This window comes from Liolophura sinensis, chromosome 11 (assembly GCF_032854445.1).
Source record: "Liolophura sinensis isolate JHLJ2023 chromosome 11, CUHK_Ljap_v2, whole genome shotgun sequence".
In the NCBI taxonomy this organism is placed as follows: Eukaryota; Metazoa; Mollusca; class Polyplacophora; order Chitonida; family Chitonidae; genus Liolophura; species Liolophura sinensis.
Genome location: NC_088305.1, coordinates 29,889,614 through 30,161,804, shown reverse-complemented (window position 1 = coordinate 30,161,804; position 272,191 = coordinate 29,889,614). Strand labels below are relative to the sequence as shown.

General features: G+C 40.2%; 8 protein-coding genes across 8 annotated transcripts; 4 read left to right on the top strand and 4 right to left on the bottom strand.

The window, feature by feature from the left end:
* Positions 1–38,250: 38,250 nt before the first annotated feature.
* Positions 38,251–47,242, bottom strand: LOC135477979 (calmodulin-4-like). Its single transcript, XM_064758215.1, has 3 exons — positions 47,061–47,242; positions 39,223–39,317; positions 38,251–38,641 (listed from the first exon to the last, which is right to left on the bottom strand). The coding sequence occupies exons 1-3, from the start codon at positions 47,202–47,204 to the stop codon at positions 38,443–38,445; spliced, it is 438 nt and encodes a 145-aa protein (XP_064614285.1). The 5' UTR covers positions 47,205–47,242; the 3' UTR covers positions 38,251–38,442.
* A 4,262-nt stretch (positions 47,243–51,504) lies between these two features.
* On the top strand, positions 51,505–53,059 carry LOC135478306 (zinc finger protein 417-like). The gene is made up of 2 exons (XM_064758581.1): positions 51,505–51,825; positions 52,784–53,059. Exons 1-2 carry the CDS (start codon positions 51,505–51,507, stop codon positions 53,057–53,059), a joined length of 597 nt encoding a protein of 198 aa, XP_064614651.1.
* Positions 53,060–79,787: 26,728 nt separating this feature from the next.
* On the bottom strand, positions 79,788–166,209 carry LOC135478305 (transformation/transcription domain-associated protein-like). Its single transcript, XM_064758580.1, is given in 95 exon segments — positions 79,788–80,523; positions 81,521–81,626; positions 86,871–87,067; positions 87,528–87,669; positions 88,502–88,717; positions 89,164–89,280; positions 90,634–90,741; positions 91,330–91,437; positions 91,771–91,864; positions 93,247–93,336; positions 93,674–93,881; positions 94,582–94,681; positions 95,194–95,378; positions 95,573–95,791; positions 96,441–96,589; positions 96,947–97,135; positions 97,796–97,906; positions 98,664–98,764; positions 99,651–99,762; positions 101,411–101,523; positions 102,175–102,292; positions 102,929–103,047; positions 103,937–104,032; positions 104,953–105,065; positions 105,394–105,448; positions 105,451–105,532; positions 106,046–106,137; positions 106,524–106,682; positions 108,092–108,235; positions 108,862–109,005; positions 109,468–109,587; positions 111,694–111,840; positions 112,279–112,461; positions 113,792–114,005; positions 114,939–115,081; positions 115,949–116,127; positions 116,870–117,036; positions 117,255–117,484; positions 117,736–117,954; positions 118,579–118,671; positions 119,117–119,239; positions 120,022–120,120; positions 121,778–121,877; positions 123,298–123,371; positions 124,219–124,326; positions 125,190–125,343; positions 125,847–126,094; positions 126,597–126,686; positions 127,554–127,665; positions 128,646–128,713; positions 130,125–130,184; positions 130,682–130,784; positions 131,126–131,140; positions 131,644–131,729; positions 131,997–132,116; positions 133,230–133,349; positions 133,941–134,024; positions 134,919–135,089; positions 135,827–135,948; positions 136,783–136,879; positions 137,307–137,393; positions 137,958–138,107; positions 138,441–138,626; positions 141,918–142,029; positions 142,311–142,396; positions 142,776–142,951; positions 143,383–143,478; positions 143,694–143,794; positions 144,210–144,361; positions 145,825–145,914; positions 147,053–147,163; positions 147,348–147,437; positions 148,030–148,196; positions 148,794–148,959; positions 150,431–150,525; positions 152,478–152,574; positions 152,984–153,022; positions 153,362–153,415; positions 153,686–153,743; positions 154,233–154,374; positions 154,605–154,743; positions 155,656–155,803; positions 156,469–156,560; positions 156,824–157,028; positions 157,679–157,757; positions 158,168–158,306; positions 158,595–158,691; positions 159,167–159,333; positions 159,991–160,185; positions 160,831–160,914; positions 161,422–161,526; positions 161,770–161,880; positions 162,416–162,474; positions 163,310–163,418; positions 166,145–166,209. Coding segments are annotated over 94 exon segments (11,715 nt in total). The 5' UTR covers positions 163,404–163,418; positions 166,145–166,209; the 3' UTR covers positions 79,788–80,413.
* A 628-nt stretch (positions 166,210–166,837) lies between these two features.
* On the top strand, positions 166,838–174,655 carry LOC135477909 (ribonuclease P protein subunit p25-like protein). The gene is made up of 7 exons (XM_064758124.1): positions 166,838–166,914; positions 167,948–168,141; positions 170,447–170,539; positions 171,703–171,737; positions 172,560–172,601; positions 173,155–173,229; positions 173,734–174,655. Exons 2-7 carry the CDS (start codon positions 167,998–168,000, stop codon positions 173,957–173,959), a joined length of 615 nt encoding a protein of 204 aa, XP_064614194.1. The 5' UTR covers positions 166,838–166,914; positions 167,948–167,997; the 3' UTR covers positions 173,960–174,655.
* A 3,201-nt stretch (positions 174,656–177,856) lies between these two features.
* On the bottom strand, positions 177,857–207,933 carry LOC135478304 (sorting nexin-13-like). Its single transcript, XM_064758579.1, has 27 exons — positions 207,752–207,933; positions 206,345–206,445; positions 205,570–205,669; positions 204,810–204,899; positions 204,122–204,243; positions 203,548–203,660; positions 202,632–202,730; positions 201,475–201,563; positions 200,772–200,855; positions 199,799–199,940; positions 198,917–199,020; positions 198,264–198,363; positions 197,805–197,860; positions 197,088–197,225; positions 196,109–196,213; positions 194,599–194,746; positions 192,119–192,153; positions 187,362–187,509; positions 186,454–186,605; positions 185,016–185,120; positions 183,439–183,549; positions 182,865–182,978; positions 182,107–182,169; positions 181,470–181,615; positions 180,997–181,065; positions 180,026–180,138; positions 177,857–179,424 (listed from the first exon to the last, which is right to left on the bottom strand). Exons 2-27 carry the CDS (start codon positions 206,443–206,445, stop codon positions 179,156–179,158), a joined length of 2,916 nt encoding a protein of 971 aa, XP_064614649.1. The 5' UTR covers positions 207,752–207,933; the 3' UTR covers positions 177,857–179,155.
* A 1,816-nt stretch (positions 207,934–209,749) lies between these two features.
* On the bottom strand, positions 209,750–222,532 carry LOC135477974 (uncharacterized). Its single transcript, XM_064758211.1, has 11 exons — positions 222,405–222,532; positions 220,857–220,945; positions 219,595–219,741; positions 218,582–218,734; positions 217,708–217,808; positions 217,255–217,378; positions 214,792–214,893; positions 213,918–213,986; positions 212,929–213,069; positions 211,191–211,266; positions 209,750–210,123 (listed from the first exon to the last, which is right to left on the bottom strand). The coding sequence occupies exons 1-11, from the start codon at positions 222,445–222,447 to the stop codon at positions 210,005–210,007; spliced, it is 1,164 nt and encodes a 387-aa protein (XP_064614281.1). The 5' UTR covers positions 222,448–222,532; the 3' UTR covers positions 209,750–210,004.
* A 147-nt stretch (positions 222,533–222,679) lies between these two features.
* Positions 222,680–240,226, top strand: LOC135477694 (formimidoyltransferase-cyclodeaminase-like). Its single transcript, XM_064757885.1, has 14 exons — positions 222,680–222,806; positions 223,597–223,780; positions 224,887–225,015; positions 230,271–230,359; positions 231,211–231,390; positions 231,912–232,049; positions 233,456–233,587; positions 234,192–234,253; positions 235,004–235,130; positions 235,732–235,893; positions 236,217–236,260; positions 237,165–237,303; positions 237,791–237,886; positions 238,132–240,226. Exons 1-14 carry the CDS (start codon positions 222,753–222,755, stop codon positions 238,216–238,218), a joined length of 1,623 nt encoding a protein of 540 aa, XP_064613955.1. The 5' UTR covers positions 222,680–222,752; the 3' UTR covers positions 238,219–240,226.
* A 15,702-nt stretch (positions 240,227–255,928) lies between these two features.
* On the top strand, positions 255,929–264,978 carry LOC135477981 (asparagine synthetase [glutamine-hydrolyzing]-like). The gene is made up of 9 exons (XM_064758217.1): positions 255,929–256,177; positions 256,482–256,719; positions 258,709–258,885; positions 259,400–259,495; positions 260,478–260,605; positions 260,986–261,112; positions 263,301–263,508; positions 264,320–264,557; positions 264,781–264,978. The coding sequence occupies exons 1-9, from the start codon at positions 255,929–255,931 to the stop codon at positions 264,976–264,978; spliced, it is 1,659 nt and encodes a 552-aa protein (XP_064614287.1).
* The last annotated feature ends 7,213 nt before the right edge of the window (positions 264,979–272,191 follow it).

The following is a 272,191-nucleotide window of genomic DNA, read 5'->3' as shown; positions in this document are numbered from 1 at the left end:
GAGCTCATTCAACTCAGAAAACTGAAACCTAAAGACTCCTGTGAGTTTTCCTAAGAACCAAGTGAATCGACAATATAGCCACATGAGTCTCATGACTCAGATGATCTTGTCATATGACTCAGTTTTCTAAGATCAATTAACTTAATCGTATAACTCAGATTTTTTTAGTCAGTTGCAGCAAACTTTCTTTCAGTGTATCTCTTGTTCGTACTACAGTGACCCAAGCTGTGTAGAACCTCATGACAGACGAAATGAACACGAACATGTTTTGGTTTCTGCCTCCCAAAAGTATAAGACAAAGTGACAGATATAAAATAGCCAATGCAAGCCATCTAAATGTCGATATTCACAAAAGGTTAGCTCGTCTGTGTGCTTAGTCAATTTCGGACGGTAAGTATCTGTACCGTTAGATGGAAGCTTGAACCATTATTAACCGAACAATTGGTGAGGCCACATGTCAAAAGACGAGCCCGGATAGCACAGTTGGTAGAGCGTCCGCTTCGGGAGCGGTAAATCCAGGATCAATCCTGGGTAGAGCCACACCTTTAAAAAGACTTTTTAAAGGAGGAAGTTGTAACTTCCTCGCTTGGCGTTCAGCATGAAGGGAATAGTGCAACGGGAAAAGTTGACCCGTATCAGTGTAATGGCTCGGGCGGGACGGCTTACTTGCCTTCGGTAAGTCTTCTGAGTGAAGCAGCGCTAGATAAAAGAGCGTTGGAAATCCGTCCTGCGACAAGGAGTCACATTACATACACCCTAAGGATTCCTTCGTCGTCATATGACTGAAAAATTGTTGAGTACGACGTTAAACCCAGCACTCAAATGTGAAAAGGCGTCGTAAATAACCTCGTCCCTATTGAAGGACTGGGAGTGAAAATCCCATCAAACTCTCCGATCGCCTTAATATCGCTCAAGACAGACAGCTTATTAACTGACGTATAAACGGAATAAGATTACTTCCCCCGTCCAATTAGTTAAAACTTCCACAAGTGTCAAACTGGGTCATCTCAAGCTGGGCGCTGCGTCGCGTCAGGACAAACGTTGATGGGCATCAGCCCATTTGAGGCCGAGATAGATTCATGTTAAAGCCGATCTTTTATATTAGGGACAAATTTTATGTTTGCTTTTGCCAATAGATTTCCACTTGAATCGATCATATTTTTGATATGATCTGATTTGTGGTCTTTGGTGGTTAGTTGGTTTGGTGCTTTGAACTTCGCCCGGAGACCACCGAGACCATCCGAGGCCATGCCCAGCAAGTAGATATGGCAGCCGTCCAACTTGTATTATTTTGAAGACATGATGAGCTCCCTATAGATCCCCCATCGTTCTTGGCCAGATGCCTTTTTCCTTAGACTAAATGCTATTATCTGGCACAGTCGTGTTATGATCCTTTCTCATCAAGGGTTTTTATAAATTTACCCAGCCCTCAACTTGACTGACACGGATCATGTCAAACGTGACGTCACGAAAAATTCGGTCACCTTGACAACTGACGTCGTATTATTCCCCTTCAGCACGGGCTGTGCGTGATATACGGGGTAATTCTGTAATTACACAAATATTGTGAACGATCTTTTTTTCTATTTCTTGGCAATTGTCAAAACTGCTATTGCATCTTTCTCTGTCTGTTGGCTGGAAGTGGTTCACGTAATTTCTCATTACCCACGGAAAGGAATTGGTAATGGAGAATTCCATGCGTGTGGAAAGTAGCAGATAGTATATTGATTATGCTTCGTAACACATTAGATCACAGAAACACTGTATTTGTTCATTTATTTGATTGGTGTTTTACGCCGTACTCAGGAATATTTCATTTACACGACGGCGGCCAGCATTATGTTGAGAGGAAACCGGGCAGACGGGGAAAACCCACGACTATCCTAGCGCGTTAACCAACTAAGCCACGGAGCCTCCCCCTCCCCCCCCCCCCACCCCCAACACTCTACAGCAAGCTGAAAACGTCAGTTGTGATAACTAGCTTCTAACCTAACCATCAGTTAACGATTGCTTCCAACGTTTACTTTAGACAGGGTTTACTATTAAGCTACGGTTTCCAAAAATTCCAGTTTTAATACTGATGTCCCCCCACCATAATGCTAGTCGCCGTTGTATTCTTGAGTACGGCGTAAAACACCAATCAAATAAATAAATAAATACTGATAATCCAGAATTCAGTACAACGCTTTGGACGGAATTAATTAAAAACAAATCAAAACACATGGTGAGATAAAAAAAAATCCACTTTTTCTCCATCGTGACATGGCCTTTAAATTGCCCTACATTCAAACACGATCCAGTCATTGTTTGGAGCCACTTTTTCTAGTCATTTCTCATTTCCGTGCTTTTAATAGCTTGGAGTATAAGAGGTCTGAGAGAGTAACCATGATATTAAAGCTATTCAGCTTTACATACGTATATGTGTGTAGAAACAGATATTCGTATATCAGTCGTAAACCAATGTGAACGTTCTAGGTCAAGGCCAATTCCAAAAACGGCGTTTAACACAAACAACCAAAGAACTTAGAATGTACATAAAGTACGAAAGAGCACGGAATCATACAAAGAGAAACAGTCAGTGGTTTTCAATGATGTCGGAAAGGCGCAAGGTATGTTCTATGCGACTCAGTGAAATCGGTATGTAAACAGTGTACCATGCTGGAATATTAATTGTCGATAACAAAATATGTATCTCATTTGCGCTTTGATTGCAACTGTTCATGTATCCAGTGTGGCGATCTAATTCAACACGATGAATATACACTCTCCAGCCCCGGGTTAAGCGGAATTAGACACAATCATGAAGCAGAGGAGCGGAGATTCTGGACGCTCTGTCCATACTTACTTTTAAGACAGTTTTATTCAATGTAAAACTTAAGAAACTTACAGTGAAGGCTTCTGATGCAATAATATTAACAAATCAACTTTTGCAAATTTTACAAAAATGACTTGTGACGTTGATTGAAATCATCACATAACACACAGGATTATCCAAATGCTGTACAAGGCGGGAAATGGTATCAAACTCCTCCACAAGAACCTGATGGTAGTACTCCTTGCAGCCAAATAATTTATTATGAGGAGCTTTGTCCGCAGGAACAATAACGTATTTTCTCTGCAGGTCACACCTTTCGCATAATAGGATCCTTCAGAACTAGTTTTACTGTCACATGAGCATTATCATTGATTTGATGGATTGCAAACACAACATTTGTCTTTGCTAGCCAAGTATCAAGCACTGGAGGTTCCACTTTCTCATTCCCCTTTACCCCATTTTTGCAAAGTTTTCAAGCACCGAAAAAACAATTTTCTTATTAACTTTCATATTTATGTTTCTCGTCTCCGTATCATCCAGACCCCTTACAAATCGACTTCGTCAATCATGATTATTTACAGTATTAAAGGATTATTGTCCAGATTTACTATTTCTTCCTTATTAGCTACTCCTGTATATACTGCTAAATTGAATGTAACCAAATACTGAAAAAGAGTACATGAATCTGAGTAATATGGCCCTGGATAATGAAGTTATCACTAGATAATGAAGTTATCAGTAGATAATGAAGTTATCACTAGATAATGAAGTTATCACTAGATAATGAAGTAGGATGTATGCATTTTTCCACCAACATCCGTCAGTCTCCACAGAAATACAAGCCCAACCTGTGCCATTTATTTCAGTGTTAAAAAAGCTAAACGAGTAACAACAAGCATGTCGAATTTCTCACAACAAACAATGGTTTGTTGTCCTGCATACGTTTGTAAAAACAGGTCATCGAAGAATGGTGGAGTTTTCTTAAAGTTTCCAGACGATGTGGCCCTCTGGAAAGAGCGTATTTACAGCGCAAGACGGAAGGATTTTGTAATACAACTGAATTTCGTCAAAGGCACCTGTAAACAGTGGTTAAAAAATACTATTAACTGAAATGAAAGCTGATAGAGAGTAAATCTGTGTATACTAACGCCGGCGTCCACATTGTACATGTATTTATATTGTGCACGGCTATAGGCCCCTATGATAGAGAGTAAATCTCTCTATACTAACGCCGGCCTCCACATCGTACATGTATTTATATTGTGCACGGCTATAGGCATAGGCTATTCAGAATGCCGAAAATAAGATGTACCGGTAGTTGTCATTGAATATAGGCAAGAATTTAGAATCCCCCAGGGAATAGAATTATGGTTATGGTGAAGCGAAAAGGATAGTAGATAAATACTGCAGTGTATTTGTCAATGTGTTCACACAATGACATCTTTGTGATACGATTCCCCAGACTGTTTAGGCCAGTTATACTTGGGTTGGCCATCTATGACGTCACATATGCTTATTGGCTAGGACAGTAAACCTATTGTTATTGGTGGATTTAAAGTCATTATTACGTTTCTCAGAAGCCCTAGTGGTAACACTGTTTAAACGGATTGTAATCTTTATAATTAGGACCAGAAGCTAAATGTGGACACAAATCCTTTAAGGTTACAAGTTATGACATGATAATATGGAAGGTAAGTTGAATTACGATTCAGAATCAGGGCTGTATCTACCATACGTATAATCATACATCTCAAAATATTTAACTGCTATCGAGTCATTAAATATCTTGGAAGCGATTGATTTAGTATATTGGTAGGAAATGCACAGTGGCCGTCTTACGTTGAAATAATCCGGCACAGCATTGCAAACAGCTAGATCATTTAAAATTCGTAGTCTGTCTGTAGTAAATTCACCGCTGCCGTGTTGATGAAATTATTCTTATTTCTTGCTTCCAAAGTGGTTTTTAAATACAAAGTAACAGTAAAGCAAACAGACTACATATATATATATATATATATATTGCCTTTTACTTTAAACTGGAATCTTGCAATGGGAATATTTCTGACATGTAATGCGTCTGTTGCAATTCCCTGAGCGAACGCCTACCATGTAATGTAGTGGGAAAACGACGAGCAATTGTTGATTCTTGAAAAAGAATCGACAAGGCTTGGAGCACGGCGTCCATTCTCTTTCAAGAATCAACTGTTGCGAGTTGTTTCTCCTACTTAAACGTATTCGTAGTAACGTAACAACCATCGACTCTTTTTCAAGAATCGCACGGTGTCATTTAAAGCAAATGATAAAAAGACGTTACATCACAATTACCGCAAATGAATGCTTTTTCGTGCCGGCTTAGCCGTAATATTTGCATAGTTGAAAATAATGCGTATCTTTGTTGATCTTTCGTGACGGTATTACATGAAGTTTTAGCGCAACAACATTGCAGCTTTTAAGCCAAGTGGAGCTCAATTCGTTGAACTCTATGTAGGTTACTGCCTGAGCATACACTGAATGTGTAAGATTGTGGATGGTGACTCGGTCTGTATTTGAATTGATGTAAACTTAGATATAATCTGGCGAAGTCTGATACTAGATTATATAATTTCTGTCACACTGACATATCAAGGCCTCTAGATATCCAAAATGTTCGTATTCAGAATGCCACAAATTAGACCCATCTGTTCACCTTTGTACAAACTGTTTTGCTGTTCATATTTTTGTCTAAGAGAATTGATGACGCCACTACCTTTTCTCACACTGGCAACATTTTGTGTATTTGACATGAAGGAGCAGAACGAAACTGTCAGAAAATAAATTTCATATTAATAAGAAACGAATAGACCCTTCATATATAACATTCTTATGTTAGACAAAAGGCTGACGTAACTACAAACGTTTAAAGCCCTCTAAAATGGGAAGGTTGAATGATCTTGCTCAGTGGGATATGTGAATGTTTTGAAGTCTTGTGTTGGTGGGGTCGAATCCCGCTCTACCGTACTCCAGTCGGAGGCGCACTCAAGTGGTACAAGTTGCCACCCATCACCACTCAAACCAAGAACTCCCAAGTATTGATTCTTGAAAAATAATCAACGCAGACAATAGCGTGACCTCACAGCAAACATTTTTGGACCGAAACTTGTCATCTGAAGTTTATATTCAAAAACAGATGATGTCTGTCATGTTTCATTGATTCTTCACACAGCATTATACCTCGATGGATTCAGCTAACAGTACATATCCCAATAGAGCTAAATTAGTCACTACCCTTTTGAATTAATCTACATACCCTAGTAGTCCTTAAGACAGAAAAAAACGTTAACAACTCAGTCAACCAGCTTTCATTGTTTTCGGTATATCACCTTCATGATACAAATTGAAAGAGATATAACCAATACCAACCCACAAGAGGTTAGCCAGTTTGGTGCATAGTCAATTTCGGACGGTAAGTATCTGTAGATGGAATCTTGAGCCATTATTAACCGAGCAGTTGGTGAGGTCACATGCCATACGACGTTGTAAATACCGCGCTGTCTGTTGCGGGAGTGGGGGGGAGGATCCCATCAAACTCTCCGATCGCTTTAACATTGCTCAAGACAGACAGCTTATTAACTGACGTATAAGCGAAATAAGATAATTGCCCCATCCAATTAGTTAAAACTTCCACAAGTGTCAAACTGGGTCATCTCAAGTTGGGCGCTGCGTCGCGTCAGGACAAATGTTGACGGGCATCAGCCCAATTGGGACGGAGATGGATTCATGTTAAAGCCGGACTTTTGTATTAAGGACAATTTTTATGTTTGCTTTCGCCAACAGATTTCCCCTTGAATCGATCATATTTTTGATATAATCTGATTTGTGGCCATTACTGATTGGTGGGTTCGGCGACTCGAACTTGTTCCGGATAACATTAAGTCCACCCGAGGCCATGTTCAACAAGTAGGTATGGCAACCGTCCAACTTATTGTGAACGAATCATGAGTCCTCTGTAGATGCCTACACATTTTTGACCAGTTGTCTTTTCCCTGGGCTAAGTGCTATTGTACCGAATAGATCGTGTGATGACCCTTTTTCATCAAGTGTCCGCATAAAGTTCCAAGTTACCGAGCCCCTCAATTTGACTGACAAAGACCTTGGTAAAAGTGACGACACCAAAAATACCTAGACAACTGGCGTTGTACCAAAATCCTTCGGGATGGCTGTGAAGAAAACGGGGAGCAATTCCGTAATTACAGAAATATTGTGCAGTGTTTTTTTTATTTCTTGGCACCTGTCGAGACTGTTGTCACACGTTTCTCTGCCTGTTGGCTGGAAATGGTTCATATAATTTTTCCATTGCTCACGGAGAGGAAGCTCTGCTCGAGAATTCTAAGCGCGTAAGGAATACGGCGTATTGATTATGTTGCATAACACATTACATAAGAGAAATACGATATACAGCCAGCTGATACATCGTGCAGGGACAACTTCAGTTGTGATAACTTGCATGTAGGGCATGACCACCATTTAACGATTATTGACACCGGTTTTTCACAGACTACTATTGAGAACATTGCCTGAGTCTTAGTACTGACATTAGTTGTGATAACTGCCATCTGGTCTTCCCAAGTTCGAGCGACAGCTTCAAGTCATGTTTTCTCAAGAACGGGTTTAACGTGACTGTTCACGGCAGGCCTTATTAGAAGGTTTTGAAATGACTTAATCCCCCATCCCATGCAAGAAACATTCTGAGATAAAATAAGGTACGTTTTGGCTTATGTTTGAACTGATTTGTCATGCGCCATGAGGGAGTCGATAGAAAATTTTTTCGCTATCTTTTCGCTACCGGACTACCTCGCCGCCTTGTTATGTCACTGCCTCTCTATCTCGCCACCTCGTCACCTTGATCTATAATACAGGGCTACCTTAATGCCTCAATACCTTGCTGCCTTTTTACCTCCCTGCCTCGCTCCCTTTATCTTTATAATATTTGGCTATACTGTTACCTCTTTGCCTTGCTGCATCGCCTTTATGATACATTGTTACCTCGCTACCTCGCTAGCTCAATGTCTCACTACCTGGCTGCCTCGCTCCCTCTGTCTTTGTAAGACCTCGCTGCCGCGCTGTCTCAATGTCTCGCTATATCGATGCCTCACTCCCTTGATCTTTGTAATACAGGGCTGCCTCGCTACCTCGCTGTCTCAATGTCTTGCTATATCGATGTCTCACTCCCTCGATCTTTGTAATACAGGGCTGCCTAGCTACCTCTCTGCCTTAATACCTCGCTCTTTATGATACAGCTGCCTCGCTATCTCACTGACTCGCTAACTCGCTGACTCGCTTACTCGCTGACTCGTTCACTCGCTTACTCGCTGACTCGCTAACTCGCTGCCTTGCTATCTCACTGACTCGCTAACTCGCTAACACGATCTTTCTAATTCAAGGCTACCTGGCTGCCTCAATCTTTCTAATACAGTGCTAACTCGCTGCCTCGCTCTCTCAGTGCCTTGCTACCTCTCTGCCTTGCTGTCTCAGTGCCTTGCTACCTCCCTGCCTTGCTACCTTGATCTTTGTAATAACAGGGCTAACTTGCTGCCTCGCTCACTCGAGCTGAATAACGCCGGACTAACTCGCTGTCACGCTATGTCACAGACTCATCTCGTGTTAGGGAGGTAGCGAAAGGCCCCTATCTGTCACCCAAAACATTTGATAAACCGTGAAATATGGCTTTGCATACCATGCATTTCTACCAAGCTTCCACCCTTCCTTCTGCAATGCCTTATACTGCCTAACACGAATGGTTTGTCAATTCGTATTAACATACATGACGCCCCGTTATAAAATTTTATTATAATGTAACAAATTGCCATTATCTTTGTAATTTAGACTCCATTGAAGACCAGTACCATTTTGAACGAAAACTTACTCCAGGAGCCTTTACCATTTAAATTTATTCTAAGCAAACCTCTACATTGTTTTATATTGTTGATGGCAAGTAACTCTCCAAATGTACTACAAGGCCTGGCTAAATTTTGCCCTTTAGCACTTGAACATCAGACCAATGTTGTTTGTAGGTAGGTTTTGGTTATACCACCAACCTATGTGAATCTTAAATGTGTATGCATCATGTACTTGGCCTTTGGATGTTCAGATATGCATGTATGCGGGCCTATGGCCTAATGTACTGTCAGTAAAGATTACTGTTACTGACAATAAATTTCCATTAGTTCTATTAGAGAGACTAGCTCTACAGGCCAGATTTATCATGTTAGGCCACAAGAATGAAAACAGTTTAACATCAGAACCGATGGGGGCCAGAGGGAATGATTAGGCAGAAATGAGGTAAATAAGTTATGAGAATAAAGTTTACAAAACAGGTCTCATGATGCCACTCATAATTTCATTAAACGGAATAACTTTAATCATGAGGACAGTGTTTATTGAGGATCTTTATTGCTTTCTGTTTTATATTCTATAGTTAAGAATCCTTTACTCATATCTCAGTGGTAGGTTTTTTGTCAGAGCAAACATCCCAAGAAAAAACACGGAACTTCGCCAAATACCTGGCAAAACTTATGAAGCCAAGCAATAGACAAAGTACTTCGAGTCGAACATGTGACTTCAATGTTGAAGAGCTTGTAGTGTTGAGGGACCCGTCGACCAATGTCATCACAAGAGCTCGAAATAAAATTCCATAAAAGTTTTTTTCAGTTGTTTTATTTGTCACAACGAGTGAAAGCGTAAAAATGTTTAAATGGACACTTCTCACGCGCACTGTTTTATCCGGGTCAGCTTAACGGAGTGGAAAATTTCAGTGGTAAGAATTTGTGTTTGTAATCTAATCATAAATTCTGCACAGTGGTTAAAAGTATGTACTCATAACCTTAGATTTAAAAAAAGCAGCAAGTATTTAATACGAAAACATTGTTTCTGCATGTGCCTCTGTGTTTATAGTGTCTGCGCATTTGAATGGTATTTTTACGAAACCATTAATTTTCAGAAAACGCTCACTCTTAACTAATCCTTTGTTCCTGGAGAAAAAGTCTGCTTTTCAAAGTAAACTTTCTAAAAAGACAAACTTTAGGTTTTTGAAGGATGTTTCATAGGAAACTAATGTTTTGAAAAAAGCACAGTGTGCGGAAATGTGTTGGTTTCGTTGAATATTATCTACGCTCGATTTCGCCCACTCAGAGAACCTGTATTTTCGCAGCATGAGTTATATGTAATGTAATGCTTGGAAAGGTAGAAGGAAAAAGACAACTTTCGCGGTGAAAGAAAACAGAAGTGGCATTTAATTTCATAATCTAATTTAATCCAAATTACAGACTTGCATGAGAGATGAAAAACAGCATGATTTTGTAAATCTGCCCGTCGGTTAATTGTGTTCTTTACGCTGATTTTTGTTCTGCTTTCATGTGGTTATCGTTTTCTCAGCACCTTCATTTTATTACAGCAGTATTATATATACAAGCTATAATCCAAAGTTCTAAATTAGTTCGGAGCACAATAAGGCATTTTGTTATAAGAGGCTCACAAGTGTGTATGGAAGATGGTCAGAGCCTCGTCATATTTCATTTAACCGGTTTTCAAACGACTGTGTTGTCGCTTCTATAGCTGAATGGGCGGGGTTCCCTAAAACCCGATTTCGCAGTCATAAAACGGTGGCTAACTCAATTGGGAGAGGAACACGGAGTGGAGTTTCCATCTGTCAACAGTTGCTGTGTGGCTAGTCAGGGGAAAAAAGCCGCTTTCAATAAAACGCCTAACAAATCTTTTTACACTTAAGTGCTTTGGGTTACGAGTGTATAGCGAGAGAACATGAATGCCGAACGCCTGGCAGCATGCCAATTTCCTGACAGCGTGGCAACTCAGGAATATGATATGACCCAAATCTTAGATGAATCAATACGGGATATTCCTTGTAGCTTGAGTTTAGCGGATTGTCTACCTACTCACGGATGCACAGTCCGTCTCCTTCCCTCCCCACCCATGACTCTTCCAGAGCAGCCCGACTTTCCTCCTCACGTAGCTTATCAAAGCCCTCCGTCTCTAAAATAGCGACCACGCTTCGATGACTTACCGGATGGATTAAGGATGGCGGCTATCACGTGATCAATTCTCCTCGTGTTTGGGATCTGGCAGGTTGCCATGGCACTCGAGCATGCGGACGTCAACAACCTCTTAAAACTTTCTCATCTTTGCGAAGCCTCGATGGAGTTGAGGTCAACATTCTAAAACAAGACAATGATATTCGATAAACGGATACTCCGTTGGGTTTCTTCGCATCCATACCTCCTGGAACATTCACAGGGGCAGTCGAAATACAAGGTATCCACATTAACTTCTATTCCACCAAGGATATCAGTCAACCAACCCATATTTTTACATACATGAAGTTCATGTTCTGTTTCATGCTGATTTCACTTATTCGCCTTGAACATCTTTACCAACATCATTGAACACTGTTGACTGCTTCTGTTCGCATGGTTCCGTTCTAATTTCGTATTTTATATACCTTCATAGTTCTTTGGTAGTTTATGATAGATGTCGCTTTTGGGAATTGGACTTCCGATTATTAACCTGCAACGTTCATATTGGTTGACGGATGGTATACGAAAGTCTGTTTGGCGCATAGATTTGACATTCGGTGCTTTCATTTTCGTTGGATAAGGCATGATGAGTCGACGGCCGCAACCAGCGAAACAAGATACATATGATGGCGACGTGAGCAGAACACTGAGAGTAGCGGTGTCAACGGTTTTGTGCGGGCACAGACAGAACACAGACAGTAGCGATGTCAGCGATTCGATGGGCGGTAAAGTAAACAGACTAGCGACGTCAGCGGTTGGGTGGGTGAGGGCAGCGACGTCATAGATTGGAGGTGCGCTATAGAACACACAGATTAGCGACATCACCGGTTGGTTGGGTGTTGCAGAACACAGAGACTAGCGACATCAGCAGAGATGGTGACGACGTCCGTGGTAGTGAGTGGGGTGCTACAGAACGCGGATTGTGGCGACGTCAGTGCCTTATAGGCTCTGTAACATACATATGGTGACGACGTCAGTCTGCGTTACAGAATACAAGCATGTGAGCGATAGAAGGAATGTTGTCTACAGCCGTTTGGATTATCAGCCAAACCTTATAACCCTAATTGCTTGCACGGTCGGCAATTAATTATCGGCAACCTGATTTGGCTGAGGACGAATGTGGATTCAGCTTTCTCTTTGACACTTGTTTTTAGACCTTTTCTGTTTTTAGACCTTTTCTTTGACACTTGTTTTTAGACCTTTTCTTTGACCTACTTTTAATATATTTTCTGTCTCTTTTGGGGTGAAGCAGGTAGGCACACGCAGAAACGGAAGTAAAAGTCTACAGTATTTTTGTAATGTTAGTCTGGCTGAACTCTGTAGTGTATCTTCTATTGGTTAAAAGTCAAAACTTTATCATCATCTCCTGTCGAGATTTCAAATTGTAATGTCTCAAAGAAAGTTCAAGGAATTGGCTACAAATTTTTGTGCACAACTTAAATGCCCTACATAAAGAATTGGAACTAAAACTGAAACCCGTGCTATCGTCATCCCCCGTGCTATTTATCATCATCTCCTGTCGAGATTTCAACTTGTAATGTCTCAAAGAAAGTTCAAGGAATTGACTACAAATTTTTGTGCACAACTTAAATGCCCTACATAAAGAATCGGAACTAAAACTGAAACCCGTGCTATCGTATTCCCGCTTCCTACCACCGCCAAGCACAGAAATATATTATGTACTACTAGTGCAACCGATTAAGTGTGAAAAAGACGTGCTAGCTGTACATTCCCGGATAACAAAGTTCTCAGGTTTTTAAATCCAGGAATGCAGAGTTACTCAGTCTTTCTACACCAGAACGTTAATATGTAGGTAGATAGAAGCGTAATTGCAGTCAGAGCTAGGCCACTTACCTTTGGTATATAGATTGATGCATATAACCCTTACTGTATCATTTAGATACATTCGAAGTTAAACGGACTTGTTGGTTGGAAACCACATTTTTTTTTAGATAAATTTACAAATGGTTTTATAACGCTTTCCTGGGAACCTAAACCTTGTTTGCATATACAGTGCTCCTCCTGATTACATTTGTAAGAAAACCTCGCTGAAGAAAGCTAAATAAATAAATAAACGTTTTCGGCGTGCGAGTCGAAATCGAATTCGCCCGTTCACAATACTTTTCTTTACAATCAGCGTATATTGTTTGAGATGGCGTGGATTTTAACACCGAGTTAACAGTCCACGGGGAAAGCATGCGAGGTGACAAAAGGTTAAGTGATTATGTGTCGGGGTTTGTGTAATGCCCGGATGTTAATTACCTCCCAGTAGGCACCAATGGAAGAATTGCTGTTTCAGGCTTTCAATTTTTTCATCTTGTTTGTCATATTTTCCTCTGCGAAGGTCAGAAAGGAGAATTTATATGTGAGATGAATAGAAAAAGCGTCGAAGAAAACCAAACTCCAAAGTTATTGGGAAAAGAAATCTGTTCCCAGTGGAGATGAAATATATGTCTTTCTCATTGTAATGGCTATTTAACGTTAAGATATGATAAAGAAGCCATCCTCTATAGCATTAAATTAAGACACCACATCTATAGAAGGCGTGAACTTCAAGTAAGTCACAAGTGTTCGAAAGCACTCCATTTTTTAACAGATCTCGGTTTAATGCCCACAAAGTATACAAGCCATAAGAAGAGACGAGTTTCAAGTTGAACAAACCCTAATTCTGTACGACTAGCCATAACAACTTTTACTTACTATGTAACAAACCACACCGTAGTAAGTATGAAAATGTAGCATTTACAGCAATTATAAGAGCTAATAACTATACACAGGTTACAACATATCACGAGAGCTTAATTTTCAGGGAAAATGTCCGAAAAGTCTGACGAAGATGTACATTGTATGGGGTGTATACCCATGACTGTTCATTAAAATGTAGATTTAGTCAAATATTACTGTGCACAATTTACATAAGCGAGGACACCAAATCTAGCAGATGTTTTACTCTGAGAAGTTAAGATATAACATGAAAGTAATTAAAGGTGTTGTGGTACTTTTGCCAGTCAGTGTACATGAGTACTTAATGATTTGTCTCCTGGAAAAGGCTATAAGGGCCTGTTTATGTCAGCCTGGATTTCTAGAGAAATCCGTAAAATGTCAGAGACGCCATCATAATCCGGGGAAGGGACAGCTCGGCATTTTATTGGACACAATTCGGCCAATACATTTGATCTGTGGCCGAGATGAACTTGACCCTCGACACGTCAATAGCTTGGCAGGGATTTTAGCGGAGCTATGAGAAAAACTGAATTGCTTATTGGTCATCACGAAGGAAGCGATTTGAGAAGACAAGATATTGATCAGGATCCGCGAAGTGTTAACAGCGTGGAGCAATTCCACACCAATCTGTCGGGATGTGGAAGATTCAGGAATCTCGGGATATTTGAAAAGGCAGAAAACGATGCTACCTATCTTCAAAATGGGCGACTTTTAATTTAGTGACTTGACAATATGGAATGATATCAGCCTACCTTCCTGGCTTCGTTGACGGAATTAAAGCATTCCTTTCAAAATAGTATGAATGCCTTGACTTTATGATACGATCCATCTAATCTATGCGTCGAAACAGAAATTTGTATACCAGCCTTCATGCTAGATGGACATTCCAGGTCAATAATCGCAAGGCCAATTCCCGAAACAACGTTTAACACAAACTATGAAAGAACTAAGAAAATATATAAAGTACAAAAACAGGACAGAATAATGCAAAGAGAAATCAGTATCCAAATCATGTGCCATGCTAGACTATAAGTTGTCTAAAATAAAAAGTGTATCTCAGTTGATAATATAATAATTATCAGTTGGTGATCTCAGTCGATAATAAAATGTGCATTTCTTTATTTTCTGCTTATTTTCATGTTAGTCACTTGATTCTAGCATCGCGTTAGCCTGGTTTCTGTATTTTGTTTCAGATTTATTCAATTTTTAACCAAATTGCCATTCTTTACATTGGAATGATATCAGCTTTAGTCATTAGTGACTGAATAGTTGAATTTCCTCACCTTACTTGGTAATAACGTTAATCTTAGTGACTCGACTTTATACCATACTGTGATGTTTCATTTACGAAACTTGGTCATTTCAACAATTTCAAAACTGTGTTCATGGTTTCGTCCCTAAGTCATAAAAACCTCAGTACTTACAGCATGGAGAGTAAAACCTCAGCACTTATTTTGATTTATTTGATTGATATTTTACGCCGTACTTAAGAATATTTCAATTATACGACGGCGGCCAGCATTATGGTGGGAGGAAACCGGACAGAGCCGGGGAAAAACCCACGACCACCCGCAGGTTGCTGACAGACCTCCCCACTTACGGCCGGAGACTTACTTCATAGGGAATAAAACCAGAGCGGTATGAAAATCCCAGGAAAGTGTGGCCGGATGCCATGAACATGTAACTTATATCTGACCAGACAAATTAAAATTACAGGGGCTTCCATGGTTAGCACGCTAGCGCAGCGTAATGACCCAGAAGCCTCTTGCCAATGCGTTCGCTGTGAGTTCAAGTCCAGCTCATGCTGGCTTCCTCAACGGCCGTAAGTGGGTTCCTCTCGGGCTCTGTCCGGTTTCCTCCCACCATAAAACTGGCCGCCGTCGTATAAGTGAAATATTCTTGAGTACGGCGTAAAATACCAATCAAAAAATAAATAAATAAATTGAGATTACTAGTCAAGTGTGAAAAGACACTATGATCTTTCACGGATGACTTAACGCTACTTAATACATCATGCAGTCAAGAATATATCGCAAATGCCTTCTTGCAGGCAAGCAGTTTCCAGACACTCTAAACAATGAAAGTGAAAAAAAACACACAATACCAGCAGCATTATTAACGGAATATGAAGCAAAAAAAAAATCGAATTTTTTAAAAGTAGAAAATTATAGATATTCAATAAGGCTTTCGGGTGCGCTAATTTACGATGTAATACGTAAATTGATGTACTGACGGATCGATTGTAATCAATACAGCAATACCCCTTCCTTTCTGTGGCGGGATCATCGTTAAGATGTTCCACAAGACCTCAAGTGGATCGGTAGACGAGTGCACTGGCATTTCAAAGCGATGTTCTTTTTTATATGTTTATGCTGGGCAATTTTCTCTTAATCAATAATACTTCAACCCGAATTTAAATATTCTTCAAAATTTCCGTGTTATGGCATAAAAAAAACACAATAAAATAGCAATTTGAAGAAACATCAAGAAACTTGTTTTTCTGAAGTTTACAGTGAAATTGAATAAACTGTTGCCGAGATAGAAATCCTTTGATAAGTTTGCCATAACGCTCACCAACCTTCCCATTGCCGGATGGAGAAGTTGACAGGAACGTGGGCGTGGTTTTAAAGCAGGTCCGCGCTGTCGCTTGAGCTTTGATCCCCATAATAATAACTCACAACTCTTTTCTTCTCAACGTCAGAACGACTGACTGGTTGATTATAGGATTAGTAGGTTGATTAGATGGTAAATCTATCGACCCATTCATCTTTTGCTTGATCGGTAGATTGATTGATTTTTAGGAAACAAACAGATACATAAAACTGACATGGGTTTATAAAGAAAACAAGAAGGAGAGAACAGAAACAAAAATGCGTGACATAAATTTCCCCCGCTCAGAATGAGTCATGTACCACAGAATACAAGCTACGACTCCAGACACCCTAGTAGCAATCCATCATCCCAGGACAAAACAGAAACTCTTTTGCTTCGATTATGAAACAAACATCATAGCGTAAAATTCGCTTCGTTCATGGCACGGCGTGATGGATGAAGTGTCAGCTTGGTCGTCGATGAGGTCCGCGATCGATACGGTTACACAGACTACTACTGTGCGTTAACTCTATACTTAACATAAAAAACGAGCGAGATCAGACAGGCGTATAATACTGAATGAAGTTAATCTCATTCACGCCGGCCCATATAGACAGTCACGGGATTATACTCACTCTATAGCATGAGCTGTTTAATAGAGTACAACAACGGCATACGCGTGACAGCTCCTGTTACACAGCTGTCACGGCGATCTTGAGTTATTAAATCGACAAATAAACCCATGTCAATTCAGTAACGAAGAAATGGCCTAATACCAAGCATTCATAGGCGAGTTTTGCTCTACATTTCAGAGCGTATTTAATACTAGGTTATTACCAGGCACTTGACGAAATGCAGTTGTTTCCCCAACTGAAAATACTTGGCCGTTGTCGAATAAATAAAGGCTTTCTTAGTGCGGCGTTGAACAAAAACCAAACAAGTAATTAAAGAGAAATTCATACTAATCTAAGCGTCAAGTCAAGTCTGACATACCACCATTAAGGGACGTCGGTAATCGCAAAACCCATTCCCAAAATAATTGAAAAAAAGACCCAAAGGCACATGTGGTAAATATTCTTAATCAGAGCGTAAACCACTAATCAAATAAATAAATAAACATGTAAAAAATAATATAGAAATATTAAATAATGCTTACAGGATGTAATCAAAAAAAGAGTAATGTCAATGCTGTAGAAAGATATTCGATATTCTCTCCATGATATGAAAAATTCGAATTTCAAACTCGTAGTTCGTAGAGTTTCCAAGTCCATAACTAATATAGATTATTCAGACAGGTTTTGATTGCAACTGCTCGTGAAAGCATCGTGTATATGTGATAACCATGACTGCTTATAAATCTCCTAGCTCGGATTAAACGTAATTAGATACACCATGACACAGTCCGCCAGAGGTTGTAAACGCTTTTTTCGCCAGAGGTCCTGAACGATCTGTTCGCCAAATATTCTGACCACGCTGTTCGTCAGAGGTCCTGAACGGCCTGTTCGCCAGACATTCTGACTACGCTGTTCGTCAGAGGTTCTGAACCTTCTGTTCGCCAGACATTCTTACCACACTGTTCGTCAGAGGTCCTGAACGGTCTGTTCGCCAGACATTCTGACTACGCTGTTCGTCAGAGGTCCTGAACAGTCTGTTCTCCAGACATTTTTATCACTCTGTTTGTCAGACACTGTGAACACTCTATTCGTCAGAAATTCTGATTGGTCAGAGATTCTGAACGCTCTGCCCGTCAGCGATTCTGATCACTGTTCGTCAGAGATTCTGATCACTGTTCGTCAGAGATTCTGAACACTCTGTTCGTCAGAGATTCTGAACGCTCTGTTCGTCAAAAATTCTTAGCACTGTTCGTCAAAGATTCTTAGCACTGTTCGTCAGAGATTGTGAACACTTTGTTCGTCAGAGATTCTAAACGCTCTGTTTGTCAGAGACTGTGAACGCTTTGTTCGCCAGAGAGTCTGAAGCTCCGTTCGTCAGAGACGAATAGAGACGAAAAGAGCAGAGATTCTGATCACTCTGTTCGTCAGAGATTCTAATCACTCTGTTCGTCAGAAATTCTACACGCTCTGTTTGTCAAAGGTTCTGTACGCTCTGTTGGCCAGAAATTCTGATTACTCTGTTCGTCACAGATTCTGAACCCTCTGTTTGCCAGAGATTCTGAAGCTCCATTCGTCAGAGACTGTGAACACTCTGTTGGCCAGAGATTCTAAACGCTCTGTTTGTCAGAGACTGTGAACGCTCTGTTGGCCAGAGATTCTCAACGCTCTGTTTGTCAGAGACTGTGAACGCTCTGTTGGCCAGAGATTCTGAAGCTCCGTTCGTCAGAGAGTGTGACCACTCTGTTCGCCAGAACGCTCTGTTTGCCGGAGACTCTGAGCGCTCTGCTCGTCAGAGATTCTGATCACTGTTCGTCAGATATTGTGAACACTCTGTTCGTCACAGATTCTGAACGCTCTATCCGCCAGAGATTCTGAAGCTCCCTTCGTCAGAAACTATGAACACTCTGTTCGCCAGAACGCTCTGTTCGTCAGAGACTGTGAACAGTCTGTTCGCCAGAGATTCTAAACGCTCTGTTTGACAAAGACTGTGAACGCTCTGTTTGCCAGAGATTCTTAACGCTCTGTTTGTCACAGTCTGTGAACGCTTTGTTCGCCAGAGAGTCCGAAGCTCCGTTCGTCAGAGACTGTGAATACTCTCTTCGCCAGAATGCTCTGTTCCTCACTGTGAACACCGTTCGCCAGAGATTCTGAACACTCTGTTCGCCAGAACGCTCTGTTCGTCAGAAGAGTGTGAACGCTCTTGTTCGTCAGAGATTCTGATCACTCTGTTCGCCAGAGTTCCTGAACGCTCTGTTTGTCAGAGGACTGTGCATACTCTCTTCGCTAGAACGCTCTGTTCCTCACTGTGAACACTCTGTTCGCCAGAACGCTCTGTTCGTCAGAGATTCTGAGGGCTCTGTTCGTCAGAGATTCTGATCACTCTGTTCGCCAGAGTTCCTGAACGCTCTGTTCGTCATAGATTCCGAATGCTCCGTCCCTATTTTACAAGAAGACCTTACTTTTCAACAACCTTAGAGTGATGTCGTTTGGTGGGGCATGCTTGACACATTTGTTCTTCATCCCTGTCGAAATATGAAACACGTTGGCAATTTTTACATCAGTCAAGCATTGATGATGGAATCAGTACAGAATGTCATTTATCGTCTGTCATCGCTGTCACTGAGCTCACTTCACAAAAGCATGTACAGATGTATACCACACATATATTACATTCCTGTCTATAACTTCGTTCATCAGAAAAATCCAGAACAGCTCAAACATTTTTCCACAGTCTAAAAATATGACCACAGATGGCGATTCTATCTTTTGAACTTATGTGCAGACGACAACAATGGCTGTCTTGTTTTAGAAAATTTTCCTCCAGACGTTACCAATCTGAGCTGATAATCCGAAGCTTTACTTTCTAAACCTAGACAAACACAATTTCTAAATGTTGTTAGTGGATTTGTCCTCATACAAAATCATCTTTACCTTTATTCTTTGAACAAGGACATTCAAACAACTTCCAATACACTGTTGTTCAGCTCATTCCATTAAAGCATTTAAGGCATGTGTCATATACATACATCGTTTACGAAATTATCCATCAGAATTTACCAAAAGTTAGATGCACTCTGACATTTTTCTGTAAGTCTAAAACATGATCAGATGTGAGGATTCTGTCTGATGGGCGTATTTGCAGAAGACAGGAATGTCTCTAATCTAGCAACTTTTTCCCTTCAAGTCATTACCGATTTAGACTTAGATATGGGAAGTACCACACTGACGTTTCCTGAAAAAAAAAACAATCATCGAAGATGAGTGCTTTAATATTAGTTGTGGGTTTTGTTTAATCTTTGACCTTGGCTAATATCTGCTTTAAATTGCTAATAGCAAGAAAACATACAGATTAAAGTCATGATTTATATTTTTATGAAACCTGGAACCTGCATTTGTGGCAGCTAAATTGGGAAGGTGGTCTAGTAGAGGAGCCTGTATCTTATGTATTCTGGATTAAATTGAAAGGATGAATATCACATATGTCCCCTTGGGGTAAACCGTAGTACTTCCTTAGAATCCAGAGGGACTCTGAGTAGACCGTAGGATTTCGAAGTGAGGTGAGCAGTGGCAATGACGTGTAGCGAGCACTGTTCAGAGGGATGGCCTTACTATTGATGCTTGGTAGAAGGTCCAATTTATTTTTAAAAAACTGGGAAATTTCCGTTTTGGTTAATAGAGATTGAAACACTGCTACATCATTTGTTACGTCTAGGTCTTAAACATCTTCCAGAGAGGAGAATACTATGTGTGTATACTGAAATGATAATAGAATCGCAAGAAAGCACATTTTAACATTTAGAAAATATCTGGTTATCCACAAGATAGTTTGTCGATCTTCCTATGTGCAATATGTCCCACTTCCGGCGGAGTTAACGCCGTGACGTATTTACCAGATTATTCCAGTCTAACACTGGAGAGTGAAGGTATTTTCTGACATGGATCTAAGCGTCCCACGTCCCATCTAAATGCGTTTGGCCAACTTTGTGGTAGAGTCCGGAAATTTGTTGGACCCCTTACCGTCCCTCATTAGGCCCGAAACAAATAAATAAAATATGAAACATTCGAGTTTAGTACGAAAATGGCTCATAACCTATATTATTTCCCTTTCATGGCCATTTTAGAATTCAAACATTTCAACTCATTTATTCTCTTCTTCCTACTTCTGCATGTAGGCCTATTTTACGGCGTCTCTCCTGGTGATGTTACTGCTGTTTCCCATCATGGCCTAATTCCCGGAAAGCGTTCTTTTCGTTATCAATGAGCTCACAGGTTGGAACAAATTTCATTCTAGTTCGTCTTAGGATTTTACTCAGCATATTAATTTGTTGGTTACCTAACGAAGGGCGATTGAGTATGGAGTACACTGCGGTTTTCTGCCCCCATAAGCCTAAACGTATAGCCCGATTAACATTTCTTGAGTACGGCGTTGAACACCAACCAAAGATATAAATGGGTGGTATAATTTTTAGTATTCTTGGACAACAGATTTTGAGTGACTTTCTCTCTAGCCATGAACACTGTTGAAAAAACACTAAGCTAAGACGTCATGATGACACTATTTACTGTAACATATGCGACAGGGACTTTTCCTTTGGCACAAAGCTCCTCGACGAGCAGTATCAGAGTAATAGTTTCTGTTCTCTACCTATTCTCTGTCCAATTAGGATCGGATTTGAACCCGCACATCAAGTGTCCTAGTGAATGAAAGACAAGCGTTGTAACCACTTGGTCACGACCCTACTCCCTTTTAGCCTCTGTAGTGCAGTCAAGCCATTACATGCATTTGAAGAAAACAGCTGAATAGATGAAAGGTCAACTTTCAGAGAAAAAGCGTGAAATATTACATATAAGTTTTTATTAAGAGAATGATTTTCTCTCTTATGCAAACTTCTGCGTGCTCATCTTGAAGTATCACCCAACATTTGTATATACGCACGCTTTTAACCAATAGACCTTTCCACGAACTGTGGGTTGGTGCTTAAATGTGATTTCCACACGAAACACGCGGTTCAAACCAGGCCTTTGACAAGATAAATTGTAGATTCCGGCTTTAATGACAAATAAGCCGTCGGCGATGCTCTTGTGGTCGTTTGGGCAATGTACCTTTCATTGGACACCACATATTCTTCCTCTCTTAACCTATATGTAACTCGTTTGAAAGTTTGTCAGTAACTTGCAAAAGGTCAGCAGTTTAACCCGTATAAAGTGAAAAATTCTTGCGCATGGACTTCAAATATAAATAAAAATCAAATAAAATTATAAATAACTAATTTCTACGGATCTCGCACGAGAATTGTTGGATGAAATAAATGTAAACAAACTACAAACATGCAAAAGCATAGGCGCTCCAATTACCTAAGAAGACTCACTGTTTACTTTTTAGGGTTTTGGAATAACTGAAAGTGACAAAATAAAACTACCGATATGTCGTAATGGTGAAGCGTTAATAATGCGTCTTTCTCAGTCTGTGAGGAGTATCAGTGTATGTGTATCATGCTACATTATTTAATTATGCTATCGTCTGTTTAGGTATAGGCTACACTACACTCACCGGACTATTTACGTTTTAGCGGAAGTCGCCATCAGTATCTCGCACGTGCGCAATACTATCCCTAAAGGGATGTAATTTGTGGAAAGATAAATTTGCAATAAACAAAAAAACATAATGCCGCACATAAATCATTTAACAACAAAGGAATAGCCTTTGAGTGTAAAAATACCCAACGTATAACCAGCTTGAGAGAAACACTGAGCTGTTGTTTTCTTGAATTCCGACTCCCTTGATTATTCACATGGCAACATCGTTCATTTCCAAGACAAATGAGAAATGCATGTCAGCCACAAAAACAAACACCAGCCTGGAAACCAATTTGTCTGGACGTTGCCTAATGAATGCTTAATTATACAAAAGACAGGCAGAATTATTTGCTCTGACGAATATCTGAATATTGCAATAATGTTAACCCATACAGGCTCGAAGGCATGTTAGACGGCTGTACATATGTGCTGAAAGAAGCTAGCTATATTTAGACGTGGACAGATATAAAGCAATTTCTACCGGAAAGTGGATAGTTATGACGACTGACACGGATCGATATAAGTTGATCACTTTAATTTTATTTTTTAATGGATTGTATAATTGATTGGCGATTAACAGAAAGGATCAGTGGATTTTAATAGTCAGTTTTATTTTCTTATTCATCCGAACAATTGTTCCATTTTTCATTCAGTTAGGAATTCCTGAAGTAATTCATTAATGATAGGTAAATACGAGGATTGCATTCAAATGTAGTTGTATTTAGAGACAAACAGTGCAATTCATTTCCATGATACTAAACATTTTTTGTCACCAAGCCGACATCTCCTAAATAATGTAGTCGCCACTTCGTGTCCAGCTCTGTGTAGTTTTGCTTTTTAATTAACTCATGAGGTTTGTCAGGTTCCGGAAAAAAAAACATAACGCCACATATACATTTCTGATTTAAACATTGTATCAAATTTTCGTATATCAATCGTCCATCATCCAGGGCCGATAACCGCAAGACGAATGTCCAAAGCAACGCTCAAGACAAACCACCAAAGAATTGGTAAAGTATATCAAGCAAGAAATTCGGACAGATTCATGTAAAGCAAAGCTACCATTAACCCCTAATTATCCCGGAAAACACAAGGAATTTTCTGGGCGCAAATGTTACAGATGCGTGAACAACGCTACCAGCTCGCAGAAGATGCACCATGTCAGTCCACAATTTGTTGCCAGCCAGTCACATGTAATTCCCCCTCTTTCACTGCTTGTGGGGCCTTGTGGGCGATAGTAAACAGTCGTAGACGCCCATGTGACCGTTTGCGCTGTTTACGTCAGTTGAAAACCACTGGCGTCCGTATCTGTGGGCCATATGTTAACAATGCGTCAGTAACTTGCCAAGGCTTGTTGGCTTACAACGGGAGCTGGGGTTTCCCCCACTCACAAAACTGACCGCAATGCATCGTTTCAGTTAAAACTATGGCTTTAAGCAATAATAAATAAATAAATAAATAAATAAATCAGAAACGTGTAAGCAACACTTGCAAATCGAGTTGATAAATTTATTGGAAATGCGCAATTTATCTATACTCTAGCAAAAACGCAAATGGCTTGAAAAGATATCTCGTTGGATCCCTTGAGCAAATCCAGTTTCACTGGAGATGAAGTACCTTTGTCACTGTTGGCGCGAGTAAATTGCATTATTCATGCTTCATTATTCAACACCTGGATATATTACTTCATTAGGGCAAAAACAAGAACTGTATTAGTTTAATCATCAAGTAACCTGAAGCTGTGTGTGGTAGTTTTCTGTAGTGATACATGCTGAAATTCCAATTCCATTTAATGAAATTCCAATTTAAATTTTAAATTTCTTTTAAGAAAATTATTGTTACACGATGAAGACAAATCTATACATAGGCGACCTAATTTTCAGTCAGGTGACCTAGATTTCCTCAAAAAAATGTGCTCAGCAAACACTAATTAAAGGGACAGTGACCTGCTCAGCCGCTGTATAAGTGGCAGGATTTTTAACTTGACCCGAGGTGAATTATAGACCGGAAATCTATCGCACGTGATATCCATGCCTACAGGCCGGTCGATATCGACGCCACCACTGTCGACTGTAGAGTTTTACAATTTATTTAAGCGAACTGGACGTTAAAACATGTCTTCACTTACCATCTGTGCATGTCTATTTATACACCAGAGACCTATTTAGCGTCCATACAACTCTGCCTTGAAAGGTAATCAATTGGCTTTGATGATATACGCCCTACAGTGGCATTGATCCGTCAGTTCGGGGTCGATAGATGACACTGACTACTAAGTGAAGAACCGACTCTGAGGGCTGGGCGGTAGATCTATCAGGCCGGTATCTGTCCAGCTGGTTTATTTACAGACTGACCAGTGGTCAAGAACAGAGTCGCCGTCCTCAGCGTTTTTATCAGCTTAAGTGATTAACCCTCTTCGCTTCGCGCACATTTTGATCACGAAGTTTTCTGTATCTAACAAAATCTGGTGACAGATAATAATGGCATAAGCTTCATTTCCCTTAAAAGACTGTGTGTGCATTACTGAATTTCAATTTTACCAATATCAATATTTAGACCCGTACCTCTGCTACTACAAGTTCCTTCAGTAGTATGTTGGAATGTCTTCCAGCAACCTGTGAATGGTCGTGGGTTTTCCCCGGCCTCTGCCAGGTTTCCTGCCACCATAATGCTGGCCACCGTCGAATAAGTGAAATATTCTTGAGTACTGCCTAAAATAAAATCCCTCAATAATAATAGTAACTGTAGTAATGATTAATTCCTCTTATTTTTATAAATTTTTATAAATTTTGTATAATACTTGGTCAATGATCTTACAATTACATACGTACATAAATAATAATGAAGAAAAGAGGAGCATAACACTGTGTAAAGCTTAACAAATGATGATTAAAACCGGTGATGAAACTTATTTTAATATTTGAGGTTCATTGTCGCCTGAAGAATTCACTTGTAGCAGACGTACTCGTTCAATATACTGGACTGTCCGTTGTTCTTTGCAGTTTTCAAAATGAGAAACACGCAAAATCGTCCTTGGTATATTTCTTGGAAGTCCGCCCTTTAAATGCAGGGGCATTTTGTTCGAATAGGCTTCCGAGCAGACACTTCCCGAAGAATAGAGTATTAAATGCTTGGGCAAAATTGCTTCCGAAGACCTTTTTACGTGAAAAGCTCTTCGTATTTTCTGCCACAAAATCATACACGTGCCATTTAGTCTGAGGAGATCGGATAAATACCGATATTTGGAGATCGATTCTGTGATGAAAACATGTCACTGCATTTATTTGTGAATTGACGACCCAATGAGGGGGCGTGGGTGGGTCAGTGAAAGGGTTAATAGGGGCCGTGCATGGCCACAAAAACACAGGAGAAAATCACGATCACAAATCAATGGACGTCAACAAACAGCCACCGCTTTTCACTCCAAGGTCCAACTCAACCAGCTTTTATTGGCTTCACGGCAGTCGGAATCAGCTTAAACTCCTGCCGCAATTTGTGCATTGATTTCGGATTTATACAACTGTAGCCTTATTTGATGGTTGCGGAATGGAGCAGAATTTATTTGCATCTGGCGAGCTTTTTGAATGTAATCACGACTTGATTTTATTGATTTGATTGGCGTTTTTACACCTTTCGCAGGTATATTTCACCGACGGCTAACTATAAGGGTGGAGGGTAACACGGTGGGAGGGAATAATTATCGTTTTAAGTTACATCCCTAGGTACCTGCCAGAACTCCGGACTTAGAGCCGTAGAAAACGAGTGAAGGCTGGATTTCAAAACACAACATCAGTGGTCGAAGGCTTTATTGATATCTTCCGAGACAATCAAAAGATTGTTATGATTTTTTAAACAGTCTTACACTCCATACACAATTTTTTTATACATGGGGTGCGGCTTCCCCCAAAAACCTTATCTTATATTCAAGTAGCAGTTGTTGTTTTTCTTTTTTTTTAAAGCGAAAAACCGCTGAGTAGGAATAACAATGTACCAACACTTTAACTTTGATCATTTCCAATTCTTGAAGATTTGTTCAGTAGGCAAATGAGATCTAGTTAGGAAGGCCTTTTTCATTTTCAGTATGTTTTATTTCCACTTACAGTTCACGACAATACATCCAATTCCTGTTATATCTCGAAACATTAATCACTTGAAAATATATCTAAAGAAACAGCTGATATCCACGAATTGGTGGCAGATGTTTTACAATGTCTCCGTGAGTTGTTTTTAATTTGTGGTTTAACATCATTTTAACATCGCTTTCAAGCCTGGTACTCAAAGAAAACACTGTCACCGGGTCGAGAGAGCCGTGACCGACAGGTTTAGGCGTTCGCCTTTTTCTCGCTACAACACACGAGCTGCGGGTTCAAACATAGACTTTGGCATGGAATTTGTAGCTGTCACAGATCCTGTAACCTTGGTGACAAAAATCGGTTGGCCATCCTCTTACGTGTGTCAGTTTGCGCAGTCAAGCGTTCGTTGACTCGCTCGTCTCCGCCAATATGAAGTACATATGTGTGTACACAAAAGGATGGAAAATTTGTCAGTAAGTTGACAACAGTCGGTGACTTACCGCCATTGTATAAGTGAAAAGGTCGTGGCCTACTATCAAACAACAGTAAACATAAATAAAATAAATGAAAACAAGCCTCTGCACATTTCAGTAAAATCTTACTTATTTTGAGTCGCTTACGCACTTGGAAAGATTAACATTTCCGTCATGTTTGCAAAAGTTTATTTTTGAAAGGATATTAATATACAAATTCTATGATTTTGATTCTTTCACTATTTTTGTTCTTTTTCCTTTGTGCCTTCAAAAGCTTCATTATTCGCCTATTGTAGAGACGGCTTAAAAGGGCCTTGTCACTTGGATCAATGAGATCCATCGAGTTACTTTTTATTTGTGCATGGAAATATGGATTGTTGAGGTACAAAGAGAAAAAAAACAGGTCTTTGTTGATATTGTTCGCGTTCTTTTCATTTTTATTTCTTAGTTGACGGTATTGGTTCGTGAGCTTTAACTTTGGATTTTTATCCTTCTATCCATTTCAATACTTCCGTTGGTCATTTACTCTCCTTTATCGTATTCGTTTTTTATTCGAACTTAAGGACTTTGGGTCATCGAGACATTCACCGAGCCGGAGAAAAAGAAAACAGACAGCAGAAACTTCGATAAGTTTCCGACAGATATGACCATAAGCAGCCTCATCCTGTAACTCCGATAATCTCCAAGCGGAAAACACCTACGTGTTATTCTTATCTACGGAACTTTTTCCATTACGATCCATTTCCTATGCCAAATGAAGGCCCATTATGACTCGGACAGCCTTTGATGTCGCCATCATCTCCCTGATGAAGAAGCTAATGTTATTCCATACGTCTTTGATATTATACTAATACCACGCAGTTTTCCCGCAGTATCAGAGAAGCCGTTGTTGCACAAGAGGCTAAATCCCGTCGGGATTGCATTGTTACATAGTTATTGTTGGCTTCAATTACCTAGAGCCTGTATCGACGTCTTCCGGTCCATTACCCATAATCCTCTAAGCTTTGATCTTCCTAAGTTCTTTCATGTTGGACATTTTTCTGTTGCCTTGGCAACCACTTGAGAGTTACGCGCGTTGTTCTACGGTTTCAGTTTACTGACAATTGTAGGCGTAAAATGGATCTGTAGTGGACCGGAATAAAGCTGAGTTAGGCGGAAACAACTATGATAAATGAGGGCAAAAATAATTGAACAAGGGCTGTAAATAACATCATCGCAACACGATATGCCTGCCGTCTTTTTGGTTCGTCTTATGTGACGCACAAATGACAAAGGCTGAAAACCTCCAAGAGGAATACTGTAAGTTGCAAGCAGGTAAATGATTTCTGCTGTTCTCTTTAGAAGACTGAGCCTTTGTCCAATATATGTTCCAAAAAGAATAGTAAGTACTGAAGCTTTGGGTTTTCCGAGAAAAATAAAGATTTGTTTTGAGCGGAAGTCTTTGTTGCTGCATAATTAGGCTTATTGGCAGGGAAAAGTGGGCGGAGGCACTCAGAAATCAGATGATGTTCGTATGACTGAAAGTAGCTGATATCAACCTGTATATATGCACAGATAACGAATGCAAATCAACTCAGAAGTTTTCGCTTTATCTTTTCCTACTAATCCGTCTGCAGGCAAGTGTGAGGAACTTCTTTTTACCGTATACTTTACTATTACATTTAACCCCACCCCCACCCCCCACCCTTACTCCCTATCATTTCGTGGAGTGCATCATTCGTAATAGAGTTTGGAAGACGCCAATATTTAAGAACGCTCTCAAGACTATGCCAAATATTAGCATACCATGCCAAAAAAAAAGAAAAATATTTATTTATTTATTTCATTGTACAACGAATTTATCACTTAAATAGTCGATCACATTTTGAGATGGAAGAAACCAACAGAGCCCTGGGAAATCATTGCACTTCCCCCAGACACGTGGAGAACACCTAGACTTAAAATGCAACTGGAACGAGATGGCGCTAGATTTGAGCCTGCGACCCCAGAGGCCAACAGCTCCCGAAAAGATGATCACGTCTTCATTCTGAAAATGTTTTCGTTGTGAGCGGGTAGTGTTAGTCACAGTAAAATAACACATCATCTATGTTTCTGTTACTGTCTTTAATAGCATTATATATTATATAAGTGGATAGGCCGATGTCCCAAACCCATCAAATTCATTTTCATCTTACCTTATTTAGACAGTTTTATTGATCTTTTAAAGGTGGGTTGAAAAATATGTCTTTCAGCACCAAAGTAATATTTTATGACATTGATTTGCTTTTAACAGTGCACCAACTATCATTACAATAGAACCCACACTGAAACAGTGCACCCACGCATCCAGTTATCGTTACAATAGGACAATGGGATAATAAATGCAGTCTATTCAACCCCATGCAGAGTAAGAGCAATTCCTGGAAATGGCGTCAAACTGAAACTGTCGAAAATAACACAGCGATTACGTGAGCATTACCCTGTAATATAGTTAGTAAATTGTAGCCTCATTGTGCACTCAGCGATGCTTACGACTCCGACTGGAATTCCGCCATTTACCACGTCCAGAACACTTCCTAGAGTAGTTAACGATCAGCCAACGGTTCCCTCTCAGCTCGAGACCAAAACTCATTTATCTGTCTCGGTACCGTATAAAAGCTTTCACAAGAGGGGCGTCCTTTTAGTCAGAGATTTTGAGAGGATGGCCTACATTGCGGGCGTCTGTGTCTTGTTTGCGTTACGACAACTCAGTTGAATTATGTAGCCTATTCGCTTAGCTCACACGGGTTCTGCATGACTGCTCGACACGCTATTCCTATAAATTGTTCGTCAGCGTTTTTCTAATGATACAACCAACTCAATCGACCTTTCTCTGATAAGATATCGACCTAAGTGTTTTCATTCCCAATTTTCACTCCATACGACCACTTATACTTGGATTTGTCGTCACGAAGGTAGCTTGGATTACAGCAGATTCGCTTGATGGTGTACCTAATCATGATTTCGATAACACGGTCAATATTCCTATCCAAAAACTCAATGCACATAAAAGTGTAGAACTCCAAGACCTCTTTGTAAAATATTTACCTTGCGCTTCTCAAATATTGACCACAGAGCCCCATAAATGTGCCTTAGATTCAATTCAGCCCGTAGACTTGTACCAATTTGGCATCACGTCTTTCCTCCACAATGCTCTGTTGTCATTGAATATAGTGCAACAGAGCTGTATCATTTAAAATCATCTGTAGCCCTCAATACACCCCAAAACACGAACTAACATGGTATACACGATTTGAATATTGTTCATTTGTTTGCTTAAATGCTTGAAGTCAGTAATTAAAATTGTTGACTGCTTCGCCTTGCACAAAGACGCGCTTTCTTACTTTATATAAATTGTCAATTTTATGTTGCTTTGTGTTGAACGTTGTTTTGGGAATTGGTCTTACGATAATTGCTCCGGGACGTCCTTTATGGTTGGCAGCCAATGTATATTTAGACGCCTAACTACAAGAGTTTATCTGAGGCTTTACGGAGTTTTGGTCACAAAAAAAACAAAGGGTAACGGGTTACTAAACATAATTAAGTGTCTCCTTGAAAGAATCATTTGTTATACCTTTTCCTGGACAACTCGGTTCCAAGCCAAGTATTGGCCAGTGTTCTCTTCTAATGTATGAAGACTACCATGATACAGTTTGCTCACCGACAAATGTAGAAATGTGCAGAAATCTACACATCTTGGACTCGAATTATTTCTTGGCGGAAAAGGTTGATTAATCTTCTAAGATACCAGACAATCATACGATGAAACCAAGAATATAGCATAATATGTAAACAAAAGCACCCTTATTAAGGGTCGATGATTTGAACCTTAAGTACCAACAGCTAAAATTTCAGAACAACAGCCTGGGCTATTTCAAACAAAATGCAACCATGCAATAAAAATAACGATAAAGACAGTCACTTGAATGAGTTCCTTAACATCATTCTTAGTCTCCTCAGAAATGACATGAAGGTTTGTCAGTTGACATTCTGACAGCAATCCAGGAATTAATAAGAAACAAAGAGTTGACATTAGGCCATCACTCGGGTATCACAATCTTCTCGTGGTCTGAAAATCATGTCTCTCTGTAGACTGTCTGTCCTCTACCAGGAAAAATAGTCCCGCCCACGCGAGACAAGGTCACCTTCAGTTCTTTCAAATTTATATCACTTTCAAACGAGTCAAATTTTGGGTAGCCTATATTCCCGTTTAGTAGATGCTTCTGTGTATTAGCACGGAATCACCGGTCATCAGTATACGTTCCTACAACATGCAGAGTAAAACCACGGCAGCCCCGACAATGTGATAACTGGTATTTGGTCACACCTATCCGGTGAAATCCGATTCGTTGTCCGCTTACCTTAGGAAGGGTTTTATTCTAACTCTTCATGCAAATGTTTAAATGATAGGAAATTACACGCCCCTTAGTTCGCTCGCTAAAGCAGAATTAGGTAAAAAAAATATATACACTAATAGTAATTTCAATATATTAGACGTCACTTGTCTAGAATTACTCAAAATGTTGTATTGTCATCATCTAACATAAAAATTATGAAGGCTGTATCCTAGTATTTCTGTTCAGATAATTGCAGTCAGTGATACCGGCGCCACTCTTGACCGCCATTTTGACCATACATGTGTCAGAGTGTCGTATCTAATCCTGTGAGGGTCATCAATAACACAAACCTGCCCATGCCACACATTGTTCGCATAAATAACGGCTTCGGATTAGTATCCCGACCCCTTACCAGGCCTGTGCATGTATTATGATCTCGGACCTTCCCTGGGGTAATTTCTTGGCTAAGCCAGGGTGATAATTCTGTCGTGACTCTTATTTTGACTTGTCCAAGGTTGTTTATGAAGGCTTGATGTGTTAGACACAGTGCGCTGGATTATATACGATATGATAATACTCGAATCCTTCGCACACTAGTTAATCGTCACCCTGTTGTTTTGCCGTTCTCTGGGCGGGTTATGAATATGGATGGTATCAAAAGGGATTAGCTGTCATGAATTCATGGAAATTGCCTCCGAAACTAGGGCACGTTTGGGAAACATGCAATCGTCGATACCTTCTTCCTTATTGAACACACTTTGATATTTCCCTGAAATTGTACATTATTTCAATCTGTTCATCTATTTTCGCACCAATGCAATCGAGAAACTCTCCAACCACGTTTTACTCCAGTACTACTTGGCGTAAAAGTACAAAACAGATGAAAGGGGTAAAACAGGGCAGCAGTAGTGATCATTTATGGAAGAATATACGAAAAGCTAACAAGGCTCTTTTTCTTCCATTTTTATATACAAATGGAAAAAAGATTATACTGTTTTGGTGTTTTACACAGTTTTCTTCGTGATATGGTCTAGCGAACTCTTAACACTCCGGCGAATGATGGAGGTGAAGAAGTTTCTTATAAATTGCACCAAATAATCGTCAAGAAATTACATGTCTCGTAAAAACTAGCATATAGAACCATCTTCTAATCTTTATGTCAAAGAATTTAAACTGAATAATAATTTGGTGCAATAGAGGCTAAATAACCCACAACCCTGAATGCAATCAGCGCTTGCAGTGACTTTCCACCCCTAAAAAGCCACTGTATTACTGAAATCAGCTGCATAACATCAGTAGATTTACCTTCAAGGGGCATTATATATTGCGGTTTTCTTCCGGTTACATCAATATTTCATCAAGTTAGTTTTAGGATGCATCAGATAAGTTAAAATTGGGTTTCAAGAGTCGATTTAACGTCAAGAGCGTTTCTTCCCCTCCGTAGTGATAACTTGGTTTAGTTAGTCGCCATTCTGCGCGGTAATTTACTCGTTAATTCACCTCTGGGGTGCTAATTTCGCGCCACAACGGCGCAGTCATCCACTTAAAGCCTGTGCCAGATAACTCCTTAAAAAGTGATAATATTCAAACCGAACGACTGCCCTGCAATTACCAAAGCCAAGATAAGGACGCCAATTTCACGCCCAGTTATCAGCAGAGTGAAACGAAAAACTCTTGGCTTAAAATTGCTGGCGTGTTTTTTTCACCTTCGGATTTTTTACTCCGCTTAAAAGTTTTATGAGATTTTCTGACTGCTGACTATTGAAGTGAGCTGTAAATTTGGCAATGATCACAAAACCAATTTTCAGTCATAAAACATGCTGAAAACACGTATTTGTACGATACGTCCTTAGCTATAATGGAGAGCATTGTCTCGCAGAAGTAACAATTTAATATACTCTAATGTTTTCTATTTTATGTCATCTACGATTTATGATAAACATTCAGAATCTTGACCCCATGATTAATAATTTTGGCTGGGAGCTCCACTTTGCCAACTATAAGAATACATATATGTTAATACATGTAAGAGGCTGTCTAAGAACATGTTAAATTCATTTATTATCAGGCAAGCTGAGTCTGTCGATCAAATGGCTTGCTTCCTCTGTAAAATGGTCGATCTTTGCCTTTCCAGTTTTGGTGTTCACAGGTAGAGGATTGTTTATCAAACTGTTTATAGCACTTTTTGAGAAATGTTAAATGAATTAATACGTGCAATAGATGAATGAATTCAGACCCATTGATCCCTGTAATTATGTCCACTGAGAAACCGGAGAAGTTTGCCATATAACGTTTCACCTGGCGGATAGATGTACATGTACACGTACTCTGTTGTCACGCTAGAGAGGCACCTTGCTATATTCACCTTTAACTTACACGGCCACGCTTTTATGTAGTATTGTACTCTGTATGTTGCAATATTATATTTCTTTTAGCCAGTCGCCCAGTTGGTTAGCGCGCTACCCCAGCATAATGACCCAGGAACCTCTCACCAATGCGGTCGCTGTGAGTTCAAGTCCAGCTCATGCTGGCTTCCTCTCCAACCGTACGTGGGAAGTTCTGTCAGCAACCTGTGGATGGTCATGGGTTCCCACGGGCTCTGCCCCGTTTCCTCCCACCCTAATGCTGGCCGCCGTCGTATAAGTGAAGTATTCTTGAGTAAGGCGTAAAACACCAGTCAAATAAATAAATAAATTTTAGCCAGTCGCCTATATTCAGCTGTCTGTAAATCTCGCAGCCAAGATTGCCTTTAGTCAGTGACACGTAACAAAGCAAACTCTACATATTGATATGTTGGAAGTCCATAGTTTTGCAAAGAACACCAAGAAGTCATTGCCTCATGTGTCATAATTATTCAGAAAACCAGTAGCATATTGGGTGGAGTTCAATATGTTTTGACGAAGGGCGACACCAGTTACCTAAACTGCTATCGACTTTAATTTAAACCCTGTTTAATACACTGCCATGTTTGACTTTGTTCGCACGTTTTGGTATAATTTAACATTCATAAATAAATTTTATTTTATCTCTTGAAGTATTTGATCTAACAGCAATATGATTTTAGAGTTGTATGTTAGGAAATTTTGTTATAAATAACGATGTAGTCTATTCGCTGATACAATAGTGTAGCTGTTTTGCTGCGTGGAGTTTGTTTTAACCGCATGATGGTGCAGCTATTGCAAAAAAAATTACTCTCCACGCCCATTGCCCAGCATGCCACGTGTTTCTGAATGAGTTCTTGGTGTTGAAACCAGGCTTATGAAGTTAAACATTTTGAGTTTTTACCTGCAATAATATAGACGTACAGCATAAGAATGTTTGGAGTTAGTGTTGTTAGGTATCACTAATAGTAGGTAGCAAGTGAGTCTAATTTTACGGACAGCTGAAATATAGGCGACTGGCTAAAAAGAAATAAACTATAGTCGCATTTATATTCATGCTATGTAATAATACAAACCACAAAGCAGTAAGAGAATAAAATAAACTGAAATGAAATTGCCCCAGTAGTATATATTTATAAGGTCTTTTACGGAATGAGTTTGCATGCTGTAAGCCATGTCACGCTTTCACTAAAGATCGGAAGTAACACATAAGGGTTTGGTTGTTCAATAGTGTATCAGCTCATACCAGTATCAAGTCAAATTTTATAATCCAAATTTTAGCGACACATAGCAGTCAATGCGGTTGTCCCACTGCCATTTATAACAGCAACAGATTTAGTTTCCATTTAATATACTGTTACACAATCGTATTTGGGGTTAAGTATAAAATTTAAAAGACTGTTGATAAAGTTATATTTGTCATTCAGTCCTTAAACTGTTCCGCGTATTCCAGTCCTGGTCCCCAGATGAAACTTATACTACTGCTTTACAAACATACTAACTATGCCTTATATTGCTGGCTGGTAAAACTTTCAACTTAAGGCTTACGACTTAAGATTGAGAACCTAAGATTTACGGCTTCAAACTTGTAGATGGGGTGGTGATCAGTTATTGTTTGTTCCGCTGCAGCTTTCTGTGAGGAGGATTCTCTGGTACTTGGTAAAGAGCCATGATTTTCTCCGAGTTCTTTCTGAATTTTTCCGCATGATAAATCTGGTTGTGCAACTGAGGAAATTTTCACTTCTACGACCGGTGGAGGAAGCGTAGTGCCCGAGGCAAACCACCAACCTTTGGCAAGTGACTGACGGCTTCCCAACGTGTGACTTGAAGATATGCAACTCTTACTGACAGGAGACTTGATGCTGGCAATTTGTTTTGACGATTACGTGTTCATCCGGCTGTCAACTTAGAAATGCCATAAATGAAATATTCTTGATTACGGCGTAAAACACAAAATCAAATAAATAAACAAATAAATAGAAAGCCATTCTTTGATGCAAAAATCTTATACATAAATGATACACACGACATACCAGATTTAACAGAATATTATTGTTAACAGTTTTTACATTTTTTTTCATATTCACGACAACATTCTTTGAACAGTCTAACATTCACTAAAACCATTTGTTCACCAATATGGTCTTCAGATCTGTACTTTACGCGTGAGAAAAGTCATTCATTTTTTACCCTGTGTACTCACGTTTTCTTCATACATAAAAAGTAACCACAATCGTTTCACTGAAATATTCTTGAACATGAGATTCAACAGCTGCCAGATTATATAAGCAGTTGTATTCCTAGCCTTACTGTGTATGTTACATTACAACGACAAGAAACAGAAAAACAAATATGCAAATTGTGAAGAAAAATACAGTGTGCCTTCACCTTTCCTTCCCCGTGCGCTGGAATTCGCCATGCAAATATATTTCAATCTTCAGTTATGTTGTTTGTGATAAAAATCATGTTAAAGGGAGTGTTTCCAGGATTCCGTGCTCGTAACTCAACATGTTAAATGGATATATTAATTTCTTACAAAGTAATTCAGCTGTACTGCCCAATCACGTGACTCTAGCAGGTGCCCGTACGTGATGCAGCTGTTTAGCCGTACTTTTCAGTCATGTTTAATTCAAAACGTCAATGAATCTCTAATGAGCCTAACTCACATCCATCTTCGGTGTTCCCTCATTTCATTTCTTCGTGGACAATATTAGCTCGTGCAGCTATGGTCCAGATCACACTATAACTTGCAATAGATTTCTCTTCCTTTTCAAACGAACGCTTCGTCCCACGAAGACACAAATACAACTAGGCGGCAATTTTATCAAAGTTTGCGGATGGGCTGGCAATATTGCCAGGCAAATGATGTAAAACCGACTAGAGATCCACGCAGCAGTTCAATCTTTAACGAACTTTTGTTCATTTTGGGAAGGGACCCCAAAAAGTTGATTGCTTTTCCCGGAATACTCTGCGTTTATCCAATTCACTGTTTGTAATTTACCCTCGATTTTTTATGTTTTTTGGGTGTTCATCATCTGTGTTTTTAGAATTTTCTTCTTTACATATAGTTGCAATTTCACCTGACAAAATTAACATGTATAGCTAGCGCTACCTGATTACTGTGTAGGCTATAAGCCGCTTTGGTATCATAGCAGGTAATATAATTAGAACATGAGATTGTGACGGTTGCTGGACGATCATTAGCATCATTGTGCTATGAGTAGTTATTCTGAAAACTTTTTTTTTGAATGTCGTAATGCAATGCCGCATTAATCCTGATTGCTAAAGCTCTTCTGTGTGTGTTTCTAGTTTTCTTGCGTGATGGAAAAAATATCACTATCGTCTCATTATTGCTATTATTTCACCTAACAACTCCACAATCAGCTTTCGCAGTCGTGTTGTTGTTCTGCAGTGGTCATTGTTCTTAATAAACGGAATGCCAAAATCTTAAATCACTCTATCTGTGGGCTCCCTCTAATTGATACGTAGAACACATATATTTTGGCGTTCTTCCGCAGGGGAATCCTTTCCAGTACGCATGCACGAAGGTAACCACTGCTAATTCCAGTTTAGACACACACAACTCGCAGTACTACTAAGACACCACATCAGAGAGGCCATTGTCTTTATGTTACTGCTGGATGTCCTTAAAGGATACATGAAAAGGTCAGAAGTATTCAGAAATGACGTCATCGATGAACACACTGGAAACGCAGGACCAGCTCCCCTAATTCAGGGTCTTACCCCAATATAGTTGTTTTGACAGTTATCATCCTTGACGTCAACCCAGCAAGCTACTTAATTTCCCAACTGATCGCCAAAGCCATAGGAAAACTGCAGTTAAAAGTCATTTTTACGCCCCAAGAAAAAAACTTAGAAGCCTTTTTTGTATTTCCATATGTTTGAAGTGTTTAATGTGTTGAAGTCATGAACTCGGATCTCCTCAATCGAGGGTAAAACTGGCTACCTCCAGTTCAAGGACATAGATGATGCTCACACCGTTGTGTATAGGAGTACGGAATGGTGCAAACTAAGGACTATCGTTAAATCCCTGCATTCGTGTTAATCCCATATGAGAACGCGGTTTCGAATGTGTAACACAACATCACTGCTTGCGAACGACGTTTTAATCCCCATTTCTTCGGGGTTGGAGTCGGCTGTAACAAGACCGATACTGGAATGCAACGCCCACTGTGCTCTTTTTGCACTGCCACATTGGCATCAGCTGACACGAGAACACTGCTGTCGGGTTACGCATTTAACTGGATTCAAATACAGAAATAATAATGCTAATAATAATAATAATGACTACGGCGTAAAACACCAATCAAATAAAGAAATAAAGAAAAAGGAATACAGCCATGGAGACCGCTCCATTGCAACAAATTCCAAGTAACTTTCTGGAAGAAAGAAGTGTTTGTCATCGGAATTTCTAAAGACGCATTTTCTAAAGATATTTTATCGCGAAAAATCCGCAATCACGAATGCCTAGTATAAAGATTCTGCTTTTCTGTACATTTTAGCATAATTTATATAATTTACTGTTATTAAAAAAATAACTGAAAAAGTAGCGACAGATATATATGATACTTTTTATATATTTATCGTAAAAAGAAACAGTTGTAAAAATGCCCAAAGCTCGTTTCCGACAGGTTTTTTTGTTAATTATCACCGGATTACCCAAGAAACTCAGATCAGTTTAGGAAGATTAAACAGTTTCGACCAGTAACGAGTGTCCACAACAAAACAAGCAAGTACAAACAAAAAAATGGTTATTTCAGTGCCGACAGGAACTCTTCATAATCAATTTTCCCGTCCTTGTTTTTATCAGCTTTTGCCAGAATTTCTCCCATTTCTTCCTCCGTGTAATCAAACTGTTTTTCTTTCAAACAATGGAAAAGTTCCTCTTTCGTCACATTTCCGTCTCCGTTCTTGTCAAACGTCCTAAAGAGAGTTCGTAATTCGCTGTCCCTGAGGAGAAAAGGGAGACAAGCTTGTGACGCAGGACAATCAAGAAATGTTTAAATTGATTGATCGATTGGGTGATTAGTGTTTTACGCCCCAATCTATGGGTGGAAAATCCTTGTCAAAAAAGCCGGGATAGCCACCAACCAACTGCCTCCAGGCATCCATAACACAAACGTTCTCAATTTCAACCCTTAGCGTGAGAAACTTTGTGTTTACATGACATTTCTAACTTTGACTTAAGTAAACACCAGCTTTGTGGAATCGGTAACGGTCAAACAGACAAAAGTCTTCGAATAGATTCATTTTGTGTCGATTGGTGCAATTCAGCCAGCTAATCGAAAATAAAAAAAAATGAAGCGCTGTTCCACAAGCCGTGCATTCAAAGGGTGCGATGTGTCGAATTCTACAAATGGTATGAAATAACATTTGACCTGCTTTTGTTTGGCTGATGTAATTCGACGAGTTGATGCGACAATTCGCTCCGTGTCGACGTTTTAGTAAATTTGGAAGGAAAGCTGAAAACATTTGTCAGCTGATCTCTGAGCTAGAGGAAAATAAGTCTATTGCAATTTTTAGGAACTCACTTGACATCCTTGAGTGGAATTTTGCACATCTCAGTCATGAACTGTTCGTATGTCACCTTATCTTCGCCGGCTGACACCAAGTCCACGAAAATTTTCTGAAAAAGAAAGGTTCATTTGACTTACACTTAGTCCATAGTTGTTTAACACCGTGTTGAGAACATGTCACTGAATTCTATGGTTTTATTGGTGAATTAGAACTGTCACACTGGAATACACGGAGTAAACCACACAGCTAAAGTTGCTTACCAATTCCCAGTTCCCAGTTCCTTGGTCCCTATTCCCTACGAACTGTGGATAGAATTCAGATAGGTGAGTAATCCTCAGGAGACAAATCTCCTGACCTAAATCCACAGCCCTATACCGGCGACACCTGAATTCGAACCGGCGACCTCACTGATCGGAAGCTGATCGGTTGTACCCAGACAAAAGCTTTTGCCGAATGATCCAGCGATTGCCCACAAGGCTGGGGATCCTTGTTTTAGCTACTGGACCTAATTATAAATAGTATAACCTGTTTAAGCAGTATATTACTTGGAGGGATTGTGAGAAACATAATTATGACTTTTAATCCACTGAAAACAATCGGCCGTCGCCGATATCCAGCCAACCGCCTGACTGCCGGTACGGCTCAGAGTGTGACGTCATCGATGACCAACCTAAAGTCTAGCTGGCCTAAATAACCTGGGAATTCCTATCACAATGATGTCATTTTCGAGATGGATTCCAACAACACAGAAGCAAACATACTGCCGTATCGATTTGAACTCATTGTGGACAACGTTGAAGTTCCGACTTACGACACTAACATCTCCGGCCAGTCCCTATACATGCGTTATAGTGTCTATAATCACACTTTGTATTTGATCTTTGTCCAGACATTTCCGACCGCACTAGCAATATGGACTGGTCAGCTGTAGATTTTATCCTGCACATTTACGGTGCGGGCGTCGGCGTTGGTGTACAGACATTCACTATCTCTCAGTTTTCAGTTCAGTTAATAGTATCCAGGGTCCTTCGATAACCTCTCTTTACAACCGTATGCAGAGCAGCAAACCATTTTGTGGAGAAATTCGACATGCTTGTTGTATTTCTTGTAGCGTTTTTTAACACTGAATGGAGATTTCACAATTTAACAATATATACAGGGATAGCCTATTATGAACGAATAAAAAAATCCGGACACTAATCCTTTAAGCACGACGTTAAACCCTGAGCACTCACATACTCACTTGTGGGGGAAGGTAACCGGTTCAACATATTTGTTGAAATAAAATATACTTACATTAGGCTGTAACCGAAAATGTTTTGTAAAGCTAACAGCTAACATATATTTCAGACGGGAAAAGGTAGAAATAAACGTGTAGACATTATTAAACGAATACAAGAAAGCAGTTTTGAATGTATGCATATTTGTATCACAGAAATCTTGTTGGTCATACATTGCTAGTTGAAGAGAAAAATCACACGCAATTTTTTTTCCCAAGCCTAACGTGCAATCTGATATTATGGCAGTAATAACTTAGGCCGACAATTTGAATTAATGACAGGCAACTGTCACATTTATAGTCGGATAACTTTTATAGACGGATAACTGTATCGTGTCTGCATATTTGTAAATGTATTTCTGCAGCACAAATATAAAGCAGAAAACTAATGACTTTCATCTGACAAATGTACGCTTTTCTAAAACCCATATCAGATGATCAACGCTTCGAATCAAAACAGTTGTTGAGCAACACCATTTAATGAGGATACAAAGTTAGTTGTAATTCAGTGTGTCTGTCTCTGTATAGCATTTTCCTCAACTCTTAACAGTCTCATAGAAACACATGAAATTTGCTTGTTACCATGACAACAAGCGTCATCTCACTCTCGTGTTCGAGTGCGGGAGTTTCGAGTAACCAATTAGACAGCTGCTCTCATTGATGTGAATTTATCACCTCTTCACTCACACACTAGGGCACCACAACACACTAATACAAGCAACTCTATAGTCACAGTCTGAGTTGGAGTGTTTTTAGCTCCAGAACAAAAATTAAATGTCATGCAGGAAAATTAAATCTGGGCTTTTGAATTCTATCACAGAGGATCACCTGCTCCGGATAAATTATAAAGGAATACAAAAAAAAAACCTCAATGATTCAATGATTATGATATAGTGTATATAGTGTTATAATATAGTGTATATAGTGTTATAATATAGTGTATGTTGTGTTATAATATAGTGTATAGAGTGTTATAATATAGTGTATAAAGTGTTATAATACAGTGTATAAAGTGTTATAATATAGTGTATATAGCGTTATAATATAGTGTTATAATATAGTTTAATGAGAGGGTGATTACAATAAATAAATCTATTTATTTTGATGTTCTCGGGAATGTTTCGCGATTGTTATGGGAGGAGGAAACCTTATAAATTTAGGGAAACAACCGCCCCTTACTATATAACTGACTTACATCCTGACGTAAGGCCGCCTTCGAGCAAATTCCTTGCTCTAACCTCTTAGTGCCATTTTTAAAGGCTGTGGTATTACTAGACGCTCTAACCAGGTCCCCCTGGTCTCCCATTATTCATACAAAATGTCCAATCGGCGCGTGAAATAACTAGGACATTATGGGTTATAAAAAAAAGGGCAAATCATGTTGTTTAAAAAACTGATATGATATAATCGAACATCAATTCAGTATACTGATCAAATTAAAAATTCATGTGAATTAATTCCGAAACTTACACATCAGCAGATTGAAAAAATTCGCAGATGAAGGCTGCGCTTCACTATTAAGTAATTTCTGTGAATATGATTGGTCAACAAACTGGTCACCTGACTGACTGATTAACTGATTGATTGGTTGAGTATTCAATGGTATTGGTTCATATATTTTGCATAAGTCGATTGATTTTGGAAAAAAAACTGAAGCGTTTAGCTTTTTTGAACTGTTACACAGATTATTCTTCACATTACTCTTGAAATTAAGCCCAAATACACCGAATTTCTTTGGTGGTGTTCACCATCGTGTTATATAACAGTGTTAGTTTTACATTAGATTTCTTTTATCGGTTTTACTGAGCAGAGACAAGACAAGAAGAAACCTGTAGAAACCAATAAATCAATGTCAATAAATATCTATTTATACCTGTAAAGAAAATCCAAATGTGTTTGTAATTTGATTCTGTGTCGCCCACAGTCTTTGAAAACATCTTAAATTTAAATTAATTACGTCGCATCTGCCATGTCGACCTTTGGTTTAAGTGACAGCGCGAATTTTTACATTTAATAAGGTGTAGATGTTTAGCCATGAATGTCGTCTGAGCTAAAACATATTCGCTTCATAAAACAGCTTAGCAAATCTCTCAAACGCTTTGCATAATTGATGTCAGTCGGTGGAATTTCCGCAGACGCTTCAAGTTTCAAGGTTTCGAGAAAGGAAGGTTCAGTTGTTTAAGCATGGATGAACATTAAATTGTGGAGAAGTTGCAGAACAACGTACAACAAACCGTGTTGTGTCTGATGGTTTGGGCCGGACAAACAGCGAACTGCGTTTAACTATTATCCGATTCTTCCGCATCGCACATCGTTCTCAATTTTGGCGGGAGAAATGCTAATGTCTAATTCGACGCATAGATTTAGAATAAAACACTCAACTGAGGTAAAATGACAAAGAGGCCGAATTTCACTGGTTACATGAGATCATTTGCCAACTATCAACCGTCGTCCCTACTTTGGTATACTACAGTATTTTATATCATGTTCCTGCATAGAGCAGGATTCTGCTGGTGGATTAAGCATTCCCGAGGCCTGGTCCCTCTGCATTTTTTCTTGTTGTTGTTATTAAATGAGATGACAACACAGTATTTTGAGTAATTCTAGACCAGTGAGGTTTAATAGATTGTAGGTAACATCACTGCCTTTCTATATCTAAGTCTACTTAAGGCATGGTGCTGGGAGACGTGTAAGCTGCTATTTTAAGTGTTTACATTAAAAGTTTGGACTAAACTTAGTCTGGAAATAGCCTTACACATGAATATACTCCAGCCGTTACCTGTGACCATTTGCCAAAATACACAATGTCTTCATTTTTCTGGTTTTAATCTCTTTGCTTTTATATGTACAACGTTGGTGTCTGGCTGTTCAGGCGGTCGTGCATGAAGGTCGTTGGACGTCAAGTGCCTTCCACCAATATGGCGTCCAGCCCGAGCTCGGTCATCGGGTGAACAAGCTGTGTGTCACTAGCGGGAAAGTTCGTCAGTTGAAGTTCGATGTCCGATTTACTGACCAGCGAATCCTCGATGCCTATGTACACTCAACAGGTAAAAAAATATACGATGCAACGTATTTAAGACTACAGGATGCGCCTATGTCCTATTTGTGACATTTCCTTCTCACTTCACGCAGACCACAGCCAGGTGTGGGTTTATTTTTATTTATTTGATTCCGGTTTTCTGTATAAAATACAGAATAAATCAAGAGTAAAGCAGCGATGATAACGTGATGGTCAAGAGTAACAGGTTAAATCCGTTCTCTTGACAGTTTATCTCAGTTATGCTTTTATTCTAACTGTTAATATAAATGTTTCAGAAGTAGCAACTAACGGGGAAAAACATCACAATATGGTCAAAAACTAAAAGAGCCAAAACGCAGTGATGTTAAATGCCGTTTATAAAACCTCACTTGACTGGAATTACTCAAAAATGGTGGTGTTCTCATCACATTTAATAAACAATGGAAATAAAACAATGCAAAGGGACCAGGTGCCGTGGATTCTTACTCCCCCAACACAAACCTGGCTCTCCTGGAGAAAATCAGAGTGGTCGGAGAAAACCACCGGCCTTTGATGAGGAAATGGCGAACTTTCCTACGTGTAAAATAGATTTTTACCTGAATAGCATAACTCCTAGGATAGAGGTATCAGTCATAAGCCAGATAAAGGCATTGCAGAGCGAAGAAAACGTAAAACGGTAACCAAGACAGACATATATATATATATATATATATATATATATATATATATATATATATATAGCGGAGGTCGAACGTTCCCACTGCTGGCAACCCGGCAAAAACTAATTTAACATGAATACCAGGACCCAAAATTGTCCTTATTTTTTAGGGATTCGAGGTACGATTAATTCTAGGTGATTAAATTTCAGCAGTTAAACGTGCAAACCCGGTTTTTTCGGCTGCTATGTACATGTAGGGTGATAGTCATGTGGCCAATTTTAGCCATGACAGGATTCTTGGCTTGACGACAGGTACACATGTCAAAATCGTCAGTGATTTGAAGGCCTGTGTTGGGCAGGTCTAACACAAGGTTTCATGTACCGTCCAACATAGCATCGAATTGGGAAAATAATTAGGGCGTCTGATTGGTTCAAATAGTGTCGGTAAAGACCCGGTGGCAACAATTTCTCCCGTCCCCGAGGCCATTCTCTAGGGTCTTGAGTGCAGCTGTTTCTCAGTTGCGTAATGAAGTTCCAATAAATCCCCACGAAGTCATTAAATTTAGCTGGGGTCATACGGAGGCCAAATTAAACGACCTGTACACAGATTTCATTGACTTGACTTAAGTAGGCCCTACTATAAGGTATGTAATCAATGATGTATATATATAGTTTATTACCTAATTCCTACATTCTCCATTAAGTGCTGACAAATTCATTAAGTGCTGGACAAATCCATTAAGTGCTGGACAAATCCATTAGGTGCTGGACAAATCCATGTCAGAGCGAAATTCTTGACATGGAGCTATTTGCGCTGAATAAAATTTACTGTAGAATAATATTTATTTCGAGGTATAACCCTGTTTTCAGCTTATCCGAGTTATTAAGCTGCAGTGTTGGAATATTTTTGTGGTGTTTTGTGACCATACCTAGATTGGGCTCTTGATAAGAAATCCAGTTCTGGTGCCTACCCTTTCTGTAAAGAATAACAGTATGCTACACAGCAAAAGCAGCTATTTGACCAGTCTAGTAGACATGTCATATTTTTTCTATAAAACATCGATGTTTTGGAGAAAACGTGGAAATAATTTACTGAAAACGTCAATGTTATAAAAAGGATGCCAGCCTATTTTTTTAACACAAACGTATGCGTATATAGTCCCGCCATATACACCGGACAAGGCGTTGCTAATGGATTTACAACTTCTTGGTTTATTGTCACGACGCTTCAATCACTTGATAACGATGCTAGTATCTGCATCGAAACGTCGTGACAATAAACCAAGAAATTGTAAATCTATAAGCGATGTCCAGTGTACTTCCGCGCCAACTTCTAAATGCCACTAAAACAAGTCCCACCATATACATGTAACGCGTTTATAGATAAGACGTCTGCGTTCAAATAAAAATAGCAAGATGCTTGCATATTAATGCGTGTGTTTTTATAAACACGTGTCTGTGTCATTAATATTTTCAGCGTATGACCTGGTTTATTCATGCTGATGGACGGATTGAGCGCTGCAGACACTGAGAGGAGCCAGCCTAATCCAAAACGAGGCAATATGGCGGGTTTCATTTGGAGAGGGAGTACGAATTCAAATTCTTTCATTCGTGCTAACACATGCATCATGCATGCAGCATAAATATTAGCAGTATATTGAACCTGTGGTGACTAACTATTACTTGAGAGTCTGTGCAAGACTTTATTGCAAACAGGGCGTTTTTGCTGATGGTAGTGTTTTACTTTCTTTCTGCCAAGGACTCGTGGCTGCATATCCACCCTCCCAGTTTCACTTGCTTTCACTCTGTAGCTCTCCATCTGTTAGCGCGTTTAAAATACCAACGCTCCAGTACCATATCTGATTATGACATAGGCTGGAAAGTAAAGTGTACTGTATAGCAGCTCCGACGCACAAGAATAAAAATGCATTGTGATTTGATATTTCAGTTTATATTATAAGTCTTTTTCAGAACTTTTGAAAATGATTTAAAGTTCCGATGCAGGTATCAGTACCCGGTACAAGTCCCGTAGGTATCCTTGACACACTTAAGACGTGAAATACGCCCCAGAAGAAAACACCGTGTATTGCCTCTGTTCCAACATTTGGGGAAACTTGCCACGGCTGGCTAGTTACGTATAAAAACGCCCTAGTATAGCGAGAGTACACATATACTCTGGCTTGCCTTGATTTGACATTGACGGCATATTAAAACTTGTCCACCTTCAAGCCACTGTTGTGGCCCAAGTCATCTGGTGAACAGAGCATTTGAACATAATAAAAGACTGATTTATTTGTCGATGACAAGTTTGTACGTGGTAATCATCCGTCAGTTCCGATCTGCTATTCGCTCTCCACAGTTAATTGTCGCTAACGATATACCCGAAGAAATAGTTTAATTATAGTCTTAGCCAGTTCTTCATTTTATACAGCGAAATGAACAGTGTCACTGAAATGTGCTGTGAAATAATTATTCTCATTGGTGCCAAAGTATAACCTTTCCAAACCAACAGTTGCCATGGGACATACACTGGTAGGTTTTACTTCCGATCTGGTCTGCGACAAGTCAGTTTAAGGGCCGGCCTCTAGGTCTGATTTTCGTAAAATGATCAGTCTGTCCAGAATTTTTAAAATTCCACCATTTTTGGCGTGAAATACGTGGAAGGGTAAATCACACTTTAATCAAAATTTACATGTTTACATCAAATTTATGTTCAACTTTCAGTCGTGATGATTTTGAAGAACATTTATGTTGTGAAGCGGGATTTCATAGAGATTACATGAGCCGTGTCGGCCATTACTGTCAGTGCAATGTGACACAAACTTCCGTAGCAAGACACCCACTCCCCCGCCCCGTCCTCACACCTAACAACACAACACTAGCAAGTTCCACTTACTGCTATTTCTTCATCCGAGCCTCTGAATCCTATATTGTACAAGATCGTCTTCAGCTCCTTAATATTCAAAAACCCGTCATTGTTCACGTCGGCCTCTCTGAAAAAACGATCAAACGTTGCTCGGTTTTCCTCAGACACGCTCATTGTTTACCGACTGGATCTCTATATATCTGTGACTACGATGTTTTCGCACCAGGCTATGGTATACCACGTAGGTATGTTCACAGCTTTATATACCTACTGGGTTTGTATATACATATACAGCGGGGTTGGTCTGTAACAGCTGGCTACAGCATGCATGAATCACCCTCGGCTCTGTTAAATTGAGATTTAGACCGTTGTTATGTCATTTATATGGCACACTTCGAACATACAACAATAGCGGGTTACCTTGTACAGCTTTGTAATGGAAAGGATTTACTTGAAGGCCAGCTAGTATGAACTTCTAGTTAGCAGGTTTAGCTGTTATAAGGGCTTATCGCGAGTGGAAGACCTTATAAATAACCTTGTTGTAAAATAGACCTTGTTTTGGCTGTTAGATACCTACTTCTCTTGGCTGTGAAATGAATATCATGCGGTACATAGGCATGTCATTTACACTGGTTTATAGAATTATTTTCAGTGAACGCTGCACTGTTGTAATAAATTCATGTGGAGCTCGTGTGACAATGGCGGGTTGTCGTCTGGTTTCGACAGAGTACATTATGAATATTAGACGGAACATTGTATGGCGCGACAACTGCTCTGCACAGTGAGTACTGACTAAACCTCGGGATGGATCAGGCGTAAGGAAAATATTTACATTGTGGTCAGAGCCACATGTTGTTATGACATTGTGGAAATGCCTCTCTCTGTAAGTGAGTAGAAGATATCGTAAACAGTTCACCTTGCTGTGAAAATGCTACGTATACAACGCAATATAATCATATTATGTTATATATACAATACTGTAAGTTTAGACTTTGCGTTGTGTACACTCTGTGTCAATGTGTTCTATTTTACAGTGGAGGAAAGCTGAAAAATGAAGACGTACAACTGAAAACCGTGCTTTTGAAGACTTAAATGCATTCAAATATTTGAAGACTGCCTGGTAGGTAGCCTTCAGACATTTGAAGTCGTACTTGTTGCTGCCTCGCATCGGTGGCGCTCAACACAGAGAGGTTACAGCAAGAAAACAAGACTGGTAGGCTCGTTGCCAGTGTAATGTGACTGGGAGGGGTGTCTGGCAGCACTTTGGGGGCATGTACTCGCCCTGCCACAGGAAGACACATTATATGTACACATACCTATTTACACCTCGTCGTCAGCTGATTGAAAATTAAGTATGACGTAAAACCCCAGACAAAAATACATACCGTGTGTATGACGGGAGTGATTGAGTACTTGGGGTTTAACGTCGTAATTAACAATTTTTCAGTCATATGACGACGAAGAGGTCCTTAGAGGGCATGTAATGGCCTCCTTGTTGCAGGCAGGTCTAGAGCGCTCTTTTATCTAGTACTGCTTCACTGAGATGCCTTACCGAGGCAAGTAAGACGCCGCGCCCGAGCCATTATACTGATACCGGCCAATCAGTCGTTGCACTATCCCCTTCATGATGAACACCAAGCGAGGTCTTTTAACGTCTTCGGTGTGACACGACTCAGGATTGACCCTGGATCTACCGCTCTCGAAGCGGATGCTCTACCAACTGTGCTATCGGGGTCGGTCGTATGACGGGAGAAAGGTCATTTGTTTGGATACATATTTGATAATAAGAACAAGTATGTAATATTCTATAAAACTGAGCCACAACTAAAAATATTCAGTAAATATTTTTTAGATATTTTTTATCAAATAATAATTGGTGAGAAAACGTGAATTGTAAAATCAGTTTATCGATGAAACTGAGATATCTGATGAGGCAATCAGTTAGTTGAACCTCAGCGCAAAATAGCTTTGACTGATTGATTGATTGATTGACGTTTGGGGCTGTGCACAAGAACTTATCCTTTATATGACAGCTGCCATATAGAACACACTCTAGACCTATAACAAATGGACTGAAAACATAGAACACCTGAGGCCATATCAGTACAAACATTGCAAAGTAATGTGAAAGATACCTTAACAAAATACATAAATAAGTAAATAATACCCAATAAATCTTAAACAGTCTATATTTTAGGAATACGAAGGTAGTCAGTTTAATGGGTAAAGGAACCGGAGTGATTGAAATGAATAACCGGTATTTAGCAGGTACATGGCAAACTTTACAGCATGTGACGCACAAACCTTAGCTGAAGCCAAATGACGATTCTTACAAACTTGAAAATATGAAAATAATTCTACCTTGAGGCAAAACATCCCGAAGGACTGAATAGAGCATGCATTATAAACGACACTATAGAACATTCGTGCGTGCAGCAATAAGCTTGTGTAAATAATTAGGTCAGTGCATGCATAGAAAAAAGGTACTGTTTTATTGTTCATTGTATTTGTGTATTGTTACTGCATGCACAATAGCCGTTGTGTGTAAATGTATTTTGAATCAAACTGCACCATCAGGTGAGGTATATTTGTCTGAGTAGGCCATAAAATCCACCTAGTTGATTGATCCACCGAAATCAGCATATATCGTGCACTCTAACTGGACAGCTATTTACGTTTAACGGTACGGAGTAACAATAGATCGTCTCCATATTCCCTCCCAAATCCGACATTAATTCGGAGGCGTAATGACGTCACTAATTTCGTGTTCGTTACGTCACAGTTCACACGTGAAGATATTTTATTCATTTTGACGCATGTTCAGACCGCATGCGTGCGTTTTATTTGCATACGTTAATGACGGGCCCGGTCTGCACAAAACATGAAGACGGACTACATAAAATATAAGAAATATGAAACGAACAGAATGTTCTGGCGAGAACGTGACAATGCTTGCATGTAAAGTACCCGATATGCGTACATAGCCATGCATGTTGTTTCTATTCCTGACGCTAACGGTTTGAAAAATGAAAAAATAAAAAGAATTAAAAAAATGACAGTATAACTTGTGAAAAATGCTAAAATGAAAATTACTAACTATAGGCGACAAATGGTAAAATGAATGGCATTGTTACTCCTGGTAACACAATCCGATGGACAGCTGGCGCTGGACGTGACAAAACACTGAATTATTGGAAAAACTAGAGAGACAAATACTTCAGTCGGAATTGTATTACACAGCGTCACTTCCAGCACATTAACCGCCACCTGATGGCGGCGCGTGAGAGAATTGGTTCCATTGAGTGTAATGAATTTGGCCTAGATGACCTAACTGGTGGCCGAATTGCTGGATAGTTATAGCAGGGGTGTCGCTGCTATTTATATACAGTAACCAGGTGTTGATATATCCACCGATAGTCGATCTTCTGGAGAACCCATAACACAGGGAAACAATCTCCGGTGGTCAGTTCAAATGCAGTTCATGTCAATTTGTCATCGCCGTATAATAATATAACATTCACAAATAGATAATGAGCAAACTCCAGGCATGAACGGCTGCAGTTAACAAGAATCTGGACATGTGGTAGCCCTAGTCAACTTCATACGTGAGTAGTATAGAAGGGGCAGAGCGTGTCGTATTGGGGAGGAGCAGTTGGGGAGGAGCGGTCTTGGCGCCTGAATTTGGTTGATGTCCGCGCTGCGCAACCCATGAGCGAGGAGCGTGATGCGTGACGGACCAATGAGTGATGTAGGTGTGTTGTTGAGTCCGCGCTCAGAGCGACGCACGTAACGGTACAATAAGCGCATCTCCTTCAGCTCCTTCGCCCCCAAACGCACCCATGGGTGACCACGCGGTCTTGGAGCGAGTAAGGGTGTGACGTCACCCGCGAGGAGCGCTCAGAGTTGGCGCCTGAATTTTATTGACGTCCGCGCTGAGCAACCCATGAGCGAGGAGCGTGACGGACCCATGAGGTCAAGGCACCTGAAGTTCGTTGACGTCCACGATGCGCAACCCATGAACGAGGCGTGTGATGCGTGGCGGACCGATGAACGACAGGGGAGCGAAAACGTTCACTTGTAAAGTTGGTTTGAGCAGCTCCTTCAGGTCCATTTTGTGCCAAAACTAACCAATGGATGAGCTCTATTTCGCGCCAAAACTGACCATTAGGTGACCTCCATTCGCGCCAAAACTAACCAATGAGTGACCGCGCAGTTTTGGCGCCTGAATTTTGTTGACGTCCTGTTGACGGGATAAATAGAAGGTTGAGAGTGAGGGAGGAATGTGTCGCTATTGGGCGGCTTGACAAGTACATCTCTCGACAAAACCCATCATGGCTTACGGAGGAGGGGGAAGAGGAGGAGGATTAGGACGAGGAGCAGGAGGAGGAGGAGAGGCTTCAGAAAGGGAGAGATAACGTGCCGAACGTGTGCCAGGCACTTTTCCAGACGGAGCAATTCCCTGCGGCACGAGAAAATGCAGCACGCCGAGGAGGGAGGAGCGAGCTTGACATCCCCTACCTCGGCGGTAGGGGGTGAGCTTACTTGCAGAACGTGTGCCAGGCACAGTTATAGGGAGGACAACTGGCTGCGGCATGAACGAACGTACGACGCGGAGGAGGGAGGAGCGAGGATCACGTGCCTGACTTGCGCCCGGACGTTTCCCCGACGGTCACATTTGGTCCCCCACCAGCAGGTGCATGGGAAAAAGAAAGAATCGTACCCATGCGGAGGGAGTAACACGACGTTTTACCGGTTGTGGGATTGGAGAGTGCATCAACGTGCTGAACACGGCAGGGTAAGTAACACACATACACACGCATGAGTATCGTATAGCTATAATTCCGTACAGTATAGTATAGTATAGTATCGTGCAGTATAACTATAGTAGAGTATAGTTATGATATTGTATAGCTATAATATAGTAAAACTACAGTAAGGTAATAGAATGGTCGCATAGCACGGCGACTTGGCGCAAAGGTCAAGGGCGTGTGATGACGCCACACCCCGCGCACAGTGTCAGCCAGCATGGTGAACACGGCAGGGTAAGTCACACACTATGGTAAAAAGCCGAGCGGTTTCAGCACTGGGTCAGACACCGCAGCGCTTTGCTTAAGTCACACATCGCATTAAACAATCGTCTTATTTACGTTCTTCCGTAGACCTGAAGGGCGTCAACTAAAACTGACATATTTATCATACGATGCAGTATAAACACATTCCCTATTTCCTACTATGAATGGTCCAATTTTCGAGAGGAAGCCAGCATGAGCGGAATGTGACTATACTATAGTTACACTGTACTGTACTCTACTGTACTCTACTGTAGTATACTGTACTATACTGTACTATACTATACTATTTTTTTTATAGACGGATGAGTCGAACAAGAAGAAAGTGGAAGATCCACAGCGAACCACTTCCAAGCCGACCCAACCCATCCCTTGACTATCTCCTGCCTACCAGTGTCAGCGACACACGGGAATTGTATCGGCGGTGCCGGCGGGTCACTACATCCGATGGCGACGTAACAGGGAGAAACTTGTTCCCTCCGGCACCGCGAATGGCTGCGCTACAACGACCGGCGAGGATTGACACCTCAAGACTTGCGCCGGGAAGTGGACCACAACAAAGCGCACGTCGAGTCCCAGGGTTACAAGCTAAAACCCATGTGGGAGTGCGAGTTTCTTCGCCTGCGGAAAACGAACCCGACCTTGCGCTCCTTCCTGCAGCAGTAGGGCTTATCCCCGTCACAGCGACAGTCAAAGACGCAAGCTCAGCTGGTGGAGGCTGTCGTCCAAGGCCGGTTGTTTGGCTTCGTCGAATGTGACATCCACGTGCCGGACCATATCAAAGCAGACTTTGCGGAATGTCCACCCATATTTAAAGACATCGATGTGAGCCGAGAGGACATAGACCCCACCACGGCGGACTTCGCACGGGTGAATGACATCATGCCGGGTTCCAGGCGAAAGCTGATCGGGAGTATGTTCGGCACGGAAATTCTGCTGGCAACCCCGTTATTGCAATGATACCTCGCTCACTTGTTGGTACTGACCCACGTCTACCAAGTGATGCAGTACACGCCCGGGCAAGCCTTCCAAATATTTGCGGACGCCGTCACCCAAGCCAGTTGACAAGGGGACGCCGACCCTTCCAAGGCTTTCATTGGGGAAACGATGAAGCCGTTGGGAAATTCCGGCTATGGAAAAACCGTGACAAACCAAGACCGGCATGTGGATGTGAAAATCTGTGACCGGATGAAACGTGCAAGTTACTGAAGAGTGTACGGTGCCGCAACGTCAACCAAATCGATGACGACACCTTCGAAGTGGTGAGCAGCAAGAGTACCATCATTACAACCTGCAATTGCAAATAGGATGTACGGTGTACCAGTACGCCAAACTCCGTATGATGGAGTTTTATTGTGATTTCATGGCTCGTTTTTTAACAAGGCTTACTGGCAGTACTGCGAGATGGACACTAACTCCGCGTAATGGGCTTGTCTGACCCGGACTGGGAATTCTTGGTTAAACCTGAGCTGCGGGCGGTATACCAGGCGGAGGGGGACAACTGGTTGCCTCGACGCGACCACTACGACTTTGATAAACGTACGCCTGGGCTCTTCAAAGTCGAGTAGACTGGTGACGTTATCGTCAGTTTATGTTCAAAGACATACTATTGCTACGGCGGGGAGTCGAACAGTAAATATAAACGTCATGTTGGACATTGGTATAGCATTCGTAGCCTGTAAAGGCCGTTCCAAGTCGATAATCGCAAGATGCATTTCCAACACAAGACAAGCTCTCCTGCAAAGACGTTAGCGCTCGTGGGGTGGAGAAGAACGTTTACCTCTCCGTGTTGCGCAACTACCAAAGCAAGAGTGGTGTGAACCGAGGCATGCGTATGCGGGAACGGCGCAGCACAAAGGCGCTTTCACTTGTTTTTACGGGAAGCGCAAAGTAGTGCCAGGTGTGAGCACCACCTGGATTTTTGACTATCCCCGACGGTTATATACCATGCCCCTTACGATATGTTTGCCGTGAAGGTTAAAATAAATACAAGTCAAAAACCACTGTGTGCGAGTGTCATGTCATTTTCTCGTTATTTTTTTTTTAATTTCATAACATGTCGAACAGGAACAAACAAAAGATGGAAAGAACGTTATTACAGTTGGTGGACTGATAAAAGACGGGGGCTCGACCCCAAACTGGCGGTCCACCCAATCGAACACCATTAAGTCGTTATCGTATGTCGTTCACGACGTGTGCAACGTATGTACAGTAGCATCCATGGGACGACCTCGAGTCCACTGGGTTAAGTAATACACGCAATATTTCCCACACACGGCCGTGTCCAGACTCCCGACTCGCCGATCACTCCACGTCCAGTGTTGTGTCCTCCAGTCTAGTGGTGATATCGGTGAGGAGGAGTGGCAGTCCGTACGAATCAAGGTATTCTCCCCGGAGACGGCGTGGTTCTCGGCACACGTCATGAAGACGGCTACCCAATGTTGTCCGGGGCGAGGGCATATGTCTGTGTTGATGACGCGGCCCAGGGTGTGTTGGTCACTTGGTTAGGGAGGTGCTCTCGAGCGTAGACATCTCCCAGCACGGACCGTGGAAACACGTCCGCCTGTAGCACACGTTGCAATTACAATGTGTCTATGTGGTTGTTGTTTTATAACTGGCGAAGTCACAGAGCACGTTTCGGCTTATGTCTATTTCTATTATATTGCTGAATTCGGCGTAGCACACCACATTAATGGTTTCTGGCAGTGGCCTGGCAAACCGCATCTCCAGCCGTTCTTGCAGTTCAGATCCTCCTCACAAGACATCAAGGCAAACGCGTCCTTGGACGGAGTGAGTCGGACTCGGACGCTCAAATTGTTCAGCAGGTGACGTCGTTGCAGCCGTTTGTCAAATCCCGTGTTGGTCTCATCCGTCTCGTCAAACTTTGCTGGGGTGTCCGCGTACCACAAGGCGGAGGACAGCTGGGTGTTCTTGGCCTCTCTGCCCTAAGACAACAACGTCTCCACGTAGGCACGGTACGGGTACATGTTGGTGGACGCGGTGATGAGTTTGTCGCTCAGGGAGACGTCGACCTGTTGCCATAGTGAATGCATCCACAGGTTAGTCAGACCTACACCCTTGCCGACCTCCACAACCTCTCCCTCCCCTTCGATAATTTTCGCATACGTGGTGTCAGCCAAGTCCAAGTACGTGTCACTGTCCGCGTCTGTGATGAGAAATTCCATGGGACCCAAGTCGCTCAGGCTGGCGATGGGACTGTAGGCCTCACAGCGACCTCCCGAACGCTGGAGTCGGCAAGGTTCACGAATCAAAGTCACTGCTAGCCGAAGGGCAACACTCGGCGTGGGAGGAAGCCATTGCGTTAGCTAAAAATATCCGGTGCGGAGCGGGGTTTGGTGCGTCGAGGTTGGCGGGAAAGTGTCCATCTTCTTGGTCCAACGAGCAGGTGAGGACGAGTGGCAGCGGTGCGTCTTCTTGGTTCTGCGTGCAGGTGACGAGTGGGAACGGTGTGTCGGACCTTCTGTTTTATAGACGCCCCTCTCACCCCGTTCATCTTGCCCAGCATCCTGTGCTAGGCATAGCGAACTGCTTTGGCCGCCAGCTGTCTTCCTTTCCGCCTCCAAAGCGCGTTGTTTCAAGGCCTGGCTCACCGGCACTCCCTTGTCTCGCATGTTGTCCATGATATTTTCAGTCCGGCACATAAATCAGTTTTTCCCAACGCTCGCGCAGCAGGCTCGGTACATGGAGGGATTGTCTACCACGCTCATTGCAAAGGTAGTGCGCGCCGCTATCGAAGGTGAAGTGTGATCGTCACTTTACTGCGTTCAAATGCCCGTATCGTCCCTAATATCAATTTCCACCGTCGAGAAATGCTTGCGCCGCACGGGGATGTATTTCACGTGTTGGAAGGTCTAGGAGATTTTGCTGCCCGTACTTCCCTTTCGTAGTGACCAGCCGCAGCAGCGGTGCCAGCATGTCTCCCACCACACGCGGTTCGACAATGTCCGTGCACACGCACAGCGTGGGTGTTGTGGCATGTAAATCCTCGATACCGATATGTAGCAGATCCGCCGGCCCCATGAAGCAATCGTGCGGTAAATTCATGAGCTGCTTCAGATGCGGGCTAAAACTAAGCTCCAGTTGTTTCTAAAACCGCAGACTGTATTTCCGCAGCACATCATCAGAGAGTTAAAGGGTGAAGGGTAATATCCTTCTGGCAATGTTAACTTTTCCTTACTGCAGTGCGGGTTCTCTTTGGAGTCAAAGACATACCGCACTTCGTCTTGCCGCACGTGGAACCAAGTACGGGGGTACTGTATTTCTACCAACCCAAATTCTCAGTCACCAGTCAAATTCATGGGCTGTGACAGTAGGGTGATGAAATGTGTCAAGGTATTGCTGAGGAAGTAGTCGAGCGAGCTGTTACTGGCCAGTGTCTTCCATCTGGCGCCGGTATTTAATAGCGGGGTTACGATTGCTGGAGATGGACGCAGTCCGGGTCGTCCCTGTTGTCGTCTCTGGGTCGACGTGGAATCGTGATAGTAGTGTTTTTTGGTGTTAGTGGTTTTGGCGGCAGGAGGGCGAGAACCGCTCGGTGTCGCCTCATAGCAGAGCAGCCTTTCACCGTAAACCGACAGGTACGCTCTCTAAAATCTCCCCCTCGCTCAAGCCACCGACAGGCTTGGCGGCTGGCTGGTTCGTTGTCGAACTTGGCTGCTGCGCGGCTTGGTATTGATCTTGAAACGCACGGTACCGTTGAGGGCTGTGGTGATACCGCTGTATTTTCTCATCGTCCGAGAGAGTCTTGTCGTGGAGGATCGATGTCATCTTTTTGTCGAGCGCATAGAGAGCTTTAACAGTACTCGGGGTGGTGGCCGCGTGAGCGTGTCTAAGAGATGCGGCTCGACCAAGACCATTTTCTTGGCATGCTGCATTACCTCCCAGCTCTTATTGATGCCACCGATGAGGGCTGGTGCGGCGGTGAGGAGGAGGCCGGGCAGCGCTCCGCGGTGAGACCACCGCGTTGAACAATCAGTCCTTTCTTATGCAGGGGAACACTTTTCTTGACCAAGGTCGAAGACTCGTCTTGTGCCGCAGTAAATTCCCCTTCTGAGCCGCCGATAGTGAAACGTTTCCATTTAACACATTCTTGGCACACTCACACAAACACCGAAGTAAACCCGGATCGTTGCCGCGCAGCACGGCACGTCGAATGACGGGGGTGGTTCCAGCTACAAGGGACAGCAAGGGGCCGCAACGTTGGAGCCGGCTGAGGTAAAAACAACTGATTCGGCAGATCGTGCGTACGAAGTTTTATGACTTAAGCATTAAGCACGCCTACGTGCCCAATCTCTCCGGGGAATATGTGGGTTCGAAGTCGCAGGTGGTCGAGTGTGGCTTGCTTGAAATTGACCAGCAAATACCCGTGAGGTTCGGCGGTGGAATCCTCAAACTGCGTCCGCCCCGGAGCCATCTGTTTAGCAATCGCGGTAATTTGAGACGCGTCTCGCGGGTTTTAAAACAACACCAAGCAGTGTGCGCAGACTGATAGTACGATGATCTTTGGTGTAGTTCTGCACGATGTGCGCCACGCTGATATTCCGGTGGTGTCTGCCTTATGTAAAATTTTGTCATGCGTTTGCCCGCTTTGGCCATCAAATCGTCCACTACGACTAACGTCCGCTCTCCCGTGTCAAATGCTGACGGGCTAGGCACACCTTCTTCAAATCGAACGTTGGGTAACGTGGTGTATAACGGCTGCTCCCTCGTGAATGAGAGCTTGAGTGCGCTCCACCAACCGTTTCACAAACACGGACTTTCCACACCCGGTCGGTCCGCTCACGATGCAGGTAAATGGATGCTTCCATCGGGTTACATACGTTTGACGTGCCCGGCACCTAAGAATTAAAGCTGGGTGGATAGCCGACCAATTTTACCTATTAATACAGTTTTCCTCGGCGACGTTCCCTTTTAAGATCTCTACCTGATAAAATTTGTCTGCCGCGGCTGCCACCGCTTACAGTTCGGTCTTGTAAAACGTCTTGAGTAACCGTTCCCCTTTCAAGTCCTCCAGTGTGTACACGGTAGGCTGACTAGGGTGGGTGCGGACGATGCGGAACATTTCCGTGCTCCAATTCGGGAGGTACGATTTTTAAAATTTCCCTTTCACTTTACTTATACACTTTACTTACACGAGATTGCCGGCGCAATAACTGTACACCGATCGCTTGGACCTGGGTGGACCTTTCAAGGCTTGATCGGAGCCCACCGTATACTCCGGTGATACGCTCGATTGTAGCCGCGGAGCAGTGCCGGTAAAGCGTCCAGGTACTGAGAGTGTTGTGAGCGGTGAAATATTTGTACATGTGTCCTTTAAAAGTACGGTTAAACCGTTGTACCACGGACACTTTGGTCACGTTCAACGTGTGAAAAAAAACCCCACTTTTGTCCTTTAAAAATGCCTGGAACGGTCTGTTCAGAAAATCTTTGCCTTCCTCCGTTTGCACGTAAAACGGTCGACGCCCCGCCTTGAAAATGAGTAGAAATGCATCGATCTGACAAGCACCGGTTTTGGTGTGCAATGGAACCACCCAGCTGTACTTGGAGAGGACATCGATGCAGGTTCGGTAACGGTTGTCATCGTTCTCTTTGGCAAACGTTCCCATGCCGACCACGTCAGCCTGCCGCTGACTGTCTATCCCCTCAACCACAACTCCTTTACCAGGATAGCGTCTTCGAGCGGGACGGTGCAGCGTGTGCGTGTCCTACCGGGTCAGCCAAGCCGACACGCGGGCCCGACTCAATTTGAGTTCATGTTGCCGAGCTGCCTTGAGCAAGGGCTGAACGTCGCTGTAAGCCGCTGCACTGTCGGTGTCGGACGAGAGCGGCATCGACCGCGTTTGAGTCACTGTCCGCGAGTGTTCTCTGACCCAACTTTCATCCCCGACGCCGCCGCGGCTGCTACTGCTGCTGTTGCTGACGCGGTGACCGGTGCGGCGAGGTAGCTGGCGGCTGGTGCGAGGCATAGTCCGGTGTCGTCCCTGTGTCCGTGTATAGTGAGTGAACCTCAGTCTTACAACTTATTTCAGTAAATCTACAAGAACAGCTTCGAACAGTTCGAACACTAAGCAGTGTAAACCATTTATTCACATATATACAATCAAGTCATCAAATATTTCATCAGAATCAGCAATACCATTTGTGAGAGAGAAAATCAGGAACAATAACTCTGGGCCGCTTATTGACACGGCTGTAGAAGGGGAACAGCCTTTGGCAATTTAAAAAATGCTGAGAAGCATGGCAGGCTTTACAAACCACGACAAAGTGATGTGAATCATTTCGGTCGGAAATAAATATCTAAATAGCTTCTATCTGAGGTAAGGCCATAGAAACTCCAGGTTGCACAGCGCCAAGACTGCGTGGTCACCCATGGGTCCGTTTGGACGCAAAGGAGCTAATGGAGCTGCGCTCATTGGTCCGTTTGCGCGCATCGCGCGTGACGTCAACCGACTCTCGAGCCAAGATCACGTGGTCACGTGGCCTTTTGCGTGTTACGTCACTCCTCGCTTTGAGCGCGGACGACACACCACGCGTCACGCGCATGCGCCTCGCACCTGCTCCTCCCGACAATACGACAAGTTCTGCTCCTTCTATACTACTTACGTGACGTTTATGCTTTTGACGGCTTATGACGTTTTAACAGTTAACCCTCAGTGCAGCCCAATACCCGACTCTCAAGCGCCTCTCTCACACCTGTGCCTCTCGTCACTTCTTCCACTCAAAGCATGCACTATTAAAATCCCAGGCATGGTATCTTTGCAGAAGATACTACAGACCTTGAGTCAAAGTCACCCTGCAGCCTGCCTGTCATCGTACTGTCAAATGGCAAACGATTTGAATACACGTAAACGTGTTGTGCCTAGGGGACCTCCGTGGCTCACTTCAGCGTGCTGAAGCAGCGTGATGAACCAGGACACTCCCCCTAGTTTGGTTGCCATGAGTTTAAGTTCATGCTGACTTCCTCTCCCATCGTACGTGAGAATAAATATAAGCGTCAAGTCTGACATTCATATACCATTCGTAGTCCGTAAAAGGCGTTTCAAGTCGATAATCGCAAGATTCATTTCCAAAACAACGTTTAACACTAACTCCCAAAGACAAAGGTATATAAGAAATTATACGAATAAGAAATAAAGCCGGTATCACACAAGCGAGAAGCGGTCATCAGTTTTCAATGATGCCGGGTAGACAATGAATATTCCAGGCATGAATTCCATATTAAAGTTCAAATTCGTAGTCCGTGAATGAGTTCCAGGCCAAATAACAATTAAACAAGTATCTCAGTCGCGCTTTAATTGCAACTGTTCACAAAGGCATCATGCTGATGTAATGAGCATGGCTACATTTACGGACCCTAGCCCCAGGTTAAACGGTATTAGATACAGTTTGAATATGACGAGCGTTACAGGCCCTAACCGATCAGATTATGATTCAAAAGTAACGGACGATTACGTCTTTCCCGTTAATATGTAAAGATCTCATGCTACAAGAGGCGCCATCTATGATGTTTCACATGACATACAAGACAGACGGTTAGACTGGGCAACCAGCGCCATCTATGTTGTTAAATACCATGTACGTGATAGATATGTACATAGGGATAACAGCGCCGTCTATGTGGTTGATCACAATGCAGATCGCTAGAGATTCTGAACGCTCTGTCCATACCTGCCAACGAGAGTGTTATACTCATTGTAAAATTTGAGAAACATAGATTAAAGGCGTTTGATGGAGTATCCTTGACAAACTAGTTTTTGAACGAGCAACTTGTGACGCAGATTAAAGTCATCACAATTAACGCAAGATCTAACAAATGCTACAAGGCGAGATATGTATACGACATATGCAGGACCCCTTGGTATATTGCTATCTAAATAAGGATAATTTACAATATGAGAATTGAAATTATCCCTTTTGTCGTAAAGGTGGCGGGAAAGGAGACCTTGTTTGTCTCGGCAACCTGCGGATGTTCGTGGGTTTCCCCCGGACTCTTACCGGTTACCTCCCACCATAATGCTGGCCACCGTCGTATAAGTGAAATATTCTTGAGTACGGCTTAAAACACCAATTAAATAGATAATAAATAATTTCGTGCCATGGAGCAGTTCCTAAATCAGCAAGGCTGAAAAATTATTCGAAAAGTGATAAAGGTAGAAATGTGCAAATGTAACAAGGGTTGTATGTAACAAGATACCAGCTTGGCAACAATGACGCGGATATTTGGACCTATTTTTCTCTTGTACGATATAGCTCTCAGTTTTATGAGTGGAGAAGACTCCATTTAAATTTGCTACTGTTTATGTATTTACATCAACAGTTAGAATAAAACCATAACTGTGGTAAACTGACTAGAGGCCGTTTTTCATCGGTTACGTATGAGCATTTACCAACCATCACACTGCTCTGGTTCTTCTCTCTGTAATGTACGTCTATCACACTGTCGTCGCTGCTTTGGTTTTTCTCTCTGTGCTGTACGTCTCTAATAGTGTCGTCGCTGTTCTGGTATTTCTAACTGTGCTGTACGTTTGTCACAGGGTCGTCGTTGCTCTGGTTTTACTCTATGCTGTACGTCTATCACACTGTCGTTGCTGCTCTGTTCTTGTCTCTCTATTCTGTAGGTCTACTCCATATGCTGTACGTCTATCACACTGTCGTCGCTGCTCTGGTTTTCCCCGCTATGTTGTGCGTCTAAATTATTCTGAAGTTCCTTGTATAAACCAACATTTTTTGGTAGGTCTAGAGACAAATATCCACTTGTGTGACTGAAAGAGAAAGGTTCTAACCACTGGGCCACGGCTCCACTCACACTCCTTACGAATTATGTTTTACACACCTAAGATCAAGAGAACGCATGCGTATAAATTATTATTAGAGACGCAGGTTGAGACGGATTGTATATCTTTTCTGACATCACTTCCTGCTTCATCACCCCGGTGACCTTGGTGTTGTTCAAACTTTCTGTACAATTATGGGTGCCAGTGAAGTAAGCGAAAGGCAGAGAGAGACGCATGCCCTGTAAGGAGTATGGGTTCCGCTCACGCTTTTGTTTGATCCCACCATTTGTGTCTCTGACCGGCTGCTTGCGTGCGTGACGGAATACCAAATTTGGGTTGACGCGGGTTGCCACGGCAACACTCTGTGGCTATAGATTTCTTGTAGGTAAAGTAATTATCGAAGAATTCTCGAGTTTTTATGAGTTCGTTTAAAACCCGTTAACTTCAAATAGACATGGCATCGATCGGAGAAGGAAAACAAGTCACCTGATGTGAATCAGATCAGAGAAAGTTTATCAGCAGCTGGATCCGACGAACAGAGATAACACATTACATCCAGCCGAGCAAATGCTCAGCCGATTCGATTAATCTCCAAGAGAGACAGAAAATGCGGTTAGTCCGCGCGTAAAGTTCACAGACTTTCCGCGCGGACAAACACTTTCGAAATTTTACTCTAACATACAAGGATGTTTATTAAGTTTTGCCCCAGACTGTTTTTTGCTTAGTGAGTTGTGTACGATAAACTTGTCTCTTTCTTTTTTCCGCCATTCGTCCTCGCAAATTAAGTTATAAAACATCGGTAGTAAATCAGGCGTAGCTAGGCCTGGCAGTGGACGGTTAGATATTTTTCGTTGTCTTGTATTTCCGTATTCATAATAGGCGAGTAATGAATCCCTCTTCAGTTACATTCGGATATTTTGTACTAGTTTTACCCACGAAATTTATTTTTGGAAATGCACAACTGTTGTTTGGTGTTTAAATGCAATACTTTTAGTTACTTGTGAGTATTTTGTACGAGAGTAAATCAACGTGAGAGAAAAACTGCAAAGTCAGATAGTATCTAATGCAAAACTGGACAATGTGTGACGGAAGCCGGACAAGACATCATCGAACATGATGGATTAAAACTGGATGAACAAGAATACGAACTGTAAAGAAACAGGGTAGGAAACCTACAAGTCTAAAGAAAATGATCTTTCTTTGTATTTGGACAATATCCACGCCTCAACCCCAGAGTTAATGGGTTACATGAAAACACACAATAAGTTGACTGACTCCTGTGTTCTAGTTTCTCATTGCTTTACCGCCAATAAACAGATAGATAAAAAGAGCCGACACTTTCCCGGTTTACTGTTTTGTGATCCAAGTGAGCTGACTTATGTTTGTCCTCTTGTTTTGAAATGCTTGCAAAACATCTGATGTGTTTGTATATTAAATGTTAAGACATTTCAACATTTTGAGTAGAGTGAGTGAGTGAGTGCTTTGGGTTTAACATCGTACTTAACAATTTTTCAGTCATATGACCATGACGGAATCCTTAGAGTGCATGTAACGTGCCTCCTTATTGCAGGACGGATTTTCACCGCTCTTTTATCTAGTGCTGCTTCACTGAGACGCCTTACCGAAGTCAAGTAAGCTGAGCCATGATACTGATACGGGTCTACCAGTCGCTGCACTATCCCCTTCATTCTGAACGCCAAGCGAAGAAGTTAGAACTTCCTCTTTTAAAGTCATAGGATTGACTCTGGATCTACCGCTCCGGTAGCGGACGCTCTACCAACTGTGCTATCGGGGCTGGTCATTTTGAGTAGACCCTAATGTATTGCAATGTACATTACTGGGTGCTTTTTTACCTGATTAATCCATCGTGACCCATATGTGTAATTAGCTACTATTTAACCATTTACATGACCAGTTAGAATAGAATCCTAAATAAGGTAAATTTTCAATTAACCGTATTTCACCGATTACTTGTCACCATGTGACAATTATCACACTGTCGTCGCTGCTCTGGTTTTATTTTGAATGCTGTATAGTTTTTTTTTTATATTAGATGTGGATCCCACCGTCCGGTCCATCTGCTAGCCCGCTCTTTGATGTTAAGAAATGATGATTATACAGTTTGACTTATGAGTTTGTTCATACATGAACACTTGACCGAGTCTGTGGTCGAACACTCACTGCCTATGGGAATGTACGAATATATCTACATTCCATCCCTTTGAACTCTACTGGGATCTCGGCGAAAAGTTTCTTTGCAATTAAATTCTCAGAAACCAGCTGGATGAGGGCCAAAATGGAAAGCAAAGAATGCTTCGTGAGATTTGAATCTGATGTCGGGAATCAATAATATGTTTACTGATTAAATATTTGTGATGGATGAGATTCGATCCAAACTAAACAATTTCATATCTTACACTATGCTCGATTAAATATCACGCAGGAGATACATATTATATTTAGAATGTATTAAGTCTGGACCTCGTTCTCTGTAAAACTCTGATCAGACGACATCGGAATTCGGTCACGTGACGGATCAAGCCAATGAGAAAAGGGAATTCAAGAAGTTTTTGTTCAACTAGGACTTTGTGAGCTTTTGTTTGCAAAGTTTTAAGCCAAGATGTGAGATGCCTTGTGCACTCACTAAATTCAAATATCCCTGATAAATAGAAAAAATATGTCTTTATTCCAAGATTAGTAATCTGCTTTTCTTAAGTTACTTTATAGGCGATTGACGATTGCAGGGTAACCTCTCTCCTTAGGCGGGAATTTTCTATATCTAAGAAAAAGGAAATGTAATGTTCAACAAAAAGGGTAACTACACTTTCCCAAAATCTCTCTTTGATTTCACTCTAATGAATGTTTCATCTCTTCACTTCTGACTGGATTCAACCTATATCGCATGGACCAGACACAGAATTAACTTTAAAGCTTGCTGCAATTAGTCTGAAAGCTTCTATGGTTTTTTGTAACGTCGAAAGATAAAAAAAAAACATCAAAATATTCCAAATATTGATGGCCGGGAAAAAAGTTTTAAATGAAACACAATTCACCTTACCCCAGTTCTGACGTCATTTGGGTAAAGGCCTCGTTTTCTGCGTCTTCAAAATTTCGATAGAACTATAATTACTTCAATTCTGCCGGAGTCATTCGGCCCCTTGAGGAATTAGCCCCTGCAGAGACCATTACAACTGTTCTCGGATCTCTCACGGGCTGTTACTTAGCCATGTTTGACCTTCGTGATACGCTGTATCCCACCTCCACCCCACTCCCCCCCCCCAGGTTTGTCTGCTACCAAATCAAACCCATCCGCTAACAGAGATCAATGTCATCGAATTTGGTGTCAACCCGGTTGTAGGTGGATTGACTGATTGATTGCTAGACTGATTGGTGTTTAACGACATTATCAAATCGTTTTAAATGGAGAGGGTTGTTCTAGCCTATTTAAACTGCCCCATGCCTAAACATCTTAAGCCGAAGTACAGTGTTGTAACATTCGATCCGCAACATGTACGAACATGATCTAGAATTTACACAATCTTAATAATCGTGTAGCTCACACAAGCTGGATCCAGCAAGCTGGTCACAATGTACAGGAAGTTTTTATGTTCTCTCCCTGGTATTATTAATATCTAAGAAAAATATTTAATCTGTGCTCAGATTTTTGTTTCTTCGCTCATGTAACTCTAATATATTTCCCAAAAGCAATGTCATGTGAATAAAATTGCTGATAAGCCTTTTGCCGCAATTCTGAAATTGTTAAATGAATAAATACAGACGTGGACATGAGAATATGATTTGAATCATATTCTCGCTGGTTAGGGAGCAGCTTTGTGTAAGAAAGATTGTCTTGTATCTGACGAGGTGCGATAGTTTCCTCCGAGGGAGGGCGACAAGAAAATACTTTTAACGGCGTCAAATAAACATGAAATGAATACACGATAAAGTAACCTTCATGTGCTGGATTAATCAGACAAAATTAATAGACCTATACAAGTATACTATACATGTTGATCAGTTCCAGAAATGAATTGGCTACGAATCTGAACTGATGTTTTGCCTATTGTCTTATTTATTTAGTTAGTTAGTTAGTTAGTTAGTCAGTTATTGAAGTTTACTTTTGCTAACAAAACGGATGGCAATCTTTTAAAAATTACTCAGTCATTACATGGCCCTTGTTTATATATCACTCCGTAACTCAAACATTCAATCAATTCCATGAAATCAAGAGAGCTGTGTTCTGTAACAGAGAACTGAAGGGCCTTATCCGCAATAACGGCTTGAATTGACGCTCCGGAAATTGGAGACATCCTTGTCCTTGTCTGTTTTATTTGGCCTTTGCATCGCTGTTGTCAATATTCCAGCCATATCTCGACAGTATTTCTATCCAGCACACCGATCCATATGCCGATATATGATGGCATTGTATATGTTGCCTCACTGGAACGCCATGCTGGAGACACCAGACATGACACCAGCCTGACGACTTCTTCGCTGAACAACAAGCAAAGGCATAAACAAAATCACACTGTTATCAAGATTCAAACCAATTAACCCCCAATAGCACACTAAGAAACTAATACCAGTTGTCTATGTCATGTGTATTTCCTGGAGTAATCTGGAATCCTTTGCATAAACACTATAATTGCATGCTGTCGTACATCTTTGGAAAACGATTGGATTGAGGTTAACGCAGAAAACTTTGCTGAATCAAGAAAAAAACGAGGGAAAAGTGAACAAACATCACAATAACATACCCCCTCACGGGGTAGAAAACATCACGAATCAAACTGAACAGAAGTTAAGGAATTGTGCAGTAAGATCACGTGATTGCTCACGTCATCCAGCAAACCCCTTAAAAAGACGTCTTACAAACTGAAGAGAAAATCAAGGCATGGAGAGTAAAATTACGCAATTCTTCAGTTGTGCGGAAAGTTCGTTGAATTTACATGGGCACTTTACGTATTTTTATCGCTCATTGATATTAATTGAATTGGCTGAGCATTTGCTAGACAGAAAACAACATCGTATTCCTATCGATCGAATCGAGTTGCAAATAAATTTCGTCTATTCCGCTGAGTGATTTACTTTCCGTTCCCAAATCATGCTAATATGTCTCATTTCAGGCGGATTGCTAATTTTCACTACTCCATAATATGGAGACCAGCAGTGTCGGTCGTTTTAAGAAACGATAAGGCGTGTTCACGCGATGGAGGCTACAGTGCAAATATACACAAGACAATCCCTTATGTCCAAGTTGCTCGGGTGTTGAGCTCATGTAAAGTTACCAACAGCAAACGAAATATAATGTGACGTCATCATCCGAATACAATTAAAGAACAATACATTGTCTGTTTCTTCCAACCTGATTTAGCCTATGATTTCGTCTTGAAACCCAAAATACTTTGCTTGATTCATAAAATGTAGACAAAAACATCAGGTACAAGAATTAACCTAATCTCAAATGGACGCAGACAATAACGGAAAAAAGAACGACAAAAATGGACAATTCTGAGTAGAAAACATTCACCATTAAGGTGCAAGGATATAAAAAAGATTTTCCATTTGTTCCATACATTATACTCAGCTTCTTTTGGTCTGCCCTCGTCAGCCAATCGTCATATTGGTGAGAGGAATTTAACAGATATACAGCAGACAACTGAAAACTTAAAACTTGTGTCAATTAAAGTCACACAAAATGCCCAAACTCCAAGCTAATTCCGTTGAAAGGCGATCAGAAAGAGGCAAATATTTTTTTTCAAAATCAATAATGTTTCTAGCGCCTTGGCTAGATGGAAAACGTGCCACACCGAAAACTTTCACTCACTACAAGAAACAATGAGTAAAATTGGAGGAGAGACACGAAAAAATGTCTCGGACGTAACGTCGCTAAATCGCATTAGGCCGTGAAGGTTGCATTCTTTGAAAAGATGGGTTAAATCTATTCCGGTTAAACAGAGCACAGTCCGCCTTCATGAGTTTTCCAGTTTTATTATGAAAGATAAGAGCAATTCTTTGGTATAACTCGGCCTGGCTGTGATCCCGGGATCCCTCGACTTCCAGGCGGACGATCTAACCAGTAGACCACCAAAGCGCTGTCCATCTCTGTTTGACCTATATCAAGCTGCCTGACTTCAAATCTGACCCGAATAGTGTGGCTTATTATTCTCTCGAAATACTACAGGTAAACGCCAGTTTACGCACGAATTGTATGAGTGGTCGTATAACAAATAACAGTGTTCCTCCAAAGAACTGTAGTCTGACTATCGACTATATCTATCGTTAAAATGACACTTATTATACCGGATGCGTGTGATCCACGTCTGAACGGCAGGGGATAATCTAATAGCCTGATGCCATCCATCATCCAAACCCAGACGGACTAAAGCAGAGGATTCCAGAACTCGCTCTCTGTACAACACAGATGTTTGCATGACCAATTTCCATCGGAAGACGACTGGAGTGGGTAAAACAAATCAATCAATTCCTTCAGTTAATCAATCAATCAGACAGCTCATGCAACTCCTATCTGACTGAAACGTTAACTGTCATGAACGAGCTAGTTAAGCTTAGACATCACTTCGGATACTTAAATGATGTTTCACGTTATTGTTGTTGTTAAGTTTACTTCAGGTAGTGCAAAGTGTCTGTGGCGTAAGAATCCTCTAGATCCAGCTTTCCTCGAGGGAATCAACGTAATTGTTGCGCTCGTTTCGGCTATATCCCTGTGAACATCATCGTGTATGGCACAAACTGATAAATACTAACACGGCTGTGAACAATACTTTGGTCCCAAAGGCATAACAATTTGTGATAATTCAACATTTATTTAGTCTTCATAAAAGATATCGACGCTCACATCATGAGTATTTGATACATCCTGGAACAACTGATCTTGACCACATTCGTTCTGAACAGTCTTAGACGCAGATACAATTTTGTAAACTTCCTGATACAAGAGATAATAAACAAACTTTTTCCCAAGAGACTTTGCCTTCGATTCCATTTTGAAACTGACCTTGGGCACTTTTACAAGTGCTGTACAGTAAATGTCTGAATGGATTTTGAAATTACTGTGAAAAAAGGAGAGATTTCAATCGGCAAGAGCTTGACAAAGATATCTGTTGACAAACACATACCTTAGGCACACTATCAAAAAAGGCGATTACAAAAATTATGCACCGGCACAAATGAATTTTGATGATCAACCAACACAAACTTTTCTTCATAAAAAGCAACATAGAGGAAAACTGAGAAGAGAAGAAAATGAACCTCATTTAACCTGTAACGCCCTTTGGTCGAAGATTTCTCACTGGCCCCGATAGCACAGTTGGTAGAGCGTCAATCCTGGATCAGTTATCACACCGAAGACCTTATAAAGAAGTTGTAACTTTCTCGCTTGGCGTTCAGCATTAAGGGGATGGTAGTATATTGGATCGGGCGGGTTGCTTTCTTGCCTTCGGTAAGTCGTCCCAGTGAAGCAGCCCTAGGTGAAAGAGTGGTGGAAATCCGTCCTTCAGCAAGGAGGTACATTATAAGCTCTTCGTCGTCGTATGATTGAACGATTGTTAAGTGCAACGCTTACTCACTCACTCGGAGACTTCAACTTTTCAGTGGAAATAGAGCCTGTAAATCCACCGTCAATACTGCATCACGCGACTGATACAATTGCTACACCCGGTCCACTTTACTGTTCAGGCATTAAAAAAACGAATTCGTATACTAGTGACCACCGGCCCGGATAGCACAGTTGGTAGAGCGTCCGCTTCGGGACCGGTAGATCCAGGATCAATCCTTGATCGAGTCACACCTAAGACTTTAAAAGAGGATAGTGCAACGACTGGTTGACCCGTATCAGTATAATGGCTCGGGCGGTGCGGCTTACTTGCCTTCGGTAAGTCGTCTCAGTGAAGCAGCACTAAATAAAAGAGCGGTGGAAATCCGTCCTGCATCAAGGAGGCACATTACACGTACATGCACCCTAATGATTCCTTCGTCGTCATATGACTGAAAAATTGTTAAGTACAACGATTGGCGTTTCTGGGTTTCTTTGACATCCTTTAGGTTTTATCGTGCCGATTGCAAGTAGTGTAAAAAAGCATGGCTCGCCGCTGTTATACGCTGATAAAATGCTGCAATGCTTGTGAATTGCCTTATTACAAGTAGCAGAGTGTATACCGCTCGGCGTGCAGTTTTTCCCAGGCGGATTGAATGAATGATTAGGTCTGCCAGCAACCTGCGGATGGTCGTGGGTTTTTCCCGGGCTCTGTCCGGTTCCTCCCACCAGAATGCTGGCCGCCGTCGTATTAGTGAAATATTCTTGAGTACGGCGTAAAACACCAATCAAATAAATAAATAAATTAATGAATCAATCAATGTTTATGGCTTAAAAACACATCGTTCTCCTCCGTTGTACCATGCAGTGTTTTTAAAATGCCTCATTACAAGTACATCAATACAAAAACAGTGACTTATTACACAAAAAGAGCAAAGTGTGCACAGTGCGAACCAAACTGAATTAAGCGCGCCATGTTCCCCAGGCCGAATGGTCAACGCCACATAAGCTATATTTCAGATATATGGTGGCGATATACAGCTTGATGGTGTATCTCAGTTGTGACCCTTTCCTGTCCCTGTTAATTTATGACAACATTCTCTGCTGTTACCCTATACACTGTTTGTGAACTAGCTCTTAGCTTTACGAGTACAGCTAAAAAGAAACTGTGATGTATTACAAAAATACGATGAAAGAGTAGACCACTTGTACAGGCTTGTTTTAGGAGCGTTATATACGTTCCTCAGTCCATTAATGTCTATCGCTTGTGGAAAAAACCAACGGTCCAATACACACACAGACTCCCAACGACGTGATACGAAAAGAAATCAACGCAGAAACCAGTTTCATTGTTTAGGATGTAAATTATGTATTTGACCGCCAGATTTACAAAGATGTCTATATAAAGATGTCTATATAAAAACAAAGCCACAAAAACAACAAGACAAGCGACCAAGAAGTAAGCATACGCTCCATTTGAGGAATTACAAACTGTGTAAGACATGAGAATGCGTATTAACAATGATATATAATGATGGCATTCAATGGCATAAAAAATTAATTACACAGGCAAAACATTGCGTGGTTCATGCTCAATAGGTTTTGGGCGAAACTACACCGTTTGACTGATATGATATTGGTAATTTATTGGTAAACGGACGTTTTTCGCCGCGAATGAAGCGATGTCAACTTGAAGAAGGCGTTATTTCTTTCTGTAAAATGCGTACTTTCCCCTCTAATTTCACAAATTGATGACTAGCTGTTACATCTGACTGATACATACATACGCATACATGTACATATATACGAAAGCTTAGCCATACAAACACACAATTTCCTTCTGTGCAAAGACATTTAGGTAAGAACAAGTGTGTATTAGCAATAATCGAGATATCCCGCAAAACGGTAATGTAGGCTCGCACCCAGACTCCTCCTTATTGAAGTCTGACCGATGAAGCCGCAATTAAACAACAGACTGAGGGATCTTACAGATCTGCTTGTCCTTCTTACCGTTCCTAAATCCTTCTAAAAAAGTTGTAATATCTGCTTAACTATCATCAATACCAGTAGAGATCATCTACCAAGATCATCCCTTCGGAGACATACGGACATTTTCAAGCAAAAACGCCAACGTCAACCTTCACTACCCATATTCATACATCTTCAGAAAACGAACAGTTGGCTAAAAACGAAGAAAACTTTATTTGAATGAAGCAAAAACAAGCAAAAAAGTTAGCAAAAATGACTATATGATACTCCCTCTTTCTCACAAGAGAAGAAAAGAATGGGGAATTAAACTGAGCAGAAGTTTTAGTAAAAGTTTTAGCATTGTTTAGTAAAATCACGCTATTGCTACGTCATCCAGCAAAGCCATTAAGAAAAGACATCACACTAACTGAGTAGAAATCAGGCCATGCACTCTAAGATATGCGTTTAGGACCTAAACACAAAGCTCCACATAATCTTGCATTCACTTTTTAAGCACATGTATGGCTAAACGTGTAACCACAAAATGTGTTTAGGTTGAAATGTGGTGGCATTAAACATGTGGAAGACACAAAATATTTTTGTCTGGGAATCTTAAACATGTTCACCTTCAAAACCTATGCACAAAGCAACTACAAACCTCCACGCATTACTTGCTTTCACTTTTTAAGCATGTCATCATGTAAACATGTACAGAATATGGGAGCGCTCATCATGTTCTGCTGTGAATTAAATGTCTTAATTCACACCTGAATTTAAGGAAGATCTGTAAAAGTATGCAACATTGAACTATTCAACAGAAGGAACCGAAGTAATGTTGAAAATGACATTAAGCCGTAGCAAACAAACAGATCTCTCACAAGACCTACAATCATTATTGTACTACAAGGAAAGGTTCAATCACAGTGTGTTACTTTCGCTGGGAGTTATTGTTTTCATATAATAACTTAATAATTAATGCAATAAGAAAATAAAACTGACCAAAAGATATCATTCATGGTACTTTTAATAATGTGAAAGTAATAAACAAACATTTCTATGAAACTATGTTCCAATGGAAACAACGATACTAACGAGGGACACATGTCTACTCTCTGTACCTGAAAGCTTGTATTAATAAATTACATATAGCAAACATTATGTTATAATTTGTGCACAATCCATAACCCCAATGTGTATCAATGTGCAATTATGATAGCTCCAAAGAAGTTCCAGAAACATACAAAAGGCATTGTCCAGGAAAACATTATTTGCAGGTAATTAACTGCTGAACCGGTAAGTCTTGTCCTGATATTATGATAATTAACAGACTTTCTGTCTGTCACAATTTACCATCTTCACAACGTCAGTTCGCTTCGCTGCTAAGGAACCCTTGGTTTAACTGAACACTGTAGGTACGTTTCTCTCAGACTCAGTACATAGTTTCAGTCAAATGTTGTTCCTAAAGAATTCCAAGTGTGATTGTCGTTTGTGGTGCACACTTAAAACAAATAATCTGATCGACCACACCAACTTGCTTGCGCTATCACTTTACTGGTTGAAGTGCAGTATGTGTATTTGAACTCAACTCGAATAACCTATTAATGATGCCGGAGTCAGCCCTGAGGAGATGAAGGAATATGAGCTTAACAACTTGCAACACAATCTATGTGCTAAAGAACAGCCAATACAAACAAGACGTAAGTAATGGATTTTCTTAGTAATTAAGTTATGCTATATACATATACTAAAGCATCTAACAGCATTAGATTTGAACATGTTTAATGTTTGTGGTCACTGTTGTTAGATGGAATCATCAGGCGTAACGGAACACACATGTACTACAATGGTTAATTGTTGGTTGTTAATTTACTAATTCAGAGAGTTATCTGGTATGGAATTCATTAGTTTTATATGTACAATTAACTTCTCATACAATTCTCAGTCATCAGTAAAGTTTGCATATTCATTCACTTGAATATACTTTGGGTTTCAAATAGCAAGAATTTTGCATTATTTTGTGCACAATTTATATGGTGATAGTATCACCTTACTCTCTTTCAACCATGAAATATTCTTTTTAAGGAAGAAATAGAATAAGTCATAATGATACGAAAATGTACAAGGGTGAAAAAAATGGCAGTCTGTATTACCTGTACAACGGTCATGAATGGGTGAAGTTAAATGGACTTCTCCACACTGTCTTCTCCAAGTATTCAGTAACCTCAATGCACCTGAAACACAGATCAGGGAATTCATTTTATTTTCAAACAGTAGAACTGGTTTACAAGGTCTTTAGAAAGAGCCGCCAGGTGTAATTTTTGAAACTGAACTTTTTCTAAACGTGCATCCCCCTAAAGCCAAAGTTACTCATACCTACCCATGCACCTCTACAAACTTAATGATTTGATTTGATTTGATTGGTGTTTTACGCCGTACTCAAGAATATTTCACTTATACGACGGCGGCCAGCATTATGGTGGGGGGAAACCGGGCAGATCGGGGGAAACCCATGCGCAGGTTGCTGACAGACCTTCTCACGTACGGCCGGAGAGGAAGCCAGCATGAGCTGGACTTGAACTCACAGCGACCGCATTGGTGAGAGACTCAGTCTTTAACCGACTGAGCCACGGAGGCCCCCCACAAACTTAATGATTTGTATTCATTTTATGCCTATAATAACTGCTCACACTTCACTTCACATTGAAAACATCTGGCTGTCACTCCTTTGAAAACACATATAAAAAAATAAATAAATACATAAATGTATATATTATATAAAAATGAAAATAATATCTCCCATGACATATAATGTCAGATCCAAGGAGTATCTGAAAAGTTAGGAGATCGAGTCACCATCATACTGTGTAAACATGTGAGTCACCATACACATACTTAGTTTGTATAGGTCTCGTATTACCGTGCGCCTGTCGGCAGTAATAACAACAGTAAAAACAAATCGTGGCCGTGCAAGGTTGAATTTTCGATATTTATTGCACGCTGCATGTGGTGGTATGGAATAGTACCACACGATTGTTTACAGATATGGGACCTAAATATTGTTTCAGTCAAAGATGACAGGTTTACCAAGTGAAAACTGAACACAGAATAGAAAATTCCTCATGTAACTAGGCCTACAACGCAACCACCGCTTGCACATCACTATTCGCAGGCCTTTATATAATATTGCACAACACATCGCCAATAGATTGCACAACATAACACGAATTGTGAAGCAAACACACGTCAAGCAGTTTATGAGAACAAATAAAAACAATCAGTACATACCGGTACCGCAGCGACAAATACAGAGACACTTCTCGACATCTTCACTTCCAAGAATGAGCAGACGACCAGCCTTGTTTTCAGTAAGATCACCTGTAATATGGCGAGCGTGCGCAACTGGGACGTGTAGAGGCCTACACACGTTTAAACTAAACGCGTTCAGTCATCAACTGAACTAAATAGCGTCATAAAAATCACCATGGAGACATGTTTGGCTGTTACATATGTTTTTAATAATGTGCTTACTTGTCCGTTAAGCATTTTTACGTATGAAAGTGCATAGCTTTGTGTCATCTTTGTGTCTAGCTCGGATATGCTCATACAAATGCCCTATGGTCAGTAAACGACGATTACGCATTTACACTAATCGTGTTTAGAAATTAAACGTCACAAACCAGATATTTTGTGATCTTTGCTAAACGCGTTTAGCATTTTCATACAATGTCAAACCTTTTCCTATGTTTCCGATGTGTGTTAATCCTCCAAACCACATTTAGAGTGTGGAGGGTAAAATTACGCAATTATTCAGTTATACAGAAAGTCCGTTGAAATTAGGCGCGGACATTTTTATGGAGATTAATTGAATCCGCTGAGCTATTTACTGGACAGAAAACAACATCGTATTCCGGTCTTGCTGTTCCCAGCACTCATGCTAATATGTCTCACTTCAGGCGTATTGCTAATTCTGACTACTCCATAATATGGAGACCAGCACTGTAGGTCGTTTTATGAAACGATAAGGCGTGTTCACGTGATGGAGGCTACAGTGCAAATATACACAAGACAATGCCTTATGTCCACGTGAAAGTTGCTCGGGTGTTGAGCTAATGTAAAGTTACCAACATCAAACGAAATATAATGTGACGTCATCATCCGAATACAATTAAAGAACAATACATTGTCTGTTTCTTCCAACCTGATTTAGCCAGTGATTTCTTCTTGAAACCCAAAATACTTTGGTTGATTCATAAAATGCAGAAAAATACATCAGATGTAAAAACTAAGCTAATCTCATATCGACGCAGACAACAACAGAAAAAAAGAACAACAAAAATAGACAATTCTGAGTAGAAAACATTCATCATTAAGGTGCAAGGATATAAAAAAGATTTTCCATTTGTTCCATACATTATAATCAGCTTCGTTTGGTCCCTCCTCGTCAGCCAATCGCCATAATGGTGAGAGGAGTTTAACAGATATACAGCAGACAGATGAAAACTTGTCGATAAAGTGATCAAGAAAATGTCTAAATTCTCTAGGTAAATCCGTTGAAAGGCGATCAGAAAATGGCTTTTTTTTCAAAATCAATACTGTTTGTGGCGCCTTAGTCAGATGTAAGACCTTCCGCACGGAAACTTTCACTCAAATCAGGAAAATAATGTGTCATCTTAGAGGAGAGAGATGAAAAAAAGGTCTATGACGCAACGCCGACAAATCGCATTAGGCCATGAGGGCTGCATTCCTGGAAAAGATGGGTTAAGCTTATTCCGGTTAAATAAAACGCAGTCCCAGTTCATTCACCAATTCGTTATGAGACCTCATTTCTTGACAAAAAGTGCAGTTTTGTGATGAACGATAAAAGCAATTCCAAGCAATTATTTGAACCCCGTTACTCCTCACGAAAGAGAGACAACCGTATACCACGTTGAAACATCCCGATACCACGATAAGACAATCCGACACCACGGTACGACAACCTGTCAACCCTGCACCACGATGCAACAACCCGACACCACGATGAGACAACCTGACACCACAGTAAGACAACATGACACCACATGCGACAACCAGACACCACGATGCGACAACCCAACACAATAATGTAGGACAAAGCGACTCTGACGCTGGGCAATTCCTCGTGTTAGTTGTCGCATTTCGGTGCATCTTAGACCATAATCCCCATGATGTATATTTATTTATTTCTTTTGTAACGCCGTGCTTCATAAATTTTTCAATTATAAAACGTTTAGCTGTCAGGCTAGGAGGTAAAGGTATTTGACGAACCTTCTAATTTCAGCCCTGCTGAACCAGCGAGAGCTATGGATTCCTGCCTGCTACTTTGCAAGTGAAGAGGCCCTAACCACGCAGCCTTCACATATCCTTCAGCCTTTGAGTGATGTCACGTGGAGAACATTTCGGTATTATTTTACACAGAAATATATTGTAAATACTTTACAGCAGCTAGCAGTAACCACATTTGTTACAACACGTCTCCTTGTCACAGGTAAAATATTGTTTTGTTTGACTTGTTTAACGTCCTTCAATAGTCTAGAATGGTTTACTTCTACATGTCCGCCAGATTCAGGGAAGAAGGAAAACGGAGTACCCAAGGTCAACATATATGCCATATTAGTGATAGACAGGTGGTTTTCAACGAGCCTTTGAAGCAAATCCTCACTCGGCGAACGTTTATTGTCACTACTGACCCACAATTAATGAGAGCCCGGGGTCTCTCGACTTCGAGGCGGACGCTCTAACCATTAGGCCACCAAAGCGCTGTCCACGTATAAACGGCAAGTGAAAATCTAACGGCCCCGATGGCATCCATCACTCAAACCCAGACTTGCTAAAGCAGAGGATTCCAGAACTCGCTCTCTGTACAACACAGATGTTTATTTGACCAATTACCATCAGAAAATGACTGAGGTGAGCAAAACAAATCAATCAGTTCCTCCAGTCAATCAATCAGACAGTTCATGCAACTCACGTCTGATGTATATTTTAACTGTCATGAGCGAGGCAAGTTCAGATATCACATCGGATACTTAACTGATGTTTCGCGTTATGTAGTTTATTTTTACTTCAGTAAGCAAGAGTAAACTGGTAGTGCTAAGTTTCAGTGGCGTAGGAATCCTCTACACCCCGCCAACTTTCCTCATGGGAATCAACGTAATTGTTGCTCAGCTATAGATGACCCATCATCGAGCCTGGCACAAACTGTTCAATACTAACACGGATGTGAACGATATTTTTGTCCCAAAAGTATAACATTTTGTGACAATTCAGCATATTTTTTGGTCTTCATGAAAGATATCGATGCACACATTTTGAGTATTTGATAAATTATGACATAAGAGATCTTAAACAAATTCTCACGAGTCTGGAATTACTTTATTACAGGAGAGGAAGCCAGCATGAGCTGGATTTGAACTCACAGCGACCGCATTGGTGACAACCTCCTGGGTCATTGCGCTGCGCTTGCGCGCTAACCGAGCCACGGAGGTCCCGCGACGGTGAGAATTTCTACTTCTCTAATGATGGCACCAAACGTCACATGATCCCAGAAACCATATAATGCCCCGCGGCAACCCGAGTTAATACACGTACTCCCACTGGTGTTTAATCTCTCGCTCTCTCTCTCTCTCTCCGTCTGGCTGGTTGCCAATCATGAAACACCCTACGATTCTTGAGGGTTTAATCTCCTTAAATTTTCTTTACATAAGGCTTGAAGACGTATAAGCATAATTATGATTTTTTGATTCTCGTTTCTTGGGTTTCTTTGACATAGTTTTAGTTTTATCGTGCATGCCGGTGGCAAGTAGTGTAATAGGAAATACGGTTCTATTATTCGCTGTTAAAACGCTGCAGTGCTTGTAAAAACGACCTATTACAAGTACATTTCTACAGAAACAGAGAATTTTCTATAAAAAGATCAAAGTGTGCACCAGCCCGGACCAACTTGATTTAGGCCGCCATCACGAATGATTATATGGCTTAACGCCACGTCAGCAATTTTTCATCAGCGATATTGTGGCGATCCCCAGCCCAATGATGTCACTCAGTAGTGACCCCTTCCCACCCCTGTAAATTTATAAAAACGTTATCTGCTTTTACCCTATACACTGCTTTGAACTAGCTCTTAGCTTTACTAGTACAGCTTAAAAGAAACCGTGACGTATCCTAAAAGCAGCGAAACATTACACCACTAGGACAGACTTAGTAGCGCCATATACGTTCCTCAGCCCATCAATGTCTCTCTCTTGTGAGAAAACCAACTATCCAATACATACACAGACACACACTGACGTGATATAAGAAATCAACGCAGAAACCAATTCCACTGTATAGATGTAAATTATGTATTTGACCGCCGGATTTACAAAGATGTCTATACAATAACAATGCGTACAAAAACAGCAAGACGAGCGACCAAGAAGTAAGCATAGGCTCCATCTGAGGAATTACAAACTGTGTAAGACATGAGAATGCGTATTAACAATGATTTATAATGATTGCATTCAATGGCATAAAAAAATTAATTACACAGGCAAAACATTGCGTAGTTCACGCTCCATAGGTTTTAGGCGAAACAACATTCAAGCAAGTTAATCGTTTGATATGACATTTGGAGTAATTTATTAGTAAAAGTGCGTGTTTTTGTACGCCAATGAAGGCATGGTCTCTTGAAGCAGCAGACATTTCTCTTCTGTAAAAAGTGTAGTTCTCCCTCAAATTTCTCATCATCGTGACTAGCTGTTACTTCTGACTGATACATACACCTACATACACAAGAACGCAGAGGCACAATGTACAAGTACATGTACACGATGTTTGAAGTCATTTACATATAAACCAGTGTGTAATCTCAATAGCTGAGACATCCCGCAAAACGTCAACGTGGTCTCGCACCCAGATCCTCGTTATAAGTTAATGACCCAGGTTTATAGACAGATCGACGAAATTACAAAAAACAACACGCAGAGGGAGCAACTTGCAGAGGGAGCAACTTACAGATTTGCTTGTCGTAGCTAAAATCCACGCTTACCGTTCCTAAATCCTTTGACACAAAGATGAAATATTTGCTTTACCACCAATACATAGTCGGTCAGACTATTTACCAACACCGTCCTTTTTGAGACCTAGATATTTTACCACAAAAACGTAAATCTCATTGGGATTCAGTTGAGTTTCTGAAGCAAACAGCTGCGCAATTTGACGAACAACAACTTGGTTGCACATTTCACGCCAACCATGGGACAAGGTCATCTTGATTGATTGATTGTTGTTTAACAACATACTCAAGACTTTTTCACTTATACGACGGCGGTTATTTTATCTGCGGAGGAAACCAGTGGCCCGGGATAAACTACTGACCCGGGATAAACCACTGACCTTTGGGACGTCACTCTAAGCTTTCTCACATGAGAGGCACAAATATTCACGTCATATGGTGATGGCGAAGTGGTCTTCATTGAACATCAAACTGTCCAACGAGCCCAACGAGCGCTGTCCATCCCTTATTGTCCCCAAAGAGAGACAGAGGAAGAATCTCACGTAAAATGATTAACATCTATGTGAAGTCATCGGTTTGCTACAACTTCTTACCCTTAAATGATCTGATTCGGTTTCAAGAACAAGGGATCGTTGGCACACTCGTGTAGTGGTGGTCAAACCTGTGACTTAACACAGCTTTAAAGCACACTGCACATTACATGTATCAGAAAACTGGGTGTGCATGTCAGTTCTGCAGCCAGCCTCTTGCACCGCCTCTGCAAGAGACCCACTACAAGATGGGTCAGTATGACAACCTGTTACAACTGTATATGAAAATGAACCTCAGAAAATTCACAGCACAAGTAACACTGTATATGACCAACTACAAACAGTAATCAGCTGCTCTTGCACAGTATAACCAGGCTGCATCTAAATGTTCACGAGACAACATGGCATGCTTGCCAGATTCCTCACTATCAGATCTGTTGTTGTTGTATCGCCTCACAACCACGGATGCCAGGCAGGATCCATGCGACACAGGTTATCATGACTGTTTGCCGCAGCCACCAACGTGCTCACTTTGCTCTCAGCACCATCAAACGTCGCCAAGTCTGAAATATCAAATCAGTGAAGTACGTTACACAGTTGTTTTCACTGTGTGACACAATAATCGTTTGAAAGATGTACGTAACTTTACCATAATGATTGCGGTCAGGATCATACGTTAATATACTGATTTATTTGACTGGTGTTTTACACCATACGCAAGAATGTTTCACTTATACTATTGTGTCCTCTCCGGCTGTGCGTTGGAAGGTGTGCCAGTGATCTATGGATGGCCGTGGGTTTCCCCCAGGGCTCTGTCCAGTTCCCTCCCAACATAATGCTGGGCGCCACCATATAAATGAAACATGTTTGATTACAGCATAAAACACCAATTAAACAAACAAATAAATATACTATTGCATCCAGCATAATGGCCAGAGCAAACCGGGCAGAGCCCTGGGAAACCCATGACCATCCCCTGGTTACTGTGGAACCTTCCCATGTAGGACTGGGGAGGAAGCCAGCATGATCTGGTCTCACATCTGCCGCATTGGTAGGAAACTTGTAAGACAATGTGCTGTGCTAGCACACTAACCACAAAAGCACAGAACTCAACTCCACTTCCACTCCCTACTGCTGTATAAGACAACTTGGCTTTCTTTGTTTTGCTTGATTGATCAGTGTTCACACCTGTGAAAGAACATCTAGCCATTTTTTCAAGGACTTCAATGCTCTAATAACCTATTATTTCAACCACTTTCCAGAACCATTTAGTTTACTTGGACATTCACACTGAGATTAATGGTAACTATTTAGGAGATTTACTATATCAATACATTTAAAACTTAATGTCACATGATAATTAACAATGATAAATTCAAGGATATATCCCAAAATAAAATCTTTTCAAATGACTCTCAATATGTGTGAAGTGGAAACCCTGATTGCAATAAATTGGCACAGCAGCAAATATTTCTGCCATATGGTGGCGATCCTGATTGGAGCGTCAAGATACTAGTATTTAACTTTTATGACCATCCGTTATGCTTAATAAAGACTTACTCTGTAGTCGGGTGGTGATAGCAGACACAGCTTTGTTCACCATGGTTACCATCAACTCTCCCTCCATGTCCACTGGCTGGGCTCCCGGAGTTGTCTCCTCCTGCTTCTACAACACCCAATTCAACAAGGAATAAGACATGTCAGTTTGTATAATTGGGGTTTAGCCTCGTTTTGAGCATTATTTCAGCCATCAGGCATGGCAACAGCTGATTCTGAAATCAGCTGAACATCAGCAGGGGGTCTGGGGGCCTGCGGCCCCCAGCCGCCGGGACCAGGTCTTTGGGGTTCGGGAGTGAGAAAGCACTAGAGAGCATTTAATACAAGATTAATAACGACAAAAATAAAGGATAAAAGTGTATTTTTACCTGCCACACAACAGAAAATAAAGTATTCAGCCATGTTGAATACATGTATGTCATAATAAAACACTGCATTTCATTAACGGTAATGTCCCATCACATGTAATTTCTGACATACTTCTTGGAACAGTGTCTACTTTTTCCTTTTTTTGGCTTGTAATGCAGTTAATCTTTCAATGGCTTTTCTCTTCTGTTGCTGAGCAACCTTCTCCAAAGTCTTTATCCCTTTTCTAACAACTGTACCGGGAGGGACCCCCTTTTCAGCAGATTTGATGTTTTTTAGTCTGTTCTGTTTTAATGTCTTCTGTTCCTCCCACAGCCTCTTCTGTTCCTTGGCTGCTGCCCTCATGTTGATACACAATGATTTGTCCACTTTGGTGTGTTTCACATCTGTCTTGGCAAAAAGTTTGATGGCAGTGGTGTTCCTGGCCTTAAGTGCATACTTTACAGTTTGGAATGCATTAAATGTGTTAACATTCATTCTTGATGACCGGGGATCAATTATGTCACCCATAAGGTTGAAAGATGATTCCACCATGGGTCCATGGAAACATGTTAATGCTGTTTTGGCAAGTTTACAAAGGGCTGGATACTTATTCGCTTCGTCCAAGGCTGCCCACCACTGATCAACGTCGTGGACACTTCTGTCAATTAGACTTGTTAGGCTCAAGTCTACCTGGAATCTATGAGCTTCAAGTGACACACTAGATTGTTCTTCATCTGTAAGGAAAGGTCTCAAGCTCTCACCTAAATATTTGAGACATTTAACAGTTTCACTGTGGCCTCTTGCTGATGGGTCAATAGCAGAAATTGACCGAAGAAGCTTGCTATCAAGAGGTAGTTTTTTCTGCAAATGCTGAGCACATGCAACATAAGCTGCAGAAACTTGCTTCAGAAACTCTGTTACTGTTGTGTCCTTTGGGTGACTACTCTTAATGATTTCTTCCACATTACTTCCAACAAACATGTCCTTGATATTGACAAACAGGTTACCATCATTCAAATTTAGCACTTTCAACTGAGCTGCAGATTTCCCAGCGATGACTTCAGCTTTTACAAAGCATGCCAGAAAATCGGAGAATAATTGCTCCTGTTTGTCGTGTAACACATGAATCATGGGTGTATTTGTTTGAAGGAGGCAGGTGAATTCTTTCAGCATACCCAGGACTGCAGAATATAATGACATGATTAAATGGGTCTTTTTGGACTGGAACAAGACTTTTTCAATAATCCTGCGCTTTCTCTCCTTACCATCTGCCGTAGTTTTCTTCTGCGCAAGCTCTACCCAAATTTCGTCTAATCTATTTAAGCCATCAGCTGTCAATTTTTGTTGGTCCACAATTCCATTTACAGGTTCCTGGTACAGTTCTTTATCGTCTTCCTTAAGGAACCCATAGTAGAATACAGCAAAGGCATCCATCATGACTAGGTTGGCCAAGCTTGTGTCATAACAAGAAAGCCACCTGTGAGGAATAAACTTCTTTGGCATGGTGAATGGTGTATCAAGCATTTCACATATTTCACTGAAAAGCTGTCTTAGATCTGTACTCCACACCAAATCATTATGTAAGTCGTTGGCTAGACCTTCAACCCATCCTTCAAAAGGGGAACAGAATTTCTTGCACGCATTATGTACATGATGACAAGAATCCCCGTCAATATCAAGCAAGTTAGGAGCTCTCTCTCTCCGAATTTGAACTTCCAGACCATTCTTAGAACCCCGCATCACGTTGCACGAATCCATCAAAATGGAGACTAAATTTTTCCATGGTAATTTCATGTCAGTGAAAAGGGAATCAAGAGCAGCAAGAATGCTCTTAGTGTCAACCTTGAAGACTTCAACTGATCGAAGATGTTCAACCACAACTTTCTTCTGTTCCACGCTGAAATAACTGGCTAATACAGCTAACATCCTTTTGTCACTGTTAGATGTGCTTTCGTCAATATTGAGACTGAAAGGCTGAGACTGTAATGCACTGGCTGTATCTTCTGAAAAAGTCTTTCCCAGGCCATGTGTCAGTTTGTATCCTGCAGTCTTTCGTTCCAATTTAACACAACTCAGGGCTCTCGGGTCCTTTGCAAGTTCACAGGCTGTTTGGACAATCACTGGCGCGAGGCTCAAGGGCAAGCTGTGTTCTGCTAGAACAGAGAGGACCAGAGCCTGAAAAGACAATAATTAAAATTTTAATTTAAGAAATAATTTAATATGTACATAATATCTTTAGTTCCATAGATCTCTCTCTGTCAAAAAACAATGATATTTGTGTGTGTCTAGGTCAAATTAATACAACAAAATGATCCCACAAGAGATGATCCAAGCAGATCTTTAATATTGCTCAGCTAATCATTATACAATCACTACTTATTAATGCGAAGGGGGTGGGGGTGTAGTCTAGATATACCTCTAAGCTGTTGTATAAATTTAAATTATTTCAAGAAGTCAAAGAGAGACTTTAAATCAGGAAGACAGCAATTGATTAATTATAGGCAGACAGCAATCGACTGTAAAATGAACTCTCTAGGGAATATCAAGGAGTTTCTAGAAGCCATAGATTTACTACCTGAAGATCCTGACAAACAATATATGCAGCAGAATGGCCTCCTTTTCTACAATAGCACTCTACAAACTAACCAAGTCCGATAGTAATGATTATGAGTAATAAATTTGAAGCAAATGAAGTAGAGCGTGCACTACACCAGTATAGGGCATGTAAGTCTCGTCGGAATTCTTTGCACTTCTGGGTACCCTTGCTGCGTATAGGCATGCGTCCCCGAATCATGCGTTCGAACATGACGCCTGCTTGCGACGTGATAATGTAACCACGTCACCAAGCGAGCATGAACGTCACTAAGACGTTGGTTTCAGTGTCAGAGGTACCCGGAAATTGTGAAATCTCGCTCATTTTCTTCGAGACTTACATACCCAATTATAAAGCAAAGCCATATCCAAATTAATAGCATTAAATATGAAGCTAGCACTACAGTTAGTGTTGCAGTAGACTATTAGAAATCCTTCACCAAAACCATCAGGAAAAGTGCAAGGGCAGAGATTTATTAGGACCAAAAGACTTACTTCTGACCGCTGTCAAAAAAGGAAAAAAATAAAATATTTTTGATTTTGTTGCAAATAGATTAATTAATATTAAGCATGAATGTATATAAAAATAAAATAAAATAAAATAAAAATGAAGTAATGAAATTAAGGTTGTGATTACATTAAACAAAGGCTGTCAATTAAATCAAACATTCATGCCGACAATACTGTGAATAATGAAAAATCAGACAATCAAATAGTTTTTCCAAACATAAAAAAGGTAAAGAGGCAGTCAATATAAGTTTACCTCAGAATGAACTTGTCTATCAGCAATTGGGGTGAGTGGCTCCGACTCCGAGTCCCGCTTCTCGGTAGGTTTTGCAAGCGTCCCCCATCGTGTAGCATCAGTCACAGCGCTCTTTTTTGTGAACGCTGATCCCAGCGAATAATTCGAACGCCGAATTGACATATTCTCAGCGTGTTTTGAAACTTTCATGGCATGGTTTGTCAATGCAACGCATCCCCTAGAGCCGTAGTTGATGATGTCGTTGCAGTAGGTGCAGAGTGCTTTACCAGGGATGTCGCACTTTTTCACAAAGTTTGACAACTTCTCTGTTACGTCTTCGAAATTCTTTCCGATTTTTACTCGAACTGTAACGCTTCTGTCAAGCCACTCCCATCTAAATTTGTTGCGAACAGTCTTATCAATTTCTCGGACAGCCGATTCCTGGTCTCTTGTCAAAGTTTTCGCCATTTTCGATTTGTAACATAGCGCGAAATTGAATAGAACAGATCGAGTGATTGGCTGGAGGAATGACCCCTGAACCAATGAAAACAGCCGTTTCAAACCCAACACAGCACTTCCGCTTGAGGCTTCTTAAAATAGAAGGGTACAACAGAGCGCTCTCTGACAGTACGCACCAACCGTGCCTAGAATGCACGGACCGATGAAGTTACGGTACATTACCCACCCTATTTTTTTAATTTTTTTTTAGCGAAATTTAACGTTTTAGAAAAATGGCCCTCTAGAATTTTTAAAAACGGCGGAAATCCGCCGATCGGCGGAGAATTGCCATGCCTGAGCCATATTCAGACAGCGTCTGATTGTAGAAGCTTGTATCCATTGCTGACACATGTATAGTGCTGCCTTACTGGAATGCCATGCACAAAAACACCAGACATGATGCCTCATCCAGTGACAACATATGGACACCTGGCTTGCCAGTAACTGGTCCATTTTTTTTTTTATGCTGAGCACCAGGAACGGTTGTGGCAAGATTACCGATGTTAATGTCTTAGCTTAACGTGTCAATTACGTATGCTTAGATTTGAAACATGACCTGTCATCTCCATTAATGAACTGTGTCACCTTCACATTACTGCTACATGGAAGAATAATGACTGCATGTGAGAAGGTAATTGTATTCTACACGTCCAGGTTGTCCCTGTACATTATACACGTTTTGCAGGTCCAACAGTGGATTATCATTGGTTGTCACCTCCAGGCAACTTGCACACTGTTTTACATGGGCGGGGTTGTTAATATCATGGCCTCCACAGGGTCGCTGGCCTCTATCAGTCACCGCAGTTACAGGCAGTTTGGAAATCATAAACATTACATTAGGTTCTGAAACTTCCCAGCTCTTCAGTGCATTGACCTCAACTTTTCCAATGTGTTTTGAAGTTGTAAAATGTATTATATTCCATTTATATCACTGTTAAATGACACGGAAATGTGTAAAATTAAGCACAATAAAACATTTAAGTGTCTGAAATCATGAACATTTGTTTGATATGTCATCTTTATGATGACCTGGGCACAATTTCAGTCATTTTTATTCTGAGCTCTTGAGAACCAGCGAATGATGAAACATTCTGACACCTGACTGGCAGCATCTTGATCTTCATCTCAGAATAAGAATGAGCCCATGACCTGGGTGTCACTGTTATTCCCTACCTTTTTATGCCACGTAATGTACTCATCTCTCAGGATAGCCCTCAACAGACTGGGCAGTTTGTACTGCGGCTGGACAAAGCAGCGGGCTGCAGCCACCATGGAGGCGGTCAGGGGGCCCGTCACTCCTGTAGAGGTCAGGAACTCCACAATGTTTGGGGTCAGACGGAATGGTACAGGCCGGTTGGCATCAAGGTCACCTAGGATTGAAAAAATATGCTAATATTGTATGATGAAGTGCTATGTATTTCGAAAAACCATACCACAGCCAACAAATTTCTCATTTCTTCACAAATTTCATGACTACTATAAATGTTTGGAAAGTAGTTAAAAGTTTTCTCGGGCCTAAGACATGATACATACATGTATAATGCAATCTCATGATACACTTCTTTTTCAGAACCAACCACAGAGGTCCATTATGGTGGGAGAAAACTGGGCACAGCCCGGAAGAAACCCATGACCATCCACTTTTTGCTGGCAGACCTTCCCATACACGACCGGAGAGGAAACTACAATGAGCTAGATGTTATAAAATCATAGTAAATTCACTTTTTCATATAACAACTGCCAAGAGACATGTAGACAGCGATGTAAATTCCCAGTTATCTCCCTTGATGCACTCTGTAAATTCCTAGTTATCTCCCTTGATGCACCTACCTGACTGATCATCAATATCAAACTTGAAGTAGGAAATGTTGAGGTAACCACAGTCCTGGTGTAAATACATCATGTCTGGGTTCATCCTCATCAAGTGTAACACAAACTCAGCAAACCCCATCAGCGCTAATTGGATCGTCAGCTGTAACAAAAAGCACAAATTTGGTATAAATCACTCTTTTGATACCAAGCACACACAGGATTCTAACAACCTCTAACAGAATATGGGGCTTTCCATGTATGAGGGAGTTAGCACCCCAGCACGACGCAATGATCCAGGAGCCTCTCACCAATGCGGTGGCTGAGAGCTGAAGTCTAGTTCATGCTGGCTTCCTCTCCGGCCTGTACCCGTACGTCGGAAGGTCTGCCATCAACCTGTGGATGGTCCTGGTTTCCCCGGGCTCTGCCTGTTTTCTTCCCACCATAATGCCGGCCGCCGCCGTACAAGTGAAAATATTCTGGAGTACAGCGTGAAACACCAAACAAATAAATCAACATAACAGAATACAACGTTTATTGAACCTTTCAGCACCACAAAGCACTTACATGAAACTGTTCGGTACTGTACATTTCCAAGTGGCTGATGTTCACTACCACGATGTTTAAGACAATGTTGTACTGAGCATTTTTCTGTTATCTTGCAGTAAGCTTACAGTACAGTGCATCAAAACTTTTGCTGTGTGTAATCACATCATTTAATCTCTTGGAAACTATGCGTCTCTTTCTCCAATAATACTCCTCGTTGACACAACAAGACTTAATGCTCTAACCACACTTTCGTGAAGGTCCAGTAGTCTAAGGCATCAGACTCTTAAAATATTAAAAGTCTACTATTAAAATACACCTTGCTGACACAAGAAGATTTAACACCATACTCAGAGAGTCCCTGAAAGTCCATGTAGCTGGTGGCATTACCCTCTTTGTCAAATGATAAAGTTTTATAATGACACTAGATCACTTAATGCTTTACTCACCGTTTTTCTGAAGGTCCAGTAGTCTGTGGCGTTCGGGAAGGTGTGGGTGGCCCACTCTTTGAGCAAGCCCCGGGGCACCATGTTAGCCTGTACCTCCTTCAGAATATCTCTCAGTACCTGATGACTTGGCTGTGACCCTCGGGCCTGGACTGTTGCCAGACGCTCGTAGTACCGGGCAATTGGGGCATCATGCTCAATACCACGCTTACTGCAGCGCTGTAATGAAATCATGTCAGGTGTGAGAGGACTCGTTCAGATTTTACGCCATAAACCAACATTATGTCATTCAGAAGAGGTAATTCAGATAAACCACATTTAATGAGTCAAATCCATCACTACATGATTTGGCTGCGGCTTGGAGTCAGCTGTCTCAGTTGCCTGGTGAAGGGCACTGGTCTACTCCAGTTTCCTGTACCCATAAACCAGACTACGTTGGGAATGGTTAAATGTTCTTCACAACAGCCTTAAAGAGTAATCAAACAAAATAAACCAATAATTTACAGTACCTATCTCCATTACAACTTAATAAAATGTTGTTACTCTCAGAATCTGATAAATCAATAACTTTGTCACAGGCAAAATTTTGGTTCAGAAACAGTATATAAATTTTGTTGCATCAGAAATTATGCTGCCTTCACATGCCATGAGTTACAAACACTCACATGTTTGTAGATGTCAAGGAGGGATATAGAGGCAGGGTTATCCTCCACGAGCCTCATCTGGGGCGACACGGCGACCACGCGGGGCACAGTCAGGTACAGCAGTCTCCGACACGTCTCCTGGACAAGGGAGAGGGAGAGAGATGGGGGTAAGATATAAACTCAGCTACAGGTTGGTCAATGTCATTGTCTACACATACTAGACACATTTTTTTTACCTCAAGATTTTTTTTTTCAGGTGTAGAAACACTTTTGTGGAAAACGATGCTTTCTTACATCAGTCTTTTTGAATTAAAGTCAAAATTCTCAGGATGAATAAAACTCTTAGGCTGCAGTTTTGAATCATAAATTTGAATCCAAAATTTGACATCAATCACCTTATTAGCAAAACTAATTCCATACAACTTCAAATTTAACAAAAACTGAGGGGTTTACAGCAAACAAACTTGTAACTTGCTTATTTAAATGTTGTTTGATGTCACACTTCTGAGGTTTTTCACTTACGGGATGGGGGATCAAGTTTGATGTCACACTTTGGAGGTTTTTCACTGACAGGATGGGGGATCAAGTTTGATGACACACTTTGGAGCTGTTTCACTTACAGGATGGGGGATCAAGTTTGATGTCACACTTTGGAGGTTTTTCACTTATGGGATGGGGGATCAAGTTTGATGTCACACTTTGGAGTTTTTTCATGTACAGGATGAGGGATAAAGTTTGATGTCACACTTTGGAGGTTTTTCACTTACAGGATGAGGGATCAAGTTTGATGTCACACTTTGGAGGTTTTTCACTTACGGGATGGGGGATCAAGTTTGATGTCACACTTTGGAGGTTTTTCACTTACGGGATGAGGGATCAAGTTTGATGTCACACTTTTGAGGTTTTTCACTTACGGGATGGGGGATCAAGTTTGATGTCACACTTTGGAGGTTTTTCACTTACGGGATAGGGGATCAAGTTTGATGTCACACTTTGGAGGTTTTTCACTTACAGGATGAGGGATCAAGTTTGATGTCACACTTTGGAGGTTTTTCACTTACGGGATGGGGGATCAAGTTTGATGTCACACTTTGGAGGTTTTTCACTTACAGGATGAGAGATCAAGTTTGATGTCACACTTTTGAGTTTTTTCGCTTACAGGATGAGGGATCAAGTTTGATGTCACACTTTGGAGTTTTTTTACCTACAGGATGGGGGGATCAAGTTTGATGTCACACTTTGGAGGTTTTTCACTTACAGGATGGAGGGTCAAGTTTTATGAGCAAGTTACTGACCATCTATCTGATGTATAACTACAGACTTTACATTGTACATGCTATATCACTTGAGAACATGTGATCTTTAATAAATGTAAGATTATGAAAATGACCCTGCAATAGTTGCACACCTTTCAGACGGGTTGGCCAGAGAATGAGAGCGAGGGAATCTGGTCTTAGTTTAGCATAGCTACTTGTAGGACATGTGATATACCTTTTGTTTGGTGAGAAAGTGATTGAGCATTCTGAGCAGCTGTAAAACTCGCTCTTCCCGTCGGGATTCCGTCAGGCAGGCGTCGTTCACGACCAGGTATGGGTAAATCTGTCAACACCAGTCATTTCGTCATTATCTTACAGAGACTACTACACTGAATCACAAGCTAACAATTAGCCATATATATCTACACAGGTCATTTCGTAAGTTTTATGACTGGAGTCATTATTTAACACTCATAATACACTTCTGTAATTTTATCAATACTGAAGGTTAAGTGGTTATCTCAGGAAGAGTGCTAAACCTGTGATGCATGACTCTAGAATTAATACTTAAAACAAATTATTCAAATCACTGAGATTTAGCAGTAATCTTTGGAAGTGTGCTAGTTTTATTGTCATAAACTAGCAGTGCTAAACTTGTGCTTTATGACTCCAGAATCAATATTTAACATTTACAATTCACGTTTGTAATTTGAACAATACTGATATCTGCACCTGTGATATTAGGAAATGTGCTGAACATTTTATTACTCCATAATTATTATTTACAACTTTAGATTGTAATTATTCTAATTGTAACAAAAAAATGTAACAATATTACATTTCACAAACACTGATAAACTTGGAATCATTCCTGAATACTTTTGAACATTTAAAGTACTTAAACAATGCTGACAATTTCTGGACCACTTACCTTGCCGTTGTGGCCGCGGATGTAGAGCCTACGGGCCGCAGTGTTATGTTTCTGTACAATTTCCACCCGTGGCATGAATCTGGCTATTCTTACATAGTAATGGTTGTGCTGATAACAAACAAGACACAAAACCATGTTTTCTTATTACCAGAACAATTTCACAAGAAAAAACTGCACAAGATGAAGCAGGATTCTCACACAAAACATAGCAACTTGTTACAAGTACATCATCTTAACCGACAGAACAGGTTGTTTTCTAGACCTGGCCAATACATCTAAAGACAATTTTCATGGCAAGAAACAACATGAATATACACTGATGTAAAACTAAACCAAAACTAAGCATGCCTGAACTTGGAAAGAAGTTTAATTAATGAGATGTTTGGAGAAAGAGTTGCCATTGAGACCAGCAGCCCAGTCCCAAAGTCTTCTTGAGCTTACCTTTGGTAGAAGGAACTCTCCTGGTAACTCCACCTCTGCTGTGTTCAGTGAAAAGTTGCTGAGGAACCGACATTTCTCCTCAATCAGGAAAGATCTGTCCAAAAAGACGCTTAAATCTTAAACTAGAGCTCAAGGGCTGTAATGGAGATCCCAGACCCACCTCATATTATGAGATACTGTAAGATTATAGACATTTTCCGACAATATTTTTTTTGCAATTATGTTGTTACCATTTCTATTTGTTCCGTTAGTGTGAGTATGAAAATCGTACATTATTTGTACCACTGCACTATGTGGCAAAAGATCAAGGCAACATACCCCAATACAACACGTTTTGTTTCTTATAATGTAAAGTTGTATCTCAACAGTACAAATACAGACAAGGACACATAAAATACATGTACAATCTCTCAACCTGCGATCCTTTCAGGATTATATCCAAATTTTCATTACATATAGAAAACGTAATTAACATCTCATTCCACGATTTAACAGATAACTTCTTCAACTGACCATGAAAAACTTATTATAAGCATTATAAGTTTGTTGGGATTTACGTGGTAGGGAAGATCAACTATTGGCCAATAACCCAAGAGGTCAATCAGTGCTATAGATAATGTCAGGGGTAGTTCGGTAATCCCTACTTCCACAAGACAGAGGACTTGTCATAACATTCTAGAATAAATTAGTTACTTCAGCTCTTCCACACGAGGAATGAAACTGAATAACCTCATGGGCCTACATTTATTTATTCCTCCTAAACCTGTTGGTCTTCTGGATTTATTCCAATAACTTACTCACTGAAAATTTTACCTTTTTATTTATACCAGGGGTTGCGCTATTATTTTATTCTATGATAACATTTATGTATTTGAACTTATTATCTTCTATTGTGTCTAATACTGTGAAATATCAATTAATAATTTAATAAGCCAGGTTGGCATTTTAAGATTGTCAAGAATGCACACATGCTGAGACGCAGCTAAAAGGCGTGATTTTTCATGGCAGTTGCTAACGACACCATTAGGCCGACAGACCAGGTTAGGCGAGACGTGCATTCAATCTAGCAAGTACCGTAAATCTCGCCTTTTAGTTGCCTTAGTTTGTGAGATCCCCCATCCTGTCTCATCCATATCTGTGTGAAATCATGTGACTCCTGAAATGCTGACTCAGCTTAATTAAATACATGTCATTATTCAGTCACATTATCACAGTAAATGACATTAAATTAGATCCCCAAAAGTGCATTTTTAGAATAATTGTCTAAAATTAGTACTTTTGGTGCTGGAACTTGCACCTCTCCAGTACGATATCAACACTTTTCTAAGATCAATAAAACACCCACAATTGGGCAAATGTGCAACTTGGTCTTGGGTGAAAATTGAGGTCATTTGTCGTAAATTTACAAGGTAATTTGTCGTAAATTCACAAGGTCTCAATATCGCCATATACAGGACATGTTTTAATGTAACTTACTTCGGCAACAATTTTGTTTTGGCTTCCAGAATTTTAATCCATTTTTTCAGTCTGTTGATCAGGTTATGAAGTTTGGTTGACCCGGGCACACTGAAACACACAATCAAGTCACTTAAAATACATCAAGCATTAAATACGCATAGCTTTTCAATTCATAACAAGTAAAAGACATTTGGTAAATGATAAGTGTTTGACCTTGTTCTTGAGTTCAATTTGGTTTAACATGGAGCTTGTTCAAATTCTGAGCTTGGCTTTATAAAGCCCTTGCAATTTTGAAATCTTGTCACTTAAGCTTGATAAATACAAGCCGCGGGCTTGAAATGACGGCATAGGTGAGAGGCTCTCCTTGGGTCACCAGCTGTACTAGCACTCTACCCACTTGGTCATGGAGTTTCTTCATGATAAAATAGAGGTGACCATTACTAACCTGAAATCAAAGTCCGTAGTAAACTGGCTCTTCATCTTCTGGAAAACAGGGTCCTGGGCTGTGGCCTGCGCGCGTCGCGCCAGGGACTCCGACGCTGCGCTGGAGAAGGTCGTACTTACGCTGGACACATTCTCAATACCCACGCCAAATGTGCTCACCAACTTCTTCACAAAGTTCAGCGTGTGCGGTGTGATTGTTGCTTCAGCAACTGCAACATCGCAGCAAACAGTAGATTAAAAAAATTGCCATGGTTCATTCATTTCTTTTTTTTCAATATATTTCTATTTATTTATTTATCTGATTGGTGTTTTACACCGTACTCAAGAATATTTCACTTATATGTCGGCGGCCAGCATTATGGTGGGAGGAAACCGGGCAGAGCCCGGGGAAATATATGTTTATATTTATAAAAGTCTATCCAAAATAAATGAAGTGGGTAGAGAGATCATTTAAAACTGTATCTTAACTTGTTTATCTACATTTATTTCACTGCATTAAATGCAGCCAATATTCACAGCATTAATGTACATACATGTACTTTTCTCTATCACTAAACAGGAAGTTAATGTCCTCTTCACCTTTTATAGGTGAACTTCACCAGAATGTTATTCAGACCTGAACATGTAGTATAGAAAAACTTGTGACTCACTCACATCATGAATTTGTCAACATGGTCCGTATATCCCACCATGCAATCAAAATATTTCACTGATTTTAATTCAGAGAGAGAGAAAAGCTAAAAAAAAAAAAAAATGTAATGGCATGCAGTTTTTACTGGTCTTTCGACTGCTGCTGAGTTCATTTTTATTGTTACTTATTCATATTCTATTATCTGTTTTTTTTTTTTGCCTTTGCCTTTTGATTATCCAAAAGTTAACACACATGAACTTTTTTAACTGGACAAGTACCTGCTCCACGATTCTCAAAGGCAACAGCGTAGCATTTGGCCAGACCCTGGCGTAACTGTCGTAGAACTTCCTCGTACCAGTTCTCACGGAACCACACCATCTACAACCACAGGTTAGAGGTTAAACAATGTTAAACAATCCAATCACAATGTTTATAGAGCACAAAGAAAATCATCCTGGAGATGACACATATTGCACTTGTAGTTTGGTAACATTCTGAACAAAAGCTACTTCTATTTACAAATACTTTATGTCTGAACACCTGTATTGTCATATTCAGTCTTATTTTGGGTGCATTCAGCCTTACTTTGGTCACATTCAGTCTTACTTTGGGCACATTCAGCCTTACTTTGGTCACATTCAGCCTTACTTAGGTCACATTCAAAACCTATAGGCAACTTTGTGTACTTAAATGAATATTTTTGTATTTTACATTCATTGCAGTGCAAAATGTTAAGCCTCTACAAGTATACTTTGGGTGATTTGCATTTTGGGCACACCCTTTAAAGTCATGGAAAATACCTAATCTAAAGCACTAGCATCACAAAAAACAACAAACTTGACCTCTTACTTTATCACAACCTATTAAACCAAACCAAACGCTAACTGTACCTGATCCACAATCCCCTCCAGTGAGGACAGGATGGTGGGGTGAAGGTCACGCTGCATATGCATGATGCGGCTGCAGCGCCACATGGGCGCAGGCGCACGGATAGGACCTGCATCTGATTGGCTAGCACTGGTCTGACCTGATTGGCTGGTCGTGTTGCTGGGCTGAGAGGAGGCCGTGGTAGACTCTGTGGAAATGTAATTTTAATATGAATGCTATGAGAAAGAGAGAGAGAGAGGGAGAGAGAGAGGGAGAGAGATATATATACACCTGTACACAAGCATAATCTTGGCTTATTCACTTTGCAACTAATATTCTTGGAATAACTGGTTCATTTTTTAATTCCAATTCCTGGAATAACTGGTGTAATACTTAACTCACCTGCATTAGACGTGACTGGATCTGGCGTGGCTGGAGCAGTAGGGGTACCCGGTGTGGCAGGGCTGGGTGCCTGGGTGAGTGAGGCTAGTACGGGGGTTCCCAGCCCTACCCCTGAGGTTACAGTAGGTGTGGCCGTGGATATTTGGGATGGGGCTGTCACATTCACCTGTGGACTGTTGCTTCGGTTCTGGGCGCCGATCACGGTCTCACCACTCTTGTCTGTGGAGAATGGAGATGAATGAGTTCTGAGTCAATGACTTGTTGAGGCATCTTCACAAAGATTAACGATGTGCTACAGGTTCTCCACTCACTTACACGCCCTTGAGTGGGGTTTTGCCCTATACTGATCAAATTCAATGATAAGTGGAAGAAACTGTACTGATTACAGTAGAAACAATAAAAACTATGATCGCACCCTAAAGTTTCATTTTTCATTTGAATGAAGTCCTCTAGTCGTTTCATAAGGCACTTCAGAATACATAATGTGCTGTACATGACTGCTTGTGAAAGATTATTTAGTTTCTTTAAAGGAAGGAATTGATTGGATTGACTGTTAATTTCAGGTAACACTGTACAGAATATTTCCCTTATACATGTGCAGGCAGTCAGTTTTGTGGGAGGAGGAAACTGCTGTACTAGGTGTTTATGTAAGATTAACTAGAAATAAAACAGTTCTACTAGCACTGCCGACTACATTTTTCCACAAAGGAAGAGGCGAGTGAATCTGGAGAATTTTCTAACCAATTCTGAATATAAACCAACAGCTGGTCAGGCTTATGATTCCAAGGTGAGAACTGTGTTCAAACATCCTCCTCAAAGGGATGAGATCTGGTTGTTACGACTGAAGTTTCCAGGTGTCAAAACTTACATCTCTCCCTCTGCTCAATCTTGAGGGTAAGGTAGAGGGTACGGATGGGGAAGTAGACTGCCTGGGGGTACATCCTGCCAACCTGGCTCAGGAGGGTGAGGATGAGGCGACCCTCCTTACGCACCAGGCATGTCAGCAGCTGAGGGATCCTGCCAAACAACAACAACAACATCATCAGGGTTCAGTATATAGGCTAACAACAAGAGTTCAACAGAAAACCTAACAACAAGAACAATAACTGCATGGATTCTTAAAACAGATTCATAAGTAACATCCTACATTTAAATTCCAAACAAACCTTCAAACACCTTCCTAACATAAACAGAACAATCAGAATCCGATCAAATGTGTAGCTTTGCTAGGTGTGAAATTTTGTCATTTTCTTTATACAGAAATCAACTTTACACAAAGGAAACTAAGCATACCACTGTAAATGATTATTTCTCCTACCAGAGAAGACAGATTTTCATTGCAATCTCTATTTGATTTTCACAAAGTCCGGTTACCATGGCAGCCACTGAATAGGCGGGACTCCGATGCAGTATCTGTCAACAGCCTCGGCCAGTGAGCACTTGTCATCGTCGTAGGTCAGCAGCCATAGAACTTTGGCCAGGTATTTGCGAGATTTGCTCTCATTCTGATGACGGCAGGCGTGTAGGAAACAGGTGATGGCTGATACTCCCAGGTGGATTTGTCTGCAGAAGGTAAACAACGCATACATTTATTTGATTACAAATACATTGCTCATACTGATGAAAGAATTCCGCCATACACATATAACACTGTTTATGATTTACACCTGGAAAACTTAAGGTAAAATAAGGTGAAGCAAAGCATGAAAACATTCCAGTCTAGGCATCTTTATCCAGTATAATATCCAACCATCTGTCTTCATAAAGCGAGATAAAAACAAGGCATGAGATAATCATGGAAAAACAAAAGAAATTCTGTCACATGTGTTATGAAAATAAAGCAATCCCCCAAAATGCATGTTACAACGCAAAATATGGGTCCATATACGTCTGCCCTGCTAAACTGCTAAGCCCCACCTCACCATGGCTTTGACAAGCAGTGGTTGGGAAATCAATGATTGACTTGACAGATGCATTGGTCAGTATCATAATGTGTCATCATTGCAGGTGGATGTGTACAAAGCCTTAAGGGCCTCTGTGGCGGATGGGTTAGCATGCTAGCGCAGCACAATTACCCAGGAGCCTCTCACCAATGTGTGAGTTCAAGTCTAGCTCATACTGGCTTTCTCTCTGCTAGTATGTGGTAAGATCTCTGCCAGACCTGCAGCATACAATTTCAATCATATCAATAAATCAAACAAAGCCTTAAGTGTGTGTGCTTACTTTTCCCTGGTAAAGACTGTCTCCAGATAGTCCCCCCACAGTGCCCAGGCCTTGACTAGTGTGTCGTGCATCTGAACAGCTGCAGAGAAGGCCTTGTTAGCGTCGTCAGACCTGCAAGCAGACAACACAATATCAGTCAAGAACCTCACAAACAAGTCAAAATCTGGATGCATAACAACAAAGTTATTTCTAAGCACTGCTTACATTGGGCATACTCAGTATCTATGAAGCAGCTTTTATACAGAAATGCCAAACTGAGTGGAAGTAAAGAGAACTGACAGGAATCTACAAATGAATGCATGCTTGAGTTTATATGTCGTACAACTGACAAATCTCACTCAATCTTAAATTTCTCAAATGCTTACTCAGAATCAGAAAGAATTAGTACACAGTAAAATGGCCAGGTGGACATAAGCTGCATGATACTGCAGGACATGATACTACAGGACAAATCATACTGCCGGACAAATCATACTGCAGGACAAATCATGCTGCCGGACAAATCATGCTGCAAGACAAATCATGCTGCAGGACAAATCATACTGCCGTACAAATCATACTGTTGGACAAATCATACTGCCAGACAAATCATACTGCCGGACAAATCATACTGCAAGACAAATCATGCTGCAGGACAAATCATACTGCAGGACAAATCATACTGCAGGAGAAATCATACTGCCAGACAAATCATACTGCAAAACAAATCAGGCTGCAGGACAAATCATACTGCAGGACAAATTATGCTGTAAGACAAATCATACTGCAGGACAAATCATACTGCAGGACAAATCATGCTGTAAGAGAAATCATACTGCAAGACAAAACATGCTTTTAGGCTGGGGATTTTATCTTTCACCAAACTTACCGTCCAATCTGCGCCAAAAACATCCCTTTAAGGCCGTAAAACTCTGCTGTCATTTCCTTCGTGAAATATTTCAGGTTTGTGGATTCAATCACCTCCAGGCCCTACAGAAATCAAGAGGAACAAATGATTATATGTGAATATAGATGTACTCAGATCTGCAAACGTGAACACAAATGTATTCAGATATGGCAATAAATCAACTTCTCATTATCTAGTTTACAAAGACATGGAAATACTGGAATTGGATATTTCTTCTGAAGGCAGTCATAGTATTCTTAACTATGACGCTTTCAGCACATGAAATGTCTACTCTGAATGACAATTTTCATTCTACAGAAAAATACTCATTTTCTTCATTCTCCCACTATTTTTTACACAAAGAAAAACATACTTAGTCTGACAGGACAACTTTCTCACTATGTGTCCGACAATACACCATGACCCCAGAGCAAATGTGACAAATTTAAGTACGGTTGCATCCAATTAACTGGATATCAGTTTTAGGAATAACCCACTTTATTGCATAGCAAACTCCATGACAAAACCAAATCATATTTCAACAAACAGTTTTATGACAGGCTGACCGCATATCGTTTTAACGGATAACCGGGGCTAGTTTGAGCCCCCACCCTCTTATTGAACAAACAGCAAGAGATTTTCTCGGGCCAGGAAATAAAATTTATTTATTTACTTCATGGGTGTTTTACGCCATGCTCAAGAATATTTCGCTTATACGACCGCAGCCATCATTATGGTGGGAGGAAACCGGGCAGAGCCTGGGGGAAACCCACAACCATCCACAGGTTTCTGGCAGACCTTTCCACGTGCAGCCAGAGAAGAAGCCAGCATGAGATGGACTTGAAGCGACCTCACTGGTGAGAGGCTCCTGGGTCATTACGCTGTGCTAGCACACTAACAGATTGAGCCACAGAGACTCCGCCTGGAGATAAAAAACCAAGCTGTATACACATATCCAAGCCTATTTACCTCCTGTAGCTCATGTTTTCCCATGGCTCCAGCCATCTGTAGGTAACACTTGACCTGCTGACGGATCTTCTGGAAACAGTCCACAATGGGCACACTTGGGATGGTGTGGATCCTGTAACCAGTGAGAAGTAGGTTAGATACCATACACTGTATGGTTAGATATCATACACTACATGGCTAGATACCATACACTACATGGTTAGATACCATACACTGTATGGTTAGATACCATACACTACATGGCTAGATACCATACACTACATGGTTAGATACCATACACTACATGGTTAGACACCATACACTGTATGATTAGATACCATACACTGGATGGTTAGATACCATACGCTATATGGTTAGATACCATACACTACATGGTTAGATACCATACGCTGTATGGTTAGATACCATATGCTGTATGGTTAAATACCATACACTACATGGTTAGATACCATACACTGTATGGTTAGATACCATACACTACATGGTTAGATACCATACACTGTATGGTTAGATACCATACACTGTATGGTTAGATACCATACACTACATGGTTAGATACCATACACTACATGGTTACATATCACACACTGTATGGTTAGATACCATACACTGTATAGTTAGATACCATACGCTGTATGGTTAGATACCATAGGCTGTATGGTTAGATACCATAGGCTGTATGGTTAGATACCATACACTACATGGTTAGATACCATACACTACATGGTTAGATACCATACACTGTATGTTTAGATACCATACACTGTATGTTTAGATACCATACGCTGTATGGTTAGATACCATACACTACATGGTTAGATACCATACACTGTATGGTTAGATACCATACGCTGTATGGTTAGATACCATACACTACATGGTTAGATACCATACACTGTATGGTTAGATACCATACACTACATGGTTAGATACCATACACTGTATGGTTAGATACCATACACTGAGCCAACACTTTGTGTGTTCGAGGACCTAAAAGACAAGCACCTTAACGACCCACTCTCTACTGTTTAGAACCACAGTATATGCATGCTTGTGAACAGGTGGGCAGAGAGAAGACGTTTACTGAATCACAGACTTACACCGATTGCCCTGAAAATTCATTTCTAGAGAAAAACAAAAGGTCAAAATATATTTTTTTGGGTGCTTAAACTGTTCCTGAAGAAAATCATCCTACCTTCCAAACAAACTTCAAAACATCTTTCTATGATTAATAGAACTCAAAATCATGCTACAGTACAACTGGGTGGTGTAGCCTGGGTAGTGTGGCCAGGGTAGTGTAGCCTGGGTAGTGTAGCCTGGGTAGTGTAGCCTGGGTATTGTAGCCAGGGTAGTGTAGCCAGGGTAGTGTAGCCTGGGTAGTGTAGCCTGGGTAGTGTAGCCTGGGTAGTGTAGCCAGGGTAGTGTAGCCAGGGTAGTGTAGCCTGGGTAGTGTAGCCAGGGTAGTGTAGCCTGGGTAGTGTAGCCTGGGTAGTGTAGCCAGGGTAGTGTAGCCAGGGTAGTGTAGCCTGGGTAGTGTAGCCAGGGTAGTGTAGCCAGGGTAGTGTAGCCTGGGTAGTGTAGCCAGGGTAGTGTAGCCTGGGTAGTGTAGCCAGGGTAGTGTAGCCTGGGTAGTGTAGCCAGGGTAGTGTAGCCTGGGTAGTGCAGCCTGGGTAGTGTAGCCTGGGTAATGTAGCCAGGATAAACCAGCTACTGATCTAATATTGCACATTGTCTCATATCATCATACAAACTGCTCGTACCTGCTGAGGGAGTCCAGGCACACTCCTGTCAGGTTATGCTTTCTGGCAATCTTGCCAAAGTGAATGATGGCCTGGGCTGAGGCATGGACCCCCAGCATGGACTGGTTGTTCTGCTGTAAACACAACAACAACAACAAATAAAATAACACAGCAAACATATCACGTTCCCACGTGATAGTGCTTTGTGAAAAACACTAAAACGATTTACATGTAAAGGTAACTCACATGATTTCCAAAAATGTTTTTCTTTTCTTTATTCTGAGGAGATTGAATATTTATTTATTATTATCACTTTTATTTAAGTTGCCATTGTGTGTTCTGGAAGATAAAAGTGAAACAATGTAAAGGTTGAACAGACCACCAGTAAATTTAAAGCCTCTACGGAAATTAAAATAAAATACCGAAAATAATACCTGAGGAAAGCTCTTTAATTTTTTTTTGCCTTTAAAATATGCCAAGATAAGAGTTACTCAATGAAAAAGAACGACAGCGGTCAGCTTTATGGTGGCAAGAAACTGGGGAGACCCATGACCATCCGCAGGTTGCTGGCAGACCATCCGCAGGTTGCTGACAGACCTTCCCACAAACTACTGGAGGGGAAGCCAGCATGATCTGGACATGAACTCGCAATAATCGCATTGGTAACAGATTCTTTCATCTTTCTAAAGTGCTGCTTTGATTTGCCATCAATTTGCAAGTCAGGCATTCCCTTGCATTCGGGTGACTAGCATATTAGCATACATTAGCATTCTGATCATACTTACAGGATCCTGGGCGGCGTGTGTGTCGTAATGGTTGACTATAAACTGGTAATGGTGCTGTCTCCAGGTGAAGATGTCACTCCAGTGTGAGAGGTTATCAGAGATCATTGGCAGGCGGTTCCTGGAGACCAGACCAAAAACAGCCAAGGCAGAGTTACATATTATCCACATAAAACCCACACATGGTAAACGTCTACCAGTTTTAGTCAGAAGTTACAAATGGTATGATACAGAACTGTTCCTATTTACATTTCACTGGTCCTATTCACACGTTTTATTACTCATTTATACTTTATTAGTACTCATGTTAGTACTCCTACCAGGGAACATGTGTATCTACTACTCCTACTGATACTCCTACCAGTACTCATGCCAGTACTCCTACTGATACTCCTACCAGTACTCATGCCAGTACTCCTACTGATACTCCTACCAGTACTCATGCCAGTACTCCTACTGATACTCCTACTAGTACTCATGTTAGTACTCCTACCAGGTTACTGAACATGTGTATCTACTACTCCTACTGATACTCCTACTAGTACTCATGCCAGTACTCCTACTGATACTCCTACCAGTACTCATGCCAGTACTCCTACTGATACTCCTACCAGTACTCATGCCAGTACTCCTACTGATACTCCTGCATACAGCATGAAACATCAATCAAATAAGTTTTTGTGAAAATAGAACGTAAGATTTTTGATCATTTCTCCCTGTCTAGGGCTAATTCTGTGTGATTGAATATGGCCCTCACCTCCACGTCTTGACAATGGCCTTCATGTCATGGAGGCTGGAGTTACGGCCGATGTTGGCTGGCTGCAGACCCTGGTTAATCTGTGCGGCCTCCTGGAGCTCCATAATCTGCTGGGCAGCCTGGGGGGGAAGGGCATAAAATAGAGTCAAACATAAAGTAACAGCGTGGTATCTGGATGGGCCAATTTTAACTGGTGAAGAAGGCTGACTTCATTCTGCTGGTGTCCGAATACACAACTGCCACTAGAAGAGGATGTGTGCAATTGTAACACATAGCAATAATGGCTAATTTTTGAAAGCTGTCAAATTTAGGTGCAGTTTCTAGATTTTAGACCTTGTTTACATCACAGTGAAACGCAGCATTTCTAACGCAGCAAGTCCACTACGAGTTCAATGAGTTCAGCTCTGCACTCTCAGGGATAATTGATCGGCTTACTGCTTACAGCGTACGAGGGAAGGTCTGCCAGCAAACTGCAGATGGTCGTGGGTTTCCCCCGGGCTCTGTGTGGTTTCCACCTACAATAATGTTGGCCGCTGTCGTATAAGTGAAATATTCTTGAGTAGGGCGTAAAACACCAACCAAATAAATCAAATCACTCTCACAGAACCGTAGCCCACTTTGTGATCGGGAAGCTAACAGAGGTTCCCAACAGCACACAGATCTCTACCTGTTGGGGAGCTCTCACAATTATATCAATCACACGACAACATTTTTATTATTTCAGTGCAATGATTCTAATATTCATTCACTCATTCATTTTTCTTTCTTTGTGCTTTCTTTCCAATGTAAAGTCACTGAGATTTCTGAGTAAAGAGTCTTTACACAATTACGGGAAAATTAGGACCACAGTTTTTAATCAACATTTAACAATTAATGAATCTTGTTTATAGCTTATCTCTTACCCTTTCTCAAAGTCAACTAGACTTCATGATCAGAGGCAGTGATATCATGGAGCTAAATGTATTGATTTAATGTACATGTACAGGTACACATAGGCATCAGTCTTACCTGTAACAAAGGCACATGTATATTTGTGACCACACTGGGCAAACGCCTCCACTCCTTGATTGCTAGTGTACTCGCCACTTCTACCAAACGCTCAATCTGGACAAAAGCAGAGGGGAACAATGAGATGAGCTCAAGAAAACAATCACATTCACCAGTGATGTGTCAGTATGGTAAATAAATGACCTTACAGTTTGTCCCTACATGTGCAATTTTTAGGGGCAAATAAATGACAGAAAATACAACTTTTGGAGCTGCAACTTCATCCTAGCTTCCAAACAAACTGGCAAGATAAACTGAAATAATCAATGGAACTCTCAGAATCACCCATAAGTTACGCACAAGTACATGTATGTTATTGGTGCAAGTTACCCACAAGTTACCCACAAGTACATGTATGTTATTGGTGCAAATTACCCACAAGTACATGCATGTGATTGGTGCGAGTTATCCACAAGTACATGTATGTTATTGGTGCAAGTTACCCACAAGTCCATGTATGTTATTGGTGCAAGTTACCCACAAGTCCATGTATGTTATTGGTGCAAGTTACCCATACGTACATGTACTTTATTGTGAAAGTTACCCTCAAGTACATGTATGTTATTGGTGCGAGTTACGCACAAGTACATGTATGTTATTGGTGCGAGTTACCCACAAGTACATGTATGTTATTGGTGCGAGTTACCCACAAGTACATGTATGTTATTGGTGCAAGTTACCCACAAGTAGATGTATGTTATAGGTGCAAGTTACCCACAAGTACATGTATGTTATTGGTGCAAGGTACCCACAAGTTACCCACAAGTACATGTATGTTATTGGTGCAAGTTACCCACAAGTCCATGTATGTTATTGGTGCAAGGTACCCACAAGTTACCCACAAGTACATGTATGTCATTTATTGATCATGTTCACTAGGGTAACTGACGATGATCCTTCATCTGACTGTACAAAACAAACTACTTTCATCCAATGGTGTGCTTGTGTTGTATTTAGTGCTGAACTGCTATGGTTACCATGTTGAGATGCTGGTCGTCAGGGTGACAAATGGCGATGTACCCCCGATATAGGTTCACCTTCCAAGCCAGTTCTTTGGGACAACTCAGCTCCACCTAAAACAGGCATATACCTGATGGACTTCACAGAAACAAAACCACATGATCAAAAGTGTACAGATTATTGGAGAATGTAAGAGAAATGATCCTTAATTCGCCATCTTGAACATTTCCAGCCTTAAGATGGCAAATTAATAAATTATTAACTTATAAACTTAGATTCATTTCGTGAAGCAGTGAATCAAGATTTCAATTTATTCACGAAGGCAGGAATTTATATCATGCTGTTTGCTATGTCAAATGGCCATACATGAGATAAGAGTTTCATGTTTCACTGACAGTTTGACGGAATAAGTAAAAGAAGAAGTGTAGATTTCCACCAAAACATCTCTTCCAAGTTACCCTGAGCGAGGGCATCCTTCATCAGTGCCCAGTTAGGGACTCTCCAGGCGCTCTCCTAGCATCTAAGTGGGGGTTAGTGTTACCTTTAGAGTTAGCATACTCCAGTAACAGGTCCCACTGGTTCAATTCTTTGGAACATCTGAGAAGTAACAAAGGAAAGGTATGCATTTATTTAATTTGGGTTTGATACCATACTTGAGAATAGTTTGTCTGTATATATATATATATATGATCGCAGCCAAGTTTACAGGTGGTCAGAGAAACTGCTACATCTTGCCACATACACCGTTTTTTAGATCATGTAGCTCCAGATAAGAATGTATAACATTTACCGACTTTCTTTTGGACACGAAAGATACATTTTCTGTGGCTGCCTAAATTATCCTAAATATTAAATATGTAGAAAATAAAAATTGAAAGAAATTAAATTTTGCAATGAAAAAACTCAAATTTCGTCAAGTAAATAACATTTTGTCCTGAAAAATTAAATGTGATCAGGAAAAATCAAATTTTGTCCAGAAAAAAATCAAATTTGTACAAGAAATATCATTGTTTTCAGAAGAAACTTCCATTTGTAGAAGAAAAACCAAAACTTTGCCAGGAAATGTCAGATATTTCCGGATTATTCCACCCAGTATGAGCGTTACCTCACCTTATCCAGTGGTCCTCCCACAGTCTGTACTCTGGTAGAACAGAGATCTGGGCAGGGCCAGAGTTGTGCTCCTGTCTGGCCTTACCCATGGCCTGAGAAACAACAACAACAGGTGCAGAGTATTACTAACTCAACTCAATGTGGCTCACAGCCTAACTGAGTGAGTAAGGCTTTACGTTAAGACAGACATCACGGCTCGGCTGTGAATCATCTCGTCTCCTTCAACAACAGCCAAATGCACTTTGACACAGAATATACACATGGTCCTTCATTTATTGATAGCCCTGCTTAACCGTACATTAAGCTATCAGTTCCAAACTGTAGTATACTAGCTCAGTTTTTTATCATTTCTTTAAAAATGGAAAGACAACTATATCTACAGGACAGACTTAAAAGTTATTTATAAAGGCATAACTGCTTTAAAGAGCATAACAACTGCAGGTTAACAAACTGTACACATGAACTCCAATTCACTCACTGTTTCATAAGATTGCTGTGCCTGTTCAAAGAACCCATGTTGTTCATACGCAATGGCCACGTTTGTGTCAGTGAACTTTGACCTCTTCTGCCACAGACCTGCCCACATGTCCTCTTCTTTGAGCAGAGAGTAGAGGTCACAGAGTGCATCCAGTGTTTCCTTCAAAGTCCAATTAAAAAGGTGTGTAAATCGCGCTGAAAGTTACTCTTTCACATAAGAAAAGGTTGAGAAATTAGTGTGCATGCACTGGTTTCCCTACACAATGTCAACTTGAGTGTTACAGTATTGTGTTACAATATTGTGTTACAGTATTGTGTTACAATATTGTGCTACAGTGTTGCGTTACAGTTTTTACTAATGACTTATTTCTATATTTGATGCACATTTTACACCCCTGGACAGGAATAATTCACTCATATAGTGGTGGCCGGGTGTAGGCATTGAAGCAACCATGAAACCAACACCATGCCACTGGGCACATTTTCCAGGTCCTATCAAAAGTCAAACTACATATTGAGAACAACAACAATGGAACTTTTTCTTTTTTTAAAGGTGGGCTACAAGCACAGCTAATTATGGAATGACAACCATGCTGAAACAAGAGAAGACTGAAAAGTTTGAATTTGGGGCGCTTAAAGATTCATATCAAGGCATGGTGATGTCTGTTTTTCAATTCCTCACAGCTCAATGATTTATTTATTTATTTATTTGATTGTTTTTTTACGCCGTACTCAAGAATATTTAATTTATATGACGGGGCCAGCATTATGGTGGGAGGAAAACGGGCAAAGCCCGGGGGAAACCCACAACCATCCGCAGGTTGCTGACAGACCATCCCACATACGACCGGAGAGGAAGTCAGCATGAGCTGGACTTGAACTCACAGCGACCGCATTGGTGAGAGGTTCCTGGGTCATTACACTGCGCTAGTGCGCTAACCAACTGAGCCACGGCGGCCTCCACACACAGCTCAATGACGCTGATCGCTTAATGTCTCACTTCATATCTTGACAGGTGGTCAATTAGTAACCCACCTAACGAGCAGACAGGATGATTCATAGTGCCTCAGGCCAAGAACGTTTCAGCCTCCTCTTATACATCATATCTACATACGTGTATAAGTAGCAACACAGATGCCTAGTTCTCTAACCCTGTGTCAAATACAACATGTAACTGGATGCAAACATACTCTCACAGACCGTAGCCCACTTTGTGATCGGGAACCTAACAGAGGTTCCCAACAGCACACAGATCTCTACCTGTTGGGGAGCTCTCACAGAACCGTATCCCACTTTGTGATCGGGAACCTAACAGAGGTTCCCAACTGCATGTAGATCTCTACCTGTTGGGGAGCTCTCACAGAACCGCAGCCCACTTTGTGATCGAGAAGCTAACAGAGGTTCCCAACAGCACACAGATCTCTACCGTAGCCCACTTTGTGATCGGGAAGCTAACAGAGGTTCCCAAGTGTACACAGATCTTTACCTGTTGGGGAGCTCTCACAGAACCATAGCCCACTTTGTGATCGGGAAGCTAACAGAGGTTCCCAACAGCACGCAGATCTTTACCTGTTGGGGAGAGGAAGTCCCGGGCTCAAACTCATACTCATTGACTGGGCGTGGCTTGATGTTATGGGTGAGGCCATTGTCTACTGCTAGCTGCTCCAGCATTAGGGCTGCTCGATGCCAAAAGTTGTGGGTGCGACCCAAATACTGTAAAAATACAACAGCCATATTACATGTGATAGGTGACCACTGATAGGAGCCTAGAGCGTCCGCCTCAAAGTCAGGACTGGTTGGTCCGGTGTCAGTATAATGTGACTGGGTGAGGTGCCATGTCTAGTGATACTACAGTGGTGGCATGGACACATCGCCCTGTCACTAGAAGACACAATATATGTATACACCCAATGACTCCTTGTGATCATAAATGAAAAACTGTTAACTAAGACATACACGTAAAAAAACTCCACACATACATACATACACGGGTACGTGTACGCACATACGTATCAGAAAGCTAATATGTCTTCTTTATTGGATGCATGTATTACAGATGAAATATTGTATTTCACGAAAAGTTCAGCGTATTAAAAGTGGCACAACTCGATTCATTCTGACCTTCAAGGGCCACTTAGTATATTTTGTGACTTTTAACTAATTTCTTACCACAAAAAATGCTATCAAAAGTATCATTTTAAAGCTTTAATGTGTTTCTGAAAGTGTATTTTTACACACCAAACTTTGGGTGTAATGTATAAAATGATGAATTTGTATGTCAACTAGAGGAACCATTTTTCATTCTGAAAATGTTTGGCGTATCCGCATTGTATGGTTACCTTCAGAACGCTTGGCCTAATGGGAATGGATGGCATACAGAGAGCCAGCGACTCAACAAAGGTATGCACAGAGCTCGGGTGACAGTCCTTCTGAATCACATGACTGCCACTACACAAAAAGGGAAGTAACTCTCGCGTCAGCAGCTGTAAAAAAAAAACAAAAAAAAAACAAAGAGATGTGCATAAGTGGTGAAATGGTCAACCTTATTACAAACAATATTACAATGTGTGATAATGCTTTAGCAAGATGCTGCAGCTTTTTCAGATCTTTACAGCTAAATTTTACAAGGAAGCAAATTGACGAATTAGATTTTTCAATAATATGTACATGTAACAAAATTTTTCCCAACCAACAGATTTTGCTTTCCCTTTCAACATATTTGGCTTTCCCATTCAACAGATTTTGCTTTCTTAAGAACATACAATGAACTAGTCACAATAAACTGTAAAACGTATAGCCTTATATATCATAAAAATAGCTTGGCTTAAGTGTAATTTTATAAAGTTAAAACTAATAAAGTCTTCAGACAACATGCAAGAGGGTGTTGTCTCTTGGCACTGAGACACAAACCAGCTATTTCTTCATCACGTCCCCCCAGAACTCACATTTTGCTGTTTCTCCGTGAGGATTTTCCACACCCTGGGGAAAAGATCAAGCCAGGTAGTGTGGGTCAGATCCGTGTTACTGTGACCCAACTGGGACAGAGCGTTCAGGTACGATACCGCCTGTCCAGGGGAGAAAAGCAGTTATAAAGCATCATGTTAATTACTGGATTGAACTGGTGAGCTGAATGGTATTCATGCTTACATATAGCCACTATTCCGCGCTGAACTGTATTCATGCTTACATATAGCCACTATTCCGCACTGAACTGTATTCATGCTTACATATAGCCACTATTCCGCACTGAACTGTATTCATGCTTACATATAGCCACTATTCCGCGCTGAACTGTATTCATGCTTACATATAGCCACTATTCCGCGCTGAACTGTATTCATGCTTACATATAGCCACTATTCCACGCTGAACTGTATTCATGCTTACATATAGCCACTATTCCGCACTGAACTGTATTCATGCTTACATATAGCCACTATTCCGCGCTGAACTGTATTCATGCTTACATATAGCCACTATTCCGCGCTGAACTGTATTCATGCTTACATATAGCCACTATTCCACGCTGAACTGTATTCATGCTTACATATAGCCACTATTCCGCGCTGAACTGTATCCATGCTTACATATAGCCACTATTCCGCGCTGAACTGTATTCATGCTTACATATAGCCACTATTCCGCGCTGAACTGTATTCATGCTTACATATAGCCACTATTCCGTGCTGAACTGTATTCATGCTTACATATAGCCACTATTCCGTGCTGAACTGTATTCATGCTTACATACAGCCACTATTCCGCACTGAACTGTATTCATGCTTACATATAGCCACTATTCCACGCTGAACTGTATTCATGCTTACATATAGCCACTATTCCGCGCTGAACTGTATTCATGCTTACATATAGCCACTATTCCGCGCTGAACTGTATTCATGCTTACATATAGACAACATTCCAACTTAACACTTGCTGTGACATCAACCTATTGTTTGAACAGTTTATTATTTTTGAAGAATCCACCCTTCGGAGTTAGTGGTTTGAGTGGTGAAGGGTAACGGCTTGTACCACCTGAACGCGCCTTCATTTGGTGTACAATAGAGCGAGATTCGAACCCACAAACACAAGGTTATAAAATATTCTACTATAACAATGAGCTATCAAGGAAGATCATACAACCCTCTCCTTTTAGACGACTTTAAACGTTTGTTGTGACGCAAATTCTTTGTCTAACCGACGACTTCTTTTTCAAAAATAGATGGGTTTTTTGAAAATAGATGCATATTGCACTACTCCTAGGAAGGGACAAACAGTCATTAGGCAGCATCTACAATGGAAACTCACACAGAGCTTGTGTGTAACAGCAGTGTGACAACAAAAACAGTTACGGATCCATGGCCGCATTGCTTATGGCAGTTTGCCAACTTTAATTTTTTCAGTCAATTGCTTTGTTATCTAGAGTTGTTGTCCACCCATTCTGGAGTGTGTATGGATACAGGGTAAAAGTTTTCATTCTAAAGTCATGTTATAAATGGCCTGTGCAGAATTATGACCAGTAAGAAAATCCACCGACAAACAGATGTGTTGTACTTTATTGTGTGCACCAAGGCTGAGATTTGCTCCATTATGCACACCCAGTGTACGCTCATGTAGTAATCTATATAGGGTACAACCCACTTGACCCCCATTGGCTAAAAGCTCTAATGCTGTTGCACTTAAACTTCATGCAACACAGTCACGTTGAATCAACCATGCTACGTATTGTGTTCAATAAATGCAGCACAAAAGCGCATTCATTGACATTAACTGTAATGTAAGGTTTTTAATATTTGCTTGAAATGACATCGCACAATTCTTGAAAAAGAATCGATAGTTGTTGCATTACTACAAACAAGTAGGAGAAAAAACTCGAAACAGTTGATTCGTGAAAAAGAATCGCTGTGGTGCTCCATGTCAACTGTTCTCAACTGTTTGTCGTTTCTCCAATACATAATCCTGAATATCAAAGGCACAGAGAAGCAAGTTCTGCATATAAAGTTTACCAACTATTACTGACATAAAATTATTTCTGATGGCTCTACATTTGTACCTGGTTCACAATCAACGCTAAATAGCTCAAAAAAGTGGATTATAACCTAACGCTCATTGTGCAAGTACACGTATGTAAGAAGTTATCACCGGCCTGGACAGAGTGACCTTCAACTGACCTTGATTTCCCGACAGCTCTCCAGGAACTTGGCCTGTCTCTGCAGCAGAGTCTGAAGGACCTGTTTAGGGTCACTCTCCTTCTTTGCCGGTTCTTTTGGTGCGTTGTCTTCAGAGGTCACTCCGGAGAGGTCAATGTCCATGTCATCCTGTAACCAAAATGAGAACGTGTTTAACTGTGTTAGTTTATCTGTTTATTTATTTGATTCCTGTTCACACTGCAATCAAGAATATTTCACTTTAATGCACAATGGTGGACAGCATTATGATGGGAGGAGGCTCAGACTTTAACCTACGACCATCTTCACATCTTTACCTGTACTACCTGAGAGGAGGCCCGCATGAGCTGCACTTGAACTCACAATGATTGCATTGTGGGCAGGTTCCTGGGTCATTGTGCTGCGCTATCACTCCAACAACTTGGCCACACTATATGTGATTCATTCACATTACAATGTCACTTAAGAATTTCTTATCAAGTTTCACTAACTTCTTATCAGAAAAACTTTAACACGCGCTGGCATCAAACTACATACTAACTTTAGATGAAATGCAGTAATTCAGCAATCAGTCAAAATATATCCCACCTCTTCCTTGGCAGAGTCTAGGGCCTCTACATCCATAGGCTCCTCCTTCATCCGTGTGATGTTAGCGAAGGCGGCTCTGTCTTGGCTGTCAGCAAGATTCACCACAGAGCAGGCTGAGGGCAGGAGATTCATTGAAGAGGAGCTCTGGATGGGCATACTGTGGGCAGCCACGGATAACAGGAGCTGAAATAGCGGCAAGAAAGATGATAACAGAAGCTGAAAGAGTGGCAAGAAAGATGATAACAGGAGCTGAAACAGTGGCAAGAAAGATGATAGCAGGAGCTGAAATAGTGGCAACAAAGATGATAACAGCAGCTGAAATTGTGGCCAGAAAGATGATAGCAGCAGCTGAAATAGTGGCAAGAAAGATAATAACAGGAGCTGAAATAGTGGCAAGAAAGATGATAACAGGAGCTGAAATAGTGGCAAGAAAGATAATAACAGGAGCTGAAATAGTGGCAAGAAAGATGATAACTGGAGCTGAAATAGTGGCAAGAAAGATAATAACAGGAGCTGAAATAGTAACAAGAAAGATGATAGCCGCAGTTGAAATAGTGGCAAGAAAGATGATAGCAGTAGCTGAAATTGTCACAAGAAAGACAACTAGAGCTGACACAGAGACATAGGAGCTGAAACGGTGGCATGACAGCTAATAGCTGGAGCTGAAACAGTGACATGAACTAAAACAGTAGCACGAAAGCCAATAACACGAGCTGAAACAGTGACATGAGCTAAAACAGTGGCATGAGAGCCAATAACACAAGCTGAAACAATAACATGAGCTAAAACACTGGCATAAGTGCCAATAAATTGAGCTGAAAGAGAGACGTGAGCTAAAACAGTGGCGCAGGATCTAAAACAGTGACATGAGCCTAAACAGTGACATGAGAGCTTATAGCTGGAGTTGAAACTGTGACATGAGCTAAAACAGTGGCATGAGAGCTAATAGAGAGAGCTGAAGAAGTGATGTGAGCTAAAACAGTGGCATGAGTGCCAATAACATGAGCTGAAAGAGAGACATGAGCTAAAACAGTGGCGCAGGATCTAAAACAGTGACATGAGCTAAAACAGTGACATGAGAGCTTATAGCTGGAGCTAAAACAGTGACATGAGCTAAAACAGTGGCATGAGAGCTAATAGAGAGAGCTGAAGAAGTGATGTGAGCTAAAACAAACGCATGAAAGCTAATAGCGGGAGACGAAAGAGTGACATCAGCTAAAATAGTGGTATGAGAGCTAATAGCAGGAGAGGAAACAATGACATGAGCTAACAGTGGTATGAGAGCTGAAGCAAAGGCAGGTGTTAAAGCAGTAAAACATGAGCTAATAACTCGAGTAGTAATTATGAAATGTGACAAAACGCATTTTACCTCACTACTGAATAGTATTACACATTTTTAACCCAAAATTCTTATCATCACTTCTCGTACTTAAATGATCTCTCCATCAAAAACTCAACACATCTTACAGAATTTTGCTGGTCACACAAAATCCAGCAGCATCACATAACCTACCTCTAGACACTGTTTGATCCAGAAGTGGCCGGCCATGTACTCCCAGTTCTGTGAGCAGGTGATGTAGAGGAGACGGTCGAACACCCGTCGACGGATGCTGTTGTCAAACACTTTAGAAAACTTCTGCCGAATGTGTGGCTGAGCACAGCGCAACCCTGACAGGAAGGCTGGCTCCAGTTTAGATGTGAGTTCACTGCTACTGAATGCTTCATCCCTGAAAACAAAGGCCTGATTATTACCTGCATTACAAATGTATTTTTATTTAGCTTCTTTTATATATTTATTAATTTTTTTTTTCTTCACAGTTTTAGCTTTTATATAACCACTTATATAATCTATTACTTTTTATACGGCCGTATATATCTATTTATTTATTTATTTACTTGATTGATGTTTTTCTCCGTACTCAAGAATATTTTCACTTATACGGCAGAAACCCACAACCATACAGACGTTGCTGGCAGACCTACCCACGAACGGCTGGAGAGGAAGCCAGCATGAGCTGGACTTGAACTCACAGCAACCGTATTGGTGAGAGGCTCCTTGGTCATTATGCTGTGCTAGTGCGCTAACCAACGGAGGCCCCAGTTTCTGAGCTAAGAACTTAAGGTGAGTTCCGGACTAAACAGCCTTACCTGTATATACTGTATACAATGTAGTTAAAAACTACTGAGCCTCACCTGTAGATGTAGTTAACACACTCCAGGAACTGAGCCTCACCTGTATATGTAGTTAACAAACTCCAGGAACTGATCCTCACGTGCATATGTAGTTAACAAGCTTCAGGAACTGAGCCTTACCTGTAGATGTACATGTAGTTAACAAGCTCCAGGAACTGAGCCTCATCTGTAGATGTAGTTGACAAGCTTGAGGAACTGAGCCTCACCTGTAGATGTAGTTAACACACTCCAGGAACTGAGCCTCACCTGTAGATGTAGTTAACAAGCCTGTAGATGTAGTTAACAAGCTCCAGGAACTGAGCCTCACCTGTAGATGTAGTTAACACACTCCAGGAACTGAGCCTCACCTGTAGATGTAGTTAACACACTCCAGGAACTGAGCCTCACCTGTATATGTAGTTAACAAGCTCCAGGAACTGAGCCTCACCTGTAGATGTAGTTAACAAGCTCCAGGAACTGAGCCTCACCTGTAGATGTAGTTAACAAGCTCCAGGAACTGAGCATTGAGATCCTGGTCGTCAGGGAACCTCTTCTCCACATGCTGCATCATCTTGACCAATAAGATGGCCTTCTCTCTGATGGACGGGGACTGGTTAATGGTGATTGGATTCTGTCAAATAAAACAAAATTTTTTTGATTTATTTCTTTCTTTCTAAGACTAATAGAAAGTCTTTATAAGACTAATAGAAACTTTTGTTATCAACAAGAACACAAAAAACAGGGTGCCATTAGATAGAATATGATTACTTCAGCCCTGATTTCCATCACCTGATGTGAAGATGGCTGATGGCTAGACTATGATTACTTCAGCCCTGATTTCCATCACCTGATGTGAAGATGGCTGATGGCTAGACTATGATTACTTCAGCCCTGATTTCCATCACCTGATGTGAAGATGGCTGATGGCTAGACTATGATTACTTCAGCCCTGATTTCCATCACCTGATGTGAAGATGGCTGATGGCTAGACTATGATTACTTCAGCCCTGATTTCCATCACCTGATGTGAAGATGGCTGATGGCTAGAATATGATTAAGATGGCAAACATCATACCCATTTCTTCAACTAGAGAGCTTTCTTCATCTGAACAATGTTTGTTATATTCCACTAAATCATAAGACGACCAGAGAGGGACATAAACTCTGATATAAATATACATAGGGGCACCCCTTCACATGTTGATACCACGTCAGGTAATTCCTTACAGTATGAACAGGTTAGAGCATTGACGTCTGATGACTACTGAATTTCACCTGAAGTTTGGTCTGTCAAAATGCACTGTAAAAAGTACCTTAAAATGATACTTTTGATGCCAACGCTTAAAGTCTTTGTGATACAAAATTATTCAAACTCCACAAACACGATGATTCAATCAGAAAATGTGTAAGCAAAATGTGTCACTTAAAAATTGCTTGACTTGAGGTGAAATACAGTAAACGTGTTAACTGTGTGAGTGCTGTCAGATGAACAGCTTACCTTTGTCTTCACCCAATCCTCCACCATCTTGGTGATGGCCTTCATCACTTTGTTGTCGGACGTTTTCTCGATGAGAACGACCAGGATGTTCCCGATGAAAGACTTCCTCATCTCCAGGCTCAGCACGCCTACGCGGTTCTTTACTAAGTCCAGGCTCAGGATCAACAGCTCACTGGCCACTAGAGGGACACGCACAACAATGAATCAATGAATCATTACAGGAGAAGAAAACATAAAACTAATGATAAAATCAGATAAAAGAGCATCAAAACCTATTTGCAATGTGTTTAATATTTTTTTTCAATTTTTTTTTTCAGGAGAAAAGGGTAGTTGAAAAGATTTATGTATGGTAGGTAGTTGGGACCATATTTTGATATTTAGCCTTGTTACATAATAATGTTCTAAATAAGGATGCGATGCATGCCTAATAAATTAATTTGAATGTAGATTTGTTGTTTATATCCAAACATATACATTTCATCTAAATTCTGATAATATTTATAAATATATTTAAAATATAAATATGATCAAAATCCAGTTAGCTGCAAAGATTTAATTCTCGTACAAATATATTTATTAACATGTTTCACATCCTCATTTATAACATTATCACACAAAGACTACATATACCAAAAGGTGGGCCCAAATACTCAATGTACAAAAATTGTTTTGAAACATCAAAAAAACAAAACAAAAAAAAAGACCACATTTATGTCTATTTCAGTCATTTTTGTGGTGAGAACATGTCAGAACTAGCAGTAATAAACGTCCGTGGAAACAGCGGAGGCAAGCTGCTTTCCATCACTAACTGGGATTTCAACCAACATCTCCTGTCCCTGGGTTCAAGGTTTAGCACATTAACTGTGCAGCCATGTGCTGCTCCACAAACCACTGACAGTTTTAATGTGTTTATGTACTTACAGGGGCTGGTCTCCGGTGTGGTCGGCGTGAGGTGCTCCCTGGTCATCCTCTGTAAAACCCTCATGAATGTGGAGATCAGCCGGTCAATGTAACATGGGTTGTGTAGACATGCAGCCTTTAAGATCATCAAAGTACTGAATAGCTGAGATGGAGATCCATTGGTCGACCTGAAGAATATGAATATGCAACAGTTAATAGCAGCTGCTTCATTGGTTACTCTGTAAAAAATAGTCATGAATATGCAACAGTTCATATTATTGTGAAAGTGGCTGCTCCACTGATTAAACTGTAAAACAAGTCATCTATCTTAACATAACACTATGTATGTTTTAAGACAAGCGCACCCCACAACCCCAAACAGAGGGTACATAATACAAACACTTACTTCTCATAGTTGGACAGTCCCTCGTAGACGACCTTACTGACACAGGCATACAGACACTCCAACTGCTCATACTTGGAGGCAACGTTTGACGTAGGCTCTGTTGGGAAGATGCTCATGAGGCGTGAGAGTAAGCTGTGGACAGTGCGGATAACCTTGTGGTTAGGGCAGGTCATACAGGCGGCTATCCCACGCTGCAGCGGCTTAAAACTTGCCAAAATCACCTCCTTCCTCTGTCAGACAAAGAGACACACTGACATCATTCACTTATAAGCTCAGAACAAATGTATCAGCCTGATTGTAACTTACACATATTTTCTTGTAGGTGCAAAAAATGGCACAAAATTTCTCTCCCAAACAGTACATTTTGAGTAAACATTATTTTCAGTGCTGAAACTTACACATCTTCTTAACAAGAGAACTCTAAGAATCATTGGGTGAAATTTTAGTTCTTGAAGTTCTACCCTGAGAACAAGGCACATACCAAGGTACTGAGAAGGAAGGCCAAGAGCTCCAGGGCTGTGCAGATGTTGGTGAAGTTAGGCTGTTGGTTCTCTACTGTCATCAGCAGCTTATCAAACCAAGCCAACTTTAACTCTGCATTGGGCCAGACTTCCGGTCTCAGCGCCATTTTGAGGAGAGCTACGCAGCGCCGTGACAACATCTCTCCTGGTGAACCAATCGTTGTGGCGGCCTCGTTAACCTGGAATCACAGAGTTCCTTATGGTTGAAGTGTATGCTGCATTTATTAGCTAATTACATTACATTTATTACCTGATTACATTGGTGCTGAATAAATATATTTCAACCTTTGGCATGTTACAGATAAACTTTCCTTTCTACAACACACAACATACTTTTAGGTTAAATGTATGCCGCCTCCTTCATATACCCTATTTTCTCAACATTTTCGCATATGAAAGAGAAACTTTGCGTCCAATTTATACACATCTTTAAGTTAATTTTGAAGACAAAAACTACACTGGTTGGATCTGCCAATTTCAGGACTTCACAGAAGGTGTAATTTACCATTTTACACAAAATAATGCCTTCAGAAAATGCTTGAATAAACGCCTTGCAAACATGTGAAAAGGTTGAAGAATTACAGTACATATATGTTACTGGCTGAAATGCCGTTTTGAAACATGGGGACTGAAAAGCAGAAAATGATGCTACTGTTTTGGATTCTGAAATGACAGCCAGGCAATGTGAAATTTTGCAATAATAAGAATTGTGCTGATCCATGTGGTATATATTATCAAGAAGTCCAGTCTTTTCCCCAACAGGATAAATCCACAATAGACAAATGTCAAAAACTGGCACAAACCTGGCAGGCAATCCTCAGCAGAAAATTGACCACCGCGTCACAGAACTGCTTCTCAATAGGTTTACTAGCCTCAGCTGTTGATCTGCCTGGTTGCTGAAGAGAGACATGTAAATCTTGTTATTAACATTATTGTTTCAGAACTGAAATACAGAGACAGCCTTGCAAATGGGAACCTTTGTGATGAATTAATTGTGAGCCTCTCCAGCCAGCACAGGCACATCATGTACCAGAGCTGCGTTTCAGAACTAAAAACACGGTGACAGCCTTGCAAACTGGAACCTTTGTGACGAACCAAAGGGGAGCCTCACCAGAACATGTTTTGGACAGATACCCTCTGCAGTCAGTGATGAACCAATGGTGAGCCTCACCAGAACATGTTTTCGACAGATACCCTCTGTAGTCAGTTGCTGTCCCGAGTGTTTCGATCATCCAGGATTTTGACACAAATGCATCCCAGATTTCTCTGATTGTCCTTCAACTCACAGATCTGACATTAATATGCTGTTATCTAGCCTACATCCACACGTTTACTTCATACCTGGACAGCGACAGCTCCAGAGGTGTGGCGTGCCCTCTTAGCCTCCTGGGGTGAATCCACAGATCCGGACCTCTTCACACCACCTGACTGTGTCAGCACCTGCAGAACTTCTGGGGTGGAGGGCTAAAACAAGAACAACAACAAAATAACATAAATTCATTTATTTCCTGTAAATATTTAACTTTTTCAACCATTACAGCCCTTCTTTCAAGGGTATACCATTGCTACTTACATGACACTAAAAATGATTTCTTTTGTGTCATTCAAGCTACAGCTTCATAAAACTGTGTTAAATTATTTCTCTACACCCCACAGTTCTCTGGGAATGTTTTCTGAGTACTGGTTGCACTGGGCTGAATAAGTTGAAGAATTACAGTATAATTCTGACTGGTGTGGAATGCTTGGGTGAAGAAACATAGAGTGCTGAGGTAAAAACCCCTGACTTCACCAGGTATGTCCTTAACCTCCCAACTTTAAGCTGCAGCGGAAATATTTCAGGCCCAAACATGTAACGTCAGATGTCCCAGGCCACGACAGTGCCAGCAAAGCCACCGCATGAACCATGCTGGAGCCAGTCAGGGCAGCTGGCAACATTTTTTCTTTTTTTTTTGAGGACATTTAATTGTATGTTTTCTCAAACGGAACTGAAAATGACACAATAGCAATCCATCAGAGGCAAGCCTCTGTACATTCATACATGCACGAAATGTGAATTTGAGGCACAATATATACAAACAACACAATCCTCTCGATTGTAGTTTTTGGTTTAAGTTATGATTATCACATCTTAAAGCCCTTTCGTGCCAACTGAACGAAAGTGTTGTGATCCTGATGTTAGTGATTTACAGTTCACTAAAGTTTTGGGCCCGGTTGTGCCATGCAGCTCTCGGTGGTGTCTGACATACCTCCGCGGGCTGGTCTTGATCCTCCCTAATCCTCTGAGCCTCCCACTTGATGATGACCTCTGCCAGGTCCACGGCTAAACGACGGTGCTCTATTGTTGCCTGCAGGAAGAAAAGGGAAACAACCGCTGACAAACTCAATTCCCTGTAGGGTTGAACAAATACCAAAGACAACCATCTTCAGCCTGTGGCCACATAAGGACCAGATGGTTCATTAGAAGGTGGTTACCAGCTACCAGCAGTCTGGAAATCCTGCCCGACCCACATAAAAACACAAGCCCTGCTAGCCTCACATAAACACACAACCCCCGTCTGACCCACACAAAAACATAAGCCCTGTCAGCCTCACATAAACACACAACCCCCGTCTGACCCACATAAAAACATAAGCCCTGTCAGCCTCACATAAACACACAACCCCCGTCTGACCCACATAAAAACGTAAGCCCTGTCAGCCCCACATTAAACCACAAGCCCTGTTCCCCCCCAGATAAAAACACAAGCCCTTCCCGCCCCGCCCCCCCAATCAAAACACAACCCCCGTCTGACCCACATAAAAACATAAGCCCTGTCAGCCCCACATTAAACCACAAGCCCTGTCCCCCCCCCCCCAGATAAAAACACAAGCCTTCCCCGCCCAACATAAAAAAACAAGCCCTGCACACCCCCCCCTCCATCAAAACACAACCCCCATCTGACCCACATAAAAACATAAGCCCTGTCAGCCCCACATTAAACCACAAGCCCTGTCCCCCCCAGATAAAAACACAAAGCCCTGCACGCCCCACAAAAAAAACACAAGCCCCCCCCCCCATCAAAACACAAGCCTTGTCTGCCCCACACAAAAACACAAGCCCTGTCCGCCCCATATTAAACCACAAGCCCTGTCCACCCCACATAAAAACACAAGCCCTGCCCGCCCCACACAACAACACAAGACCTGTCTGCCCCCATAAAAACACAAGCCCTGCCCATCCCACATAAAAACACAAGCCCTGCCTGCCCCACATCAAAACACAAGCCTTGTCCGCCCAACATAAAAACACAAGCCCTGCTCGCCCCCCATCAAAACACAAGCCCTGTCTGCCCCACATAAAAACATAAGCTCTATCTGCCCCACATAAAAACACAAGCCCTGCCCGCCCCACATAAAAACACAGGCCCTGCCCGCCCCACATAAAAACATAAGCTCTATCTGCCCCACACAAAAATACAAGCCCTGCCCGCCCCACATAAAAACACAAGCCCTGTCTGCCTCACACAAAACACAAGCTAGGTCTGCCCCACATAAAACACAAGCCCTGCCTGCCCCACATAAAAACACAAGCCCTGCCGGCCCCACATAGAAACACAAGCCCAACCCGCACCACATAAATACATAAGCCCTGTCCGCCCCACATAGAAACACAAGCCCTGCCTGCCCCACATAGAAATGCAAGCCCTGCACGCCCCACATAAAAACACAAGCCCTGCACACCCCACTTAAAAACGCAAGCAATGCACGCCCCACATAAAAACGCAAGCCCTGCTTGCTGTCACACAGAAAAAGGGAGCCACACTTTGCTGTCACACAAAAAAAGAGAGCCACACTTTGTTGTCACACAGAAAAAGGGAGCCATACATGCATGCTCTTCAGATGTTATATTTACATCTATTTCTTTCTAGTGAACCACTCAAACTGTACACTACATGTAGGAGCAAAGAGTTGCGTTATCACAACAGTTATCACAAACAGGAAATCTGAAAAAAGCACACTTACGTTTGGTGTGAAGCCAAGTCTGTGAAGGGAGCTAACCATGTGCTGAATGACGTGATGACGGACAGGATAGTACACCTTGTAATGCCTCACCACCAGTTGTCTGCGTGTGGAGAAACATCAGAGAAACATCATTTAAAGTGAAAGACAGCATATGACTAATGTTTATGTCCACAAAAGATTACCATTCAAAGTATCTTAAACTGGCATTAAATATTTTTTAGATTTTTTTCAATCCAGTAAAAGGTTAGTGAAACTTCGTCTTGACACAGCTTCATTATCAAGGGCAAGGTGACATAATGTTTACTCTTGCTCTCTAACGTAGAAGGCATTTTCCGTATAACAGTCAAAGCAGTAGCCTGTGACGGATAAAAGATGTGGACTTCAGCGATGAAGGCCCAAGTGATAAATATAGTTTTCTCGGAAATTGGATATTCTGGAAGAATATTTCTTCCACTGCTTGAGCTGTTGATACAGCTGTTTTCTCATTCCCATAAACCTTCGGCTTCCCTTATGAATTTTGCACTGACTGATATTTGTTCTTTAGAAAATGCTGACTAAAATGGACGACAAAAAATCCATTCGGGGAGATGAATGCGGTTTAGACCAAGACGATATGTCTGCATGCCACACTAAATTGTTGTAAATGATCTCAAAATGATGTTCTATGCGGTAGTTCTGTGTTATCATATGTCATTTCATTGAGTGAATGGGTAAAGGCTACGTCACAGCTTAGGCCACTCACCCAAATAGCAATGTGTGTGATTGGATAAAATTCTCAAGATGGCTGCCTCGACTCACACCAGCCATTTGTGCAGTATTGTCATTTTGTTCTATATGTTATTTGGTGAAATCTCAGTAAAATATTCAAGTGTGATACTTTTTACAAAGCTTGAGTATCCTCTTTTCGAATGAAATATGTTTCAGCCAAGTGCTGCCTTGTCCATTAAGTATTGAATATATCAGTACAAGATGGATTGCAAAAAACAATCTTCTTCATATCTTTTTAATATCATGATATTCGATTATTTTCTAAATCCATATTGGCGGAAGTATTCAACAAAAGTCATACTGCTGAAAGGGACAAACGAATGTTGTCCACCACTTATTGTCACAAAGTCACCACAAGGCAAGTACTTTAAACTGCTCCACCATGGCTCTCTCATCCCTTTGATACCAATGACTCCATAACAATCAAGTCATGATACATAATACTCCTGTGGGTAAGCAGCCATTCAAAAGAGATTTTTGTGAAATTGTATGCGATTCACTGTGACCGGTTCAAGTCAACCATTGCTGCCTCACTGCTGGGGTAAAGCACTGTTATTGAAACAGCTGATCTATCAATGAGCATCTGAGATCACAGGTTCTAATCCAGCCCGTGGAGGTTTGTCAGGTACCTTACAATCAGTTCACTATGATTTCCTCCATCATCAGAGCCTGAGCAGTATCATATAAGTGAGAAATTCTTCAGCACGGCATTAAAACCCAATGAAAGAAATGAATTCCACGAAAAGACTCACAGGATGTGGACAAGCTGAGCCATGGTGTGACCTTCCTCTACAATGATCTTCTTGGTCCAGTGGGTAAGGAGACTCTGCCAAAACAAACAAAAGTACAGGTATGTGACTGACTGAAGTACTTCAGAAACTGACTCTGTAACAAAACAAACAAAAGTACAGGTATGTGACTGACTGAAGTACTTCAGAAACTGACTCTGTAACAAAACAAACAAAAGTACAGGTATGTGACTGACTGAAGTACTTCAGAAACTGACTCTGTAACAAAACAAACAAAAGTACAGGTATGTGACTGACTGAAGTACTTCAGAAACTGACTCTGTAACAAAACAAACAAAAGTACAGGTATGTGACTGACTGAAGTACTTCAGAAACTGACTCTGTAACAAAACAAACAAAAGTACAGGTATGTGACTGACTGAAGTACTTCAGAAACTGACTCTGTAACAAAACAAACAAAAGTACAGGTATGTGACTGACTGAAGTACTTCAGAAACTGACTCTGTAACAAAACAAACAAAAGTACAGGTATGTGACTGACTGAAGTACTTCAGAAACTGACTCTGAAATGAACTCTGAAATGTAAGATAAATTGACAAAAGTAAAAATAAAATATCACAGCTGACAGAAATTAGGTATTGTATTTATCAATACAAGGACTGCAAAGGATTATTAAAATGCAGTTTTCGCAAGACTCAGAAATCCGCTAATGTTAGAAAACATATGTTTCAGAGTCTAATACTATTTTATTACATGTACCATTATTTGCCTCTAAAACATCCCTTTTTAGGCGAATTTGTAAGTCAATGCACCGTTTACACGTGCATGTATGATGTAACACTATTCCAAACTGAATAACTCCTAAATTCAAAATAAACTAGCAAAAGTGACCTTGGCACCTAATCTGCAACTCATCTTACTTACATTTCCGTCTTCCATCCTGCCTGGCATGGCTGGGGTAAGAATCTCCAGGGCTTCTCTCACAATGTACCTAGCCTCCACTGCATGGGCCTTCAGTAAACTGTGGAACACCTGTAAACAACAATATATTTAATCAATTGATTTATTGATTTATATGTGATTGATGCGTGACACTTTTTTAAGTGTATGACAGCAGTCAGGATTGAGGTTGGAGAAAACCGGGGTGTCTGGTTAAAACCACAGTCTTTTGTGGGCTTACTATGTAATGGCTAGTTCAAAACTTTTATCACAACGACTGACAAGCATCATTTTAAAAAGGATCTACAACATTCAGTGAAAAATTCCTGCATTTGACTACACTTCAATCAGTGAAAATAAAACCCCCCAAAAAAAGTAAAAACAATAAATAAGCAAGAAAAACTTTGTAAGTTTGGGTTAAGATACTGTTTTCAGTCATCTCCTCACTGAGTCTCATTTTAAAACATGATGAACTTGGTGACAGTGAATTAAACCCGCTGAACTTTCATCTCACGTGTAACCAAATCCATTTTGACATTTTCATCCTTTAACCATGGCGTAACCTTGAATCCTACATGAACCTGTATCTGTAGGACAATCCTAAACAGACAGTAAACTTGATTACGGTGAGGTAAATCTCTCAACTTGTGTTATTTCCACATGCTCCATAATCATGAGTTGCATGGGATTAGACCTCTTCTGAATCTCAAAGAAACTTCTGGAAGACCCATCTTCTATGTGACAAAACAAATAGAGAGAGCAGCATGGCAGCAAACAATGTGTGGTTCGCAATACTCGGTCTGCTCTTCTTTTCTGGTACATCTACTCGATGTGTAGAACAGGGAGAAAGGCTTCCCATTAGAGAAGTGTGCAAAACAAATAAACGCAAGAGGGCTCTTCTACTCCTGGAATTGCAAATTGCATGTGTCTATGGCATGAGCTAATTTGCTTGTTACCTGCAGAACAATCCTCTTGTGGATGGCAAACTTAGCGATGATGTGGGAGAGGAGAAGGTGACCGTGGTATTTGGTGGCTGGGTCCACACAGTTTTTCAGGACCAGGCACGGCCAGGCAAACGTCATCAGGCGTCGTAACTTGTTGCCCTGTCGTCTGGAATACACAGGCAAAACAGTGATTTGGGTGAATTTGTTGTGACATTTGGTCTGTTATAATGAAAGTTTGTTGGGTTGAGCATAGGATATTGTGTAGATTTATGTTTTTATTATTTGCTAGGTGTTTTACACCAAACTCAGAAACATTTCACTTATACAACGGCAGCCAGCATTATGGTGGGAGAAAACTGAAGGTAATTTCCTGCAATTATTGCAAAAATACTGCATTGGTGCATTTTGTGCCACAACTGGCCGCTGTCATATAAATGAAATATGGTGTAGTGCACCAATCAATACCTAAAAAAATAAATAATACCATTCGCAATCTGTACCCTTGAAAAATACAAAAATTTGGAAAAATATTGCAGTTTCGTTCTCTATGCTCTTTAATTAAGTACACGTCCACTGCTGATCTATGTCCATGCAGACTTTGATGAAGCAATGTTGAAGCAATGTGTGTAAGACTACTAATTCTTTGTGGTGACCAGAGACAATCCTTACTTGTTAGCAGCATCGTGGATGTGTGGGGATGCCTGTTCTACCAGCAGGGATGAGAACTGTAGCAACAGAATACGGACAGCGTCAGACGTGCCAAACGGGTTGTCGGGATCAATGATTTTGTTGATGAAGACACTGATGACGTTATCTGGGTTGTCCTGATCTGGTGCAGGGGGGCCACCAATCAGCTTCTCCCCTTCGCCGTTGTCAAATGAGTTTTGAAAACAGGGAATGAGGACATACTGCAAAATCTGGAACAATAAAAAAAGAATAATTTTTAGACTGTCTGATGAACTGATTAATAGACGAATTCATAGTGACGATGAAGCTCATTCAATCATTTACTCATCTGATTGGTGTTTAACACTGTACAATACTCATGAATATTTCAGTTTATGGCTGAAGAAAACGATAGTGCCCTAAACAAAGACAACTCCTAACTTAAAAATAGACTTCAAAAACACAGATTAATGAATACAGATATCACTGAAACAGCCAATGGATCTATTACCCAAGAAATCAGACCAGTAACAGAAATGTTCACACTTATTTACATGGCGAATTTGTGGCTCTTTCTGACCTACCTTATCCTGGTAGTGAAGTTAGGTACATTTGGGGGTCAAATTGTATTCAGTGAGAACATTTAACTTGTTAGTTTTTTAAACCTGGATGGAGCAGCTAAACTCAAATAACAGGTTCATTAAAGGTAAGGTGTCTGAGGACGTGTAATGTTTGATACAGGTATAATCTGACCTTGGCTTTCAGCTCCTGTGGCCATGTGTTTTCATGAAAGATGTCCACAAACTTGAAGAAAGCTTTCCTCTTCCACTCAGCAGGGTAAGTCTAAAAAATGAAGAAAGAATTATCATAATACATAAACAATAGTGGTATTCTAAAGATTACTGCAAAAATAGACGTTGTCTACTGCTGGATATCAGAAAAGACTAATTTATGTATTCATTTATTTGTTTGATTGGTGTTTTACATCGTACTCAAGACTATTTCACTTACATGAAAGTGGCCAGCATTATGATGGAAGGAAACCAGACAGAACTTAGGAAAAACCCACGATCAAGAACCCTCAAAATTCTCTATGTAAGTAAATATCAGTTCATCCAGGCTGATAGCAGAGGATAAAACTGCTAGAAAACATTTTGTCCCATTCTTTGCCAACAAAAGAAATTTATGATGGAGCTATCAATGAAGAAAATCAGTAACCCCTTCACAATGTTGATTTAATCCTTGGATTTATTCAACTTGTCATACTAAGAAATCAAAACAGTAATTTTTTTTTTCACTTCTGCTTTTATACACAAAATTTAGTTTTCTACAACCATTCCACAAGCAAAGCCCTAGCAGGATAGTGCCACAACACTGTTGTGGCCATCAAAAGCTTTCCGCCTGGTTGTCACTGTATTTTATTCTTGTTGAACGCCATACTTAAGAATGCTTCACATGTATCACGTCTGCCTGATTTATGGGTGGAGGAACCCAGAGCGCCCGTGTTAAATTACCAGCCTTTGACAAGTCAACAAGAAACTTCCAAACGTGTGATGTACGTGGAAGACACTGTGACATGGTGACCATGGCCCCCATAAAGTGTGAGAGCAAGGAATCTACAAATTCATGTCCAAGACCAGGATTGATGTGTCTAGCCCATGTGTCTAGTGGCGTGCATTTTACATGTGGTTGTTGACACATTTTACTTACAGCTGCCACTGTATTATCCAGGAAATCTTTGACAAACTGGAAATTAGGAATGTAGCGATGTGTGAAGGCTCTCAGGATGTCAAACAACAGCTCTATCTCCATGGTGTGATTTCTGCAAAAATGGACGAGTTAAAAAACAAACATAAATTTGCAACACATGTACATTTAGCTGTGATGTCCCGCAAAAAAAAAAAAATTGGCAGAATTGAGTTACTTCTTGTTTTGCACTCAGGACCCAGAAGTCAGAATGTCTGACCGTCTGACCAACCAATAAATAGAGCAACTTATTGTACAGAGCTGCTTGCCCCAGGTTAAAGGTCTGACAGGAGTACATGTATGTCAACATTCTAACCCGTCTAATCAGCCAATAGCTGTATGTCAACATTCTAACCCGTCTAATCAGCCAATAGCTGTATGTCAACCTTCTAACCCGTCTAATCAGCCAATAGCTGTATGTCAACCTTCTAACCCGTCTAATCAGCCAATAGCTGTATGTCAACCTTCTAACCCGTCTAATCAGCCAATAGCTGTATGTCAACATTCTAACCCGTCTAATCAGCCAATAGCTGTATGTCAACATTCTAACCCGTCTAATCAGCCAATAGCTGTATGTCAACCTTCTAACCCGTCTAATCAGCCAATAGCTGTATGTCAACCTTCTAACCCGTCTAATCAGCCAATAGCAATCGAGAATCATGGATCACGTTGGGACAAAGTAGTGTAGCAGTACACGTACATGGGTATAAACTATTTATTTACTTGATTAGTGTTTTACGCTGTACTTAAGAATACATGTATTTCACTAATATGACAGCGGTCAGCATTGTGGTGGGGAAAAAACCACGACCAATGACCATTACTGACAGACCTTCCCACCTTCCCATATATGACCAGAGAGGAAGTCTGCATGAGCTGGACTTGAACTCACAGCCACCGCATCGGTGAGAGTTTCTTTGGTCATTGGGCTGTGCTAGAACGCTAACCACTAGGCCACAGAGGCAACCTGTACAAGGGTATAAAGAATAATACAATGCACTGATTACTTTTCCTGAAATCTGACAAATTGTTTGAGTACAAAAGACAGGAACTCACTGAAAGTAGTTCATGAGACATTTCACAAGCAAGGCAGGTTCTTTCCAGTGTACATAGTCCACACTGTCCTGAAAACCAAAGACGAAAACCAAGTCATCAAAGAGCAATTATGGCCTCATATACACCCAAGTTTTGTTCAGCGCACCTAAAAAATTCTATTCTCCCTGGATATGGATGTTTGCTTTTACTACTTTCTGATGTCTCTTTAAACATTCCTATCTTTCTAAAGTTTATTTTACCAATTTCATTAGTTTCTCAGTATACTACACATAAATTTATCTATTTTATTTCTTGTGAAATCCACTAAATCAAATACAAATGGCACCATGGACAAGAATGTTATTTGTTCAGAATTTATGACAAAACAAGGTTCTGTGACTGACGTCACTTAAGTCAATCACTTAAGTTATCTGTAAAATTCATACCATTAGAATCAAATTTTTTTTTAAAGTTACAAAAAGATGTAAAATTCATTTTGTTGAATAGTTTCGACTGGTCCTCTTGAGGAGAACTTTGTATAATGATTTTCTTATCTTATCAGATTCACTCATGAGTATGAGATCACACGCTGTCGTTGTTGTTGCTTTGACAGTTGCATTCATCCGGTTTATAAAGATCGAATAGACTTGTTGTGTGTGGCTAGTCTTTCGTGAGTGGACTGACACTTCCTCTCCAGCTGACCCGAACTGGGCACGCTGTTGGCATTGGTCTAACATTTTAAGTTTAATTGTTGTGCAAACTTGATGAAGAGAGCTTATCGATCCACGGTGTGTGGTTGGCTGAATGTTAGAATCTCGGAAACCTCCTTTCAGGGTATGAATAATGAGGCTAACAAAGGTTTCCGGTTTTATTGTTGCTCTTTGATATTTAGAGGGAAAAACTCGTCCTGCAATTGTGCGCATTGTTCAGTGAATATGATACAAGCCAGTGAAACCATTTACAGTGTTGTTTTGCAGAAAAGGTCAGCAAATTGAATAAAGTGTTTTTTTAACAGCAGGATGCACTGCACTGTGGTTTCACAGAGGCATGACAGACTTCCCGATAGGCATGGGCTGCCCCTAGCAATAAACTGCTAACTATGGGTCTGACTACATGTTCTAACTTATGTTTATGAGCCAAAATTACTCATGCCTCTCTTACCAATTTCTTGGTTCTCTTACCACTTTTTCATGGTTTTCTTACCACTTTCTAATGTTTTCTCTTACCATTTTCTATTGTTTTCTCTTACCACTTTCTTGTATTTACTCTCACCACTTTCTAATGTTTTCTCTTACCATTTTCTATTGTTTTCTCTTACCACTTTCTTGTATTTACTCTCACCACTTTCCAATGTTTCCTCTTACCACTTTCTATTGTTTTCTCTTACCACTTTCTTGTATTTACTCTCACCACTTTCTAATGTTTTCTCTTACCATTTTCCAATGGTTCTCTTACCACTTTCTCATGGTTTTCTTACCACTTTCTAATGTTTTCTCTTACCACTTTCTTGTGTTTCTCCACAAAACTGTCTGAAACCCAGATTTTTCGCAACTGCACTATCTGAAATGAATAGCCATAAATTTAGTTACTTCAAAACAGGAAGATACAATGTATTCTTTTATTTGTTTGCTCGCTTCTTTGTTTGCCAATATCCTGACAGTGTCTCCTCATAGCAGAAGTGCATCAAAATGGTTGTCATATTGATAGCGCTGCTTCATTGAAATGCCATGCCAAGGTCACCAGACATGACACAACACTCAGAGTATACTGAGAAAGCATTGACAAGTATGCATGTACATGGACTATTTTCTAATTTTTTGTGCCAGTGGAGAAATACCCAGATTCTACCATTCAAATTAATCAACACTCATCATCATGTTAATGACACTTTAAGTAATGTAAGACCCTTAAAAATGTAACAGCAGAGTTATCGAATGTACCAAAGAGAAGACAGAGACTGTAACGACTAAAGTGGTGACATGGGATACACAAAAAGTACCTCAAACTAGGGCATGTATTAGTATAACAAATATATAGGTGAAGTTGCGTATGCTTACTAGCTGTGGATTTTGAGGCAACCAATCCGGTTCCAATCCCACCAGTAGGCTGACCAATCGGATAGAGAGGTACTGAATTTCCGCCTTGGTGCTTCCCGTGGGACTGGCCGGTAAAACTGCTTGACCCTGAAACAGATTGATTGGTGAAATGAAAGAATGACTGGGGTTTAGCGCCACACTGGCAATATTTAAGCCATATTGATGTCTTAAAAAATAAAAATGTGTCAAAAATAAAAATAAAATGATTGTGTTTAATGCTCCAGACAAAATGCAAGCCAAGCAGATTTCCCATATTTCTGTAAATGCAATGGTCAGAGAATATACTAAATAGATAGTACTGAGACCATCACAAAAGACTGGCTCTAGGTCTTTGCTAGATTATAAACAATGGGCTCTTCCCAGGATCTGACTTTACGCCTGTTGGTACAGCTATGAGTTAGACACACTCTCTCAGTTCCTCTCCAGTTCAAATTTTTTTCACTGGTCACATTTTCATTAAATCCATAAGAAGGATTGTAGTGTAACCTCTACAGCGCTACAATGTAGCAGCTTCTATTGTAGCATTGTACTGTCTTTAATGGGACGTGATCATGATGAGCTGGGAAAGGGAACATTTGACGTCAATTAGATGACATCACGGTCTTGTTTGACAGGTCCCCATTGGTGTTTAGGCCGTACTCTAACATTTTTCACTTTGATGGTGGCCAGGTTACTGGGTAGTGCAGGAAATGTCATGTTCACGTACTCTAATTCTTCAACCTTTTATTCCCCAAATAACAAATTTCAGTGCAATTTATGCACATTTTTAATTTGATTTAAGAGACAAAATCTTGGTTTCACAAAGAGATGTCATGTTTCGCTGACATTTTGGGGTTTCATTTTGGGAATGACAATCTGACTCGCATGGAAAACAAAAGTGAGGATGAGGAATCAATTCTGACTTGCCTACCTGTATGAAGAGCTGACCGAATGCCATGTGCACCAGTCTGGCCGGGTTTGACTGCAGGACGCTACGAAATGGCTTCCCTTCCTTGTGCTGCAGCAGGAACTAAACAAACAGAACATTTCTGACTTTCAACAGGAGATCAACAGACCTATTGAAATCAGGTCATCAGGGAGATGTTAGATCATTTACCATACCATAAAATGGATAACCAAACTAAAACTGTGGAATGTGTCATTTATTTATTAATCAATGTACATGTGACCCTAACAACAATTTCTGTGTGAATGATGTATAACAATTCTTTCACATGATACATGTTTCTTTCGAGTAACAGCAAAAGGTAATATTATCAAACATTTTCCCTCTTACCTCCAGATAGCGAGATGACTGCTGATCCTTGATATAAGTGTCGTTAAGAAACAGTTCCACCGTCTGTTCTGGGTAGCGCAGTAAGAACTTCAGCAAGGGCTCACGGAACGGACTACCAGCCTGTAACCACAACAATGCAATACTTAATCAGACTTGCTACTATGTCACTTATATCGTGGTACACAGGTTTTGTATGCATCTCTATGATTAGGTTTAAATGTCACACTTAACATTCTTTAACAGCATATGACGACAAGGAATCATTAGGTGTGTGTACATTTACCGTGTCTTCCTGTGGCAGGGTGAGTCCATGCCGCCAGAGTGCTGCTGCACTGAAGTATCATGCCGTGACAGGACACCCCATCCACTCACATTATACTGACACTGAGCAAACCAGTAATGTTTCATTGCTTTAGCCTCTCAGTGCTAAGCGCTAAGTGAGGCAGCAAGAAAGTGCCATTTTCAATGACCCCAACCAGCACACGTTTTGCAGAGGCAGAAATATTTACTTATTTATTCATCTGGTCATTACTGCTATACTCACAATTTTCCTCCTTACCCAATGGCACTCTGGTCCATGGGTGATTGGAAGTACAGTGCCTGGAGAAAACCACCAACCTTTAGCAAGATACCAACAAACTTTCCCACGACGGACGTACAGATATGCACATCATCCTAATGGAGGCTTACAAATGGTCTTCAATAAACGTTTATGAACTGCAGAAATGGCCACACAAGTGCCACTAACCTCTACCTGTCACCTAGCCATCACTAATGATGAAAGCAGTGGAATATACAGAATCCAAGGCTGACCGAAATATGACAAAGATAGGTGAATACATGTACCATGCCACGTGCCACACCGAAGGGGATGGAAACTGTAAACTGTCCTACTAGAAAGTACTCATTTAATGATTTATTCAGTCACTCAACCATTCACCATGACCAGAGAGAGGATTGAGGTTAAACAAACGCTACTTTTTCAGGCTGACTAATTTCATTTATTTATCTACTTGATGGTAAACCCTGTACACAGAAATATTTCACTTATATCATAATATGATGACTGTTCTTCACCATATACCTGAAAAATCTACTGACTTAAAACTGTAGGCACACTAAATGTAGCAAGCTTTTACACAAATCCTAACTGGCTGATGGCCTGAGGTCAGAATTCTGCTTTAACCAAACTGACTGATATGAAAGCTGACCACAAAGTTTAGCTGCTCTCACCTCTATCAGCAGCATCTTCTCGCCTTTGAGGGTCAGTACGGTTAGAGGCTCGATGATCTTCTGGCTGGCTGCGGGGATCAGGTGGAAAATATTGATGATGGCCGCACATGTCTTCAGCTCCTATACAGAAAGCACAGATTTCACTCATTCACAAATTTACTTACAGTGTCCAACGGTGCCATGGGATGAATGACATGTAACGCTGTGAAAAAAAACTCAATTACAAAAGGCAATAGTAATTATCTTACTGTTTATATTTGGGGAAAAAACGCCCAGATTTTGCACCATCCAGAAGAATCAGAATTTTCGAATTTTAGGACAGAGAATTACATCTAAGATTGTGAAAAAACAATGGAATGAATTGCAAATGCAACAGTTTCGTCTTATTGTTTATATGGTAAAATAAAAAATTTCCATGATTTATAGTTTTTTCTTTATTTATTTGACTGGGGTTAATTAACACCATACTGAAATAGAATCAGAATTTTTAAATTGGTTTCTTTCCGGGGAGATGGTAGAAACTAGTACCAAAGCAAATCACCTACTATCGCGTGGCTTAAAACTAAAGCTGAACCTGTAAAACCTGAAATTTAGCCCTCAAACTTCATTGGTGAGAGCCAACGAGCTGTAATGAGAACACTCCTGTATCTGAGTAAGCCAATGAGGAGCCTCTTCAAGGTATTAACAACCTGAAGAATCCACCCATCATACCGTAGACTGGACTTGTCCATTCACTCTCTGCTGACCATTCTTCTGTGTGGCCACAGCTGTGTCAATCCATTTCTTCAGGTGAGTCTAGGGATAATTCAAACAATCTGCATCAGTTATGGAAAAAAACAGAGTTCTTTAATATGAGGACTTCTCAATTAATAGCACAGACAGCGAAATAAAGGAGTTATTATCAAGTGAATCACTGAAAACTTTGTATTTAAGAAAACATTAGAGGAGAAAAAAACATAAAAAAAATAATGCCAATATCAGATGAAAGAGGGTCAAAACTTATTTGCAAATATGATCTTTAATATTTTTTTGGATTTTTTTTTTTTTCAAGAGAAAAGGGTATTTGAAAATATTTTTGTATGGTGGTTATTTGGGACCTTTACTTTTAGTATTTATCATTGTTGTATAATAATGTTCTAAATACGGATGTGATGCTTGTCTAATAAATTTATTTGAATGTAAATTTGTTGTTTATATCAAAACATAAGCATTTAACGTAAATTATGATAATATTTATGAACATATTAAAAATATAAATATGATCCAAATTGAGGTTTAATACATTTGTTAGCCAAAAAGAACAAATTCTAGTGCAAAAATATTTATTAAACCTGTGTTACATCCTCATTATTGACATTATTAAACAAAGACTATAAATACCTAAAGGTGGTCCCAAATACCCACCATACAAAATTGTTTTCATGTGTCTTTTTCTCCATAAAGAAAATCGGAAAAAATATTGAAGACCACATTTACGAATAACTTTTCGCAGACTTTCATCTGAACTATATGTCATTTTTATGTTTTCTCCACCTTTAGCTGATTTTCTTAAAGAACTGAACACGTTTGAGGAATTTACTATGAGAAAACCCAAGTCTTGACATAAAAAGTATCACATTGAGGCCTTAAGGTGCTTCTGAAAGGGCATTTTCACAGGCCAAATTTTACATGAAATACAGTAGCCCTTACCAGAAGTTGTTCACACAGTTTCTCGTTGAAGGTGTTAGGGAAAAGTTGAGTCAGACTAGACAGCCTCTGAATCACATTCAGGTTAAGGCTCTTGTAGTCCCCCAGTTTGAGCAACAGAGGCCTCATGGACTCATGGACCAGCACCATGTCAACGCGAGTCCCAGAGATAAACTGAAAATCACAATTAGGTATATTATGCAAGCTCAAAGTAACACCCTTGAGGTTATAGTCCTCTAGTTTGAGGCCTCATGGACTTGTGGACCAGCACCATGTCAACGCGAGTCCCAGAGATAAACTGAAAATCACAATTAGGTATATTATGCAAGCTCAAAATGACACCCTTGAGGTTATAGTCCTCTAGTTTGAGGCCTCATGGACTTGTGGACCAGCACCATGTCAACGCGAGTCCCAGAGATAAACTGAAAATCACAATTAGGTATATTATGAAAGCTCAAAATGACACCCTTGACGTTGTAGTCCTCTAGTTTGAGGCCTCATGGACTTGTGGACCAGCACCCTGTCAACACGAGTCCCAGAGATGTCAACGCATGCCCCAGAGATGTCAATACGTACTGGATTTACCTGGCGCTGTCATTGGCCACAGGCTATTTCCTCTGGGAGAGCCCAGCCCTAACTAAGCCACGATGATGCCTCATCATAACTTGTGTAAAAACAATCACAAACCCACAAAAGCTGTGATATCACACAAAATGTTAAAGTAACCTTTTAGACGGGTCTGTTGTTATGTCAAATGCCTAAATAATAAGATAAGATAAAATGGCACAAGATACATGCTGGATGACAAAAATTTAACTGAATGACTGTCAGATTGACCAACACATAAACTCGCTGCCCAAGTGACCTACAGAGCTGCGTGTCACAGTACAAAATGTTACCATGTAGCTTACCTTTTTCATGCAGGAATGTGCGGCCTCCTGTAGCTCACTGGTCGTGCTGTTTAAAGCCTTGTACAGCATGCCAAAGATCTTTTCACCTAAGTCAGTGATATAATGACAAGCGGCCAGGGCTCCTGTCGAGAGAACAATCAAACTGTGGTTAGTCCCAGATCAACCTGTGACAGCATCATATTCTACATCACTTGTTTTTTTTTTTAATTGTAATTGTTTACTTTTAATTCAGTAAACCCAACGATGTGACTTTATTAGCTTAACATGCACGGGTACTATGCTTGGTGGATTCAATCTAAAAGACTACTTAATACTCCTCAAAAAAAGTTTGAAAACCACAAATATTATACTAGTAAAACATATTTATAACAAAAACAGGCGTGCCGGAGTAAACTATCAGCCCTTGGCAAGTTACTGATAAACTCTCCAGGTTGGATGACTGGTACCAGATGACTGGTGACAGACATATAACAGGGCAGTTTTAACAGGACTGTATCTACATCATCCCCACATCATCGTGATTGTCGATTGCCATTGGCTGATCAGGCCAGTTAAAATGTTGACATACACTAATCAGAGCTGCAGGCCATGCCCTCATAGGGTACATGAAATTTAAACCATGTACAGCTGAATTACTGCGCAAACTGTTGTCATTTTTCTTTGTGGTGCTGCATTACATGGCTGTCTGCAATCGACATGCATGGTTAGCATGATTTTTCTTAGCTCAGCTTTACATGTACACAAGACTGGCTTTCCATTTGATAAATGGGATAAAAGATGACAAAAATTCATTATCCACGTGTTGAGATGAGCATATGGGGTTTTAAACCCTGGGTGTGAACAAAAAAAACAAATAAATAAACGAAAAAATTCAACTTTCACACCCACTGACTAAATCCCATAATCCCTTCTCAACATGAGTACAACTTATACTGTACAGTACATGTGTATCTTACTCAGAGCACTCTTCCTGAGGGGCACCAGGTTGCTGACAGACTTATAGCACGGCAGTTTTAGCAAAACTGTGTCCTCCACTTCACACAGGTTCATCAACTGGGGGGGAGAAACACCAGAGAGACATTACAAATCATTCAAAATCACATATGAGTTATCTGTAGATCTGATATAGTCTGCTGATAAGGATTTAGCAATTTTTTTTTTTTTTTTCAAATTATACACAGATCTTGCAGCTCTTATGCAGGACTATTTTACTTGGGAAAATCATCAGGAAAAGTATAAATCAAAATTTCTCAACAACAAGACAACACCGGGAGACAGCTGAAACCAGATTTGAACTCGTGGTCTTACTGTTTAAAGCTACATGTACTTACTACAAAGTAGGAGTCGTTATACACATATAGTAGCATACACTGCAAGCCCACAAGTTATCACTTTTTGCAGCTGTAGATTATAGCTAACTCTTTCACATATCTGAGCTAGCTCCCAAAAAAAAGCTGTCCAGTAAGCATGGTATTTTTACCTCGGTAAAGAAGACCTTGTGCTCGACAACATTCAGGTCAATGGTGAAGAGACGAGGCTGCAGAGTGGTGCAGAATGTGTTTCCGTCCTGTCAACCAAAAGGCAGAAATACAAGAGATTAATCACACTGATGGAATGGCATAGCTCATGGCGATAATTCAGACGGTGCAATATGCATCAGTTGGACTGGCTTGGGAAGTTGGGATAAACAAAGCACCTGGCCATTTATGCCCATGTTCCTTTGTTACAGACACTGGCAACAGCCAGTTCCAGCATTTTGTGCAATACAAGCATACCAGTGTAATGAAGTAGTCTTAACAAATGTTGGACTCTGTATACAGCCACACAAGTGTCACTGACTGCATACTGTCATCACTGCCAACAAACCATGAACCCAAGGAAATCTGCATATTTTCTGTTACTTTTCTGTTATCTGTATGTACGTTACAGATATATATGCTAAACAGCATGTTTATTTATGAATCATTAAATAAATAATAATTAAATATATTTATTTAATTCAATGGTGCTAATTTTTCACATATACAATGATGGTCAGTTGTATGGGTGGAGGAAACAGAAGTGCCTGAAGTAAATAAATAAAAATCTGAAGGTAAGCAAGAGCAATTGACTGTGTGGCTGCCTCCCTCACCATGAGGCCAATCTGTGCATTAACGGGTTGATGTCTGAGCAGGTGCTTCTTGGGAGGGATCATGTCTTGTAAAACCTCTTTGTGAGGCTCCATGATCTCCGTCACACTTCTCTCCGTCACACGCGCCAACAGCTCCAGGGAATTCATCGCCTGAAGAAAACGCAGTAATGCAAGTTCAGTACTTTTTAACTTTGCTGACTTATCTGGCCATTTATTGTAAAAAGCAGCCCAAAAATTGTAAAGAATAAATTGTACTGACCATAGACACAAAACTAAACTCCAAAATCCAGAACAACATAAAGGAAATACCCTCACAAAATCTGAATTTTGAATTAAAACATTTCAAAAGTAGCTATTACTAATTTGTCTAATTTGTTTATACACTGAATATCAAAATAATGGGAATGTCTTAAATTAGTTAGAATTCATTTGCTTGTCATTGTACTGTCAATCATTACCTGTACAGTCAAAAGCTTAACTCACCTGTTCTCTAACGAGCGTGTTAGGAGAGGTCACCTGTCTCACCAGCTCATGGGTCACCTCATGGAAGGACTTCTTCCTGGCAGCAGTCAGCTCAGGTGTGTCCGCCTCGTTAGCGGTTACCTGAGCACACATGGTCAGCATGTTTTCTATGTTAGCCTTGGCCATATCCACTGCACCACTGGACACCTGGAGAAAAGGCAAACACCATAAACGACTGATATCATAACACCCCACGATAACTTTCAATGTTTATAAATAGATATTCAGGCTGCTCATTCAAATTGCGACACTAATTGAAATAGGGAAACTACTCATTCAAATACAGGTTTTATTGTACAGGACAATACAGGACATTTTATTCCAAAAAGGGACCGTTCTCTACTCATTCAAATAATGATACTGACACTTCATTCCAAAAGGAGTTCAGCTCATCTAAATACAGCAACTGATAAGGTGTGTCCCATTCCTCGATCTGACTGCCACTGGTGGCAAATTTTTTTCCCATTCATCGACCTGACTGCCACTGATGGCAGATAGGGTGCATCCCATTCATCGATCTGACAGCCACTGATGGCAGATAGGGTGCGTCCCATTCATCGATCTGACAGCCACTGATGGCAGATAGGGTGCGTCCCATTCATCGATCTGACTGCCACTGGTGGCAAATAGGGTGCGTCCCATTCATCGATCTGACAGCCACTGGTGGCAGATAGGGTGCGTCCCATTTATCGATCTGACAGCCACTGGTGGCAGATAGATTGCGTCCCATTCATCAACATGACTGCCACTGATGGCAGACAGGGTGCGTCCCATTCATAGATCTGACAGCCACTGATGGCAGATAGGGTGCGTCCCATTCATCGATCTGACTGCCATTGATGGCAGATAGGGCGCGCCCCATTCATCGATCTGACTGCCACTGGTGGCAAATAGGGTGCGTCCCATTCATCGACCTGACTGCCACTGGTGGCAGATAGGGTGCGTCCCATTCATCGATCTGACAGCCACTGGTGGCAGATAGGGTGCGTCCCATTTATCGATCTGACAGCCACTGGTGGCAGATAGATTGCGTCCCATTCATCAACATGAGTGCCACTGATGGCAGATAGGGTGCGTCCCATTCATAGATCTGACAGCCACTGATGGCAGATAGGGTGCGTCCCATTCATCGATCTGACTGCCACTGGTGGCAAATAGGGTGCGTCCCATTCATCGATCTGACTGCCACTGGTGGCAAATAGGGTGCGTCCCATTCATCGATCTGACAGCCACTGGTGGCAGATAGGGTGCGTCCCATTCATCGATCTGACAGCCACTGGTGGCAGATAGGGTGCGTCCCATTTATCGATCTGACTGCCACTGGCGGCAGATAGGGTGCGTCCCAATCATCGACCTGACTGCCACTGATGGCAGATAGGGTGCGTCCCATTCATAGATCTGACAACCACTGATGGCAGATAGGGTGCGTCCCATTCATAGATCTGACAACCACTGATGGCAGATAGGGTGCGTCCCATTCATCGATCTGACTGCCACTGATGGCAGATAGGGTGCGTCCCATTCATCGACCTGACTGCCACTGATGGCAGATAGGGTGTGTCCCATTCATAGATCTGACAGCCACTGATGGCAGATAGGGTGCGTCCCATTTATCGATCTGACAGCCACTGGTGGCAGATAGGGTGTGTCCCATTCATAGATCTGACAGCCACTGATGGCAGATAGGGTGCGTCCCATTCATCGACCTGACTGCCACTGGTGGCAGATAGATTGCGTTCCATTTATCGATCTGACAGCCACTGATGGCAGATAGGGTGCGTCCCATTCATCGACATGACTGCCACTGGTGGCAAATAGGGTGCGTCCCAATCATCGATCTGACAGCCACTGATGGCAGACAGAGTGCGTCCCATTCATCGATCTGACAGCCACTGGCAGCAGATAGGGTGCGTCCCATTCATCGATCTGACAGCCACTGATGGCAGATAGGGTGCGTCCCATTCATCGATCTGACAGCCACTGGTGGCAGATAGGGTGCGTCCCATTCATCGATCTGACAGCCACTGGTGGCAGATAGGGTGGGTCCCATTCATAGATCTGACTGCCACTGATGGCAGATAGGGCGTGCCCCATTCATCGATCTGACTGCCACTGGTGGCAAATAGGGTGCGTCCCATTCATCGACATGACTGCCACTGGTGGCAGATAGGGTGCGTCCCATTCATCGATCTGACAGCCACTCGTGGCAGATTCAGTAGCCATTGCATGACAAAGTATGACGTCCTAATGAACCAGAGGTCACCTCAGGTGGCCACACCACCGATTCCGCCGGCATCAGGCTCGGGGGGCAGCAGTGGCGCCATTGGTCTCCTTCAGAGGCCAATGGAACAACACGACAGAGGGGGCGAATGGACCGGACCCATAATTTATTCCAATAGGGAGCTATTTAATCTTTCAAATAGTGATATGGACAGCTTATTCAAATAGAAATACTGGTACTGAAAATTCAAGGTGAAATTTAAAGTTAGTTAGTTAGACAGCTGATAGTTTATTCAAAAGTTGTACTGGCAAATCCCTAAAACCTTGGTATGAACAACTCCTTTAAATGTTGTACTGGTTACTCACACAGATCTGGGTACTGACAACTCGCTCAAATCTTGGTATGAATAACTCCTTTAAATGTTGTACTGGTTACTCACACAGATCTGGGTACTGACAACTCGCTCAAATCTTGGTATGAACAACTCCTTTAAATGTTGTACTGGTTATTCACACAGATCTGGGTACTGACAACTCGCTCAAATCTTGGTATGAACAACTCGTTTAAACGTTGTTCTGGTTACTCACACAGCTCTGGGTACTGACAACTTGCTCAAATCTTGGTATGAACAACTCCTTTAAATGTTGTACTGGTTACTCACACAGATCTGGGTACTGACAACTCGCTCAAATCTTGGTATGAACAACTCGTTTAAACGTTGTTCTGGTTACTCACACAGCTCTGGGTACTGACAACTTGCTCAAATCTTGGTATGAACAACTCCTTTAAATGTTGTACTGGTTACTCACACAGATCTGGGTACTGACAACTCGCTCAAATCTTGGTATGAACAACTCCTTTAAATGTTGTACTGGTTACTCACACAGATCTGGGTACTGACAACTCGCTCAAATCTTGGTATGAACAATTTGTTTAAATGTTGTACTGGTTACTCACACAGATCTGGGTACTGACAACTCGCTCAAATCTTGGTGTGAACAACTCGTTTAAACATTGTACTGGTTACTCACACAGCTCTGGGTACTGACAACTCCCTCAAATAGAATGTGAGGGTACTGACAATTTATTCAAGTAAGGACATCATATATTCACATAGGGATACTGTCAGGTTGTTTAACAAGGGCCACAGATATTTTATTTGGACAGGGGTACTATATATGAGCTAAATTGGGGTGGAGAACAAACTACAGGCTTACCTCACCGGTGAGGTCCATCATAACAAACAGCAAAGCCTTCAGGAAGAGAAACTGATGTTCAAGAACCCACTTAAGGGCCATTCTCTCATACAGGAACTTGATGGCATTGCACCTGTAAGTATGAAAAACCCCAAAAGCACTGCACGTCAATCAATGTATGCCAGAATGTACATTATTAGAATTTATCATCTACTTGCAGGACACCAGCAGTCTCTACCTAGACAGTACTTCAAAAATAATTCAAAAAGGCATTCACCACATAAAGTGCTGGTCTGAAATATAGAAATGTCCAGCAACCAGTTCCCAGTAAATTTGTTGCATTTAAAACTCATGTTGAAAAATTAACAACCATCTTTGTACTGATATGTACTGATATCTTAAGAGAACACGTACCCTCCCAGTTTGGCATACCAGGCCCTGTCGTAACACAAGGAGCACATCCTGTCCACCAGGTACTCAAATAATGGCAGCTGACAAGCCTGTACAAACACATAGATTGGTAAGTTGATTGACTGACTGTACTTTAATTCCACAGAAGGAAAGGCACCATAATGTTTTAATCATTCCATCTGAAGTGATATGCCGGTAGCCATTCCCAAGATCAGGCCAGACGTTGTGTGATTGCTTATTAAAGTGACATTTATTGAATGCTATACCTAATCCTGCATAAGCCATGGCGATAGGGGAGGTATCTGGGTTGCTACATCCTAGGTAATTACATAAACAGTCAGAATAAAACCCTAACTGATGTAAACTGACAAGAGGCCAGACTTCACCGGTAATACATGTGAAACTATCGTGTTGTCATCGCTGCTGTGGTTTTACTCTCTAGGTGGTAGTTTTTCATATCCAACCGACCTTTTCCTTCGATCCGAGGATTGTGGTGGCCGTTTCCAAGATGAGTTTTAAGGCCAGGCCTCCAGGCTTACACAACTCCTTCTCCTCGTGCCCCATGATCACAGCCAGGGCATCGATCAGAATCTGGGTGTCCATACCGTGCAGCTTGTTCTGCTTCTCTCCCACGGGGAATGGACCTGACATGGTGAAAGGGGGGTAAAGAGGAAGTGAACAAATGTTTTCTTTTCATTTTAGTCCTGGGTTCAATAATAATTACTCAATATGGTGTGACAATCATCTTAAGCCTTAAGGAATTGGGCACTTTATAGCATGCAAAAATTTTCTGCAACTACGAAAAAAACACTTTGGGCCACGGTTTGTATGTATTGTGGGTAATAATCTCACAATATATATACACATGTACTTATGTGTAAAATAGGCTTGAATTTTGCCAAAACATATTCAAATATCTATAGTCAAACAATGATTTAATGAATTACAGCTAAAATTGGAGTACGATGTCATAAATAAAAGTATTTGGTTGAAAAAAACACAGCATCCCCTGTGGACAGGGGAAATCTTTTATAAGTGTATACTGAAAGAAAGAGAAGCTATATGGGGAACTCACCACACTGATGTGCTATGGCCACCATGGTGTAATGTCTCACCATACAGGCCATGAACGGCAGGACGGTGGATCGTAACTCCTTAATGGCCGCGGCCACTGAAAACACAAACAAACAAGATTTTCGTTAACCGTATTAAGGCATCTTCACACTGGGGATCATGTGAAAATTACTGTACACAACTGATGTAGAAATTCAACTGAGCAGAAACAGAAGTAACTATTCAAACTAAATACCAATCAGACAATGTTTATTTGCTAGACGAACATATAAAAACTTGAGTGGGGAAGTAGTCAGTGAGGGCTTCACTCACCAAACATGCCGGTGAGAGCTTGTTGATGAACTTTCCTGGAGTGAGCGTCGGGGTTTTTATACAGCGGCCCAGTGTGGTCAGGGATGTCTTTCTCAGTAAAACTGTAAACCAAACAAAATGTAAACGTAATTTCATATCATAGATGATGGGTTACTACTCAGTTAAGTATGCACTACAGTTACACTCTAAAACACCAGGTGTCAAATTTCTTCCAAGTCAGTTTATTGCAATCATAAAATTAATTTTGTATGACAAACTTTTCCTTGAGAGTAGAATCAATTCACTAAAATTCTGGACATCAAAAACACACCAGTTCCTGAGACCACTAAACATGTTAACAAAGTTGACAATTAGGACTTGTCAGAATCTTTTGATCTAACTGTGAATCAACCTGAGCATTGAAATTTCATCTCATGTTTTATTTCTGATGGAAATTTTGTCACCTGAAGAGAAAACAATAGTGACCTTAAAGTTCAGATCAAGCCGCAGATTTTCCTACGTGTAAATCTCACTTACCTGGGATGAGTGAAGAGGTGAGCGAGTGATGGTTTATCATCGTCTAAGGTCATCACCGACACTAGGAAACACTTGATGAGTTCCCACGACTTCCCACGGCTGTATGTATCTGTACTGCTGGACTTGAGGGCCTTCAGAGCTGCGTCTATCGCCTGATTTAACAAGATACAAGAATATAATTAACATAATCAGCACAGTAGTTTTTCCTTCATACAATTTATCTGTTCATACTGTGTGTGTGTGTGAGTCAAGCACTTTCCCATCTTTCCATCAGATGCTCATGTTATCAGATGTTCATGTTATCAGATGTTCATGTTATCCGATGTTCATGTTGTCAGATGTTCATGTTATCAGATGCTCATGTTATCATAAGCACACTTATATTTCAGGTCTTGATGATAAGTAAAACTGGGCCTCTGTGGCTCAGTTGGTTAGCGCGCTAGCACAGTGCAATGACCCAGGAGCCTCTCACCAATGCGGTTGCTGTGAGTTCAAGTCCAGCTCATGCTGGCTTTCTCTCGGGCCGTATGTGGGAAGGTATGCCAGCAACCTGAGGATGGTCGTGGGTTTACCTCCCACCATAATGCTGGCCGCTGTCGTGTCAGTGAAATATTCTTGAGTACGGCGCAAAACACCAATGAAATAAATAAATAAGTAAAACTTATTTACAAGAAGTCCATTCTCTGGAAGTACGCAACTTCCCTATAGCCAGTGTCCACCGCACTTTACACTTTTTTTCCATCTCTAACACATTATGTGATGTATCTGCGCAGCCATGTATTTTTCTTTCTCTCTACTGCGCAGCAAACCTTTGAGAAATGGTTGATGCATGATGGGTTCCAAGCGTGGTTGTGTTGAAAAAGACTTTAAAGAAATTACAACAACAGAAAGTTTCATGAAAGGGCAACAATGTCTTTGATAGTAATTGTTTCATAGTTGCTTGGAAATATAAAAATAGTCAATGGGTTATTAACTGCATAGCAACAATGATCAGCGAAATCATAGTTTTCAAATATGGAGTTTCAATTTCAAGGTACGGCCAGTTCTTGTGGCAGCTGTATACATTAGATTTCCTATAATTCAGTTCATAATTACCACCCGAGAGGTTGGCATATTTCTCCTCCAGGTGGTGAGAGCTTCTACAGATGACGCAACATGTGTACTGTGCTGTGGAGACTAACTATAGGGAAGTTGCACACTTCTACGTAATGGGCTTCTGACTTTATCTAATGACTCCTTGTTGTCATACGTTAGACTGAAGAATTGTTGAGTACACACATGACATTAAACCCCAAGCATATGATTACACACGTAAACGTATGTAAAACTTTAGAGGCATCTTTCCGGTGTCACAGACATCCAAATGTTCAATATTTTGAGCTCTTCAGAGTTATGACCTCAACAAAAATTGAGATCGTCCAATCTGAAGGTGTGAAATGTAAATAGATTCCAGTCAAATCAATGTAAAACAACACAAAAGTCGATAAAATACCCCAATCATTCATGCATATGCCTGAAATTATGTATGTCTGCAAGATGCAAACTCATCTTTGTGATGACTTCTAAGTAATAAAAAAAAAACAATTTAATACAAAGAGTAAACAATTTCTCTCACCTTTTCTACAGGTAGGTAGATGGGAGTCTTACACTCTTGGAAGTGAACTGTGACACAAGGGCCCACTGTTTCCTTGTCATTGAAGTTCAGCTGGAATAGAAATGTTGAAAGGGCACAAGGATAAAACAGTGAGAGAGTGAGAGAAGAAGCAGATGAAAGAAATCATGCAGATGAGCAAGATGGTGAGAAAGATGTTTCAAATGAGAGATATGTTGTAGATGGCAGATGATACAAATCAACAAGATGTTTCAAACGAGAGATGTTGTACATGGTAGATGATGCAAATCAACAAGATGTTTCAAACGAGAGATGTTGTACATGGTAGATGATGCAAATCAACAAGATGTTTCAAATGAGAGATATGTTGTAGATGGTAGATGATGCAAATCAACAAGATGTTTCAAATGAGAGATATGTTGTAGATGGTAGATGATGCAAATCAACAAGATGTTTCAAATGAGAGATATGTTGTAGATGGTAGATGATGCAAATGAACAAGATGTTTGAAATGAGAGATATGTTGTAGATGGTAGATGATTCAAATCAACAAGATGTTTCAAATGAGAGATATGTTGTAGATGGTAGATGATTCAAATCAACAAGATGTTTCAAATGAGAGATATGTTGTAGATGGTAGATGATGCAAATCAACAAGATGTTTCAAATGAGAAATATGTTGTAGATGGTAGATGATGCAAATCAACAAGATGTTTCAAATGAGATACAATGTAGATGGTAGATGATGCAAATGAACAAGATGTTTGAAATGAGAGATATGTTGTAGATGGTAGATGATGCAAATGAAACATAATGCAGATGATGTAAATGAAATGTTACAGAGGATGCTTCAAGAACAGTAAGGGGCTTCATTCTTCAAGAAATAATATGACTATGACATTTTCAATGCTGCCTTTCTGATATTTATTGTCTTATTGTCCTTGCGAGTTGTCAACAATGTAATGATACCAGAATGTCATGCATTACTTACATGGCAATGGCAACTATTGTGCCGCTCTTTTTCCTCAAATATGACTGAAAATAATCATCTCTTTGCATTTGTTAGCAATTTGCTCTCTCATAAACTTCAAATGCAACAATGATTTGCAAGTCTTAGCAAAGATGCCATTATTGCTGTCCACTGTAGGCCAATCAGGCTTAGCTCTACAATCGGGTAAATGAAGCTAATACTATTCTCTTTGTAGTCACAGTATCAGGGTATGCTTCTCACCTTCTGAGGTTCTCTGAGCATCTTACGGTTTCCTCCCCCAAACTTGCCGAGCACCCTGAATGCCACCTGAGCAATGTTGTCAGCAGGGTTCCGCAAAGTTCGCCACAGCGCCTAAGAATTAACAAAGGCTTTGCAAGTTAGTGGGATTCAAAGAGAGTGCTGAGAATCTTCTCTGCTTATTTCACTGATGTTTAATTATAACAATTCCAGTAAAATCAAAGGAATTTGGGTCAATCAAAGTCTGACCAAAATGTGACAGGTATAAATTTATGCTACGTTACTTGTGCTAACACACCTGCATGAGTTCTGCACGGACGGGTTGTATGTGGTCATACAGGAAGTCTGGCTGGAGGTTGTCCACACACAGCTCCAGTGTCCTCAGGCCCTGGCAGGGGAGAGGAAATAATACATGGACACATTAATACACAAAACTGGACAGGAGACAAAGAGTTCAAAAGTACATTAGGGTTAGTGATCACTGGTAAACAAAACTGTTCTCCACTTTGCATTAGGATCAGACACTTTCTAAAAACCAGGCACAATTTTTTTTCTCAAACTTTAAAATATTATCAATCAAGAGTCAAACACTGAACATGGATGGTATTTTTGGAACATCAACCTTATCTTATTCAGTTCTTTCTACAGAATGCATTTGTTCTTTGTTCTCGAAACTGCTCTATCTGGAAAATGCCCGGCACTGTGCAACTACATTGATACACGATAAGTAATGGTTGATGGATTTAAATGTGATTTAAACCCAGACCTGAACGTCCTTAATCCAGCAGTTTACCAACTCAGCTAATTTGAAATTCTCTCATGCTACTGCTAAAGGAAGTACCAGAAAGCTACTCCCATCCCACACTCTTAACTTGCCCTGCTAAGCTAACCAGATTTGCCAGCTAATTCCCACTAACATAATTCTGGGAGTTGACTGATTACCACTGCCTGACTTCCATACACCTCTAACATGGACTCACCTGACTAACAAGGGTCTGCGAGCCATTGAGGGCTGAAACAAGAGGGTCCATTAGCATGGGTAGGTAGGGAAGGAGAGAGCTGAGTCGTACCGGCACTGTTAGACACAGCTCTACAAACAAGTCCTTCATGTGTTGTTTGTGTAGCCCACTCTGGAGACTGTTCAGACCTGTGCAACAACAACACCAGCAAAATCTGTCAACTGTAGTTTCTCAAGGTCATGGATGTATCCTATGGGTTTGAAAAATGTAACTTTTCGCACCAAAAGTAATAATTTATGACAATTAATTCCCTCAAAATATACCATCCTTTAAATGACAAAACTTTAGGTCATTTTAATTCAGTGCATGAAGTTATTTTGATTGTATTCTGCATACTTGATATAAATACATATGATTTACAGGTAACATTCTATGCAGGGCAAACAAACTTGTTTTCTGAAGGTTGAAAACCTTAAATAATCCCAGAGGTGACTTTGTGCTTTATTTAATTCATGCCAAGAATCATGGTGAATATTTCATAATATCATTAAATAATGTTACAATATATATATATATTTATACTTATTTCTTAAATACATACTTTATTATTCTTCCTTTGCTTGATAATGGTGTAAGCAGCCAAACCAACCGAGTTCTTATGCAATTACTTTCCTTATTTGTAAATCATAAACTGGTTTGTTCTACAGAAACATGATTCAAACTCTAGGCTTCACTGGTAAAAGCGAAAGTCATTCCAAAGCCTCCACATATAACTGTACACATACCTTGTAGTAAGTTCTCCAGCAGGGGAAGGAACTCTTGGTACAGGAGGTCATGGCTGCCTCCTCCAATAGATCGGAACAGGGCCCTCAGTAACAGGAAGTAGTTGTACGGCTCCTTTGCACTCATTGCCAGCTCCATGGAGCGATTCACAATCGTATGAAGGTGAGGCTGCAGATTATAGAAATAACTCCAACTGATATTTAAGACTTTAAAAAAAAAAACACTGTATGTCCGTAAGAGACTAGGACTAACTTCTGCAGAGGAGTTGAGTTCGGGCACGTTAGTCCTCATGTAAGTAAAGCTTACTTTTACTTTTTTTTTTTACATGTATCTCAACCATAATCGTTCTCCAGATTAAACTTCTAAACTTGATTCTAATTTTGGTTATTTGACAACAGTTAAAGGAAAAGACATCTAAAAATCAAAGTAGGCATCACTAAATAGGCCACTTAAAACTATGCACAAATACAATTTCATTTATTTTTTTAGATTTTTGTGAAAAGGGTCAACATTTGAATTCTAATGTGGGCTATAGACCTTTCTATCAGAGGTTAGGAACTCTGACGTCACATTAAGTTCATCCCACTCTAATCATGACACAGCATGCTGGAATAACTCTTTTTACCTATGAGTGAAAGATTACTGAAATAATGTTTCAAAAAATTCCTTCCTTCTCGTGAAGATAAGGAAAAAAAAATGCTGTGACGTCTAAGTTCCTAGATACTGTCAGTATGGCTCATAAAGCCCACCATAGAGCTGATGTGACGTCAGAGTTCCTAGATACTGTCAGTATGGCTCATAAAGCCCACCACAGAGCTGATGTGACGTCAGAGTTCCTAGATACTGTCAGTATGGCTCATAAAGCCCACTATAGAGCTGATGTGACGTCAGAGTTCCTAGATACTGTCAGTATGGCTCATAAAGCCCACCATAGAGCTGATCTGATGTCAGAGTTCCTAGATACCGTCAGTATGGCTCATAAAGCCCACCATAGAGCTGATGTGACGTCAGAGTTCCTAGATACTGTCAGTATGGCTCATAAAGCCCACCATAGAGCTGATCTGATGTCAGAGTTCCTAGATACCGTCAGTATGGCTCATAAAGCCCACCATAGAGCTGATCTGATGTCAGAGTTCCTAGATACTGTCAGTATGGCTCATAAAGCCCACCATAGAGCTGATGTGACGTCAGAGTTCCTAGATACTGTCAGTATGGCTCATAAACCCACCATAGAGCTGATGTGATGTCAGGGTTCCTAGATACTGTCAGTATGGCTCATAAAGCCCACCATAGAGCTGATGTGACGTCAGAGTTCCTAGATACTGTCAGTATGGCTCATAAACCCACCATAGAGCTGATGTGATGTCAGAGTTCCTAGATACTGTCAGTATGGCTCATAAAGCCCACCATAGCATTCACATACTTTAAACACTCTTAAGAAGATCACTTCCTTTCAGTTTAATATCAGTTATCATTCACAATGAAACACAACATTTACATTTTTGGTCTTTCAAGTTTTTCCAGAATGATTATAACTGCATGATATACATTTTTGCAGCTTAGTTTACACTATTACTTAAGTGCCCCAAACTGGACATAAATCCCCACACTTTGGTGCACCTAAACAACGATCGTTTACCTTGAGCATCTGCTCGTTATCCTGTGCAAAGAGAGACACAGACCCAAACACGAGCTTGAACAGTTTCAGGTACAGGTTTGACCTGTCCAGGTTTGCTAAAAACAGAGGAATAGAAAATCACAGTACACGTGTATATCAGGGTGAATGGAAACATGGTACATGGGTATATCAGAGTCAATGGAAACATGGTACAAGAGTAAATGTGGGTCAATGGAAACATGGTACATGGGTAAATTAGGATCAATGGAAACATGGCACATGGGTATATAGGGTCAATGGAAACATGGTACATGTGTATATCAGGGTCAAAGGAAACATGGCACATGGGTATATCAGGGTCAATGGAAACAAGGTACATGTGTCTATCAGGTTCAGTGAAAACATGGTAGATGGGTATATCTGGGTCAATGGAAACATGGTACATGGGAAGATCAGGGTCAATAGAAACATGGCACATGGATATATCAGGGTCAATAAAAACATGATACATGGGTATATAAGGGTCAATGAAAACATAGTACATAAGTATGTCAGGGTCAATGGAAACATGGTACATGGGAAGATCAGGGTCAATGGAAACATGGTCAATGGAAACATGGAACATGCATATATCATGGTCAATGGAAACATGGTACATGAGTAAATCAATGGAGACCTGGTACACAGGTAAATCAGGGTCAGTGGAAACATGGTACATGGGTATATCAGCGTCAATGAAAACACGGTACATGCGTGTATATCAGGGTCAATGAAAACATGGTACATGGGTATATCATGGTCAATGGAAACTTGGCACATGGGCATATTAGGATCAATGGAAACATGGAACATGCATATATCATGGTCAATGGAAACATGGTACATGAGTAAATCAGAGTCAATGGAGACCTGGTACACGAGTAAATGTGGGTCAATGAAAACATGGAACATGCATATATCAGGGTCAATGGAAACATGGTACATGGGCATATAGGGTCAGAGGAACATGGTATAAGGGTATATCAGGGTCAATGGAGACCTGGTACATGAGTAAATGTGGGTCAATGAAAACATGGTACACGGGTATATCATGGTCAATGGAAACATGGCACATGGGTATATTAGGGTCAATGGAAACATGGTACATGGGTATATCATGGTCAATGGAAACATGGCACATGGGTATATCAGGGTCAATGGAAACATGGTGTATGGGTATATCACGGTCAATGGAAACATGGCACATGGGTATATCAGGGTCAATGGAAACATGGTACATGGGTATATTAGGGTCAATGGAAACATGGCACATGGGTATATCAGGGTCAATGGAAACATGGTACATGGGTATATTAGGGTCAATGGAAACATGGTACATGGGTACATCACGGTCAATGGAAACATGGCACATGGGTATATCAGGGTCAATGGAAACATGGTGTATGGGTATATCAGGGTCAATGGAAACATGGTACATGGGTATATAGGGTCAATGGAAACATGGTACAAGGCTAACTGTTCGTCTGAGTTAATTAATGTGAAAACAGATGACAGAATTAGATTAGCTTCTATCGTTTCAGTTGTCCTTGTTACATGGTATTATTTCCACACAATTTCCCCTAGTCTATAATCAACAAAATCAGGACGCAATGACTAAGGTATAGAGTTGACTCAAAAAATTTTCAGCCACCTGCAGGTGGTCATGGCAGGTTTTGCTCGGTTTTCTCCCAACATAATGCTGTCTGCTGCTGTATAAGTGAAATATTTTTGAGTACGGCGTAAAACAGCAATCAAATAAATAAATAAATGTTTACCATCCTAACTCAAAAATACAGACCACTGCTCTCAGTGTTGCGTTAGATTTGCATTATATTTTTATTTTTGTTTCCTATATATTGTTTTGTGCGTGGAGGCCTTTAGGAACAAGATTCATTGTAAAAGTTGACCAAGCTACCTTCAACAAATAAAGATATTATCGTTAACCAAACAAGAATCTGGCTTTCTGAGTAGAGACACTGCACCACCACATGGCTAACATATCACCATACATGTAAACACATGTACTTACATCCCATCTCCTCCAGTCTGGCCAGCAGGTACTCCACCAGGATCGTTGCAAAGGTTGCCGAAGTCATTGGGTTGGCAAGAAACGAGTTCACAATCACCTAGGCAACCAAAGTTCACAGACATTGTCTTGGCAGTACAGTACACGTATATGTCAAGTTTGAGCGTTTTTGTTGAGAAATCTCTTTCAATAATAATTTTGCCAATTTTCACACATCTAACCAAACAGCACAGAGATTGGATCTGCTTACTCCTAGCGAAAAAAAATGTGTAGAGAAAATCATGCTTAAACATACCCATGCTTACAAACTGAATTTGATGTATCCATCAACGATAGTGATAGAATAAAAGAAAAGTTAAATATGCATTTTTTGACAATCTTGACACTTTAAACCTATCTAGTAATTGAATGACAAGTATCTTAACCACTAGGCCTTGATCGAGACAGGAATAATAATGTATACGTATATTTGCACTGAAGCTCATCGTGAACATAAGACTGGGTCTCACCTGGAGGGCATAGTTAGCATGGATTCTGTCCACCATGTACTGTAACAAACACCAAAAACGACAAGAGATTCCATGAAAAAAACCTAGGTTGTCTCCGACAAATAATCACAAGACATTCCCTTTGCTCAGTCAGATATAATTCGCTACTTTCTACATCTATTTTTAAGAAAGTGACCAAAAATGCTAAGTTTTCTTTTTTTTGGGGGAATTTGTAGCATATACTTTAATTCTTTGGGTAATGCAGAAAATGTATTAGTAAAATGTCATTTTTATGCAAAGAACAAGCAATTGAAAAAAAAATATACTAAATGTGGGGATTGTAAAATAGGGAAGTAGTCAAAGTTTAGCATCAGAAATGTTTCAAGCTGGAATCTTTACCTCAATGACGGTGGAGAAGATTTCCTTGAACGTCTGAGGATTTATCATTGTGAACTGAAAAGTAGAAACCGCAATATTTATCACAGAATGTATGTTATGAGTATTAGATTACTGTATATGTCACATGGAAATAAACAGTTATAGATTTAAACACAAAGTTTGATTCTAAATGCAATTTCAACAGTGTGTCCAGACAAGTTCTTTTTGCTTTTTACAATTATGTTATTGATGCAGAAGTTCAAAATACATAAATTTCAAATGTATTAAACTGTTCCAAGGTCATGTTTTTTCTCTACAGAATAAAGTATGATCAACACAACTTACCACGCCAGCAAAATGTTCCAAAACTTCCTTCTCTTCCTTAGTCCTTACAGGTTGTGTACTGAAAAATGGACATAAATGCACTTCTTACAGACTTCATAGATCCAGTCATAATGATAGCGTTTGTAAGATTACCGAATGAGGCAGAAAACATTCCCGATTTTACAGGTATCTAAAATCTTTAGCAATGTCCTCAAAAGACTTTGTTTAACAGACACAAATCATAAAACTGAAACCAATGACAAATATCAGCTTGAAGTTTTCTAGACTTCCTGTCTCAAAAACGTCTTGCAGTAGAGTGAGTGAGTGCTTGGTGTTTAACATCCTACTTAATTTTTCAGTCATACGACGACGAAAGAGTCCTTAGAGTGCATGTAATGTGCCTCCTTGTTGCAGGACGGATTTCCATGACTCTTTTATCTAGCACTGCTTCACCAAGACGACTCGTCTTGCAATAAGCTGTGAGCTTCCCATCATCAACACATGTAATGTCTTACAAGAAATCTTGATTCCTAAACAAATAATCAATCGCTGGTTAAAGTTGACTTACGAGGACGGTCTGATGACTGTTTGCCCAGTATTGGTCATATTAACAGTGTAAATGTCCAGGGCCTGGAGGGCGTACTTTACCAGTCTCACAAACACTAGGGTCTCCTTAGGCTGGAACTGCTTGTTCTGAATCAGGGATGCATCTGAAACCATGTCGTCAGATGGTCTTAACACAGGTATCAACACACCACAACTGAATGTTTTAAGACTTGTTTACAAGGTAGGCTAATATTCCACTTTAAAAACAAAAGGTTCAACACTAAAAGTAATATTTAACGATTTTACTTTGCTTCAAACACTGCTTTCTCTTTCTTTGTGTATTTTTACAGTGTCTTGGCTGAGACAATTCCACTTGTTACCTCAGAAAACTCACCTGTCCCTGTGACCTTACAGGAGACAACCCCCCAGGTAATGGTCTTCACCCCAGACACCAGTGTCTTCACCAAACTGCGACAGTCCGACACAGAATAGGTCGTTGACTGGGCTGATCCGGCTCCAAAGCGACTATGGGCCTACAAAACACACAATGTATCTGTACAAAGACATTCTGCAGTTCTCAAACCCATTACTTCTCACAGCAATCTTTTGAGAAATCAATACATAAAGCTGTATTTCTCAAGGTGAAAAATTTTTTTTCCAAAAAAAATTTTTTCCAACGTCAAATATTTAGAGATGAATACTTGTAGGTGAATCCAGGGCAACAATGGATGGATTTGTCGATTTCTGGATTTCAAAAATAGATAGCAAATAGGTAGCTGAGTAATTATACCTTCCTGCCCACCCCCGCCAAACAACATAACCAATTTTCTTGTCTCCAGAAATCATCCAGAATGAACAGCAGTGTAAGCAGAGTTTTTATAGCCAGTCCTACCAATCTCAGATGTGAAGCGGTTGACACCCATCTGCTCTTGAGGGCTTTTTCCCAACTTTGAAGGATGCATAAAACAGATTGGTTTTCACTTCTTAATAAAATTAACTATTCTGCCCTGGTTGGTGGGGGCTAAATTTGGGGTGCTATAAAGCTGGTCCCCTTTACCTAAGTTCATCTATGTCAATTTCAGAAATTTTCAGACCGATGACGTTTCAGAGTTCTTTTTCATGTATCCTCTAAAACATTTTTTTTGTTACTGACAGACAAGCAGACTTTATTTATCTGATTGGATTTACACCACACTCAAGAATATTTCCATTATATGACTGCGGCCAGCTTTATGGTGGGAGGAAGCCGAACAGAGCCCGGGGGAAACCCACAACCATCTGCAGGTTGTCATTATTAACCTTCCCACGTATGACCTCTGCAGGCAGTTTCTATTAAAAGTGTGTTACCTGAAACATGTTAAATGCTTGAAGTGAAACACAGTATACAACGGCAACGTGCAAAAAAGACACAAGACGGACAGTGAGGCACAACTGATCTGACTTACAGGGCTCTTATCCTCTCTGTCCTTCTCTCCTGACCCCTGGGCCGAGCCTTTCCCCTCCTCTTTCACCCCCTGAGCTTCGGTCAACTTCCCGTCTGTAGCCGCCTTCAGCTCTGCCAGTTTGTTCTCCTGCTGCTGCTGTTGCTGTTTGCTGGTAACAAAACCACCAGAAATTCACAGACAAGGAACTGCTAAGTATTTTATTTCAATGTCAGTGTTTATTCAGCTGATGTCAACAGAACACCCCATGATAAAATCTTGTCAGTAACAGTAGGACGTTAATATTTAATGGGGTCAGCATGGATAAAGAATTTTTCACAATGCACAGCTATCATGAAACATGCCAAACACAGCTGTCTTAGCCAATTTTATATTTCTCGTGTGAATGGTGGACCATGCTGAAGTATTCATATCTTACATGTATCCCATCTAAGAATAATTTATTTATTTATTTGATTGGTGTTTTTACTCCGTACTCAAGAATATTTCACTTATATGACGGCAGCCAGAATTATGTTGGGACGACCCACATGTAGAGGAAGGAATCCTTTTCTGAGTGCATGCATGTATGCAGAGTGTATGTAGAGTGCATGCATGTATGTAGAGTGTATGTAAAGTGTATGTAGAGTGTATGTAAAATGTGTGTAGAGTGTACGTAGAGTGTATGTCTGTAAGTATGTCTAATCCTACACGTTTCTCCACAATCATTAATCAGATCTTACTTCACATTTGCCTGGCATATTGATGAGAACAAAAGGAAGTATTTGAAAAATCACGTATGCAAATTTGGCCATGATGACAAGACACTGCACTCACCACTTCTGTAGAATCAGTGGCAGCTGTAGACTGGCAATGGTCTGGAACTTGAGCACAAACACCTCAAGCATTCGCATCAACAGTTCTCTCCCCTGAAAATAAATGGAGCATGAAAAACACATGTATAGAGACAACATAATGATGCAAAGTGAGGAAAGATTCTGCACAAAACATTGACAATTTTTCAACGATGATTGGCATTACTAGAATCACCTGAACAGGTTGACCCATAGCTCAAAACAAGTAATGATCAGCTTATTTCCTCTCCGTTTTCCCACCCGTCCCCAGTCCTGTTCATTCCTTTATTCGTGCTATCCCTTCCTCCCCAGAATCATGACATCCCAGCCTGACTTACATTGCCTCCCTCCTGGTCGCTCTTGCCACGAATGCACTCCACCAAGTTAAGCAGCAGCTTACAAGACATGGTTTGTATACTGCTGGGTAAGGACTCGTCATGGACGTTCTTAGAGAAGAGGTTCACGGCGAGGGAGAGGTCATTCAGGGGCAGGGCCGTGCGCACATGGTGGACCAGGTCAGCCAGGGTACTATACGCCAGTGGCCTGCCAACAGAACAACATGTAGTTCAGCCACATTAGTCTCACCAACGAACGCAGTAACTTATTCATTTATTTGACAAAGGTGATTATACTCATACTCATCATTTTACTTGAGGGGCCTCCGTGGCTCAGTCGGTTAGCGCGCTAGCGCAGCGTAGTGACCCAGTAGCCGTGAGTTCAAGACCAGCTCATGCTGGCTTCCTCTCCGACCGTACGTGGGAAGGTCTACCAGCAACCTGCGGATGGTCGTGGGTTTTCCCCGGGCTGTGCCCAGTTTCCACCCACCATAATGCTGGCCGCCGTCGTATAAGTGAAATATTCTTGAGTACAGCGTAAAACACCAATCAAAAAAAAAAAAAAATCATTTTACTTACAAGGCTGTCATATTAGCGCCAGGAACCCAACAAATCACTTGATTTACTGGCATAAGATAATCAAAGCTGCAACTAGCGGGACCTGGGTTGAAACACACAATCTCCTTGAACAAAAGCATGTCGACTGCTTTGAGAGTGCCTTAGATCACTGAGCCAACCAGTCCATTTGTAGAACCAAGTAATTGTTTAAACGTAACTCATGGTAAAACCACGCACTTCCATGTGACAGAAAAGTTCAATATACACTACATGCCACATTATCCACATTTACATACATACCGCAGAGACTCATGGGTAGTCCAGCCAGAGCCAATCAGAATGTTTTCATTGAAAAGTTTCTCAATATGAGGAACAAATTCTGAAAAAAAAACAAAAACAAAAAGGCATTTAAATGGTTTATTGTTGTTTTCAGGTGGAACATTAGCCTTGAGCCAAAAATAAAATTTTTATGATATAAAACTGGATGCAGACATGACAGACGAAAAAAAACGCTGTAAATATACCGTGCAGAACTATTCACAATTTAAGAAAAAAAAAGTTTTTTTACTTGTAAAAAAGGTGTTTACTTTAAGAGCATTATTCTGTCTGGATTAGCAAAACAACACATTCCGTTAAGCTCTATAGTTTTCAACATAGCCAACGTACTTTCACCTCAATGTTCAATTTTCTGTTTTATTTATTTGCTTTATTTTACTGTTTGCAGATAAATTCCATTTAAAGTTGATATTTGGTTCAAGATTGAAGGTATCTACTGGGTGTGGCACTCACTATTGCGAAGATCTGTGGCAAGAATGTGTCTTGCCGCGATCAGCAGCTCTTTCCTCAGATGGGCAACTTCCTGTGGGCAGAGCGAGAGCAATCCCAGCAGGCCATGGACAAGCTGGCTGGAGTATTCATTCACCAGCTCCTTAATAACAAACAATTAGGCATACATCTTTTATGGTTTTCCAGTTATATTTCACCGAATTTATTTTCATCACTGGTTGTGGGATTCTTGTTTACATGTATGCTAAGCACCATATACCTGAACCAGCAACGGCAGAAAACTGGAGAGTCATTAATTAACACTGTTAACAGTTACATCATACTTGAGATGTTTGCACATTGTTATCACATATTTTTTCCTTTCAGGACAGTCTGTAGGATACAGATGAACCAAACTACTTCAAAGCAGTTCTGAAAGAATCCAAATTACCTGGTAAATTTTAATGATGTAAGCCAGGAAGGACAGAGTCTTGATTTGAGCAGCGATGAAGTCCACAAACACTTCCTTGTTGAAGGCAGGGCTTGTTCTGTGATTGACAAGGAAAAATATGATCCCATTGGCTCGTCATCTAAATTGACCCTGCTCATTACAGCAGTTTTTTTTTTTTTTGCTTTCCTGCAAAATCTTTGAAAAAATGCTTAAGTTTTTAATTAAATCTGAGAACCAATCAAGTTTTGATGTATAAGAAATCCTGTTTTAAATGAGCACAAACTGCACTGAAAGTTACTCTTTTGTATGTGAAGAGGTAATAAGGGTAGTATCAACTTTTAACAACTGTTAACAGCAACAATTACCCTTTCCCCCATTACTATTAGGCATATCAAATTCAGCTATGCACTGATTTGTTTTCTCTTTTTGATGACAAGATTCCAAACATTTACATGTCTTTTAAGGATTTCCGCCATGATTTTCAGCGGATATGTCTTAATTTCAACACCAGAAGATACCACTTGGCAAAACTGCCTCAAAACTTCGTCAACCTCACTCTTAGCACACACTACCTGTGCTGTGGGGATGGCTGGAGAGTCATGGTAGTCATGATCAAGGGAATGAACTCTGCAACTCCCTGGTGGACACTCTGTTTGTACAGCTGGTACATCAGAACCACAATGATGGGCAGCTCAGCCAACACCTTCAGGGAGAGGACAGCCTTAGGGATCACCGTGAACTGTAACACAAATGATAAGGTCACTACAAAGGATATATAAAACGTTTGGTGTTTTTTTTATAAATACAAAGTATACGATGCCACCTAACTAAAAAGTACAGAAAACAAAAACTTGGCTTTATACTAATTTTCAAGACATCTCAGTGATCAGTCCAGAAACTAAGTAGCCTGCTATCGTGACGTCAACAGTGAAATCTATCAACGTCATTTGTGCCCACATAATGAAACCTGCAATCAGAAAAACACCTTTGGGGGGAGAGCCCAAATTCAGGCTGCTAGCCAGTCCCACGTTCCCAGTCTGTTCATAGATGACATCATTTCCAAATATTCCCAATCATTCATGGAAAATTTGTACAAAATAGAATATTCGCCTCAAATATCAAACAGAAATCAATTTTTAAGCAAATATTTCTTCATTTGACTTAAAGCCATCCTTTTCGTTCTAAAACACCTTTTCATGTATCCATACTTGATAAGAGTACTTCTAAATACCACAGCAATACACACTGACATACACAGTCATGGTATTTACAAATCAGCTGTTAAATCAGGAGGTTTTATGTAAATCACCTCTGTTTACTTGTTGTGATTGGTCAGCTACATGAAACTATTCCTGACTGACAGGCCAGCTGAGATGTTCCCACCCCTTATCCTTACCGTGGTACTCTGGCCGTCTTGTTTGGTCTTGTCTGTGGGGATAGAGGTCACGGTGAAGGTCTCCTGGAGCAATGCCTCTATATTCACCTCAGATAAGTCCTTCACCTTCATCTGGGTATGCGGTTCAAATATCTTGGGCAGCTGATTGGGCAACTCTTTGTAGATGTTCTTAACAAATAGTAAGAATCTCTCAATCTATACAAAAATAAAATACAAAAGTCAATAAACAGTGGTTCCAGCTGTAGACTCGATTCAAACAATGTCTTAAGTTTAACATTCATAATTTTTATCATAAATTTCATTGTACTTGGGTGATGTATCATCTAAGTCATTATTCAAAAAAACTTCAGCAGAAAATGGATTCATAAAGCGTGGCGGGTGACATCGGACAAAGAAGCTCATTTCTGACACAAGACATACCAAAGCATACTAATTCCCCAACCTTCAGGCATGTTTACATGGTGGCGTATCTTGAAATGACAGCTTTCAATGAACCCAAGAATTCAGAAAACTTGAAAAACATCAGAGTATCAATTACATTCAAAGCTGAATGTTTTATTTATTTATTTATTTGATTGGTGTTTTACGCAGTACTCAAGAATATTTCACTTATACGACAGCGGCCAACATTATGGTAGGAGGAAACTGGGTAGAGACCAGGGGAAACCCACCACCATCTGCAGGTTACTGGCAGATCTTCTCACATACACTTCGTGTTTTAAATTGACAACATTTGGAAGAGAGAACAAATGATTCACGTGCTATGATGTTAAAATTGCTATTCACTTTACAGGGCAATGTCTAGGTTACACTGCTATAAAACTCAAAGCACAATCTCACCTCGGAGTTCATCTGAGGTCTGTATTGTTTGTGAAGTTCAATAATGATCCGCAAACACACCAGTACATTCTCCTCATTCTCCACCTAAAACACAAGATGACAGTAAAACACACAGATACACCCTAACTGCACTAAAACTTTGTTAATGACCAAGCTGCTCATCTTTTCAGCATTCCGAGAGTTCTGTTGACTGTAGAAAGGTGTTTTGAGATTTGTGTAGAAGATAGGATGACAACGCTCTGGAAAATGTAAGTTTCAGCACCAAAAATAATATCTTATGACATCTAATTTGTCTCTAAAAATACACTTTGTTGGGCAAAATTCTAATGATCTCAGGAAGGTATCATACCTTATAATAAAATTGATTATCTGATTCTTGTTTAACTAAAAAATACTAAAAAAAATTTATCACTTTAACAATGGCAGTCAGGAAATGACCCACTCTTGGCTAGTAAGTGACAAAATGTAAACTGCATTAATACAACCTGAGATTGCATCATCCAAGTTTTATGTCATTTCAATTGACATTTCACAAAAATTGAAATGCAGAAAACACAGAAACGCTTCGTATTTACAGCAGAATCCACTTACCTCCAGAAGCCTGAACATGACTGACAATATCGGCTGGACATATTTCTTCAGGTGTTCGTTACACGGGATCCGGTGAATGATTTCCAACAAAAGCTTCCTCAGTTGCTGCACAGGAGAGACAGGGGCATTACAATGATCAACCATGTAATTAATTACGAGGCAGAAAGATGAGAAAGAAAAAAGAAATGCTATTATTGGCCACATTCAAGGGTGATTAACCTTTGGATCTAGTGCAATGGCTTCAGTGAGTTTTCCCTTTATAAACTGTTACTTACAAAGGTCAAAGGCCAGCTTACACAGCTGTTTACATACACGTGCCAATGTGACAAGACATGAATATAAAATTACCTGGGTGTGCTGTTCAGCTAAAAATTGTGGTTCGCCGTCCCCTAGGATCTTGAGAAATGAGCGGATGGCGTCTTGTAGGAATTGTGGGTACTGAGGCGAGCTCACAACACGCTGAAGGACAAACAGTGGGCGATGGTTTCATTACAACCTCGTGTAAACAGTAGATTTGTGCTTCACATTTTTTCAAATTATTCATTTATATGACAGTGGTAGCATTTATGGGTGGTGAAAATTGGGTGGGAATGTATTATTTTATTTATTTATTTATTTATTTATTTGATTGGTGTTTTACGCCATGCTCAAGAATATTTCACTTATACGACGGCGGCCAGCATTGTGGTGGGTGGAAACCGGGCATAGCCCGGGGGAAACCCACAACCATCCGCAGGTTGGAAATGTATTAAGATTTCTCCAAAAAATTTCATCACATAAATCCTTCTGTATTCTTTTAAATTTTTCTTTTAAACTGGCTTTCTAGTCATTACATTTAAAATGGTTGTGAAAACAAACTGAGTTCAAAAATGCGGAAAATGATGACGTTATGCCTGAGAGGAATAAGTATCTTATTACTAGATTCAAACTGAAACATCAAAGAGACATCAAGCTATTGCCTTGTTCAACTTTTAAAACAAGGGTTTAGTCTCACCTCAAAGTTCTCACTGAGTTCCTGAGCTGCTTTCAGCTTCTTCTCAGGTAAAGCGGGGTCTACAAAATCAAAACAAGCAAAAAAACACACATGTAATAAAATGAATCAAACACACACATAGTTATGCATAAATTCCCACTGATATTCAGCAACACCTAAAAAGATGACTTAGTTTACATGGAAGAACAAAGAAGTGCCACCAAAATTCGTCCAAAAGATGACTTATTTTACATGGAAGAAGAAAGAAGTGTTACCAAAACTCATACAAAAATGAATAATTCTTCCTATGTGAAATGTGTTTTCATTATTTTACCTCAGGTAAAATACATCAGCACATGTCTAAAGTCCACTGAAATCTTCCTCTATTATATGCACATTTTATGTGAAGTGATTTATGATGACTGAGCAGTCAGATCTTATCAGCAAAGCTTCACAGCTACCTCAACCCAAGAGAAGGGGGAGATAACTCAATGTATCAAATCCTAATCATTCTGCTCAACGGAATCCATAAAAGTGAAAAAAAAAAAAAATACTTACAAAGAACTATAATTGCCTGTTTAAGACTGAAACAAAAGCTGAGTGCTGAGAGAATCTCTGCCAGAAAATACTTTTATGCGTAAAATACCAGGGTGTGGACAATTTATCTCACACATTTTCCACTTTTTCTAAAATATTCACACGTATCAAGGTGTATACAAGGGGAACATTTCCAAAACCTAATGCAATGTACATGGATCTAACTGCAATACTGGACAAGCCAGATACAGAAGTTTATACCCTGACAAAATTTACACGTATGAATGTAGGTGTCCATAAAAGAGCGTGAAAACGTGAATATCATCAGAGCTTGAATATAGAACAAATGATCAGTCTGAATTTAACTGAGGGACGTACTGCCTGGTGTAAGATCGGCAATCAGGGAGACATATGTCTTCAGGGTTGTCACTTGTGCCGTAGCATCATGGGGGCTCAGTGGTGGGGAAAACATCTTTAGCCTTGAACCCTGGAAAAAAATACAACTACGAGAATTTATTTCACAAGTATCAACATTTAAAAAAGATATCTGCTCAACCATGTATTATGAATCCAAACTTAAGTCCTATTTAGCAGCTTAACAGTAATAACACATACCACAGTCCATTCATGTCAAGATTTTGCAATAATAAAATAAATTTAAAGCAACTCTTGCAGTAATGAAAATATTGTGGATAAAACTACAAATCTGCAAAATCTGTCCATTTATCATTTTGTGCTCAAAACAATGGACTAATGCCTTCACTAGCCATGAAAACCAGCTATACAGGACTGATGCAAAGTCGCATCATACCAAAGTAATTTTCAGCTCGTTCGTGCTCAGCACTAACAGGTTAAAGCAAGGAAACATGATTGGTTGATCTGGCGTCAGTATAATGTTAGTGGGTGAGATGTCATGTCTGGTGTTTTCGGCATAATACTTCTGCGGCGGCAAGGCCTTGCAAGCATGGACTCTCTGTGTCACAAGAGGACAGAAGATATGTATACACAACTAATAACTCTGCGTTGTCATATGAAAACCTCAACCAAACATACATACATGTACATACATATATACATATGGACATACATACATACATACATACATACATACATACATACAGGACTGATGCATGTTCTCTTTTCTGTATGGTGGCACTCATACAGAAGTTGGGAGAATACATGTCCAGTGATACCGATCAAATCTAGACTAGGCCTATATGGGAGTTTGGAGAATCCAGCATGTATTCAGTCACAAAAATCAACTTACCATCTTTGCTTGTGAATGTTTAAAAAAGCTGCAGCAATAGCAACACGTTGAGTGTATGTGTCAATAGTTTATTTTGATCACAGAAAGCATGATATTGCCTACGCCCAGGGTATTACCTGAAGTACCATGAATAATTTGGTGGAGTAAAGTCAAATAGCTAAGGCGTCGATTTCTACAACCATATGTCTTTTATTCTACATTGACAGCTACCACTGGTCTCAGCATTGTATAGCACAGCTGCCTCATGGTACTTTGCAGCAAATTGCGCAATAAGTCACTTTTGCATTTCAGACAGCCCCCCTTTCTTTTCAACAGAAATATCACGAAATTTCACATTACGCTGAAGCTGGGTGCTAATTTTCACTCAACAGCCTATGCTTTAACCTAGAAGCCGCATGCTTACTACACTAAATATGTTTCATTGAAATTCTACATTCAAAATTGTGTCCCCATTAGCAGTAACTTATAGTAAAAACAATGGAGAAAATGAAAATGCCAAGTAGAAAGCGTTACTTTGAAATGTTGCCGTTTTATTGGCCGTGAAAAGCTGCTGAAACCTAAAAGTTCAAAGGCCACTGTCCGCAACTGGTTGCTAATTTGACCACGGCTGCTCTGTTGTGGCGAGAGTAGTGGTGTGCATCCTGAAATGCAAATGTCGCTTATTTGGATGCAGATTTGGGCTGATCATTTCATAGTGGTGGTTCGTCATGACGGAAGGAAAGGCTGACTGGGATGGATGTCTTGGCTACTTGGCTGTGATCTTTTAATATGGTGTTAGGGCTAGTTCACGGCGCATCCAGGTTAAATTAGTGGTATTTAAGAAGAGCAACAAAATTTGGTGCAAAATACATGCATTAACCAGGGAAAACTCCAATTCAGTACGTTCACCTAGCCATTCTCTCTTCCTGTGCCATTTTTCCAATTTCTGTAGCCTTTACTACCAGCAAATCCAGGATAACTCACATTTGTTACTTACGCTCACATGCCAGGACAACATCATGACCTAATAACCGGTCTGTTGCTCAGCGTGCATGAGTGATTAACCTTTCATGACGTCACTATGTTTTGATCAGCTGGCTGTCCGTTTTGACAGATAGAAAGCCATGTGACCGCAGATACATGAATTTGCAACTGAGTGAAGGGTATGGAGCAGAATGATGGGTCCCACAGTTTTGGCGAACTGTCAAATTAAGTTTGGAGTGAAAAGGGGGGCTTATTTTTGTGATCCGTTTCATTCAATTTCACGGAAACGTCAATCGCTGATGTGCATATGCCCCTCGCCGACCCAAATTTTAAAAACATGGCAGCGCATGGTGACAAGGTATACATGAGCCGATTTTCAACTTCGGCTAAACTTTACAGGAGAATTGTGATGTAAAGGTAAATAGTGATTTTGGCAAAATGTGTGCAAATATTTCAGCTTTCAGAATTGCCCTGCTTTTTGTGTACTACTGTGGGCGAATTTACAGCGCCTGCATCAGAATTGAACGAGGAAGCTCTTTGTACACATTATACCGGAATCGGGTATGCATAGCTCTCGGGCTAAGGGTGGCAAGCGGTCACGGCGTATCAGTATATGTAAGCCACCCTTAGACCGAAGTCTCGGGCTAGACGGTGCACAACACATCATTGCCATGGTAAAAAGTGTACTTGATACAAACTACAAAGATAAGGGTAATTACCTGCATGTTCTTGTACATAAAAGAACATCGAAGTTATGCAGATGTAAATCAATGAAAATACATCCTAAGGCCGCTGTTTCAACAAGAAACGAACAATACTTTCTGCATCAGATAACAATGCATGTTGTTGTTGTTGCACAAATTCGAGCCTCACGAAACCATCAATCATGCATATACATTTCCCCAAAAACAGATAATTCGTAACAACATACAGTTAACATGAAGCACGTGGACTTCTGTTAGCCACAGATACAGTCGCCTTACCGCGATGTGTAGCACTTTTCAGTGTAATTTATCCTGAGAGTCACGCCTCGCCCATATTTCTGTCGGCCATTTTGAAATAAATTCAATACCGGAAGTTGAAATCTTCTTCTTCTGCATCTAAAATACGTTGCCAATGTGTAATTTAATGTCAAAATACACCCATTCCATTAAACGTTGTGTATATGTCCACCTTAAGAAGTAAGTATTTACAAATATATTCGTTCGAATAAAGTAAAAAGGGAAACCCTCAAAAATGAGGGTTTAGCATAATGCCTTCTGGGTAAAAAGATTTTAATGGTAAATATTTTTTAGAATCTAAGAGAATATCTACAAAAAAGACACTTTTATATTTAGACCTCGGAATATTGCACACAAACTTGTCTTTAAAATGCATAAAACTTGACAGAAAAACATTTCTTCAAAGCGTTGTGGTATTCCAAATATAGGAGTAACTCTGTGAGTTGGAAAATGGAATGAAGTGAACTCATGTTCAAACTTTTTCGCTGGGATCACTAGTCATTTAAAGAAAAGAGGTATACATGCACACCTACTAGACAATCCATGTAGCCTTCTGACTGCCAAAACACTGTTGTTTTGTTTTATTAACTTTGTTTCGTTAAAATAAACCCGTTTCCGGTTTACAGGTTTTTGTAGTAGGCTGTTTTTAAGTGACCTGCCACCTGCATGCGTCAAAAGACCACGGGGCTTTTGCAGTGGAATCGGTGTGATTGTGCCGGATTTGTGGTTTGACAAAGTACGGTGCACTGCAGGTTTGTAAGTTTGCTGTAAATAGAAAACTGCTTTCATGAGCACAATAGTCAGTGTAAGCCTGTTCTTTAGCTCTCTTCGTCATCGACATAATGACTGGAATGACAACACGGAATATATGAAAACCTGGAATAGCAGTACCCAGGTATCTATAAACGGTATAAAACTACTGCTCGTATCTCACCAAACTCAACGGATTTGGAAAGACCAGTTTTTAAGCTTTCAAACATACTATATTGGTGTTATTGATCATCGATTTTAGTACTTTAATTCTGCCCGGAACGGGGTCGACTGTGATGAAATGCGATTACGGTCATCTAAGCTGGCTTCTGCAGGGAAGATAACTGGTATGACGGTCTCCAAGTTAGATTATATATTTTTTTCAATAGTTAAGGCAAATGGGAAAAGAAGGTTTTTATGCAACATGTACATATATTTTTGAAAAAATCGATAAAACATTAAAATTTTCATAAATTGAATTTTTATAGTTCTATGTTTTTTAAATTAAGTAAAGTATTGAAATGAGTGTTTTCCTGTAAAGTATGTAAAAAAGTCAAGCTTGTCAAACAGTATTTGTAATGCTTCAGACATTTACTGAGGCTTAAAGTTAAAATTACTTGAAGCGTTGGAGGGGGCCTCTTTGGGCGAGGGGGTTAGTATGCCAACACGACCCAGAACTGGGATAGGAGTGTCTCACTCATGCAGTAGTTCATATCCAGCTCATGCTGTCTTTCTCTCTGGCCATACCTTGAAAGGTTGGCCAGGAACTTGCGGATGGTCGTGGGTTTCCTCCGGGCTCTGCCAGGTTTCCTCCCACCATAGTGTTGGCCGTGCTCACTCAGAAGTGAAAGGGCTCTATGTACGGCCCTGAGTAATAGTGATATCAGAATACACACCCATTTCTTGAAAATAACTATATTATATTTAACAATTTAACCATGTTAAAAAAATGAAAACAAAAAAGTAACATTTTCAGTTTGCAGAAAACTATGCTGGGAAAAATAAAAACAAATTCTAACCATTTTCCATTTGCAGAAAAGTATGTGAAATCCACCAGTTGCTGCCCGTTTGTTAACTGACTGATAATGGAAAACTATGAGAAAGGAGAGACGAGAAAAGTCTCAGAGGATTGCCTCCCCTTGGCACTTGACAACAACACAGTAGCCATGAAGGTTAACTATGGCAGCAAAATACGCAACCTCATGGGATTCGCCATGAAAAAAATTAAGGTATGATGAATTGTCCAAATCTAATTTATCTGATTGGTGTTTTACGCCGGACTCAAGAATATTTCACTTATACGACGGCAACCAGCATTATGGTGGGAGGAAACCGGGCAGAGCCCGGGGGAAACCCATGACCATTAGCAGGTTGCTGTAAGGCCTTTTCATGTACGGCCGAAGAGGAAGCCAGCATGACCTGGACTTGAACTCACAGCGACCGTCATCCAAATCTGTTTCCATATAAGTTCTACATGCATGTAGTTTATTCTAGTCCATGTGTTCACTTGAAATTGCATAGGACCTAGGTTCCATTATCAGGATTATTCACAATATGATGATAAACCTCTATATAAGTAAATATATTATCTCTAGAGTTTCATGGGATATTAATATGTTAGTCACCCTGCAACTTACAGATGGTTCCATCTCACCATAATACAGGCTGATGTTGTGCAAGTGAAATATTCTTGAATATCGTTTATCTGTCATTGTTCCTGTGAAAATAGATATGCCTAAGTATGTGCAAATTAATAGTCATTCTCAGAAAAAAAAATAAGACATGGGTTGTTTGTCAAACCCTTAACTATTGAGGTTGTGTGTCAGACTCATAACTACTGATCGCCATTTTGGTGGCCTAATGGTTAGAGTGTCCACCTCAGAGTTGGAAGACCTCGGGATGAAACCCAGGTCAGGTTTTGCCAATGACTAAAAATGGTACTTGCTGCTGCTTCGCTTTGCACTCAGCACTGAGAAGTTACAGCAAAGAAACCTGACTTGTTGGTATGCCTGGTGTCAGTATAATTTGACTGGGTGGGGTATGATGTCTGGCGTCTTTGCCATGATATTTCAGTTGCCCAGGTATTTTGGCAGCATGGGTTCATGTCAAACCTTTCACCAGTGAGGCTGTGTGTCAAACCCTTCACCAGTGAGGTTGTGTGTCAAACCCTTCACCAGTGAGGCTGTGTGTCAAACCCTTCATCAGTGAGGTTGTGTGTCAACCCCTTCACCATTGAGGTTGTGTGTCAACCCCTTCATCAGTGAGGTTGTGTGTCAAACCCTTCAGCATTGAGGTTGTGTGTCAAACCCTTCACCAGTGAGAGTGTGTGTCAAACCCTTCACCAGTGAGGCTGTGTGTCATACCCTTCACCAGTGAGGCTGTGTGTCAAACCCTTCACCATTAAGGTTGTGTGTCAAACCCTTCACAAGCGAGGGTGTGTGTCAACCCCTTCACCAGTGAGGCTGTGTGTCAAAAACTTCAGCATTGAGGCTGTGTGAAAAACCCTTCACCAGTGAGGTTGTGTGTCAAACCCTTCATCAGTGAGGCTGTGTGTCAACCCCTTCACCAGTGAGACTGTGTGTCAAACCCTTCAGTATTGAGGCTGTGTCAAACCCTTCATCAGTGAGGTTGTGTGTCAAACCCTTCATCAGTGAGGTTGTGTGTCAAACCCTTCATCAGTGAGGTTGTGTGTCAAACCCTTCAGCATTGAGGCTGTGTTTCAAACCCTTCATCAGTGAGGCTGTGTGTCAACCCCTTCACCAGTGAGACTGTGTGTCAAACCCTTCAGTATTGAGGCTGTGTGTCAAACCCTTCATCAGTGAGGTTGTGTGTCAAACCCTTCATCAGTGAGGTTGTGTGTCAAACCCTTCAGCATTGAGGCTGTGTTTCAAACCCTTCATCAGTGAGGTTCTGTGTCAACCCCTTCATCAGTGAGGTTGTGTGTCAAACCCTTCATCAGTGAGGTTGTGTGTCAAACCCTTCAGCAGTGAGGTTGTGTGTCAAACCCTTCATCAGTGAGGTTGTGCATCAAACCCTTCAGCATTGAGGTTGTATGTCAAACCTTTCACCAGTGAAGCAGGGTGTCAACCCCTTCACCATTGAGTTTGTGTGTCAAACTCTTCAGCAGTGAGGTTGTGTGTCAGACCCTTCACCAGTGAGGTTGTGTGTCAAACCCTTCAGCAGTGAGGTTGTGTGTCAAACCTTTCATCAGTGAGGTTGTGTGTCAAACCCTTCAGCAGTGAGGTTGTGTGTCAAACCCTTCACTGGTAAAGGTCTGTGTCAAACCCATAGACTTCACTGGTTTCCATCAGCACAGATTCCTTCACAAGCACAATAGACCATATCTTCTATGATGGTCCATTTATATAGCAAGGAGCGTCAGTAGAAGATGTCACAGATTTTTTGTGTGGTAATGTGGTTAATGTGGTAATCTTGTTAATGTGGTAATGTGGTTAATATGTGGTAATGTGGTTATTGGGAATTTTGTGCTCGTTTGACAACAAAGCAGGTATGAGACAAATATTTGTGTTTCAGGAACCAGATGTGCCCTGCATAACGTGGGAAGGCAGTGGGAATGCCATCAGTAAGACGGTTACCTGTGCAGAAATCATGAAACGTAAAGTACAGGTGAGTGATGTATGATGTGGGAAGGTAGCGGGAATGCCATGAGTAAGACAGTTACCTGTGCATAAATCATGAAACGTAAAGCACAGGTGAGTGATGTATGATGTGGGAAATGCCCTGCATAACGTGGGAAGGCAGTGGGAATGCCATCAGTAAGACGGTTACCTGTGCAGAAATCATGAAACGTAAAGTGCAGGTGAGTGATGTATGATGTGGGAAGGTGGCGGGAATGCCATCAGTAAGACGGTTACCTGTGTGGAAATCATGAAACGTGGAGTACAGGTGAGTGATGTATGATGTGGAAAGGTAGCAGGAATGCCATCAATAAGACGGTAACCTGTGTGGAAGTGATGAAACGCAAAGTACAGGTGAGGGATGCATGAGGTGGGAAGGCATCGGGAATGCCATCAGTAAGACGGTTACCTGTGTGGAAATCATGAAACGTGGAGTACAGGTGAGTGATGTATGATGTGGGAAGGTAGCAGGAATGCCATCAATAAGACGGTAACCTGTGTGAAAGTGATGAAACGCAAAGTACAGGTGAGTGATGTATGATGTGGGAAGGCATCGGGAAAGCCATCAATAAGACGGTTACCTGTGTGGAAATTTATTTGATAAGTGTTTTATGCCGCACTCAAGAATATTTCACTTATACAATGCCGGCCAGCATAATGGTGGAAGGAAACCGGGCAGGCCTTCCGACGTATTGCAGGAGAAGAATCTGTGTGGAAATCTTGAAGCGTAAAGTACAGGTGATTGATGTATGATGTGGGAAGGTTGTAGGAATGCCATCGGAAAGACGGTTACCTGTGTGGAAATCATGAAATGTAAAGTACAGGTGAGTGATGTATGATGTGGGAAGGCTGCGGGAAACCATCAGTAAGACGGTTACCTTTGTGGAAATCGTACAGGTACAGACTACAGGTGAATGATGTATTATGTGAGTTGGTGAGGGGTTTCCCCGGTGTTGTCCCACCGTATTGCTGGTCACTGTTGTATAAGTGGAATTTTCTTGAGTACGGCTTAAAACACCAATCAAATAAATGACAAAATACATGTAGTTGTCCATTTCACATAAACCAGGGGATGTTTGATATTTTGTGTCCTAATTAAAAAACAATACACTATTTGATGTGATAACATTTTTTTTATTTCATTTTCATTAGGGATTGCACCAGTTCAATTATGCAAGATATAGAAGGTAAGTAATTGTAGAGTGGAGTTTATAGATTATAAATATGGATTCTAGGAGAGAGAAAAATATTGAAAATCCATTTGACTTGAAACTTTGAGTGTGGTGTTATTTTTTCTATTCTGACAAGTTATCTCATCTTCTCCTAAAGTCTTAAAGAAGTATTAGAGTAGTAAAATAACATGAGAATTGTCACAGAGTACTAACTGCAGAAAAATAAAAAGGAAAGAAAGTGATGTTGAACCTGTATTTGAATGAATGAATGAATGAATGATCATGGCTTAACGCCACATCGGCAATATTTCAGCCATATCGTGGCGAGAACAAGGTGAAAACCTGTATTTGATGTTTTCTGTCAAAGAGACATAATTATGTGATAAAAAATGTTGATCGGTCAGTCTACTTTTGCAGGAATCTCGGCCAATTTAACAAACTGTTTTCGTTTTTAATTAGTTGACATAATTCCTCTTTCTTTGAGATATCTTTAAAGGTTGGCAACTGCACACTGCTCAAAATTTTTCTGTTCCATATTTGCCCTAAACTTATTTTTTACAGAAGATTTACCCCGTTGTTCAGTCATTTGTGTTTCCTTATTTTACCTCCAGTTTTGAAGAGTGCACAAAGAGATGTTGTGAAAGGAATGACTGGATATGGACAAGTTTGGGGATGTGTGTTAAAACTAATGGTCATTGTCACATGACTGAAATAACCGATGTAAAACTCCACACATGCATACAAGTAAACATACTTTTTAGTGATCACAGTACCGGTTAAACATTCTTATCTTCACTGTTTGATATTTCATCCACTACTTCCTTTTGTTTATTGTAGAATAGAGGAGTACTGGGAGCCCAAACTGGAAGGTTTAGACAGGTAATGGCAATTACATACACTGACTTTTCTTACTGGATACTGAGAGTTCAAATCCAGTCTCAGCAATATTTTGTGACTTTGTTTCTTGGTATCCTATGACTGAAGACATCCTACCGAAAGTTTGAACTGTGATTGCTTTACATATATTTTATGATATTGTCTACATGTAAATTCCTTATGAATAAAAAAAGGACAATGGCACGGTAGTATTGATGTACAAACTATCGTACAGCAAGTGTACAATAAAACCGTGATGTACGCCGCTTTGTGAAACTGGGCCCTGGTCAAAGTACCTGTGAAACGATAGATGAGGGCAGTCAGGTTTATGGGTGGAGGGAACTCTGCGTGGAGGAAACCAGACAACCCAGAGTGAACCACCACCCTGCTGTCTGACAAACCTCCTCACTAAAGGCCGCAGCCAAATCCTGATTAGACAACACCGTCTCGTTGGTCAGTAAATTTGGTGGTTATCTTCCAGTGAAATGTTTGTTAGTACAATGTAAAACCTCAGCTAAATTTCAGCAGATAAATAAAAACCTGTGTGTGTTTTTAGGTTAAAGGTGAATCGTGATATCCCTGTGTTAACTGTGGTGCTGTCAAAAGTTCCCCTGCAGCTGACTAATGAAGGGTACGCTTGATCGTTGGTTTGTTTATTATTTACACATCGTTAACACAAGTGGTGAACTCTCTATGCACTACTTGCACATAGAGAGTATTGCACAAGCATTATTTAATCATTTTATAACTAATAAGTGAATCATTGTATGGTAATTTTTACTATCTCACAAACCACAAAGCATATTTCAAGTAAAGCATAACTGTAATTTTCCAAAGAAGTAAGTCACAACTTTTTGTTGGATTTTATTAAATTTTATAGTTGCAAACTGGGCTCACTGTATGATAGATGTGGTACATAACCGATTCCATGGACCCGTTTATTTGTATTATAGATAAAGTTTGTTAGTTTTAGTACAGTATCTGTAGTTTCAAGGAAAAGGCAAATATGGGCAGATGAATTTGTGTTGTTCATGTTGACAGGGAAAACAGAAAACTTGTAAAACAACGACAGAAATCCACTGTGCGTTTTTGATTTTATATTGGAGGTCCTAATATTTGATCTTAATATTTGCAGATACCAAAAACCAGGTTCTAGAGAATCGTTCTGGGAAAGTGGCGAGCGTGGAGAGAAGAGGCGTGCCAAGCAAAGCGGTAACCATAGAAACCCACGACAGAGGAAGGGACCTAAAGGCAGGGACTCCACCAAACAGGCCAAGTTCTCCACAAGCGAGAAGGGCAAACAGCAATCGTTCAGCGGAAAGACAAAGAAAGATACAGACAGTAGTAGTGACAAAAGATAGCACTGACTATTCTATGGCAATGGTGGTGACAAAAGATAGCATTGACTGTGTTTCCATGGTGATGGTAGTTATAAAATTATAGGACACTTACAATTATACGGAAACTGCAGCGTCGCTATCTCAGCCTAGCCAGATGTGTGACATTAGTTATGTGATTGGTCCTCATAACTTGGCAACACTAGTTTTTCCGCATAATCGTAAGCACCCATAGCATTGTGTTTCCATGGCAATGGTGGTTATGGGAATGACAGTGCTTTGAGTGATAACAAAACCACTACTAAAACGTGGAAAGAGAAATCCGAAATGAGCTGGTCAGAGATTGACAAATGTTACTGTGAAGACATGTGGAATGTTTTAGTTATCTAACCAACGGAATAAATGTAATTTAATCATCATAGTATTGGTTGTATGAACACAAACTGACGTGACATACTTCATGGCCAAACAATATATTGTTCAATCTGGGTAGTTCAGTGGAGCCATATGGTCTCATCTTGTGAAAGGTACCCCAATTCCTCAACCTTTTCACCTCAACCATGTGAAAGACCAAATTTCAGTGTAATTTATGCATATTTATGAATTGATTTTGGAGACAAAACTGCATTGGTTGGCTTGGCCAGTTTCAGGACTTCACAAAAAGATAAATTTTACCAGTCAACACAGAATATGCAGAAAGGTTGAAGAATTAAAGTAAATATTCAGACGAGATAATCCAGTTATGATACTTAGTCCCAGTAGATTTGCTGTCTTCCTGCACAGTGACAGTGATGTTAAGTGAGTTTACATGTACGTGTACTTAACAGGGTCCGTGCTGGCTTCCTGCTAACAAAAAGCCCTTGACCCATGTGGTCGTGTTCAAATCCAGCTCTCTGGATTTATCAGCGTCAATGCGGTCTCTGTGAGTTCTCGCTGGTTTATCAGCATCAATGCGATCTCTGTGATTTCAAATCCAGCTCTCGCTGGCTTATCAGCGTCAGTGTGGTTTATCCGCGCCAATGCGGTCTCTGTGAGTTCAAATCCAGCTCTCGCTGGTTTATCAGTGTCTTTATTTATTTATTTGATTATTGCTTGATGCCATATTCAAGAACTTTTAAATTCTGTAATGGCAGTCAGGTTAATTTATGGATGGAAGAAACTGGTGTACCCGGTGTAAACCATTGACTTCAGGCAATTTACTGACAATCTTCCCCACATGTGAGGTACAGATATGCGCACTATACTGGCAGGACACAAGTAGACCGTCTACTGTCAGCAACGCCCAGAAAGCTGTGAAAGCGAGAGAATCTTAAAACCTGGCGAGTGGTACCTGGCATAAGATGGAGTATTACCCCTGGCTCTCTGATTTCCTCTAACTACAAACGAGACTCTTGATTACATGGTAGTTCAGAAACTACCTAAAATTTCATCAAAAAAAGTGCATTTTAGAGGCACGTAAACTAAATTTGGTGCTTGTGCTGCTGACGCTAACATTGTTCCAGTAAGACATTACCCTACCTTCCAAACAAATGCGTTGACATCTTAGTAAGATCAAGAGAACTGGGTAAAACTTTAGGGCATTTACACTAACTGTAAAACTATGGCAGCATTTATCCACCCAGAAAAAAATGACCACAATGAAATTAACTGAAAAATATGGCATTAAACAATAAACTGAACCGTATGTTTGTATTCTGTTCAAGATTCGCTTCACCTTACCAGAAACATTGGCACTGCCAACCTAATGGCAGAGTGGAACACTTGGGACATCAGCCTTTTTACTTTTTACATGTCTGGAATAATCCTACGGACCAGAAATATTTCAAATCAGACAAAAATAATTGTTACGAGTCTAAATGGGTAAAAAGGTAGTAAATAAAATATGTGACTTTGTCGAAGAATAAAAGTCTCAAGATCAACTGTCAGCAATTCTGTAAAATCAAAATAACTCAAAAATAACCTAGATTGAACTCATTTTATTTTTTGCAACTGAAGCAGTCTGCATTATCAGAATCCTGATACAATATAATACATACCTTTAATAAATCTTACAACAATTAACCTGGATAATGCAATTGGTTCAGTAAACCTCTTGAATTATGACAGGACAAAGGCAATTTGACACCATTTATAAACCTTCGGCTGAAGTCAAACTGCAAATGGAAATGACTAAATGCCAGTAATGTTACTAATGTCAGTAGTACAAGTATTCGCTGTACAGGTGTGTCAGTCATGTTAGGCGAAATCCCCCTTCAGAGTGAGACTGGCAGGTTATTGGATGGACTTGTGTTCACGTGTCAGTCCTATCATTTTGAATTAATATCACATGGAGAAGCGGGACTTTACATTACATGAACCACATCCCACTGTCCACCTGAACAGAGTATTGCCACCTAACAGCACCTACGAAGACAGTTTTTTATTTGACACTTATGTTTATCTCTACCTGCACTGCTACAATGTTTGTAAGTAGGCAAATTTATTTATTTATTTGATTGGTGTTTTAAGCTGTGCTCAAGAACATTTCACTTACACAAGCCTGCATCATGGTGGGAGGAAACCGGGCAGAGCCTGGGGGAAATCCACGACCATCCGCAAGTTGCTTGCAGACCTTCCCACTTTTCGCCTGAGAGGAAGCCAGTATGAGCTGGACATAAATTCACAGCTACCGCATTGGTGAGAGACTTCTAGGTCATTATGCTGCACTAGCATGCTAACCAACTGAGCCATGGAGGCCCCAAGTAGGCATAAAGTCATGGCATTGTGATACATGTGGACTTAGTACACAGCATCTTTTCTCTTGTCATGCTCAACCAGGATTTATCTATAGTACCCACTGTCTATGAAGGTTTTACTTTCTATTGTGCCTCTTGCTGATTTTGTTACATTGTTGCTTGAAAACAACAGTATTTGTTAGCCAATGATTGACTGGATCAAAACAACCATGTCAAGACTCTATCTCATCTTCACCACCAAATAATGTTATCTAACCCTCCTCAGTGATAAAACAACATTTTCCTTTGTAACACAAAATAGTAAATTCAAACATAACAATGTTTACATGTGACAAAAAAAACAATGATTACATGTGACAAGCAAAACAATGTTTACATGTAACAAGCAAAACAATGTTAACATGTAACAAGCAAAACAATGTTTACATGTGACAAACAAAACAATGATAACCTGTGACAAGCAAAACAATGTTTACATGTAACAAGATAAAAAAAAGTTTACCTGTAAGCAAAACAATGTTCACAACACTACATGTCAATTTCTTACATGTATATTGAGCACATATTACTCTAACCATGCACAAATATTTCCAGCTGTATTCTCTTCAGATTGTTACATTCCTCCATCCAAACTAGATGTACCAGTAATCCAATCACTGCACACCAAATATGACACCTACAACATTCTATATGAAGCCAAACTAAGCAGCATAAGTTGGTGGTGGAGGAAACTGAAGTGCTGGTGGTAAACCACCAACCTTTGACAAGGTACTGACAAGCTTACACATGTGATCTATGGATATGCACTCCATTTTGGTGGAAGGCACGTGCTCCTCAACTTCCGCAAATGACCACACCAGTACTGTCATCCACTTATTGTCACAGAGGCCACACAGCCTGTGGGAATGAGGATATTTTATAAACTCCCTATCAATGGCTGGGTTTAAGCCCACATCCCATGTTTCCTAGCTATCTATTGAAAGACAACTGCTTTTAACTGACAGACCCTGGTTGCTTGGTGTATTACTCAATATACATGTGATGATATTGTTGGCATCTAAAAATCTATGTATGTATTGAGGTGAAGTTTAGCATTTATACTTCTTATACAGGCAAGTTCTTGTGCACTATCAAATCGGGTATTCTTATCTACATGTACTGCATGTTTCATGATACCTTACATTATCGTCTTAGGGACCGCATCTGAAGTCCTTGGGGGGTCACTTTGGCAATGCACCAGCTCATTCCTTTGATAGATCACAAAGCAATAAAAAGATGTGAACTGTATGTGAGCTGTTCTCATTTCAGGGTAAGTACATGCTGGTCATCATTGTCACCGTGGTGATGTTGATAATGTACGGTAGAACTGAATTACACAGTTGTTGAAAGCTATTTGTCTTCCACCAATAATGGTGTGCATATCTGTATGTCAAATAATGCATAAGTATATCAAAGCTCTGTAGTTTACCAGTTTCATTCACCCATAAAACTGACCAGTCCACCATTGTATAATTGAACAATTCTGGAGTTTGTAATTTAACAACAATCAAATATATAATGTCATTGATCATAGATCTCAGAATGTCCCGAGTTTCCCACAAGCACCTATATTGTCAGCCAAAAATTCCCATATTTCTCCTACATTTCTCTGAAAAACCTCCTATATTTTATCCCATATACTTGCTGAGAGGCACTCTCAGTGCTGCATACAGATATACAAATCAAACAGGTAGAAGACAGCCTGTCTTCATTATGAATGCTAGGCTGCATCAATGGCTACATGGTTAGTGTTAATAACTCTGAGAATTTCCTTGTCCAAGGACAGGTTTGAACCCACACCTATAAGGGTCGTATTGATTGAAAGGCAAGATGATTTAAGAGTTACCAGTAACCTTTCTAATTGCATTTTTAATACATTCCAGTGACAATATTACTTGTCAAGTCATGTCACTAGGGGAGAACTCTTTTGTTGTTTTGTTGTCCTACAGTATCCTGTGACTTGTCTAAAATGTTGAGCAACTTTTGATGACATCATTTTACTGATCACCCTGTCTCACCATGTCCTAAAGGCACAATTTCCACCCGGAACTGATTAAGTTCACAAACAATCAGCTCCTAAATTTTCTCCTACATTCGTTTACCCCAAATAAATCCATAGACGTCCATATTTTAGTATATGTAATTAAAATTGCCTCACATTTCTGACAAGTCACATTGAACAGTTTGGTAACTCTGTTTTTTTAACTTAGGTGATAAAGGAGTTCGAAACTCACGTCTTGTATAACGGTAAGTGCTCCATATGGAAGCCTTTAAATTTCACTCCTTGTGCCGTTTAATATACATGATGAACACACTAAATTACTACATACTACAAATCATTTACAGCATTTAGACAACCACCTACCAAATATACAGTCCCTTGTATAATTTGTACAGTCAATATTTCACTTTCTTCGATAGCACTTCATTTTTTACTGTTCAATTTTCACCGTTTCATTTTACGCACAGTCTGTTCAGCCACAGACTCCACATCAGGGCTGGCCTTAGGGACGGCCCCAGAGATCACTCGAGGGGACCTGGAATGTAACTGGCGGAAGATATCCTTGAACTTGTTATCGGGAAACATGGTTTCCAGCATTCCTTCCAGCAGAACATACACAAGGCGCTTGTTCAACGCTTTGTGCTGGAACATGTTGAAAACGCGCATCACGCCGCGACGCACCGTGTCATTCCCCATCATAGTTTTCATCTCATCTGTTAGGTGGGAAAAAAAGGCGAAAGATTAGTATCACATTTATTTACTGTTTTATATGACCGTCATTTACACACCACACTTTTTCACCTATGTGACGAGACCTGATTTATGGATGGAGTATGTATGAATGTATACTTTGTGTTTAACATCATACTTAACAATTTTTCACATGACGATGAGGAGCCATTAGGTGTTTGTACATATACTGTGTCTTCTGGTGGCACGGCAAGTCCATGCTGCCAAAGTGCTGCTGCCACAGAAATGTCATGCCAAAGAAAAGCAGACATGACACCCAACCCAGTCACATTATACTGACACCAGGCCAACAGGTCCTGTACCATGCTCCAACCTCTCGGTTAGCAATGATCAATAAAGCAATGATCACAAGCCTGCTGTCATAACTTTGAGACTTCATACCCTTCCATACAGGACACTGGTAACAACAACCAGCTGACCAATCATGTGGAGATTCTCATCAATGTCACTACGATTGGCTGGTGGTTGGTTCAAGGTTCAAGGTTCAACAATGAGGGCTTGTAGATGCAACGCAGAGGGATGTTGCGACAAGACAATCTGCTCTGTTACCTACTGACCCCTTACCTGGCATGCTACCAAACATCTTGGCCTTACAGACAACTCGCGTCCTCATTTTGGTGTTGTTGTCTCTCGGAGGGCGCGGCTCTGCCAGAACACCACATGGCCAAAATGATTCCCTGAAAAAAGCAGAATGTAATAAATGGACTACAGACAATGTTGAAATGGGCCAGAGGCAATGCTGAAATGGGCCAGAGGCAATGCTGAAATGGGCCAGAGGCAATACTGAAATGGGCCAGAGGCAATGCTGAAATGGGCCAGAGGCAATGCTGAAATGGGCCAGAGGCAATACTGAAATGGGCCAGAGGCAACGCTGAAATGGGCCAGAGGCAATGCTGAAATGGGCCAGAGGCAATGCTGAAATGGGCCAGAGGCAATGCTGGAATGGACCAGAGGCAACACTGACATGGGTCAGGGATAAGGGTCAGGGTCAAGAAATGGACTATGGGCAACAGTGAAATGGTGAAATGGGCCTGAGGCAATGCTGAAATGGGCTAGAGGCAACAATGAAATGGGCTGGAGCAACACTAAAATAACTACACTGGCCCATAACTAAATTATATATCTGATGTGGGACGAACACTATGATATCATAGGCTTCTATCCACAAGTCACAGAAATCTTCATGTAATAATCCAAAAGTCACAGAAATCATCACATAATAATCACATACTGAGAGTCATGAACACTTCATATCACAAAATATATTACACTTTTGAAAGATCTGTTTACGTTATATAACTGTTGCTTTCCCAAAATATATTAGTCAGTTCGAGACTGTGTAACAGAACCATCCAAATGCTGTTTCACCAAAGTATCACTGCGTGGACACCAGGCGCTCGATATAATCAGAGTATACAAACACTGCACTAACCAGACCAGGGTCTGGGCATGTTGAGAGCCAAGCAAAGTGGTGCTACTCTTAGGCTCACCACCTGACTTTAATGACAAAATGGTGACTTCTAATGATTGCTCACCTGAAATTCTTCACGTATTCTGCGATCTGCTCAGCAGACGTCAACCATTCTACATTGTCCACGATTTTCCTGAAAAAATTTAAAGCAGAAAATTGTTTTCAGAAAAAGTTTGGCAAGCTTTGTGGTGCCAGGTACGTCAGCTCTTTGAAGGACACTGCCAAAAACCCAAATTTGCGCTTGTCTTAATTTCATGCAGTTCCCAATTTTGCACACCTATACATGCACAGAAAAAATTTCAATTTTCAAATTCTTCAAAAATACTTCATGTAAAACTATGTGTTAAATTTGACAATGTCCATGTTGAATTAAAAGCAACTATGATCAGATAACTGGGAACCACAGCTCATGAAAGCCAAGCAAGCTGAATTATGGTTGGTCAACATGAGCAAGGGCAACTTTGATTGGACATCATTTGCAAGCTGAATTATGAGTGGTTAAAAGGTGTAAGCAGAGCTATATCAGCCCCCACTGACCTGTTAATGGTGTCCCCAAAGGTGGCCTTGATGAGGTTGCGCAGGATGGCCACGATGCGTCTCCTTAGCCATTGGTTCTTACTCCTGAGGTCAAACACCTCATCCATCAATAGCAACATGATCCTCATTGGAATGTTGTCAGCAGCCTAAGAGGACAGTAAAAAAAAAAACAAAGTAATCATTTGATCATCATTTAATGCCATACTGAAGAACTTTTCACTAATACGATTTCACGGGTGGAGGAAACAGGAAGCTCCTCATGTTAAACCAGTGACCGTTGGCCAGTTACTTTTCGTGACCAAACCTGATAAGTCACGGCATGTACCCAGCAAACTGACAAAATATGAACGATGAATTAGCCATCACACCACGATTAACAGTCAAGAATTACAAATGCACTGACAACAGTTCATGCCATGTCCTGATCATTGCTATACAACAAAGATGTAAATATGGTGATGCTTTTTTGTGTTTGACTTTCTCTGAAATTTTAAAAAATTCATGACCTTTTATTATAACTGATGGCTGAAACATTAATTCAGGACTATTCGGGTTTTTCCATGACTGTAGCAACAATGTATAAAATAGACCTATGACCTGAGAATGGTTATCATTCCTGAAGTCAAGGTCAACTCACCTCTGTATCCAGAGCAGCCCCAACCTTCCCTCGCTCCACAATTTTCCCTAGCTGGGAAGAGCCCTGAAATCAGTCAATCCAGCTTCATGACTTCAAAAATTTTTAGCACAATATTTAAGGAAGAAATGTTTCAAAAGCTAAGACTTTCTCACATGCATGTTCCATGACAACAACGGAGCTTTTTAAAACTAAAGATAGCTTTAGCACGTTGTCGAGTGAGCATCATTATATTCAATCAAACACCCTTTCTCATCTTAAACTGGAGTTGATAAGCTCTTTTACACATGCCATTCTGTTGTTGATGTCAGTAGAACTTAAGAAAGAATTATGATTAAAATTTTAAATTAGAGACACGTTCTTTCATATTAAGATGTTCTGTAAAGAGTGCTTTTTTAATTGTTTGGAGTTAAATCACGGTATTTATTACTAATAGCCTGTAATGTATGTAATACAGGAATCATGTGATACTAAATGTGAACTTTCAGCCACGTTCTCGGTGAAAAAATTACATACAGTCACAGCCTCAAAATCTTGCCTTATTCAGTCCCTCATGACAATGTGTAAATCAGTGTGGTGTCAGCTTGGTGATCTTAGGATAAACCATTTAAGAGATATCATGCTACCAACAAAATGGACGAATGGCAGAACAGACAAAAAAAAAAGTGCCCCCAAATACCACAATACCCCTGGGCCAAAATTGGCCAAGGGATGAAAAGTGTTGAACTCGTGTCAATCTTAAGTAATCATTTTCAGCTCACATTTTTCATCTTGAACACGCTGCCCACACCGTCAGCTACGGTGTCAGGCATGTGTTTGACTGCTGATCCCATGTGCTTCACCGAGCTCCTCAGGGGGTTAAGTATGGTGTCCATCTGGGAAGAAATAAAATACCATTTCATAATTATTTAAATTTCAAATCTTCATGGGACAAAGACTGAGGTAAACTTTAAAGAAAGTGGTCTTTGTACAAACTACTGATTTCCATTACAGTGATCAAAATTACATGAAACTATCAGAGAGTATTGATTGATTTTCATGTTGGCATCTTCCCACGGCTTAAGTCTGTAAGAAGTATTTACATGTATGCATCAATGCTTGAGTTTCATGTTGTACTTCACAATTTTACAGTCATATGACGAGGAGTCATTACTGGTAGGTTTGTGTACCTATAATACTTCAAGTCAACGCCGCCAAAGTTCTGCCGCTACTGAAGTGCCATGCCTAGCTGTTTCCTTGCTGTAAGCACCATGACAGGCAGCTACAAAGTACTATTTTTAATGAAGTCAGTAATTAACCAGGCTATGAATTCTACCACACATGTTAGAGTTATACCTTTCTTGCAAGCTCTGTTTTATGTTTTTCCCAGATTTTAGGTGACAGGAATAAGACCATGAGCTCAAATAGGCCTAGGTAATTCTGCAGAACATCTGCGTTCATCAGTGTCTGCAATACAAAAAGAAAAGATACAAAACTGACCCAATCATGGACATCACCTTTTGTTTACTTCTGTATCTGTTTGTCTTTTACACTGTACCCCTCAATCTATTAGTTATTCATTTATCTATTACATTGTTTTGTAACACCATGCTCCAGAATTTTTAATATTTTAACTTTTAAAATGCAATTTTTAATGTCTTAAATTTTAAGATAGCAGTCAGTTTACAGTCTGAGGAATTCAAAGGAATGGCAAGTTAACTTTCCCACATTTGATGTACCGGTACAGAAATGCACATTTTATTGGTGAGAGACAAAGTGGTTTTCAATGAACAGAAGCCTATGCCAACAACCACAGAAGAGTTATCTCCCATGTATTGTCACCACACAAACAGTGAATCACAACTATGGTAAATGTAAAAAACTCCTTATGTAAAGCCACAGCCTACCATGTTTGCAAAGGTCTTTATTCATGCTTATTCTGAAGGCATTATTCTCTGTAGACTCATAAAACTATACTTTCTGTGAAGCCCTGACATTGTCCAACCCAACCAATATAGATTTGTCTTCCAAATGAAATTTAAAAAATGTGCATAAATTGCACTGAAAGTTACTCCTTTACATGCAATTAGGGTATTCAGTGAAAACTAGATTCAGACAGAACAATAATTCTTTAGCTACGCAGAAATCAAAAGTCCTTCACATAAATATGCTGGACACTGACAAACCCTGGTGGAGCACTGACAAACCATGGTGGGGCACTGACAAATCATGGTGGGGCACTGACAAATCATGGTGGGGCAACTGTTGTTCCACTTTACTAAAATTAATTCTGGCTCGTACCTGTATATATTCCGACACAAAAATTTACCAGGTATTTCACGAAATCCTTAGGCTCTCACAAGATTTTCACGGAACTCAAACAGGACTTAACTTCTTGATGCAGGTCTATACATGTAAAGCTGTATAAACTACATTATACATTCAAAAAAGAAATAGGCCTAATAATAAAAATACATTACAGTTTAACTACATGTATCAACTGTTTATGGCAAAGAAAAATCATATTAGTGCAAAAGTATGCTAGTTAAATCTGCAATATTTCTTGCCAATAAACCCAACATTTCCACCATGAGTATAGCTGGGTGTCTGAGCTACAGACAAAAACAGTTGTTGTTGTTGAAAAATTCATATTCTTGATCAGGTAAAGAAGAAACACCAGCACATAGTTGTAATTTGCAGATGACAACTGGTGCTTCTTACATAGAGGATCTCCAATGAGTTATTCAGTGGTATCAAATTTAATAACCCTACTCAAGTTGGAGATTACTTTTGTGCTATAAATATAAATCGAAAGAATACAATACCGCGCCTTGACAGAATCTTAACAGTCCTGACAAATGTGGGCATGAGATTTTCATCCCACCTCCTTTATTTGATATCACAGATGCCCCTACTGGTGACATGACACCAACCTTCAAGTATACATCCAAAGCCTTCCTCCTTTTCTCTAAGAACTCAGTGTTCATGTTTTTAAAAGCTGTCTTCCCTGGCAGGATCAGACCTGGTATAGCATCAAACTGAATGACAAGAGAAGAAATTTACTTATTTTTTAGCATTTTACACATTTTATCTATTATGTTGTCTGCTATGTAATACATGAAAATCACATAAATGTTACTAAACTATCTAGGTCTCATTTGTAATTCAAATTATACCATTAAATACAAACCATAAATCAATACAATCTTGACACTGGAAGCTCTGCTGTGAGAATTTTAGCCATATTTTATAAGCCAGATTTAAAAATTTTGTCTTCTAAAGAAGATAAAAATGTTGGACTTATGAAACATGCCTCAGCACACAAACACACCTCAACTTTTCTGTGATACACATGTGAACATTGTGGCTGAAGTGTCTCTACATAAACACACCTCACCTTTTCTGTGATACACATGTGAACATCGTGACTGAAGTGTCTCTACACAAACACACCTCACCTTTTCTGTTATACACATGTGAACATTGTGGCTGAAGTGTCTCTACACAAACACACCTCACCTTTTCTGTGATACACATGTGAACATCGTGGCTGAAGTGTCTCTACACAAACACACCTCACCTTTTCTGTTATACACATGTGAACATCGTGGCTGAAGTGTCTCTACACAAACACACCTCACCTTTTCTGTTATACACATGTGAACATCATAGCTGAAGTGTCTCTACACAAACACACCTCACCTTTTCTGTGATACACATGTGAACATCGTGGCTGAAGTGTCTCTACACAAACACACCTCACCTTTTCTGTGATACACATGTGAACATCATGGCTGAAATGTCTCTACACAAACACACCTCACCTTTTCTGTTATACACATGTGAACATCATGGCTGAAATGTCTCTACACAAACACACCTCACCTTTTCTGTGATACACATGTGAACATCATGGCTGAAATGTCTCTACACAAACACACCTCACCTTTTCTGTTATACACATGTGAACATCATGGCTGAAATGTCTCTACACAAACACACCTCACCTTTTCTGTGATACACATGTGAACATCGTGGCTGAAGTGTCTCTACACAAACACACCTCACCTTTTCTGTGATACACATGTGAACATCGTGGCTGAAGTGTCTCTACACAAACACACCACACCTTTTCTGTTATACACATGTGAACATCGTGGCTGAAGTGTCTCTACACAAACACACCTCATCTTTTCTGTTATACACATGTGAACATCGTGGCTGAAGTGTCTCTACACAAACACACCTCACCTTTTCTGTGATACACATGTGAACATCGTGGCTAAAGTTTCTGTACAAACATGCCTCACCTTTTCTGTTATACACATGTGAACATCATAGCTGAAGTGTCTCTACACAAACACACCTCACCTTTTCTGTTATACACATGTGAAGATCATGGAAGTCACTATAGCGCCTGTACACATCCCACACATCTTCTTCACCATCTACTGACTTCCTGTTCACGGTGATTGCGTAGACAGCATAAGATTTACCTCCCTTGTCCGGATCCTTTAAAATACCTATATTGCAAATAAACAAATACTGTAAATGACCCCAAATTTTGCCCCGAAAAGTGTATTTTTAGAAGCAAAGAACTGCATTTAGCACTAGTTTTGGTGATAAACGCTCAGAATCAAGAAAAATGGGCAAGTTAGTCCTGGACTAAATGTATGGTCATTGTGTCTCCTTGTAATAAAAAGGTTCCTAAGACAACTTGCTATACAGGACTACATAACCTTGTGGGCCTGCTTGATTTGCGACCAACTAGCTAACTGGTGCACGCCGCTTCTCACTTTGCCATGGCGAGATCGCCTGATTTACCGGAAGTGATGTAAAACTTGAGCGGGCGACGCGCACCAAATGCTCCGATTTGGCAGGACCAGCCAGCACTGGCACAGAATTGTGGACACATGACTCGCTGGGGCCTTATAATACTGCAGAGTCACAATTATAATAATTTATAATTTATAAATTATAATAAATAAATTATAATTCCCCGTTAGACAATGATGTCATGGTGTTTATCTTTTGACTTCAACACTGAAGCAGTATAAAGCACTAAAGTTTGAGCTTTTTCGTTGTTACCGTCATCTGTATCGCTGATGGTTTCACTGATTTGTAACATCGCAGCACTCAGTACAAGATTTAACACCAAGGCTGACATCATCATCAGGTTGTTTGTTTCATCACAGGTGATACGTGACAAATCACTTACAAGCAGACCCTCAGTCCTCAGTTTTAGAGCACAGATCACTTTTTCCGGCCATTTCACTTACCTGTCTGAGAGATATGCGCCGTCAATGAGAGAATGTCGCTGCCGAGACAAGTTGTGTCCCCGGAAGAGTTACTGCCGATACTGCGTGTATCTTCGTCCTTCTGAAGAGAATTATAGTGATTATAAATTAATGGGTGACTGATTTTGGTGCAGAATGATTTTTAAGTAAATCATATAAACCTTGGTAAACTTTGAAACTGACTGAACTTCTTTATTCATATTTCATTGATGATCAAAGCCACTCTCAAGGATTTTTCATTTACATAGTAGCAGTCAGATTTAATCATAGGGGGAACCAGCGTTCCCAGAGTGGAGGCCAGCGTACGGGCAAGTATAATAGACAGTGGGCTAAATACCAACTTCAGAAACTTTTATCAATGTTACTTATATTTTCACGGGTTTTATTTACCTACTGTCCTTTAGTTCACTGTTTCTTAACATTGTTTTCATTCATACAAGATTTATAAACCGGGTAGTAACCAGGGGAAACCACTGCCCTTCTCAAGGTTCCTGACAACTGAACCTGACAAAGGGCTGCAGACAAACCAGCCAGAGCTGGATTTGAACCTTAGACCTCATTGGTCTGGGGTTAGCCAGCTAGGGATCTTTCAGCAGAAGCTATTGTCCGCAAGGTCAGTGAAGGCACCCTTATGGTTACTATTGCAATTTATGTCTTAAAATCAAGGATAAAATATGCAAAAGCCGGTAATATATCTTAAGGCATACAAAATGGTTGTAAGTTCAGTTCTAATAAAGCAAAGCCAATGTTTAACCTGCAGGTGTGTTTATCACAAGGATAATCTGGGTTAGGTGTACTAACTAACAACTACAATAAATATTTTGTTCGAAATCTCGTAATTATCAAACCTTTTTGGGCAATGACCTTTTATTAAATGTTGAACTGATAAATTAAATGAGGTCAATAAAACTTAGGATTTTTAATTTAATAATGGTTCTAAGCAGATTCTACACAAATGCATAGACAAACAGCCAATAATCATGGGTGTAAAATGTAAGAAAAAGATTAGGTTGTCCCTCAAAGCATTCATTGACTAAGTTGACTGTAACTACATGCACAATAGTGAAACATATTACAAACATACATGTACATATATGTAACCACGGTAGTTACAATAACTTAATACCCACCACCAGGAGAATTTGGAGATTGAACTCTTTTATCACTGAAGGTAAAAAAAAAAGTCCTACTGTATCATGTGACCTGACAAAAATGTTGGGCAACTATTACTGATCACATCAGACACAAGTATTGGAACAAAGTTTCACAAAAGCTTATTTAGAGTAGACAAATGATGAAGAAAACTGACGACACGAAACATCTAAATTCATGTCAACAAATGTTGCCCAACATTTTGCCCAACATTTTGCACACATGCAATGATACAGTAGGACCCTTTTTATCTTTAACAACAAAAAAAGTTTGAACTCGAAACTTGCCTACTGCTTTGTAGAACAACTAGAGCTGGAAGCATGCAAGTAATACACAAGTACTACAATGAGTCTTAGCAATGGAAGCATCACAGACAGAGATCGCTAACTATAAACTTTGGGCAACTTAATAAAGGTGATATTCCAGTGCTAAAGCGTTATTTATAGAGAAGAATTAAACGACAAAGCCTGACATCATTCTCACAAACATTTAGCACATTTTGGGGGATTGAAGGAAATCAACATTTTTCTGTCATTCCAATATTCGGGGTGTGTTAGGTCACGTAGGAATACATCACCTGTTGTCAATCTTACCTCCCCCTCAAACAACATTTTATTCTCAAATGCCTGTAATCTCATTCCTTGTCTGGTTTTCGACACCATGTCAGCTCGACATTGGGAATATGCCAGATTTGCACGATATATATTTACACCAAAGCTTTTGCTTGCTGAGGACACTTGAGGACACAGCCATTGAAAGATTTTATTTTTCTTGAACCATGATTCTAGCATTGTTTCATAAACTTTTCAGTCTACTTTCTTCAGAACTGGTAAAGCTCTTCCAGAAAAGGATCCCGTTCTACAGAGCCAATTTAGTCTCTCTATGATCTTACATGAATGTCAGGGTTTAAACTAAAATCATACAAAGGTGCTGATACCAGCTACATACGACATTTCCTTTTATAATACAGTGTAGCCTTTGCTACAGCACGCAATCAGTTAAACGCGAATCAAATCTTGTCCCTCAAAAATCTGTGGCATAATTTCATGTGAGAAGGCTTAGATTTCAAATGACAACAGCTAAAACTGCAAGAGAACAAGAAATATATGTAAATAGTTTGACATCAATCGTTTCATTTCCTACAGTTGATTTGTGACCCATGTATTATTAGACAGTTAGTTTTAATATCTTGAATAATATGCAAGTATAAGCAAAAAGAATAAGAGTTTTCCATGAATAATGGAAGAGGTTATAATTGGTAACAATTCCTTGCTGGAGAGTTTGATTCCAAATGCACGCATATGTGCGGCAGGATGGTCTTAACCCTAACATGCTGCCTTATTGTAATGTTATGTCAAGGACACCAAGCATGACATCACAGAATGTATCAAATCCACTTGCTTCTTTCATTTGTTGAAGATCACATTCAAACACAAACTTTTCAACCTTTTGTTACCTGTGCACAGTCAAAACTGCATAGTCTGCGTCATACAAAAACATTTTGAAAAAGCATGCACTACTCTTTTCATAGGAGTTAAAAATTATAGTGATATCATATTTTCCTATAAGAGTCATTATACCCGAGGAAAAACTTTCCTTTTTTTTGTAAGATATCCAGTGCTAAAATGGCTTTTTAATAGGATCCTGTTTGTATCAAGGCCCCATACGCACTGCATGTATTTCTAATCTAGCTATTAGGAAAATGCAAGAACTAAAACTATGAGTATTAATTTACATGTAGGCTCACCCACACATACATCTATTTTCTGAGCAAATATTAAGTGCCCAGAAAACATATTCCTGTAGACACAGGTACTCATTTGCTCCAGCTACAAAGTTTCATATTCATTCATTTATTTATTTATTTATTTGATAGGTGTTTCATGCCATACCCAAAAATAATTCACTTTTACAACGGCAGTCAACATTATGGTGGGAGGAAACCGGACAGAAACCCAGGGGAAAACCCACGACCATCAGCAGGTTCTTTTAGCCTTTCCACTTATACTTGCTTTATGTTCAGTACATTATAACTACAGTAAATCTTCAACCTTTTCAACCCCTAAAACACCTTTTTCAGTGGAATTTATGCATAAAATTACTATGAAAATGACGTTAAAAATGATTTCTTTGTGTCAGTAAAGATACAAACACCATAAAAAAAAATGTGCGTATCATTGCTCTACACACCATAGTTGTCAGAATGTTTCAAAAAATATTGCTTGTCGTGGTGGGTGAAAAGGTTGAAGAATTAGAATAACTACACAAAAAAAATAAAAAATTACATTGATGACTAGTAAAAACAAAAGTCAGCATGCAACTAACATGCAGTGAATTCTGTAAATGCTGAAGAATTAACTATTTTGGAACATTTATGGCAGGGTTCCCACTTGCAAATCATTTCTTTCCATTAAAAAAAATTTCCTTTTGACAGATGCTTTGATCAACGCATTTTTTAAACAAAGCTTAGTGGTTCATCATCCGTGAAGAATTTTTTCCACAATTTCCGTTTTAAAGGAAATTTTGATAAATACATTTCGCAATGACTATATGACTAGGAACTCAAGCGAATTTTTGTTATTATATCACTGATATTCCAGACCTGCAACCAAAACTCTAAAATTATTGGCAGGAACTGGGATTTGACCATGTTATCCAGCTATTTCCAGGCTTTTCTTCCATGTTTTCCAGGCATGTGGGAATCCTGTATAAGCTAATCCCAAGATAGCCTTAGAATGCAGGATCGCTTAGCACTCAGATTACTGGCATGAGAAGAGACATGCATCATTATGCAGGCGAGGAAAAATCAAGGGGAAACAACTGTAACACAGACCGTGCGGTGTCTGAACTCAAGAGAATAAACAGAAGCTGTACTTGCCTTGCTTGAGAAATCTAAGCCAAAGAACAAAGGGAGTACATCACAGATCAGCAGACAGAAATCAATGCAAGCATGTCATTAACTTAAAAAAAAATGCAAGCTTGACATTAAATAATAAAAATGCAAGCTCTTCAATAAATAAAAAAATGCAAGCTTATCATCAAATAACAAAGTATACAAGCTCTTCAATAAATAAAAATGCAGCTTGTCATTGCCTAACAAAGAATTTGAGCTTGTCATTAAGTAACAAAAAATGCAAGCTTGTCATTAACAAAAATGCAAGCGTGTCATTAAAACAAAGAACAAAACAGCAAGCCTCTCACTACATAACACCAAATATGGCTCATTCGCCAAAAAAATAAGGAGAATGCAAGATTGTTATTAAATGACAAACAAATACCCATTTGTCCTTCAATGACAAGAAAATGCAAGATTCTGCTTAACCGACAAAAGATTATAAGAAATCTCTCCGATTTGGCAAAAAGTGCTAAAAAGATAAATCATGTTTGCAGACAGCTGCGAAGTCAAAAAGCTTTGGCAAAGTCATGGCCTCTGAAAGACAGAAAGCTGTTGAGAAAAAGGTTAAAAGCAATATTATGTTTTCTTCCATCAACTTGCCACAGACACAAAACTGAAAGAGAAAAATACCATTAAAATTTCCACTTCAGACCACTCTCTTCTGAGATGTCTTTTTATTCCTGCTACTTACTTTCTTTTTAGTGGCCAAAACCTGCAGATCTGTAACTGAAAACATCAGGAAAATGCAATGTATCAGTAGAATATTTTCTGGTATTTATTCTAATTTTCACCAAATGCTGAATTTGAACTCGTCTTTAAAAGAATAACGTACAGGAAAATGTCTCACAAAGGAATATTCTGACAAGTTTCACTTTCACCGGCACATTTTGGTTTAGTACAAGAAGAGACTGCAGTGTAGCTACATCACTGTTCCCACTAAATAAACAAAGAACTGTTGCCAAGAATGAATGAATGAATGAATGAATGATTATGGCTTAACGCCACATAAACAAATATTTCACCCATATCGTGGCCACTGTAGCCAAGACACATTTGCAGACAATATGTAAAGCCTTTCTGCTAAGATGTCTTCTGATCCAGTGTGTAAGGAACACTTAAAGCCTTTCTGCTAAGATGTCTTCTGATCCAGTGTGTAAGGAACACTTAAAGCCTTTCTGCTAAGATGTCTTCTGATCCAGTGTGTAAGGAACACATAAAGCCTTTCTGCTAAGATGTCTTCTGATCCAGTGTGTAAGGAACACTTAAAGCCTTTCTGCTAAGATGTCTTCTGATCCAGTGTGTAAGGAACACTTAAAGCCTTTCTGCTAAGATGTCTTCTGATCCAGTGTGTAAGGAACGCTTAAAGCCTTTCTGCTAAGATGTCTTCTGATCCAGTGTGTAAGGAACACTTAAAGCCTTTCTGCTAAGATGTCTTCTGATCCAGTGTGTAAGGAACACTTAAAGCCTTTCTGCTAAGATGTCTTCTGATCCAGGGTGTAAGGAACACTTAAAGCCTTTCTGCTAAGATGTCTTCTGATCCAGTGTGTAAGGAACACTTAAACAGTTCACTGTTCATGAACCAACCAAGAGACAGGTCCTTAGTGTCTTGTGACTTACTAGTGCGCTTGTAGCAGGCTTTTAGCAGGCTTTTAGCAGGCTTCTAGCATTCCACTACCATTTGATTTGTATTCATCTCATACGTTGATCAATTGAGCAATCTGTCAAGAGTTTCAAAACTATGTGCACATCACTGACACATCAATGGTTTCCAGAGGCTCTCTTTTCACTTAGCCTGACCTGTATCAGTCCACCAGCCTCACGATCACACAGCAATCTTCATAGGTTTAACACAAACTTCAACAGTCTGATATATCACTGTTTCACACTCTTTAAATCCAACATCCAAATGCTGATCTAAAAATGCTCATATTCAACAACTTCATGTACTTTAATGTACTTTTAATAGATTGCCTTTCAGTGAGTATTTGTTCATACATACCACTCAGGAGTTAAGATTAAATTTGTCCCTGGCTGAAGTCTTTTTTTAACAAAAAAAAAAATGTAAACAAGCATTCTGAGAGTCCTGCAAAAACCAATACATTCCCTACCCCTTTGAGTCATCAGAACAATAGCTTCAGGTACAAAATCGGTCAGAATTGTGTTGAAAAATGCACAAAACAGATCAGCACTTGAACTTGATTTGCAACTTGTTAAAGTGATGCCACGCAATAAGACGGTATCAATTCACCAAAACCAACCATTTAAATAAGTTGGAAAATGTGTGAAAGACCAAAACATGACCACAAATATTACCATAATTTTGTTTACACTGGCTAAAATGGCATAAATTTGATCTTTATCTTGTCATATTGAAGCTATGCAAAGGTCTTAATCCATTGAACCATTTTCATAAATAGGACTGGAAAACCTTTAATGTCCAGAAGTAGGAAAAAACCATAAATTTGTTGCCATTAGCTAAAACGGCCCAGGCCTTGAACATGATCTGTAACCTTTTTTCATGCTGAAGCCATGTAACATGTTTCAATTCATTACGATCCATGCTGAAAAAAAGTCTGAAAAACTGTTCTGTGACATATTAATGAACTGACAGATGAGGTGTAACGCTACAGACCCCTTAGGTATCAGCAGCTGACAGACGAGGTGTAACCCTACAGACCCCTTAGGTATTAATAGCTGATAGACGACATGTAATCCTACAGACCCCTTAGTTATCAATAGCTGACAGATGAAGTGTAACCCTACAGACCCCTTAGTTATCAAGAGCAGGCAGATGAGGTGTAACCCTACAGACCCCTTAGGTATCAATAGCTGACAGACGAGGTGTAACCCTACAGACCCCTTAGTTATCAACAGCTGGCAGACGAAGTGTAACCCTACAGAACCCTTAGTTATTAACGGCTCTCAGGCGAAGTGTAACCCTACAGACCCCTTAGTTATCCAAAGCTGACAGACGAGGTGTAACCCTACAGACCCCTTAGGGATCAATAGCTGACAGACGAGGTGTAATCCTACAGACCCCTTAGTTATCAATAGCTGACAGATGAAGTGTAACCCTACAGACCCCTTAGTTATCAATAGCTGACAGACGAGGTGTAACCCTACAGACCCCTTAGTTATCAACAACTGACCAATCAAATGCTGTAGACTTACCATCACTGAGGCTGACGTCATCTCTATCCTCTTCCTCGTCCCTATTCCCGTCTGTGGGAAGAAGGTTGAGGTCGTACAGAAGCTTGATGTACTGACTGCTCTGCAGGAAGGCTTCATAATACTTCTCTCCATGTAAAATCTGGTACACCTAAAACATCAAATTGCAAAGCTACCGCTTCTGGTACACTTACAACATCAAATTGCAAAGCTATCTCTTCTGGTACACCTAAAACATCAAATTGCAAAGCTACCTCTTCTGGTACACTTACAACATCAAACTGCAAAGCTATCTCTTCTGGTACACCTACAACATCAAACTGCAAGGCTACCTCTTCTGGTACACCTACAACATCAAATTGCAAAGCTACCTCTTCTGGTACACTTACAACATCAAACTGCAAAGCTATCTCTTCTGGTACACCTACAACATCAAATTGCAAAGCTATCTCTTCTGGTACACCTACAACATCAAATTGCAATGTTGTCTCTTCTGGTTCACCTACAACAGGAAACGGCAAAGCTACCTGTTCTGGTACACCTACAACATCAAATTGCAAAGCTATCTCTTCTGGTACACTTACAACATCAAATTGCAAAGCTATCTCTTCTGGTACACCTACAACATCAAATTGCAATGCTGTCTCTTTTGGTTCACCTACAACAGGAAACGGCAAAGCTATCTCTTCTGGTACACCTACAACATCAAATTGCAAAGCTATCTCTTCTGGTACACCTACAACATCAAATTGCAAGACTATCTCTTCTGGTACACCTACAACATCAAATTGCAAAGCTATCTCTTCTGATACACCTACAACATCAAACTGCAAGGCTATCTCTTCTGGTACACTTACAACATCAAATTGCAAAGCTATCTCTTCTGGTACACCTACAACATCAAACTGCAAGGCTATCTCTTCTGGTACACCTACAACATCAAACTGCAAGGCTATCTCTTCTGGTACACCTACAACATCAAATTGCAAAGCTATCTCTTCTGATACACCTACAACATCAAACTGCAAGGCTATCTCTTCTGGTACACTTACAACATCAAATTGCAAAGCTATCTCTTCTGGTACACCTACAACATCAAAAGCCATTCCTTCATTCTTTCATAACAATAGGTCAAAGGATATATCAAATATATGGTTTTAGTTTCTTAAGATGCAGTTAAGAATGTGTCCTAATATATAAAAAAAAATGCTCAGAATTGTTTCTTAGCAGTAAAAATGCATCAAAAACTACACTTTCCCCAAGGTCCTAGGGGTCAGTTCGAAAATTAAATGGCCAGCAGTTGTGACTTTTAATAAGTTTTAATAAGTTTTCATCTCTTTCAAATTGTAGCTGTACCTGAATCATTTTAATTTTTACTGGGTATTGATAGTTTTTTCTCCACGGTGTTTTGTTCAGCCATAATCAGTCAGTAATTACAAGGCCAAGACAAAAGCCAAAACCGGTTGTATCATCCAGGCCCCAGATGTTCAGTTCAAACATATCATCTACTTACCCTAGACTGGACCTCATCAAATACATCTTCTGACAACATCTTGTTTTTGATTTGTTGATGAGTTCTTCTAACTGCCGGATCATCCACTCGGATTCTTTCTGTTGCCTTCATGGGAAAAAGAGAGAGAGAGCGATGTCTGTCAACCAAAAACTGTGATGAAACATTTATGAAGCACATACAGTGTACATCTGTACAATATGTACTGTGTAGTATTAGTTGTCCCCTTGTTGGGAACACCTGCGATTCAGGATTATAATGTCAAACCCAGGGTTAAAATCCTCACATACATTGATATCTGTATGTTGGTATTTGGACTTGTCTAATCAGCCGAGGCCTCCGTGGCTCAGTCGGTTAGCGCGCTAGCGCAGCGTAATGACTTAGGAGCCTCTCACCAATGCAGTCGCTGTGAGTTCAAGTCCAGCTCATGCTGGCTTCCTCTCCGGCCGTAAGTGGGGAAGGTCTGCCAGCAACCTGCGGATGGTCGTGGGTTTCCCCCGGGCTCTGCCCGGTTTTCACGCCGCCGTCGTATAAGTGAAATATTCTTGAGTATGGCGTAAAACACCAATCAAATAAATAAATCAAAGTCTAATCAGCCAATAACTATCAAGAATCACGGGGAATTTAGTGACAAATTTCTGTATTAATTTATTTCTTTGATTGGTGTATTATTGCAGCATTTAAACATTTTTCACTTATATAAAAGCAGTCAGGTTTATGGGTGGAGGAAAGAAAAATGCAAAGGGAAAACCATTTTGGGGAAATTCTTAACACAATTTTGCAATCCGTAAATGATCTAAAATCATTTAAGATCTGAAAAGGAATATTTTTTGGACATTTTTTGGCCTCTAAAATGGTTGTTTGTTTCCTTCAATCTTTGCCAAGTTTCTTGTCACCATACTTCTGGCTGCCATTGTAAAAACAGAGAGATATTCTTGAATCTGGCATGAAACACCAGCCAAATAAATAAATAAATAAATACCTTGTCAGAAAGGTACTGGTCATATATAATGGACGCCAAACGTCTCAGAGACTCCAAGTCTGGCTTTAGTGCCTGAGCGTCTTTCTTCTTCTCCTCCTGAGCTATCACTATCTGCTGCTCGGCTGCTGTTCTGTAACCCTGGAAACATGTAAGATAATAAATAACATGTAACATGTAAATGACCTAAACTTCATCAAGGCAAATAAAATGTCAAGTATTACTTTTGATGAATATCACTCTGCATTCCAAACAAACCTCAGAAATCTTTCAATAAGACAATTTCAGCACCAAATGTAATGTTTTATGATCTTAGATTGTTGTGTATCTTTTCTATCAACTGGATTAAAAAAAAAAGGATTTAAAAAATTTTGAATGTGAACCATGGGTTATTTTTTTCAATTTTACACGTCCATGATTCTTACGGAAATGAATTTGGTATAACTGTCTGTTTTAACATTTTTATGATACACATACTTCTGACATGCAACTGATTCAGCCAATAATAGTACTAGATTTTCAGTATATATATACATTTACCTGGAAAGATTTTATGCTAAACTTTACTTACCTAAGTAAGTTATATGCAAGTGATATTGGCTGTTGATGCTCCGAGGATGACGTAAGTAAAAAAAAGTCTAGGGATTCTGTCATATTTGTAGCTAAACCAAATGGACTGTGAAATTAATCTTCAACGTTACTTTATTTAGTAAGCCTTACCTCAACATTTAAATAAAAGAATAAATACTGCTGTCCACCCCTGCTGCTTAAAAATTCTGCAAATAAAGGTCAAACGTAACTGACAAAAATGAAAGAGATAAGAAATTACAAACAAGGATCCAAATTTTAAAAAAAAAAAGTACATTGTATTAACAATTACTGTAAACAAACTTTAGTTAAAGCTACACCACTGAGTTTAAAGAATTTGAAAAAAAATATAAAAAACTTTCACTTAATTTTTTTTGTTGTTTTTTTTTTTGTTTTTTGGAATGAAAACTTTCCCATAATTACATGTACCTGGATCTTGCTCAGTTACTTTTGAGAAAATGAGCTAGAAAATATAAGTAAATGTACATCAATTTGAATCTGTGAATGCTGGTGGAAAAGTTCTGGAACTTCTGGAACCAATTCTGGAAGACAGCCTTCAAAATTCCATCAGATTGCCTCGGTAACTCTTACCAATAAAATACTGTAAGGCTATGTTGTTGTTGATGACATCATCAAGAGACATGATAAAGAGGTGGGATCCTGCTGACATGACTCGGCAAAACTCAGGATCCTGTAATTCAGACAAAAGGTGCTTTATTTACAGTTCACAATTCTGAAGAAAATACAAAACTTTTCTCTAGTTTCTCAAATCAAATAAGAACCTTTAATTTCGCCACACATAACACATCCGTGCTATACCATTCCTACAACTTAAAACCCCAATCACTCACTCACTCACTCACTCAATATTATTCCTACAATATAGCAGAAACACAGCTGCTACAAGGAGACAGGCAGATCAAATGACAGCATACATTAGTAACACTAATGTTATCTGCTTCTCTACGGGGTCCAGGGGTCAACACAGCCCTTGGGTAAAGGATCTGTAGATTCCCCCTTTCCCAATGTTCACAGTGGCTTTGGTTACAATACGTGGTCATGTGCACAATGTAACATTCGCACAAGATCAATTCTGACTGTCACCTGTGAATAAAGCTCATAAGTAGCTTGCCAAGAGCCACTGATTTAACCTGGGCACTCCAAGTTACTTGATACACAACACTAATACAGATAGATGATAAAGCATCATTAATATCAGGGGAAAGCCAGGGGAGATAACTCACATCATTGTCAGCATCATCTGGACCCTCTTGAAGCCTCTTTGTCCTTTTCTCACACACATCCTTCACAAACAGTAAACTACTCAGGTTCTGCTTTATCACAGTATCTGAGAAGGAAAACAGCGTATGCTTTTCTTCAGCCAAGGTGCTTTAAAATGTAAAACTAAAAATGAATTAAGGCTCAGCCAACAGACAACTGAAAACTGAGCATAAAGATGCTTTCAATTATTTTTTTTTTTATTTTTAGCTATTTGAATTCTATGGTGGCTGTATGAACCATATAGCCAGCATTTAGGTACAGTACTCTGAGGCTCACAAGAGCTTTCTTCCCACTTTAAGCTCAATTTTCTGCATTGGAGTAGTTCTTATTACCCATCTTTATTAAATTAAACCCTTATTACTTTAATACTGTAATCAAAAAATTCTCCAGTAGCTGAATATAACAAAAACAGAGTTATGTAACATCATAGTATGATACTGATACTGGCAGCATGGTTCATAAATGCCAAATTTTTATTTAGAAATTTGACATCATTTAATTCACAAACCTTACTCTGTTCAATTAAAAAAAAAATAACAGTAAATAAACAAATTTTTAGAGACAGTATTCAATTAGCCTTCTCCTGATTTTTAACCAATCTTTTTCTTTAATAAAGATTACGTGTACTTTAAAACTTAGCTATGCAAATTAAAAAAATATTAGTTCAATTCTCCACCAATTAACCATAATTTTCAAAACCAGCCAGAAAATGTGATGAGAAAACACACACAAAAAAAACAACTACCAAAACTGTTTATTCTATCACTTTTGTTAATTTGATGCAATTTTTAAGGTCGTTCTCTGAGAATTTCTGTGTCACTCTGAAGAAGCGAACTAAACCTAACCATCATCGCCACCAGAGTCTTTGGACCGCCACTTGAAAATATCTCGCTGCACCTTCTCTTTAACAGCCGTTAATTCCTCAATATTCTCCGTCGTTTTCAGCACACTCATGAATGTTTCATTACTGAAACTTGTCTCTTTACACTGTAAGAAAAGAAAATTACACAGTTCTTTTAGAAAATCTATTACGAAACAGAGAAAAACAATTCACAGATATTGAAATATATATATCAAACACATTATCATTATCTGTGTATATCTTCTGAAAATTTCAGTCTTACAGAAGTTTTGGGATATATGTACATACACAGATACAGAAACAGAAAGCCACGATATAGCTGCAATACTGCCCATTCTGGTGTTAAGCCATAATCAATCTTTCACGGTCACAGAAATTGATCACATTGTGACTACTGGAAGAATCTTTATTCAATTTTACTTCTGAAAACATCCCGATCTATCTTTATAAACTAAAACAAACCATTTCTTTGATAGAAATTCAAAATTTTATGGATGTCAGAGAATAACAAATTGAAAGCAAACAAACAACTATGAAAACTTGGCATTCTTGGTAGAAGCTGTGCTGCATGAATTCATTTAAAGCATTTCGCCTTAAGTTTAACATTATTTAAGTGACACAGTCTGCTTGATCTTGGCTGATTCATCACCTTATAAGGCCACTTAAAACTTTTTGTGTTTGATTAAATTTTGATAGAAAAATGTGTGTTGGCATCAAAAGAATCATTTTAAGGCTTTAATGTGCTTCTGAAAATGCTGTCTTGCATACCAAACCTTTGGTATAATACAGCAACTTGTGTCAAAACACTACAAAATGGTTTCCAGTTGCCACAAAAGGGTAACTGTAAACAGAAATTGTGTAGCAACATATAAGTACATAAGGGTATAAAAAATCTTACAAGAGTGTTACACTCAGGAGTTATCTCCCCTGACAGAGTTCGGTGCACATGTACTTACCCACCAGGCGATTGTCTGATTGATGTAATCTGGGTCTGAGGCTAAGTCAATAGTTGGGATAAATATACCATTGACCAACACTTCCTGTGGCGAACAGGGCGAGAATGAGGAAAAGAAAAAGAGGAGAACAATTATTTACAAGTGTATCTTTGTGTTCTAGGGCCGTGTTACATGCAGGGAGGTTCTTTAAAGAAAATGCAATAGGGGAGTTTCCAGTTCAAACCATATCATGTGATTTGTGAAAACTGTAGGGCAATATTTGTCTTGGCAACCTTAACTTAATGATCACCTGTTTCCCTGCGAAACTTTACCTTAGGAACTTCTGATGTTCACAAATGTTCAGTTCCTCAATTTTCTTCATCGTTCGTCTAGTCTAAATCATTTTTTCTGAAACTTTTTTTTATAAAAAGCGACAAAAGAGTTTGAACTTGAAATTCCATGATTCCACTAGTGCAATATGATAGCTGCATGAGCCCTACTATGACAGGATGTTGCCACTCGGTACTGTACAGTTTTCTTCCTTTGGATTACTATGCATAACAGGCGATTAAATATTACCTGCTCATTCAGAAAGAATTAAATACATGTCATTTATGTTATTAAAGCTTTGTCTTTAGTTTTTTAAAAAGCTTTAATTTTTTTTTTAAAGTTTCTACTGCAGAAAACAGACACATGAGAATTGAAGATATTCATGGAAACGCACCCTGACTATATACCGGAATGGTTTGTTCTGGAAGTCCGATTGTGGTAGCAGTAAAAACAACAACACCTCACTCAGATCCTGCAGATATTCTGTAACATTAGACCAGAAAAGTTACATGTACATCTTATTCATTTATGAGTTATTCATTTATGCAAACCATTTTTATGTGATCATCTTACGGCTAGCATTGTGGGCCTCTGTGCCTGAGTGGTTAACATAGAACAATGGCCAACGAGCCTCTCGTCAATGCGATTGCTGTGAACTTATGCTGGCTTTCTGTCCAGTCCCACATGGGAAGGTCTGGCAGCAACTTGCAGATGGTTGTGGGTTCCCCCCAAGGATATATTTAGAAAAACATTAAAGGCTCTGATCCCAAACTTGATGGTGACATAGTGACTGTGCATAAAGAAATTTCAAAACGCAACTCAAAATGATGCCTTCTGAGAGCCTGAAAGTCTGCAACTGAAAGATATTTGTATGAAAATTTAATTTGTCATCAGTAAACCATCATATTTTTGTTCAATTCCCGTGTTAGTGTTGGTACAGCTTGTTTCGTTTGTGAAGCTGACAGTTTGGGAGCCCAAATGTTTTCCAGAATGGAGATGACCCAAGATATGGCTCTGCCCCTCCACTCTGTATGCTTTCCCTGCCACTGTTGTGTCAGTGAAATATTCTTGAGTACGGATGGTAGAACCGCTCCTGAACATAAAATGCCTACTGACTGACTAACAAAGGCGGCATATTTCTTCTGATCAGCCAGCAAGGTTTTAACTGAGCAACCAAGAGTGCATATTTCTTTTGACTGTCCCAGTAAGGCTGCATATTTTTTCAGACCGAGCCAACATGAGTCCCTATTTCTTTTGACTGAGCCAGCCAGTCCCTATTTCTTATGAATGTGGTATTCCTTGTTGCACCACTGCCAATGTAACAAAGATATATGTATGTATGTATGTATGTGATTGATCTCAGGTTTTCCGACTTTAAGGCAGACGCTCTAACCATTAGGCCACAGAATGCAACAACCAAACTACCTTGTACTAAATGAATGCTACATTTAACACTTAAATAAGTCTTTTTGATCTGCCTGTTGATTACTGAGCACTTTCACGCTCACTTTCAAGAAAAATCATGTCCTTGGTACAAAAGCTCATACTTACGTCGTTCATCTTCAGCACTTGTACTGATCAAATCTCGGCACACACTGTTCTCCATTTCCAGCTCCAGATCAAAGAAAAAACTCTCCTCATCTTTCTCCTCTGTAATGGGAAAGAATGCACAATTATGGGCTACATTACTAAGTTATCTCCCTTTATTTCCAGATGGCGCTGTACCTATTTTGGTCAAGGTCCAGCTCCTATTCAGGATAAACGAAAAGGAACCCTTTATTATGTCTCTAAGCCAAATAAACAAAATTGTGGAAAAAATTTATTTTTTTTACTTCTCATTTTTGGGGTATTTTTTATTTCTGTTAATTACATCTCTATTTTATACATATTTTTTAATACAACCATTATGGTTGATACAATAGTCAATGATATTTCAGTTACAGTGCTTGTGAAGCGAGTTTTATATTTGAACTTGATGTGTTATGTTATATTCAACATTATTTATTTATGATTGTGAGAGTTCTACTGATCATAGAAAGGTGTTTTCGGGTTTGTTTGAAGATAGTATGGCATCCTGTTGGGAAAATGGAAGTTACAGCACCAAAAGTAATACTTTATGACATCCATTTGCCTTTAAAAACTCACTTTTTTGGAAAACACTTTAGGTCATAGTTACACAAAAAAATGTGTATGGCAACATTTACCTGCAGTCTACTCGAACAACATTTACCTGCAGTCAACTCAAATAACATTTACCTGCAGTCAACTCAAATAACATTTACCTGCAGTCAACTCAAACAACATTTACCTGCAGTCAACTCAGACAACAGTTACCTGCAGTCAACTCCAACCAAACAATATGAGTATATTTCATATTTTATTCACCACCTTTCGATGGTCATGGTCTACTTGAACAACACACATACATCCAGTCAACTCAAACCAAACAGTATGAATATTTGTTTACCATCTTTTGAAATGCGTGACAGATCCAATGCTCTCCGGTAAAGCCGAATGTGAGAGGCGAAGTCGTCTACCATGCGATTGGTGAAGTAAGGCAGCCAATCAATAGACTTCGTCCTGAAGCAAGAAGACATACACATACATTAAAAAGCTGTGCATGTTGAAATCATGATGACAATCTGCTAAACACAGTGTTTACCTGTGAGCAAACATGATGACAATCAGTTGTTTACCTGTAAGCAAACCTGATGACAATCTGTTGTTTACCTGTGAGCAAACATGACAATCTAATGTACAGTGTTTACCTGAGAGCAAACATGATGACAATCAGTTGTTTACCTATAAGCAAACCTGATGACAATCTGTTGTTTACCTGTGAACAAACATTCTGACAATCTGATGTAAAGTGTTTACCTGTGAGCAAACATGATGACAATCAGCTTAAAACTGTTTACCCGAGAGCAAACATGATGACAATCTGCTATACACACTGTTATACACACTGTTCACCTTTGAACAAACATGACAACAATACGTTGTTTACCTTTAAGCAAAAACGATGACAATCTGTCATTTACCTGTGAGCAAACATGATGACAACCTGCTGTACACATTGCTGGATCTCCACCAGGAAACCGTCATGTTCAGACACTTGCCTGTACCAGGTTTTGATGTAATCCCTTATTGCATACTCCAGTACCTGTCAGTACACAGAAAAGGATTTGCCTGTAAACACCTGACTAAGTAAATGAGTCGCTATAATATTCCGGTATTCAATTACCTATTTTTTTCGACCCTTTTTCTGCTTCACCCTTAAAGAATCTAGTCATTTCAAAACCAAGCTGAATCTATAAATTTCAGTGTCACTATAAAACTCAGGCTCAGCTGCATGATATATTTTATTTATTTACTTGACTGGTGTTTTACGCGGTACTAAGAATATTCCACTTATACGACAGCGTCCATTATGGTGAGAGGAAACCAGGCAAAACCCACAACCATCCTGAGGCTGCTGTCAGACCTCCCACATACGCCTGGATAAGAAGCAGTCTAAGCCTGGGTCACTGTGCAGCACTGGTGTGCTAGCCACTTCACCCACAGAGGCCCCCCGCTGCATGACATAACCCAATCCCCTGACATGTGTACATGTATGGTACAAGAGCGAGCAACACACAGTTTCTCTGTCATGTAGCTTCTAAAAACTTTCTCCTCTTTGTCTTTAGTCTCAGCCATTCTAATCATTATTCAATCAGATACAGGACTGACCTCTTGAAGAATAGCATCCATGGTGGCTGCTCCTGTCATTCTTCTATCAAAATTCTTACTCTTTGTGGACTTCTCAAGTTTTTCTGAGATCTACAAGGAATACAAAACAACATGGAGGTGCACATGTCTGTAATTTCCTGGAACACATTTTTCACAACAGTTAATTCAATCCATGAGCTAGAAAAAGTCAGATAAAGATCGCAATAATTTATTTTAAAAATAGCTATTCAATTCGTTTGGTGTAAAGCCATAATCATTCAGTTATTAATTCAATTAATTTTTGGGAGGATTTTATTTTCTTTTATCCACATGTAGAGTTGACTTTGTACACTTGATGAAGGCAAGGCCACATAATGAAAGTTTATTCAGTAAATTTGTTTCTGTTTTAATTTTATTTCCTTCCAGAAAAGTATACAAAATAATCTTTTAAAAGTTTTCAGAAAAAAAAAAATTAAAATTTGCACAAAATTAATTGTCACAGAAGCCACTCAGACTACTAAAGTAAAACCAAACAATTCAAAATGATAATCATGAATACTTCTCAAATAAAATGAACAAATTTCCGACAATTATATCTTTAGAACTAGGTCTACTTTTACCAAATTTTCCTGAATATATGATGTTACCCTAGAAACTTACAGGGACATACGGCATTTTCACAGAGATGCAAATATTTCCTAATAACAAGAGATTCTTGGACTTTTGAAACAAAATTTCACAGCATAAAATCCTAGAAGTCACTTTCGTCTAAGGGACGTACCTTGTCGATGCCCGGGTGAGGACCCTCGAGCCGGGTGTAGCGAGTGGCCAGTATCTGTAGGGACTTCTGTTTACCATAGTGGTACGCTATGGTACAGCCGCTGACAAAATGAATAGGTGGGATCAGAATTCACAACTGGTCTTTCATTTGTTTTACATTCATATGGTAGACTAGATTCATGGTTTGAATTTATAAACTAGGCTATAGAAAGAAATCAGCAAACAAGAAATTTTTATATTTTTTTACTCCCTTGGAAAAGGACAAAGTCAAGATATAGTTGATAATCAAATTTCTCTCGTAGGAAGCCTGCAGAAGAAATTTTGATTTAAGTCATCAAGGATTTCCCTTAAGTGAGAATAACCATACAGAATGGGAGATTCACAGACAGGCTACTTAAAACGGTCTAAACCACAGCAGAACGCATCATTTTCCTTTGTGATGATGCAGTGCTGTTGTATTCCTAGGTGTTTTATTAGCACACATACATCAATAAGAATGATGAAATAAAGGAAGCAAGGACAAGTTAACAGCTTTGGACCCTTTTATTACAGGTGGGAAGGAGTTTTACGAGTTCCCCATAAGCACAATATAAAAAAATTTGCTTGACCAGCAAAGTGTCATGCAAAGTAGTCCACAAACGCTAACAGGAATGAACAACAGACTACACAGCCTGGACCTGAAGCTAATAGCTGGGATGATCCCTCATTTAATAACAAGGCGCTAAGCACTAAAATACATCCTGTGTGCAACGACAGCATTTATACTTCAAACTCACCCAGCCAGTGTAAGGATGACATAGGTTGCCCCTAGGAAACCGAACGTGGTAAGGAACAGCAACACCCCCAGGGCTGCCCAGTGCCAGCTTTCCATTGTCATCTACAACCAGGAAAAACGAAAGCAGATCATGACATTATGTAGAATAATTAGTATCGTGCTGTTTCAGTTTTCATTGATTTATTTATTTATTTGATTAGTGTTTTATGCTGTAATCAAGAATATTTCACTTATACGACAGCGGCCAGGATCATGGTGGGAGGAAACTGGGCAAAGCCCGCTGGAAACCCATGACCATCCACAGGTTGCTGGCAGACCGAGTTAGTGTTGAATGTGAAATCAGATAAATTTAAGAATGAAACATATCTTTCTGCCCACAGTTCACACTGTTTGATGTGAAAGTGAGCATTAATTAATATTATTTACTAAGGGTGTAACATGTTTATGAAATTATAAGACAACCCAGAAGCTAGAGACCACATGGTTTTCTTGGTATTTTTTTTCTTGATGTGAGGGGGGGGGGTGGGTGGGTGGGGGTGGAAATGTCTTTGTAATGTTATAGCAAACTGCTATTTGTATTTGTTGGATTTGCATAATTTTCAGCTCTCCAGATAGTCTGAGTATTTCTGTAGAGTTTATATGATATTTTCTTGTACAACCAGGACATTACTAAAGGCTGAGGGACTGGCGAATATGGGCCTTTGTCCTTATGCTTCGACATGAGTGTTTGAATCTTGAATAATGAAGCCCAATCACACAGATGCAGACGAGAGAAGGTCGGGGCTCTCGCAAACTATTGTACCAGGTTGGTAAAAGGCATGATTTTATGATAGTTGCTAGACTGAATATAGATCTGTCTGTCGACTTGATGGTGCCAATGGTCCCAAACCAATGTCAGAGCATGCACCATTTAAAAATCTGATGCTGTGTTCTTGGCAGGTTGGCACTACGTTTGAGAAAAAAAAATTACTTATCAAATACATCTCCACGAACTTCAGTTTGCAGACACTTGTGTTAATTATCTTTTCGTCTGTTGATGTATCACAAGCACAACGTTGATCCGTTATTTTCGATGCTGTGTGAGCTCGAGATTCCTTGGTGACGCTGAAAGCGAACGGCTTACTGACAGCCTCAACATTACCAAACTAGGGCAGACAACTTCATCAGATTTTCAAATGTAGAGCGCTCTGGCGCTGGTTTGAAGCCAGTGGGCGGTGGGGGGAGGCTAGTTTGAGCAATCTCCGACTACTCTGAGAGTACCGGTACCCATGAAGTATAAATCATTCAAGCTTGGTGATAATATGTTTTCATTCACGTGTGAACAACAGTTTAACATTGTGTAAATTTTGTCATACTCTACTGGGAAGCCAACTTAAATTCATCAAACTTATCTAAATAAGAAATTTACCTGGACAGGATGCCTTCAAGGCTCAACGAATCACTAGGGTGCCAAATATCGCCACACATGCAGGTGTCTCATTTGGAATGACCATATGACTGTTAGTACTTTGGTATCTTCACAATACAAAATGCACGCTTTTCAACCTCTACAAGCCTTGAATCAAACTTTTCTGAAAGTAAGTCTGTGCAGTGATAATGCACGACTTTGGATACCGCTTGACAGTTCAGTGTAAATCATAACATTCTCAACTGCCATGCGCCAATCGGGGGCGGGTGTGTAAAAAATGACTGATTATTAACGAAATCGGACTGACCCGTTAAATTCGAATTCACTTGGCTGAAAGGAAGGTCAACATTGACTGGTTTTGTTGGAACTTTCAGTCAGATGGTATCTTTGCCACTTGACGATGGGGGGTAGTTTTCTTCCCACTCTAAGGCCCGGTTTATGGCCTACAGAATCGTTGCTGATAGTGATGGTGACAGGCTGGTGTGACCGGTGATTTCCTACCCGGCTGGAAGGCGTGGCAGAAGCCTGCGGATGGTTGTGGGTTTCCCCTAGATTCTGCCCGTTTTTCTCCCACCATAGTGCTGGACGCCCTCATATTAGTGAAATATTCTTTGCATAACACTCAAATCAAATAAATGAATTGCTAGTCCCATGAAATATATACATGTACAAATCAACTGATTTACATTAATTACACATGACTGGCAATTTACACAGAAAGGAAAAAAACCTTGAACATGAAATCCGTAGAACCATTCCAGGGCTTGACTTACATGCTGCTGAAGCTGAGAGCATGTTGTAGTTCATGTAAGGTGACATGGTCTTATTTCCCGAATAACAGGACTGTTGTTTTATGCTATAAAAACCATTCACCTTGTTGCTAGGGATAAACCAAACCACATTATTAGATCTATAGGGCCTACATAGCTAATGCTTCATCTTCTGCATTTTTAACCAGTGAAACAACAATCAAATAAATAAATCAAAGAACAAAGACAAAAAGACTGGTATTACATGTAGTACATACATGTTTATCACATGAACTTTCATTATCATATACGCATTATATAAAGCAGCAACGTTTATTCTTCAACGGAGCCATGTATTACAATGTCTAATTCATTGAGCATTGTTGCATTATTGGTAAATACAAAATCAGAATGTCTTGTTTTGATACTAGAAAATAAACTGTATTATTTATAAGAGATAAGGCAAAACAACAACACATTCAATTCCGCTAAATACATGAAGCAATCTAAATGGATATTCATAGATTCTTATTGTAAGGGTTTCCCCTGGGTTCTGCTTGGTTTTCTTCCCACCATAATGCTGGCTGCTGTTTTCTTAAGTACAACATAAAACACCTGTTTAATTAATAGATAAATAAATCTCTTCGGAAGTCAATAAAATACAGGCCAAACATGAGATTAATTTGCTTTTGAAACTGAAAGAACAAGATACTATTATTACTTTTAAACACAACTCTGAATTGCATGATTCTGGTACATTTAGTTCTCTTATTTTCAACATTGTTTTCATTAAATGATCAGCATAACATACACTGAAAATTTGTTCACATATACAGAAATCAAGCTTTGTGTACAGCAGCACATCAGGATTGGAGAAATAAATGAGTAACACGAATTTACATATGAAAACAGCGCTGTCATTTAATTGTGCAGCTATAGGGTGCAGTATCATGCATAACATACACTTTGAAAATCAAAGTTTCAATGTCTGCCCAAAGAGAAGCCATACATTAATAACTTTTCACTCTTAGAGTCTGTTTTCCAGTCCATAAGCCTGTTAAGTTACTGTCAGTTAACAGCCTGTCACCCTTAACTATTGATCTACTGGTCAACTGGTCTACTAAGTCGTTTGCTCCTCCTTCAAGTAGGATTCTCAATAATCCTCATTCCTAATGTTATCGTCACCTATCCACCTCATCTGCATAATGCTGCACTCTCTCTCATCGTCTGTCTCCCAATCCTCCTCATCCTCGCCTTTCTTATCAACCCATCCTCCTTATCTGCTTAATGATCCATCCTCTCTTCATCCTCAGAGTTTGTCTCCCAATTCTCCTCATCCTCGCCACTCTTATCAACCCATCCTCCTTATCTGACTAATTTGATCTCATTTGATTTGATTGGTGTTTTACGCTGTACTCAGAATATTTCACCCATACGATGGCGGCCAGCATTATGGTGGTAGGAAACCAGGCAGAGCCCGGGGCAAGCCCACAACCATATCTGCCTAATGATCCATTCTCTCTTCATCCTCAGAATCTGTTTCCCAGTTCTCCTCATCCTCCATGTTATCCTCAACACTGTTATCAACACAATCCCCATCATCCTCATTTTCTTCCTCCTCACCTGTAAAGTAATAATTTAGATTAACTGAACACTATTTAGCCAGACCTCACCAGTTTATCACACATTGTCATGCTTGATATTTTCTCCTCCCAGTTTATAACAAACTAAAAGTAAAATGTTGACAAAATCTACACACTATTTCTATAAATCTCTAAACTATACCATATGTAACAATGGAGTATTTAAGGAGGTGTACAAATACAGTATAAATTCCACCAAAAGTCCTTCTTTTTTCAGTGTCAGAAGCTTGAAATCTTGGCTTGAGTTTACAAATACCTGGGAGACAAATTTAAATTACTTTACTTTTAAGTAGCTTTAGATACCTCCACACCTTAACAAACACTACGGGGTAGAGATACAGAACGGTCTATTTTATTCTCTTGCAGTACTGCCGGAGTTCTATCAACTCTCACCTCAGGCATTTTCCTCATGGCTCCTTTAAAAGTACATGCCAACACGCTACAAATCGGTTCTCTTACCTTCAGTTCTTAAAAGACTGCCAGCCTCAAAGATCATTGCCTCATGTTAAAATTAAACCAGCCTGTAATGACAGCCGTGTTCTGTATGTCAACAAAAACTAGTGACTTCCAGAGCCTTTGGCCACGTTTAAAACTTTGCAGAACTGAATAATTGACTTCACAGGTGGACCAGCTTTTTTTGGCTATTAGTTCTTATCTGTTTTAGTGAACTACTGCAGAACTTGTAGGTTAACAATGAACTACATTCAGGCAGCTTCAGTGGAACTCTCCACACACTGGAGGTGACATTGTTTACACTCACCACTCTCCACACACTGGAGGTGACATTGTTTACACTCACCACTCTCCACACACTGGAGGTGACATTGTTTACACTCACCACGGCCATCATGACAGGTTGCGTTGTAACATGTGGCAATGATCTTCGAAGCACTCTTGCAGAAGAATCAAACAGAACGTTCTACAGCTCTACCCCCGTATTGTTAGTGAAGGTAGAGAGCTATCTAGAGCTAACTTTTAAGTAAACCCATTGTGAGATATATCTACACTCCAGTTCTTTCTTCCAAACGCATTGTGTTCCAGACTCACCAGGTCCTAATTCTACCAGCAGCTCCTCTGTGTGCTTCAACAATGGTTTGTCTTCACATTTTGTCTTCTTGTACACCTGGAACACAAGACATTCACCCAATTTGCTTTCATTTCCACAGGTAACTTATTGCAGTTTCATTCCTCATCTGAACTGCACATATGTGCAAAATGGCGTGTTCTTGAGAAAAGAAACATTTGGATGTTGAATATTAATATAACAATACAATATAATTGCTGTGTTGACCCATTGTCGTCACAAATGAATGAATGAATGCACACGAATGTACATGTGGCTTGTCTATAGGAGGGAAAAGGCAAATTACCACAGCTCTCAACAGCAGTAGCAAATCTAATTAGCATCAGTTTTACCATTTATAGCTACCACTTGGACAAAAAAAAATTGACTATTTCTAAGGAAACCATAAAAATTTCTACATTAAGGTCTTTTGATTTTAACACATTTAGCAATGGCCAGTCCAGATGTTTTTTAAATATTTTTCTATAATTGTCAATTATGTACGAACTTCAAGAACTATGATTTCTGAAATGAGAAAAGAATGAAATGTGACCTATATTTCCTCCTTACCCTTATATCTCCTTCCCCACCCCCATGCAGGTAGTTCAGTCAGGCCAGTACGTATCACACTTCTGTCCCCTCCTCTATATTTACCTGTGCTGCCTTCCTCAGGTATTCCTCCCCATGTTGGTAGTTCAGTCAGCCCAGTAAGTACCACACTTCTACCCCCTCCTCTATATTTACCCGTGCTGCCTTCCTCAGGTAGTACCTAGTGCTATCCCTATATTCCTCCCCATGTTGGTAGTTCAGTCAGCCCAGTAAGTACCACACTTCTACCCCCTCCTCTATATTTACCCGTGCTGCCTTCCTCAGGTAGTACCTAGTGCTATCCCTATATTCCTCCCCATGTTGGTAGTTCAGTCAGCCCAGTAAGTACCACACTTCTGCCCCCTCCTCTATATTTACCTGTGCTGCCTTCCTCAGGTAGAACCTAGTGCTATTCCTATATTCCTCCCCATGTTGGTAGTTCAGTCAGTCCAGTAAGTACCACACTTCTGCCCCCTCCTCTATATTTACCTGTGCTGCCTTCCTCAGGTAGTACCTAGTGCTATCCCTATATTCCTCCCCATGTTGGTAGTTCAGTCAGCCCAGTAAGTACCACACTTCTGCCCCCTCCTCTATATTTACCTGTGCTGCCTTCCTCAGGTATTCCTCCCCATGTTGGTAGTTCAGTCAGCCCAGTAAGTACCACACTTCTGCCCCCTCCTCTATATTTACCTGTGCTGCCTTCCTCAGGTAGTACCTAGTGCTATCCCTATATTCCTCCCCATGTTGGTAGTTCAGTCAGCCCAGTAAGTACCACACTTCTGTCCCCTCCTCTATATTTACCTGTGCTGCCTTCCTCAGGTAGTACCTAGTGCTATCCCTATATTCCTCCCCATGTTGGTAGTTCAGTCAGCCCAGTAAGTACCACACTTCTGCCCCCTCCTCTATATTTACCTGTGCTGCCTTCCTCAGGTAGTACCTAGTGCTATCCCTATATTTCTCCCCATGTTGGTAGTTCAGTCAGCCCAGTAAGTACCACACTTCTGCCCCCTCCTCTATATTTACCTGTGCTGCCTTCATCAGGTAGTACCAAGTGCTATCCCTATATTCCTCCCCATGTTGGTAGTTCAGTCAGCCCAGTAAGTACCACACTTCTGCCCCCTCCTCTATATTTACCTGTGCTGCCTTCCTCAGGTAGTACCTTGCGTTACCCCTATATTCTTCCCCCTGCAGGTAGTTCAACCAACCCAGCAGATACCAAACTTCTGTCTCCTCATCATTTTCGTCCAGTAAACCTTCCAAAATTTCTGAAGCAGTCTGAGAAAACAAACAAACAAAAATCAAATAGCGCAAATTGATCTTAATTAGGACATAGATGTAAGCCTGGTTATAACATTAGCTTTGTGAGATGAGACCAGGAATAAGATTTAAGCCCAGGGGACCGTTCCTCAATTTTGACTTTACCACGGCAAAGGGTATTTTGGACAGGCTAACTTTTTTCACTACATCGGTTTCTCAAAGAACATCTTTAATCTCTCCTGTGAGCCAAACTTCTACAACCTATCAGCAACCCAGTTCTGGACAAGTACTGGAACTCTTCAATTAAAATATGTACTGAAAAAAATGTACTCGCACTGACGTAGAGAAGACAACAACTACATAACGTTTTCATTGTTACAACAGCTCCTATAACCCTATCAAGGGCAAAAAATCTATGACCTGTGGAGTGCGTAAATTTGTTTTGAGAAATGATGAAGATGAAACAGGGTACTGAAACATAGATAATGTCTTGACAGGTGCTTATTGCAGCACCCTGGAGCACATTTACTGACATATTTGCAGATTTTCCATTGTTACGACCAAACTACCACACCTCAATGTGGATGCAAAATTTGTGACCTTGTGGAAGGCATAAATTTTATTTTGAGAAATGTTCACGTTGTAAATTTTATGACTTGAGAAGGGCCTAAGTCTGCGACTTAAATCCCTACTGAGAAAACTTCCTCCAGATAACTTCAGGTTATCAACACTGCGTATTTAGAACACCTGTCACATGATCCCAAAAATATTGATAATGAAGTTATATGTTAAAAGAATCTCTGTTTAACAATGTTTTTCAAACAAAAATGTCATCTTCTTTCAAGAAAATAAAAAAAAACATTCACCTCAAACTCTTCAACTTCTATCAAAATCTTTGAAGCTGCCATTCTTGTTTCAAATGTCAAAGGGCACATCTGAAATGGAGACAAATATAACATCTGGTAAACTTGACCGACCAACTTTCTCACATTCCATTTTCTTTCCTTGGCAAACCTCACATGCACTTTTTAGGGAGCTTGTGTCTTGCCCAAACTTCACAAAGTTTTGTTGCAGGCACATACTCCTCACAGTGCTCTCCACACAAGCTTCATATCACTGCCACCACTAGACAAGATTATTACCCTGTGTGACACATGTAGATTTGCTTTAATTCCCCCCCCCCCACACTACTGAAATATATATGTACTGTATTAATAATAACTCTCACCTCAGTGACCCTTGCACTGTTCAAGAGTTATGTTCAATCTCTGCTGGTGGTAGCAGAGATGTAAAGCGCATGTAGAGAGCAGGGCATGCGCTGCTAAGAGTATGCTCCTTTTACCAGATACTGGGATTCTTGGGGTACACACTCCCTCCTGCTAGCATGATAAAATCATTTTTTCTTGATTTAGCCACATAAGACGTAAATTTTGTAAATAATTTGACCCAATTGCCACAGTATCCTGTTTCCATTGAAGCCTCGTGTGGCTACTCTCTGGACTTACATGTATTTACCGGTTTTAGCCCCCTTCATAAATGTGTTCACTATATGTACAACCATAAGAATATCAATTATAGATACTTGTAAATGTTTTGTCACATAAAGGCAATAATAAAAATCTAGTGTTGCTGTTTTTGTTTGTTGTTTTGTCTTTTGTAAACTGATTGTCAACTGTAACTCGCTGTAGATATGTGTCCTTTAAATTAAACTAATTTCTTTATTTCAACTTTTCTTTTTACCTGAAGTGGATCAATCTGTTCCGATGGCTCCTCTGCATTCTGGGAACAGCGATACTTTGGTAACCATAACGACACACTTTTGTTGATATTTTCTTTGGCAAGCTGGAACACAGTTTATGGAAACATTTCAAATGCAGACCACACCATTATCAGAGATGTATTATAGGAAAAAACACAGTAAAATTATAGTACACTGCTTGGACCAACTTGTTTAAAGGCAAAGAACACACTAGCATGAAGTACATGACAAATGAAACACCATTAAACAGTGTCCAGAAAAATAGTTTGATTTATTTTTTATTTATTTTTTCAGAATGTTATTCGACCCAAACTTTGGACTCTACTGTGGCATTTTCTGACCATACTAGGAAGAGTAATCTCCCTTCAGTTTTTTTGTTACTTGACACACATACATTGCTTTATCTCATAAATGTTCATTTTTCCGGGTAATAAAGGCATGACCTATCGTTTTGATATGCACCAGTGTAATATAAATTCCGACATTTTGATTGGTTCGTGTATCTTTTCATTCATCAAATCAACCAATCAAAAGTTACAACTTGGCTGTACAGGCACTACTTTTTTTTTCACAACTTTTTCCTGTTGTCTGCAAATGTCAACATGGGCAACTTTCGGAGAGGAGATATCATTCAAATTGACAAAAAAGGACGCGCCAGAGTTATAAATGTGACAAGAGATAATCGAATCAATGTGGAAATCCTCAGCATTGACGACGACATAGAGCTATCGCCACGAAGGCTAAGTAATGGCGCCGATATTTTGCGGTCCCCTATCGGGCGGCGTCTTTCACATGCATGTTCATTACAATCACGAAGTACCCAAACGGCGACGAGTTTGTATTATTGACATGACAGTCATCTGAATCTTCACAAGAACACTAGCTGATACCGAAATTCCAATTAGCCATTACAACTCTGTAGACTGTTTCGCTTGTTCAACCTTCATTAAGATAAACTGTCAGTTGTGTTTCGAAAGTTGCACGGCTTGTACTCGGTGCACGTGAAAGTAGCTTTCATTTTTCTTCGAAATAAACAAATGAAAACTACTTCTCTTGTTTAATAAATTTGATATCTTCGGGTCATTTCTCATCATTCAAAATGCATTTTCATTCAAATGAACCATGAAACAAACTATTTCAAGTCAAAAACATTGCTGTGACGTCATAGATACCCTCTGGGTCCCAATCGACCACCACAGAATCCAATGTTTTAAATGCATTTCAGTCGGTTGAAAAATTCTAAAAAAATAAGTCCAATTATTTGCTTGGACAGCGTTCAATGGTCTTTCATCTGATGAATACTTGACTTTAGTTTTATCTTTCCCTTTAAGTCAGGTTATGTTCTCCTTTTGAATTGCTCATTTGAATTTGACTTCTTTTTTTTCCGTCGACGGCGGCCAGCATTATGGTGGGTGGAAACTGGGCAGAGCCCGGGGGAAACCCACGACCATCCGCAGGTTGCTGGCAGACCTTCCCACTTACGGCCTGAGAGGAAGCCAGCATGAGCTGGATTTGAACTCACAGCGACCGCATTGGTGAGAGGCTCCTGGGTCATTACGCTGCGCTAGCGCGCTAACCGACTGAGCCACAGAGGCCCCTGAATTTGACTTCAGACATATCACTAATATTTCAGATATGATACCACTGATCTTATTTTACGCAGGTATCTTTACCAAGATGTCGGTGTGGGAAGGTTTGTCAGCAACCTGCGGATGGTCATGGGTTCCCCTGGTCTCTGACAGGTTTCCACCCCCCATAATGATGGCCGCAGTTGTAAAAGTGAAATACTCTTGAATACAGGGTAAAACACAGATCAAATAAATAAATAAATTTACCAAGATTTCACACAAGTTTTCACATAATTTTCTGCTGATAAAAAAGTGTGATCTAAACAACTCAATAAACAAAAGAATACAGTGCTTATAATAAACCAATTTATTTTAGGTGGTTTATATCCCCCTTCTCATTTGCACCCAGCTTTTTTTAGCTCAGAATTATCACTGATATTTCAGCTCCTGTACCTGGTTCTATGCAAAGTAAATTTACCAAGATCTGAAAGAAGATCTCATATGATTTCTTTGGATAGAATTTATTTGATTGGTGCTTTGCGCCGTAGTCAAGAATATTTCACTTAAATGCCAGCGCCCAGCATTATGGTGGGAGGAAACCGTGTAAAGCTCAGGGGGAAACCCACAACCATCTGCAGGTTGCTGGAAGATCATCCCATGTACATCCAGTGGGGAAGCCAGCATGAGCTGGACTTGAACTCACAGCAACCGCATTGGTTGGAGGCTCCTGGGTCATTGTGCCACGCTGGCGTGTGAACACAGATGTTGCCAGAATGGAATAAAACATGAATCAGATGGAAATAAACATTAACGGAGGAAATGTTTTGAAGCCCTCAATACCCATGCTACAAACACAATAATCCACTCGTGCCTCACCTGTGTTTGTTGTTGTGACAACTGTAAACTGGCCATGAGCTGATACGCCTCAGGGTTTTCTCCATCTGCTTCTATGGCTTTCTCCACAGCTGTTTTACACAGTTCTTCGGCATTCTCTTCAAAACTGTCACAATTAAAAACCTTATCAATCACTTTGCTTTCATTCCTCTAGGGACAATACCATGTAGAACAGCTTACAGACAGACCCAGTCTACATTTCTTACCAGAAAATGCAACTTAAGCCTTTTAGCGATCAACCATGCAAAAATATTTTTTCACAATACAGTCGCAATCATGTTTTGACATCGTCATCTCATTTCTTTGCAGAATTGTAGAACTGTGTCTCAGTAGATGTTGTATTTTCTGCCAATCAAATTAACACAATTTCTAATCTTGACTACACCCTGTTCTTCAGTACACAGACTGAGCCCATCTGATACAACAACAACTCACCACGAATCCGTCATATAAATCTCTGCTATGGAACAGTAGGCACTAGAGATGTCTCGTTCTGAGATCGTCCTCCCGTCTCCAGATGCACATGCAGCCGCTACCTGCAAGCATCACCAAACAATTAGATGCATTATTTGTTCAATACCACCCTACTTAAACAGCATTCCATTGACACTGACTGAATCAAACAGATGCATTCCACTTTTCAGAAACTTTCAAGTTGAACAACAGCTTACCTAAACAGCATTTCATTAACTGACACTGTCTGAATCATGTGAACTGAACAAATGAACAAACTACTTCTCCAAAAGTCGAATATATAGAACATTTTCTGTTTCTACTAAATGCCAAAAAAAAATCACAAACACAAGTTACATGTTATTTAGTTCAAAATTACACAAAGTTAGTTTCTAATATCCATTTCTCCACGAAAAAATTTTTGAAGACCATATTTACAATTCAGTTTTTCAGCTTTTCGTCTAAAGTTTGCATCATTTTCATGTGTTCATGATCTTGTCAAAAGGCAAATCTTCAAGAAGAAGTTCATGCTATTGGTTATTATTATATACCAGCGCTGTCACAAATTTTCGGGGCCTCAGAGACAATGATCTGTTCACTGTGCTTGTATGGTCACTTGCAAAGTCTTACATTTGCTCAAAATGCCCTGTTTCTTTACCAATGTGGCCTGTGAGTCTGTCACACACTGGTAAGATCATCAGTATCTGGCCAAAGGTCAGTGGTTTATCCAGAGACCTCGCATTTCCTCCCCCCAGAAAACTCATGTGAAAAATTCTTGAGTAAGGCATAACACAATCAGTTAATCAATCAATAAATCACCTGTATATGTATACTTTGTGTAACAGTCTTGCCTTACCTCCAGAGCTTCCTTGGCCTCTTTCTCAGCCACCATCAGCTCTATCCCCTTCTGGAAGCACTGAACAGCCTGAGCTCCTTCAAACAGCTGCCCTAAGTACATGTACTTAGAGTAACCTGTGTCCGGACTTACTTCTACTGCCCGCCCAAAACACTGCAAGGAAAAAGCACAAAAATTACATCCCATGTTCAATATTCATAAGGTACGCATGGAGAAAGCTGGGCAATGAACGTCATCTGAGAGGTCACAAAACAAATCCACACACAATATTTTATCAAAATTGGACTTTATATGAAAGCCATTATTGCACACAAATCAACAACCAATCAGAATCAAGAAGATTGTATAATATGCAAAACTTATGAATAGAACCCTATTATTAGCAATGTTTTGTCAAATTTAGCCGGGGCCTCCGTGGCTCAGTCGGTTAGCGCGCTAGCGCAGCGTAATGACCCAGAAGCCTCTCACCAATGCGGTCGCTGTGAGTTCAAGACCAGCCCATGCTCCCTTCCTCTCCGGCCGTACGTGGGAAGGTATGTCAGCAACCTGCGGATGGTCGTGGGTTTCCTCCGGTTTCTGCCCAGTTTCCACCCACCATAATGCTGGCCACCGTCATATAAGTAAAAATATTCTTGAGTACGGCGTAAAACACCAATCAAAAAAAAAAAAAAAAAAAAATCCAATTTAGCCAACATTTGGAGAAGTTTTTGCACGCAAAGAAAAGCGTCACATACAGGCAGACAGACAGACGGATGACCAGATCCAAATTAATACATTTATTCCCCAGATAATAAAGATCTACCCATCGAATAAATATTTTGGCCAACTGATGTTTGCCAATGACAGAGGTCAGATAGGGAGGTCAATATAATCTAGTGCCTATTTAAACCTATTGCCTGGATATATTATTTCCATAAGCTTCCATCTGATTAACCTCAGTTGTACTATTCTGCAATCTGATTGGTCACCAGCACAAAACATGTAACCTTCTATTTCATTGGTTCTCTCTTCACCTGTCTGGCAGATTCTGGGTTTCCAAGCTCCAAGAGAAGAGTCCCTGTTGTTTCTAAGACTCGTACATTGTCTGGCTCCAACTCCAGAGCTCGTTGACAAAATTTCTGTGCTACTTCATATTCAAATCTGTCTATACAATCCTGGGCCTGCAAAGATACAAAAAAAATCTGCCTTTGAGAAAGAAATTACCTTTACATTAAGATACATAAGATGATGTTTGTCATTATTAACATATCAAAATGCATGAATTTTACAGTATTTGCCCTAAAGATTCACTGAAAAAAGTGCATCTTTCAAGGCAAATAAAGGAAACAAAACATTGGTTTTGGTTCAGAAATTTACATTTTGCCCTTATCTGTCTTACTTTCCAAACAAAGCTTAAAACACCTTTCAAAGATCAATAGAACTCTCAATTACAACTCTCAACTTACAATTTTTTAATAGAATATCATTCCATGTTCCAACCAAACTTCAAAACACCTTTCCAAACTCAACAAAACTCCCAGAATCAGGAGATATAGGCAAGTTAGTCATGGACAAAATTTATGGTCATTTGGGGTAATTTACCATTAAAATGCTTTTGATAACTACCGGCAGAATTTCATATCTGACTTTCGAAAGTACACTGTCAATTTGGAAAATGTATCAAATAGCACATTAACCTTTGTGGTTTTTAATGCAAAATAGTGCTTTCACATGGGGGGAATATCGTGAAAGGTGACGAAATGATGTGATTCTTCTTATACTATGGCGGTTTCATAGCTGCTGCAAACTAAAATGTAAATTCCTTTTGATGTTTCTGGGGGTTACTACATCTATATGTAGTATCATTGTTCACAGATGTACATGTATTGCCACCTTCAATACATGTACTTCCACACCTGAATTTAAATTCTGCACATGTATATGTAAATGACAAGACATTTCTTTTTAATTCTTTGCACCTGCAGCTTTCGCCACCCAAAAGGTCAAATGCTCCACTTGACCTGAACATTTTTGACAAATTGATTTTCCAAAAACTACATCAAACCTTGGTGCATTCTTTCCTTTTTTTTTCTTTACATACTCATGCTTACAACAAAATTTTATCAAAAATGGGCATATTGTGCTTAAGACACGTTTTTTTTGCCTCTACTTTAATTTTCTACAATTCTATAAAAAGCAATTTATTTATCTGACTGTAGTGTGTTCATTCTCTATACATTATTAAACAATTACATAAAAATGATAAACTTTGAAAAGAATGTCCTTGACTGTTTACCTTATCTAACAGTTGGTCGATTTTGTATTTTGCAGCAGTCTTCTTTGTGGCATTTTCTTTTGAATTAACTTCTGTTTTCTTTCTCGCAACTGTAAGAGAAAATCAATGACATTTTCCATCCAAGCACTGGCAATATAATTTCTGTGAAAATTAGAAGAGTAAATTTTCTTAAGACACATTAATTTATTTATTTATTTATTTGGTGTTTTACTTCATACTTTCACATATACAATGTACTGCAGGTGGTTTTTGTGATGTGAGAAACCCGGGAAGAGCCCATGAGAAACCAGACAGAACCCAGAGGAAACCCACAACCATCCGTACGTTTTTGGTAGACCTTCCATGCATAACTGAAGATGAAGCCAGAATAATTTGGAATTGAAAAAATTTCAAAGAGGTGTTTAACTGTCAAATTGGGGATCAGTTAAGAGAAAAACAAGGTAAAATGTCCGATTTTTTGTCATGGAGCAAAGTTCAGACACCAATTACATGAATAATAATACCTCAAAGTGGTCAGACTTTCTTCTGCAAATTGTCATATACATCAATAATATTAATCAGGCAACAAGTATCTCCTAAATTTATCACATGACCTATGGCAGCTCACTGAAAATGCAAAATAGAGCATATGCATTGAACGAAACACGATTTTTAGGGGTACATATCTCAAAAAGTATTGAAGATATTTATTTTTTGATAGCACATTCTGAAAGCCAGGGTAGAAAATGCCCTGTAGGTAGATTTTCAGACTTCTAGGCCGATTGCATTGGAAGTTATGGTCATCCAAAAATGCCTCCAGAACAGATATTCTATTCATGACTGTTGAAAATGAGCTTTACAGGGTGTTTTTAGATGGTCATATCTCAAAAACTACTTGGAATTTGGGGCTATAACTTGGGAAACCTTCCTCATATATGTCAAGGAATTTTTAAGAATTTTTTCAGCAAAATCCAAGAGAATCACAACAACAGCCGACTGAAAAGACAGGGAATGACCCATTAGTGAGAGCACACTTGTCACTTGTCCAATTTATTTATTTATTTTATTTGATTAGTGTTTTACGCTCTACTCAAGAGTATTTCACTTATACAACAGTGGCCCCCAGATCACGGGGATAAGTTTGAGTGTAATGACTGCGAGGAAAAAAAAATGAGACACTTGTACCAAGCTTTGCTGCGTATGTGACAACAACAAATATCAAAATGTTAATATGGCACACGGCTTCGTTTTGATAGCAAGGCCTAGTTAATTTTCTGAATGCCTTCACTCCAGAGTACAGTACAAATGTCTGGAAACTTTTGATTAAGACAATTCACGTCGAATGAGCATATCGTACCTTATATTTATATACATAAGGACAAAATAAATACATCACTGGCACCTGATCATCTCCCCTTAATATCATGGCAACGTGTGCAGGGAATGTTTATTAATAAATTTCACTATTCTAAAATATGTTACGTTGTTGTCGTCATAATGTCTAAAAACGTCGCTCTTATCATTTTTCATGAAAAACAGAACGATCATCAGATAATACACAAGGATTACCTGCTGTTCCAGCCACTGTTTTCTTAAATTTGCGTTTGCCCATGACTAGGTAATCATGTATTGTAACTAAATGTTATGGGAAAGGAAAATGTGACACAACTCCAAACCACGTGTATACAACATCAACAATTCTGCTAGAAAACAAGATACGAGTTACTCTTTAAAGAACACAGATCATGTGACGTCACCAAGAAGTGTTGGCGTAAAACCAAGACGTTTATAGCAGACAGCATTTTGGAAAGCGACATGCGTTGGTCGAAGTTGTGACCGTGGGAACGAAAACTGTTTTGACACCTGTCTTTAGATGTGAAACTTTTGGAAAACAGACATCGTTACGGGCGGATTGCAATGGCAAGGATAGTGGAATGTGTGCCTAACTTTTCTGAGGGCCGACATAAAGAGGTGAGAGCTGAAATATGCAGTGAGTCACTTGTGTACATAGGCAGATAAAGTGACACGATAGTCTGCAGTTATTACGGGCTGTGTTGGCATACAGTAGCCAGACTTATGGCCGAGCACGCTACCTATCGCTATGCTTATTAGCGGCCTGATCAATAATGCCATGGTTATTGTAAACAGTTGTTCTGCACACATACATACATACAACAAAATGGCATCGTGTATGCCTAGTTTCACTGTTTTAAGCGTGCATTACTTCAGTTTATTATGTCTGACAGTGTTTTAAATTTAACAGTGCAATAAAAAATAAACTTTGATTTTATTTAATGTTCTACAATATGGGGTATATGTGGAGAATTTAAAGTATGGACAAAAGATGTATATGTACATGATTTATTATTTAAAGGTAGAAAGTGTGTGTCACAATATTTTAGTGTTGAGTGGCTGTGAATGTATGTCTAATATTATTTAAATTTATTTAAGTTTCATTTGTTTTTTTTTTCTTCTGAAAACTATCAATTTATTTATTTTATTGAATAATGAAGATAACCAGATGAACTGAATGACCTTCCAGCATATGCAAATATAGCCTGCGTTTGACAACATATAATCCATAGCTTTTTCTAATTGCTTAATCAGTAGTATGTGTGGTAAAAACCACAGTGAAACATTGTAGTTGGCCTCTTCTCTTCTCTCATCACAAAGGATAGCTGATCTGTGTATAAGTATAAAGTGGCAAATGTAACTGTTCTGACTTTATAATGCATGTAATTACCTTCCGTCTATTATTCAGGTCATTGAGGCAATAGCCAACGCTATTGGTTCCACAGAAGGATGCAATTTACTGGATGTAGACCCAGGCATGTCCACCAATCGGACGGTCTACACTTTTGTTGGACCTCCGGAGGCGATCGTCGAGGGTGCCTTAAGTGGAGCCAGAGCTGCATATCAGCTTATTGACATGTCTCGACACAGTGGTAAGGATGCATTGGTTGTCATTTTTCAGTGACATTTCACCAGTAAGTTCACTGGTACTTTGTTAGATACTCCTAGTACCCTGCTTTACCTCAAAGTCTCCTCTCAGAATGGTTGAACTCATCCGTCTCATCCAGCCCTTCTCCCAGATCCTACTGAGGCCCCTCCTAGTGCCTGCTTAGTCACCTCCAGACCCTAATCAGTCTCCTCCCAGACCGTGTAAGTCTTCTCCAAGATCCTGCTGAGGCTCCTCTCAGGCCCTGCTAAGCCTCCCCCCACACTTTGTCCTGGTCTGCTCAGACCCTGCTCACTGCTCTCAGACCCTGTTCAGTCTCCTCCCAGACCCTGTTCAATCTCTTCCCACACCCTGCTTAGATTCTTCCCACACACTCCTCGTCCCAAGGCCTGCTCACTGCTCCCAGTCTCTGTTCACTCTCCTCCCAGACCCTGCCCAGACTCCCCGCAATCCTCTCAGTTCAACCTACATGTAATTCTTCATGATCTTCACCCAGAAGTTGCCCAGTCAACTTCCAAAGTGATAAATCTCTCCACAGTCTCTATTCTCTGGCCATTATTTAAGCATATAAGTGAAAATCTTCAGTATGACATGAAATAACAACAGAAAAAAAATCCTACAAACCTACAAACCATAGAACACTGGGTCTTATATGGGAAGATGGTTGTGGGTTTCCCCCAGGCTCTGCCCTACCTGTTTCCTCCCACTGTCATGCCGACTGCCATCATATAAGTGTAATATTCCTGAATGCATTGTATGACTTCAGTCAAGTAAATAAGTGAATGAATAAATAACTCTTGTATGATCAAGTCTGTGATGTTGAGGTGTATAGCTGGTGTCTGATCAAGTCAGTCATGTTGAGGTGTACTGGACTTGTCTGAGCAAGCCTGTCATATTGAGGTGTACAGGACTTGTGTCTGATCAAGTCTGTGATGTTGAAGGATATACCTTGTGTCTGATCAAATCAATCATGTTGAGGTGTATGACTTGTGTCAGATCAAGTCAGTCAAGTTGAGGTGTAAAACCTGTGTCTGATCAAGTTTCTGATCAAGATTGTTATGTGAGGTGCGTAACTTGTGTCCCTCTTCACAGGTGAGCACCCTCGTATGGGGGCGCTGGACGTGTGCCCATTCATTCCCGTACAGAATGTGACCATGGAGGACTGTGTGGAGTGTGCGCGTGAATTCGCAGAGAGGCTGGCCACTGAACTTGGCGTCCCGGGTAAGTGTCTCTGACACACAGGGTTGTGTTAATGTCAAAACACCAAAATGTAGAATATGTCAGATAGACGACCATTGAACAATGTCCAGAAAAATAGCTCACCGCAACTGTCTGACGCTTGACTTGCCCTGAATAAACCATTGCCCTTCGGATGGGTACTTGACAAGTATCTCAACTTAAAGCCTCAGCCATACCTGGGCCCGTATATATCAGATGTCTTAAGACTTAAGTCAGAAATACAGTCAGAGATACAAATAAAATGCTTTGCCCAAAATGTATACACTGATTCCTTACAATTAAAATGATGTACTAACCACAATTTAAATTCTTTCCATTTGTTTTCAAGTTTAAGATGTGAAAACGTGTTGGTACAATGTATAATAAATTGCATGCACATACCCTAATTCTGTAACCTTTTCAACTGCCTCGGCAACCAACGTTTCGAAACATTCTGAGAGTACTATTGGGCGTAGAGAAATAATTTGCAGTTTCTTGAAATTTGCATCTTTAATGACACAGATAAATTAATTTTGGCATCATTTTCAAAACAGTTGTATAATGCATAAATTCCAATGAAAAAAGTGCTTGAAAGTGTTGGAGATTTGCAGTATACATGAGAGGTTTGTGTTACATGACATTAGATCAAACACTTGATGTGACATGAAATACCAGGCAGTCCCTGCTTTGATCTGCCTCATGATCAAATAGTTGAGACAGAGATCTGTGGTTCTGATGTAGTCTTAAATTAGCTTTTATCAATCATTGATCATAGTTGTTAAGATACAGATATGGCTAGCACTATCTGTAACAGTTCTCTGTGCAGACGACTGTCATGCAGACAGGAAAGTTTTTATCTTAGAGTTAATAATGTGAATTCTTCATGTAAAATGACATCGTCCCCAGGAGCTGTTTGAGACTTAAGTCAGACAGTCTAAATTACTGGTATCATTCCTGAACTTAGATTTAAATTTAAAACACTAATTTTCAGTTTTTGTTATGAATGTCTAAAATATCTTAAAGTTCTAAAATAACAATTTTCACTGTAACTCATAATTGTAGAGCAGTAAAGAGTTTTTATGTTCAGCCTAAGTCTGAATTAAAGGATACATGAAATGCTTTTATTTCCAGATGTGTATTTCAGGATGTGGCCTAACATATAAAAGTACAATAAAGCCTCTCAGCTTTCTTCTTTGGGTGTAAAGATGCCTTTAGCCTATAGATTACCTAAAGCCCCAGCTGTCAATCCGTACATTAATCAGCTTACCATGACGACGTCAATAATGACAGCTGTCAAAACAGCTTTTGTTGGGGCGGGGTGGGGGGTAGAGGGTGTTTGGGGTGCTAAGCTAGTCCCGCGTTGCCTGTATAATGAATGTTCATTGATGACATCATTTCCGAATATTTCTGACCATTTACAGAAATACACATTATTAAAATGGAGGGGTTATGGCAAAATATAAAATGTGCCTCACAAATGAAAACTGTTTTGGCATGTCTGTCTTCATTATTTTTGACGATTGTACTCTATTACTTTTATAACACCTTTTCATGTATTCTTTATGTCTGAGACAGCTTCATGATCCAGGGGCCTGGATGTGCTTTCATGCAATCATTATAATGCTAGTGCATGTAACTAGATGTATGATAGCGACCAGAAGTGGAAATGCTTGTAGTGGTGGTTATGTGCGAGTAACGCTTCAGTGGCTTCGATGCACATAGTGACCTGTGGTACATGTATAGTGACCTGTGGTACATGTAGTGTGACCTGTGGTACATGTAGTGTGACCTGTGGTACATGTAGTGTGACCTGTGGTACATGTAGTGTGACCTGTGGTACATGTAGTGTGACCTGTGGTACATGTAGTGTGACCTGTGGTACATGTAGTGTGACCTCTGGTACATGTAGAAGACTTAATGTCGCATAACTTTATCAAAGAATTAGTTTATATGCATATGCCTGCTTCTATTATCTTGCCAGGATTCATTTTAATGTAATTTTGTGATGCTACACAACTTTTTTTAATTTCAGCACTGTTTTTTTGTGTTTCACTCATAACGGGAAATATATCAAAACAAATGAAAGCCATATGAAAAGAAAAAACAGCAGAACATGCCTGTAAAATTATTTATGGACATGACATGTAATATGCTATCGTTTATGATCTTCTCTATAGAAGAAAAGGATAAAGATTGCTACAGATATTGAAAAACTTTTTATTAAGAACTTAAACTCTGTACCGCTCTGCCTAGTTTCCTCCCACCATAATGCTGGTCGTCATACAAGTGAAGTATTCTTGAGTACGGTGTAAAACACCAGCGAAATAAATAAAGTCTGTATCGAGGTGCAACTTAACCAGAATATTGTCAGATAAGATGCTTGGATTACTTGATGTAAATTGTTAAAGCAGAGAAGACATTATGTAAGGCAGTTTTGCAGCAATCACAAGTACAGTACATCAAAGTGCAGCGTCATTTTTCACTGTATCATTGGGTGTGTGCATGACCAGGGACATGATGCCTTTTTGAATGATATAACATTAAGGAAAAGTAGAAATCCTTCTGGGACACATATCCAGCACATACTGGCTTCCCTTCGGCCATACCTGGGAAGATCTGGCAGCAATCTACAGATGGCTGGGAGTTTACCCCGGACTCTGCCCGGTTTCCTCCCACCATAATGCTGGCCGTCGTTGTATTAGTGAAATATTCTTGAGTACAGTGTAAAACAACAATTAAATGAGTCAAAGGCTAGGGCATATATGCAAAAAACAGACATTGATATTGTGTAAATTTCTTAAGAGTTGAGCATAAAACTGAGATAATTTTCATCCTGATGAGTTGAAAGGTAAGACTTTGAAACTGGAATACCTCATTCAGTTGAAACCTCCACCGGAATGTTAGTCTTATCCTAATGCGAAGGTTTCCTTTCACTGGTATTAAGTGAACTATGGCTGAGCACAAGTAAAACTCCTATCAAGTAAGTAAACCCTAATGCATAGGGTAAGTGATCTAAATTTTTCGCCTCAAAAAATACATTTTAGAATGAAATAAATGTAATAAAACGTTAGTTTTGGTTCTGATATTTGCATTTTTCAAATGGCCCGTCATCCCAGCTTCTAAATGAGCTCAGAATCAGGTAAAATGTGCAACGTTGTAATTTGGTTGAAGTTTTAGGTCATAAATCGAACGTGTAAGAAGTCTGACAAACAAAACTGTCCTTGAGCTGTATAGTGCCGTTTGACCTTCAGAAATCCAGTTCAGGGATTTAATTTCAATCTTGATGATCTACTGATTATGAGTGTGTGGGCAGATTGGACTTTATTTACCTATGCACATACACACGTGTCAACTTTGTTGAACAAATTCATGTGTGATTAAATAGTCGCTTTTGTAGTGTTCATTTCACGCATGAGTGCCCTTTAAGTATATAAATTATCTCGCACTCGCTGTTTGCTCTCATAAGTACATGGCTGTGAACTCTGCGTGTTCAACAGAAGTGAGGCCATCGTCATTTATATCTGTGTTTTACATGTGTTGGGCATTGAAAAATTGTACATAAACATGAATGTAATTAGAATTAATGGATCTCTCTTGGATGTAATTAGAATTAAATGGATCTCTTTTTAAAAATGAACGCAAGTTACTAGGTGTTTGTGCAATGTGTGTAGTTGTAAGCGCGTTGCCTTGGAGTCTCTTTTCTTTATTATTCATGTTACTGTATTTCACCTAAAGTTGAACAGTTTTCATGTGAAGCATTTTCCTTATTCTGACTGATTCATCTACCTTATTAAGAGATTTTTGTGAAGTTTGATCAATTTTTTTTTTATCAGAAAAATTACGTGTTCGCATCAAAAGTGCCATTTTATGGCCTACATATGCTTCTGAAAGTGCAGTTTCCATACTGTAATTCTTCAACCTTTTCGCATGTGTGCAGGTGTTCAAGTATAATCTGAAGGCATTAGCCTGTGTAGGTTGATCAGATTATACTGTTTGTGAAGCATGGAAACTGGCCAGTCCAACCAATGAAGTTTTCTCTCCAAAATCTAATTATAAGTGTGCATAAATTGCGCTGAAATTTGCCCTTTCCTACGGGGAAATGGTTGAGGAATTCGGGAACCAAACTTTAGGTGAGATACAGTTGTCCCATTCCAGTACTGGAGAGGACTACAAGTTTACATCTCCTAAGTAAGCCTGTCACTAATAATTTTTCCAAACTTTTTATTTTTGAAACGATTCATAATATTAAATTGAAATTGTTCATGGCTTAACAATGACAACTTACATGTTTGAATTATTCAAATTGGGGCTCTTTTTGTTTTGGACTTTTGTAGTTTTGCTGAACGCTTTTCTAGAAAGGTTTGTTGTATCAAATTGAAACTTGGTGTGTAGATTTACCATTAGTGCAAGTTACAGAGCAGAGAGTTAACCAAACAGTTTGGTTATTCGTCTGTGAAACTCAATACACGTACGGGCTTTATTTGAGTATTTGGCCATTTTGTCTATTTTCAACAAAATTATTGCCATTTCTATTTTGTTGTGGTTTTTATCATGTTTTTCTCTTTGGGTCAATACAAGTCTGTGAATACAACAAAATGAACAGTTTTGTCAGGGAAGAAATTTTAATGGCTTGAGGGTGATCGGAAAGTAACACATGTATCAGTGATATTAAACAGTGGACTGAAAATAACTCTAGACTTCCACACGCATAATTTAAACATTATACATGTATCCTTCACCAATTAAATCCATGAATACGATATGTTTGTGTGAAGTGATACTGTTCTGGGAACAATACCCTGTAGTTGCTCATTTGCATGTAATGTCCACAGCTGGGTTGTCATTGTCATTATGCATATACCTGTTGTCTAATTGCCTGTGGTGAATAAGTGAGACGCTCATTTGAATAGGTACATGTAATTAGGTGGTATGCCATGCAGTCTGTAGCTATGATTCATGTATGTGTCAAACTGCATGTAGGGCGGGAATGGGCTGCCATCTAGTGGTTACAGGTGCTTGCCATTGAACTGCTGACTCACACATGTGGTGGAGGTTCAAACCTGGCCTTGAACATGTAGTTTGTAGATTATAGTACAAGGGTCTCTTGTACAGAGCTTGGAAAGGAACTTGTGAAAAATGAATGATTTAACACAATAAAGTGAGTAGATATGAACCTACACACAGAGTAAAGTGTGACTATAGGGTGAGAAAAAAAAAAGAAAAAACATTATAAATATTGGTGTTAATGGTTTTCACAGTGTTCTTGTACGGAGAGGCATCTAATCAGGAGCACCGTAAAACTTTACCTCAAGTCCGACAGGGAGAGTACGAAGGATTGACAGAGAGAGTGAGTACTGATGTACTAACACGTGACATTTCTTACATAAAAATACACTTATATTACCACAGCACAAAGATAAAGAAGTCTCTCACTAATTTGATAGCTGTGAGTTCAAGTCTATCTCATGCTGTACAAGAGAAGGTCTGCCAGCAACCTGTGGATTGTCTTGGATTTTGCTGCCACCATAATTCTGGCCGCTGTTATATAAGTGAAATATATTTGAGGACGGATCAACTCCAATCAAATAAATAAATAAATATGCACGCCACATATTTTAATCTTGATAATTCACTGTTTTTGCCATGGAGGGTTGGAGCTGGCTCTGTGGTAAGGTGCTAAGGCCACACCAATTTAGATTTTTGTTTTACAGGCACAATGCATCTTTTTCATTGTCGTAGGAGGGTATGAAAAAAAAATAAAACTGAAAAATCACCTGATTTGTGGGAAATGTAAACAGTCAGGGGCAATTGTTCCTGAGAAGACAAAATTATCTGTACATGATTGAAAAGCCTTGAAAAATAGGAAAATCATATAAAGAATTAAGCTTGGATAAAATAAAAAGGTGGATTTTCAGTTTTATTTCGTTTTCGATTTTTTACTGCTACAGGGCTAGCAGGGTTGTTTACAGGGCTCTATATTTTTTGAGGATGATTTGTCTTCCAACAGCATGGCATGCAGTTCTGTTGATAAGTTTGTCAGTTGCGTGCCAAAGATTGTTAGTTTTCAACCCATCAACCTGACGACCATCAAAGAAGTAAAAAAATTCTTGATTATGTCATTAATTCATGAAAACAACATTCAAATAAACAAAGAAAAGAATTCAGGTTTATCATTTATGTTTGTTTCCATGGTAACAGATTGTACAAGAGGAGTGGAAGCCAGATTTTGGCCCGTCTGAGTTCATTCCATGTTGGGGTGCCACAGCAGTTGGTGCCCGAAAGTTTCTGATTGCCTACAACATCAACGTGCTGGGGACAAAAGAACAGGCTCATAGGATTGCCCTGAACATCAGAGAGCAGGGCAGAGGCCCGCAAGAGGTGGGGAAGATGAGTCAGAAGCAAGTTCATGTAACCTCCCTGATGTGCAAAGTTTAGGGAGACTCTTTTAACTAAATTTAACACAGATAATGTGTGTTGAAAAATATAAAACTGTACATCATAATTTCTTTATTCCACATGTTTTTTTGAAAAAGGAGGGATATTAATTTAGGTCTGCCTGTCTGTCTGTCTGTTTATTTGTCTGATTTGGCGTTGTTGCAATAACTCCTTTAAGTATTATCTGATTTTGATATGCTCCTTCACTTTGTAGAATCTTTGGTGCACTAACTTCAAATATTCTCCAATTTCGCTAAAATTTTTTGTTGCCCCCTCAGATCAAGTTTGAAAACCAACATCATTCATGCTTAATTTCCTGCATTTATCACGGGACACAGTTAAAGTCTTGGAAATAGCTTCTTCTTCTTCAACTTTGAAGTTTTTATTTTAAGCCAATCTCCGTGTCTCTATCATCATTGTGAGACTTTTTATTACCAACCCTCTAATCACGTTCCCTTTTACAGCCGGGTCGGCTCAAGTCAGTACAGGGGATTGGCTGGTATCTAGAGGAAGGTAACATGGCGCAGGTGTCACTCAATCTGACAGACCACGATGTCACACCTATACACCAGGCCTATAACGAGGTTCTCAAAGATGCTCAGGTGAGAATAGTGGTGTTGTAGAACTTGTAAAACACTGGCCGGTCACTTTTTAATTTCCTGAGCATCGCAGTTTATAGTGACATTCCGTACCTTGTAATACATATACTCTTGAAATGTTAAAGAATTTATAAAACGTAATATTTTATGAATTCATTAATGATAGGATATTATGAATATAAACTGTTGATTAATTTTCATTTATTCAACTACATGTTTTATATCTTAGGAGATTCCTATACATATGTGTTTTTGTCTGAAGTAATGGTCATTAGTCTACCCTAAATGCACCATTTTTGCTTTTGTCCAAAAAGTGTTGTTTTTGTCAAATTTTAAGAATATTGTTTCTGTCTAGACAATCAAAATAGCATTCTTTGTAGCTTTGAATTTTGCGAATTCATCTGTCTTTAATATACTAGTGTTTTTGTGTGTTTTTTATTTTGACAAGGGGGAAAAATTGTGATTGCTTCAGCGTATATCATACACGTATGCAATTGAGCATTTAGGGTATTATTATTTATTGTCATATTTTCTATTTACAAAGTGTGGTGCATTGTTGTGATGATGATGATAAATGTTAGTATGATGATGATGAATGCTGTGATGATGATGAAGTTTAGGATGATGATGAAAGTTAGGACGATATTGAATTTTAGGATGGTGATGAATGTTAGAGTGATGATGAATGCTGTGATGATGTTGATGAGTGTTAGGATGATGATGAATTTTTAGAATGATGACGAATGTTTAGGATGATATTGAATCTTAGGATGATGAATGATAGGATGATCAATGATAGAATGATGAATGATAGGATGGTGATGAATGCTAGGATAATGATGAATGCTATGATGATGATGAATGTTAAGGATGATATTGAATGTTAGGATGATGAAGAATGAGGATGATGATGAATGCTAGGATGATGATGAATGTTATGATGATGATGATGAATGCTAGGATGATGATGAATGTTATGATGATGAATGTTAAGGATGATATTGAATGTTAGGATGATGAGGAATGAGGATGATGATGAATGATAGGATGATCAATGATAGAATGATGAATGATAGGATGGTGATGAATGCTAGGATGGTGATGAATGCTATGATGATGATGAATGTTAAGGATGATATTGAATGTTAGGATGATGAGGAATGAGGATGATGATGAATGCTAGGATGATGATGAATGCTAGGATGATGATGAATGTTATGGTGATGATGAATGCTAGGATGATGATGAATGTTATGATGATGATGAATGTTAAGGATGACATTGAATGTTAGGATGATGATGAATGAGGATGATGAATGCTAGGATGATGATGAATGTTATGATGATGAATATTGTGATGACCATAAATATTATGATGATGATGATAAATGTTATCATGATGATGACAGGAGCTGAATCTGGCAGTGGTTGGGTCACAGATCGTGGGGCTGGTCCCTCTCAAGTCTTTACTCCAGGTGGCAGACTACTATATGGAGCAAGAGAAGCTCTTCATCCTGGAAGAGGACCAAAAACTTACACTGGTCAGTCCACTGCTTCATAAACGACTAAATATGAACAAATATTGTTCAGTGTGTGTAGTGTAGCGTAGGACCTACAGGCATTTGCTCAGATTGTCTGGCCTCCAGTTTTCTCGTGGCCTTTTTCAGGTGTAATGTAGTGTAGGACCTGACAGGCATTTGCTGAGATTGTCTGGCCTCCAGTTTTCTCGTGGCCTTGTTCAGGTGGCAATAAGCAGTCGACAGAGCTCGCTTGATGATCTTTGATAAAGTTTTTGGAGACCGCTTGCCGTCCACAAATGTGGCACACATGTACATGTTGAGATCTCTCTTTGATGAAAATAAGCGGGTGAGACATGGGAAAGTGGGTCACTTGCTTGCAAAGGGCCTACCCCCCTCCCCCACCCCCATCCCCACTACTTTCTTCCACCCATATAAAACTTACCATTGTGATATAAGTGATATATTGTGGAATAAGACTTTAGTCCTCAAACAGATGAAGAGAGAGAGAAATAATCATGTGTTTACAATACATAGTTTAGTTTAGTTTTGTCTGATAATGTAATGATAACATAAGCAGTTCATTTCCTAATATGAATAGAAGTCCTTGTGATATTTTTTATTTCAGGTAATTAACAGATTAGGACTTAATTCCTTTGGATCATTTAATCCCAAAGAGAGAATCATAGAGTAAGTACACTAGTGTTTTCTTGAGCTCTTCAGCTAAACTGTAAAGGTAGGCCTGAATAGGTGTTCTGGATATTGCTCTAAATGTACAAGTAATTCTGAATAGTTGTTCTGGATATTGCTCTGAATGTACGTGTAATCCTGAATAGTTGTTCTGGATATTGCTCTGAATGTACGTGTAATCCTGAATAGTTGTTCTGGATATTGCTCTGAATGTACAAGTAATTCTGAATAGTTGTTCTGGATATTGCTCTGAATGTACGTGTTATCCTGAATAGGTGTTCTGGATATTGCTCTAAATGTACAAGTAATTCTGAATAGTTGTTCTGGATATTGCTCTGAATGTACGTGTAATCCTGAATAGTTGTTCTGGATATTGCTCTGAATGTACGTGTAATCCTGAATAGTTGTTCTGGATATTGCTCTGAATGTACGTGTAATCCTGAATAGTTGTTCTGGATATTGCTCTGAATGTACGTGTAATCCTGAATAGTTGTTCTGGATATTGCTCTGAATGTACGTGTAACCCTGAATAGTTGTTCTGGATATTGCTCTGAATGTATGTGTAATCCTGAATAGTTGTTCTGGATATTGCTCTGAATGTACGTGTAATCCTGAATAGTTGTTCTGGATATTGCTCTGAATGTATGTATAATTTTGGATTATTTATGGTAATCACATTTTGATGGCATATAAAGAGTATTGGTGTAATTACATATATGTGTATATCAGTCAGTACATCACACACTTCAGGTACATGGTCCAGGAAGATCGTGAGGGGCCCCTGGTGTCCATGGGTCTGAAGGAGTTTATCCTGACAGTGGGTTCCCGCACCCCTTCCCCTGGGGGTGGCTCTGTTGCAGCCCTTTCCGCAGCTTTGGTAAGGATGACTAAATTACCTCCCTTCGTGTAGGTTGTCTGTGGACCGTTATTTGGCCCCGCTTTATTAACATGCTAGCAGAGGTTAATTTAAGGTTATCTTGTCATTAAGATTATCACTTTATATCTGATTTCTAACAGATAAGCTATGGATTTTAAGGTAAAGAAAAGTTAAAAATTGAGAAATCATCATCTGCCAATTGAAAAGTCTGACTTAAGGGGATACAGAATCAATTCTGGTTGGCTGGCTTGAGAGATAGGCAAGTCCAGGCTATGCCTCGCCTAAGCTGAATTCTAGGTATGGCAGATTTATTCAAGTGTGACCAAGGCTGCAGGGTTTAATTGTGTCGATTCTGTATCCCTTTAAATTGCTTTAATTCACTTATTTTTAGATTTTTATTTTCAGAGATATTTTGCACCTCATATATCACATAAGTTGTGTTAGGTGAAGTGAAAATGTAATGTCTACTAGATTTTATTTTTATGTCATAGTGTCAGAAATAATTTGTGATTAATTAAATACATGAGTAGCATTTCCTGTGAACAAGAAACAACTTCATCTGATCATGGAGTTATGCCCCATGTGGTGTTTCCTTTACCAGGGGGCAGCACTGGGCAGTATGGTTGGGTTCCTGACATATGGAAACAAGAAGTTTGCGAGTCTGGACACGAAGATGCGTGGATTGATACCTCCTCTGTACAAAGCCATGAAGGATTTGACGCCATTTATAGACGCAGATGCAGCTGCTTTTAGTGAATACATGGTAAGGACATACATGGTAATTGTCAAAGCTTCTGTGATTTGAAAGCTGTCAAACATTGTCATTTAACTAATGTCATCAGTAGTAAGTGTAACGCTAGCATCATTACATTTAGTACTTGGCATAGAGGAACAGGGCCCTGAATTAGTGTCTAGAGATTAGAGTTCAAATCCTGTTCTCACCAATAAATAAAATCTACAAAAAGTGTAATAAAGTACTGATAAGTGACTTGAATGTGAGTTTTTGCTTTAGAAGATTCAAGGTCAGTGCAGTAACGACATTTCCCAGCATATTCTCCACTGATACATGGTTATTTTTTTCCGTAGCTTGCTCTTAAAATGCCCCAGAAAACAGAAGCAGAAAGAGAAGTGTGAGTATTCTCAGCTATTTATTTATTTATTTATTTATTTATTTTTTTGATCAGTGTTTTACGCCGTACTCAAGAATATTTCATTTATACGACGATGGCCAGCATTATGTTGGGAGGAAACCGGACAGAACCCTGGGGAAACCCACAACCATCCACAGGTTGCTGACAGACCTTCCACCTACCAGTTATTTTTTTTAGTGCGCAAGACTGCATTAAAGTATTGTTTAGTTAATATGACATTGATCTGTCTTATGGGGGTTGGAAGTGCATGGAGTACACTATTGACATGTACATTGTACCTGATGACCCCCTGTCTGAAAGCAGCTCGGACCTCCAGTACGCAGGTTTCGAGATACAAACTTACAGCAAGAGAGTGATGTCCATTTGTAACATGATGTTGTTAGAGTCAGTCTACCAGTGTGAATCGTATGTAAAATATAGAAAACTGAATGAACAGGATTGGATTATTCTTGTGAATTGTGTTCTTGGGTGGGTTTGGATGTCAGCGTATCGCTGTCATTTCATGGTGAGTGTTGTGTTTCGCTCTGCTACCATGAAAAAAGTCAACAACACATCCAGTACGGGTACATGTAATCCTTGTATTCACCACAAAAGACTTCCTTTACAAGACACTACAAAACACATGTGGCCACCACCATACACACATAAAAACTGCTGGTCATCCTCTCCCTCTCCCATGCTCCTCTCTTCCCCTGAGCCCTCTACTGGCCAGCTTCCCACACTCAGGGTTATGGCCCTTTGGACTAACCACACATGCATACCCCTCTATTACAAGTGAGAGCAAGAGATAGGATTGACAAGGTAGAGGTGTGTACAGACATAAATGAAGCTCTGCTGGTTGTACTGTTGTTGTTGATTGCCCCCGTGTTTTTATCATCTCCAGACGTGATCAGGCTATGCAGCAGGGTCTGCAAACTGCTGTCCAGGTTCCCCTGACTGTAGCTCGTATAGCTAACTCCCTGTGGCCCACTCTGAAGGAACTGGCTGAAGTTGGCAATATCAACTGTAGATCAGACTTACAGGTAAGATGGTCTCGGGTAGACATCAGCTATAGGTCACACTTACAGGTAAGACAGTATCAGGTGGGCAATATCAACTCTAAGTCAGACTTACAGGTAAGATGGTCTCAGGTAGACATCAGCTGTATGTCAGACTTACAGGTAAGATAGTCTCAGGTGGGAAACATCAACTGTAGGTCAGACTAACAGGTAAGATAGTCTCGGTTGGGCAACATCAGCTGTATGTCAGACTTACGGGTAGGATGGTCTAAGATATTTTAAAGGACACAATAAAATATACACAAAACTTTACATGTACATTCCTGACAAAAATGCCCAAGATATTGATGAGATGCCTTTTTTTTTTAGACATATACATGTGTGGTACATTTTGCATAGTTACAGGATATTCTGTGTGAATTTTGTACAGGATGATGGGAATATCCTTGCATGAGTCTGGGTGATGTGTGATTGCTGACTTTTTAATTCTCATTGTTCCTTTTCTCCACAGGTGGGAGCCCGTAGCCTGGAAACGGGAGTGTGGGGAACTTTTCATAATGTGATAACAAACTTAAGTGATATCAAAGACGAAAGCTACAAAAATAAGGTGAGCAAAGACAAAACTAAAGATAAAAATATTAACATCAAAAAGTAGTTTTGGTATGCTGAAGTTTGGCCCAAACATTTTAGAAATTTCCTTGAATAGTGTGTTAAAACTTCTTGTTTTCACCTGGCTCTGGAAAAAATTACCTTCCCATGATAGGTGCATGACAGCCTTTTATGTGAACATCATTATTATTATTATTATTATAAGTAAATTACCTTAATTATTTCATTATGTTTTTATTTCAGGTGCGTGAAGAGATTGACCAGGCTGTGAAAACAGCCCAGCAAGGTTCTGCAGACGTGCTCAAAATCCTTGACCAGAGGAAAGACTAGAGTTGTCTCCCCTGGTGAAAGAGACATAGTGTCCCTGTCTGCCAGTGTTGGAACATTGTTATGCTGGCCCATAAAAGGAGTTTTAACTCTGTAAAAGTGATGGCCAATCCTGTATGAATGTGAATATAGTAAAGGGATATTTTTATGTGATTTTTATGGTAAATGAGATAGACTGGCACTTGCTGCCATAAGAAATGTTTGTCTGAAGCATTAAGGCATTTGACTGCAAGAGCTGTGCAGAGCATTTTATGATTATTTGGGTATCCATAGTTTTCAGAACTGTCATTGTCTGTATTTTCCAGTGCTGGTGAGTTTTTGCACTTTTTTGGAGGGCAAAAAACTTGAACATGTTCTAGGTTAAATTTTCCCAAGACAATAGGAGAAATGAGAAGGGTTTTCGGAAAATTGACATATATAAATAGAGATTGGAGCTTTAGTAGTAAGTTGTACACTCTTGAATGAAAGTTTGTTGATTTTGTATTTTCCATGACTTTACCAGTTCCATATGATTCCACATTTAATGTTGCGAATGTAGGAAAGGAGCAGAGTGTTGTGTATACACAGCTAAATTTAGGAGTCCCTCCAGTGCCCATTTGATCTTATTGTTGCCACGTAATCATATTTCTGCTACATCATCTTTCTGCCTCATGATCTTATTTCTGCCACCTGCCCTTTGGGTTGCCACCTGATTTTATGGCTGCCATCTGATCTTATGGTTGCGACCTTATCTCACGGCTGCCACGTGATCCGCAGACTGCCACCTGATCTCAGGTGCTGCTTGATTTCAGGACAGCCACATGATCTTATGGCTGCTTCTTGATCTCGGGGTTGACATGTGATCTTATTTCTGCCACCTGATCTCAAGGCTGCCTCATGAATTTATGGCTGATACCTGTTTTATGGCTGCCTCATGAATTTATGGCTGATACCTGTTTTATGGCTGCCTCATGAATTTATGGCTGATACCTGGTTTTATGGTTACCGCATCATGTTTTATCCCGTGGTATTTTCTTGCTCCAATTACATGTAGTTTTAAAATTGCCACAGGGGTATTTTACCAGGTCCTGTTTTTCACAGTAAATGATAAAATGTTTTTGAACACTGACATGGCTTAGCTTTCATCACAGTGTTGTGAATGTACACAATATAAGGCACTGCAAAAAGACCTGGTAAAGCAATAGGTATGAATTGAAGTTAATCAGAGGCAGTAGGGAACTGCAATTTTTTGAACGAATCTTGCAGTTTTAACGCACTTGAGTGCATTTCAGCTGTGTTGTTGAGAGTAGCTTGTAGACTGTTATGTGCAACAGAGTGAGGTAAAAAAGAAATGAAAGGAAACTCTGGTATATCTGCCTAAAGGTCTTACCTAGGTCACATTTATATAGCTAATACTGTGATGACATAATATCAGACTATGGTAAGAAGGAGCTTTTTGTGATATCAGATGTGAACATTCTATCCACCCTAAAATGGTAAATGTGTATTTTGTATTTTTGATAATATGAAGCTTGATGTATTTTCCTGTGAAGACAGAGATGACGGACCAACATGAACGTGATTGTAAAGTGTACGAATTTATGTAGCAAAAATTTTCTCACTTGTACACAGCTTTGTAGATTTAGTTGTGATCTGAAAACCATTTTTGTTACATATATACATGTATAATTATTGTATTAGCTGAACTGGAATAAAGTCTATTTATATAAGAACTTGTTAGCTGAATAATGTCTGAAAAAATTTACCATAAATGATAAATCATCAGTTTTCAAGTGATTTTCAATCTTAGCTTGAATAGTGGGATAAATCTCAGTGGCTCATAGCTTCATTTAACATTGATGCTGCAGAGTATTGGCTGACTCATGCAGTATATGTAGTTACAGTGTTGCAGTAATTCTTGTTTGCCTCATGCAGTATACGTAGTTACAGTAGGTCTTGTTTGCCTCATGCTGTATACGTAGTTGCAGTGTTGCAGTAGGTCTTGTTTGCCTCGTGCAGTATACGTAGTTACAGTAGGTCTTGTTTGCCTCATGCTGTATATGTAGTTACAGTGTTGCAGTAGGTCTTGTTTGCCTCATGCAGTATATGTAGTTACAGTAGGTCTTGTTTGCCTCATGCAGTATACGTAGTTACAGTAGGTCTTGTTTGCCTCATGCAGTATACATAGTTACAGTAGGTCTTGTTTGCCTCATGCTGTATACGTAGTTACAGTGTTGCAGTAGGTCTTGTTTGCCTCATGCAGTATACGTAGTTACAGTAGGTCTTGTTTGCCTCATGCTGTATACGTAGTTATAGTGTTGTAATAGGTTTGTTTAGCCTATAGACATTTTCATTAAAAGCAACACTTAGATTATATAGGTACATATGTAGATTGCCTCATGTTATGGCTTTTTACAATTACTTTCATTGATGTTTCTCGTCTAAAACTATTACTAAACTGGTGAAGAAAAGTGCCACTCTAGTGTGTCTATGGTGTGCCTGTGGTACACCTGTGGTTTGCCTCTAGTGTGTCTGTGGTGTGTCTGTGATACACCGTTGGTTTGCCTGTAATGCACCTGTGGTTTGCCTCTGGTGTGTCTGTGATGAAACCCGTGGTGTGCCTCTAGTGCGCATGTGGTGTGTCTGTGATGCACCTGTGGTTTGCCGCTGGTGTGTCTGTGATGAAACCTGTGGTGTGCCTCTAGTGTGTGTGTGGTGTGTCTGTGATGCACCTGTGGTTTGCCTCAGTTGTGTCTGTGATGAAACCCGTGGTGTGCCTCTAGTGCGCGTGTGGTGTGTCTGTAATGCACCTGTGGTTTGCCGCTGGTGTGTCTGTGATGAAACCCGTGGTGTTCCTCTAGTGCGCATGTGGTGTGTCTGTGATGCACCTGTGGTTTGCCTCTGGTGTGTCTGTGATGAAACCCGTGGTGTGCCTCTAGTGCACGTGTGGTGTGTCTGTAATGCACCTGTGGTTTGCCGCTGGTGTGTCTGTGATGAAACCCGTGGTGTGCCTCTAGTGCGCATGTGGTGTGTCTGTGATGCACCTGTGGTTTGCCTCTGGTGTGTCTGTGATGAAACCCGTGGTGTGCCTCTAGTGCGCATGTGGTGTGTCTGTGATGCACCTGTGGTTTGCCTCTGGTGTGTCTGTGATGAAACCCGTGGTGTGCCTCTAGTGTGTGTGTGGTGCGTCTGTGATGCACCTGTGGTTTGCCTCAGGTGTGTCTGTGATGAAACCCGTGGTGTGCCTCTAGTGCGCGTGCAGTGTGCTTGTGATGCACCTGTGGTTTGCCTCTGGTGTGTCTGTGATGAAACCCGTGGTGTGCCTCTAGTGCACGTGCAGTGTGCCTGTAATGCACCTTTTTTTGCCGCTGGTGTGTCTGTGATGAAACCCGTGGTGTTCCTCTAGTGCGCATGTGGTGTGTCTGTGATGCACTTGTGCTGTGCCTCTGATATATCTACATTGTACTTCGGGTGTGCCTGTGGTGTATCTATAATGCGCCTGCAGTGTGTCGGTAATATAATGCGAACACGAGTAATAGTCTAGTTTGCTGGTCACCATCTTACCAGGCCACAGAAATAACTCTACCCTTACCTATGAAAGCTAGGTGAATAGTTATAGTATATGCAAGAAGTGTGCTGGCTAGTGATGAACTGATGTTAATTGTGCTAGTGATGTGTTGATTTCTTTCATTTCGGTTTAAAAATCCAATCATCATGATTCTTCCATCATATTCAGTTGTTTATGTTACATATAAAGGGGTTCACAAAATATTGTGCGCTCAACTCTCAGTGTAAAACTGCTTTCTTGTTTTTCTGCCAATTTATGCCATTTTCCCCAGGACATTTTTTGCCTCATAATACAGTATTGAAAAATTCATAATTTGTATATTTTCCTATCTGTTCATTTTAATGTACCTGTAATTATGAAATAGGTGTGAAAATAAATATATGTACACTGCAATCAAGACCACTTAGTGAGAGGATGGTAATATTGTTTACATTACCCATATTTTGGCCATTATCCTGTTGAGATGTTTATTATATGAAAATAGAACAGGTTTGTTTTGACTTGGACATATTAATATTTGTCACCACTCATGTTTGTAGAGTACCTCAGTTTAGTATTATTATTATAATGGGGGACATTGGTTGAAATATTCTCTTTTTTTTTTTTAGTTTACGATTATTAGTAATTATTATTACCTGCACAAGTCAAGGAAGCTTTAAAGAACATTTTTTTGTTCGATGCACCATATTTCTAGTCATAGATCTCATTTTTGTATGGAAGTTGGTTTCTTCTCAGCAGATGCTTTGCAGGGTTGAGTTTTGCCATTTAGCTGAAATTCTTGCACCTCCTTCCGATACTGTAAGTTGTAATGCCTACACAGAAAGTTATAAAGCCATCACTGTAAATTAAAGTGCCATTTCTGTAAGTTATAATGTAACTTATAAAGCTATAATATAAATTATAAAGCTGTCACTGTAATTCAAAACACCATCACTCTAAGATATAACGCATGCACTATATATTAAAGTTATAGCAACTCTTAGTTATATCACCATTAGTGTAAGTTATAATGCTACGTGGAATGGTTTGTCAGCAACCAACAGATGGTTGTTGGTTTCCTCCCACGCTCTGCCTGGTTTCCTCCCACCATAATGCTGGCCGAGGTCATATAAGTGAAATATTCTTGAGCCCGTCAATTAAAAAATAAATAAGTTGTAATGCTGAAACTGTATGCTATAAAGACTCTACTGTATGCTATAAAGACTCTACTGTATGCTATAACGACTCTACTGTATGCTATAACGACTCTACTGTATGCTATAAAGACTCTACTGTATGCTATAACGACTCTACTGTATGCTATAACGACTCTACTGCAAGTTGCATTGCAGCATGTGTAAGGAATCTGTCAAACAGTAATTTTTCAGCATACCAATGACTGACAGTTGTGTCACAAACAGATGGATCAGGTTTGAACATTGCCATAAATTAAACTTATGGGGTTGTAAAAAATGTCATAAGTTATTACATTATTTATAGGTTGACCATTCATCTTTGGTGTTAGTTGTACATGTATATGAACTTTGGGACCATGCCTAACTTTAAGGAATTTTAGCAATATGTCGAAAGTTTTCCATTTTAAAGTATTTGTAGCTATTTGGAGATTACATGACTGTTTTTTATTACACATCCTTTTTCATGTTTTCTGTGTTACATTTAACATAATTAAGCCTTGATTGACAATGCTTCATTTTATCAGTATGATTTTTACCCTTTTACCATATGTATTATAATATTGCTTTCATTACGCTGGTGTTTTTGTTTTTTTGTTTTTTCTAAAATATTAATATAGAAATTGTGTTCATTTTTGTTTAGGATTTTGGGTTCTTTGTCCTAAAAGGCCTTTTACCCAGTACACTCTCTATTGTAGAGAATGACACTGTAGGATGTGCACCAAGTGGTTGATATTGTCGGTGTCTGTATACAATGGAAATCCATGGAAGCTTGCTGTGTGCAAGACATGGAAGTCAGTAGGGTGCTTAAGTCTTGACGCAGATAAAGTGATGGGTACATTCAGCTGGTAAGGCCTCTGTACGTCTGGGTTCCGTGAGTATGTTAGTGCCTATGGAGTTTGTGGGGTCCATGAGTATGTTGGTGCCCATGGAGTTTGTGGGGTCCATGAGTATGTTGGTGCCCATGGAGTTTGTAGGGTCCATGAGTATGTTGGTGCCCATGGAGTTTCTAGGGGTCCATATGTTTGTTGGTGCCCATGGAGTTCCTGGGATCCTTGAGTAGGTTAGTGCCCATGGAGTTCCTGGGACCCATGAGTATGTTAGTGCCCATGGAGTTCCTGGGATCCATGAGTATGTTAGTGCCCATGGAGTTCCTGGGATCCATGAGTTTGTTGGTGCCCATGGAGTTCCTGTGATCCATGAGTATGTTAGTGCCCATGGAGTTCCTGGGATCCATGAGTATTTTGGTGCCCATGGAGTTCTTGGGGTCCATGAGTTGGTTAGTGCCCATGAAGTTCCTGGGATCCATGAGTATGTTGGTGCCCATGGAGTTCTTGGGGTCCATGAGTTGGTTAGTGCCCCTGGAGTTCCTGGGATCCATTAGAATGTTAGTGCCCATGGAGTTCCATGGGTCCATGGAAGTGTGTGGTGTCAATACATTGAAGACCTTCGTAGGGATTCCCGGGGTATGGAGAGTGGCAGGTCCATGGGAGCATGTGGGAATGGTGAGTTCTGTTGGGCACATGGGGTTTCTGGAGTTGTTAACATTTGTGAGCGTTCGTGAAAATTTGTTGCCATCAGTGGATCTGTGTGTTGTCCATAAGGTTTGAAGGCTCCATGGGAATTCCTCGGACCCCCTGAAGTACATGTATCCCTGCATGTGTGGCCACCATGGAAGGTTGCGAAATCTTCAGAAACCAGAAAGCGCTTATTATATTTCCTGTATACTTTAGTGTTCAGCCTTCACTATCTTAGCTACACTATCCACATATATTAATGATGTGCGGGCATGTAGTATGTGAAATGAGAAATATACAAATCGAGTTGTTCATGTGTGGATGTCTTTTTTAATGGATTCAATTTGGTCGCTAATTGCCTTATTTTTTGTGATTTGGGTAGCCATAATTTCTTAAAATACCAAATCTGAGTGTGCTTTTAAACTGTGAGTAGATGTGCATGTAGCTGCTTTGTGATCTAAAATGTTTTTTTTTTAATATGACTGTGGAACGTACTCTTGTTCCCAGTGAATAATAAAATCTGTTTTATCTGAGCTATGAGTGTTTGTCTTCGTTGTCTTAGACGTGGGATTATTGTCCTACGCCATTGAACTGGTGGATGCTCTCTAGGTGGATGTGTGACCTGTTGGATCTGTCCATCCGTAAGACGAAGAGAGCAAGATACCTTGTTCACAATCGAGTCGTTCCTAAGACTTGAACATTAGTAAACTTTGCAGCAACCTCCGGATGGTTGTGTGTTTCCCCCTTGGCTCTGCCTGATTTCATCCCACCTTCATGCTGGCCGCTGTTGTATAGGTGAAATGTTCTTGAGTATGGCGTAAAACACCTTGAAAAATTGTCAAGTACGACGTTAAACCCCAAGTACTCATTCACTCACCAGTCAAACAAACAAAGAATCCTCACCCGAATCGCCTCTCGGATCAAATTGCCCTACCACCAAATTTTAGTCTGTTAAGCGCAGTAAAACTAAATGATATTAGTCTATTGTAAATTTAATAACTGACAAACACCAGTTATTAGTAGCTACCTTTCATATCATCATCATTTTTTCTAGGCCAGACGCTTGACCCCAGTGATATGTATGTAAAACTGAGGAGGTAATAAAGGTTCAGGTACAAAACATATATTTTTTGTATTGTTTGCTTTTGTCGGAAATCACATTCTCTCCAGAGTGCTGTATAGACCAGAACTAGGCAGAGGCGCTAGTATATCTTTGTCACAAAGTATTCATGTTTATACCAGAATTAGGCAGAGGCACTAGTATATGTTTGTCACAAAGTATTCATGTTTATACCAGAACTAGGCAGAGGCACTAGTATATCTTTGTCACAAAGTATTCATGTATATACCAGATCTAGGCAGAGGCACTTGAATACGTTTGTGATAAAGTATTCATGTATATACCAGACCTAGACAGAGGCACTAGTATATGTTTGTCATAAAGTATTCATGTATATACGAGACCTAGACAGAGGCACTAGTATATCTTTGTCACAAAGTATTCATGTATATACCAGATCTAGGCAGAGGCACTTGAATACGTTTGTGATAAAGTATTCATGTATATACCAGACCTAGACAGAGGCACTAGTATATGTTTGTCATAAAGTATTCATGTATATACGAGACCTAGACAGAGGCACTAGTATATCTTTGTCACAAAGTATTCATGTATATACCATAACTACACAGAGGCACTAGTATATGTTTGTGATAAAGTATTCATGTATATACCAGACCTAGACAGAGGCACTAGTATATCTTTGTCACAAAGTATTCATGTATATACGAGACCTAGACAGAGGCACTAGTATATGTTTGTCACAAAGTATTCATGTATATACCATAACTAGGCAGAGGCACTAGTATATCTTTGTCACAAAGTATTCATGTATATACCAGACCTAGGCAGAGGCACTAGTATATCTTTGTCACAAAGTATTCATGTTTATACCAGAACTAGGCAGAGGCACTAGTATATCTTTGTCACAAAGTATTCATGTTTATACTAGAACTAGGCAGAGGCACTAGTATATCTTTGTCACAAAGTATTCATGTTTATACCAGAACTACGCAGAGGCACTAGTATATCTTTGTCACAAAGTATTCATGTTTATACCAGAACTAGGCAGAGGCACTAGTATATCTTTGTCACAAAGTATTCATGTTTATACCAGATCTAGACAGAGGCACTTGAATACGTTTGTGATAAAATATTCATGTATATACCAGACCTAGACAGAGGCACTAGTATATGTTTGTCACAAAGTATTCATGTATATACCAGACCAAGACAGAGGCACTAGTATATGTTTGTCACAAAGTATTCATGCATATACCATAACTAGACAGAGGCACTAGTATATGTTTGTGATAAAGTATTCATGTATATACCAGACCTAGACAGAGGCACTAGTATATCTTTGTCACAAAGTATTCATGTATATAGCAGACCTAGACAGAGGCACTAGTATATCTTTGTCACAAAGTATTCATGTATATACCATAACTAGACAGAGGCATTAGTATATCTTTGTCACAAAGTATTCATGTATATACCAGACCTAGGCAGAGGCACTAGTATATCTTTGTCACAAAGTATTCAAGCATATACCAGAACTAGGCAGAGGCACTAGTATATATTTGTCACAAAGTATTCAAGCATATACCAGAACTAGGCAGAGGCACTAGTATATATTTGTCACAAAGTATTCATGCATATACCAGAACTAGGCAGAGGCACTAGTTTATGTTTGTGACACAGTATTCATGCATATGCCGGAACTAGACAGAGACACTAGTATTGTCACAAAGTATTCATGTATCTATAATATCTTGCATTTATCAAGCGAAATAAGTGAAGTCAATGACAAGTAAATAAGCTACATGTAGGTAGACAAACGACGTGATTTCTGAAGAAAAAAGTTGTAGGCCCCCTTGTGAAATTGGATTCTTTAAGTTTGCTTAAACGTCCACTGGTTTTGTGAATACATCGTGACATTTTGTCACAGTACTACATGATTTATTTAATACTCAAGAATATTTCACTTATACACTTATTTCACTTGTTATGCTGGGAGGAAACCGGACAGAGCCCGGAGTAAACCCACGGCCATCCACAGGTTGCTGGCAGACCTTCCCACGCACCAGTACTATATGTGTACGGTTTCCAAGAAACTTAAAGTAAAAGAAAGCTTAAATATGAAGTAAGGTTCATCATACAGACCACTTAAAACTATACACAAATATGCTTTCATTTATTTTGGGGATTGTTGTGAAGAGAGCTAAAGCCGTTTAGATCTTTGAATTCTAAAGTGGGCTTTATGGACCATACTATCAGAGTTTGCCGACTCACAAGAAGTTTTTCCAACTTTAACCACGACACTGAATGTTGTAATAACTCTTTTAACCCATGAGTAAAAGATTACTGAAATAATGTTCCCAAAACTTCTTTCCTTCTGGTGATCATCAGGAAAAAAGTTGATGTAACGTTAGAGTTCCTAAATACCTTCATTATGGCTCATAAAGCCCGCCATGGTATTCAAATATTTGAGTGCCATTTAACACTTATAAAAAAATCTAAAAAAAAAAAATAAAAGGTATGTTTTAAGCATTATTTTCAATGGTCTGTATGATAAACCTTACATATTTTAACTTTTTTCTACTTTAACTTAGATACACATTTGTGTATCATAAAAACATTTGGCGCCGTTAGTCAATTACTCTTCCCATCTTCCTAATTGTTAATTACTACGTTAAACCCCAAGCACTCACTCACTCCAATCTTCCTGCAAGTGAATAATCCTTCCTATCATAGAAAACCTTAATTCATCATTCACAGTACTGAATAAATCTTTGTACAACAGAACAACTGCCTCACCATTTACTTCAGCTTTCTATGGCAGAAATACCTTCTCACCCACCATTCAGTGAGAACTACTTTCTCTATTCATGCATGGAAACACCTTCCCGCATGGAGGTCAGTGTATAATTTTCTTATCATGGAAAAACCCTCCCGCCATTTAACCATTCATATACACACCCTGCCAGCTATGTGTAAGTTCTTTCTACAAGCAACAACCTTCTCACAGCTGAAAAACTGTAGGCAACTTATTGGAGGGCACTACCGGCCCCAGGACCACGAAGCTATCTTAGATTTAAGGCAGACTTGGTTTTAATTTCAAAAGAGCTAACAGAGCAAAACTTTAGACGATTTAATATTATTTCAATATTAAGAGTTGTCTTCGATTTTCCTGAGGAAATTCAAAATTATTTACTTTTTTATTTATTTGATTGGTACTTTACGCCGTGCTCAAGAATACTTCACTTTATACGACGTCGTCAAGCATTATGGTGGGAGGAAACGGGGTAGAGCCAGGGAGAAACCCACGACCATCCTCAGACTGCTTGTTCACCTTCCCACGTGCTGCTGAAGAGGAAGTCAGAATTAGCAGGATTTGAATTCACAGCGACCACATTGGTGAGAGATTCATGGATCATTTCGCCGCGCAGGCGTGCTAGACCCCTCGACCGCAGAGGCCCCTCAGTTCAAAATTAGCGTGTAAGTTAAATATTTAGACTAGCTCTTACCTGAGGAATTCATATTATTTCAATACAAAGAGTTATCTTAAACTTTCTTGACAAAATTGAAAATTAGCGTTTAAGTTCAATTCTTAGTTTAAGATTAAGAGCACAAGGCTTAAGACTCAGTTGAGACTAATTCTGACCTAGTTCTGGAGGAAAAACCTCCAAAGCTTCTAAAAGCACACAATTTACAAGACTTTCTCAAGGAAATAAAATTGTTTTCATTCAGACCGGCCCCGCTAGCACAGTTGGTAGAGCGTCCGCTTCGGGAAGATCCCGGGTCAATCCTGGGTCTGGTCACACCTAAGACCTTAAAAAAGAAAGTTCCTCGCTTGTCGTTCAGCATGAAGGGCACAGTGCAACTATTGGTCCACATCAGCCATATGACTGAAAAATTGTAAAGTACGACCTTAAACCCCAAGCACTCACTCACTGTTTTCATTCAATGTCATGACCTTAAACTACATGACCTATTTCTTCTCATGCGCATAATTTGTTTAAAACGCTGCGCATTATACTAGCACCTAGTACTCTGTAACAAAGAGTGTTTGTAGTGATATTTTTAATTTAGAAAAAAAAGAAACAATCAGTATCTTCTTTGTACGCATTAACACCCAATTTTCAGGTCAACAACCTCTGAAAGGTAATGTATATCCAAACAAAAAGGTAATTATAAATGCTGAATTAGTTACATAGCCCAGTGTAAGAACACGTTGTACCATACACATCTATTGTTTCGCAACATGACTGAAAACCCATTAGTGCCGATTTTTCCCCATTTTTTTAGCTTTGTGTAAGAAATATACGCATCACTACAGAAAAACGCATGATTAGAGAATGGTAGTCATGTTAGAAATGCATGCATCAATACTGAAAAGCGCATGACTAGAGTGTGGTTGTCATGTTAGAAATACACGCATCAACACAGAAAAACGCATGACTAGAGAATGGTAGTCATATTAGACATGCACGCATCAATACAAAGAAAAAAACACACCACTAAAATATGTTAGTCATAGGTATACCGGTGGGATGTTTTCATTTCCCCACCTTTGGCGCAGAATTCAGTAGTGGTGAAAAGGAGTCAGAGGTAGTGAGAAGGAGTCAGTGGTTGTGAGGCGAAGTCAGTAGCGGTGAGAAGGAGTCGGTGGTGGTGAGAAGGAGTCGGTGGTGGTGAGAAGGAGTCGGTGGTGAGAAGGAGTCTATGGTGGTGCGAAGGGGTCGGTGGTGGTGAGAAGGCGTCGGTGGTAGCCAGACGAAGTCGATAGTGGTGAAAAAAGGGCTTCAGGCGTAGTGAGAAGGAGTCAGTGGTGGTGAAAAAGAGTCAGGGGTGGTGAGAAGAAGTCAGAGGTGGTGCGAAGAATTCAGTGGTGATGAGAAGAATTCAGTGGCGGTGAGAAGGAGTCGGTAGTGAGAAGAAGTCGGTGATGGTGAGAAGGAGTCGGTGATGGTGAGAAGAAGGTTGTCAGTGGTAGTGGGAAGAAGGAGTCAGTGATGGTGAGGAGAAGGAGTCAGTGTTGATGAGTACATGGAGTCAGGAGTGGTGAAAAGATTTCAGTGGAAATGAGAAGAAGGTTTCAGGGGTGGTGATCTGAAGGTTTGGGTGGTGGTGGGAAGAAGGTTTCAGGGGTGGTGAGAAAAGGGTTTCAATCGTGGTGAGAAGTTTTCAGGGGTGGTGAGAAGGAGTCAGGGGTGTTGAGAAAAAGGCTTTTGTGGGGGGGGGGGGCGAGTGTCAGTGGTGATCACCACTCCTGACTCCTTCTGCTCACTCCCACTGACCCCATCTTCTCTTCAGCCCTGACTCCTGTTTTATCTAAAACATTTGATCAGGCTGATCGTTATCTGTTAAAATTTGATCAGGTTGATCGTCAATCTCATTTTATCTGTACACATTTGATGAGGCCGATCATCTCAGTGGTCACAACAAATTTTATCTGTTAATATGCAATAAAAAGTAGTGTCAACGTCTAAATGGTCGCGCTAACTGCATTTTACTCAGCCTTGATTGTATTAGAAACATTTGGTCGGACGAACCATCTTAAAGCATGCGTCGCCCATCCAGTCTTTCACACCAGAAGACGGGTTATTTAACCCACATATAGCTAGGGTTACACAGTCGTCAGCCATGCGTTGTGGTGTGTACGTGCTAAGAGACCGGGTATTGGTTGTCGAAAAGTCGTGCCCCCGGGGTTAATGGCTTATCACGCTCTCACTACGTGCACTAGACCAAGGGTAATATTTCCACGTCTACTGCGCATCGAGCGTGGCACTTCAGCGCCTTTAAAAGAAGCGGTCTGATCTAGTATCGAGTACGCTCACTGCGGCGCTGTCCACGGGAGATCCTGCAGTTTACTGTGACACAGAGACAATCCAGATATCTCACGTAAGACTGATTATCACTATTATCTGTATGCAAATTTTTTAAGATGCAAATTAATTATTGGTGGTTTGCTATTTTTCCAACGAACAAAAAATATTCAGGTTTTATTCACGGTATGTGCCGTCCCAAGAGAAGGGAGTCAGACTAATTAAGCCGTTTATCCAGTTATCACTATTATCAGTATGCAAATTTTTCAAAAGCAAATTAAATATTGGCGGATTGCTCTTTTGCCATTGAACAAAAAAAAATCCAGTTTTTGTTCATGGTCAGTGGCTGTAGTGGCGGCATGTTCCATGCCCAGGGCTAGGGGAGGTAGACCAAGCGATCCACAAGGGCAGTCCAAGCACGTTGTAACACGCCCCATGGACACACAGTAGGCTGTGTGGACATGCATTGTTGTTGCTCCTACCGGGGCTTCCTCTCCTTAGCATAATGCCGGCCGCCGTCGTGTAAGTGAAATTTTCCTGAGTACGGCGTAAAACTCCAATCAAACACGGTGAGAAACACCAATAAGTGAATAGCTAATTCACGAGCAACGATACGGTCTGCCGTGAGCCCGTTTATTAAGCACTTAATATTTGAACACGAGTTAACTTAAAGTAGATCTAATATTACGTATGGACAACTCGTCAGGATATGATGACATTCTAAAATAGAGATGTACCTACTGCCTCCGCCAAGATTACGTTTCTAATATACTTGGTAGCCATACTTTTCACAACAGCGACGTCGAAAGCGAAGCTCGTGCATTACGTCACCTGATCTGACATGATTACTTTCGCCTTATGTGGACACAGACCCCCATTACAACTTCCGTTTTTCGGGAGGGAATTTAATTCTGTGTATTTTAGGGTGTAAAGTCTTTTCTTGCTGCCAGCCTGCCGTTTTTGGTGTACAGGTGCATGCGAATTTTGGTGGAAATCACTCCGCTGATAGCGCCAATTCATACACGAGCCTTGTCTCGGTACCGTAGGTCACGTAGAATGGCGCGTGATCTCAAAGTCGTAATCATTCATTCACGATTAAAAACCATTGTATGCGGTTATTGATTCGTGAACTGCATAAGTAAAAATATTTAACAACAATGACATGTAACAGTTCATGTAGTGAGCCAGACAGGACGCTGTTGGATAATAATATACATCGAATATGTTTATCCAAAATATATATGCAGAAACACGTAGAAGTACCAATCATAACTGCTCACAATGACTATATGCATACCTACATACGTACGTGCGTCACACTAGCTAACGTATTACTACGCACTGACTGACTTTTTATGCCTGAGTGATTCGGCTTCCATCTGAGCGCGACCTGTAATAGATTCTTTTGGAAGACAACTGACTAGCCTTTGACTGAAGGGTCGCGTGTTGCAATCCACCACCCGTTGAATTTGCCGTGAGTTTTGTCATGTCTTGAGGCTTGCAGGTTCTTGCAAAGATCTGTAAATAACCATCATTACTATCTCTTTATGACAAACCATTCTAAAATATTAATCTAATGCCGTGTCGAAAGTCACGTACCTGTTTTCCTGATGGCCACAGACTCCCATTAATTTTCCATAAGCGACAATGTTAACGTTTATTGCTGTAGCTCAGACCCAAACATTCCGTGACCATTAAGCTTTGGTGCATACCTGACCCAGTCTGTGAGAAAGAAACCATTAAAATCTTGGTTGACTGTCAAAATCTGGACCTTTCTATGCCGGCAGTTAGGAGGTGTGCCTAGCAACGCCAAGGGGACGTCACTCGCAGCCTCATCAACACCTATCTCCTTGTGTCGTCTCGCCTAAAATTTCTAACTTTCATCAGTAAAACTCAAACCTGCCCAAAACTTATACAATTTCCATCATTTTGATACCAAGCATGCACCTGTACACCAAAAACGGCAGGTTGGCAGCAAAAAAAGACTTTACACCCCAAAATACACAGAATTACATTCGTCCCTCCCTGTCCTGATACCATAGGTGGCGGAATCGGGGGAGCTAAGGGTGTTGAACTCCCGAAGGCTAGAGGTCTCTGCACTAGAGAAGCATCGGATACGCAGATGTCCTATCCTTTCTTTAGAATTCTTCGACCTGAGAGTAGGTTTTCACCTGATCTGGGGTATCTCATTCGACTGTGACAAGGCTTTATGTTAGACGTGTTGTCTAACACGAATTTGTTCTGCAATAATGTGTGGCGTCATCTGTAGCAAGAATGAGGTTTCCTGTGACTGTAATGAGATGTTGTGTCAGACACTTTCTGTAACAGGAATGGGGTTTCCTGTGACTGTAATGAGATGTTGTGTCAGACACTTTCTTTAACAGGTATGGGGTTTCATGTGACTGTAATGAGATGGTGTGTCAGTCACTTTCTTTAACAGGAATGGGGTTTCCTGTTACAAACAAGGCGTGGTGTCAGGTGTCTCATGTAACAGGAATGCTGTTTCCTGTGACTGTAATGAGGTGTGATGTCAGGTGTTTCTTGTAACAGGAATGGGGTTTACTGTGTAATGACATGTGATGTCAGATTCTCTTGTAGCAGGAAAGATGTCTCATGTAACAGGAATGCTGTTTCCTGTGACCATAATGAGGTGTGATGTCAGACGTCTTATGTAAACAATAATGGGGTTTCCTGTGGCTGTAATGAGGTGTGATACCAGGCGTTCCATGTAACAGGTATGGGGTTTCCTGTGACCATAATGAGGTGTGATGTCAGACATCTTATGTAAACAATAATGGGGTTTCCTGTGGCCGTAATGAGGTGTGATTCCAGGCGTTCCATGTAACAGGTATGGGGTTTCCTGTGACTGTAATGAGGTGTGATGTCAGGTGTCTAACATAACAGGAATAACAGGAATAGGGTTTCCTGTGTAATGATGTGTGATGTCAGATTCTCTCAGGAATGGGGTTTCCTTTGACTTTAATGAGGTGTGATATCAGGTGTCTCATGTAACAGGAAAGGGGTTTCCTGTGACTGTAATGAGGCGTATGAGGATTCTGTGTCCTTAGACTGTAAAGAGGAGTGGTGCCAGTTGTATCATTGACTGAGTGAGTGAGTGAGTGCTTTTGGGGTTAACGTCGCACTTAACAATTTTTCAGTCATATGACGATTAAAGAATCCTTGGTATGCATGCAATGTGCCTGCTTGTTGCAGGACAGATTTCCACCGCTCTTTTATCTAGTGGTGCTTTAATGAGATGACTCACCGAAAGCAAGTAAGCGGCCCCGCCCGAGCCATTATGCTGATACGGGTCAACCAGTAGTTGTACTATCTCCTTCATTCATACTCGGCGTTGAAATATGGAGGTCAAACGCGGTGGCCGAGCTTGCTGGGCCTAAAACTCATGATCTCTGCTGAGAACCGCAGTATGATCAATGTATTTTTTTCCCAATTTGTCTTAATTTTGTTGGGTAGAATAAACTTTATCGTCTTCATTTTAGTGTTGCGTAACCCGATACCGGTCAACTCTGTTTCGTACCTCGTCAAATCCCCATAATGCGCGTTTGACTCGGTACAAAACCAGGTTCAGCGGAATCGGGTTACACAACAAACACCAAGACGAAAGTGTTAGCCCTTGAACTATCGACCTACGGCTGTTGTCTGAGAAACCTCTCGAGCAAACTTGAATTCCATGCAATAGCTCAAGATTACAGTATAAATAATTAAACTAGAGCAGCGACACCTGTGTGATAACTAACAAATCGCCACAGAGATTAGAATCACTGCTGAAATTCAGTCTCTTATCAGTTTACCTTACTTAGGGTTCCATCTGTTCATGTGTACGCTTAAGAAGTGGCAAAGTACACGCCCCACCCCCATGCATAAAGCAGAATTAGACACATAAAAGGCAATTAGTCGCAACGCTGTGTTTACTTCACATTTAATATAATAAACGCATTGAAACAGTGACTTGACTTTGACCAGTTTGGTCTCGTATTCGAATCCTTCTGTTGGAAGCTGTGTTCTGCTTGAACATCCTGAAATGTTTCATGTATTTGGTTTGACCCACCCGTAGTCTTCACTCCAATCGTCTAAATGAAATATTATTAAATACCTAGGTGTCTCCATCCCATTAACGTTACCGCCATCTTAACAGCGAGAAACACCGATAAAAAAGAAAAACGAAAACAAGTGCATATCGCATTAAATATATAGATATCAAAGACTGCAGCATAAAAGGTAAGATCAAAGCAATGGTAGTTGGGAAATGGTCACACGTAGTCGTTGAAATACGGCCTCTTTGTCAGTTTAATTATGGTTGGGTTTCCACACCCCAAAGAACCAAGTCAAACGGAATTAGGCAAAAAAATGTATTGATTGCAAACATTAGACGTCTTGTGGTTATATTTAAATACTGAGTAAACTTACCCGTCCAATCAAATACATAACGAAACAAATTTACTCTAATCTTCATCCTGGTTTCTTCTCACCATAGTGATGGCCGCCGTGGTATAAGTGAAATATTCTTAAGTACGGCGCAATACATCAGTGAAATAAATAAATAAATCTTTTCTGCAGTTATCAGGATGTGTGGGATTTGGGCCGTTTTTGGGAGTGAGGAGGATGTGTCAGTACAGTGCAATGCCTGTCATAAGATAGGCCACCGCGGTCCGGATTGCTTCCGTATGGAAAGTGTCAATCACTTCATGAACTGCTGTCTGGGCTTCCACCGATTGGCTATCATGGATGACCTGACAGGCATGCAGCCAATGAGAGTCTTCTCTCACCCTCATGTTTGGCTTCTGTACAACGGCGAAATTTACAATTTCAGGCTGGTAAGCCAATTGTTTTTGGATTGGGAGTGATTTAAAAGCCACTAACATCCCCACTAATTGCATGTCATTTGGCTTTTAAGATATATTTAATTCTTTTTTGACTGTTTGACTGGATACATTTTTTGAAAATATTGATCATTTATTTATAGCGTTTTATTTGTCCGAGATTATTCATTAGTCCGTAATGGCAATTTGTTTTGCCACATCAGTATTCCTGGATAAACTAAATATTTTCACCCCACCCCATAATCTTCTATCCCTGTCAGACTCCCTATTCTTGTGAATATGTTAATCTGCTTATCAGCTGCAGAGGCAATTTGGTTTCCGGTACAGCACTGGCTGTGACGGGGAATCCATCATCCATCTTTACTGTCATGGCGGGATCGAATTCGCTGCCCAACACCTGGACGGTGTGTTCGCCTTCATTCTGTTGGATACTGAAAAAAGGAAAGTTTTCATTGGAAGGGACACCTTTGGTATTCGTCCGTGTTTTACTCTCTCAACGGAGTCGGGGTTCTTGGCAATCTGCTCAGAGGCCAAAGGTAAGTCTTACCTTAGTTAGATAGCAATATACCAAAGGGTCCTGCATATGGCGTATACATATCTCGCCTTGTAGCATTTGTCAGATCTTGCGTTAATTGTGATGACTTTAATCTGCGTCACAAGTTGCTAGTTCAAGTTACTAGTTTGTCAAGGATACTCCATCAAACGCCTTCATTCTAAGTTTCTCAAATTTTACAATGAATATAACACTCTCGTTGGCAGGTATGGACAGAGCGTTCAGAATCTCTGGCGATCTGCATTGTGATCAGCCACATAGACGGCGCTGTTATCCCTATGTACATATCTATCAGGTACATGGTATTTAACAACATAGATGGCGCTGGTTGCCCAGTCTAACCGTCTATCTTGTATGTCATGTGTAACATCATAGATGGCACCTCTTGTGAGATAACGGGAAAGAAGTAATCGTCCGTTACGTTTGAATCACAATCTGATCGGTTAGGGCCTGTAACGCTCGTCATATTCAAACTGTATCTAATACCGCTTAACCTGGGGCTAGGGGCCGTAAAGGTAGCCTAGCCATGCTAATTACACCAGCATGATGCCTTTATGAACAGTTGCAATGAAAGCGCGACTGAGATACTTGTTTAACTGTTATTTGACATGGAACTCATTCACGGACTACGAATTTGAACTTTGAAAACATCATTGAAAACTGATGACCGCTTCTCTCTTGTGTGTTACCGGCCTTATTTCTTATTTGTATAATTTCTTACATACCTTTGTCTTCGGGAGTTAGTGTTAAACGTTGTTGTGTAAATGGATCTTGCGATTATCGACTTGGAACGCCCTTTAGGGGCCTACGGACTACGAATGGTATAGGAATGTCGGACTTGACGCTTATATTTACATGAGATACTAATTACAACGCATGTGCCGCTCTCTGCAATCATTGTCCCGACTAGGCAAGCGAGACCTTTAGAGCCTGTGCGACGCACCTAGGCTTGTTAGACTTGATGATGTCCACCACTGATGTCCTCTTGAGAACCTATAATCAGCTTTCAGGTTCATAATTTCTTCAAACATCCGTTGCGTCCGTAAGCATGTTTTACACACGTTTACACAAAAGAGAATAGGCCTACATGCGTATTAAGAATTAATAGAAACAAAGGTTAAGTCAACAGTCTTATTTTTATATTTTCTGACATCATTTCCTAGCTCACCATCGTGAAGCTATTGACCTTGGCGTTGTTCAAAATTACTACACAAAATTTGCTTGTGGTGGTAGATTTAAATCCATTTTTACACTCTAGCAGATGGGAAGAAAAAGACTGCTTTGTGAAAACTTTCTGACAAAGCGTATGCGTGGTAGTTTAGTCCGGGCAACCCGGTTTCTAAACCAGTGAAGAGTGAGTGAGTGGTTGGGGTTTAACATCGTACTTAACAATTTTTCAGTCATTTGACGACGAAGGAGTCCTTAGAGTGTATGAGTGCCTCTTTATGGCATGACGGATTTCCATTGCTCTTTATCTAGTGCTGATCGACTGAAACAATCAAATATATAATCAAGTATATTTTCTACTAGGCTGTATTTATACGGTAGTTTTCCATCAGGCTTCTGAGGGCCTCTGTGGCCGAGGAACTTAGCACGCAAGTGCTGCGCAATCACCCAGCAGCCTCCAACAATGCCGTCGCTGTGAGTTTAGCTCTTGCATGTTGGCTCCCTCCCCGGCCGTATGTGGGAAGATCTGTCAGAAACCTGCGGATGGTTCCTCCGGCGTTCCGTCCAGTTTTCCTCCAACCATAATACTGGCCGTCGTCGTATAAGTGAAATATTCTTGAATTCTTGGCGTAACACCAATCAAATAAGTAAATAAATAAATTATCCGTTTGATATCTGGCTGAAGTAAATCGGATTATCGTAGGTCAGAATAATTTCTATCCTAAGACTTCTTTTACATCAGACTATTTGCTGTCTTTTATTTCTAGCAGTCTGTTTTTATCGGTCTGTTTTTTTTTGTTATCAGGCTTACAGGAATTAGAACTGAAGACAATTTCATCGGGGTACAAGATTTTACCCTTCCCACCAGGTCACGTGGACACCTACCAGCTCCTGGCCAATGGAAAGACAGCGTTTGAAGAGAGGACTCGGTTCCACAAAATTGGTCAAACGCCTCTGTACAAGACAGTCGTCAGTGCTAAAGGTATGTATGAGGTGATGTCGCAGGCGTATTTGAAACCTCAGGCTCTACACACACATTTAGCATTTGCATTATCTTTGGGGATTTGTGTGTATTTTCATCTTTTGTTAAACAGGTGTCGAATGGAGCGAACTTAAGAGCTTCAGAAAATCCTTTTAAGCGCTTCAGGTTATTGTCCAGTTTTTTTGCATATTTAACGATTTCATTTTTTCTGATATTTGGTATCCTTGGAATTTCTGCTTCAAATATTGTTCCATTTTATTAAAAATTTTTGTACTTACTCATTTCATGACCTTTCAGACAAAGCTCCAAAACCGGCTTGTTTTTTCATATTTAGCGCTGAATTTACCCGTATCTTTCGTCTCCTCCCTGCCTTCCATTTTTGACCATTTTGTAATCAGACTCTTGCCAGAAAAACTTTGCCGTCCTTTTCGTATCTGGTCTTGTCATTTGATTCTTTCATTCTTTGTCAGCTACCTAACAACATTTTCCTCTTTTTGCCTCTCTTATCCTTTAGGGGACAAAACGAATTTGGAGAACATAGCAGACTTGCTGGAAGCTGCCGTGCGGAAGAGACTGTTGTCAGAGCGCAGGATCGGATGTCTGCTCTCTGGTATGAATGATGGGGTAACCCTTTTCAATATTCCTTTACAAAACAGGTCATATTTTCATTGAAGACTCTCTTTTTACACTTAAATCATCAATTTCTAGAGGTGGGAAGGTCGTCCAGCAACCTGCGGATGATCGTGGGTTTCCCCCGGACTCTACCCGGTTTCCTCCCACCATAATGCTGGCCGCTGTCGTATAAGCGATATATTCTTGAGTACGGCGTAAAACACCAATCAAGTAAATAAATAAATAAATAAATAAATTTCTAGAATTAAATAACACTCTAAGCATCGTTATTTACTAAAGCTTGCGTTTAAACACTTTCGTATGGATGTTCCCAGTTTTGTGGTATAAACTAAATGATAGCTTGATGATACTAAAAAAAAGCTTAACTAAAATAACTGAAAACTGAACACTCATTTGAATTTGCCTGAGAAACTGAAAATTCCATTTAATATGAAAGACTACAGCATAAGGAGTACAATGACGACAGTGTGACAGTTGGCAAATAGTCACACGTAACCGGTGAAATACGGAAACAGCATAGATAGTAAAACCAGAGCTGTGACGACAGTGTGACAGTTGGCAAATAGTCACACGTAAGTGGTGAAATACGGCTACAGCGCAGAGAGCAAAATCAGATCAGTGACGATAATGTGCTAGTTGGCAAATAGTCACACACTTTACTTCAGTTAGGGTTTTAGCGGTAAAAGCATAATTCTCTGCAATCAGCCCAGTTTCTTCAACCTTATAGTTTGCTAGTCATTACATGTCTCAGGTCGAATTATGTCAGCATTTCGCGTTAAGCGAATGTTTTAATCATTCATTCAAGTACATGTTTGCTTGGGATCAATGAAAACTTCTCAGAAATATCAGTGATGCTGAGAAAATGCATGGCTGTGGGTTATTTTACCATTTTTTTGTTGTCACAGAGTCATTCCATGATTTTTACAGTTAATAAACCATTTATATGTGTGTGTACATAGGTGGTTTGGACTCTAGCTTAGTGGCCGCATTACTGGTAAAGAACGCCAGGGAGGCTGGGATATCTTACCCAATACAGACGTTTTCCATAGGTATGGAAGGTAGTCCAGACCTAATAGCCGCCAAGAAGGTACGTCTGCAGAATTTAACAAATAAAGCGTGTGTACAAGTGTGTGTGGAGGAATTCGGATTATCAAGTACAGAAGCAAAATCAAAACATGCAAAAGTGCGGGAAACCTGAGGAATTAATCGTTTTCCACAATTTCAGTGAGTCTTTTCCTAGTTCAAAAAAGCAAAAAGCCTGTTGAGATCAGATTTAACTAGTCGGCCATTTTAAGACAAACAGACTTTAGTCTTCGAGAGACAATGCGTGTTACAGATTTGGCTAATAGCCGCGAATTGACTGACTGATGTTAATCAAACCATGTTTTCTCAGACCATCTGTTCCGTTATTAATAGCCAATCAGTTTGTTCAGTCATCGGCTAATCTCATCCTTCAACCGATCACAGGTTGCGTCTTATTTGGGTACGGAGCACCACGAGGTTGTCATGACACCGGAAGACGGCCTGAACGCTATAGAGAAAGTGATCTACCATTTGGAGTCGTACGACATCACGACAGTCAGGGCGTCTGTAGGTAAGAGAACCTGTTTGCCTAACATAATATATAAGGATATAAGGAGAAACTACTGTGGCTAGAGAACCGATGCGAATATTAGAGAAACTCTTAAGTACCTTGATGAGTTACAAAGAAAAATTGACCAAAAAAAAAGAATATATGAAGCAACACTGCTTCATGTCACATAACTTTACACGAATGCGTACTAAATGATTCAATCAGGCGCTAAGGCTGGCTTTCCGCTGCATTTCATCAATGGATTTTCCGCTGTAAAGTGATACACTCTTCAATAATATTTGTATCGGGGGTACGCAGGTTTTGCGCCAACGGGGCAGTTGAAAATTGGCAAGAAAGCCCAACCCTCACCACTCCGCCATCGTACAAGTAAAATATTCCTGAGTAGGGCGTAAACCACCAATCGAATAAATAAATAAATGTTCTTGTCGTAGAGGTACCGGAATCGAATCCAGGTTTCTCTGGTCGGCTTATAGATAGATTTGTCAGGTATACTATACGAAGGGCGGTTCCCATCCATCCTTAAACGTGTCTGCCACCAGCTTGTATGGCGTTTAAAATCAATCAAATTAAATGAACAACTTGCTTTCAATATAGATCATCCCCACCGAAGTCACTGGAAATCAAAATTGAATACAGTCAGTGGAAAGAACACTGAATAACTTTTACTTTTCCTTTTTGGACCTCGAAAAAGAAAATTAGTGAAGGCTGGCTCAGCATATTTAGGGGCCTTTCCCACAGCACTGCTTTCAGTTTCTTCCTCGTTGATGTGGCTTGCTGAGATGTTGATTGGGACAGTTAAGGTTGTGATACATACTGATGAACATCTTGTTGGTCTTCAAAGTTAAGAATCACGTACAGGCGTGAGTGTTTTTAAGTGATTAGTTCCGAGGGTTAATTGGCTTACAATTCACACTGAAAAAAATATTCATGGATTAACTATACATACCGCCCTGCTACTCTAGAAGTCAACGATTTAATACCACGCAACATTCTACCAAGGATTTCCCCACGGGTACAGTTATGTGCTTTTCTTATTTCACGATCAGTATATACATGATATATTGCATTTAAGCACTTATACCGAAATAATACTTATTTACACCCATTAACGATATAGGCCTACTGCGGTTAAAGCGTCTTCCACAACACATTTCTAATCTAACCAGAGACTTCACTGGTCAAAGGCCTATCGCGGTTTAAACGTCTTCCACAACACATTTCTAATCTAACCAGAGACCTCACTGGTCAAAGACCTACTGTGGTATAAGAGTCTTCCACAGTACATTTCTAATCTAACCAGAGACCTCACTGGTCAAAGACCTACTCTGGAATAAGTCTTCCACAGTACATTTCTAATCTAACCAGAGACCTCACTGGTCAAAGACCTATTCTGGTATAAGAGTCTTCCACAGTACATTTCTAATTTAACCAGAGACCTTACTGGTCAAAGAGCTACTGTGGTTTAAGAGTCTTCCACAGTACATTTCTAATCTAACCAGAGACCTCACTGGTCAAAGACCTACTCTGGAATAAGAGTCTTCCACAGTACATTTCTAATCTAACCAGAGACCTCACTGGTCAAAGAGCTACTGTGGTTTAAGCGTCTTCCACAACACATTTCTAATCTAACCAGAGACCTCACTGGTCAAAGACCTACTCTGGAATAAGTCTTCCACAGTACATTTCTAATCTAACCAGAGACCTCACTGGTCAAAGACCTATTCTGGTATAAGAGTCTTCCACAGTACATTTCTAATTTAACCAGAGACCTCACTGGTCAAAGAGCTACTGTGGTTTAAGAGTCTTCCACAGTACATTTCTAATCTAACCAGAGACCTCACTGGTCAAAGACCTACTCTGGAATAAGAGTCTTCCACAGTACATTTCTAATTTAACCAGAGACTTCACTGGTCAAAGACCTACTGTGGTATAAGAGTCTTCCACAGTACATTTCTAATCTAACCAGAGACTTCACTGGTCAAAGACCTACTGTGGTATAAGAGTCTTCCACAGTACATTTCTAATCTAACCAGAGACCTCACTGGTCAAAGACCTACTGTGGTATAAGAGTCTTCCACAGTACATTTCTAATCTAACCAGAGACCTCACTGGTCAAAGACCTACTGTGGTTTAAGAGTCTTCCAGAATACAATTACATGTATACTTACACGAGTATGTTTGGTTACAGGTATGTATCTAGTTAGTAAGTACATCAAAGAAAAGACGGACACCGTTGTGATTTACTCCGGTGAAGGATCAGACGAACTGGCGCAAGGATACATCTACTTTCACAAGAGTCCGTCGCCGGAAGACGGTGATGCGGAGAGTCGGAGACTTCTGGAGGATCTGTATTACTTTGATGTCTTGAGAGGGGACAAGAGCACTGCTGCTTGGGGGTGAGGATTTAGTACCGAGGAATACAGCGTTTAAAGAACGATGTGTAGGATTTTCCCCAAATTAAAATATTTTATCACAAGATCATGAAAAAAAGGATTGCCCTGAAGTAAAAAAAAAACATTATTTGGACTAATTCTTTTGTTTTCATTGGGCTTAAGGTATCTTGTAGACCATGAATGTTTGTTTCTCATTCGCAAGTAGCTCTTGTGCGTTCAAACTGAGAGATAAATGATAAATTTTAACTGAGAAATGTTTTATTTTAGCTGTTTACGTTTTGCTTAGCTCCTTTTTTTAAGTTAATTCCACTAAGAACATATATGCTGACATGATTTACAGCCAGATTTGCTAGGGGCTTAATACCATTTCAATTATTCAAGCGCAAACATTTTTTTCGGAAGACAGAAATGGAATACTTGGAGTTTACCTAGTAAGTTAATCTGACGAAATTTTCCATATGGTAAGCACAACTCTTCAGGGAGAGTCTAGTCTGTATGCATCAAGCGGTTGCCAGTGAACCTAACGAGCCATGGTGCCGATTTGTTGATTTTAAATCATCCGTCACGCATGGTTTGTCACACTTGAAATAGGCCTCCGTGTGGCAAAGCTCGTTGTCGCTTGGTATGTATGTATGTATGTATGTATGTATGTATGTACGTATGCTTGGGTTTTTATGTTGTACTTCAAAACATTTAAGTCACATGACCTCGAGGACGTTGCCGTTTGGGTTTACTCATTTTTCAACGTGGTAATAAATGAACGCAGCGGAAAGACTTACTTTGAAATGCCTTCTGTAACTTTCTGCTCCGACAGGTTAGAGATCCGCGTCCCATTCCTGGATCACCTGTTTACGTCGTACTACTTGTCACTTCCGGCGGAAGACAGGCAGCCTAAAAATGGCATCGAGAAGTACCTGCTGAGGTCAGCCTTCGCTAAAAAAGGGCTGATTCCGAACGAGATTCTATGGCGCCCCAAAGAGGCGTTCAGCGATGGCTTATCAGCAACCAGCAAGCCGTGGTATGAGATGATTCAGAACCATCTGCAACAACAGGTAAGTGTCCATGTCTCTTAGATTCTTTGTTTGCTTGTTTGATTCTTGCTTAACGCCATGTTAAAGAATTGTTCACTTCTGCGATGGCGGTCAGTTGTATGAGTGGAGGACACGAGAATGGAGGGAGAGCTCAGATTATTTGTTTCCCTGTTAAATTGGTGTGTTCGTCCTTAAATGTTACCGTATTCTCTTGATGTTTTGGGTATTCTTCGTGTCCTTGCAGGTGAACGAAGAAGACTTGGGGAACGCGGCGAACAAGTTCCCAGTGAATCCACCCAAGACCAAGGAGGCGTTCTACTACCGTACTGTATTTGAAAAACACTACCCTGGAGCCTCTAACTTTACCCCGTACTTCTGGATGCCCCGGTGGATAGAGGCGAGCGATCCTTCTGCTAGGACCCTTAAACATTACAAACAGTGATCAGTGAGGAGTGATCATCTTTGATCATCTGCCTGCTGATGTCCACTCTGTAGGATCATCAGAGATTGAAAGACAACAACACTCATAACTGAACTGTATGCATCATTGTTAGCCATTTAATAAAAAAATGATCTGAAAAATTATACGTATTAGTTTCTTTTAACTCATGGTAAAGATCTTAAGTTTCGTTTCCAAGCCGTACACTATGAGACAGAGCATGGCTACAGCACACCCTGAGCTTATCTCCATGTCATCTTAGTGTTCACATGTTCGTCACAAGTTTTCGAACTTTAACCTTAGATGCGGCCTTATGTTAGTAAGTTTGTCAGGAAGTCCAGCAGGTGCGCTTGTCTTAAAAGTGTTACACTCTTTTGCAACAAGCGCAGAGCTAAGTTCGTGTAAATAAGAGCTTTGATTTTGGAATCAAATGTGCTTGGCTTACTGTTTGATTTTCCTGCTGAAAAGAGAACTTTGAAACCTCCTTGGGCCTCTATAGGTCGTTTGTGAAAGAGAACATTGTTAACTCCATAAATGTTTTTGATTTATTGTTTAAAATCAAAATACCGTACTGAACGTTCCAGTTACAACATTACCATGGACTTAGTCTTTAATTTTAAGCCATATTCAAGAGCACTTCACTTATATATAGGCGGTCTGCATTATAGTGAGAAGAAACCTGGCAAAACCCGTGGGAAATCGTCACCATCTGCATGTTACTGGCAGATTGGTACGCCTGCAGAGAAAGCCAGAATGGCACTCAAGAGCATTTCACTTATATATAGGCATCCTGCATCACAGTGGGAAGAAACCGGGCTGAACCCGTGGGAAACCGTCACCATCTGCATGTTACTGGCAGACTCGTTGACTGCAGAGGAAGCCAGAATGGCACTCAAGAGTATTTCACTTATATATAGGCAGCCTGCATTACAGTAGGAAGAAACCGGGCTGAACCCGTGGGAAACCGTCACCATCTGCATGTTACTGGCAGACTCGTTGACTGCAGAGGAAGCCAGAATGGCACTCAAGAGTATTTCACTTATATATAGGCAGCCTGCATTACAGTGGGAAGAAACCGGGCTGAACCCGTGGGAAACCGTCACCATCTGCATGTTACTGGCAGACTCGTTGACTGCAGAGGAAGCCAGAATGGCACTCAAGAGTATTTCACTTATATATAGGCAGCCTGCATTACAGTAGGAAGAAACCGGGCTGAACCCGTGGGAAACCGTCACCATCTGCATGTTACTGGCAGACTCGTTGACTGCAGAGGAAGCCACAATGAGCTGATCACATTGGTGACAGGGCCCTGGGGCATTCTGCTGCCCGTGCATACAAACCACTAGGCCACGGACATTGGTCCGAATATAGGCGCATATGCCTGAGTAACCCGCCCACTTGTTACACAAGGTCAAGCTTTGTCGTGTATGTATGTGTATGTGTGTTCGGGGCTTTACTCGTATTTAACAATCTGTCAGTCATTTGACGACGAGGAGCCATTAGATGTGTATACATATAACGTCTCTTCTTGTGGCAGGGCGAGTCCATGCTTCCAAATGTGCTGCTGCCACTGAATTATCATGCCGAAGACACCAGACATTGACAATGATCCAGTCACATTATACTGACAGCAGGTCAATCAGTCATAATTCTTTGCTTTAACCTCCAAGTGTTGAGTGCCAAACAAAAGGCGCCATATTTAAAGTCTTTGATATGACTCGGCCCGGATTTGATCCCGGCGTTTCCCGACTTCGAGTGAGTGAGTGCTTGCGGTTTACCGTCCTACATTCCCAACGTCGAGGTGGAGACTCTAACAATTAAGCCACCAAAGGGGTGCTTTGTGGCGTAAGACTGGACCAGAATACTTCTAAGTCTCTTCAGGTTTTTTAAAAATTAAATGTGACCAAACTAGTTTGGTGACAAAAATGTAAAATTTATTAACCTCAATAAATGACCGTCAAAAGTCAGCTTGTGATTTCGGGTTATCACAGTTGACAGTGGGTCATAGCATTTGGCTACTGGCAACACAGGGACAACAGGCCAACTGCTACTTAAAACGGCTGCTCCTTCCATACTGACGAAATAGCACATAGTTAATTTTTATTAATGTATAGTTGTTGACTATTATCATCATTATTTTACACAATCAGCCACCTAAACTAACACACCTTAAAATTACTGAAACATGAGCTTTATACTATTATATTGTAAATAAAAAAACATATAGTTATTAAATATCTAAAAATCAACTTACCACTTTGCGTTTGCTGAGGACAAACCCTCTAAGCTCTGTTACAAAGATTGAGTCATCTAAATTGCTTGGATTCAAAGACTTTCAACTACATGTTTTTATCTTGAAAGATTCTGTAAGCTTCAGAAAGCTTCGCTGAAGACAACATCGACCCTAAAACAGAAAGCAATGGCTGACGATTGTTAAAATCACGGCATCACGTTTGTTTTTTGTTTTTTTTTATTCCAAATGCGCTTAGTGTACTAAAAATGATAGAAAACAGACTCTGCCGTGAAATCCCGAACAGATATCACGGACTCTTTTCGGCCTATGTTCACTATTGTAATTCTTCGTTTCCGGATAACTCAACAGAAGCAAATTCCCATGAAGCGAGCCTTATGTTCAACAAATTGCACAGGAAGCCTGGTTTTATCAGTCAATGCCAGAATCGTTAGTCCTTGGAGAAAGCTCGCAACTTAAGCGGACTCCATCGGGAATGTAGCCCTGTAGTTTATCGGCAAGCCGATTCTCGTCGATTTCTCGCAGAGACGTGGTGAGATCTCGCAGAGAGGCATTACAGCCATTATGGTTGTACCATCGAATCAGACACTGGTACGCCTGCTCCTTCAGATGACCCGGGTTCTCATGTTCAATTGCCCGGATGTCGTTGTTTATCTCGGTAAGGCCTTTGTGAGGAGAGTAAGGCAATGTACGAGACAAATCCTTCCAGGCGTAACCGATGTTGTTCTTCACAAGTCGAAAAGCTCGCCGTAGATCTGAGAACAAAAACATTATTTGAATGACTAAATGAGGTAGAAAATACAAGATGTTAAACGAAGAACAAATGTAATGTGGAAATGTAGAAGTTTTCCACACGCAACTATAATACTGTTACCAGACATGTGGAACTACCCTTGCAGAAGTGCAACGTATTAAAGACAAAGATTTGAGATAACTTGGCAGTTTGAGATAATTTAAAATTGTTCAAACTGTCAAATTATCTCCTGTTAATTTTTTTCAGTTGAAAAGCCTTCTAAATAAAAATAAATCGGCCACATCATGAAAATATGAAATAAGTGATTTCTTTGGGATTTCATTCAATGGAAGCACATTGGCCAGTCTTTCTGTAGAAGCTTTCAATCATGTTGGAACCCTGAGTGTTCCTCCGAAACAACTAATACGACTGGACTTGCGTTAGATTATGGGTAATTTTTGTAAACTTTCTTTGACTGTTTTGCTAAACCTGTGAATGCCACTGTTCAGCCAAGCTTAAAATGTAGTGGTTAAAACGTAGATGGCGAGTTTAATTTCAGAACCGAAGGAAAGAACACTTCTGGTGATGACAATTAGTATCATGTAGATCATGATGTGGCTCAAAAAGTAGTGAGCAAGTTTTCGGAATCAATAAAATTTGTCCTGTTAAACGGCGAATATATAAACAGAAAGCGGACGAATTTTGAAGACACCGACCTGAAGACAGCGCCCCTTCTTTTCTGGGAAAGTTAAATTCGGAGCCGCTGTTGTTCAGATCGAGGCTGAAGGCAGTCGGGTGGTCTGGCTCATCCAAACTCTCGGACATGAGGTGGGGTTTGGGATATTTACGGTCAGACAGCATTTTCTCAAGCTGACGCAGATGATCGTTCAGAATGTGAAGCTCCTCCTGGCGGTGAGATTTATTTCTAGCCACCGACTTCAGCTTGCGAGTTAAGCGTTCAACTTCGGCACTAGCGCTTTGTAAGTCTCGCAAATTCTCGTGTTTTCGTCGGATCTTGGCTTGCAGCTTGTACAGACGTTGTTTCATTTCTTGCAGCTTATTGGAGTATATTTTCGTGTCTCGGTGGGCGCGCTCTCTGTAGCGCGAGCTCGCGAGACCCACTCTCTCCGGATTGCAACCATCAACTTCATCCCCACCCCCGGGGGTGTCGTCGTCAGAAGGGTTAGGGCTAGCGGTGGAGCGTAACCCTCGAATTCTCAGACTATCATTACAATTCAGTAATAATTTACTCACGGCCACAACTTCCATTTGAAGCCGTTGCCTCGCGGCTTCCATTCGACACAAGCTATTTTTCGCCTCGCCGATAGATTCATCCGCGTATTCGGAGTAGTCAGAATCGTTCTGGCGTTGCTTCAGCGACGAAAATATTTTGCTGTATTCCAACTTGACCAGTTCGTATTCATCTTCTTTTTCTTTGATACAGCGTTTCGTCGTCTCGATCTGTTTTTCAATTTCCTCCAAGTAGACTTTATCGCTCCTCAGCCAGTCCTGCGCAATATCACAAGCAACGTACAGCTTCTGAATCATATCTGGACATGCCCGCAGCACAGGAAACGTTTGACAGTCAAATTCTATGGCTATTTCTTCCGAGAATTTATCGTCGCAAAAGTGTTGGCAGTAAAGCGAATTCCCTCGAAGACCAGATGCAATGATGTCGAATTTTCCCAGGAGATATTTCATGCGGACAATGCGCACTCTCAACTGCTTATAAAAGCTATCATCCGTTGTACCCAATTTATGATAGTCGTAACAATAATTTTCCAGATGTCGCAAAACATTTTGGCAGAGATTTGTTTTGAATACGTCCATTTCTGGTAAGATATTTTGGACACGCTCGACAAATTGCAAGACTTCTTCCAGAGCATTTTTCACCCCCGGAGTTTGCGATTGTCTCTCTGACGTCGTCAATTCTCGTGTACACAGTAAACTACTGTACACTTTTGTCGTTGAGCAGCCATTGTCGGTTAGAAGTGTTTTCAAAGAAGCATTGGCATTGTTAACGAAGGAATTCCTCTCTGATCCCCCGTAAAACTGATCATCAATTTCCCTCAGGGAATTCCTCAGCTGGCGGAGTTTAGAGGATATGAAGTCCCATACATCGTATATAGTCCTAGGCGTCCCTTCTCCGTCCCACGAAAGTCGCTGGAATCTCCTCATGCTGGCGAAATTACCAGACAAATATCAGATTTCTGCAAGAACAAGAAAATATCAGTATTTATAAAATTTGGTTTCACCGACTACTGTTCTCTTATACTACGGAGTTAGGCTTATAGGCGCCCAACGTAAACCCCCAGCATTTACCATCTATTCTAAACAAACCGTGTGCATCGGAGGGGTCATTTCATACCGAAGCCGAACAAGCGAGGCCTACATTCGAGTCTGCGTCGAGACCTCACTGGTCGAGAGCCGAGCGGTCGTGGGGAGCAGAGCGGTCGTGGAGAGCCGAGCGGTCGTGGATAAAACAACGCTTCATTAGAATTAGCCAGCAAGTGCCCTAAAAAACCATGAACAAGTGCATGCTTCACATGCGCAAGTCACGGGAACGAGAAGATTTATTCATCAATTGATGAAAAACCCTTATTACTCGTTATCAAGGTAGGATACTCTGAATCCTTTTTTGGGATGTTTAACAAATTTTAGAAGATCATGTAGATTAAAATACAGAATACAAATCACTTTCACTTCTACAAGAATCTGACATAAAACTTTCCTGGATGGATTAAGGGAAATCTTGGTAATAAAGTGTTCCTATAAACGGGACAAGCCTACATGTTTGATTTCACAAGAGGTTCATCAGGTAGACATTCGTATACCAGCCATCAACCAAAATAGGCCCCCCGGGTTAATAATCATCAGGCCAATTGTATCAAAAGACCACTTCATATTTTAATGCAACTGGCATGTAAATCTCGTTTGGTTTTAACCTGGAAAACTTGATAAAGGGTTGGTATAAAGGAGAGAGTGTCATCATGTTGTTAGATACAGGTTCATCCTATCTATTCATTTGCGTACAAAAATACACCAAACCAATTCACTAGATGAAGAACGTCTTGCTATCTACCGGGAAAACTGGTTAAAAGATTCTTTGAAACGAATGAGACCGTCTCACCTCGAGAGATATAAATTCATATACTCACCTGATACACATATATACACCAAACCAATTCAATTCTACCGGGGAAAAGTAGTCAAGCGACTTCCTTCAAACGACTAACGATACCTCGTGCTGCTAGATATACCTTCACCCTATAACCAATACATGTACTTCAAAGTACAAGAACATGCTAAGAGTAGTCAAACTGACAGCCCGTATATAAAGGTTTTACCTTGTGGGTAGAACCGGATAGCGCCCTTGTAGTTCATAGTTTGCTTGTGTACCACTGCAGAAATCCTCACTAATTACCTATTGGGTAATATATCTCCCACCCACACACCATATATACAAGTATTGTTATGGCGGTAGTATTGCTTTCAGGTGTGTCACCTGGAAGAGCCCTCAAAGTTTACACCAGTCGACCAAAGAGGCGGTGTTTATGGGGAGATTTTCACGCTTGGGACGATTTTGCGATACTTGTTAAGAGTGTATTTCTCACTCATCTAGTTGACGCCGTCATTTACGTGACAACTTTTCGAACAATTTCAAAAATTTTTCATCTATGCGATTGCCTGGTGTAAACCATCGACGTTAGGTGACTTATTGGCCATCATCATTACGTGTTGCATATCTCATAGCGGAGAATGGCAATTCAGGTCTCCTGTGAGTTTCATGCAAGTGACAGAAAAGCACGTGAAACAATGCACAATGAACTATGAAAGAAGGACAATCTAGAAAATTCCTTGACCGACAGTGGAATTGAGACCCTAAACGCCCAGTCCCTCGAGAGCTAAGACTACCTACGACCTCTGCGATACGCCACTGTTTTTTACTTGTGGTCATTTGCGGTCGATTTACCTCGATTACATCCCACAAAATGTTTGCAGTCACACCTAAACTGACTATTGGACGCTTACAAGACTCCGCAGTAGTCATTTATTCGCGGTAGCCAAGTAATTGCGCGAAATCAAAGGCACTCTGTCATAAAAATATCCCTTAGGATTCACCAACAAAGGTTGGCATGCTTTTACTTTGTAAGAATGAAAAATACAGTTATAGACGTACAACATAGAGAGTAAGACCAGAACAGCGACGACAGTGTAATAGCTGGCAAATG

What these genes read in the sequence shown, in the direction of transcription:
- LOC135478304 (XM_064758579.1), bottom strand. Translation starts at nt 206,445, where the DNA reads ATGACAATGGAAAGCTGGCACTGGGCAGCCCTGGGGGTGTTGCTGTTC. An exon ending in GCGTGTTCAAGATGAAAAAT is followed by an intron (nt 182,170 to 182,864) that starts GTGAGCTGAAAA and finishes GACTGATTTCAG; the next exon opens with GGCTCTTCCCAGCTAGGGAA. An exon ending in GAATACGTGAAGAATTTCAG is followed by an intron (nt 180,139 to 180,996) that starts GTGAGCAATCAT and finishes TGCTTTTTTCAG; the next exon opens with GGAATCATTTTGGCCATGTG.
- LOC135477974 (XM_064758211.1), bottom strand. Translation starts at nt 222,447, where the DNA reads ATGGGCAAACGCAAATTTAAGAAAACAGTGGCTGGAACAGCAG. An exon ending in ACCCAGAATCTGCCAGACAG is followed by an intron (nt 218,735 to 219,594) that starts GTGAAGAGAGAA and finishes TTTTCCTTGCAG; the next exon opens with TGTTTTGGGCGGGCAGTAGA. An exon ending in GCTGGTAGAATTAGGACCTG is followed by an intron (nt 210,124 to 211,190) that starts GTGAGTCTGGAA and finishes ATTACTTTACAG; the next exon opens with GTGAGGAGGAAGAAAATGAG.
- LOC135477694 (XM_064757885.1), top strand. Translation starts at nt 222,753, where the DNA reads ATGGCAAGGATAGTGGAATGTGTGCCTAACTTTTCTGAGGGCCGACAT. An exon ending in CTGAGGGCCGACATAAAGAG is followed by an intron (nt 222,807 to 223,596) that starts GTGAGAGCTGAA and finishes TCTATTATTCAG; the next exon opens with GTCATTGAGGCAATAGCCAA. An exon ending in AGGGCAGAGGCCCGCAAGAG is followed by an intron (nt 231,391 to 231,911) that starts GTGGGGAAGATG and finishes TCCCTTTTACAG; the next exon opens with CCGGGTCGGCTCAAGTCAGT.
- LOC135477979 (XM_064758215.1), bottom strand. Translation starts at nt 47,204, where the DNA reads ATGAGCGTGTCTGAGGAAAACCGAGCAACGTTTGATCGTTTTTTCAGA. An exon ending in GCTCGGATGAAGAAATAGCA is followed by an intron (nt 39,318 to 47,060) that starts GTAAGTGGAACT and finishes TTTCTTTTTCAG; the next exon opens with AAAATTTTCGTGGACTTGGT. An exon ending in ATTCCACTCAAGGATGTCAA is followed by an intron (nt 38,642 to 39,222) that starts GTGAGTTCCTAA and finishes TTTTCTCCTCAG; the next exon opens with GGACAGCGAATTACGAACTC.
- LOC135478306 (XM_064758581.1), top strand. Translation starts at nt 51,505, where the DNA reads ATGCAGCACGCCGAGGAGGGAGGAGCGAGCTTGACATCCCCTACCTCG. An exon ending in AACGTGCTGAACACGGCAGG is followed by an intron (nt 51,826 to 52,783) that starts GTAAGTAACACA and finishes TCCCCGTCACAG; the next exon opens with CGACAGTCAAAGACGCAAGC.
- LOC135477981 (XM_064758217.1), top strand. Translation starts at nt 255,929, where the DNA reads ATGTGTGGGATTTGGGCCGTTTTTGGGAGTGAGGAGGATGTGTCAGTA. An exon ending in ACCTAATAGCCGCCAAGAAG is followed by an intron (nt 260,606 to 260,985) that starts GTACGTCTGCAG and finishes AACCGATCACAG; the next exon opens with GTTGCGTCTTATTTGGGTAC. An exon ending in AGAACCATCTGCAACAACAG is followed by an intron (nt 264,558 to 264,780) that starts GTAAGTGTCCAT and finishes GTGTCCTTGCAG; the next exon opens with GTGAACGAAGAAGACTTGGG.
- LOC135477909 (XM_064758124.1), top strand. Translation starts at nt 167,998, where the DNA reads ATGGAAAACTATGAGAAAGGAGAGACGAGAAAAGTCTCAGAGGATTGC. An exon ending in TCATGAAACGTAAAGTACAG is followed by an intron (nt 170,540 to 171,702) that starts GTGAGTGATGTA and finishes CATTTTCATTAG; the next exon opens with GGATTGCACCAGTTCAATTA. An exon ending in AAACTGGAAGGTTTAGACAG is followed by an intron (nt 172,602 to 173,154) that starts GTAATGGCAATT and finishes GTGTGTTTTTAG; the next exon opens with GTTAAAGGTGAATCGTGATA.